The sequence below is a fragment of the Nicotiana tabacum genome, chromosome 1, assembly GCF_000715075.1.
Source record: "Nicotiana tabacum cultivar K326 chromosome 1, ASM71507v2, whole genome shotgun sequence".
Lineage (NCBI taxonomy): Eukaryota > Viridiplantae > Streptophyta > Magnoliopsida > Solanales > Solanaceae > Nicotiana > Nicotiana tabacum.
In genome coordinates, this window is record NC_134080.1 from 205,369,691 (window position 1) to 205,658,048 (window position 288,358).

At 39.4% G+C, this 288,358-nt stretch overlaps 3 protein-coding genes and 1 non-coding gene across 5 annotated transcripts in view; 3 read left to right on the forward strand and 1 right to left on the reverse strand.

Moving 5' to 3' along the window:
* Positions 1 to 251, reverse strand: part of LOC107813750 (uncharacterized) — a 5,554-nt gene extending 5,303 nt beyond the window's left edge. For both annotated transcript variants that reach the window (XM_016639048.2, XM_016639047.2), the window contains exon 1: positions 1 to 251. This exon is cut by the window's left edge. The gene's annotated coding sequence lies outside the window, so the exon portion shown is untranslated.
* Positions 252 to 158,842: 158,591 nt separating this feature from the next.
* TRNAQ-CUG (transfer RNA glutamine (anticodon CUG)) lies at positions 158,843 to 158,914 on the forward strand. Its single transcript has one exon. It is a non-coding gene; the product is annotated as a tRNA-Gln (tRNA).
* Positions 158,915 to 161,184: 2,270 nt separating this feature from the next.
* LOC107802848 (uncharacterized) lies at positions 161,185 to 163,949 on the forward strand. Its single transcript, XM_075223032.1, has 5 exons — positions 161,185 to 161,268; positions 161,758 to 161,850; positions 161,944 to 162,067; positions 162,234 to 163,608; positions 163,706 to 163,949. Exons 1-5 carry the CDS (start codon positions 161,185 to 161,187, stop codon positions 163,947 to 163,949), a joined length of 1,920 nt encoding a protein of 639 aa, XP_075079133.1.
* Positions 163,950 to 169,530: 5,581 nt separating this feature from the next.
* On the forward strand, positions 169,531 to 170,389 carry LOC107802847 (uncharacterized). Its single transcript, XM_016626424.2, has one exon. The coding sequence runs from the start codon at positions 169,531 to 169,533 to the stop codon at positions 170,332 to 170,334; it is 804 nt and encodes a 267-aa protein (XP_016481910.1). The 3' UTR covers positions 170,335 to 170,389.
* Positions 170,390 to 288,358: the final 117,969 nt, after the last annotated feature.

Consider the following 288,358-nt stretch of genomic DNA (forward strand, 5'->3'; position numbering starts at 1 on the left):
AATAATTGGAATCAGAAAAAGATCACGAGAAACGGAGGGAGAAAAATAGGGTTTTGTATAAAGGAAAATTATGAAAGGTTGAAAAGGTGTTTTTATTTTTATTATTATATCAAAGAGGTTTTTGTAAGATAAGAATAAGCGGGAGAAAAGGGATTGACGAATTTATGTGAAGAAAAAAGAAAGATTTGAGATGGAGAAGAGGGTGAAAATGGTTTTTTAGAGATTTTTTGTTTGACTGAAAATTGTGTACTTTGAAAGTTTGGGGGTGAACAGTGACTGTGAATTTAAATGACCGAAAATGTTTCTAGAATTTTCAAAATGACATGGATATCCTTGTTATGAGTTGACACGTGGCGGTACTTGAAGGGAACGAATTAAATATCCCAATCAGATTACTCGCGTTGATTACGTACTGTAACAATAACTAACTAGTGCTGTCATTATATCTGGACCAGGTGTGATTATGACATTCGGATAAAGATTTCGCTGTCCCTTTTCTGAATTTTTTTTCTTTTTTGAATTTTATTAAATACCAATTAAAGGCATGTGAAAAAAAATCGGATTTTAAAAACAAATATTTGAAAGTTGAATAATAAATATTATTTATATATTTGAATATGCATTTCACCTGAAAAAGAATATTACAATTTTTAGGAAACACAATATTATTTCAAACTTGAAATTCATCTTAAAAAAATTTCAAATCTTATTACTCATTCTATTTTATAATCGATATATTTGTTTCTGTTAGGCTCCTGTAGTTTTTCTTTCTAATAAGCATTATCTTCTCCAATAAAATAATGTGTTCAAATATAAAGACTAACAAATTTTCGTAACGGTAGCTTTACACCGAGATCGAGCAGTTCCAAGAAATAATTATAGCAAGTTTAGGAAAATGGAAAAAAGTCAACCTTCTTATAAACCAATAAAGAAGAAGAGTATTGCAAATAGAGAGAGTGCATATGTTTTAGAAATACGTATTTTGGTTGCCTTGTTAAAAACATTGCAAGGAAAATCCAGTGGGACAATACTTTGTAATGAAAAAAGAGTATAACGTGTATTAACTCCCCCTAATGAGAGCATCAATTCACATCTTTAAGCCTTTGCATTCCAATCTTGTTCACCATCTTCAAAAGATCGTTGGTAGGGATTCGATAAACAAATCGGCCATATTAACTTGAATGAATATATTGCAACTTGAAATCATTATTCTTGATAGATATATAATGTCTTCATATAATGTCGTGGAATGACTTTTCAATATCTCCATAGAGGTATTCCCGCTATCACATTATCATGCTTATACTTATAGTAAGATACATATGTGCACAAATTGCACTTAGGATGTGGTACTTCAGGACCAAAAATTGTATATGCTTTAAGCAATTTAAATCTTTTAGAGATTGACATATAAGCCATATAAATAGAGTTTATATGCATATCAAGTTTTCATGTCATGCTAGACATATAAGATAAATAAAAGTGATGTGCAGGTCCAAAATTATATGTCTTTCGTATGAAACAAATTATATTCGAATTGTGTCTCTTTCATTTTGTCAATATTTTTGTATCTGTATTCGACAGACTTAAAATCCTCATATATACTTAGCGCTATCATGGATGCCGTCGACAAACATTATATATCGGTTCCAATATTTTTTTCATAGAGACATAACATAGAGATCTCTTTATTCATTTCAAGTACCCCAATCTCTCCTAAGATTTTATGAAGTGTTATGTCATGTGATCTTTTAGATCACTTGCTTCCTTATGATGATTATTTTGATCATTTGCTCATCTTCTCTATCAAAAATTTTATTTGAAATCGATTTGTCTATACACTTTAAGCATACCATAGACTTATTCTAATAGGAGCATTTGCAGTGAGAATATAGTTACTTTCTTTGGGTCAGCAAATGCATCTGCCATGCTTTGCAATATATTGCAGACGAATTATCTTTTTATGAACTTCAAGTTCATATTATCTTATTCGGGGATCTAGATGTGGAAATGATAAATCTTTCTACGTAACTCTTCCTCAAATATTTATCTTGTCTCCCTCTCATGTTAGAAAGACTAACTTACTTCCTCAACTTTGGAAATTCACCTTTGTGCGTTATGGTGTTAATCAAAATATACACCGCACATCAATAATAATAATAATAATAATAATAATAATAATAATAATAATAATAATAATAATAATAATAATAATAATAATAATAGTAGTAGTAGTAGTAGTAGTAGTAGTAGTAGTAATAATAATAAGATGGAATTATTTGGTTCCTGACCCTGAACCACTTGTGAGGGGAGAATGTAATATACTTTCATATATAACTTATATCAAAATGATATAGATAACTTTGTTCTCATAAAAAATAGTTTAGATATTAAGTGGAGGCACTCAATAAATTATTATGTTAAGCCAACTGTAATGTAAATCAACTTATCAAGATGCACTGTCTTTAATAGAAAATCTGAAAATTATGCTCCAAATTAAATATTGAGCAAGTTACCTCGCAAACACTAGGTTGCGGGTTAATAATAATCGCATATGTAACCATATCATAGATGCATGATGATGTGGTATACATGACAGGTGAATTAGTCCATATTCACCTTTGATATTTCTAACATTCATGGGATCCCAATTTTAGTTGGTCTATTAATTAACGAGAACAAACAATATAAGAGAATCCATAAAGAACTTTCTACTTCTTTAATATTTACCCATGTGAATTCTATTTTAATTTTTCACATCATACTTAAATTAATATGGGTAAACCAATTATCCCAACTGGATTAATTATCAATATTGATAAACTTCAGTTTTACACTATGATGTGTACAATTATGAGTAAACTTCAAGTTTATTATGATATATGTTTTTATATCAATAAACTTCTACTTTATTGTGACATTCTTTTGTTTGTGTCGTACAAACTAGAGAATAAAGCGGGTAGATTTTTACGTACATATTAACCCGCTACAAGTTGTAGTAATAGAAGATATTAAATTTTTTCTTTATTGATAGTCTCAATATAACTAATCGCTTTCATAAATACTTTAGAAACTCGATAAGTTTCTTTGAGACTTATTAAGACACCATACCTTATTGATAATCAATTTTATTTCTTCAAAGTAGTATAATTGGCTTTTCTAGAGCTTTCAATTAATTTGTACTACCACATATTCATTAACATCCATATGGTGAATATCTCTTTCAAAGAAAAAGTTATACCATTATGGTCATGATCAAAATCATTATAGGGAAGATATGTAACTTCCATTACTTTTACCTTGTAATAATCACATTGCCATAATTTTTTGACATAATCACAATAGGTATGTGATCAATGGTCATTCATGCCATAGTGAAATTATTTTCTTATTTCATCAAACCTCCTTCTAGAGGTGAGTGTGGTATATTCACTATCACTAGCACGTTCATATTCTTTTAAGAATGAATATGTATTCGTAAACCATATGTTGTCACATTCACATCATGGTTAGACCATTATCATCTATACGTGCTTTACAAAATCTCATGTCAAATCAATGACAAACATTACTTTCACAGAGTGAAGGATTATTTTGAGAATCCTTATTATTCTTATTACACAATGATGACGATTATAATTTCGTCTATTGCCACGCCCACATCCATTGTTACCTTCATGGTAATAATTTTGTTTTCTTTCAGGCTTATCACATAATGCTATCATATTCTCTTCAGGGAATGAAATGAAGCAAATTCAATGAGACGGGTTTTCACTTGTTGTGCCCATAATGATACATGAATTTGATAATGGCAAGACATGAAAATTTTACTACTTCGGGTGGTTATAATTTCTCACATACTCTATTAGAGTTATAATCAAAATTTATTATCTTTGCTTGTATTTAAAATTAAATTATAGAATTTCAAGAATTTAAAAGAGAAAAATAAAATAAAATACTTACCTTAAATTCAGAATAAATAATTTATTCCTGAAGGAAGTTTATGGAACAATTAACAATCATTATGCTCAATATTATGTACAAGTTGAGCACCATGTACATATCCCAAATTAAAATAACTGCCTTCTACTCGATTGATCAGAGTCTCGTGCTGATAACGTATTATAAAACAATAAAAGAAGAAGAAAAGTATTGCAGAGAAAGATAGAGAGAGAGTATTATTATTGATTTGGGATCAATTATAATGGAATAGAACCCCTATATCTATAGGGGAAAAGTGACTTAGTCACCAAATAACAAACCCTAGAATCTCTCTAGAATATAGACGTTCACCTTAAATACAATTCTATTTTTAACAAACCTAACATTTTTTTCTTTCTACTAGAGTTTGAACACTGTGCATGCATTTTAATTTTTTTATTCACTTTATTGACTGCTAAGCTATCTTTGAGTATGTTTACCCTCAAAATCGGATAACAATTGAATTTGTAAGTGGTTTTAAGGATACATGGATTAATTGATACAAAACGATAATTTAAATTGCAATTGAAATAAAGTATGATAAAGTAAATTCAAACCACACGAATTAAACAGTTATAGACTTGAGAGGTGGTCTACCCTTGAACAAAATATACTTTAATTAGTGTTAAGACACAATTGAATAAGACCTTTCAAGAGAAAATAACAGTATATTGCATCTGAATGTGTGTAATGATGTCCATTTACAAGTAATCAGACCCCCTTTATATAGTAGGGGAGTCCTACTTTAGGTACAATTTTATGTAAGGTAAAAATCTCCTCATTTGCTGATTTGCCGGTTCCTTATTGATACGTGCCGAGATTCCCGCCGTAATACTCGACTGGTCCCGGATACTTCGGCCTTCTGTTATTTCGGTCTTCTGTTGGTTATACTAGCAATGTTTCCTCGATCCCGTCCGGGGTAAGGGTCGATTTAGGGATAATGGACCCAATGTTCTTGAGGGCGGACATTCTGACCTCGTGTTCTGGTTCGATGGGACTCGAGGTCGATATTCAATTCCTTACGTTCCGAGCCCGATCTATCATGTAGTGGATAAGCCCGATTTCGACCGTATACAGATAGTCCCCTCATTTTTTTAATAGTAAACGACGAGAAACAATATGAGCTTCCGATTCTCACCTCGATATTTCATGTCAGAAATGACAATTGGACGAAATGTCTCGCTAGTCACGTCTTAATGGCATTAAATGCTTGTCAGTTGCTAGTCGACCACTCCTGGATTTGAATCGTCGTTTGGAATTTGAACCATCGTTTGAAAACGATGAATACCCCCTTCTTCATTCATTCAAACTTTACATTCAAACCTTCTATACTCTTGTTCCTTAGAAATCACTGTATTTTCTTGCATTTGTATTTTGATTTCTGGAGATCTTTGTAAGAACTTTCGCTTATCTTTATTCCAAATCAAGTGTATCCCTTTAAATTCTTCTTTTTCATCTCATTTCCTCCATTTTAAAAGAAATAGCAAAAACTTTAAAAATAGTTCCCCAAAAAGAAGCTACTTCTACATCTCGGTCGGCTACCGCAAGGAGACTGTTCTGTGTACTCCTGATGAGGAACCAAAAGCGGAACCCCCTTAAGCAAATTCATACTAGGTGGGTGCTCGATTGCTGCCAATTTCAAGATTGAGAAACCTTCATCCGTACCGGTGAAGAAATTCTCCCACGCTAAAAAAGGACTGCAACTGGGTTAATAGGCACATGGTAGTTCCCGGACCCGAGGAAGATATCACCATCTACATCGAGGTATATTTAATTGTTTACACTTATCCCTTTACGCTGCGCCCATTGGACCCGATTATTATCCAGTTCTGCAAAAGATACGAGGTATGCCTCGGCCAAATTCACGCTTCATTCTAGAGGATCGTGATCCTCTTCCAGTTCTTCGTGAGAAAAATCGATGGATGCTCATTCACCGTCGACCACCTTATGCGCCTATATAGTCCCCGACTCTTTCGGGGGGACTGATTAAACTTGCATATCGGGCTAGTAAAGACCCATTCTCGAGCATCGATGAAGATCGGGATCGAGGTTGGCTAGGCCATTTTGTCCGAATGAAGACCTCGGATATGATCCCAGCCAAGTACATGCCATTTCCGGAGAAGTGAATCACAAAACGTAAGTAAAGTTTCATTTACCCAAAATTTTATTTTCACTCTCTTTTCCTTTTTTCTTATCGGTGTTTGGTAGTGATGCAGCTGTTGCTCGGGTCCCGAACGCAGTCCCTTGACTCAAGAAGTGGGCCGAGGGCATTATCTCTCAAAAGCCATACTCCGAGAGTGCACGACTCAAACTTTCAAAAGGTCGGTGGAAGGCCCGTTCTCACGGTGAGGTTCCTTTTCTAAGTGAATATACTTTGTTTTCTTTTGTGTCACCGAGTTCTTACTCATTTTGTTTCTATTTGCATGTCTTTCCAGGGATGTCACAATGAGACCTCTATCCGGTGATAAGGATATCCTTGCCAAGTCCCCTGCTCCGAGATAGGGTGAGGAGAAGAAGAGAAAAAGGGCTCCGAGTTCTCCAAACTCGGAGAAGAAAAAATCGAGGAGGAGGATGGTGCGCAAATCTAAAGAAAGCACCAGTTCTCAAGTACCATCATCGGACTCTCTTCTCCAGTTGAGGGACAAATCCGAAGAAGAAGTAAAAGAATCCTCTGAACCGGTGGCCCGCGATTCGAGGGACAATGGGCCTCCGAATCAGAGAGAGGTGAGGACGATCAGCCTCGAGCCAAGGAGGCCGACGAGGAGGTCGTGGTCAGGGCCAATGTAGGTTCCATGGTCGAGGCCAATGTGGAGTCCGAGGTTGAGGCCTTCCGGGATTAGGGTAGTGCCGTAAGAATGTACTCAGTGTGATAGACATCAACGAGCACCTTCGTTCATTGACTTTATTATCAACGAGGCTCAGGCTGTAAAACCTTGCCCTAATGAGGGGGCCCATGGAGCAGACGACCCCTTACGCGACATTTTTTATGGCATGGATTATACTGCCACGGAGGACGTCGCCAGATTGGGTGACTTGGAGGTGCCGAGGAAGAGTCCATCTTCGGGAACAAGCGGGCCTTCCTCAAGACTAAAATTAATCAACCGGTTCCCAGCTCCAAGCGTGGATCCTGACCGGAAGCGATCAATTATTATCTCGATTCCGGAGGATGTTTGGGTCCTATTTTCCCCCGTAGGGGTGGCCAGTTACCTTCGGTGCTTGTGACCGAGGAGTACCAATCCAAGATGAACGAGGTGGAAGTGTCCTGCCTGTTCAATGAAGCTCAACATGCGTTAAACTGGGTAACTTCAGATATCTCTTGATGATTTCTAATTTGCACTTAGATTAATGTGCAGATGGTCATAAATTTTTTCTTTGTGTTTATAGGCCTTGTGTAATACCCCATAAATTTCAAACAAGGACATATTGGTCATTTAACAAAAAAAAATTAGAATAACTAAAACGAGAGGGCCGAATCATCCCATGAGAAATAACTTAGCAGAGGTAAGAGTTCTGCAAACATAAGGAGTCAAAAAGAAATTTTGGAGAGGAATGCTTCACACTAAGCAGTAAAACGTGAAAGAAGAAAAAAATTGTTAATTAAGCGAAGAGATGGACGCATAGGATCTGATAGTATTTTCCATATTTTGAGGCCAAATTTGGGAATTTCTTGGTTCAAGTTATTCGCCGTCCACCATTGATTTTCCTCCCGTGAAGAAGAACAAGGTAATTTGATATTCTACTTATCTTAGATAATTTGTTTCAAATTCTCTTCCATATTACTCAATATATAATCTATCCTTTATTGGTTGGTTAGTTAATTATAGGTAGACATAAGAAAAGGGAATAGAATGGCTTTTGGAATTTCTATCGACAAGGTACTTATAGCAGAGTTCTTGTAGATACCCAATTTTTACTCAAACTATTTTTTAAATTTGCATATAGGCATTCAAAATCACTTTTTATAATAATTGGTATTTTTCCATAATTTTCCATATTATTATCAATTTATTTTCTAATTTATTCAGTACTTTATATCCAATAATTATTCATAAATTACATTACAAGTAATTTTAAAGTATCTCTTAGCTCAATATATAATTTTTAATCCTATTAGGATTTAATTATTTCATAAATTAGCCAATTTGGCATTGTTTGGCTATAATTACAATAATTTTGCAATTATAGCCTAATTGTACACTTTATGCTATTTTAATTCAATAATCGGTCCTTTTGTATTTTAAATATTAGTTAGTTACCTTAAAATTTCACCTATTTAGCTTTAATTTCATTTTATCTAATTATTAGCTGTTTTTATTAATTATTTATCTAATTTTAATTGGGTATTTAACAATTAGCCACTCCCTATTTAAATTCTAGCCTAAATCCAACCGACCCCTAACACAATTAAATAACCCACTAGACCCAAGCCCAAACCCAAACCATACCCGACCCAATCCGTGGTCCAGTCTGGACCGTTGATCAAATCTAATCAACGGTCCAGATTCCCTCATACAATATTAAACCCGAATGACTACCCCCCATCTCTCATTTCTCCCCTCTCATTCTCTCTCAACCGGTCTCTCTATCTCCCTCTCTCTATCTCTGGTTCTCTCTAGAACCTTCTCCTCTTCCCTCCTCTCTGATGGACCTTGTCCACCTTCTTCGGGCACCTTCCTCGCCGGAAACCATGGCCTCTCATCATCTCCTAGCCCCTGCTTCACCCCACGCAAGTTTGACCCTACCCTAAGGTCCTCAGGTGAACCTGGAGCGGTTCAACTCCTACCCATGGTCTTTCATGCCATTTTTCGACCACCTCAGGCCGTTCGAGTAAGATCTATGACTTTTTCGGTTAAAACTGATAACCCTTTAAGGTTTTCTCATTTTCTCTGGGTTCTCTATAACCCTAACTCTTAAGATTTTCCGATTTTCTTTTAGATCTATCTTAGATCTGTGTATACTATGAGTTTTTGTTGTTTTCCTCAAAGGTTCTTTTCCCGATTTTTCTAAAGTAACTCTTCATCTTCGAACTAGGGTTCTTAAACACCTTTTCAAAACACTTCTTACTTCCGATTTTTTGTATTAATCTACAAGTCTCTATGGTTAAAGCGTTTGTTTAAGTTTTCTCCTCTATTCGAGTTATTATGCTGAAAACCCTAATTTCGTCTCTTAAATTTCTTAGATCTGTACAGATCTGAGAAGGATCAAACTTATTTTTTACTTGTTTTCATGGAAAATCTCTTGATTTTCGAATGACTTGTCATCTTCCTAAACTAGGGTTTCTGATTTTTTTTTTGAAACGCTTTCTGGTTTTAAGTGCTTAATCCCCTGCGTCTATGTGTTTTGACTGATTTTGTTAAGTTCTTCCTTGACCCTAACTAGCCTATGTCAAAACCCTAATTTTTTAGGGTTCTTCGTTTGTTTTCTGTGTATTAGCATGACTTACTGATTCTCATGTTTCTTTTGAGTTTTTGTGATTTCTTGTGACTGCCTTGCCTTGATATACTTCTACTAAGTTTCTCATCCTAGACTTACACCAATTCTATATGTTTGTGTTCGTCTTGACTGTTCGTATCAAGACTCGCATCTTTCTCACTGATTCAGTATCGTTTGATCTTCATGTTTTGCTGGAGTTGTGTGCTAATTCTTGACTACCCATGTCTTGCTCTATTTATATGTTAAACATGCTGACCCTTTTGCATGACTTTCTCTTTGATTGATTCTGAATTCCTTATTACTTGGTGTGATTTGGACATTTTCCTTTGGACCCCCCGACTCCTACCTTTCTACTTAATTTGATTAGTTGCTTACCTTAATTAGTTCTCCCTTGCCTTGTCTGCATTGCTACTTAATTCTTACTGATTGTTTCCTTAGTTTGAAAACTTTCTGAACCTAGCCTTAATTACCTGTTCTGTACTGGTAATATTTTGAAATCTTTCCTTATTTGTTATACTCCAGCCTTGTATGATTTCTTTCCTTACTTGTCACATACTCTTTACCATTTACACAAACTCCTTCAATCAAAGGGAGATTCGAACCAATTTTTTATACTGAGTTCTATAATTACTAAAGAATTGATTCTTGCCTAATTTAACCAGTTTTCAAACTACTATATAAATGACTCTCTTCTATAGTCTTAAAACACGAACAATAGTTGAGAATACACACACACACACATACAAACTCTCTCTTCTTTCTCTGCTACTTGTGCTAACTGCTTGTCTAGTCGGCTGAAAGCCAAGGCTAGACTGTGGAACTTTACTTGCTTTACTTTCTGCACTTTACTTCCTTAACTGGTATATTCCTAGTTCAATTCTGAAACTCAACTCTATGTGCTCCCTGTCTGTTAATCCATGTCTCCTTCTGCACTAATTTAATGGCTTATGTGTTTAATTGTCCTTCTTGTTTACTGTGTTATTCAATATGCTTAAGTTTTGCCCTATCTTGTTCAAGTGTGTAATCAGCATGTCTGGGTCTCACTTGTCTTGTATGATATTGGTCCAACATGTTTACTTGAGTTCTTATTTATTCCCCTCAACTAATATGCCCATAAACTCCTAATGTATTTGATTAACACTAAGTAGCATGACTAACTCTGTGTAATAGACCCCTTCCCTGTAATTCAGCATGTCTACTGTTTTCTTACATTTTTCTACTACTACTCTGCCCTAACCCCCTAACCCCCAACACATTGTAAGCATGTGTTTGTGATACCCAGTCACTATATGATCCTCAACCCTTCCCCCTACACCTAATGAGTAACTCTATTAAGCTCCTGGCATGAACACTTTGTGATAAACTATTGCTGCAACTATTTAAGTTCTGTAGTACTTCTCTGGTGTTAACCTATGTGCAAATATGCTTTCACATATGAACTACTCGTCCTAATTCCTCCTTTCCCTGTTTGTGTTTGAACTATGTATGTTGATTTGGTCTTGAGTTGCTGATTGCCCTATTTTTTTTCTTCTCCAAACTGGTTTTTTCATTAAGGCAAACTCTTCTATTGTTTTTTTTTTCCAAAACTTATTTCAAACTAATCATTTTCAAAACTGTTTCCAACTCAACTCTTTCAAACTTATGTCAAGCGCTCTCACCTTACTCTTAGACTACTAGGTTTTGCCCCTTTTATGTAAACCTTGCCTTGGGACCCTTGAGCTCCATCTGAACTTGGACAGACAAAAGCTGGCCCTTCCACTTACTCTATCTTGGCTATGAAATCTGGGTGTGAGCACTGCCCGGGATCCCTTGAGGTCCTTAGAGAACTCTGACACACCCAGATATGAGAAAGACTATGGAATAATCTTGGCACTTGAGGTGATTTATTACATAACTTAGGGAGGAAGTCCTAATCAGGTGCTGAAGGTTTGGGCCTGTTTTCAGGCTCTCTATAGTGTAACTTTTATTTTTCTTATGTAATTCATTTCATTATTGGTCTGTAATAATCTGTTGAAAACAAGTATTGGGGTTGGCTAGTGGAAAGGGATGGGGTAAATATGCATGCTATAGTTGTTAAAGGTAGAACACATGTTATTAGATTTATATTCCTAATTGCACAATAGAAACCATGCTTAGGATGCATACATGCATTAGAAATCATCCTTACAAAATCATGTGTTAAAATCTGCTAATAACTAGCACTTTACCATTATGTTATGCGCTGCCATGTATACTTAGAGATCCTGCCTTAGGATAAAAACAATGCTAATAAACAGGTCATTTCCATATCTTCTGCATATTCTGAAAGTACATGATACTTATGCATTTAGAAAATCCTGCTCAGGTCCTGCATATACATCACTCTGCATTTTTGTGCATTAGATATCATGCCTTTAGAAATGCATTCACATCCGCTTAGGCATCTCTAGTTTGATTATTAAAAAAAATTGATTAACCCAGTTGGTAATAATTCCGGAATTCTGAACATTTAGAACAACATGTTTAGTAATACAATTCAAACAGTCTTCTCTAAGTAACCCTGATAACTGGAACATTGTTTTACACCTAGGCAAGCCTTAGGTGCTAAATTTGTCAAAACTGGAAACATGCTTCGTTATGTATGCTTCTTAATTATCAACTGTTAGAATTAGTAGGCGAGCTTGATTTGGACTTCTTTTCTGAGTCATGTAATAAATTTGATTCTGCTGTTGTCACTTAGATACCATGCATAGGATCTGAATGTGGACCTTATCTGTGTATGAGTCGTGTTGTCTATGTGCATTACTTGTGAAGGTATAACTGAGCCTTCTATCTGTTTTCTGCGTTTCCCCCCTAAATGCAGTCCTATGTGTTCTTATTTGTCGCCTAGTATTTTGCCTTTAAACCTGAGGGTCTGCCTAGCACCCCTCTTTTATAGGATAAGAGTCCTAAATTCCTCTGGGACTGATAGGAAGGGACGGGTAACAACATGCAATAGGGGTCGAGACCAACCTTCACTTTAACTACCTTCACGGGGCGGGAAAGGGTAGATATGGATATGATGACCGGTGCGTTAATACCACATGTAGCCCCTCTTTGAGTAGTGTCATACCGGGTATTGCATTGATGTGATCCACATTACAAATAAACTTAGGAAACCCCTCTTTACATTCGCAAATATGCTTAGATTGTAACTCTTTCAAAATCTCGCTTTTCACTGGTTATTTTTTCAAACACTTGTGCATTTAAACTTAAATCCCCTACTATTTGAGCCATACTTGCTTATTTGCTAATTGTACAAATTCACAAAAACTGTTTGGCCGGGAACCACACTAGTGGATCCTAAGGGGTGCCTAACACCTTCCCCTTGGGATATTTTCAAGCTCTTACCCTATCTCTGGTTACCAAACGTAGTTATAAATGAACCTTATAGGTGCCCTAACGCACCTAAATTGTTAGGTGGCGACTCTTCAAACTGCAAACCCCCTTTCCCAAAAGGAAAGAGTTTTCCCAACCAAAATGTCATAAACCCAATTCCGCGAAGGAAAAAGAGGGCGTGACAGCATGACAGCTCTGCTGGGGATATTTAGGCTTTTACCCATACCGTTTTTTGTGAATTTGTACCCCTCCCTATGTGCAATTATTTGTTTAATTTCCTTTAAGCATTTCATTTCTTCTTCAAAAACAAAACTGACATATCTTTCTTGTTTCCTTCCTTTATAACTGCTTTAAACTACGAAATTGCTGTATTTATTGCTTTCTTAATGTGAAAAATACATGTCAACATGCTTTTAATTATTTCTAATCATGCTCAACATCATACTCTACTCGTGCCAAACAAATACTATAGCAATGCCTTGATGAGTAAATTCAGAAAGGCTTATTTGCGGTAAAACTAGTCGATCAACGGTGCAGTCGATAGTTCCGTGCCTTCCCCCTTGAGTTGTCCACTCAAGGGTATCAGTAAACCCCATAGAAACTTTACTCTATTTAAATTACGTATGCATAATGGTCAAACCTAGTCGGGTCAGTTACATTGTCCACGTAATGATCCTTTAAGATAGCCTTGTCCAAAAGTCCACTAGGTTTCCCTAAACCCAAATGGACATTATCACGTTCTGTGCATTTATTTGGAGAACTAAATGCTTCATGCTAATTATTGATATTAAATAGTCGAGTCTGGTGGGGGTAAGGGCCTAACCTTATTTGTCTTGCAGAAATATGAGGCACGAAGTCCCCAGATTCGGCATGGTCACCAACATCCACCCAAGATTGCTAAGCTAGTGGAGAGATTTACATTCTAGTGACCAAAGTCTCGTCAAAAAATATCTAGGTAATCTACCATCCCTCCTGGAGATTCAGCATAACAACATGATAATAGAAGCTGCTACCTTATTTTGGGATTGTGAAAGGGCCGTGTTCCGCTTTTGGGACATAGAAATGACACCTTTACTGGAGAAATAGGAGGACTGACTGGTCTAGTGTGGGAAACCCCGGGTTTGCTAATGCCTGAGAACCGCACAGTTAAGGGTTTCCTAAAAATGATGGGTTTGAAGAAGAATGCAGAATTGGTATGCCTAAAGGAGTCATACATCCCTTTTGACTACCTGTATGAAAGGTACGGTCACAAAAAATCATACCGTACCTACCATGACGAGTTCGCCATCACGTCCTTGGGACATATTCATCGTAGGGTGTTCTTCTTCATGTTTTACTTCCTGGGTCTGATCGTGTTTCCAATGAAGAAAGGGAGAATCCATACTAGGCTGGCTATGGTAACCAAGACCTTAATGGAGGGGATTGGTGGGCAGACATTTAGTATTGTACCCATGATCATCGCAAATATACACTGAGCCTAAGTGTCAACGAGGAGCGAGACACTTTGAAGTTTGCAATATACTACTTTAGTTTTGGCTCATAGAACATCTCCAAAAGGGCGAATACCGACAAGAAATTCAGCGAAGGGACTGAGATGATCACATCGCTTTCCACCATTCAAAGCGAATGAATTACATCCCCGATATGTTCGCTCAGCCTGAGAATGCCAAAGGATGGGTTGAGCTCTTTGATAATCTAACTGAAGAACAAGTTCAATGGATGTTCGAGTGGTTTCCTACAGAGGAGTTCATCGCCCGATCCAGAGATGCACATTTCCTGATATTGATTGGTCTAAGACGAACATACCCTTATGTCCCTCTTCGAGTTATGAGGCAAACAAGTAGGAAGCAAGTCATACCCAGGGTCGACAAGATGAGCCATCTTCGACCTGACTTCCAAAATGATGATAGTCCCCACAAGTGCCAAGCCCAACACATATGGCACTGCAAGTTTGTAATGGGGAAAGACACTATCGAGCCAAACAGATATCATGCCGGTTGTACCCCTTTCTATTCAGGTTGGTTGGAAGATAATTGGGATAGTCTAGGCCAGCCAGGTTTCATTCGAGGTCACAAAATTATAGATAAAAAGGCCGAGGTGCAAGTCAAGTACAACCAGCTACGCAAAAGGATCCGTGAATGCGAGAGCAAACATCACGAGATACAAGAGTCCAACAAGAAGCTGATTGAGGAATGGAAGGACATGGCTATCAGTGCCAACAAAAGGCTAGGATACTTGGAGCGAGGCATAGTAGAACTAGAGGGAAAATTTCTCAAAAGGGTTGAAGACTGTCAAAAGACTGAAGGGACCGAAGGTGGACATCTAGCTAGAGCATACCTGTTGCTGGGACTTCGCAAATTGGGGAAGCTGTTCGAAGGAGCCAAGGATACCGAGTCTAGGGAGGGTCCTTCTGGGACCAAGTAGATGAGAATTTACTTTTTTGCTTTATGAATGTAATAAGGCCAATGGCCATTAGTGACTTTTATTTCTTGCGTATTTAGTGTCATTTGGGATTCGTCTATTTTTATCAATAAAATGAGGCATTTAACATTCTAAGTTCTCCAAGTCTATTTGTTGCTAGACCTACCTCGGGAACAAAGAGGTTCCTAAATTAGGACACGCTTTACATTCCTGCACTATGTGTTTAAATATTGCAATACTTTTTATAATCCTCACTGACTTGATTACCTTTTGTTTTTATTTTTTCTTATTATTTCCCTCCCCAAAGGTTAGTTCGTGCACTCTGGCATCATCATCTTATTTCACAAGATCCAGGGGCCCTCCACCCACTCCTCCTCTTAGTCCTATTAAAGGCAAGAACAAAGGCAAAATGGAAGATTTAAACAACATCATGAAGGAGAACACGACTGAATGGGTAGAGGCCACTGATGGCCAGGGTATTCGGGTTCCTAACAAAAATGTGTTACAACTTGAACAGAAACTGTTGAAATTCCAGGAAGAGATCGATCAGGTTCGAAATCTGGCAAACCTGTCATTTTCCCTCAGTACCCCAGATATCAACTTCCCCAACACTCAGAACCCTACACCTCCTCAAAATATACCAAAGCAATAGAATCATCCCGATCCTCACCATTACACTATACCAAAGAACCAATGCAACACCTGCCATATCCCAAACAATACTCCATTACTCATCCTAGAACCTCAGAACTCCACAAACGACCATTTCCACACCTATACACCAGGCCACCATAACAATCCTAAATATGTGGAGACCATGCCACAATCCACCCAACTTATCTCATGCACACCTGAGTTTGATGAAAAGGATCTGCTTATTAGGAACTTGGCCGAGGAACTTAAGAAACTGACCATCCGGATTCAAGGCGTTGAGGGAAGCAAAGGAATCGAGGGGCTGAACTATGAGGACCTTTGCATACAGCCTGATGTCGAACTGCCTGAGGGGTACAAACCTCATAAGTTAGAAATGTTTGATGGCACGAGTGATCCAAGGGTCCATCTGAGGACATATTGCACAAGCTGGTTGGAGTAGGGAAGGATGAAAGGATCCGTATGAAGCTGTTCATGAGGAGTTTGAAGGGAGATGTATTATCTTAGTACATCAGCCAAGGTCCCAAGAAGTGGTCAAGTTGGGTGGGCATGGCATCTGACTTTATGGACAGATTCAGGTTTAATATAGAGAATGCACCAAACGTGTTCTATATCCAAAATTTGAAGAAGAAGCCCACGAAGACGTTTCGCGAGTATGCTACTCGCTGGAGGTCCGAAGCTGCTAAGGTCAGACCCGCCTTAGAAGAGGAGCAAATGAACAAGTTCTTTGTCCGGTCTCAGGACCCGCAGTACTATGAATGGCTGATGATGATTGAGAACCACAAGTTCTCCAATATTATCAAATTAGGTGAGATAATTGAAGAAGGTATTAAAAGTGGTATGGTTACAAATTTCGAGGCCTTGCAAGCTACGAATAAGGCTTTACTGTCCGGTGGTGTGTCCAAGAAAAGGGACGTAGGGGCCGTAATGGTTGCACAAAGGACCAAGTCTCCCCTCAAATACCAAACTTATCCAACACCTCCACTCACATACCAGCCAACCCCAAATTACCAAGCACCCTCACCTTTATACCAAGCTCAGCCACCAACCTATCAGTTATCTCCACCTCCTACATCAACCTACTTCACCCAGATACTCCCAACCCACTCATGTCTACCAAACCTATAATGCTCAACCATCCCACTATCAATCACCCCCTGCACGCCAAAATTTCCCTAGACCCCGACCTAATTTTGATCGCAGACCTTTGAAACAATATACAGCCATCGCTGAACCCATCGACCAGCTGTATAAGAGGCTCAAAGCTACTGGTTATGTCACCCTATCCCTGCTGCAACCCTTGAGAATCATTCTCAATAGGTCAACCCTAAAAAGTCCTGTGCATACCACTCTAGCATGAAAGGGCACACCATCGATGAATGCCGCTCCTTGAAAGACAAGATATAGTCTTTGATTCATAACAAGATCATTATGGCAAAGGAACCCGCTCCAAACATCCGAAACAACCCTCTACCAGACCATAAGGGTGGAGGTATCCACATGATTGAAGTAGAAGATGATTGGGATCCCAAGGGATCAATCAGGTTGTTCGTAGAAGGTGATGACCCAAAGAAACCGACAATTACTATCAATCCAATCATATTCCAGATCCAACCGTCCGTGGACGCTGAGGTAAATATGTCTGTACCTCTTGAGTTTGAAGTAGCGCCATCCGCAAAGACATCGGTACCAATTGAGGTTGAATTCGTGTCTCCGGCAAATGCACCCGCACCATTTGAGGTTGCAGTCTTGCCACCCAAGGCATATGTTCCATTCGAAGTAAGGATAGCCGTACCGGTCCCAGTGGCGATGTCAACCATGCCACTATTCTATACAAATGTTGTACCTTTGGACTATACAGCAGAGGCGAAAAGGAAAGGCAAGGTCAGGATTGAAGAAACTATCGCAACACAGGGTATGACAAGAACTGGTAGAGTCTATACCCCTGAACATCTAGCTGAATCAAGCAAGCATGCCTCCAATTGGCCACCCCTCATTGAGATAGGTCAGGATGACCTTTGGAGGAAAATACAAGCCAAGGAATATTCGGTCATCGACCAGTTAAACAAGACGCCAGCACAAATATCCATTCTCTCTTTGCTGCAAAATTCTGAGACACACAAGAATGGTCTGTTAAAGGTTCTAAATGAACCATACATACCAAGTAACATCATTAGCAGGGAAGTGGCTAATATGGTAGGACAAGTGCTGGAAAGCCATAAGATCACCTTTCATGAGGACGAGCTGCCACCTAAAGGGTTGGGGCACAACAAAGCACTGCACATCACCGTGCAATACGAAGATTATTTCATCACTAGAATCCTGATCGATGGAGGTTCTAGTCTTAACATTTGTCCATTGGTAACACTCAAGAAGCTGGGTAAAGGGCTGCATGAGATAAAGGATGGAGCAATCAATGTTTAAGCCTTTGATGGTTCTCAGAGGTCCACCATTGGCGAGATTAGTCTATGCATGCAGATGGGACCAACCTGGTTCGAGGTCGATTTCCAGGTAATAGATGTACCAGCATCTTACAACTTGCTGCTGGGATGGCCATAGATTCATGTCGCTGGGGCAGTAGAATCAACGCTGCATCAGGCAGTAAAGTTCGAATGGAATTACCAGGAAATGGTCATTTATGGCGACGATAGCAACCCTCTATACAGTCACCAGACCATTCCGGTGATTGAAGGAAGAAAGAAGCTGGGTGGAGAAACTTACCACCATATTGAGCGGGTTAATGCTATCGACAAAGACAAATGGTGGGATAGCAAAATCGAGATTATACTGAGTTGGAGTGGGTACGAACTTGGCAAAGGGCTCGGCAAGAACCTCCAAGGAATCTTTAAACCCACAAAACTCAAGAAACATGGCACTACCTTCGGTTTAGGATATGAATACACTTGAGAAGAATTCAATAACTGGTCGCCGCCATGGCACAGTCCTTACTATCCACTAGAGCAGCCAATACCACATCTGGAGTAGACCTTCCAACAGGCCGACATTATTTATAGGTCAGATGAAGAAGAAGCACTTGCAGCAGTGAAGAACTTCTTTTTAGAGGATAATGATATGGACTGTTGTGTTATTCTCAAGGAGGAGGGGGGAAGGCCCTTCTATACATGCTGTGAGCAGAGGGGCACATCTCAAAAATTGGACCATTAGGACAACCAAAGACCGACAAGCCTCGGGGTAGCAAGGCTAAAACAAGCACTATTCACTGTTTTATTTACTAAATGATTTTCTTTTCGCATTTTTCAATTCCTGCAATAAGATCTCCAATGTTCAAGACAGTTATTCAACTTATCAAAAGAAATTTCGTATGAATTAATATTTATTGCTATCATTTTCTCTCCTTGCTATACCAATACATTGTTACTATTACTCATCTTGATGAACCAATGACTATGACATGCAATGAGACAATGCAACAAACGGACATGGATTCAGAAGAAGATGACATACCTGACAAGATTGTCAAAGAAGTTGAGAACTTTGAGAACAGACCTAAGTCCAACCTGGACGAGGCCGAGATTGTCAACCTAAGATATGCAGAAAACATCAAGGAAACACGAATCAACATTCACCTATCGCTATCAGAGAAGAAAGAATACACAGAATTTTTGAAAGAGTATAAGGACATATTCACCTGGTCGTATGATGACATGACTGGTCTGAGTACGTCTATTATGGCTCATAAACTGCCAACTGATCCAATGTGTCCATTGGTAAAGCAAAAGCTTAGAAAGTCAAGCCTGATATGAGTTTGAAAATCAAAGAAGAAGTCACCAAGCAGTTCAACGCTAAGGTTCTTAGGGTAGTAGAATACCCGAAATGGTTAGCCAACATTGTGCCAGTGCCAAAAAAGGATGGGAAGGTCAGAGTCTATGTCGACTACCGGGATCTCAACCGGGCCAGTCCAAAAGAAGACTTCCCTTTGCCAAATATACATATCCTATTTGACAATTGCGCCAAGCATGAACTACAATCATTCGTAGATTGCTTCGCTGGTTATCATCAAGTCTGGATGGATGAGGAAGATATTGAGAAAACAGCTTTCATTACGCCGTAGGGTGTGTACTGCTACAATATGATGCCATTCGGCCTGAAGAATGCAGGGTCCACCTACATGAGGGTCATGACTACCATTTTCCATGATATGATACACAAGGAGATAGAGGTATATGTGGATGATGTTATTCTCAAATCCAAGAAGTCCACTGACCACATAGAAGATCTGAGAAAGTTTTTCAATAGACTGCGGAGATACAACCTGAAACTAAACCCCGCAAAGTGCGCATTTGGGGTTCCTGCTGGGAAATTGCTTGGGTTTATTTTGAGCCGCCGAGGAGTACAACTGGATCCATCGAAAGTCAAAGTCATTTAAGAACTACCACCGCCAAAGAACAAGAAGGATGTGATGAGTTTATTGGGAACGCTTAACTACATCAGCCGATTCATAGCACAATCTACAGTTATCTGTGAGCCAATCTTTAAGATGTTGAAGAAGGACGCCGCCACCAAATGGACCGATGACTGCCAAAAAGCCTTCGACAAAATCAAGGAGTACCTGTCAACACCACCAGTCTTAGTCCCACCCGAGCCAGGTAGACCCTTATTAATCTACCTTGCAGTGTTAGATGGAGCTTTCGGCTGTGTTCTAGGGCAGCACGATGAAATAAGGAGGAAGGAACAAGCCATTTATTATCTCAGTAAGAAGTTCATCCCGTACGAGGCCCAGTATTCTCTATTGGAACGCACTTGTTATGCTTTGACTTGGGTAGCTCAGAAGCTGAGACATTACTTCTGCGCCTATACTACATATCTCATATCGAGGATGGATCCCTTGAAGTACATATTCCAGAAGCCCATGCCCACCGGCAAGCTAGCCAAGTGGCAAATCCTGTTGAGCGAGTTCGACATTGTTTACGTAACTCAAAAAGAGGTCAAGGGATAGGCACTGGTAGACCAGCTTGCTGAAAACCTCGTGGATGGAGGATACAAACCCCTGAAAACGTATTTTCCTAATGAAGAGGTATCATTCATAGGAGAAGACATTGCGAAATCCTATGACGGTTGGAGAATGTTCTTCGATGGAGCAGCAAACTTTAAAGGAGTTGGAATAGGAGCAGTCCTAATATCAGAAACTGGTCAGCAATATCCAGTGTCTGCCAAACTCAAGTTCCACTGCACCAACAATATGGCCAAATATGAAGCCTGCATCTTAGGACTCAAAATGGCCATTGACATGAACATTCAAGAGCTGCTAGTGATTGGAGATTCAGACTTGCTTATACATTAGGTACGAGGAGAATGGAGGACTAAGAACTCCAAGATACTCCCGTATCTGCATCATGTACAGGAATTGAGAAAGAGGTTCACGAAGACGGAATTCCAGCATGTTCCCAAAATCTAGAATGAGTTCGCCGATGCATTGGCTACCCTATCATCTATGATACAACACCCTGACAAGATTTCATTGATCCCATTCCAGTGAAAATCCATAATCAGCCAGCTTACTGTGCCCATGTTGAAGAAGAAGCAGACGAAAAACCTTGGTTTCATGATATCAAGGAATATTTAGCAAAAGGAGAGTACCCAGAGCTTGCAAATCCTACTCAGAAATGCACACTTCGAAGATTGTCCAACAACTTCTTTCACATCGGAGGAATCTTGTATAGGAGGACTCCTTTAGGATTATTAAGATGTGTCGACGCAAAGGAAGCATCCAGGCTACTAGAGGAAATTCCCGCTGGGACCTGCGATCCACATATGAACGGTTTTGTCTTAGCAAAGAAGATACTCTGGGCTGGTTACTTTTGGATGACTATGGAAATAGACTACATCCAGTATGTCCGGAAATGCCACCGTTGTCACATACATGCAGACATGATAAAGGTACCTCCAAGCAAGCTCAACACAACAAGCTCACCGTGGCCGTTTGCCGCCTGGGGGATGGATATTATTGGACCAATCGAGCCTGCTGCTTCCAACGGACACAGGTTTATCCTGGTAGCCATAGACTATTTCACCAAATGGGTCGAAACATCATCTTACAAAGTAGTGACTAAGAAAGTCATGGCAGACTTTGTCCGCGACCGCATTGTTTGTCGATTCGGAATTCTAGAGTCAATCATTACTGATAATGGCTCCAACCTCAACAACGACTTGATGAAAGCTATGTGCGAAACTTTCAAGATCAAATACAAGAATTCCACAGCCTATAGGCCTCAGATGAATGGAGCTGTAGAAGCCACCAACAAGAATATCAAGAAGATATTAAGGAAAATGATAAAGAATCACAGACAGTGGCATGAGAAGTTGTCATTTGCTCTTCTGGTGTATCGCACCATAGTCCGCACATCAACCGGGGCAACCCTATATATGTTGGTTTATGGTATAGAGGTTGTCACTCCCGCTGAGGTAGAAATTCCTTCCCTAAGGATCATACAAGAAGCTGAGCTCGACGATGCGGAGTGGGTGAAAAGTCGTTATGTGCAACTAGCCCTTATAGATGGAAAGATAATGAATGCAGTCTGCCATGGTCAACTCTATCGGAACAGAATGTTCAGAGCCTTCAACAAAAGTGTCAAGCCAAGACAGTTCGCATCGGGACAACTAGTGTTAAAGAAAATTTTTCCGCATCAAGATGAAGCCAAAGGGAAGTTCTCCCCCAACTAGAAGGGTCCATACATGGTTCACCGGGTTTTGACAAGAGGAGCCCTCATACTTGCAGAAATGGACGGAGAAGTCTGGCCAAAGCCGATCAATTCAGATGCAGTCAAGTGTTACTATGTGTAATCTTTATGCTTTCCTTATATGATGTAAATTGAACTATGCCTGACCTGATTCCCGTTTAAGAGGGGATACATCGGCAGCCCTATGGGTTCGGTCACAATTCAAATAAAATTTCATCCCCCCCGCCCCCGCAATTGGAAACTGGGGAAGAATATTGAGGAGGACCCTCAAAATTCCCAAGTAATTTCAGCCAATCACCGCACGAGCAGCAGTCAGAAATGTCAACCCATCAAACTAGGGTAGAATTTTGAGGAGGGCCCTCAAAATTCCATAGCAAGATAGGTTGCAATGTCTTGAACTACGTCACAGTCGTCGGTTCATCTAAAAGCTCTTTTTAATTATACATTTATGTCATACTTTTATAAAATCATGCATGTTTATTATTGATACTGCTTTGTTTAGCAATGCTACCCCAATGATATGAACGATATCACCAGATCAAAGCCGAACAAGTCAAGCAAAGCCAGCGAGGATACGAACTAACCTTCCCCCTTACAAAACTCACAATTTTTATTTGGATGCAGGCACTAGGATTAGACATACTGTACGCCCACGGGACAAACATTATTCAAAATACGATTTTCAGAACTGTTGCACTTACCAAAATTTGCTATCAGTACACACTAGTGATGTTCCGTATGTCATAATGCTCCCAGTAATCACAACGCCGCAATCTGCTATCAGCTAAGAAAACTCTACTGTCAGTTGTTATCTTATTTCTTGCATAAGGCTACCATTCTGCCTTCTGAGACTAAACACTGTCTCCATCTGCATTCTTGCATAAGGCTACCATTCTACCTTTCGAGACTAAACGCTGTCTCCATCTGCATTTTTGCATAAGGCTACCATTCTACCTTCTGAGACTTGCATAAGGCTACTATCTGCCTTCCAATTTGCATAAGGCTACCATTATGCCTTTCGAGACTAATTGCTATCTCCATCTGTATTTGCATTGTATAAGGCTACTATTCTGCCTTCCAATTTGCATAAGGCTACCATTCTGCCTTCCGAGACTACACGGTGTCTCCATCTGCATTTGCATTGCATAAGGCTACTATTTTGACTTCCAATTTACATAAGGTTACCATTATGCCTTCCGAGACTAAACGCTATCTCCATCTACATTTGCTTGCATAAGGCTATCATTCTGCCTTCCGAGACTAAACACTGTCTCCGTCTGCATTTGCATTGCATAAGGCTACTATTCTGCCTTATGATTTGCATAAGGCTACCGTTCTACCTTCTGAGGTTAAGCTCTACCTCCATCTGCATTCGCATCTTTGCATAAGGCTATCATTCTGCCTTCCGAGGCTAAGCTCAGCCTCCAATTTTCTTCAAAACTAAGCACTATCCCAAGCACTATTTATCTCGCTTCTTTTACGGGCTAAGCTCTGCCCTTCAATTCGCAAGACGCTCTGTCTTGTCCGCATCATACTACTGCATCCTTCATAGGCTGAAATATCGCCAACTTATCCAAAGCCGTCATCGTTCGGAGGCGATATCTTCATAGCACGAGAACACTATGTCATGGCCTGAGGATCTCTTTCAATCTTTTGCATATCATTATTCAAAGGCGTCGTGGTTCGGAGGCACCATCCTCATAGCCCGAGAACATCATTTCATGGCCTGCGAATCCCTTATCATACGCTTCATGGCCCAGGACATCATGGTCTAAGGACATCATCCTCATCGTCCGAAGACAACATTCATGGTCCAATAGAAATTTGCATCATGTTTAAATTATGCAATATATGCTTGTATCGTTTATTGGCAGGTAGCCCAGTGAGCAACGACTATCCCAGTAGGACCGATCCCGATCCAGTTCCCTCAGCCATATCAAACCTAACCATTCCCGTAAACTGTTCACTCACTCAGTCCTAGATGTTGCGTCCGTTCTTGAAATGACTTCATCGATATACTCCGCCGATGGACCCTGAACTACATACAGCCTGATTCCTGTAAAATCAAGGATATGTAGGAAACTCAGAAGCCAGGGTGCAGCCTAAATCTTCCTAAATCGTTTCGCTCGATCAAAATTAGACATCATTTCTTTACCCGAAAACTCTTTCATCCTTCCCGGGTAAAGAAAGACAGTTGTTGATACCCAATTTTTCCTTAAACTATTTTTTAAATTTGCATATATGCCTTCAAAAACACTTTTTATAATAATTGGTATTTTTCCATAATTTTCCATATTATTATCAATTTATTTTCTAATTTATTCAGTACTTTATATCTAATAATTATTCATAAATTATATTACAAGTAATTTCAATATCTCTTAGCTCAATATATCATTTTAATCCTATTAGGATTTAATTATTTTACAAATTATCCAATTTGGCATTGTTTGGCTATAATTACAATAATTTTGCAATTATAGCCTAATTGTATACTTTATGCTATTTTAATTCAATAATCGGTCTTTTGTATTTTAAATATTAGTTAATTACCTTAATTTCACCTATTTAGCTTTAATTTCATTTTATCTTATTATTATTTGTTTTATTAATTATTTATCTAATTTTAATTGGGTATTAACAATTAGCCACTCCCTATTTAAATTCTAGCCTAAATCCAATCGAACCCCTAACCCAATTAAATAACCCACCAGACCCAAGCTCAAACCCAAACCATACCCGACCCAATCCCAGGTCCAGTGTGGACCGTTGATCAAATCTAATCAACGGTCCAAATTCCCCATACCATATTAAACCCTAATGACTACCCCCATCTCTCATTTCCCCCCTCTCATTCTCTCTCAACTGGTCTCTCTATCTCTCGCTATCTCTAGTTCTCTCTAGAACCTTCTCCTCTCCCCTCCTCTCCGATGGACCTTGTCCACCTTCTCCGGCCACCTCCGTCGCCGGAAACCATAACCTCTCATCATTTCCTGGCCCCTGCTTCACCCCACGCCGGTTTGACACTACCCTAAGGTCCTCAGGTGAACCTAGAGCGGTTCAACTCCTACCCATGGTCCTTCATGCCGTTTTTCGGCCACCTCAGGTCGTTCGAGTAAGATCTATGACTTTTTCGGTTAAAACCGGTAACCCTTTAAGGTTTTCTCATTTTCTCTGGGTTCTCTGAAACCCTAACTCTTAAGATTTTCCGATTTTCTTTTAGATCTATCTAAGATTTGTGTATACTATGAGCTTTTGTTGTTTTTCTCAAAGGTTTTTCCGGATTTTTCTAAAGTAACTCTTCATCTTCGAACTAGGGTTCTTAAACACCTTTTCAAAATGCTTCTTTCTTCTGATTTTTTGTAATAATCTGCAAGTCTCTATGGTTAAAGCGTTTGTTTAAGTTTTCTCTTCTATTCGAGTTATTCTGTTGAAAATCCTAATTTTGTCTCTTAAACTTCTTAGATCTGTACAGATCCGAAAAGGATCGAACTTATTTTTTACTTGTTTTCATGGAAAATCTCTTGATTTTCGAATGGCTTGTCATCTTCCTAAACTAGGGTTTCTGAAAAATCTTTTTTTTCGAAACGCTTTCTGGTTTTAAGTGCTTAATCCCCTGCGTCTATGTGGTTTGACTGATTTTGTTGAGTTCTTCCTTGACCCTAACTATCCTATGTCAAAAACCTAATTATTTAGGGTTCTTTATTTGTTTTCTGTGTATTAGCATGACTTACTAATTCTCATGTTTCTTTTGAGTTCATGTGATTTCTTGTCACTGCCTTGCCTTGATATGCTTCTACTCAGTTTCTCAGCCTAAACTTACACCAATTCTATGTGTTTGTGTTCGTCTTGACTGTTCGCATCAAGACTCGCATCTTTCTCACTAATTCAGTATCGTTTAATCTTCATGTTTTGCTGGAGTTGTGTGCCAATTCTTGACTACCCATGTCCTGCTCTATTTATATGTTAAACATGCTGATCTCTTTTGCATGACTTTCTCGTTGATTGATTCTGAATTCCTCATTACTTGGTGTGATTTGAACATTTTCCTTTAGACCCCCCGACTCCTACCTTTCTACTTAATTTGATTAGTTGCTTACCTTAATTAGTTCTCCCTTGCCTTGTCTGCATTGCTACTTAATTCTTACTGATTGTTTCCTTAGTTTGAAAACTTTCCGAACCTAGCCTTAATTACCTGTACTATACTGGTACTATTTTTAAATCTTTCCTTATTTGTTATACTCCAGTCGTGTATGATTTCTTTCCATACTTGTCACCTACTCTTTACCATTTACACTGACTCCCTCAATCAAGGGGAGATTCGAACCAATTTTTTATACTGAGTTCTATAATTACTGAAGAATTGATTCTTGCCTATTTTAACTAGTTTTCAAACTACTATATAAATGACTCTATTCTATAGTCTTACAACACGAACAATAGTTGAGAATACACACACACACATACTCTCTCTCAAACTCTCTCTTCTTTCTCTGCTACTTGTGCTAACTACTTGTCTAGCCGGCTGAAAGCCAACTTCTAGATTGTGGAACTCTACTTGCTTTACTTTCTGCACTTTATTTCTTAACTGGTATGTTCCTAGTTCAATTCTGAAACTCAACTCTATGTGCTCCCTGTCTGTTAATCCATGTCTCCTTCTGCACTAATTTAATGACTTATGTGTTTAATTGCCCTTCTTGTTTACTGCATTATTCAGTATGCTTAAGTTTTTCCCTCTCTTGTTCAAGTGTGTAATCAGCATGTCTGGGTCTCACTTGTCTTGTATGATACTGGGCCAGCATGTTTACTTGAGTTCTTGTTTATTCCCCTCAACTAATATGCCCATAGACTCCTAATGTATTTGATTAACACTAAGTAGCATGACTAACTTTATGTAATAGACCCCTTCCCTGTAATTCAACATGTCTACTATTTTCTTATATTTTTCTACTACTATTCTGCCCTAAACCCTAAAACCCCCAACACATTGTAAGCATGTGTTTGTAACACCCAGTCACTATGTGATCCTGAACCCTTCCCCCTACACCTAATGAGTAACTTTGTTAAGCTCATGGCATAAACATTTTGTGATAAACTATTGCTGTGACTATTTAAGTTCTGTAGTACTTCTCTAGTGTTAACCTGTGCGCAAATATGCTTTCACATATGAACTACTTGTCCCAATTCCTCCTTTCCCTGTTTGTGTTTGAACTATGTATGTTGATTTGGTCTTGAGTTGCTGATTGCCCTATTTCTTTTCTTCTCCAAACTGGTTTTTTTACTAAGGCAAACTCTTCTATTGCTTTTTTTTCCAAAACTTTTTTCAAACTAATCGTGTCAAAACTGTTTCCAACTCAACTCTTTTAAACTTTTGTTAAGCACTTTGACCTTACTCTTAGACCACTAGGTTCTGTTCCTTTTGTGTGAGCCTTGCCTTGGGACCCTTGAGCTCCCTCTGAACTTGGACACACAAAAGCTGGCCCTTTCACACTGCACTTACTCTGTCTTGGCTATGAAATCGAGGTGTGAGCACTGCCCGGGATCCCTTGAGGTCCTTAGGGAACTCTGACACACCCAGATATGAGAAAGGCTATGGAATAATCTTGGCACTTGAGGTGATTTATTATATAACTCAGGGAGGAAGTTCTAATCAGGTGCTGAAGGTTTGGGCCTATTTTCAGGCTGTCTATAGTGTAACTTTTATTTTTCTTATATAATTCATTTCAGTGTTGGTTAGTAATAATCTGTTGAAAACAAGTATTGGGGTTGGCTAGTGGAAAGGGATGGGCTAAAAATGCATGCTATAGTTGTTAAGGGTAGAAAACATATTATTAGGTTTATATTCCTAATTGCGCAATAGAAACCATGCTTAGGATTCATACATACATTAGAAATCATGCTCTTAGGTCCCATCTTTATTGTTTCAGCTTGTGCATCCTTACAAAATCATGTGTTAAAATCTGTTAACAACTAGCACTTTACCATTATGTTATGCGCTGCCATGTACACTTAGAGATCCTGCCTTAGGATAAAAACAACGCTAATAAACAGGTCATTTCCATATCTTCTGCATATTCTGAAAGTCTTATGCATATTCTGAAAGTACATGATACTTATGCATTTAGAAAATCCTGCTTAGGTCCTGCATATACATCACTCTGCATTTTTGTGCATTAGATATCATGCCTTTAGAAATGCATTCACATCCGCTTAGGCATCTCTAGTTTAATTATTAAAAAAAATAGATTAACCCAGCTGGTATTAATTCCAGAATTCTGAACATTTAGAACATCATGTTTAGTAATACAATTCAAACAGTCTTCTCTAAGTTACCCTGATAACTGGAACTCTGTTTTACACCTAGGTAAGCCTTAGGTGCTAAATTTGTCAAAACTGGAAACATGCTTCTTTAAGTATGCTGCTTAATTATCAACTGTTAGAATCAGAAGGCAAACCTGATTCAGACTTCTTTTCTGAGTCATGTAATAAGTCTGATTCTGCTGTTGTCACTTAGATACCATGCATAGGATCAGAATGTGAACCTTATCTGTGTATGAGTCGTGCTGTCTATGTGCATTACTTGTGGAGGTATAACTGAGACTTCTATCTGTTTTATGTGTTTTCCCCCTAAATGCAGTCCTATGTGTTATTATTTGTCTCCTAGTATTTTGCCTTTAAACCTGGGGGTCTACCTAGCACCCCCTTTTATAGGATATGAGTCCTAAATTCCTCCGGGACTGATAGGAAGGGACGGGTAACAGCATACAGTCGGGGTCGAGACCAACTTTCGCTTTAACTACCTTCACGGGGTGGGAAAGGGTAGATATGTATATGATGACCAGTGCGCTAATACCACGTGTATCCCCTCTTTGAGGAGTGTTATACCGGGTATTGCATTGATGTGATCCATATTATAAACAAACCTAGGACACCCCCTTTACATTCCCGAATATGCTTAGATTGTAACTCTTTTCAAAATCTCGCTTTTCACTGATTGTTTTTTTCAAACACTTGTGTATTTAAACTTAAATCCCCGACTATTTGAGTCATACTTGCTTATTTGCTAATTGTACAAATTCACAAAAATTGTTTGGTCGGGAACCACACTAGTAGATCCTGAGGGGTGCCTAACACCTTCCCCTTGGGATAATTTCAAGCCCTTACCCTATCTCTAGTTACCAAACATAGTTATAAATGAACATTATACGTGCCCTAACGCACCTTAAATCGTTAGATGGCAACTCTTCAAACTGCAAACCCCCTTTCCCAAAAGGAAAGAGCTGTCCCAACCAAAATGTCATAGACCCTATTCCGCGATGGAAAAATGGGGCGCGATAGTTCTTGTATTCATGAATTCCAGAGAAGAAATGATCAAATTTTGCACCAAAGGATATTCTTTTTTCAAATAAGAAAGTCAAACCTTCTGCCTTAGTAGTTGTAGTATCATCAATATAAGGGCAAAAATAGAAATAGGTTATCTCCCTTTTAATTCACGTACTCTTACATTAAGTAATTATATATATATATATATATATATATATATATATATATATATATATATATATATTAGTGATCAGACTCCAAGGAATTGGCTCATGAGATTGATATCATGTAATTATAGATTGATTGGAGGAATTTGTACGAATTGCTCGAGGTAAAGCATTTGATATTTCGGCACGAGTACTGTGAGTAGTAATCTTACCGCAATTTTTATTTTCATAACTTGCATGATTTATACATGATTTTTAATATGAATATGTTACCGATTATTTTGAGTTGCATGTGGGACAAGTCTTTTACTCGATTTGATACCGAAATTATTATTTGACATGATTACTGTTATTTTAAATATTCTTGCTGTCACTAGATATGTTTTACTGTTACTTGAATTTACTGTTATAGAAATGAAATTACATGATTTGATAAGAACCGAAATGCCCTTTATTGTTTTAAAATATTTTCCTATGAGTATATACGGATACAAAGACAAGTATAAATGGGAGTAGACTTTGAAGGATCCTATAGCTAACGACGGGTTCATTAGACCTGGTGCACCTTATATTTACTAATTACAGAGTACAATTATAGCCCTCGCTAGTGGGAAGGTAGAACTAGCATACCGTTACCGATTTCCCTCGAGTAGGGACTACCGTTATATTTGACTTCTTGCGAAGAAGTCCACAGTTATACCGATTACATGATCCGTTCATTGAAACCTCCCAAACATGAATATTGATATTATACACTGGTTACCGAGCTTATTACTGAATTGTTAAATGTATTATACTACAAGAAAAGCATGATGAGACTAAAATTATTTATTGTCTCTAAAAGGGCATTTTTCTGTTATTTTTTGTTTGATCTACTATAATGGTTTCTGACTTGTCCCTAATAAAAATGGTTGTGGTTAAGTGTTATTACTCACTAAGCTAGCGAATCATTCCCCGCCAATTTTGTTTTTACAGAGACAACAATTGACGCGGCCGAGGGTTTCGTTAATTAAAGCGCACCGGTTGATAGTTCTTGGTGAGCCTCGCACTTGTTCACGTGAGTGGAGATTTTTATCAATTGCTATAGTCTTTTATTTGAACTCTTAGAGTCGCTCCATGGTCATTCTTTTAGTGTCTTGAGTATTCTTGAGTATCGCTCATTCTTATCAGATTTGGAGATAAAGTAGTATTTCTAGTTGTTAGTGGGTGGACTATTAAAGATATATATTTATTTTGGTTAATTGATAAAGTCATTGTCATTTGAATTACTATTAGGATGTTTGGTTGCTAATTTGAGAGAGGGAAATTTTTGAGATAGTCCAAAAACAGGGGAAACTATGTCCGATTTTCTGTAAAATACCGATGAGGCTCTCTTGGGGGCACTTGCTCCTAAGTGCCGGTCATGATCTTAAATTGAGTCGTGAAAAAGTTGGTATCAGAGCTTGGGCTTTAAGTCCCGAGTCATGGAGCAATGTTTAGTAGAGTCTTGTTCATGGGTATGTAGACGTCCATACTTATGATCTTGAGGCTACTGAACATCTAGGAATGTTTTCCCTTCTTTCATTCTTTGATCGTGCGTTGAGATAACTTGAGATTGACTTTGGAATATTTCTTTCGTAGATGGCTAGGACACGCACACCCTCATCTACTGGACATGGTGCTAGATGTGGTGCTACCCGGGGTGGAGGTCAAGTTGGGTTTCATCAACCTAGAAGACAAATTGCTCCTCAACCTGTAGTTGGAAACATGGGTCAACCCCAAGCTGCTATGCAAGATCAAGTGCAAGGGCAGAGAGTTCAGGACGCTCCACCGCCAGTGCCAACTATTGTACTTACTGTTGCCTTACCTGCAGACGCAGTGGCAAGGTTATTGAATGTGTTAGAGGCATTAGTGCCTACTCAGGGTGGAAGTTTAGCTCCTTAGGCTACTTTACAGACACAAGAACCTACACAAACTCAGACTTTCAGAAATAAGGAAGTATCCCTACAAGAGTTTCTGAAATTGAAATCACCAAAATTCATAGGTTTCGATAATTCAACAGATCCTCAAAGTCTCTTGGATGGGACACTCAAGGCATTACGTGCTCTAGGATGTTCTAGTGAGAGAGCTATGGAGCTCGCATCATACAAACTAGAGGAGATGGCCAACACATGGTATGAAACTGTATTGCTAGGAAGGCCAGCAGGAGCAGCACCACTGACATAGGACGAGTTCACTAAGTTGTTCAAGAATCATTTTCTTCTAGACAGCCTGATGCAAAAATATGCTAGAGACTTTGAGAGATTAGTTAAGACTCCAGATATGGATGTGTCAACATATAACACTAAGTTTTGTAAGCTGGCTATATATGCTCCTTACTTAGTACCTACTGAAGAAGCTCGAGTTCAGAGGTTTGTTGATGGATTGGTTGGTTGTCTATACACTACAGTAGCCCCACAAATGAAGACTTTATCCTACTCTGATAAAGTCGACCTTGCAAGAAAGATTGAAAACAAGGGATGTGATGAGCATGCAACTAGTGATTTACGTAAGAAGGCCAAGACAAGAGGGGCTTTCAGTGGAGGTTTTAGTGAAAATAGAAGAGCAGGAAATCAGGGACAACAACAAAAATAGGGTTCTCAGACAGGGACACACATGTCTTCACAGTCCACATACAAACCACATTACAGACAAGGTAATAGAGGACCATCATCTTCAGGACATTGTAATTCTGGGCAGATATATGCCAGTACTCCAGTCTGCCAGACCTGTGGTAGATCACATTTGGGCCAATATCATGTTCTAACTAGAGAGTGCTTTTAGTGTGGCCAGTTGGGACATCACTTGAGGGATTGCCCTCAGCCTCCAAGAAATTTCAACCAGGCTTCTATTCAATGAGCTGCACCGATTCAGACTACTCGTAATACTTCAGGTGCTACAGGTACAGGAAATAGAGCTTGAGGTGCTGGAGACCGTGCTACTATGAATCAAGGATAAAGGAATGCTGGTAGAGGTCAGGCGAGAGTTTTTACATTTACTAAACAGGATACTCAGGCCTCAAATGTTGTGGTTACAGGTATTCTTTCTATCTATTCATTTGATGCACTTGCGTTGATTGATCCGGGATCTACTCACTTCTATGTGTCCTCGTACTTTGCTTTGAGGTTTAGTAGACAGCCTGAGCTATTGAATGGTCCTTTTCTAGTTGCTACTCCTGTTGGAAAGTCTCTATTACCTGAATACGTGTATCGTGCTTGTCAGATTCGGGTTGAGGGTAGAGATACTCTAGATGACCTTATTGTACTTGATATGATTGACTTTGACATGCTGATGGGAATGGATTGGTTATCTTCTTGCTATGCAATAGTTGATTGTCATGCAAAGATAGTTAAGTTTGAAATACCAAATGAACCCAGTTTTATTCTAAGAGGGAGTCAGGTTTCAGAGAATTGCAAAGTTGTATCTTTTATGAAAGCTCAACGACTTTTGAAGAAAGGTTGCTTGGGTCTCTTAGATATTGTAAATAACACAAGAAAGAAAACAGTTAGTATAGAAAATGTACCAGTAGTGAGAGAATTTTCAGATGTATTTCCTGAGGATTTACCAGGATTGCCTCCAGTACGAGAAATAGACTTTGGTATTGATTTGCTACCTGACACACAACCCATATCGATGGCCCCATATCGAATGGCACCAGCTGAGTTAAGGAAGCTAAAGCAACAGTTACAGGATTTGTTAGATAAGGGTTTTATTAGACCAAGTGTATCACCATGGGGTGCACCAGTACTATTCGTAAAGAAGAAAGACGAATCCCTGAGAATGTGCATTGACTACAGGCAGTTGAACTAGATAACAATACGCAATAAATATCCTTTGCCTCGTATAGGCGACATGTTTGATCAGTTACAAGGAGCTGCCCACTTTTCAAAGATTGACCTCCGTTCTGGTTATCATCAACTTAGAATCAAAGATGAAGATATTTCTAAGATTGCTTTCAGAACTCGATATGGGCATTATGAGTTTCTTGTGATGCCTTTCGGACTGACTAATGCTCCAGCGGCATTCATGGACTTAATGAATAGGTGTTCAAGCCATTTTTTGATAGATTTGTAATAGTATTTATTGATAATATCCTGATATATTCTCATAGCCAAGGAGAACACGAGGATCATCTCAGGGTTGTGTTGCAGACATTGCAAGAACATCAGCTTTATGCTATGTTCTCGAAGTGCAAATTTTGGCTAGACTCGGTATCATTTCTGGGGAATGTTGTTTCCAAAGATGGAATTATGGTAGATCCTAAGAAGACAAATGTTGTGCAGAAATGGCCCAGGCCTACTTCTCCTACAAAGACTCGCAGCTTTTTAGTCTTAGCAGGCTATTACATGCATTTTGTGCAGGATTTCTCTAGAATAATAGTACCACTGACCAAGATAACATAGAAAAATGCAAAGTTTCAGTGGACGGAGGAATGTGAGCAAATCTTTCAGAAACTCAAAACGTGTCTGACAATTGCACCAATATTAGCCTTACTATCAGGTTCTGGAGGATTTTCAGTATTCTGTGACGCCTCGAGGGTGGGATTAGGATGTGTTCTCATGCAAAATGGTCGTGTTATAGCTTATGCTTTGAGACAATTGAAAAAGCACGAGCAAAACTATCCTACACATGATTTGGAGATGGATGCAGTGGTATTTGCTCTAAAAATTTGGAGGCATTACCTATAAGGAGAAACTTATGAGATTTATACTGACCATAAAAGTCTTAAGTATATCTTTCATCAGAGAGATCTGAATCTTCGGCAGCATTGGTGGATGGAACTACTCAAAGACTATAATTATTCTATTTTATGTCATCCTGGAAAAGCCAATGTGGTGTCTGATGCATTGAGTAGAAAATCTACGAGGAATTTGGCACATATAGCTCCTGCAAAGAGACTTTTGGCCAAAGATATTGAGAGACTAGAAGATACATGTATCATATTTACTGTCGAAAAGTCAGAGGCATTGTTGGCTTGTGCTAAGGATAAGTCTTCATTAGTTGAGCGTATTAAGGCCACCCAATATGAAGATGAGCGATTTTGCAAATACAGAGATGATGCCTTAGCTGGTAAAAGCAAGGATATGATTGTTGGAAGTGATGGTGTGCTTCGAATGGGTGACAGGCTATGTGTAGCAGATGTAGATGGGTTGAGATATGCTATTCTTGAAGAAACCCACAACTCTGAATACACTATACATCCTAGATCCACAAAAATGTACCATAACCTAAAGCAGTTTTATTGGTGGAAAGGTAGGAAGAAAGATGTTACTAACTTTGTTTCTAGTTGTTTGACTTGTCAGCAGGTCAAGGCTGAGCATCATTGACCCGCAGAACTACTACAATAAATTAAGATTCCAGAGTGGAAATGGGAAAGAATTACTATAGACTTTTTCACCGGTCTACCACGAACCCTTAGAGGTTATGATTTGGTATGGGTAATTGTAGATCAACTGACAAAATCAACATACTTTTTGCCCGTGAAGACTACATATGGTGGAGTGAGGTATGTACAGATATTTATGAAATTGTCCGACTTCACAAAGTTCCAGTATCCTATCTCTGATAGAGGATCACAGTTCACTTCACGCTTTTGGAAATCTTTTCAAGAAGCATAGGGTATATGAGTAGATCTTAGTACTGCATTTCATCCACAGACAGACGGGCAGTCTGAATGTACTATTCAGATCTTGGAGAATATGTTGAGAGCTTGCATTCTTGATTTTAGAGGTAGTTGGGACACTTATTGTCACGACCCTAAACTCGGACCCGATCGTGATGGCGCCTCTCGTGAAGACAAGACCAGCCGACACAACACCCAATTCTTTTTAACAATTAAAATACACAATTTAAGTCTTTAACACAATTAAATCTCAAATAAGCAGTGAAATAGTACAATTTTCGGAAGTAAAACCAACACAGCCCGACATCGGGCATCTACCAACCAGTCATGAGCATCTAACATAAGTCTAGGAATATGGAAAAAGGGTCTACACAGTCTATTACAAAATCCAGTACAAAGGAAGGAAACAATGATAAGAGGGAGAAACACTAGGCTGTGAACGCCGAGCAGCTACCTAGTGGACTCCAAAAATCTGTTGGAAGCTATCAACCCTTGCCAGCAGGACCTGAAGCGCCTGAATCTGCACACAGGTTGCAAGGAGTAAAGTGAGTACTTCAACTCAGTGAGTAATAACAATAAATGAAGACTGAGCGATAAGAAATCACGTAAAAATACAACAACATACTATAAAAAGGCAGAGTAAAACCAGTAAAGTGCAAATAAATAGTGAAATCTATAAAACACATTAGTTCAGTATAAACTTCTTAAAAATACCTTTTGAACAGTTAAACAAGTAAATGATAGGCAACTAGAAAGATAAACACATAAATACCACCCCTTAGGCAACAACATGGAACAACACCAGCCCTTCGGGCTATATCTCATATTACAATGGGTACCCGCGCTCACTGGGGGTGTGCAGACTCCGGGAGGGGCCCCTTATAACCCAAGCGCAATATCAAGCTATCTCGTGGCGTAATCAATAGGCTCTCGGCATCATATCAAGCCACCTCGTGGCATACAACTCAGGCCCTCAGCCTCATAATCATAATCAGTGTATCACTGCTGCGGCGTGCAGCCCAACCCAAAGTATCCTCACAACACAGGCCCTCAGTGTTACTCAGTCAGAATCTCATAAGCCACTCGGGCAATGATAAAACATGATTCTCAGCCCAAAATATCATTTAAAGTGTTAAAACAGAGTAAACATGGCTGAGTTATGAAAATAGTATAATATAGTATGACTGAGTACAAGTATAAAATAAAAAAAGTGAGGAAATATCAGTAAAAATCCCCTAAGGGTCCAAATAGTTGGCACGAGGCCCAAATATGGCATTCAACCCAAAACATGATGATAGCAAACAGTTTTCAATCAAATACGTAGTAAAACAGTCATTCAGGGTGGACTAAGTCTTGATCCCCAACAATGCACGACCCCACGCTCGTCATCTAGCGTGTGCGTCACCTCAACATAGCACAACGATGTGTAATCCGGGGTTTCATACCCTTAGGACAACATTTAAAACCATTACTCACCTTGATCCGGTCCAAACTCTAGCCCGCAATGCCTTTTCCCCTCGAATCGGCCTCAACTTGCATCGAATCTAACCAAAATCAAAATCACGACGTCAAAAATATGCTAATAGAATGAAGCCCATACGAAAATAATCAATTCACAATATCAATCCCAAAATTAACCAAAACCAGACCCCCGGGCCCATGTTTCGGAATTCGATAAAACTTATATCAATAGATTCCTTATCTCCCCACGAGTTCATACATATCTAAAGTCCCAAAATCCGACCACAAATGGCCCCTCAAATTCTCAAGTCAAGGTCTCCAATCTCAAGCCCTAGTTTTTCAAATTTTAACCCTAACTTTCCATAATTACAGCTATAATCCGTGAAATAATACCATAGAAACGAGTTTTAGGTTCAACAATCTTACCTCCAGATGTTATCCCTTGAATTCCTCTTCAAAATGGCTTCCCCAAGCTCAAACCCAAATAAAAATGGTGAAGAAATAGCTCAAAATCGTGAAGGAAACCTTTTATACTTTCTGACACAGGCAATTTGCACCTGCGGTCCTTTTCCCGCTTCTGCAGCCTAATCCACTACATCTGCGATTTTCACTTAAATGGCCATTTCCACATCTGCGGTTAAAAACCTCGCACTTGCGCTACCGTAGGGGTTCCCACTTCACCGCTTCTGCGGTTCCTGATGATATTCTTCTTGATAGAATCTGCAGCTGCCTTCCACTTCTGCGAGCATCGCACATGTGGCCTCCCAACCGCAGGTGCGGTTATGACAGCAACAATATGCTTCAGCTGTCCCAACTAAACTTCAAACCTTCTGCCAACCATCCGAAATCACCCCGAGGCCCCCGAGACCTCAACCAAAAGCAAAAACCAATCATATACCACTACCCAAACTTATACCAACCTTTGAAACACCTCAAACAATATCGAATCCATCAAATCACATCGAATTCAAGCCTAAGGTTCCAAAATCTTCCGAATTTCACTTTTGATCAAAAGGTCTACCAAACCAAGTCCGAATGACCTGAAATTTTGCACACACATCTCAAATGACACAACAGACCTAATGCAACTCCCGGAATTCCATTCTGTCCACTATATCAAAATCTCACCTATCAACCGAAAAACGTCAAAATTCCAATTTCGCCAATTCAAGCCTAAACCTTCCACGGACCTCCAAAACACATTCCGATCATGCTCCTAAGTCCCAAAATACCTAACAGAGCTAACCAAATCATAAAAATTCTGATCCGAGATCATATACCAACAAGTCAAATCTTGGTCAAACCTTTCAAAATTTTAAGCTTCAAATTGAGAACTGTTTCTTAAAAATTCATTCCGGTTACCCCAAAAACCAAAACCAATGATTTGCATAAGTCATAATACATCACACGGGGCTAGTCATGCCTGAGACTTGGCGAGCAAAGTGCAAAAGCTCAAAATTACCGGTCGGGTCATTACACTTATCTACCGTTAGCTGAATTTGCTTATAACAATAACTTCTAGTCTAGTATTCAAATGGCACCGTATGAAGCATTGTATGGTAGAAGATGTCATTCTCCTATCGGATGTTTGAAGCTAGTGAGACTAACTTATTGGGACCCGACCTAGTACAAGAAGCTATGGACAAGGCTCAAAGTAGACAAAAGTCTTATGCTAATAAGAGAAAAAGGGATTTAGTATTCACAATTGGGGACAAAGTGTTTCTACGAGTCTCCCCTGTGAAAGGTGTGATGCGGTTTGGAAAAAGAGGCAAGTTGAGCCCCAGGTTTATAGGACCGTATGAGGTACTAGACCGAGTGGGAGCTGTGGCTTATCATTTGGCACTTCCTCCTGAGTTATATTTTATTCACCCAGTGTTTCATCTCTCAATGCTAAGAAAATGTATATCAGACTCATCTCAGGTGCGAATCACCGACTATACCGCTCGATGAGAAGTTATCCTAGGAGGAGGAACCGATGGTCATTGTTGATAGGCAAGTAAGAAAGCTATGGTCAAAAGAAATATTGTTTGTAATAGTCTTATGGAGAAATCATATAGTTGAAAAAGCTACTTGGGAAACAGAAGATGCTATGCGAGTCAAGTACCCCCATTTGTTTCAGCTTATAGGTACGTACTTGAGTTAAATTCGGAGACCGAATTTTATAAGGTGAGGATGATGTAATACCCCATAAATTTCAAACAAGGACATATTGGTCATTTAACAAATAAAAAAAGTTAGAATAACCAAAACGAGAGGGCCGAATTAGCCCATGAGAAATAACCTAGCAGAGGCAAGAGTTCTGCAAACAAAAGGAGTCAAAAAGAAATTTTGGAGTGGAGTGCTTCGCACTAAGTAGTAGAACGTGAAAGAGGAAAAAATTGTTAACTAAGAGAAGAGATGGACGCAGAGGATCTGATAGTATTTTCCATAGTTTGAGGCCAACTTTGGGAATTTCTTGGTTCAAGTAATTCACCGTCCACCATTGATTTTCCTTCCGTGAAGAAGAACAAGGTAATTTGATATTCTAGTTACCTTAGATAATTTATTTCAGATTCTCTTCCTTATTACTCAATACATAATCTATCTTTTATTGGTTGGTTAGTTAATTATAGGTAGACATAAGAAAAGGGAATAGAATGGCTTATGGAATTTCTATTGGCAAGGTACTTGTAGCAGAGTTCTTGTATTCATGAATTCCAGAGAAGAAATTATCAAATTTTGCACCAAAGGATATTTTTTTTTCAAATAAGAAAGTCAAACCTTCTGCCTTAGAGGTGGTAGTATCATCAATATAAGGACAAAAATAGAAATAGGTTATCACCCTTTTAATTCATGCACTATTACATTAAGTAATTTTTAAATATATATTAGTGATCAGACTCCAAGTATGTGATCAGACTCCAAGGAATTGGCTTATGATATCGATATCATGTAATTATAGAATGATTGGAGGAATTTGTACGAATTGCTCGAGGTGAAGCATTTGGTATTTCGGCACGAGTACTGTGAGTAGTAATCTTATCGCAATTTGTATTTTCATAACTTGCATGATTTACACATGATTTTTAATATGACTATGTTACCGATTATTTTGAGTTGCATGTGGGACAAGTCTTTTACTCGATATGATACCGAAATAGTTATTTGACATGGTTAATGTTGATTTAAATATTCTTGCTGTCACTAGATATGTTTTACCGTTACTTGAATTTACTGTTATCGAAATGAAATTACATGATTTGATAAGAACCGAAATGCCTTTTGTTGTTTTAAATTATTTTCCTATGAGTATATACGGATACAGAGATAATTATAAATAGGAGTAGACTTTGAAGTATCCCGTAGCTAACAACGGATTTGTTAGACCTAGTGCACCTTGTATTTACTAATTACACAGTACAGTTATAGCCCTCGCTAGTGTGAAGGTAGAACTAGCATACCATTACCGATTTCCCTCGAGTAGGGACTATCGTTATATTTGACTTTTTGCGAAGAAGTCCACAGTTATACCGATTATATGATCCGTTTATTGAAACCTCCCAAATGTGAATATTGATATTATACAGTGGTTACCGAGCTTATTACTAAATTGTTAAATGTATTATACTACAAGAAAAGCATGATGAGACTAAAATTATTTATTGTTTCTGAAAGGGCATTTTTATGTTATTTTCTGTTTGATCTACTAGCATGTTTTCTGACTTATCCCCAATAAAAACGGTTGTGGTTAAGTGTTATTACTCACTGAGCTAGGGACACATTCTCCGCTAATGTTTTTTTACAGAGAAACAGTTGACGCGGCCGAGGATTTTGTTAATTAGAGCGCACAGGATGATAGTTCTTCGTGAGCCTCGCACTTGTTCATGTGGGCAGAGATTTTTATCAATTGTTATAGTCTTTTCTTTGAATTCTTAGAGTCGCCCCATGGTCATTCTTTTAGTGTTTTGAGTATTCTTGACTATCGCTCATTCTTATCAGATTTGGAGATAAAGTAGTATTTCTAGTTGATAGTGGGTGGACTATTAAATGTAGATATTTATTTTGGTTAATTGATAAATTCATTGTCATTTGAATTGCTATTAGGATGTTTTGTTGTTGATTTGAGACAGGGAAATTTTTGGGATAGTCCAAAAACAGAGGAAACTCTGTCCGATTTTCTGTAAAATATCGATGAGGCTTACTTAGCGGCACTTGCTCCTAAGTGTCGGTCATGATCCTAAATTGAGTCGTGACATCTTGGTGATTCATCATGAGACTTTTCTTCAGTATCGGGAAGAGTCAAACCAACATGAGCCCAAAATCCGAGAGCTCACTGAGAAGAGAAATTCTTTTAAACTTCTCAGCGAGCAATGTGACGGGGAGGCTAAGTGCCTCCGGGCTGAGCTAGAGGTGGCTTGGAAGGAGCATGCCAACCTGGTTGAGCAGGTAAGAAGAGTATTTGAGGTTAGTGATGATGAGTCAAACACGGTGACTAATGGTCCAAACCCGCAGGTCCAAAAGAAGCTTGATCAGATCGTGCAGCTCCGGCAGAGGTGAATGTAGTAAAGGTCGAGGCCAAAGAATGGAAAAGAAACATGGATCGCTTGGCCTCGAAAAAGGAGAATGCCCAGGCACAACTGGCTTCGGGTGAGGTCTAGCTTCGAGCTGTAAAGGAAAAGACCTTGGTGCAGGCTAAAAAGATCGAGGGGCTCTAATCTCAGCTAAATTCGGCTGTCTATCGAGAAAATCTGGCCAAGGAGTTTGAGATAGCTAAGATGGAGGCCAAGGTGGTTAAAGTCGATGCAGATGAGATGGTGGACGCTTATAAGGCCGATGCTTGAGACAACTAAGTCGGAGGCCAAGGTGGTTAAGTCTTTGTTTTTTGATTTTTGAATTACTTTTTCATTGAAGACATTTTGCCTTTATAAAATTTTGTATCGAGGCCATTTTGGCCCTTGTAACAATCTTTCGATATGTATATAAAGCTTTCTTCTCTTCAGCAATTTCTGAATTTCTTTGCTTTGGCATTTATATTTGCAAAGATTAAAATGCCTTAGCATGAAATAGTTAGGTTATGCTCGGAGATTCGAACAAATCTTGCCTTCAACATTACTTTGTTTTTAAGGAATTGTGGGGTTCGGTGTGACCAAAATTTTTACCCTAAAGTACTTATACTTTCCTATATTATAGTTTGCCGATGGTAGCTTTTAGAACCGGTTAAGAATTTTTAAGGCCTTGCTATTTTGTTATGAGTCTCGGATATCTCCGAGCCATTTTAATTTGGTCGTAGCCTCTTTAATTCGGGTGCTTCACCCTGAGTTATCCAGACTTGTCTAGAATAATAGTCCCCAAGTGGGGATGGCTGTAGCCTTTAAAGTTGGGGAGTTGCCTAATAGGTCTTATGCCCCCGAGCGCCAATATCTCGAACCGTTTAAGTTTGTTCTCGGGCTGCAGTCCCCGAGTGAGAGTTATTTCTCGAACTCAGATTAAGGTGTCCCTTAGGCTCGATACCTTTTGGGGATTAGATGTAGGAATTTCTTTGAGAAATACAAGAAAAAGTTTAAAGGACAAGATATATATCCGCAAGGAAGAGACTTCTTTTTATTCTTGTGCATAATAGTTATACATGTGTGCATGCTTTGTGCCAGAGCTCGAGCAGTCTATGTGGGCATGGTTCATTTGACCGTCTAACCCTTACAATAAATCCTATCTATCGAGATCCTTCAATCACGAAGTTTCTTTCCTTGCTAAAGTCAATATCTGAGGGTAATGCCCCCAATATTCGATGTTGATTATAGAGAGAAGCCTTGGATACTGTTGATGCAATATTTGACACCGGTTCCTTCTATTTTAAGCTAGCATGATCCATTGTTGCCTCGTTAAAAACCTTGTCGGAAAACCCATTTGGGACAAAACCGGTTCAAGGGAAAAAGAGTGCAACACATGATTTTAGACCTAAAAATCTGTACAGCTTCTTATTGGTTACCTGCAGGTGTTAGTTCAAAAATAAGTAAAAAGGAAATGAATGGGATCGTACCTTAGCAGTAGTATCGCTTCAAGTGAGTTATGTTACAATTATACGGTAGTCTTTTACTGTTCATTACCCCAAGTTTGTACAATCCTTTTCCGGTGATCTCGAGAATTTGGTATGGTCCTTCCCAATTCGGCCCCAACTTCCCTTCGTTCAAGTTTCGGGTGTTTAGTGTGACCTTCCTTAGTACTAAGTCCCTGGTATTGAAGTGTTGAAGGTTGGCCCTTCGATTGTAATATCTCTCGATCTGCTATTTTTGGGTAGCCAACTTGACAAGGGCGGCTTCGCGCCTTTCATCTAATAGCTCTAGGCTCGTACTCATGGCCTCGTCATTCGATTCATTTACTATATATCGAAATCTGATACTTGGTTCTTCGGCTGTGGCTGATATTAGAACTTCAGCGCCGTAAACCAACGACAATGGAGTGGACCCGATACTTGACTTTGAGGTCGTATGGTATGCCCATAGGACTTCGGATAGGATTTCCTTCCATTTTATTTGGCATCAATTAACCTCTTTTTGAGGTTTTGGAGTATGGTTTTGTTGGTCAAGTCTGCTTGTCTGTTACCACTAGGGTGATAAGGTATTGATAGGATCCTTTTGATCTTCTGGTCTTCGAGAAATTTGGTCACTTTCCTGCCGATAAATTGTTTCCCATTGTTACACACGATTTTGGACAACATTCCGAACCGGCATATGATGTGGTCCCAAATGAAATCGATGACTTCCTTCTCCCTAACCTTCTCGTATGCCTAAGCTTCCACCCACTTAGAAAAATAGTCAGTCATAAACAAAATAAATTGAGCCTTACCTGGTGCCCATGGAAGGGGGCCAACGATGTCCATTGCCCACTTCATGAATGGCCATGGTGAAAAAACCGAATGCAGCAGCTCCCCGAGTTGGTGAATCATCGTATCATGTCTTTGGCATTCATCATATTTTTGTATGAACTCCTTCACATCTTTTTACATGTCGATCTTGTAATAGCCAGCTCTGATTATCTTTCGAACCAATGATTCAGCGCCTAAATGATTTCCGCAGGTGCCCTCATGAACTTCTCTCAGAACGTACTCGGTATCTCCTAGTCTTAGACATATTGCTTGTGGTCTATTTAACGTTCTTTTGGACAAGGTTCCGTCTTCAGACAAACTAAACCGGGCTGCCTTTGTACGCAGGGTCCTCGATTCTTTTGGATCCGAGGGCGGATTCCCGGTCTTCAAATATTCTACGTATTTATTTCTCCAATCCCAAGTTTTTTCGACGATGACAAGCTTGTAGAGTTTATTTCGATGTGACCTTCTTCCACTACCGATCTCGTAAGTTGTACGACTATCCCCGAGTTGAGCTCATCGTCCTGGACCGATGACCCTAAGTTTGCAAGGGCATTGGCCTCGCTAATTTGATCCCGAGGTACGTGTTGCAAAGTCCACTCTTTGAACTGATGTAATATTACCTGCAACTTATCTGGGTACCTTTGCATTTGTTCTTCTTTGACCTCGAATATCCCATTAACATTTAGCTTTGATCACCTCCGCCCCCAAGCTTTTGGCTATTTTGAGATCTGCAATCATGGCCTCATATTCGGCCTCGTTGTTAGTCAATTTCACAGTTCTAATAGATTGTCTAACTACATTGCTTGTGGGTGACTTCAATACAATGCCAAGTTCAAGCCCTTTTGCGTTCGAGGCGCCGTCCGTAGAGAGGGTCCAGATCCTTGAAAATGTCCCCGAGTTTACCAACAACTCTCTTTTGACCTCGGGTATTAGGGCCGGAGTAAAGTCTGCCATGATATCTGCCAAAATTTGAGATTTAATGGTTGTTCAGGGTTGATACTCAATATCATACTCACTGATTTCCATGGACCATTTGGCCAATTAACCCGAGAGTTTAGATTTATGCATTATATTTCACAATGAATAAGTAGTTACAACACATATATGATGGCACTGAAAATATGGTTTCAGTTCTTAGAGGCGCTTAACAAAGCAAGCGCCAATTTTTCTAGGTGAGCGTACCTAGTTTCAGCCTCACCTAGGGTCCTGCTAACATAGTAAATTGGAAATTTCATACCTTGCTCTTCCCGAATCAGGACTTCACTTACCGCTATCTCCGATACTGCCAAGTAAATATATAGTTGTTCGTCTGCCTTCGGTGTGTGAAGTAGTGGTGGGCTCGATAGATATTGCTTGTGTTTGTCCAAGGCCTGTTGGCATTCCGGGGTCCATTAGAAGTTATTTTTCTTCTTCAGTAGTGAGAAAAATCGTTGGCTCTTATCTGATGACCTCGAGATGAATCGCCCCAGGGCGGCAATGCATAGGGTTAGCCTTTGCACGGACTTCACATTGTCCACCACCGTGATATCCTCGATGGCTTTGATATTGTCGGGGTTGATCTCGATTAACCGGCTGGATATCATGAACTCGAGAAATTTACCTGATCCGAATCCTAACGCACATTTCTCCGGATTCAACTTCATATTATACTTCTTCAATATGCTGAAGGTTTCCTACAAATGCTTTAAATGTTCCTCTACTCGCAGGGACTTAACCAACATATCGTCAATGTAAACTTTCATGGATTTCCCTATTTGTTCTTCGAACATCCGGTTTACTAGGAGTTGATAAGTGGCACCAACATTTTTTAATCCGAATGGCATCACATTATAGCAGTACGTGCCGCACTTAGTGATGAACAAGGTTTTTTCCTAATCATCCAGGTTCATCCTTATTTGGTTGTACCCGGAATAGGTGTCGAGAAAATTGAGGATCTTGTGGCCGGCCATGGCATCCATCATGCGATCGATGTTGGGAAAAGGGAAAGAGTCCTTGGGACGTGCCTTATTCAAATCCTTATAGTGTACACACATTCTTAATTTGTTCCCTTTTATAGGGACTACTACTACGTTTGCTAACCATTCCGGGTATTTCACCTCCCAAATGGACCATATTTTAAGGAGTTTAGATACCTCATCCTTGATGAAATAATGTTTGATCTTGGACTGGGGTCTCATCTTCTGCTTGACCGAGTGGAATTTCCGGTCCAGGCTTAGCTTGTGAGTAGTAATCTCTGATGGGATCCCTGTCATATCAAGATGGGACCAAGCGAAACAATCTATATTAGCTATAAGAAATTGAACGAGTTTTTTTCTTAGCTCGGGGGTTAACCCCGTGCCTAGATATACCTTCCGATCAGGTAAATGTTCGATCAATGTGACTTGTTCTAGCTCCTCGACCGTTGATTTAGTAGCATCGGAATCATCGAGGACCATAAAAGATCTGGGAACCTCATAATGATCATCTTTATCAGTCCCTTGTTTATTCGATTGGGTCGTGGCCTGTGTCGATAATTGCTATTTAGCCTCTTGCTTTGTATCCGAACTCGGTTCCTTCAATATTGCCAGTGTTGATACCAGAATCACTTCTTCGACTGCCAATATTTCCTTTGCAGCCGGTTGATCCTTGTAGATTGTATTAATCCCTCATGGCATTTGGGAATTTTAACACTTGGTGAAGAGTCGAGGGCACTGCCCTCATGTTGTGGATCCATGGCCTCCCAAACAGGGCGTTGTACCTCATGTCTTTTTCGATCACATAAAAATTGGTTTCCTAGATGGTCCCAATGGCATTCACTGGTAATGTTATCTCTCCCTTAGTGGTTTTCACATGCCATGTTGAATCCATTTAGAATCTGGACTGCAGGCACAATTTGATCTTGTAGGTCGAGCTGTTTTACGACCCTCGATCAGATGATGTTGGCCGAGCTAGCTGGATCAATTAACACAGGATTAACTCCATATTTATTTATGAGTACAAATATTACTGGTACATCGTTGTGGGGATGCACGATCCCTTCCAGGTCCTCGTTGTTGAAAGACAAAGTTCCTTCTAGTATGTAATCTCGAGTCCGTTTTCCCCTTGTGATGGATACTTTGGTGCGTTTTAACATCTACCCTTGGGGAACATCAACCCCACCGATGGTCATGTTAATGACATGTTGAGGTTCTTCTTGCTCGGTCTGTTTATTAGAATCCCTATTTTTGAAATAATTCTTGGCTCGGTCGCTCAAGAATTCTCGAAGATGCCCGTTGTTGAATAACAGGGCCACCTCCTCCCTCAACTATGGGAAATCCTCTATTTTGTGGCCGTAAGTGCCATGATATTTGCACATCTGGTTAGGATCCATTTGGGATGGGTCAGATTGTAGAGGTCGAGGCCATTTGGTGTCCTTGATGCGTCTGATAGCTGATAGATGGCAGCAACATCAATATTAAAGTTATATTCTGATAACCTTGGTGCTTCTTTAGGCCCAATAGGCCTATCGAAATCATTCTTGCTCATGAGTCCCCGCCTGCTTTGGCCTCGATCATTTCTCCTTTCATTTCGCATAGAGTTCTTTCTGGACCCACTACTTCTTCGATCTCTATTGTACGGCTGGTATCGATCCCTGTTTGACCTCGGTTCATGGTCGATATCTCTTTTGACTCTATCGATAGGTCTAATAGGATAAACGAAACCAGAAAAAGCCCCATGTTGATGATCTTCGACTCTGATTTTTGATTGATAACGGTTATGCACGTTGGCCCAAGTAAAAACCGGATACTCTATCAGATTCTACTTCAACACTATTGTGAAGCCATCGAGCTTCGGACATTGAGTCCTTGGGTGAAAGCTTGAACGGCCCAGTCATTAGCGACCGGTGGCAGATCTATCCATTCCATTTGAAACTGGGATACAAACTCCCTGAGCATTTCATTATCCTTCTGTCTTACTTTGAAAGGCCCGACTTCCTAGTTTCGACTTTGATAGCCTCGGCGTGTGCTTTCACGAAAGATTCTACAAGCGTAGCAAATGAGTTAATAGAATTAGGAGGTAAGTAGTAATACCATATCATAGCTCCCTTTGACAGGGGTTTTCCGAATTTTTTCAACAAGACAGACTCGATCTCATCATCCCCCAAGTCGTTCCCTTTGATGGTGCATGTGTAGGAAGTGATATGCTCGTTTGGGTTCGTTCATTCCATTATACTTAGGAATATCGAGCATGCAAATTTTTTTAGGGATCGGCTTCGGAGCAGCACTCGGAGGGAAGGGTTTTTGTATAAACTTCTTGGAATCCATGCCTTTTAGTATCGACGGCGCTCCCGGGATCTGGTCGACCCTGGAACTGTAGGTTTCCCCCTTTTTGTCGTTTGCTTCGATTTTCTTCCCCTTGATTCTATCCGTTTTGTCAGCTCCTCTAGCATTTTTAGGATCTTGGGGTTGGTCCCCGAATCATTTTCGTTCAACCTCTCTGCGACCAGTTCTTCCCTGCATGTGATTTCCCAGAATGGATTGGGTTCAATTCTGCTCGGTGCGTGGCTTTGGTTCTGTAACTGAGCTATCGCCGCCTGCTGAGCTTGTAACATTTTGAAGATCATCCATATATTTATCCAGTCTCTTCCATTGTTTTGAGTATTCTGCACTGTCGATCGGGCTCCACTACAAATGCTATTCTCGGCGTCGGTAGGCAGGTTTGTGTCGATAGCCACATGCGAGTTAGCATCCAACGGGTCCGTGACTCTTATTCCGATGGGATCAACAAGCGGTACCTCGTTACTGGTTGCTATATTGTTTTTCACCATGGTGACCAGATTCATTGTCAACAGGTACGAGTGCCAATTGTGAGTTTGACATTTTGAGCTTTAACTTGAAATCAGAGACACTTCAAAGAACAAGTATAAAATAGTGTATGTTATGGAAATTTTTATCAAATAACCACTATTATCCTTGGCTTCGCGATGGGCCGCTAAACTGTTTACCCTCATAATCGGATAACAATTAAAGTTGTAAGTGGTTTAAGGATACGTGGATTAAATTGATACAAAGCAATAATTTAAATTGCAATTGAAATAAAGTATGATAAAGTAAATTCAAACCACACGAATTGAACAGTTACAGCTTTGGGAGGTGGGATACCCTTGAACAAAGTGTACTTTGATCAGTGTTAAGATACAATCGAATAAGAACTTTAAAGAGAAAATAATAGTATATTTCTTCTGAATGTGTGTAATAATGTCCCTTTACAAGTAATCATACCCCATTTATATAGTAGGAGAGTCCTACTTTAGGTACAATTCTATGTAAGGTAAAAATATCATGATTTGCTGATTTGCCGGTTCCTTATTAATACGTGCCGAAATTCGAGCCATAATACCCGACTGGTCCCGGATACTTCGACCTTATGTTATTTTGATTTTCTGTTGGTTATACTGGCAATGTTTCCTCGAGCTCGTTCGGGGTCAGGGTCGATTCAAGGATCATGGACCCGATGTTCTCGAGGACAGACATTCTTACCTTGTGTTTTGGTTCGATGTGACTCAGGGTCGATATTCAGTTCCTTACGTTCCGAGCCCGATCCGTCATGTAGTAGATGAGCTCGATTTTGACCGTATACAAAGTATGAGTTGAGAAAATCTAACAGAGGAGAAAAGCAGTGAAGGTGTTCAATTATAGAGAACAAGAACAGTATGAAGAGTGCAGGAAAGAATTAAGTACTAATTACCAAACAATGGGAGGTGAAGTCGCTTCGGGTAGTTTTGTTGTCTTCCCACGCTGTGGTACTTTTGAGCCTTAGTGTTCTAGTTTATGTTGAACAAATATTTTGGGATCTTTATATAAATAGGTGTCAGAAATTATTATTTATTCTTTAGACAATACATAAATTAGGTACTAATTATATATGACTATACACATATTAGGTATGGATTATACATATATTATACATGTAAATGATGACTGCCAATCACCTATAAACTCTAGGATGAAAGTTTATTGACATCATTACTCTATAGGGAAGTCTTATTTACTCTGAATTATTGTGTATATATACGTTGTAAATTATAGTTTGACCATCGAATAACATAGGTTTAACCAACCCGAGGCCTTTTTTCTCATAAGTAAGGAAGCATCTTTCTTCATTATCATCATTCTAGCATAAATAACAAAACAAAGAAGACTTCCTTTGTCCAACTTGTCTGATAGTGGGAGACGATAAATCATAAATTCTGAAGAGGTGGATCCAGAATTTCAAGACGATGGATGCACTATTATAAAAAAGTTAATTTAGAATTTATATTTGACGTGTTTAACTTTAGTCTCTTACCATGAATCCACTATACTTTTGATATTATAGGTTCAAGGTTATATTCTTTTTAAAATTTTAGTGATTTTCACGTATATATCACTCCTTGCCGAAAATAAGATCGCCCAAAGTGGGATTTGAACTACCAATTGTACTTGTAGAGGCGCACCCAATAATTATTGTATAATATATAAGTGTATTTGAGCATGAGTGCACAAACATATATCCAAGTAATTTTAAAGAAATATAACATTATTATATATGGTTTACAGAAAGAAGTATAGGTTCACGTGAACCCATATCGTAAGAGCTAGATACGCCCCTGATCACCAACCTTTCCATCGACACACTCTAGTTTTCATACTAGTTTACATTCCCTCTCCAAACCTTGTCCATCAATTGCATGTTGTGAATATCTAATTTTTACACCCTTTTAATCCCCTAAGAAAATAATTTTAGGATTATTTTAACTTATTCTTAATTAATTTTTCTCATATTTGTGTGAATTTTTGTTTGCAATTTTATTTTATAAAATATCAAAAAAATATTTTTTCCTTTATTTGTGTGTGTTTATTTGCATTCCTTAATTAAAAAGTACCAAAATATTCTATATATTTTATTTGTATATATTAGTTTATATCTTTAAATTATATACACCAAAAAGATTTTCTTTCTTCTTCTACATTTTTAGGATTGCATTAGATTATAATTTCATTATTAGAAGGAAAAAGGGATTGAGCTAAGTTTCAATTTCAGCCGAATTGGGCTCAAAATGATGCAAAATCAGCAGCCCAAATCATTTGACCCGCATCCAAAGGTTTGGTTCCAAACAGCGTAGTTTACGCTAAACTACATCGTTTCACTGAAGTATTATCAAGATCAAATCTTAACCATTCATCTTTATTGATCTAACGGCCTAAAATTGATCTCTTCTTATGTATATGATCTTGCAAAATCAGATTTTTGGCCATTATTGTCACCCTCCCAAACCCCAATTCCTTTCTCTCTTCACTCTCTTCCCCACCGCGCGTCGCCGCCTTTTCCCTGCCGCCGCCATCCACCACCCAAAACCCCTCAAAATTTCACCACCTCCTCCTCTCTTCCTACTCTTTCCCATTCCACACCCCAAAACCCTCTCCCTCACCTCGTGCTACCACCGCTGCCGCCACCCACCGCCATGGACGCACCTCCACTCTCCCCCAAAATGTCACCACGTACTCCTCTCTTCACCCTCTTCCCAAACCTATAACTCACACGCTCCAAATACCACCAAAACTCCACTAATCTTTCCCAAAACCAAAACTCCAATCACCACCACGCCTCTGGTTAGGCCATCCTTAAACTCCAAGCACAATTTTGTTGTTGGTAATATCGCGATTGACCTTCAGTTCACCGGAGTTTGCAGTCATGATTTATCAATAAGAAAATCGTAGTCGAAGTTAGCATTGCTTCCGAGTTGGCACTCGGGCACTTGAATTCTGAAATTGGTGAAATCTTAATCCCTTTTTCTAGGTTTTGTTTCAAAATTGTTTTTAGGTTTTAGTTTAGGATTAAGTTTTGTCTTGTTTTTCTGTTACGTTTTAGTCTAATCTATGATTTTGTCGTTGTTTTGTTAATTGTTTTGTCGTTTAATATGTTTTTAGTTGGCCTTAAGCTTAAGGTTTGTTTCTATCTCCGGTTAACAAGATGGTTATTACTCATCATTTTATAATGTATTGTATTATATTATATTGTTTTGTATTGTATTATTTTATGAATACAAGTTTGGATAGATGGTATTGGTTGTTGTTAAATAACATTTTACTATTTGGTTTAACTGTAAGTTACTGTAGTGTAACTGATAAACTGATAAGTTTACTAAAATACCCTCAATTGTTAAATATTAAATTATCACGAATTACACATAAAAATAATTTTAAAAAAATTCCTTTCTACTAATTTATCACCGAATACGTCTTTAATTTATCACGAAATATGTCTTTAACTATCATTAGAAAAAAAATAAAAAATTATGTGTCACGACCCGGATTTTCCACCTTCGGAAATTGTGATGACGCCTACTCTTGAAAGCTAGGCAAGCAGACAGTTACAGTTTTACCACCATTATTATTAATTCAAACAGGAACAGATAATAACTAAGAGAAAATAATTATGAAATGCGGAAGTGATATAGCAATCCAACAATTCTAATATATAGCTATCCCAAAGATCGGGTGTCACAATCCACGAACGACTAAGATTTACTACAAATATAAGTTTGAAATAAGTACGACTGTTCTCGAAATAGAAAGAGACATGAAAAGCTAAAACAGGAAAAGGGGACTTCAGGCTCTGCGAACACTAGCAGATCTACCTTGGTCTCCCTGGACTAAAGGTAGCAACCTCAACACTACTCACAAGGTCCCACACCGAAATTTGCATAAAAAGTGCAGAGTGCAGTATCAGTACAACCGACCCATGTACTGGTAAGTGTCGAGCCTAACCTCGGCAAAGTAGTGACGAGGCTAGGACATGACAACCATAAAAACCTGTGCAGTTTAATCATATACGAGTAGAACAATAATAACCGGAAAGTAATAGATAAAAATGGGAAGGGGAACATGCTGCGGGGAATATCAAATTCTAACAGTAATTCAACAAAGAGGCATAATAAACATCATATTTGAATCAGCAAGAACAATGAAATAGTAACACGTGCTCGACATCACCCTTCGTGCTTTTACTCTCGTCTTCACCATAAGAATCAACATAAATGGCACGACATCACCCTTCGTGCATTAACTCTAATAATCATGGCACGACATCACCCTTCGTGCATTAACTCTCAAATCATAGCACGACATCACTCTTCGTGCATTTACACTAACATTATCAGCACGACATCACCCTTCGTACATTAACACTCACTCACAATATCATAAACGACATCACCCTTCGTGTTTTACACTCTTCCTCACCCAAACAATAGAAATAATAAAAACCCGGCAAGGAAATCAACAATATAAAACAATAACATTCCGGCAAGGGAACCAACAATAACAAAATTGCGTTTCAACGGGGGACTTCACAAAATAAGTCTCAACTTGAATCAATACTCAACAATGGTCAATTACCAAGAAAATGTCGTAAGTGTTGTCCAACATGGATAATCATCAACTTAAGCATGAATAGTACATAATAAGAACCACAAAGGTCACAGTTTTAGACTCACTTGCATGCTCGACACCAACGTATAAATACTCGTCACCACACCTATACGTCATACTCAACACTAACACGTACTAAATAAGACAAGAACTCCTATTCCCTCAAGCTAAGGTTAGACCAAATACTTACCTCGATTCCACGGCCAAAAATCAAGCCTCAATTACCGTTTTACCTATTGGTTCCACTTCCAATCCGCTTGTATATAGTCATAATTCACTTAATAAAATCAATAAATGCTAAATAAACCAAGTCTAATGCATGAATATAGATTTCCCAATATTTTCCCCAAAAGGTCAACCCCCGACCTGCTTGGTCAAAACTCGAAGTTCGAACCAAAACCCGACTACCCATTCACCCATGAACCCAAATATGTAATTGGTTTTGAAATCCGATCTCAAATTGAGGTCCAAATCCCCAAATTTCGAAATTCCTAATTTCTACCTAAGAACACCCAATTTCCCATGAAAAACCCTAGATATTGGGATGAAATCATGTGAAAAGATGAAATAGATTGAAGAAAAAGAGTTAAGATTCATTTACCTATGATTTGGGGAGGAACTTGCTCTAGGAAAATTGCCCTTTGGATTTTAGGTTTTGAAATTTTGAAGAATGAAGTGAAAATCCCGTCTAAATAATGTTTTGTTCAGGTGTAGATGTCGCAATTGCGATAGGAGCTTCGCAATTGCTAAGCTCGCAAGTGCGAGATAGGATTCGCAATTGCTAAGCTCGCAAGTGCGAGACAGGCTTCGCAATTGCGAACCTACTGCATGTCTGCTCCTCTCGCAGTTGCGAGCAATTTGTCGCAATTGCGATCTTTGACCCTCCTTGTTGACTTTGCAATTGCGAAGGAATGTTCGCAAATGCGAACAAATGCTGGCCTAGGCTTCTTTGCAATTGTGATAAAGCCCTCGTAATTTCCAAGCCTGTTAGGCTCGCAATTGTGAAGCCTGACCTCGCAATTACGAGATTAGAGCCTGCAACAAAAATACCAGATGCAACAAAAATTTTCTAAGTCTAAACTCACTTTGTGGCCTATCCAAAACTCCTCCGAGCCCTTGGGGCTCCAACCCATACATGCACACAAGTCTAAAAATATTATATGGACTTGCGCATGTAATCAAATCGCGAAAATGACATCTTAAACAATGAATTTGACACCAAAACTCATGAAATTCTCAAGATAGTTCAAAATTTCCATTTTCTCAACCAAGGGTCCGAATTACGTTTAATTACTTCCGTTTCTCACCAAATTTTACAAATAAGGCCTAATTGTTATAATGCACCTGTACCAGGCTCTGGAACCAAAATACGGGCCCAATACCATCAAGTTCTAACACTATTCAATTTCTAAAAACCTTTATATTTTCTAGCAAACAATTTTCTTTAAAAATTCTTTTCTGGGGCTAGGGACCTCGGAATTCGATTTCGGGCATACGACCAAGTACCATATTTTACTACGGACCCTACGAGATTGTTAAATCATAGGTCCGAGTCCGTTTACTAAAATATTAACCGAAGTCAACTTTAATAAATTTTAAAGGCCAATTTTAATATTTTTCTGAAATCTCACATAAAAGCTTTTTGGAAATGTGTCAAGACTGCGCACACAAATTGAGGGGAAAGAAAATGAGGTTTTCAAGATCTCGGAACTCGGGTTCGAATTTTAAAACAAAAGGATGACCCTTTGGGTCATCACATTCGCCACCTCTAAAACAACTATTCGTCCTCGAATGGACATAGAAAATACCTGAATGGTCTTCACCTTGTCCAAGGCAACCCGTACTAAATCTATACCCAACAACCGAGACTCTCCCGGCTTAAACCATCCAACCAGCGATCGATACCATCTACCATATAATGCCTCATAAGGAGCCATTTGGATGCTCGACTGATAGTTGTTGTTGCAAACAAACTCCACTAACGGCAAGAACTGATCCTACAAACCTCTGAAGTCAATAACACATTCTCGGAGCATATCCTCCAAAATCTGAATAGTCCACTCGGACTGTCCATCCGTCTAAGGATGAAATGTTGTGCTAAACTCAACCCGTGTACCTAACTCACGCTGAACTATCCTCCAGAAATACGACGTAAATTGCGTACCCCGATTAGAAATGATAGACACGCGCATACCATGAAGACGAAAAATCTCCAGAATGTATATCTCAGCTAACCGCTCGGAAGAATAGGAAACTACTACAGGAATGAAGTGCGCTGACTTGGTCAGCCTATCTACAATAACCCATACTGCATCGAATTTCCTCTGAGTCCGTGGGAGTCCAACAACGAAGTCCATAATGATACGATCCCACTTCCACTCAAGAATCTCAATCTTCAGAAGCAAACCACCAGGTCTCTTATGCTCGTACTTTACCTGCTGACAATTCAAACACCAAACTACATACTCAACAATATCCTTCTTCATCTTCCTCCACCAATAATGCTGCCACAAGTCTTGATACATCTTAGCGGTGCCTAGATGAATAAAATACCGGGAACTATAGGCCTCCTATACGATCAACTCACGAAGTCCATCTACATTAGGCACACAAACTCGACCCTGCATCCTCAAAACTCAATCATCTCCAACTATAACCTGCTTGGCACCACCGTGCTGCACTATGTCCGTAAGGACAAGCAAATGAGGGTCATCATATTGCTGATCCCTGCTACGCTCAAATAATGAAGACTGAGCGACTGTGTAAGCTAGAACATGCTTGGACTCAGAAACATCCAATCTCACGAACTTATTGGCTAAAGCCTAAACATCCAAGGCAAGCGGTCTCTCACTGACTAGAATATACGCAAGGCTTCCCATACTAACTGACTTCCTACTCAAAGCATCAGCCATTACATTGCCTTCCCCGGATGATACAAAATGGTGATATCATAGTCTTTCAGTAGCTCCAACCACCTCCTCTGCCTGAAATTTAGTTCCTTCTGCTTGAACAGGTATTGTAGACTCTTGTGATCCGTGAACACCTCATTTGACATGCCATATAAATAGTGCCTCCAAATCTTCAGCGCTTGAACAATGGCTGCTAGCTCCAAATCATGAGCTGGATAATTCTTCTCATGAATCTTCAACTGTCGTGAAGCATATGCAATAACCTTGCCATTCTGCATCAACACCGCACCAAGTCCAATACGAGATGTATCACAATATACTGTATATGGCCATGAACCTATAGGTAATACCAACACCGTCGTCGTAGTCAAAGCTAACTTAAGCTTCTAAAATCTCACCTCACACTCGTTTGACCACTTGAACTGGTCACCCTTCTGGGTCAACCTGGTCATCGGGACTGCTATATATGAAAAGCCCTCCACAAACCGATGATAATGGCCTGCCAAACCCAATAAACTCCGGATCTCTGTAGCTGATGTGGGTCTAGGCCAGTCCTTGACTGCCTCAATCTTCTTAGGATCCACCTGGATACCCTCTGCTGATACAACATGACCCAAGAATACAATTGAACTCAACCAAAACTCACATTTCAAAAAATTTGCATACAACTAATTGTCTCTCAAAGTCTGAAGAACGACTCGAAGATGCTGCTCGTGCTCCTCTCGGCTATGGGAGTAGATCAAAATATCATCAATGAAGACAATCATGAAGGAATCCAAATAAGGCTTGAACACTCGGTTCATCAAATCCATGAATGTTGCTGGGGTGTTTGTCAAGCCAAATGACATCACCAGAAACTCGTAATGCCCGTACCGAGTGCGAAAAGCTTTCTTAGGGAGATCGGATGCCCTAATCCTCAACTGATGGTAGCCAGATCTCAAATCAATCTTCGAAAACACCTTGGCACTCTGAAGCTGATCAAAGAAATCATCAATCCTCGGCAATGGATACTTGTTCTTGATGGTGACCTTGTTCAACTGCCGATAATATATACATATCCTTATCGACCCATATTTCTTCTTAATAAACAATACCAGCACACCCCAGGGCGAGACACTCGGTCTGATAAAGCCCTTATCAAGCAAGTCTTGCATCTGTTCCTTCAATTCTTTCAACTCTGGCGGGGCTATATAATATGTTAGAATAGAAATGGGCTGAGTGCCCGGAGCCAATCATTACAAAAGTCGATATCCCTATCGAGTGGCATCCCTGACAGGTCTGTAGGAAATACTTCTGGAAGCACCCAAACAACTAGCACGGAATCCATAGAAGAAACCCCATCACTAGAATCACGAATATATGCCAAGTAAACCAAATACCCCTTCCCGACCATACACTGAGCCTTCATATAAGAAATACCCCTACTGACAGAATGACTAGGAGTTCCTTTCCACTGAAATCGAGGCAAACCCGACAAGGCTAAAGGTCACAATCTTGTCATGATAGTCCAATATAGCGTGGTAAGGTGACAACCAATCCATCCCCAAAATAACATCGAAATCAACCATATCGAGGAGTAGGAGGTCTACACTAGTCTCAAGACTCCCAATAATAACCATGCACGAAGGATAGACATGGTCTAAAATAATAGAATCACCCACTGGTGTAGACACATATATGGGAGAACTCAAAAGAATTATGAGGCACAACCAAATATGAAGCAAAATAAAAAGACACAAAGGAGTATGTAGACCCAGGATCAAACAGAACTGATGCATCTCTACTACAAACTGAAACAGTACCTGTGATAACAACATCGGAGGACTCAGCCTCAGGCCTGGCTGGAAAAGCATAACATCGGGGCTGGGCCCTACCACCCTGAACTACATCCCTCAGACGGCCTCCTGCTGGCTGGCTTCTACCTCTAGCGACCTGACCTCTACCTCTAACACCTCTACCTCCACCTCTAGCTGCCTGACCCCTGCCCCCAACTGGCTAAGCCGGCGGTGGAACACCCGATGCCTGAACCATAGTACGAGAACCCTGATGCTGAGAACTTCTCGAGAATCAAGGGCAAAATCTAGCAATATGCCTCGGATCGCCACAAGTATAACAAGTCCTTAGCTACTGGGACTACTGACCCTGACGGCCTGAATGGCCACCTTGAAAACTCTAGAGTGGAGGGATACTGATAGGAGCTGGCGATGCACTGTAGGATAGCTGATTTGAATACTACATGTGAGGAGTATGGCCACCTGGAGCACCGTGAGAAGCCTGTAGTGCTGAATGAAATGGCTTGGGAGGATGGCCCCTACCAAAAAAATCCCTGCCTCTATGCGAAGCACCAATGAAACTTCCAAAATGAGGGGCCTCTTATTAGACCCCTGACTGCTCACCTGAGCTAGAACCATCTTAACCCGTCTAGCCAGATTGGTCGCATCTTGGAAAGAAATCTCACTCCCTGTCTCTTTAGTCATCTGCAATCGAATAGGCTGAGCGAGTCCTTCAATGAATCTCCTCCTCCTCCTCTCTCTCTCTCTCTCTCTCTCTCTCTGTGGGGAGTATAAGAAAAGTATGATGAGCCAAATCAACAAACCTAGTCTCATACTGGGTGACAGTCATAGAACCCTGCTGGAGGCGCTTAAACTGCCTCCGATAATCCTCTCTCCGGGTGATAGGGAGAAACTTCTTAAGAAATAGCTGAGAGAACTGATCCCAAGTCAGAGCTGGTGATCCAGCTGGTCTGGCCAAACAATAATCCCTCCACCACTTTTTGGCGGAACCTGACAGATGAAAAGCAGCAAAGTCGACCCCATTGGTCTCCACTACCCCCATGTTTCGCAGAACCTCGTAACAACTGTCCAAATAATCCTAGGGATCCTCGGAAGATGTACCACCATAAGTGGTAGTAAAAGCTTGGTGAACTTGTCTAGTCTGCACAAGGCATCAACAGACATAGCGGACCCATCACCGGTATGTGCCACAACATACGGCGAAACTACCCCAATTAGTTGAGCTGCTGGAGCCTAAAACTGAGGAGCAATCTGCTCTGGAGTGCAAGTAGTAGGAGCCTGGGCTCCTCCTCCAGCCTAAGAGACAGCTGGTGCTACAGGGAATATGCCTACCTGAGTGACACTTTCTATAAGGCCCACTAGACGGACTAGACCATCCTGGAGTACTGGGGTAGTGATGAACCCTTCTAGGACATGAGCTGGCCTTGCCGGAACTATCTAGGTCGGAACCTCATCCTCAAACTATACATGAGGCCCCACCACTGGTGGTGCTGCTCAAGCTATAGGCTGAGCCCTTCCTCTACCTCGGCCTTTAGCACGGCCTCTGCCCCTCATAGGAGCTGCCACTGGGGGCTCGGGATGCTGGTCAACTGATGAAGCGATACATGTTCTCACCATCTACGAAAGAACAGAATAGAAGTTCAATTACCATTGAGAAATCAAGTCGCACGACGGAAGGGAATAGATGTGAAATTTTCCTAAACTTTGTCTCTAGAGGATAAGCATAGACGTCTCCGTACCGATACCTTAGACTCTACCTAGCTTATTCATGAATTGTGACACCTAAGCAACCTAGGGCTCTGGTACCAACTTGTCACGACCCGGATTTCCCACCTTCGGGAATAGTGATGGTGTCTACTCGTGAAAGCTAGGCAAGTGGACAGTTACAGTCTTACCACCATTATTATTAATTTAAACATGAACAGATAATAACTAAGACAAAATAATTATGAAATACGGAAGTGATATAGCAATCCAACAATTCTAATACATAGCTATCCCAAAGATTTGGTGTCACAATCCACGAACGACTAAGATTTACTACAAATATAAGTTCGAAAGAAGTACAACTGTTCTTGAAATAGAAAGATATAGGAAAAGCTAAAACAGGAAAAGGGGACTTCAGGCTCTACGAACGGCAGCAGATCTACCTTGGTCTCCCTGGACTGAAGGCAACAACCTCAAAGCTACTCACAAGGTCCTTGTACCGACACAATCGGTCATTTTGAGCATTTGCACTTTGCTCGCTAGTTCTCGAACATGACTAGTCTCGTGTGATGTATTATGATTTATGTAATTTATCGGTTTTGATTTTCAGGATAATCGGAATAGATTTGGAAGAATAATTCTCAACTTGAAGCTTTAAATTTGAGAGGTTTGACCAAGTTTTGACTTTTTAGTATTCGATCATAGATTTGGATTTTTATGATTTACTTAGCTCCGTTAGGTTACTTTGGACTTGGGAGCGCATCCGGAATGTGATTTGGAGTTCCATGGTAGATTTAGGTTTGATTTGGCAAAATCAAAAATTTAAAGTTTTTGGTCGGTAGTGAAAATCTTGATATCGAGGTTGGAATGGAATTTTGAAAATTGGAGTAGGTTCTTAGTGTCATTTGTGATGTATGTGCAAAATTTCAAGTCATTCGGAGTTGATTTGATAGGTTTCGGCGTCGTTTGTGGAATTTGAAAGTTTCTAAGTTCTTAGGCTTGAATCCGAGGTTGATTTGATGTTTTGGCGTTGTTTTGAGTGATTCGAATGCTCGACTAAGTTTGAATGATGTTATGGGATGTGTTAGCATGTTTGGTTGAGGTCCCGAGGGCCTTGGGTGAGTTTCAGGAGGTTATCGAACCAAATTCTTGGTTTTGAGAGTTGTAGATTTTGATGGTTTTTCTGTTGCAGAGGTTTGCTCATCACGTTCACAGAGGGTGTCTCACGTCACGAAGAGTGTCTTATGTGGTGGTGGATTTTGTTCTATGCGTTCACGAAGTTTAGGTCGCGAATGCGAAGGGTAAGGCAGTGTGTGCATCGCGAAGGCATGAGTAGGGGTCACGCTCGCGAAGAGGAGTAAGGTAGTTGGGGACCCTAGGTCTTTGGTGTATGCGTTCGTGAGGTGAGGTCCACGTTCGCGAAGGAATGATCTGGTTAAGAGTTTGTCGCGTTCGCGAAGGGTTAGGCGGAGAGGCAATCTGAGTTGGCCTACGCGAACGCGAGAGGGCGGTCGCGTTTGCGATGTAGGGAGCACCTGGACAGAATGCATAAAAACCCATCTTCGTGATTTTAGCCCATTTCTCACCATTTTTAATGGCTTTGAAGCTTTTTGAGAGGATTTGATGAGGGATTCAAGGGGTAATGCTTGGATGTAAGATTTGTGAACTCAATACTCGATTCTATGGTCGGGTTTGGCCAATTTCGGGATTTTTGATGTAATTTAATTATTTTCACATGGGCTCTATTCCTTTAGTGTATATTGATGATAATATACTGATTTTGGTTAGATTCGGAGCATTTAGAGGCCGAATCGAGAGGCAAGGGCGTCGCGAGCTAGAGTTTGGCTTGGTTTGAGGTAAGTAACGCTTCCAAACTTGGTTCTAAGGGTTCGAAACCCCGAACTATGTATTCTATAATGCTTCCAAACTTGGTTCTGAGGGTTCGAAACCCCGAACTATGTATTCTATGATTATTATTAAGGTGACGCAAATGTTAAGTGACGAGCGTGTGGGCATTCACCGTGAGAATTGCGGCCTGGATCATCCATGGCACTGCTTAGTAACTCTTCCTTGTTGATATCCGTGTTTCTATCATGTGATTAAGTAAATGTACTGTAAAAATATGCTAGATATCTTGTTAGGGCTTCATGCTAATACTTTTGAGACCTGAGTGGTTGTTTCTTATTGTCATCTCATTACATTCATTGATATTCTATACTCAGTCTTGATCATGCATATCATATCATGTCTTAGTCACAGTTATTATTATTTGGCACATCATATCATTGTTTCAGTCTAGTTTCATGACATTGTGAGCCCGTGTGTGTGAGATTGGAGAGTGATGACTGAGTGAGGCCGAGAGCCTGATTGTGAGTGACAGTTATGGGATCGGGCTGCATGCTGCAGTGGATTATTGATATATGCCTTCATTGGCTTGTGATAGCGCTTGGGCTGTAGGATCCCCTCCGAAGTCTATAACATACCCCTGAGAGCGCAGTTGATTATATTCAGGGATGGATCTTCCATTGGCATGGAGATGGATCTTTTCCATGAGGCTGGTTGGCATGTTCCTCAGTACTGGATAACTGTTGTCAGTGATGTGTATATATATTTCGGGATGGATCTTTCCTGGGCTTTGTGAGCTATATATAGTACCAAGTGGTTGTGAGGTTGTTATTGTTATTATCTGGAGATGGATCTTCTCCAAAGGCTGGAATGACCTTCCTCAGTATTGAGTGACTGATGTCGGAGATGTAAATATTCTGAGATGGATCTTCCCTGGGCCGTATGAGCCATATACAATACTGAGTGGATGAGTATTTGAGATTGTGGGCACATGAGGCACTCAACATGGTACATTTCATATAGCATGTGCATTGACATGTATATATAGCAAAGTCACATTTCCTTACAACATTCATATTTGCTCTATTCACTATTTTGAACTGCATATTTAACTGGAAGCATGCCTACGAATCTGTAAGTTATTACTGTTATCTTTGATAAGGTTGAGTTCATCACTACCTATCAGTCCAAAGCTTGGACTTGTTACTTATTAAGTTGGTGTATTCACGTTACCCCCTACACCTTGTGTGCAGATTCAGGTACTTTGGATCCAGTGGTGGTGATTAATTGAGGCTTCTGACTTAGGAGATTATTGAGTTATCTGCATGGAGTTCACTGACCTTGGCTTTCCACCTTACTTTCCAGTTGCATTTCAGTTATTCCCTTAGAGATTTTACTAGACTAAGTATTTTTCTTAGATGCTCATGCACTCAGTGACACCCCAGGTTTGGGATGGATTATATCTATTCTAGGAATTTCTTATGTTTCAAATAGTTCTTTAACTTTTAAAAGCTTCCGTAAATGTTTTCAAACTTATTATTATCATGTTAATTGATGATTTGAGGTTGGCCTAGTTTCATGATAGGCGCCATCATGACGGGTCTGGTTTTGGGTCGTGACAAGTTGGTATTAGAGCCTTAGTTACATAGGTATCACGAGTCATGAGCAGGTTTAGTAGAGTCTCGCGGATCGGTACGGAGATGTTTGTACTTATCCTCAGGAGGCTGTAGAACCTTTAGGAAATCCCACATTCTTGAATTTTTATAGTGCGTCCTTGATTCAGCTTGAAATATAACTCTTTGAATTCCTTTCACGCGTTCGTATGCGTGCATGAGCGCTCGGTATCAGCTGTGCATTGATAGCTTGTGATTCTCTAATCGAAGGGCGAGATGTGATTTCTGTGTGTTGAGGTTGGGCCAGTCTGGAGGACTTGAGGCCAAATTTTGCCTATAGTTTGAGCATTGAGGTTTTGATTATATGAGCATGTGCTTTGGAATTATATGTTCGGTAGTGTTCTTATTAGTGGAAGTGATGACTGGATGGCTATATGGTGAGTATGATGTGACTGTGAGATGTGTTCATATGATTTGAATGTGACGAGAGGGGTCTGCTTAAGGGTAGAAAGAACTATTTGGTGCTCGATTTCCATCTTGATTTGATGTGTATCCCCGAGGTATGGGTGTATTGAAGGATTTTTTTCATGTTATCTAGTTGGAAAGTGAAGTAGATTTCATGTTGTGTTATGAGTTCAGACTCAGGAAGATTTAAGTGATTGTGTGATGTTTATGACGATGGAAGGGTATAAAGAGATGTTAGTTTGAGGCGAAGCAGGTGGGTTATCTCCTGCGAAGTGTTATGAAGTTGTGTGATCCCTATTTTGTTTTGTAGCGAGATCTCTATTACCAGTGAAATATATGTGTTGCAATTTAAATTTGGATCGCTTAAGAGTGGGCCTAACTATTATGAGGGTGAATGCGAGATTTGCAGAAGATTTGAAGCACTAGATGGCTTGTGTTGCACGAGCTTATGAAGGATTTAGTTTAATCTCACCATGGTATCATGGCAATAGAAGTGTATGGGCATTGTGAGTTCTGTGTGTTCTGACCTATGGCTTTGAGCCAAGTGGGGGAGCATACTATTGATCAATTTATTGCTCGGTTATGTGTGTATTGGTTTCAGTTTGAGGTATACTAGTGAATCAGTTGTGGCTTACAGGGGTTGAGATTGAGGATGGCTCGAGTAAAGGAAATTTTTAATAAAGGTTATGTTATGCTTTATGTGTGTATCAGAATCATGGAATGACTTGAGTTATTATTGGTGAAGGGTGTACAGTGCATAAAGCAGGAATTTATTTGGTTGCATCAAGGTAGGGTTACTTCCATAGGTGTTGATGTTCTAATGGGGCACAGGTCGTTCGGGTCATTTGATCAGTCTAATTGAAATCGAAGTAGAGTGGGTGACTCCCGAGAATGGTTTTGAAGGATTCAAGATTTACATGTAGTAATTGGAAATCTTCAGGATGTGTGTTGGCTAGGAATTGAGATTTATGTAGGAGGGTGTCAAGACTTGCGGCATTTCTGTATCATTATGAATTCTACATACCAGTAGTAGGAAGGCGAAGGTAATGGTTGTAGATTCGCAGAAGGTCTCTTCTGAGCGGGTATCTTGATTTCGGTACTTTTAGGGGTGCTTCAAAAGAATACAATGGTTTATGAGCCTTAGGGCGGTATGGTTATATGCTAAAGTTCGTGGGGAAAGTTTTAGTTAAGGATAGTGGTGTACTAGCAAGGAAACATATCAATTTGAAGGTAATCCGGAAGGAACTCAAAGAATTAGGACAACTTGGTGGTAGGTTGGATCAGCATGGTAATGGATATGATCGGTTCTCGGGTGCTTATGATGCGGTGGGTTTCTACAGGTATTTCGTGGCAATGCTCTTAGGTTTTGATGGCCTGCGTAGCTTGGTTGAGTTAGAGGATTCATCACTGACGATTTGTTTTTTGTGCAAATGGGATTTGGAGAGTTCTTGATCGTTTTCTACCACGGTTAGAGACATATATTTTCTACTGCCGTGAGGAGCACGTGATGTATCGTGGGTTTCTTCTAGATGGGATCAAATAGAATGTTCTTGGCTAGTTGAGTACATAGTTGCTTGTGGTTTGGTGTGGATTATGAATTTCTCACATTTATCATAGGATGACATGGTATATGCGGTATGTTGTGTAGGGTTGAGATTGCATGTTTAAGGTCACAGTTCAGTTTTGAAAGGAAGATCATAAATTCTTAGGTAGCATGGATAGTTTCAAATGACTAGATAAATGAGATCACTGATTGGTGTGACTTGATGAGGGTATACATCTCAGAAAGGACGATGTGTTTGAGTTATGGATACTTCATTAGTATTGCGACACTCTCTTGTTGGATCGACTGCTGATATTCAAGTTAGAATTACAGGGTATCCCTCGTGGAATGATCGAATATCACACGTGTGTTAGATGTTTGGGTAGTGGAGTTGGGATCGGATATGGTGATTTATGTGCCTTATTGATTTGGAGATCGAGATTTCTCAATGACAGGTTATGTCGTGGTTGTGAACCGCGTATATCGGTCTTGAGTGATAACTATTGGAGGTTGGAAGGCCCGAATGGATCCGTTGTTGCTTAGCATGGTGGATTTTGATTTGATGTTGGGTATGGATTGGTTGTCTCCATGTCATGCTATTCTAGACTAATATGCTAAGATGGCGACGTTGGCTATGTCGGGGATGCTCCAGATTGAGAGGTGGGGTTCGACGAGTTATGTTCCTAGTAGAGTGACTTCATTTTTGCAGACCCAGCTGATAGTTGGGACTTATTTGGCCGTCGTTAGGGATGTCAGCGCAGAGACTCCTACCATTGATTCAGTTCCGGTGGTGAGGGATTTTCTGGATGTGTTTCCTGCTATCAAGCATGCCGCCGGACAAGGTTGTTGATTTCAGTATTAATTTGGTGCTGGCCACTGTATCATATGGCACCAACAGAGTTAAAGGAGTTAAAGTAAAAGCTTCAGGAACTCCTTGATAAGGGGTTCATTGGTAGGCCTATATGGATGTGTGTTCTGCATCGAGTCGGCTTTGTTGACTCCAAACTACTATTGTTGAGGTATGCGTCGTTCAATTGTTGTTGAGATTATTTGTGTTCTGGAGTGATCTATGAGTTTCCTTTCTGTGTTGCGAGGCATTATGTTTTGTTGGTTATAGGCACATATGGTGTGGTCTGATTGGGGTCTTATAGTGGAATTCGAGCGGGAAGAGTATTAGGTATTTCTTGGTGGATGGCGTATTGGTTGTGCCCTTTCAGGTTTGTGTGGTGTTATGTCATTTGCTTCACCGTGGTTATGATGATTTGCTCTTGGTAATAGACATCAAATTGCGCGTGTTTGTTGATTTTGAGCATAGTGACTTGAGATGTTTCATGTGGACCAGTGTTTGGATAGGGTCGCGCATTGTAGCAAAGTTATGTTGAGGTATGATCCTTCGAGTTAGATTCGTGTGTTCTGGTTCTACAATGTGTGATGGGTTCTCAGCATTTTGTTGTGATGGTACTGGTGAGCTTGTGGTACGACTCTCTCATTTGAGTCATTTTTTCATGATTTGAGTATATTTGGGCTGTTGCTTATTGGTGCGTGGGTCGCACGGGTTGTGGATCTAGATTGTATCAATGTTTCATGTCCCTAGAGTAGTCGTGTTGGATGAGATAAGGTCATTGAGATCTAGAATGAATACTATCAGATTCAATTTCAGCATGTTGGAAGGATAATATCGGGATTCAACTTAGAAATTTACTATGGCCCTTGCCAAAGGAGAGTGAGTTTCATGAATAGTTGATCTAAGGAATGGTTATGACTTTTTGCGTGTTTCTTTCATCATTGGCAGTATACGAAAGTGTTGGAATGAGGTTTTGTTTAATAAGAGGTTTATTACCAGTATTGTGTTGCTGTGAGCAGCTATTGTGATTAGAAGTTATCATTATGAGAGTTTGAGTTGTGTGGTATATCATGTGATTTCATCTTGAGTTGCGGTTATGGCTTGATACAATGTGTTCAGACTTATTCAGTGTGTAGATGTGAGGTTCTGATCTTATGGATAATTTCGGAAGTGGAAATTTGCTTCTAAGGTTCATGGGCTTGGTTGGATTGTGAAATTTCAGTCACGTTGTGTTATTAGACCTATATGAGATAGGGTGACGTGGGATCACCCCCGGGTATGTGCATGTTAAGGTTATTCAGCGATTTGTTGTCTTGTGGAACAACTCAGGACACGTTCGAGGATGAACGTATGTTTAAGTGGGGGAAGATGTAATTACCCGACCGGTCATTTTGAGTATTTACACTTCTCTCGCCAGTTCGCGGGCATGAGTAACCCCGTGTGATGTATTATGACTTATGTAAATCGTCAGTTTTGGTTTTCAAGATAGTCAGAATAGATTTGGAAGAACAATTCTCAACTTGAAGCTTTAAATTTGAAAGGTTTGACCAAGTTTTGACTTTTTAGTATTCGATCTCAGATTTGGATTTTTATGATTTAGTTAGCTCTGTTAGGTGATTTTGGACTTGGGAGCGCGTCCGGAATGTGATTTGGATGTCCGCGGTAGATTTAGGTTTGATTTGGCAAAATTAAAAATTTGGAGTTTTTGGTCGACAGCAGAGATCTTGGTCGGAAGTTGGAGTAGGTTTGTAGTGTCATTTATGATATGTGTGCAAAATTTCAGGTCATTCGGAGTTGATTTGATAGGTTTCGGCGTAGTTTGTGGAATTTGAAAGTTTCTCAATTCTTAGGCTTGAATCCAAGGTTGATTTGGTGTTTTGGTGTTATTTTGAGTGATTCGAAGGCTCGACTAAGTTTGAATGATGTTATGGAATATGTTGGAATGTTTGGTTGAGGTCTCGAGGGCCTGGGGTGAGTTTTAGGAGGTTATCGGACCAAATTCTTGGTTTTGAGAGTTGCAGATTTTGCTGGTTTTTTGTTGCAGAGGTTTGTTAATCACGTTTGCGGAGGGTGTCTCGCGTTCGCGAAGAGTGTCCTCTGTGGTGGTGGATTTTGTTCTGCGCATTCGCCAAGGAGAGGACGCGAATGCGAAGGATAAGGCAGCGTGTGCATCGCGAACGCGTGAGTAAGGATCGCGTTCGCGAAGAGGAGTGAGGTAGTTGGGGACCCCAGGTCTTTGGTCTACACGTTCGCGAGGTGAGGTCCACATTCACGAAGGAATGAGCTGCTTAAGCATCGCATTCACCAAGCAGTTGTCATGTTCACGAAGGGATAGGCAGAGAGGCAGTCTGAGTTGGCCTACGTGAACGTGAGAGGGCGGTCGCATTCGCGATGAAGGGAGCACCTGGGCAGAATGTACAAAAACCCATTTTCGCAATTTTTAGCCCATTTCTCACAGTTTTTGAACGGGTTTGAAGCTTTTTGAGAGGATTTGAAAAGGGATTCAAGGGTTAACGTTTGGAGGTAAGATTTTTGAACTCAATACTCGATTCTATGGTGATTTCTAAATAATTAGACATCAAATTAGTGGGATTTAAAAGCTAAAATTGGAGAATTAGGGCTTGTAATTAGAGAGCTTTGATTGGGGATTTGAGGGGCCATTTGAGTTCCGATTTTGATGTTCTTGGTATGTATAGACTCGTGGGAGGATAAGAATTCTTGTGATATGATTTTTATCGAATTCGGAGATATGGGCATGGGGGTCGGGTTTGGCCAAATTCGGGATTTTTGATGTAATTTGATTATTTTCGCGTGGGCTTTATTCCTTTAGCATATATCGATGATAATATACTGATTTTGGTTAGATTCGGGGCATTTGGAGGCCGAATCGAGAGGCAAGGGCACCGCGGGATAGAGTTTGGCTTGGCTTGAGGTAAGTAACACTTCCAAACTTGGTTTTGAGGGTTCAAAATCCCGAACTATGTGTTCTATGATTACTATTGAGGTGACGCAAATGCCAAGTGATGGGCGTGTGGGCGTGCACGTGAGAATTACGGCCTAGATCATTCCATGGCACCACTTAGTAACTCTTCCTTGTTGATATATGTGTTTCTATCATGTGATTAAGTAAATGTGTTGTAAAAACATGCTAGACATCCTGTTAGGGCTTCACGCCGATACTGTTGAGACCCGAGTGGTCATTTCTTGCTCTCATCTCATTACATTTTTTGATATTCTGTACTCAGTCTTGCTCATGCATATCATATCATGTCTCAGTCTTAGTTATTATTATTTGGCACATCATATCATTATTTCGGGCTAGTTTCATGACATTGTGAACCTGTGTGTGTGAGACTGGAGAGTGATGACTGAGTGAGGTCGAGAGCCTGATTGTGAGTGACAGTTATTGGATCGGGCCGTATGCTGCAACGGATTATTGATATATGTGTTCGTTGGCTTGTGATAGCATTTGGGCTGTAGGAGCCCCTCCGGAGTCTGTAACACACCCCCAGTGAGTGCAGTTGATTATATTCAGGATGGATCTTCCCTTGGCATGGAGATAGATCTTCTCTATGAGGCTGGTTGGCATGTTCCTCAGTACTGGATGACTGTTGTCAGTGATGTGTATATATATTCTGAGATGGATCTTCCCTGGGCCTTGTGAGCCACATATAGTACCGAGTAGTTGTGAGGTTGTTATTGTTATTATCTAGAGATGGATCTTCTCCATAGGCTGGAATGGCCTTCCTCAGTACTGAGTGATTGCTGTCGGAGATGTATATATTTCTGTATGGATCTCCCTAGGCCGTATGAACCATATACAGTACTGAGTGGACGAGTATTTGAGATCGTGGGCACATGAGCCACTCAACATAGTGCATTTCATATAACATGTGCATTGATATGTAGATATAGAAGAGTCACATTTCCTTACCACGTTCATATCTGCTCTATTCACTTTTTTGAACTGCTTATTTATCTGGAAGCATGCCTACGTTTCTATATATTATTACTATTATCTTTGATGAGGTTGAGTTCATCACTACCTATCAGTCCAAAGGTTGGACTTGTTACTTACTGAGTTAGTATACTCAAGTTGCCCCTTGCACCTTGTGAGCAGATTCAGGCACTTTGGATCCAGTGGTGGTGATTGATCGAGGCTTCTGACTTAGGAGATTATTGAGGTATCTGCACGGCGTTCGCAGACCTTGGCTCTCCACCTTACTTTCCAGTTGTATTTCAGTTATTCTCTTATACATTATATTAGACTATGTATTTTCCTTAGATACTCATGCACTCAGTGACACCCCAGTTTTGGGCAGGATTGTATCTATTATTGAGATTTCTTATGTTTCAAATAGTTCTTTAACCATTAAAATCTTCCATAAATTATTTCAAACTTCGTTTTATAATGTGGATTGATGAGTTGAGGCTGGCCTAGTTTGAAGATAGGTGCCATCACGACGGGTCTGGTTTGGGTCGTGACAACCTCGCACTGAAATCTACACAAAAAGTGCCGAGTGTAGTATCAGTACAACCGACCCCATGTACTGGTAAGTGTCGAGCCTAATCTCGGTGAAGTAGTGACGAGGCTAGGGCACGACTACTATAAAAACTTGTGTAGTTTAATCATATACGAGCAAAACAATAATAACAGGAAAGTAACAGACAGAAATGGGAAGGGGAACATGCTGTGGGGAATATCAAATTCTAACGGTAATTCAACAGAGAGGCATAATAAACATCATATTTGAATCAGCAAGAACAATGAAACAGTAACACGTGCATGACATCACCCTTCGTGCTTTTACTCTCTTCCTCACTATAAGAATTAACAGAATGACACGACATCACCCTTCGTGCATTAACTCTCAAAATCATGGCACTGCATCACCCTTCGTGCATTAACTCTCAAATCATGGCACGACATCACTCTTCGTGCATTAACACTCACAATATCAGCACGACATCACCCTTCGTGCATTAACACTCACTCACAATATCACGCACGGCATCACCCTTCGTGCTTTACACTCTTCCTCACCAAAAAATAGAAACAATAACATCCCGGTAAGGGAATCAACAATATAAAACAATAAGATCCCAGCAAGGGAACCAGCTATAACCAAATCTCGTTTTAACGGTTGACTTCATAAAATGAGTTTCAACTTGAATCAATACTCAACAATGGTCAATTCCCAAGAAAATGTCAATAAGTCTTGTCCAACATGGATAATCATCAACTTAAGCATGAATAGTACATAATAAGAACTACAACAGTCACAGTTTAATACTCACTTTCATGCTCGACACCAACATATAGATACTCGTCACCACACCTATATGTCGTACTCAACACTAACACGTAGCAAATAAGACAACAACTCCTACTCTCTCAAGCTAAGGTTAGACCAAACACTTACCTCGATTCCACGGCAAAAAATGAAGCCTCAATTACCTCTTTACCTCTCGGTTCCACTTCCAATCTGCTTGCATCTTGTCATAATTCACTTAATAACATCAATAAATGCTAAATAAACCAAGTCTAATGCAATAGATTTCCCAATGTTTTCCCCAAAAGGTCAAAAATTGACCCCGGGCCCGCTTGGTCAAAACTCGAAGTTCGAACCAAAACTCGACTATCCATTCACCCACGAACCCAAATATGCAATTGGTTTTGAAATCCTATCTCAAATTGAGGTCCAAATCCCAAAATTTTGAAATTCCTAATTTCTACCCAAGAACACCCAATTTCCTATGAAAAACCCTAGATTTTAGGATGAAATCATGTAAAAAGATGAAATAGATTGAAGAAAAAGAGTAAAGATTCATTTACCTATGATTTGGGGAGGAACTTTCTCTAGGAAAATCGACCTTTGGAGTTTAGGTTTTGAAATTTTGAAGAATGAAGTAAAAATCCCGTCTAAATGATGTTTTGTTTAGGTGCAGAAGTCGCGATTGCGACAGGAGCTTCGCAATTGCGAAGCTCGCAAATGCGAGACAGGCTTCGCAATTGCGAACCTGCTTCATGTCTGCTCCTCTTGCAATTGCGAGCAATTTGTCGCAATTGTAGATCTTTGACCCTCCCTGTTGAATTCGCAATTGCGAAGGGATGTTCGCAAATGCGTTCAAATGCTGACCTGGGCTTCTTCGCAATTGCGATAAATCCCTCGCAATTGCCAAGCCTCTTAGGCTCGCAATTGCGAAGCCTTACCTCACAATTGCGAGATCAGAGCCTGCAACTAAAATACAAGATGCAACAGAAATGTCACTCTGTGCCTATCCAAAACTCACCCGAGCCATCGGAACTCCAATTCAAACATGCACACAAGTCTAAAAATATTGTACGGACTTGCTCTGCGATCAAATCGCAAAAATAACATCTTAAACAATGAATTTGATACCAAAACTCATGAAATTCTCAAGATAGTTCAAAATTTCCATTTTCTCAACCAAGGGTCCGAATTACATCAAATTACTTCTGTTTCTCACTAAATTTTATAGATAAGGCTTAAATGTTATAACGGACCTGTACCGAGCTCCGGAACCAAAATACGGGCCCGATACCATCAAGTTCCAACACTATTTAATTACTAAAAACCTTTATATTTTCCAGCAAACAATTTTCTTTAAAAATTCTTTTCTCGGGCTAGAGACCTTAGAATTCAATTCCAGGCATACACCCAAGTCTGATATTTTATTACGGACCCTACTGGATCATCAAATCACGGGTTCTGGTCTGTTTACCAAAAATGTTGACCGAAATTAACTTTAATAAATTTTAAAGGTCAAATTCAATATTTTTCTTAAATATCACATAAAAGCTTTCCGTAAACGTGTCGTACTGTGAACTCAAATCGAGGAGAAAGAAAATAAGGTTTTTAAGGCCTCGGAACTCGAATTCGAGTTTTAAAATAAAAGATGACTTTTTGGATCATCACACTGTGATAAAGAAAAGAACGAGAATTGGTAGAACAAAGAAATAAAGAATTTGAGTTAAAGTAATTAGAATTGGAGTTAAAATTACATTAGGAGGAAAAACAAAACAAAAAGGAGGCAAACCCTATACCTTTTACGTTGTTGGAAGCGGTAGAAGTTATGAAAAAAGGGGGACTAAGATAAAGTAGGTTATAAGTTGAGGATTTGTAGTTAAAATTAAAAAAAAAAAGGTAAAGGGTAAAATAGAATTATAGAGTAATAAATTAGGGCATAATTGGAAAGAAAAATAGGAAACAATCCAACCACACCAAATCGATTGTTTCAAAAAAGGGATTTTTCATTGCTTCGGAACAATGGATTTAACAATACAGTACAATAAATTTTAATGAAACATTCAAAACAAATATTATTTTTTGATAATAATATAATACGATACTGTGGGAAACAACCATCCAAACAAGCTGTAACGGTTTTAGTTACTAATTTAATTAGTTAGTTTAACCAATTAGAAATCATGGTCTAGGTAGTAATCAGATTCTCCTACTTTTATGAACCTATTAATTTGTCACTCGGTTAGTTGTTTTAATGAATTACTTTGTTGTTAATATGTTTTGCTCGTTACAGTCGTTTGATGCCGTCTATGATTATTTGAGTTTAAATTTAGTTTAATTGGCTAAGTTGAATGCTGAATTTTTTGCTTCTACACTGATTTGAATATGTTGGAGTAGTATAATTTTATTTTGAGAAAGGTAAAAGGTGAATTATGATAGTACATGTTTGGTTGTTTTTACTATTGGAGCATGTTAGGGAGTACTGTTTATCTTGAAAATGGTAATTACAATTAGATTTGATTTTATGGTTCGAAAAATACGTGATCTATTTTTATGCTAGTTGTTAGGCAGTAGATTTTGAGTGTGAGACTATAAAGTAAGATATGAACTTGAAAATAATGTGTTTAGGCAAACCGAGTGACTGAGAATTGGGGCCTCGAGCTTGGGTATACGGGGCCTCGAGGTTGAGCTCGATACTGAGCTATGGATAGCCGATGAAGGACTAATAGTTTGAGAGCTTTAATGAAGGTTCTTTATGATCAATAATGAGCAATAAATGAAGAACAATAAATAGAACACAATAAATATAAGCAATAAATGTAAGTAGTGAAACCAAGGGAATATGTTTAAGTTAGAAAGCAAAGAATGTTCTTGTATTGAATGATTTGAATAAATGTCTCTTTACAAAATGACAAGGGTCCCCTTTATATATGGAGAGAATCCCAACATAGTACAAATGCATTTATTACAAAGATTATGGTTGGTACAACCATTCAATGCCACGGTACGGGCTTGGATTAGCTAAGTAGACTTGGTCAGCTTTAACCACTTGCCTTCAAAACTTCCCACTTTTCCATCAAAACTACCGATCTGCAGTGCCCCAAGGTCAGATGTCGATAACCCCTCGGATGTAAACCTCGACCAGTGTCTCGAGCCTTTGGAAATATGCCTACGAAGCATCGTAATGACCAAAAATTGGACCTCCGATTTTTACCATATACAGATAGTCCTCTTGTTTCTTAGATTAAAATAATAAGAAACGATTTTGATACCGATCTCCTCGAGCCTCTTGTGATGACAACATGCTTATGATGTAAGCTTTTATGATAACTGAGACGCCCCATCAGTACATCTTTCCAGAAGCATTCAATGTAGCCTCGGTTTATTTTCTCAAAGTGATAATATCACCGCTGATCCATCTCCCAAAAAGCATTTATTGCACCTGTCGATATGTTTCCCAAAGGCATTGATTGCGCCGTCGGTTACGCTACCACCTTTCTATAAATGGAAGCTTTCTTGAATCAAAACTTCATTCAACCATTATTCAACAGCCTTTAACTCCTTTCTTCTCTTCATCCTCACCCGACTCTATTTCCCATGTTTAAATCCCATAACCGTAAGGTCTCACGGTAGTGTTCTCACCAGTTATGTTATGGCTCATTCTTAGAGTTTTTCCCTACTGAGTAGGATCGCACTGGTTTTTTGTTGTTGTTGTTGTTGTTGGCTCAAAAAATGAGAGAGGAATCTCAAATTATCTTCGTATCAGAGGATATGTGGACTGTAGAGTGTTGCTCACCTCTCTTAACTTCTACCCTTTGTGGTGCTTCATTCATTTTGTTTTCCATGGAGTGAGGTGGTGCCATCTATTAACTATTGCATTCCACAGCGGTGCAATGTCTCAAGAAGTGGCTTCCCAATAGTAGTGCTGGCGAGACCCATACTCGCCAAAATTTTCACCCAGCCACTTCTTCATCTTTTTTCTGCTTTTTCATCTTTTTCTGCTTCTTTTTCATCGTTTTCTGCTTCTTTTTCATCCTTGAAGACGGTTTCTATGTAAACCCTCCATTGGCTTTTATAATCATGTGTAAGGACTCTTCATGGGCGTTTTGTAATCATCGTTTATTAATACAAAGATGTTTCTTTAATTTGTCTCTGATTTATGTTGGATTTCCCTTTATTTGCATTTGTGAAGAATTTGAGCACATGACCCTACCGATCCGTCCGAATATCGGGCCCAGATATTGGTATTCCCTCGCCTAGACCCCCGACTTTGATTTGAGTAAGAATAGGGCTTCAAATTTTAGAATGAAACTTAGCCTTTCCAGGCCCTACTAATAGTCCTCGAGGGAGAATTTGCTCAAATGCCTGAGAATAAAGATAGCCCTAGGACTTTCACAGACAGTCCCCAAGTGAAAGTTGCCTCGAGCTCGGTCGGCCTAAAAAACTTGATTTGAACTTAGAGTGAAGATAGCCCTAAGGCATTATAGATAGGCCCCAGATGAGGATACGCCTGGGCTCGGATGGCCCCAGGACTAGAGTAATCGAGAGGGCGTTTAATCTTGATCTGAAGGAGAAAATAGCCCTCAGTCTTTATTATTAATTCTCGAGTGAGAACTGGCTCGAGCTCAGGTAGCTCAAGGGCCAAAGAATCGGTAAATGACCCACACTTGTAATAGCAGAAATCCTCGAGATAGGGTACCACCTCGAGGTTAGGTTTATATGAACAGCTCCTTAGAGCTTATTTTTGTTTTGACATAGATCATCAAGATTGGGCACCATCTCGAGTCTCAGAGTGACATAAATGGCTACTTAAAACCTATTTTCATTTTGACAGATATCCGCGAGATCAGGTACCATCTCGAGGCTTAGTTGACGCGGAGGTCTTTGATCCTTCGAACATTGTGTGATAGCATTAATCGTATGATATGTTCATGAAATGATCAAGGTGATCCTGCCGGTACATCTCCCCGAAGGCGATAATGACCTAATTGGAATTAATTGACCTTTAGGTAGGCGGATAGTCACCACCTGCTCTATATATGAGTTTATTTCCCTCTTTTCTGAGGATTCCGCTATTTTGAGTAGCTATCCCTTTTCATAGAATTCTTCTTCCTTGCGTCAGATTTTCCATCATTTTAATTCAAAGCTTCTGACTGAATTTTCATTTTCCTTCTCTTGTTTTATTATAGCCATGGCTTCCATGCCTCAATACATTTACCAAGAAGCGGGGAGTTCCGCTTCTTCTTCCCGCTCAATCGATGGCACACCGCCGACGCCTGGTGAGCCAATATCAAGATGCTTTGTCTCGAGGAGGGACCTTTCACTAGAGAGTTCCCCTCAACATCGAGGGCCATTGGGATCATGCATCAAGGTTTACTTCATCAATAGAAGAGAAACACCTCAAGGCAGTGAGGAGAGACTGCGGATGGGGAGAAAAGGTGGTACTGCAGGTACTCTCCCCAAAAGAGAACATCACGGCTCATACAAAGGGTTTTTTGAACGTATACACATACCTCTTCATGTTGGTCCCTCTCGATAGAGTCGTGTTTGACTTCTATCAAAGATATCGGGCTACCCTGGCACAGGTCCACCCATCGTTCTGGAGAATAGTGCTAATGATGAGATTCTTTGTGGAAGAAGCCGGGCTCGAGTTCACCCTTGGCCATCTCATTAGATTGTACTAACCCTTTCATTGTCGAGGCTTAATAGCTTTGCGATGTCGATCCACCAGGCCCTTTGTTATCGATGATGAAGAAGAAGGGGACGGAGGGTTGATGAATCGATTCGTCCGAGTAAGGACTACCGATGTTATCCCCCTCGAGTTCCTGCCATTTCCTGAAGAATGGAATGTCACTCGTAAGTGGCACACTTGTGTTTTTATCATTTTTGCTCATAGTGGAAACGGATTCCGTGATGATGCTTTTCTTTTTCTTTTTACAGCAACCCCGTGGATGCCATACAAGGCCTCGGACCTGAAGGATTGGGCTTGGAAGCTGGCTGCCCGCTCGACCTATGAAGGGCGTAAATGGCAAGATCTATCCAAAGGTAGATGGGAGGCAAAACACCACAGTACGTGCTGTGTCGCTTGCTTTCTTTGGAGGGTACTCTATGTGTACTAACTCCGCCACTGCAGGCATTGGAGAATTTCCTGGGGTGAGATCGTGATTCCTTGGAGAGGAGGAGGGGTCGTTGGCCTCAAGACTGAGGAATAATAACAAACGGAAGGAAACCTCGCAGGGTGAAGGTGCTCATAGCGAGACAACTCCTGCCCGGAGGCCCAAAGAAGATGTATCTGCTGATCCTGCAGCATCCGAGGCTCCTAGCCTTGGAAAAGGGGCTCCTCCTTTGCTGTCATCTTCTTTTCCCGTCAAAGGTACTTCGAGGGATATGGATTCTCTGCCGCCGTCTTCACTTCCCGTCGAAGATACTTTGAAGGGTGATCGAGAACAGGGGCAGCCCAGACCAAGCGAGGTCTCGAGCGATCACATTCCTATTAAGAGCGATTCTTCTGGGGCCGATAAGAACCGGCCGGTAGGTGTACGTTCGACCTTTGAGGAAGCTCAACAGCTCTGTTCCGTGGTGAGTTTTGGCCGATTGTATCAGTTTTCAATTTTGCACTCCCACTTTCTTATTGAGCTCCTTTTTCATAAGCATTTGACAAGTTCAAGTAAGTTCGGTTAAGGAAAGCCTTGGATGGGGAGAAATCCCTCAGGCTTCTTTGTGATAAGAGGGGAAAAGAATTGAGGTACCTTCGGTACGCTGCGAATCGAAGCCTGAACTACGAGAGCCACCTTGAGAAACATGTAAGCTTTATTCTAAGGGAGTGCATGCTCCTTTTTCTATCCTCAGAGATTGATATTTTGATACCTCAGTTGTAGGGCAAGACATAGTATCTGGAATGCCTTTGGGGTGAGGTTGGCCAGGTCAAGCATGAGTGTCACGAGCTAAGGGCTCAGATAGATGTCCATGTTGCGGCCAAGAAGAATGCTTTGTCCAAGGTTTCTGCACTCGAGGTGCAGCTCCAGAACGCCCGTGAAAATAGCTCGATTCAGACGAGCAGGATTGAGAGGCTCGAGTACGACCTTTTGGAGATGAAGGCCGAGGTCGTGGGCACCCAGACTGAAGCTGAAGATATTTGGCTAAGATCGACAAGAAAGTGGTCATCTATTTAAAAGACGTTGCTTAGGTTCGAGCAAAGTTGAGAGGTGCTTCCGATCGACAGTACAGCAGCAATGAATATGCCCAGTGCAAATCTCAGAGGGAAACCCTCAAAGAGATTCATGTTAGGGGCTTCGATCTCTCAGAAGAGATAGAGCAGGCCAGGGTGGATGAATATGATGCCAAATTCCTCTTTTCTGATGCCGAAGATAGTGGAGAAGAGGTCGATGAGGCCGCTGTCCCCAAGGGGAAAATAGACTAGGCTTTTTTCTATTTGATTCTTTGTACATTGTTCTTAGAGAACTTTGTGAAGGTAGCCTCGCATTGTTTCATACATGCATATATATAAAGAAACCTTTCGATTCTTTCTTTCCATGAATTTCTATTTGCTCGTGTACGTCTTTCTTTGTCTTAAGCTTTGACGTTTTGTCAATGATTGTGAGCACGTGATTTTTGCCCTATATGAATTATTCCCATAGATTCAACAAAATAATTTTTCTTAATCATTTGCAATTTCGTAGATTTTCGTAGCATTTTTGTTATTGTTTGCGTTTGTCTGTGCATGTTTATTTTATTTTATTCATGAAAATACAAAAATACACTGCATTTGCATTTAGGATTTATTTTCACATTTTAAGGTTAATTATTAAATTAGGTGTTTTATTAAAAAATGGGAAAAATCATAAAAATAGTTTAATTTGTACTTTTAATTTTAGCTTTTATTCTGAGTGGCTTTTCCTTTAAATTGTTTCTAACTAATTGTGATAATTATCATTTAGGTTTAATTAGTATTTTTTAGGTTAATTAGGTTCTAGGAATTAATTTAGATTTTAGTTTAATTTTGAAAAAAAAGAGGGGAAACAAAAGAAGAAAACAAAGGGAAATTAGAAAATTGAAAAGGAAAAAGAGAAGGGACTTTGTATCAGATCTTGGACCAATTTTATTTTCAATCCTTTAAGCCCAATTCGTTGCTCAAATTCGCCCCAATTCCATGCCCGAACCCGACCCATTCCCAATTAACTAATAAACACAAAAACGAACGGACGATCCCTAAATCCCAAACCCATGAGATACGCCTATTGTTCTTCTTCTCTAAAACCACTGAATCCATGCCCAAAGATTGCCAAAATTCAAGAGAGTGAGCCTCAATCTCGCCTCACGCGTTCCCCCTCTCTCCTCGTTACCATATTGGTAACAGTTTTTGACAACAGAAGATTCCCTTCAGATTTGTTTGAGTGTTGTTTAGCTTCTCGATCGATTTGCTGGATAAATGGGGGTCGTGGATGGATGAAAATCAATCCATTCCCTCAATCTATCCCAATAATCGTTCATAGAAAGAAATTGCAAAGAATTCCAGGGAGGTCAGTGGAGAAGGTTCGAGAAATCTGAGGGTTTATATAAGGTGAGGTTTCTCTCTTGAAGGGGGGAATTCTGGGGATTATTTTGGAGGATTTTTTTTGGAGATAAGGGAGGTCACCTAGAAATGACAATTCGAATGAAGCTATTCTTTTCATTTTTATCTGAAACCATCTTGGTTTAATTCCAGGGACAAAATATATATAAAAAAAATTCGTTTTCGTCTTTAATTTTAGCCCCTAGTTCCTTTCATCCTGAAGTTCAGACGTTTTCATTCTCATGGTGAATCTGGTTTGAACTTGAAGTGTGATTTGTTGTTCTGAATTTTATTTTGAGTTAATGGAAGTCGACTGAGTGCTGTTGGTTTCGAGTTGCTCCAAAGCTGTTCGCTTAGCTGCTCACTCGCGAGTTCATTGTGATCTCTGTTTGGACTCGCTTCCTCTGAGAATCGTTGTAATCCTTCAATTGCATTAATCAAAAGTTTATTTTCAGGTTCACTTCCAAACTCTCTTATTTTGTTATTTTAAGTGAGTTGAAATGTTTGTTTGTTTGAATCTATTGTTGTAAACCTGAGAAGTAAAACATCACTGAACAATTTTAGGATGCTTGGTTGAGCTTTGAGTTGGTTTTCTGAGTTTGAATGTCCGTTTGAATGGTTCTTTTTATGGATATGTGAATGTCTGTTTGAATTTGAATGTCTGTTTGAGTTGCTGCATTGCTGAATACTGTCAGCTAATATTCCTGCTAGTTTGAGTTGTAGTTTGCTGAAACCTTAGAACTCCTGATCTGAGCTTCAAAATTTTATGAGAAAAACAACAAAGAAAAAAAACTGAAGTAAAAAGAAAAAATGCAAAAATTGTTTTCGAACCCCAGCAGATTTTGTCGATGTTTTCTAGGATTTCAAGGATTTTCAGAGCATTAGGACTGTCGTTTTGCTGTGCTGATTCTGCTGATCCTCATCCACTATTTTCTTCCTTTATTTGTCTTTTCTTTGGAGTATTTTTTTCAAACAATTATGTACACACCTTTGAGCTAGTCTTGATTGTGAAGCAAGTGGAATTCCTACAGAGTTCTGATTTTGTTTTCATATCTGGTTTTGCTATGTGAATTACTTTGATTCCTGCTCTCAGTTAAGAATATTGCTGGTAGATATAGAATCACTTGTCTTGCTTACTGGTCCAAGCTGCTCGCTTTAGGTTCAGTAATTGAAATCTCTGCAACTTATTCTTAGTCATGAAATTGTATGTGATAAATGTTTAACTAAAGGCACAAACTACATGTTCAGTAAATGTTTCTCAATTAGTGCTCTTTCCTTTGATTGATTGCTACTTCTTACAATTGAACAAATGGCCACTTCTCAATCTCTATTAATTTGAAGTGAGGTTCGAATCAGCACAGAGAATCAAGTTTGTTTGTCTTTGTTGTTTCTTTCTTGGTGTGAATTGGAATATGTTAATGAAGTTTCCTCACTTGAGCAACAGATCATATTGGCGCAGGGTTTAGAGTAGTAATTCAGATGAAGTAACTTGGCATGGGAAACTCACAACAAAGAGACAATCTGCCTAGTTATGAATTAATTAGGCACTTTTTATTAATGTGTAAATATAGAGATAGAGACCCATTTAATGATTATTTCTCGCCTCATCTTTAATTTACATGCTCATACATGGGCCATTAAGACGATTTGAGAGTGTAAACCAAAATTAATCCATATAAACACTTCTACTAACATAATTTTGAATCATGAATATCCGTCGATTGCTTTAGTTGAGTTTTTCTTATCTTTTTCTAAAATGAATTGAGGCGGGCCCGGCCAAATAAATCCCAAAACCCATGGTCCTCGCTTAATTAATTTTGAATCCTTAGAAATCAAGGTGTGCCATTAGCGAACTTTACATGGCCTTCGCAAACTTGAAAACGCGTAGTTGCTTTAGGCGCGTCATTTAATAATATTACCTTCCTAAACTCGGGTGTGCATTTTATGTGACCCAAATCAAAATCTTAAAACGTTGACCAAAATTTGTTTAGGATTGCAGGTGCATTTCATGTGGTGCGATCTAAAGGCACGTTTTAAATGACGTTCAATCTTCTTTAAAAATAATTAAAAGCGGTTAAAAACTAAAATGCACATAGGTTTAAAAGTATTTTAAAATCGGATTAATAGGCCAATTATAACAGTTGAGCGACCGTGCTAGAACCACGGAACTTGGGAATGCCTAACACATTCTCCCGGGTTAACAGAATTCCTTACTCGGATTTTTGGTTCCCGGACTGTAATACAGAGTCAATCTTTTCCTCGATTCGGGATTTGAACCGGTGACTTGGGACACCATAAAATTATCCCAAGTGGCGACTCTGAATTTTAATAAAATAATCTCATTTCGATTGTCAGTTCAAGTGGAAAAACTCCCTTATACACTTCCTGCCGGGGGTGTAGGAAAAAAAGGGAGGTGTGACAGCTCTGGCGACTCTGCTGGGGATCGAACCCAGAATCTCTGGTTTAGGGTTCAAGAATTCGAGCTTAGAATAATTGTTATAGTTAGCTTTATCCATTATCTGATTTTGTTACATGATTTGGGCCTAATGTGCTAATTGATTGCTTTTACCGCTTTGATATTCCATGAACTGTATATAAACTGTGGCGAAACCCTCTTCTCTCTGAGTCTTCTAAATCATGAAGAAGTGTGCACTTCATGTGACTTCTTTTCTGGTAGAGTCATACTCCAAAATTAGAACGAGGTTTAGACAAGTTGCGAAGCCGGTGAAGCTTCTGTATTCCCGGTACGCTGCCCCCCCCTCGGCTCGACTTGTCCGCTCGGTTAAGCCTAGTCTAGAACAAATAAACCCAGGTTTTTAAACCTAGTATAACAATACCTCATGCCAGATCCCTAGTAGGAACGTTGTTTACATCATGTGCATTTTGACTTTGGAGACTCAACACAGGGGTTGGGTCTGTCTAGGACAGGTTCACCCGAAATAAAAAGACCATCCTGATGCATCTTACTTGCTACTTGTGCATTTATTTGCTTCGGATTTGCATGCTGATCGGCTTTTGAATAAAAGGAGAGAATTTGGAAAAGAAAATAGAAGTGTGAGGTAATTACCTGTGGTGAAAACCAATGTCCCTAAAGTATACTGAAACTCTGCCGAAATTTTGAAAAAAGGGGAATTTTGTGGATTTTAAAGAAAAAAAAATATCTTTGTGTTTTTGGGAAAAAAAAGAAGTTGGGTTTATTTTCTTAAAAACAATTTCCCGAACTACGCCAGTTTGATTCTCACAGGGTGTGAGATACGTAGGTGACCCACATCGGGTCCAACTTCCTTTTTGCAAAAATAACCTAAAAGAACAAAAAATTTACTTTAATTTGAAAATAATTAGGGTGATATAGCTGAATGTCCCTAAAAGGGCGCCGGAAGGCTGTTTTTGCAAGAACAACTACTTTTAGTCACTTTTAAAGGTTTTCACTGGTTAGCCGACACAACCTTAAAATCTTCGTTTTCGAAGTGCTGAAAGACCGTATTTGCAAAGCCGGATATTTGTGTGAAAATTTTGGAAAAAAGATGGTCATTTTTCATGAGTCAAAATGAGTCATAGTTTCGTTTTAATTAAAATCACCTTAATAAATATGCAGGATGAGCACAATTCAAAATGAACCTTTCTCAGTCCGTGAAGAGATCCCTTTGGAGCTACATATATGGTGGCATGATTTGGGGGAAGATAGCAGAAAGGCTATGACAAGAGCATTGGGTGGTCTTATAGGGATCTTGAAGGTTAAGCCAAGAAAAGACGTGATTGAGGCCTTGATACCATTCTGGGACCCAGCGCATAATGTATTTCACTTTGCTGATTTCGAGTTAACTCCTACACTGGAAGAGATAACAGGCTATGCCGGTTTCGAAGGGAATCTTAGAAGTCAATACCCGGTGGAGCCGAGAACAGTAACCCCTCATAAATTTTTGGACTTGTTAAGTATCAGTTGTGACATCCGAGACGAAAATTTGGCCAAAGGATTCTGTACCTTCTACTTTCTGTATCGACGTTATGGGAATCCTTGTGGCTTCGAAACGCCAGATACCGATCTCACTCACGCGGGAAACCAAGATGAGTGGGAAGCTCGGAGAGGATTAGCTTTCATAGCGGCGTTCTTGGGTATTTTGGTTTGCCCTAGAAAAGACAGGAACATAGAGTTGGGACTTGTAGGGATAGCTGACTTTATGATAAAAAATGCAAATGGGACTATACTGTCGCTGATCTTGGTGGAAATTTACCGAGCTCTGACCCATTGTCGAGAAGGAGGGAAGTTCTTTGAAGGGTGCAATATGCTGTTACAACTATGGATGGAGAAACACCTTTGCCACCGTCCCGGATACTTGAATTGTGGTATGACTGGCCTTGAATGCATCGAAAAACATGAAAAGCAGGTAGAAGGTTATAGGTTCCCGGATGGTACAGAAGCATGGCATGCTCATTTGAGATCTCTGACTGCAAACAAGATCGGATGGACGATCGGGTGGCTCTCGATCAATGAAGTAATCTATATGTCGGTTGAGGCATGTTTTTTTGCTATTTATGAGTCTTCGGAGTATCCAGCCTTATGCTTCGCACAGAGCCCTATATCAGTTAGGCCGATACCAGACCATCCCATACGATGAAGATTTAAGTCGGCAGGTCATTGAGTTAGAGCCAAAATCTGCCTTCCTAGAAGAAAAAGTGCGTCGGATTTGGCATCAGTGCAGATTCTTAGGGCCTAGTACTCAAGTACGAGATCTATCCAGAGGCGAGGTGGAGCCCAGTTATATTGCTTGGTATGGTAAAAGATCCCGAGTTTAACATGAGCCCGAAAGGCCCGCAAAGAGACCCCATGTCCAACAATTCACCGACGGAGCACAGGTGCAATGGGATTGGTTGGCCAAAGAAAACGAATACAGGTCTACCATAAGCAAATTGGAAAAACAAACCAGGGACCTTCAGTTTGATAATAGCTTGCAAGCCGCGGCGGACGAAGGAGAAAAGAAAAATCTAGCCATAGAAAATGAGGCCCTTCGAGCCCTGATTCAGAAAATGAAAATAGCGGCAGAAAACCCAGCCCGAAGTGCCAAAGATGAGAAACTCGTAGCTAACTTGAGGCAGAAAGTGAGTGACTATAGTTTTGATTTAAACAAAGCAAAAAGTGAACTAGCCAAGGCTCGAAAATAGTTGGCTAAAAATGCTGATGAACGAGCACGCCTGGTTAAGCAGTTGAAAGAAAAGTACGACGATGAGGTCGCGAGATTAAAGAAAAGGGTCATCGCCACGGAAAACAAAATGATCAAACAGGCGAAAGACTTCAAGGTTGAAAGAGAACATTGTTATACATCATTGGCACAATTAGAAAGAGATTTGCAACAACTTCAGGAGCAGAATCTTGTGGCCGAGCAAACTTTGGAAGCCAGGGCCCAGCAAATCAGGTGGTTGTTACAAGAAAAAGGTGTCATAAGAGAGAGAATTAGAAACATCACCGATTACATCGTTATGAAGTGCCAAGTCTATGAGGAAATGACTCGTACTACCTTCTTCGCGACAGTGATGACATTCGTTAAGCAGATAATGAGTGACTTGGACTGACTTCAAAAGGATCTTGCATATAGGCCTGCAGCGAGACCGAATGATGTCCCGTGGGCACCAGGAGCATTGATGTATTCATGATTTTTCATTTGAGCCTGTATTTTCTTTTTCGTTAGAGTCTGTCAGTTATGTTGAGTCTTTATTTTCTTTCTGCTGGAGTCTGTCATTTGTTGTCGAGTCTGCATTTTCTTCTGTTGGGTATGATAGTTTATTTTTGGAGTTTGTATTTCATCTTTTCATCAGCGTCTGTTTGTTTCTCTTGGAGTCTGTTAGTGTCGAGTCTTTGTAATCAAAGCGTTTGCTTTTTATGAAATTGAAAATCCCAAAAATTGTTTTATTATTTACTTTCATACTTATCTCCCAGAACTACGCTCGGTATGATTCATGCGGGGTCATGATACGTAGGCAATCTCCATAGGATTCGACCATAACCAAAAGAGAAAAAAAAAAGAAGAAGAAAAAAAACAAGAGACAAAAAAAAAAGAGAAAATAAGATAAAGAAGCAATGGCAAAATAAGAGGGAAATGAGAGGATAAAAACAAAGAAAAGCAAAGGCCAGAATGAAAAAAGAGAAGAAAGAGAAGGAAGTTGCAAACGGAAAAGCCGGGATGATGCAAGCAGCCGATCAAATGCATAATAGAAACGGTTAACTGCTTAGGTACATTCATTCCCCAAAATGTGTGGTTACCAATATGTTAAAATCCTAATCGCTAACAAGGTTGTTGTTGATGTATTGAGTTCAGGCAGGTGGTTAGTTGATTGGCATTCTGGCTACTCATTCATACAATACCCGATGAAAAGATAAGCTAAACATGGCCAACCAAGAATTGGAGGCAAGTATTGTCGACCCGTCAAAAGAGGTGGAAGAATTGGATCTTAATGCTATGAAGGAAGAGATGTATAAGTTAAAGCAGCAAATGGCTGAAATATACCAGGCCTGGGCAAAGGGTCATCCACCACCGGTTTATCCCGCCAACCCTGCTTATATCCCACCATTGGCACAACCTCAGGAACCTCCCACTGTGAACTCATCTCCAGCCTTTCCCCTCTACCAACAATGCCAAGACACCACTTCCCATACATCACAAGTTTCTCCACCCAGACAAGTCCCGCACCCTCCTCCACCAATCACACCTATTTTTGTGGCACCTCCGCCTGCTGCATTACACCGATCTTCTAGTGAACCTCTGTTCCAAACTCACGACAACCAGTATTATCCCCCTGAACCCACCTTCAAAGTTCCAGAACCATATTCTTACACCCCTCATCTTGATCTCCCGGCGGAGACCGAGAAGCCACCCAAAAGTCCCGAGCATGAAGAGATGATCAGAAAGGTCAAAAGCTTAGAACAATCGTTCAGAGATATGAGGGGGTTAGGAGGTCAAGTAAATGTGTCCCATAAGGATTTATGTATGTTCCTAGATGTTCAGTTACCAGCAGGGTTCAAAATGCCTAAGTTTGATCTGTACGACGGGCATGGTGACCCAGTAGCACACGTAAGAGGATTTTGTAGCAAGATGAGAGGAGCAGGCGGAAGAGATGAATTGCTGATGGCATATTTCAGCCAAAGTTTGAGTGGATCGGCATTAGAATGGTATACCAGACAAGATCACATCAGGTGGTACACATGGGACGATTTGGCCCAAGCCTTCGCTACCTATTTTCAGTACAATCTTGAAATTATCCCAGACCGTCTGTCATTAACAAAGATTGAGAAAAAGCCCGGTGAGAGTTTTAGAGAGTATGGATTCCGTTGGAGGGAACAAGACGCGAGGTTTGACCCTCCGATGAAAGAAAGTGAGATGGTTGATTATTTCTTGCAGGCTTTGGAGCCCACTTATTTTGGTCATTTGGTGTCAGCAGTGGGCAAGTCCTTTAATGAGGTTGTAAAAATGGGAGGCATGGTTGAGGAGGGACTCAATTCCAACAATATCATGAGTTATTCAACAATTAAAGCGACCACCCAGGCCATTCAAAACGGTACTGGGGGTGTACTCGGGAAGAAAAAGAAAGAGGACGTTGCGACAATTGAGTCGGGAGCTTGGGTCGGATCCAGGAACCTTCCATGTTACTACAACCCGCCTCAACCCTATCACCAAACTTACCCCCACACTCCATATAGCCCACTACAACACTACTACCCACCGCCAGATCCCTATTTTTTCATCCATCACGCACAAACCTATACCCAACCTCCTGCTCACGCACAATGGCGTGTGCCATATCCACAAAATCCATACCCAACCCCACAAAATGCCCATCCACCCGCAAGAGCCTATAGAAATCCCCCTGGAACAGGTTTTCAGCCAAATCAAGCCTTTAAGAATAAGAGGTTGCAAATGCAGAAGACTTTCATTCCATTGAGGGAATCATATACTAGTCTATTCCACAGATTGAGACAGTTGGGTATGTTGAATCCGATCAAGGCTAAACTGCCAAATCCCCCTCCCAGAAATCTTGACCGCTCGATGAGTTGTGAGTATTGTTTAGGGGTCCCGGTTCATGACACAGAGAGATGCTGGAAATTGAAAACAGCTATTCAAGAGCTCATTGATACTAATCGGATTGAGGTCCAAGCCCTGGAGGCGTCCAATATCAACCAGAACCCGTTGTCGGCCAATCATGAGACAAATATGATTGAGATAGTGCATAAGGGAGGGGAACCTAAGAAGCCTTCGCAAACCGTCATGATGATTCGGGCTAGTGAAGCCAAGCCGTTTGAAAAGCCAACAAGTGAGAAGTCTGTGATCAATTTGAACAGGGCAAATAATGAACCATCTGTAGAGGTCAAGAAGGGGTCTTCAAGTGACATTGCAGGAAAACATGAAAGAGCAAAAGTGGTTGTGCCAGGAGTGACGAACAAGCCTGTGGTAATTGTGAAAGGCGCCAGCACAAATCCTGTCATCATCAAACCGGTAACTCAATTACCGATAGTCAACAGCAAGGCAGTACCATGGAATTATGAACGAGTGACAGTGACTTACAAGGGGAAAGAGGTTAAAGAAGAAGTGTGTGAGACCTATGGTTTGATTCGATCGAGGAGATGCTTTGCCCCCGAAGAGTTGAGGAAAGCTAAGACCTCCAAAGATAACCCAGTATTGGTGAAGAAAGTTGTGACCGAGGAAAAAGCAGAGGAATTTCTGAGAAAGATGAAAGTGCAAGACTATTCCATTGTGGAGCAGTTAAGGAAGACACTGGCTCATATCTCGCTATTGTCATTATTGATCCAGTCAGACGAGCACAGTCGGGCTTTGATGAAGATCTTGAACGAAGCCTACGTTCCTGACAAAATCTCAGTAAACCATTTGGAAAAGATAGCTAACAAGATATTTGAGGTAAACAGAGTCACTTTTTCTGATGATGAGTTGCTCGTGGAGGGTACTGAGCATAATAGAGCCCTCTATCTGACGGTGAAATGTAAAGATTCTGTGGTTACTCGGGTACTGGTTGACAATATTTCCAGTGCAAATATTTGCCCTCTTTCCACTCTGAACAAGTTGAAGGTGGATGATGAAAGAATTCACAAGAACAGTATCTGCGTTCGGGATTCGACGGTGGAGGGAAAGATTCAGTCAGGGACATAGTGCTCGAGCTTAAAATAGGGCCAGTTGAATTTAATATGGAATTCCAGGTGCTCGATGTGGCTGTTTCTTACAATCTGTTGTTAGGTCGACCCTAGATTCATGCTGCCAAAGCGGCCCCGTCCACTCTGCATCAAATAGTTAAGTTTGAATGGGATAGACAGGAAATTGTTGTGCATGGCGAAGATAATTTGTGTGTTCCCAGTGGTGCCATTGTTCCGTTCATAGAGTTTGAAGATGACAAGGGGCCATGGGTTTATCAGGTTTTTGACAAGGTATCGGTAGAGAAAATTCCTGAAGGGAAGTGTGTGCCAACTCCAAGGGTAGCTGTTGCATTAGTCATGGTAGCCGTTGAAATGTTGAGAAATGGTTTTGTACCGGGTAAGGGTTTAAGTGCATCTCTGGAAGGTATCGTAAAACCGGTTTCTCTTCCTAAAAACTTGGATACATTTGGTTTGGGGTTCAAGCCCATAGTCGCAGACATGAGAAGAGCCAGAAAAATGAAACAGAGAGCATGGGTCCTTCCAAAGCCAGTCCCGCGTCTTTCCAGATCATTTGTCAAGATTGGTACCAGAAAGCGCCCAATGACGACGGTTCCTAGTTCGGTGGTTGATATGGATGGAGATTTGATGGAAAAGTTCGAGAGGATATTCAACAAAGTGAACATGGTGGAAGCTGGAGAGGGTTCTAGCAAGGCGGATGTGCAATTTGTTGGGCCCAGTGCAAAGATTAACAATTGGGAAGCTACTCCTCTCCCCACCAGGAAGGAGTTTTGGTAGTTTGGTTTGATTTTCTTTCAGTTTATCTGGATTATTCTAGGGTTGTAATTCAGATTCTATGTTCTGTCCATTTGGATGTATAAGCCTTGTTATCTCTAATTTCAATGAAATGCAATTTCCCTTTTTCTTCCTTCCTGATTGTTTTATTTTGTTTTCTTTGCTTCCTTATACAGTTCTTTTTAAGCTGGCTTCAATGATATGACATGCATGAGGAATCTCCGGCCCAGTCTTAAAAGCCAATCTAATTCTGAAATAGTAATTCAAGAAATAGAATGTGATGTTGAATCGGAATATGACGAGGATGAAGCTTTGAAGAGAGTAGTAAAGAATTAAGCCATTTTGAAGAAAAATCCAAGACTAACCTGAGTGATACAGAAACAATCAATTTAGGGGACCAAGATAATGTCCGGAAAACTAAAATAAGTGTCCATCTTGAACCACAACTCAAAGAGGAGATAATTAAAACATTGTTCGAGTATAAAGATGTTTTTGCATTGTCCTATGACGACATGCCAGGTCTAAGCACTGGCTTGGTAGTTCACAAATTGCCCACTGATCCGGCATTCCCCTCGGTCAAGCAGAAGCTCAAGAAATTTAAGACTGATATGAGGGTGAAAATTAAGGAAGAGGTCACCAAACAGTTTGAGGCCAAAGTCATTCAGGTCACCCAGTATCCCACCTAGTTAGAAAATGTTGTGCCTGTTCCGAAGAAGGATGGTAAGACTAGGGTGTGTGTTGATTATCGAGATCTCAACAAGGCAAGTCCCAAGGATAACTTCCCATTACCGAATATCCATATATTGATCGATAATTGTGCCAAACATGAAATTGGTTCTTTTGTGGATTGTTATGTGGGTTACCACCAGATCTTAATGGATGAGGAGGATGCAGAAAAGATAGCATTCATCACGCCATGGGGAACGTACTGCTATCGGGTCATGCCATTTGATTTGAAAAATGCTGGGGAAACCTACATGAGGGAAATGACGACCATATTCCATGATATGATACACAGGGAGATCGAGGTTTATGTGGATGATGTGATTGTAAAGTCTAGAAAGCAGTCTGATCATGTCAAAGATCTGAGGAAGTTCTTCCAAAGGCTTCGCAGGCACAATCTCAAGTTCAACCCTGCAAAATGCGCATTTGGTGTCCCGTTTGGAAAGTTGTTAGGGTTCATAGTCAGCCACCGAGGTATTGAATTAGACCCATCAAAGATCAAAGCTATCCAGGAGTTGCCACCCCCAAAGAACAAGACTGAGGTGATGAGTCTATTGGGGAGATTGAATTACATCAGCAGGTTTATTGCTCAGCTCATGACAACTTGTAAGCCCATCTTCAAACTGTTAAAGAAAGATATTGTGGTTAAGTGGACAGATGAATGTCAGGAAGCATTTGATAGGATAAAGGGGTACTTGTCAAACCCACCTGTGTTGGTCCCGCTAGAGCCAGGGAGACCTTTGATTCTATATTTGACAGTCTTGGGCAATTCATTTGGATGTGTGTTGGGACAGCATGACATCACTGGCAGGAAAGAGCAGGCCATCTATTATCTCAACAAGAAGTTCACATCTTACGAGGTTAAGTACACTCATCTTGAGAGGATGTGTTGCGCCCTAACTTGGGTAGCCCAGAAGCTGAAACATTATTTGTCATCTTATACTACTTACCTCATCTCTCGCTTGGATCCGTTGAAGTATATCTTCCAGAAGCCTATGCCCATGGGAAGGCCCGCAAAGTGGCAGATCTTGCTCACAGAATTTGACATTGTCTACGTGACCCGGACTGCGATGAAAGCACAAGCATTGGCCGACCATTTGGCTGAGAATCCTGTGGATGATGAATACGAACCTTTGAAGACTTACTTCCCTAATGAAGAGGTAATACACATTGATGAGTTGGAACAGATTGAAAAGCCAGGATGGAAACTTTTCTTTGATGGGGCCGCTAACATGAAAGGCGTTGGGATAGGAGCGGTACTTGTTTCTAAAACAGGGCATTATTACCCTGTTATGGCTCAGCTTCAGTTCTACTGTACTAATAACATGGCTGAGTATGAGGCATGTATTTTAGGTTTGAGGATGGCTGTAGATATGGGTGTCCAGGAAGTCTTGGTCTTGGGTGACTCAGACCTTCTGGTGCACCAGATTCAGGGAGAGTGGGAAATACGGGATTTAAAACTCATACCATATCGATAATGTTTACATGATCTTTGTCAGCGATTCTAATCAATAGAGTTCAGGTATATTCTGAGGATTCATAATGAGGTCGCTGATGCTTTGGCTACTCTGGCGTCAATGTTACATCACCCAGATAAGGCATACGTGGACCCTTTGCATATTCAAGTCCACGATCAGCATGCTTATTGTAATATGGTGGTTGAAGAGCTCGATGGGGAGCCTTGGTTTCACGACATCAGGGAGTACATCAGGATGTGAGTGTATCCCGTGGAAGCCACAAGTGATCAAAAGAGAACAATTCGATGGTTGGCAAGTGGATTTCTGATGATGAGTTGCTCGTGGAGGGTACTGAGCATAATAGAGCCCTCTATCTGACGGTGAAATGTAAAGATTCTGTGGTTACTCGGGTACTGGTTGACAATATTTCCAGTGCAAATATTTGCCCTCTTTCCACTCTGAACAAGTTGAAGGTGGATGATGAAAGAATTCACAAGAACAGTATCTGCGTTCGGGATTCGACGGTGGAGGGAAAGATTCAGTCAGGGACATAGTGCTCGAGCTTACAATAGGGCCAGTTGAATTTACTATGGAATTCCAGGTGCTCGATGTGGCTGTTTCTTACAATCTGTTGTTAGGTCGACCCTAGATTCATGCTGCCAAAGTAGCCCCGTCCACTCTGCATCAAATAGTTAAGTTTGAATGTGATAGACAGGAAATTGTTGTGCATGGCGAAGATAATTTGTGTGTTCCCAGTGGTGCCATTGTTCTGTTCATAGAGTTTGAAGATGACAAGGGGCCATGGGTTTATCAGGTTTTTGACAAGGTATCGGTAGAGAAAATTCCTGAAGGGAAGTGCGTGCCAACTCCAAGGGTAGCTGTTGCATTAGTCATGGTAGCCGTTGAAATGTTGAGAAATGGTTTTGTACCGGGTAAGGGTTTAAGTGCATCTCTGGAAGGTATCGTAAAACCGGTTTCTCTTCCTAAAATCTTGGATACATTTGGTTTGGGGTTCAAGCCCACAGTCGCAGACATGAGAAGAGCCAGAAAAATGAAACAGAGAGCATGGGTCCTTCCAAAGCCAGTCCCGCGTCTTTCCAGATCATTTGTCAAGCTTGGTACCAGAAAGCGCCCAATGATGACGGTTCCCAGTTCGGTGGTTGATATGGATGGAGATTTGATGGAAAAGTTCGAGAGGATATTCAACAAAGTGAACATGGTGGAAGCTGGAGAGGGTTCTAGCAAGGCGGATGTGCAATTTGTTGGGCCCAGTGCAAAGATTAACAATTGGGAAGCTACTCCTCTCCCCACCAGGAAGGAGTTTTGGTAGTTTGGTTTGATTTTCTTTCAGTTTATCTGGATTATTCTAGGGTTGTAATTCAGATTCTATGTTCTGTCCATTTGGATGTATAAGCCTTGTTATCTCTAATTTCAATGAAATGCAATTTCCCTTTTTCTTCCTTCCTGATTGTTTTATTTTGTTTTCTTTGCTTCCTTATACAGTTCTTTTTAAGCTGGCTTCAATGATATGACATGCATGAGGAATCTCCGGCCCAGTCTTAAAAGCCAATCTAATTCTGAAATAGTAATTCAAGAAATAGAATGTGATGTTGAATCGGAATATGACGAGGATGAAGCTTTGAAGAGAGTAGTAAAGAATTAAGCCATTTTGAAGAAAAACCCAAGACTAACCTGAGTGATACAGAAACAATCAATTTAGGGGACCAAGATAATGTCCGGAAAACTAAAATAAGTGTCCATCTTGAACCACAACTCAAAGAGGAGATAATTAAAACATTGTTCGAGTATAAAGATGTTTTTGCATTGTCCTATGACGACATGCCAGGTCTAAGCACTGGCTTCGTAGTTCACAAATTGCCCACTGATCCGGCATTCCCCTCGGTCAAGCAGAAGCTCAGGAAATTTAAGACTGATATGAGGGTGAAAATTAAGGAAGAGGTCACCAAACAGTTTGAGGCCAAAGTCATTCGGGTCACCCAGTATCCCACCTAGTTAGAAAATGTTGTGCCTGTGCCGAAGAAGGATGGTAAGACTAGGGTGTGTGTTGATTATCGAGATCTCAACAAGTCAAGTCCCAAGGATAACTTCCCATTACCGAATATCCATATATTGATCGATAATTGTGCCAAACATGAAATTGGTTCTTTTGTGGATTGTTATGTGGGTTACCACCAGATCTTAATGGATGAGGAGGATGCAGAAAAGATAGCATTCATCACGCCATGGGGAACGTACTGCTATCGGGTCATGCCATTTGATTTGAAAAATGCTGGGGCAACCTACATGAGGGAAATGACGACCATATTCCATGATATGATACACAGGGAGATCGAGGTTTATGTGGATGATGTGATTGTAAAGTCTAGAAAGCAGTCTGATCATGTCAAAGATCTGAGGAAGTTCTTCCAAAGGCTTCGCAGGCACAATCTCAAGTTCAACCCTGCAAAATGCGCATTTGGTGTCCCGTTTGGAAAGTTGTTAGGGTTCATAGTCAGCCACCGAGGTATTGAATTAGACCCATCAAAGATCAAAGCTATCCAGGAGTTGCCACCCCCAAAGAACAAGACTGAGGTGATGAGTCTATTGGGGAGATTGAATTACATCAGCAGGTTTATTGCTCAGCTCATGACAACTTGTAAGCCCATCTTCAAACTGTTAAAGAAAGATATTGCGGTTAAGTGGACAGATGAATGTCAGGAAGCATTTGATAGGATAAAGGGGTTCTTGTCAAACCCACCTGTGTTGGTCCCGCTAGAGCCAGGGAGACCTTTGATTCTATATTTGACGGTCTTGGGCAATTCATTTGGATGTGTGTTGGGACAGCATGACATCACTGGCAGGAAAGATCAGGCCATCTATTATCTCAACAAGAAGTTCACATCTTACGAGGTTAAGTACACTCATCTTGAGAGGATGTGTTGCGCCCTAACTTGGGTAGCCCAGAAGCTGAAACATTATTTGTCATCTTATACTACTTACCTCATCTCTCGCTTGGATCCGTTGAAGTATATCTTCCAGAAGCCTATGCCCATGGGAAGGCCCGCAAAGTGGCAGATCTTGCTCACAGAATTTGACATTGTCTACGTGACCCGGACTGCGATGAAAGCACAAGCATTGGCCGACCATTTGGCTGAGAATCCTATGGATGATGAATACGAACCTTTGAAGACTTACTTCCCTAATGAAGAGGTAATACACATTGATGAGTTGGAACAGATTGAAAAGCCAGGATGGAAACTTTTCTTTGATGGGGCCGCTAACATGAAAGGCGTTGGGATAGGAGCGGTACTTGTTTCTAAAACAGGGCATTATTACCCTGTTACGGCTCAGCTTCAGTTCTACTGTACTAACAACATGGCTGAGTACGAGGCATGAATTTTGGGTTTGAGGATGGCTGTGGATATGGGTGTCCAGGAAGTCTTGGTCTTGGGTGACTCAGACCTTCTGGTGCACCAGATTCAGGGAGAGTGGGAAACACGGGATTTAAAACTCATACCATATCGACAATGTTTACATGATCTTTGTCAGCGATTCTAATCAATAGAGTTCAGGTATATTCTGAGGATTCATAATGAGGTCGCTGATGCTTTGGCTACTCTGGCGTCAATGTTACATCACCCAGATAAGGCTTACGTGGACCCTTTGCATATTCAAGTCCACGATCAGCATGCTTATTGTAATATGGTGGTTGAAGAGCTCGATGGGGAGCCTTGGTTTCACGACATCAGGGAGTACATCAGGATGTGAGTGTATCCCGTGGAAGCCACAAGTGATCAAAAGAGAACAATTCGATGGTTGGCAAGTGGATTTTTCTTCAGTGGAGGAGTGTTGTACAAAAGAACTCCAGATCTTGGATTGCTGAGATGCATAGATGCTAGGTAGGCCACAACTATTATGACTGAAGTACATTCTGGAGTCTGTGGACCGCACATGAGTGGGTATGTGCTGGCAAAGAAGATTCTCCGGGCAGGTTATTATTGGCTCACTATGGAGCGAGATTGTATCAGTTTCGTGCGTAAATGTCATCAGTGCCAAGTGCATGGAGATTTGATTCATTCTCCACCATCTGAATTACACACGATGTCTGCACCGTGGCCCTTTGTTGCTTGGGGAATGGATGTCATTGGGCCAATTAAGCCATCAGCATCGAATGGGCACAGGTTCATTCTGGTGGCCATAGATTATTTCACCAAGTGGGTTGAGGCTAAAACATTCAAGTCTGTAACCAAGAAGGCGGTGGTTGATTTTGTGCACTCAAATATCATTTGCCGGTTCGGGATACCGAAGGTAATCATCACAGATAACAGTGCTAATCTCAATAGTCATCTGATGAAAGAGGTATGTCAACAATTTAAGATTACACATCGCAATTCCACCCCATATCGCCCCAAGGCGAATAGAGCAGTAGAGGAAGCCAACAAGAACATAAAGAAGATACTTCGGAAAATGGTGGAAGGGTTCAGACAATGGCATGAGAAGCTGTCGTTTGCGTTGTTGGGTTATCGCACTACTGTCCATACTTCAGTAGGGGCGACTCCTTATTTGTTGGTGTATGGTACCGAAGCAGTGATACCCGTAGAAGTGGAAATTTCATCCCTTCGAATTGTTGCGAAGACTGAGATTGATGATGATGAGTGGGTCAAAACTTGATTGGAACAATTGAGTTTGATCGACGAGAAAAAATTGACAGCAATGTGTCATGGCCAATTGTATCAACGAAGAATGGAAAGAGCATACAATAATAAGGTGCGTCCATGGAAGTTTGAAGTGGGTCAGTTAGTATTGAAACACATTCTTCCTCATCAGGTTGAAGCAAAAGGAAAATTTGCCCCAAATTGGCAAGGGCCGTTCGTTGTAACTAGAGTGTTGTCCAATGGTGCATTGTATTTGACAGATGTAGAAGGCAAATGTGTAGAAATGGCTATCAACTCTGATGCAGTCAAAAGATACTATGTATGATTCCTTTGTTTAATTGTACTTGTTTGTATTTGGCATGTTTTGAATATTGAAATGACGAAGGCATTTTGCTCTGCTATCTAAACAGTTTATCCCTGGTCACCCCCTTTTGAGCCTTATTTATTTTCTTTCATACCCCTCTTTCGGAATCAGTAGCGAATATAAAAAACACAAGCGTGAAAGATAAGTAAGGGAAGAAAAGAAAAGTGAAAGAAAAAGAATGAAAAGAGAAAGAAAAGAATGAAAAGAGAAAGAAAAGAATGAAAAAGAAAAAGAAGGAGAAAAACAACAAAAAAGGAAAAGAAAGCAAAAAGAGAGAAAAAAGAAAGAGGAAAGAGAAAATCACAACAACAAAGTAATTTCTATGACATGAACTACGTTCGACCTAATTCCTTTTAAGGATACGTAGGCAGCCTCACGGTTCGGTCCCATCAAAGTAAAAATCCAAAAGTCCCCAAACAAGAAACTGGGGCAGAAGTTGTGGTTGTTATCAGAAATCTGATTCCGAAAGTTGTAATTTTGAACCCATTCGAATTGTTTTGAGCTTTTTATACCCTTTCTTTCTAAACCCATTCAAAAGCCACATTACGGTCTAAAGAAAGACCTTCCGATCAGTCTTTGAGAAATGCCAAGTCAAGCAGGTAGAGGTGATTCATATCAGGGGCAACACTCTGGTGCAAATAGGTAAAAGAAATCAAAAATAAGAGAGTCTTATTGGTGAAAACCCTCACCGGCACCATAAGGCGATGAGAGCTGAGAGAAATGAAAATGAGAGAGTCTTATTGGTGAAAACCCTTATGAGCACCGTAAGGCGACGGGAGCTAAGAGAAATAAAAATGAGAGAGTCTTATTGGTGAAAACCCTCACGGGCACCTTAAGGCAAAAGTGAGTTGACGGATGGACGAGTGAGAGAGGTCTGCTGGTGAAAACCTTTCAAGGCATCGCAGGATGAACAAGGTCAGGATTTGGGTGAAGAAATCAGGTTATGGAAATTCTGGGGCAACAAAGTATGGCAACTGAAAGTTGATTGGTTGGACAGATTGGACTGATTAATCCGAAATGCATGTCATGATCATTGGTACCAGCTGCTCCACTCAGATAAGTTTCTTTTCTTTTTCCTCTTCAGATAGTCTTCTAGTTTTGGATTTTCTTATCTTTAACTCTGAATGTCATTGCATTTCATTTCTTTTGGGTTTACTTCTCTAAGATGTCCCCAATGTCAGTTCCGTTTAAGCAAATAAGAAGGAATTTGAAAGCTCACTACCAACTTCAAGATTGCAAAGCACAGTACGGCCAGAGCATACCAAAGATAACATGATGTAAAGTGGGATAAAGTTCCAGCAAGAGTTCCACCGGCAAAATGATTTGGTAATTTCATGGGAGATGAAGAGGTTCAGTTAAAGAGGTCATAGATGTGAAACAACGGTTCGGGTATAGAACACTCGGGTCATCCAAAGTCATAGGACTTTGAAAGTTAGTCAGAAAGGCAAGCAGTTCAGGGCCATTTCGGGGAAGCCAGTCAAAACAAAACAATGCAGCGGAGAGACCTTCAGCAAAGAATGCCATCAACTAACCACCACATTTTAAACTGACGAATTTTTCTCTGATTAAACAGGGGCATGAAATTTCTGTTGTTTCGGAGAAACCCTCCGTGGAGAAAGGCAGTCACCAAACAGGTTTGATTTTTTTATTTTCAGGACCCTCCTGGAAAATGGGACCTAGGTCAGAAATAGCGTAATCTAGCATAAGTGTATCCCAAAGGAATATAAGCTGGTTTAGAAGTTTGCATGTTCGAGATAGGATTAAATTAGGAGTTCTCAGGACCCTCCTGAATAATGGGACTTAGCTTTAAGATTTCGAGTAGATAACAACATTTAGCGTAAATTCTGATGTAGCGTAGTACAATTCAGCCAGGAAATTTGTCACCCTTAGGATAAAATTTGACCTTTGATTTTCAGGACCCTCCTAGATAATGGGGAGTAGTTTAAAGATCCTCTTAGATAGCAAGATTTAGCATAAGTCACACCAGTAGAAGATATAACTTAGATTTAAAATTGTCGTTTAGTTAAGAGTTATCAGGACCTCCCCTAAATAATGGGACCTAGCTTTCAAATTCTTAGTAATACTTGGTAATATGATTCAATTTTACACTCACATCTGTGCCCAGCCACCTAACTGGGGCAGAAAATTTTCTTTGTTTTTGTCTATTTTGTTGAAGTCAGGAGCCCGCCTGGAGTGCAGGGAATACATTTCAAGTCAGCAGCCAGGAGCCCGCCTGGAGATCAGGGAATACATTTCAAGTCAGCAGTCAGGAGCCCGCCTGGAGAGCAGGGAATACATTTCAAGTTAGAAGTCAGGAGCCCGCCTGGAGAGTAGGGAATACATTTCAAGGCAGCAATCAGGAGCCCGCCTAGAGAACAAGTGAAGTACAATTCAAGTTTCAGCCTTCAAGTTCTTATTGATATTTGGTAATGTGATCCGTTTTACACTTACATCTGTGCCCAGCCACCAAACTGGGACAAGAATTTTCCTTGTTTTTGTCTATTTCGTTGAAGTCAGGAGCCCGCCTGGAGAGCAGGGAATAAATTTCAAGTCAATAGTCAGGAGCCCACCTGGAGAACAAGGGAGTACAATTCATATTTTAGCTTCCAAGTTCTTATTGATAGTTAGTAATGTGATTCATTTTACACTTACATATGTTCCCAGATACCCAAGCTGGGGCAAAAAGTTTCCTCTGTTTAGTCATTTTGTTGAAGTCATTTTGTCAGGAGCCCGCCTGGAGAGCAGGGAATACATTTCAAGTCAACAATCAGGAGCCCGCCTGGAGAGCAGGGAATACATTTCAAGTTCAACAATCAGGAGCCTGCCTGGAGAGCAGGGAATACATTTCAAGCCAGCAATCAGGAGCTCGCCTGGAGAGCAGGGAATACATTTCAAGTTCAGCAATCAGGAGCCCTCCTGGAGAGCAGGAAATACATTCAAATTCAGCAGTCAAGTGTCCACTTAGAGAAAGGAAAAACATTTCAAAGTGTAATTGGCAGTCAGGCATCCACCTGAAGAAAAGGAAGAACATCTCAGATTACAATTCAAGGCGGCAACAAAAGGATTCCACCGGGAGAATACAAGTCAACAAGGCAACAAGAACCGCAAGAGCAAGTTTGAAGATAGATAGGATTTTGTAATTCATAGATCATAGTCTAGTCTAGTTTCGTTTTATTTTATCATGGTATAATAAGGGGATGCAGTAAGCAGTAACAGCAGCAACAACAACAGTAAAACCACAGTTTCATGGTAGTCCCAGCTACCAAAACTTCCCGAGCTACACTGACATGATTCCTTTTCAGCCAAGGATATGTAGGTAACCTCGGAAGCAGGGTGCGGTCAACTCTTTCAAAAAATGCTTCCCACAAAGTATTCAAACGGGCAAAAATTGCTCGTATCCGCTCACTTTATCTTTGCACGAAAACTCTTCGTGTTTTCGAGCAAAGAGGGGCAGCTGTGAGCACATGATTTTTGCCCTATATGAATTATTCCCATAGATCCAACAAAATAATTTTTCTTAATCATTTGCAATTTCGTAAATTTTCGTGGCATTTTTGTTATTGTTTGCATTTGTTTGTACATGTTTATTTTATTTAATTCATGAAATATAAAAATACACTGCATTTGCGTTTAGGATTTATTTTCACATTTTAAGGTTAATTATTAAATTAGGTGTTTTATTAAAAAAATGGAAAAAATCACAAAAATAGTTTAATTTGCACTTTTAATTTTAGCTTTTATTCGAAGTGGCTTTTCATTTAAATTGTTTCTAACTAATTGTGATAATTATCATTTAGGTTTAATTAGTGTTATTTTTAGGTTAATTAGGTTCTAGGAATTAATTTATATTTTAGTTTAATTTTGAAAAAAAGGGGAAAACAAAAGAAGAAAACAAAGGGAAATTAGAAAATTGAAAAGGAAAAAGAGAAGGGACTTTGTATCAGATCTTGGGCCAATTTTATTTTCAATCCTTTAAGCCCAATTCGTTGCTCAAACCCTCCCCAATTCCATGCCCGAACCTGACCCATTCCCAATTAACTGATAAACACAAAAACGAACGGACGAGCCCTAAATCCCAAACCCATGAGATACGCCTACTGTTCTTCTTCTCCAAAACCACTGAATCCATGCCGAAAGATTGCCAAAATTCAAGCGAGTGAGCCCCAATCTTGCCTCATGCGTTCCCCCTCTCTCTTCGTCACCATATTGGTAACAGTTTCTCACAACAGAAGATTCTCTTCAGATTTTTTTGAGCGTTGTTTAGCTTCTCGATCGATTTGTTGTATAAATGGGGGTCGTGGATGGATTAAAATCAATCCATTCCCTCAATCTATCCCAATAATCGTTCATAGAAAGAAATTGCAAAGAATTCCAGGGAGGTCAGTGGAGAAGGTTCGAGAAATCTGAGGGGTTTATATAATGTGAGGTTTCTCTTTTGAAGGGGGGAATTCTGGGGATTATTTTGGAGGATTTTTTTTTGGAGAGAAGGGAGGTCACCTGAAAATGAGAATTCGAATGAAGCTGTTCTTTTCATTTTTATCTGAAACCATCTTGGTTTAATTCCAAGGACAAAATATATAAAAACAAATTGTTTTCGTCTTTAATCTTAGCCCCTAGTTCCTTTCATCCTGAAGTTCAGACATCTTCATTCTCATGGTGAATCTAGTTTGAACTTGAAGTGTGAGTTTGTTGTTCTGAATTTTATTTTGAGTTAATGGAAGTCGACTGAGTGTTATTGGATTCGAGTTGCTCCAAAGTTGTTCGCTTAGCTGCTGACTCGCGAGTTCATTGTGATCTCTGTTTGGACTCGCTTCCTCTGAGAATCGTTGTAATCCTTCAATTGCATTAATCAAAAGTTTATTTTCAGGTTCACTTCCAAACTCTCTTATTTTGTTATTTTACATGAGGTGAAATGTTTGTTTGTTTGAATCGATTGCGGTAAACCTGAGAAATAAAACATCACTGAACAATTTTAGGATGCTTGGTTGAGCTTTGAGTTGGTTTTTTGAGTTTGAATGTCCGTTTGAATGGTTCTTTTTATGGAAATGTGAATGTCTGTTTGAATTTGAATGTCTGTTTGAGTTGCTGCATTGTTGAATAGTGTCAGCTAATATTCCTGCTAGTTTGAGTAGTAGTTTGCTAAAACCTTAGAACTCCTGATCCGAGCTTCAAAATTTTACGATAAAAACAACAAAGAAAAAAAACTGAAGTAAAAAGAAAAAATGCAAAAATTGCTTTCGAACCCCAATAGATTTTGTCGATGTTTTTTGGGATTTCAAGGATTTTCCGAGCATTAGGACTGTCGTTTTGTTGTGCTGATTCTGCTGATCCTCATCCACTATTTTCTGCCTTCATTTGTCTTTTGTTTGGAGTATTGTTTCTCAAACAATTATGTACACACCTTTGAACTAGTCTTGATTGTGAAGCAAATGGAATTCCTGCCGAGTTTTGGTTTTGTTTTCATATCTGGTTTTGCTATGTGAATTACTTTGATTCCTACTCTCAGTTAAGAATATTGTTGGTAGATATAGAATCACTTGTCTTGCTTACTAGATTTGGTAGATGTTGTGATTAAATTTGCTATGATGTGTTTGTTAAGCGCGAAACTTAATCTAATGGGAAATATCATTTCTTGTGCTTTTGTTGGCCTGTTACTCTTAATCTCTGTTTTGTTTGAGTTGCATAAAGAACATGAGAATGATTTTCGTACATGGTAGTTAGGAAATTTTCTTTGCTCGCTGTTGTTTCTGTGCCGGAATTGGTCTGAGCTGCTCGTTTTAGGTTCAGTAATTGAAATGTCTGCAACTTATTCTTAGTCATGAAATTGTATGTGATAAATGTTTAACTGAAGGCACAAACTACAAGTTCAGTAAATGTTTCTCATTTAGTGCTCTTTCCTTTGATTGATTGCTACTTCTTACAATTGAACAAATGGCCACTTCTCAATCTCTATTAATTTGAAGTGAGGTTCTAATCAGCACAGAGAATCAAGTCTGTTTGTCTTTGTTGTTTCTTTCTTGGTGTGAATTGGAATATGTTAATGAAGTTTCCTCACTTGAGCAACAGATCATATTGGCGCAGGGTTTAGAGTAGTACTTCAGATGAAGTAACTTGGCATGGGAATCTCTAAAAAAAGAGACAATCTGCCTAGTTATAAATTAATTAGGCACTTTTTATTAATGTATAAATATAGAGATAGAGACCCATCTACATTCTGGAAGTGTAATGATTATTTCTTGCCTCATCTTTAATTTACATGCTCATACATGGGCCATTAAGACGATTTGAGAGTGTAAACCAAAACTAATCCATATAAACACTTCTTCTAACATAATTTTGAATCATGAATATCTGTAGATTGCTTTAGTTGAGATTTTCTTCTCTTTTTCTAAAATGAATTGAGGCGGGCCAGGCCAAATAAATCCCAAAATCTATGGCCCTCGCTTAATTAATTTTGAATCCTTAGAAATCGAGGTATGACATTAGCGAACTTTACATGGCCTTCGCAAGCTTGAAAACGTGTAGTTGCTTTAGGCGCATCATTTAATAATATTACCTTCCTAACCTCGGGTGTGTATTTCATGTGACCCAAATAAAAATCTTAAAACGTTGACTAAAATGTGTTTAGGATTGCGGGTGCATTTCATGTGGCGCGATCCAAAGGCACGTTTTAAATGATGTTCAATCTTCTTTAAAAATTAATTAAAAGCAGTTAAAAGCTAAAATGCACATAGGTTTAAAAGTATTTTAAAATCAGATTAATAGGCCAATTATAACAGTTGAGCGACCATGCTAGAACCACGGAACTTGGGAATGCCTAACACCTTCTCCCGGGTTAACAAAATTCCTTACTCGGATTTCTGGTTCGCGGACTGTAATACAGAGTCAATATTTTCCTCGATTCGAAATTTTAACCGGTGACTTGGAACACCATAAAATTATCCCAAGTGGCGACTCTGAATTTTAATAAAATAATCTCGTTTCGATTGTCACTTCAAGTGGAAAAACTCCCTTATACACTTCCTGCCGGGGGTGTAGGAAGAAAAGGGAGGTGTGACAATGATTTGCCAGATGAATTGGCCTTTGAGTAAAAATCCTTCAGTTTGTAATTCGGCCCTGAGGCTTGTTGGGATGGCTCGTAGGATCTTACGTATTGGGTCGGTACGACCTCTAATATAGGCTGGCATCTGGGCTCTTATGCATTTGCACTTAGGCATTTTTATTTCAGGCTCAGTCTTCGAGTTGGATTTCGACTCGAGCTCATTGACCCTTAAATTTTTAATCTGGCCCTTAGGCTCTACGCGTTGGGTCAGTATGACCTCTTAATATGGGCTGGCGACAGTGGCTCTTACGCATATGGTTGGTACGTCCTCTTAGTTTAGGCTGGCGATAGTGGCTCTTACGCTTTGGGTCGGTACGACCTTGTTTACCTTGAAAATGGTAATAACAATTAGATTTGATTTTGTGGTTCTAAAAATATATGATCTATTTTTGTGCTAGTTGTTAAGCAATAAATGTTAAGTGAAAGATTAGAGAATAAGATAATAGTTTGTAGATAGTGTAATAATCAAATCGAATTGCTGGAAATCGAGGCCTCGGGCTTGTGTATACAGGGCCTCAAGATAAAGTCGGATGCCCGGCTAATGGCAATCGACGGAGGATTAACAGTTATGATAAATTTGATGGCGGCTCTTTATGACCAATAAAGACAAATAAATAAAGAACAATTAATGAAATGTAGCAAATATGAGCGAGACAATAAATGAGCAATAGGATCAAACAGAGAGTACGTTTGAGTTAGAGAGCAGAGAATGTTCTTGTATTGGATGTAGTGTGTAATGTCTCTTCTTTTACAAAAATGACAAGGGTACCCTTTACATATGAGGGGAAAATCCCAATATGACACATGCCTAACTATTACATAAAGTAGCTGGTATAACCACCCAATCAGTCTGGTGCAGGCTGTCATTGTTTGTGCAGGCCTTGTCAGAAAAATACTGCCCCGAGGGAACTTCCTGCTTACTTATGATAAGCACCAGTTCGTTCTACCCTGACACTGAGCACAAAGAATCCTTGAAGACTTAAAAAACTGAGCTATTCTCCGGACACTTCGAGATGAAATTACGTAATGCCTCGTCGACCATAAAATTGGTCTTCCCGATTTTAGCCGTATACAGATAGTCCCTGCGTTTCTCAGGGTAAAACGAAGAGAACATCCTCGAGATCTTTCCCCTCTGGAACTTCCATCAAAGCAAATAGTTGTGTCCTACCAAGTGACTGATGTAGTAGACGGGGCTTCTAAAGGTCGCGTCCACACAATCCTCAAAATCTTCGAATTAATTATAGTGGTTGGTTGTCCTTCGGTCCACTCCAATCGCACATGTTAGGATTATATAAATACACATTTCTTTGCCCCTTCCTCTCCGCTGCATCATCAGGCTCCCAACAGAGTTTTTCTTTCCTCTTACCTCTTTATCATGCCCTTTCCTGAAACATGATTTTTCGTTTCTTCTTTGTAACCCTTTGGTAAAAATGGCGAACACTTCTACCTCTATCCCTTAAGAAGATGTTCCTTCCTATTCCACACTCTCCTCTGAGGGTAAAACATCAGTGTCTCCTAGTGCTGGAGAATGCATTTCAGAGGCCTTTGAGACGACCTCTGAGTCGAGAGACCTTCTTCGAAGCCGGGCGATGTGAACCCGCGACTCGATACATTAGTTTAATAACGGATATCGAAAGGGTGAAAATTGACTGTCGCTGGGGAGATGCGATGTTAGTGGAGGTTCCTTCTCGGGGGAGGATGTAACGACGTATATGGCCGACTTCCTCAGTGTGTATACTTATCCATTTACCCTCAGCAGTTCCATCCATGCCTTCGATAGACCCAGTTATCCTCGACTTCTGCGAATGATATCAAGTGACTCTTGGCCAAATTCATCCGTCATTCTGGCATATCGTTTACATGACCAGGTATTACGCGAATATGATTAAGGGGATGCCCTTCACCCTTGACCATTTGATCAGAATGTATAGTCCCCAACTCTTTCATGGGGGCCTGATTAAGCTCCGTTGTCGGACCTCAAGAGCCCTCTTCGCTTGTACCGACGAGGTTAGGAATGGGGGTAGATAAGCCATTTCGTCCAAGTTAGGACTTCGGACTTGATCCCCGCAGAGAGGATGTCGTTCCCCGAAAGATGGAACATGAAACGTAAGTAGACATACTTAATTAACTGCCCATTTCTTTCCTTTTGATACATTTACTCATGAACTAACTTCCTCCGCTGATATAGCTGCCGCGGCACACCCTTAATGCAGTAATGAATCTTTCAGGCCGTGTAGCTAAACTAGACTCGATTTGCCCATATGTCGAGAGCATGTGGCGCGATTTATCCAAGGCTCGATGGGAATCCAAGGATCACGGTGGAACTTCATTCTCGGCTATAGTTTCAGTTTTAGAAAAATTGTTGCTAATTCCGTTCTCATTCCCTGTGCTTGTTTTTGTATTTGGGCAGGTCTGGGGGAGGTCTTCTTGATGAGAGAAACTCTGCCTGGTGAAGTGGGTGCTCCAACATCCGACGAAAAGAGGAAAAAATGATGGGGATCATCGACTTATCCTCCAAAATCCAAGAAAACCGGAATGGAATATTCTAAGGATGGTTCAACAGCCTTAATTCCAGAAGCGTTGGAGAGCCCCCAAGATGGAGGCGAAAAGAAAGATGATCCTTTGACAGCACCCGAAGGGGGAGAGGATTTGATTGTTTCACATACTATTGAGTTGGCGGCTTCCGAATCGCGGATCGGTTTTGTAGTTGCCCCGTCTTGGGCTGAAGATGCCTGCGAGGGTGTATCGGGTCCTATCGTCGAGTCGATCGATGGCCAAAATTTCCCTCGCTGAGGTGTTCTTGGTATGTGATCCAGGGGAGCCCAATTTCGAAGCTCTTCAAAAGCAAGGGACAGTCCCGATTGACCTAGTCGAGGTCGTTGAAGTGATCGATTCCCCTTTGGAACCGGCTTTTCCTCTAAGGGAGATGCAAGATACCCCCAATACAGAGTCTCTCAGCGTGGGAATGCTCGTTGGTGATAAAAATATGTTTGAAAAGCCTTCTGCTATGCCCGAGGAAGAGCTTGATCCTGACATTTCACTTATTTTTAATGAGATCGACATGCTATGTGAGCAGGTAATCTATTTATAAATTTTTCTTGGCCTCCGACCTTTGTCCTGCTAACCTTATTTCTTTCATGGTTCTAGGCCAAGGTGCATTATAATCAAGCATTTGTCAATTTTGAAACCAAGCTAACTCGCTGCGAGGGCGAACATAAGAAGCTTACTTTGAAAGCCGATAAGCTCAGGGCTCTTTCTACCAAGAGGGAGGAAGAACTCCATGGCCTTCAGGATTGCTTGGAGGCGGCGTCCCTGGAAAAGGCTCGTCTTACTGAACAGGTTACATAGCTCCCATTTCTTTTTTGTCTGTACGTCTAACTGACTTTGGTGTTCTAATATATTTGGGTCTATTTTTGCAGTTTAAGGAGAATGATGTCCTTATGGGGAAGGAGCTCCGAGCCAGGGACTCCGACATTCTTGAACTTAAGCGACATTTGAGTGAGGTAATCTCTGAGAGAGATGCCCTCCGAGGAGAGGTGGTTTTGATCGGGCTTTGCCTCGAAGATGCAAGGACTGAGAGCAGTAAGCATAAGTATCTCCATACCGAGTTGGTTACTACAGTATCTGAGGTCAGGGCTGAGGTTGAGGCGCTCGTGACCTCGCATAAGGAGGATGCAGCTACTGCAAATGCTCAGGCCCTGAAGGTGTCCGAAGAGGCTAAGTTGCGCCTGGCCCAAGCAGTGGAACATGCCCGGTTAGAATCTAGGAGATAGGCGCTCGAGGATATATATGTGGGGGGCATTGATTTAATCACCAAGATTGAAAGGGTGAAGACCCTAGAAGAGGAAGTTGCAGCCCTACTTCCTTCCGAAGGCGAGTCGAGCAGTGACTCGGGAGGTGATAAATATGAAGGCGAAGCCCCTGAAGGGGAGGAGGCCGTTGGAAACCTGGAGGTTATGGTCGAAGCTGCTAAAAGCTACTTTCTGAGGAGGCCATCGAAGGCGTAGCTCTGGTGATAGATTAAGGTTTTCATTTGCTTTCTGCCTTCGTAAGGGCTCCAGATGTAGGATTTGTAATTGTATTTTTATGAATCTTCTTATATGTGTGTCAATTTTTTTTACCTTTTTCTATTTTCCCTTTGAACGACTTGTGGCATTCATTTGGCAATTGATTAGAAGTTATGGTTCTCAAATTTAGACACTTGGGTTCCTGCCACCGTCGAGCATTTCGCAATGGTCGAGTAAGTTTGTCTTGTTGGCTCCTAGGCCATTTACGTAGATTTTTTAGATTCTCACGTGTCGGGTCGGTACGACCTTTTAATGTAAACTAGCATCTTAGGCTCTTATGCTTTTGCTCTTAGGCATATAGAGTTAACTGCTTTGGGTTCAGTCTCCGAATCGGGTTTCGACTCGAGCTCATTGACCCTTAAGTTTTTGAATTTAAAACTAGCTCTTAGGCTCTTACGCGTTAGGTTGGTGCGACCTCTCATACCAGCTGGTGGCAGTGGCTCTTACGCATTTGGTCGGCACGACCCTTTATATGGGCTGGCGACAGTGGCTCTTACGCATTGGGTTGGGTAATATTTCTCTCCATCTTCCCTTTGCGCTTTCCAACTTCTTCTTTAAGTTTTGAATTATGGTTTTGTTTATGGACTCGGCTTGGCCATTTGCACATGGTGGAAGGGTGTTGACAGGATCCTTTTGATCTTGTGGTCCTTGAGGAACTGAGTCACTTTGCTTCTGATGAATTGCTTCCCGTTATCACACGTTATTTCGGAAGGAATTCCGAATCGGCACATGATATGGTCCCAAATGAAATTAATGACTTCTTTTTCTCTTATTTTTTCGAAGGCATGTGCTTCAACCCATTTTGAGAAGTAGTCAGTCATAAATAAAATAAATCTAGCTTTACCTGGCGCCGTTGGTAGAGGTACGACGATGTCCATCCCCCATTTCATGAACGGCCATGGAGACAAAACTGAATGTAGTTGTTCACCGGGTTGGTGAATCATTGGGGAGAATCTTTAGCATTTATCGCATTTGCAAACGAATTCTTTTGTGTCCTTCTCCATGCTATCCCAATAGTAGCTTGCCCTGATTATTTTTCGAACTAAGGAATCGGCACCGGAGTAATTTTCGTAGGTGCCCTCGTGGATCTCTTGGAGCACATAGTATGTATCTCCCGGCCCCAGGCATAATGCTAGAGGGCCATCAAAAGTTCTTCTGTAAAAAGTTCTACTTTCGTCGAGTGAGAATCGGGTTGCTTTGGTTTGCAGGGCCCTCGACTCTTTTGGGTCTGCGGGTAGCTTCCCGATCTCCAAATAATTGATATATTTATTTCTCCAATCCCATGTTAGGCTAGTGGAGTTGATCTCGGCATGGCCTTCCTTGATCACTGATTTGGATAGTTGAACAACAGATCCGGGGAGTATGTCATCTTCCTCGACAGACGATCCAAGGTTTGCGAGTGCATCAGCTTCACTATTCTCCTCTTGAGGTATGTGGACCAGGGTCCATTCTTTGAAGCGGTGCAACGTGATTTGAATTTCGTCTAAGTATCTTTGCATCCTGTCTTCCCGAACCACGAAGCTCCCATTTACCTGATTTACCACCAAGAGGGAATCGCACTTTGCTTCAATGACTACAGCTCCTATGCCTTTGGCCAATTCTAGATCTGCAATCACAGCCTCATACTCGGCTTCATTGTTAGTTAACCTTGTGGTTTTTATAGATTGTCTAATCACGCCGCCAGTTGGTGGCCTTAGAACTATGCCAAGCCCGGACCCTCTTACGTTCGAGGCGCCGTCAGTGAACAGGGTCCATATCCCGGAAGATGTGCCCTTTTTTAGAAAAGGTTCTTTCTCGACCTTAGGTTCGAGAGAGGGAGTGAAGTCGGCTACGAAGTCTACCAAAATTTGAGACTTCATAGCCGTCCGGGGCTGATACTCGATATCATATCCCTCAAGTTCGATGGCCCATTTGTCCAGTCGGCCCGATAATTAAGGTTTATGCAATATGCTTCGAAGGGGATATGTTGTTAATATGCAAATATGATGGCATTGGAAGTAAGTTTTCAATTTTCGAGACGCACTTACTAATGCAAGTGCTAGTTTTCCCAGGTGCAGATACCTAGTTTCAGCATCATCGAGGGTCCGACTTACATAATAAATAGGGAATTGTGTACCTTGTTCTTCTCGAACTAGTACACCACTTACCGCTATCTCGGATACGGCCAGGTATAAATACAATGTCTCATCCTCTTTTGGGGTGTGGAGCAAAGGCGGGCATGTCAGGTATCGCTTTTACTCCTCTAAGGCGCATTGGAATTTCGGAGTCCATTCAAAGTTGTTTTACTTTTTTAGCAAGGAAAAGAAATGGTGACTCCTGTCTGACGACCTTGATATGAATCTGCCTAATCTCGATTCCTCTGTTTGATACCATAAAACCTAAAAATTTTCCCGATTCTACCCCGAAGGCGCACTTTTAGGATTGAGTTTCATGTTGTAACTTCTGAGGATGTCGAATGTTTCCTACAAATGAATCAAATGGTCCTCTGCGCACAGGGACTTGACTAGCATGTCGTCAATATAAACTTCCATGGACTTGCCTATTTGATGTTAGAACATCTTATTAACTAGGCATTGGTATGTGGCCCCTGCATTTTTTAGCCAGAAGGGTATCACATTGTAACAGTATGTACCGTACTTTGTGATGAAAGAAGTCTTTTCTCTATCCTCGGGGTTCATCTGAATTTGATTATACCCCGAATAGGCATCAAGAAAAGTTAGGGTTTCATGGCCGGCCATGGGATCGATCAAAAGGTCGATGTTGGGCAGTGGGAATGAGTCCTTTGGGCATGTCCTATTTAGATCCTTATAATTTACGCACATTCTTAGTTTATTCCCTTTTTTGGGAACTACCACCACATTGGCCAGCCATTCGGGATATTTTACATCCCTAATAGACCCTATCTTGAGGAGCTTCGTTACCTCATCTTTGATGAATGCTTGCTTTATCTCGGACTTGGGTCTCCTTTTTTGCTTTACCGGTTTGTACTTAGGGTCGACACTTAGTCGATAGGTAGTTATCTCAGGTGGGATCCCTATCATGTCTAAATGGGACCAGGCAAGGCAATCGATGTTGTTAATAAGTAATTGAATGAGTTTTTTCCTGAGTTCGGGGGTTAATCCCGTCCCTAGGTATACTTTCCGATCTAGGAGATGCTCGATCAATGCGGCTTGCTCCAGTTCTTCAATAGTTGACTTTGTTGCATCCGATATTTCGGGGGCAATGAAGGTTCTAGGAGCAAGGAAATTCTCTTCATCATCCTCGGGGGTTTGTTGGCTATCCAACTCTTCTGAGGTGGAGTGTACAGAATTTAGTACCTCTTCATGGACCGCGTCCATTTCCTTCACCGCATGTTGCTCTCCATACACTGTCTTTATCCCGTCCTTTGTTGGAAACTTCATCATCTGATACAGGGTCGATGGTACCGCCTTCATGTTATGTATCCATGGCCTACCGAGCAAGCCATTATACCTCATGTCACCTTTAATAACGTGGAACCTAGTATCTTGAACTGCATCGGATATGTTAACCAGGAGGGTGATCTCTCCTTCTATTGCTTCGCCAGCCATATTGAAGCTGCTGAGGATTCGAGAGGTAGGTATAACCTAATCGAGTAATCTGAGTTGTTCTACCATCATTGATCTAATTACGTTGGCCGAGCTACCTGGATCTACGAGTACACATTTAATTGGGATATTATTTAAGAGAAATGAGATTACCAGCGCATCATTGTGTGGATGAGATAGAGTCTTGAAGTCTTCTTCGCTGAATGCGAGGATGTCATCAGATGCCCGACCCTAGGTTTGCCCTTGCGTTGCTGCAGAAACCTTTATCCGCTTGATCTCGGGCCCCTGGGGAATGTCGGTCCCCCCGATATACACATGAACGATGTGCTGAGTTTTCCCACTTCGCTTTCCCTATTTGCCTTTCTTTCTTCCTGGGTGAGGTTTTTCCGAGTGTCTAGTTGATTTACTCAGCGTATACTCTTGTTGGTGTGGGAACTTATGCCAATGTGTTGAGTGTTGCATGAGACCATATCGACGGGAATCGGTTCTTATGCAAGCTCAGGGTTTTTTGGTGGTACACCATTACCTGGAACAACTGCACCATACTCGCTATGGTCATCAAGACCATTGTTGTCATGTACGTTTAACGAGTTAGACATTTTGACATGAAATCAAAGATTCTTGGACAAGAAAAGGTGTGAAAGATAACTTGTGTTATGTAGTAAACTAGCAAGAAAATAATCACTATTATTTTTAGCCTCACGGTGGGCGCCAAACTGTTTACCTTGAAAATGGTAATAACAATTAGATTTGATTTTGTGATTCTAAAAATATGTGATCTATTTTTATGCTAGTTATTAGGCAATAGATACTAAGTGAAAGATTAGAGAATAAGATAATAGCTTGTAGACAGTGTAATAATCAAACTCAATGGCTGGAAATCGGGGCCTCGAGCTTGTGTATTCGGGGCCTCGAGTTCAAGTTGGATGCCCGTCTAAGGGCAGTCGATGGAGGATTAACAGTTATGATAAATTTGATGGTGGCTCTTTAAGACCAATAATGAGCAATAAATGAAGAATAATTAATGAAATTTAACAAATATGAGCAAGACAATAAATGTAAGCAATAGGATCAAACAGAGAGTATGTTTGAGTTAGAGAGCAAAGAATGTTCTTATATTGGATGTAGTGTGTAATGTATCTTCTTTTACAAAAATGACAAGGGTACCCTTTATATATGAGGGGAAAATCCCAATATGACACATGCATAATTATTACATCAAATAGTTGGTACAACCACCCAATCAGCCTGGTGCAGGCTGTCACTGTTTGTGCAGGCGTTGTCAGAAAAATACTACTCCTAGGGAACTTCCCGCTTACTTGTGATATACACTAGTTCGTTCTACCCCGACACCGGGCAAGAAGAATCCTCGAAGACTTCGAACCCCGAGCTATTCTTTGGGCCCTTCGAGGTGAAATTACGTAATGCCTCATCAATCATAAAATTGGTCTTCTCGATTTTAGCCATATATAGAACTCTTATGTAGGCATTATTTTCCCTCGCTAAAGACTTTTTGAAGTTTTTATGTTTACCTGACTCTTCGACGGTTCATAAGAACCTCGATTGTGAGCCGTTAGGTAGCGATAATTGAGCACCTCGGGGAGGTTTCGCTTGATGGCTGAATTGTTTCGGACCCTATTGTTTGGAGCTGATATGATCGAAGCTCCTTTGCTTATGTTGAGGGTAGCCTGATTAATTAGTTCTATTCAAATTTTTTTCGAAGTAATTGAAGGCTTGTAATTTTATAGCGACGGTCGGACGTCCCCGAGTCACATTAGTTTGGCTGGTATAGCCTTGTGACCATAGTCATTATGTTTGGCCGGAGCCTTTCAGTCCCTGAGTGAAGTAGTTTCGGCATCTATATCGAGGGTATGACTTTTTAGGGGTCTTATAAGTTCGGATATATAGCCTTATCTTTAAGATCGGGATTATGCCTTTTGTAAGGTCTTACAAATTTGGTTACTTGGTACAAGTATGGTTCATGCCTAGATTGAGGTCTTATAGATTTGGTTGCTTGGTACAAGTATGGTTCATGCCTAGCTTGAGGTCTTACAGATTTGGGCATACCCGGAGGTATTATAGCGTTGATGATGCCTCATTAAGGGCTTATATTGTTGATAATGCCTCGTGGAGGTCTTACACTTTATAGTAATGCCACATGGAGGGCTTTCGGGCCCAAGGTTGCTCGCTTGGGGTTTTATGGCCTTGAGTTTTTGATACCTCGATGGGGTGATAATCGGCGATAGTCCTCGAGACGTCGAACATTTTTTGACTCTGGAGCCATTCTTTGTAAACTTGGTATTTCCTCGTTTAGGGCTTATGAGTTCGAAGTTTCTGACTTGGAGGTCATGTGGCCTCGAGTTTTTGGCGTCAGTCCCCGAGTGTTCTGGAGATTTCTGGATCTGAAGCCATTTTTTTGTGAAGGTAGAATACTTCTTTGGAGCGCAAAGAATTTTGACGGAGGAGAAGATATTCTTTGATTACTTGGTACAAGTGTACATCTTTTTGCCGTCAAGGGCTCGATTATTCTATGCGGACACAGTTCATTCGACCGTTTGGCCCGATACATCATTTTCCTACTAAGACCCTTTTCGGCTTATCTCGACTTCATTGAGAAGGTGATCTTCCGGGGGGATGCCCCCCAGTGTTCGAGGTTGACTGAAGAGAAGCCTTGAACACTTGTGAAATTTTCCTTAAGTAGCATATAAATGTTTCCTCATTAAAAACCTTGTCGGCAAAACCCTTCTTGGGATAAAACCCGATCGAAGGAAAAGAGTGCAACATATGCTTTGAAACCTTAAGGTCTTCGAGATGGACAGTGCTTCGACTGTTCTGATCTGGCACCTGCACAAAGGTTAGTGTAAGATGTAAATAAAAGGGAGATGGTTATACCTTATTGGAGATGGCGCTTCGAGCCTCGATATGCCTTCAACGTTTGCTCCGCGGCACGGTCCTTTGCTTGTTTTGTTTGGGTATAGCCGAGAATGTGTCTCGTGATTGCTATTTCACTATTTGCTTATCTTTTGGCTCCTTCGATGTTGGGGGTGTTAATGCCCGTACCACATCGTGCACCGCAAACATTTCCCTCGCTGCATGTTGTTCCCCATACACAGTTTTTATTCCATCCTTCGTCGGAAACTTCATCATTTGATGAAGGGTTGATGGTACTGCTCTCATGGAGTGTATCCACGGCCTTCCGAGCAAGGCGTTGTACCTCATGTCTCCTTCGATGACATGGAATTTAGAATTTTGGGTCATGCCAGCCACGTTGATCGGGAGGGTAATTTCCTCTTTCGTTATTTCACTCGCCATGTTGAATCCATTGAGGACTCGAGAGGCGGGCACGATTTGGTCAAGCAGTCCGAGCTGCTCCACCACACTCGACCTGATACTGTTGGCCGAGCTACCTAGATCCACAAGTACACATTTAATTTGAAATGTATTCACAAGAAAGGAGATTACCAGTGCATCGTTATGAGGCTAAGATAGGGTCTCAATGTCCTCGTCACTAAACATAAGAGTGTCCTCGAGTATGTAACCTCGAGTTCGACTTTCCCTTGTGATGGATATTTTTGTGCTTCTCATAGTGGGCTCTTGTGTGATGTCGATTCCTCCCATGATCATGTGGATGACATGTTGCGGCTCATCTGTTTCATTCTTCCTGTTTGCCTCTTTTTCCTGGAACTAATTGTTGGCTCGATTGCTAAGGAACTCTCGGAGGTGCCCTTTGCTGAGTAGCCGGGATACTTCTTCTTGGAGTTGTCTACAATCTTCGGTCCTATGACCATGTGCCATGAAATTCGCACACTAAGTTGGGGTTCCTCTGTGACGGATCTGATAGTACATGTCTTGGCCACCTGGTGTCTCTGATTTTACGGATGGCGGATATGATGTCTGAAACATCTACTGTATACAATTCTGACAAGTGGGGTGCCTCCATTAGTCCTGTGTTCCTATTAAATTCGGCTCTACTCACGAGCCCCTGAGGATTCTGACCTCGGTCTGTTCTTCGATCATTTCAAGGTATGTTATGCCTTGGTGTGTTTCTCCTATCTTCGGTATATGGTTGGTACCTTTCCCTATTTGGCTTTGGATCCTTTTCCAGGAGTCTGCTTGAATATACCGAGCCCGAGAAGGCTCCCAATTGGTAGTCCTCGACCTTAATCTTTGACTGATATCGATTGTTGACATCCGACCAAGTCACGGTGGGGTATTCAATCAAATTCTGCTTCAGCTGCTTTGAAGCCACCGAGCTTTGCTCGTTCAAGCCTTAGGTGAAGGCCTGCACTGCCCAATCGTCAGAGATCGGTGGTAATTCCAATCGCTCCATTTGAAATCGAGATACAAACTCTCGCAGTATCTCGTTTTCCCTTTGTTTGATTTTGAAAACGTCGAATTTCCTTGTAGCCACCTTGATGGCACCTGCATGTGCTTTTATGAAAGAATCTGCCAATATGGAAAATGAGTCTATTGAATTCGGAGCTAGGTTGTGATACCACATCATGGCCCCTTTTGAAAGTGTTTATCCGAACTTCTTCAACGGGACGGATTCGATCTCGTCGTCCTTCAGGTCATTTCCCTTTACGGCACATGTATAAGCTATGACGTGCTCGTTAGGATCTGAGGTTCTGTTGTACTTTGGTATATCAGGCAGTATGAATTTATTCGGGATGGTCTTTGGAGCGGCATCTGATGGAAAGGGTTTGTACGAATTTCTTTGAATCAACACCCTTTAGGATCGGGGGTGCGCTCGGGATCTAGTTGACCCTCGAGTTGTAGGTCTCTACCTTTTTGTCGTTGGCTTCTATCATTTTTTTGCCCAATTCAATCCTCTTTGTGAGGTCCTCGAGCATCTTCATAATAACAGGGTCGGTTGCTGACCCATTGTTACTCGATCTTTTCAGTACCTGTTCTGCTCGAGGAACCATTTCCGGTGCTGTTGTGCTTGGAGTTTTTTAGTGGCTTTGCAGTTGAGCAATCGCCACTTGTTGTGCCTGCAATATCTCAAAAATAACGTGAAGGCTATTCCTCCCGAGCTGGGGTTTTTTGAGCCTCTTGTTGGTCTCCTTGGCATACGCTCCTGTTAGTGTGGGAGCTTTTATCGACGTGTTGGGCATCACGTGAGACCACATCTGCAGGGATTGGCTCTGGCGTGTCCTTAGGGTTTTGTGGTGGTACACCAATACCTGGAATAGCTACACCATTCTCTCTATGGTCTTCAAGATCGTTGTTTTCATATTCATTCACTGAGTTAGACATTTTGACCTGAAATCAAAGATTCTTGGACAAGAAAAAGCATGAAAGATAACTTGCATTATATAGTAAACCAGCAAGAAAACAATCACTATTATTTTTAGCTCCTCGGTGGGCGCCAAACTGTTTATCTTGAAAATGGTAATTACAATTAGATTTGATTATGTGGTTCTAAAAATACGTGATCTATTTTTTTGCTAGTTGTTAGGCAGTAGATGTTGAGAGTGAGACTAGAAAATAAGATAAGAACTTGAAAATAATGCGTTTAGGCAAACCGAGTGACTAAGAATCGGGGCTTCGAGCTGGGGTATATGGGGTCTCGAGGTCGAGCTCGATACTGAGCTATGGATAGCCGATGAAGGACTAACAGTTTGAGAGCTTTGATGAAGGCTCTTTATGACCAATAATGAGCAATAAATGAAGAACAATAAATAGAACACAATAAATATAAGCAATAAATGTAAGTATTGAAACCAAAAGAATATGTTTAAGTTAGAGAGTGGAGAATGTTCTTGTATTGAATGTTGTGAATAAATGTCTCTTTACAAAATGACAAGGGTCCCCTTTATATATGGGAGGGGGAAATCGCAACATAGTACAAATGCATTTAGTACAAAGATGTATGGCTGGTACAGCCATTCAATGACATGGTACACACTTGGATTAGCCAAGTAGACTTGGTCAGCTTTAACCACTTGCCTTGGGAACTTCCCGCTTTTCCATCACAACTATCGATCTGCACTGCCCCAAGGTCAGACGTTGATAACCCCTCGGATGTGAACCTCGACCAGTGTCTCAAGCCTTTGGAAATGTACCTACGAAGCGTCGTAATGACCAAAAATTGGACCTTCCATTTTTTACCATATACAAATACATCTACTCCCTTGTTTTGATGCAGATGTGGTAGAAAGGATTGTCCTTTCCCCTTCTCTTTGGACAGAATTTTGGTTAACTTAAACATAAATTTAAAGCCTTCTATTAAAAGAGGTATTTTTCTTCATTCTTAAGGGGAGAAAAAAACAAAAAGTTTTGAGAGCTGAAGATAAAAATTTCAGCACCTGAAACGGCTTAACCCTAGTTTAAAGCATTAGTTTCGGGTTTCTTTGTTGGGTTTTTACTGTTGTTTTAGGGTTGGTGGTGCTGATGTTACTCAAGTATGCTAAGTTCAGAAATTGTACACTGCTGTTTATTTTTCGGCTATCTAGGTATTCCACTTAACTTGTAATGTTGTCTCGATGAGTTCTAATGAAAAGCATGATGCTTGAAGTTCATTTTAATAACTTGATTTTTCTTTTGCCTGATCTGCTTAAACCATGAGTATGCCTATAAGCCTTTTGTTTTGTTTGTAATTAAATTCGCGTAGGTTTCAATCTTTAGGGTACGACACACGAATTAAGGTCGGGAATACTTGTCTTATTTAGTGTAGACTAGGGTCGGGTGTACTTGTCCTAGTTTGATTTTCAACAAATAAAAGCGAACATAGGAAAAACATGAAAAACAAAATAAAATAGTTGATACGCTCAAATTATACTTTAATTAAATAGTGTAAGGTGGTCGGTGTCAAATATAATAACCCAACAAGTTTGGGATCAAATCCCACAAGGAATAGGTGTGAAAAGGTTACTCAAATAGTGTGTTACTTGACTAAAATCGTAATCCTATTCGGTTAATGGTAACAAGAGTATGAAATGATTTTGATTTGAAGAAATAACTAATTGTAATGTTGAGAATGTAAATAATTTGATTAAAGAAACCAAGGTTGTGTCCCCTTCAATGAAGTGTAATGCTATCGGTGTTAATATGATATATTTCTAATGGAAGGTTCTTTTGATATGCAAATGATTTCTAAATGACTACCCAATATTTTTCAATAGTTGGGTAGTATTTCCTCTTTATGATTTTTCTAAATATAAAAGAGTTGCAATTAAGAACAATCAATATATGCCAAATAAAATCCACTTATTCCTAAGTGATTCTATTAAACAAGGTTTAAAGCCTTGAGTCTTTGATATTTACTTCTACCAAATTCTAACTCACTTTCCCAAGCAAAGTAAGAATTTAATGGCACTTGTTAATGTTTGCAACCACCAACAATAAATGAAGAATGAGAAGTAAATAAATATCAACCAACCATTATACATATATTCAATGTTAAACACTCATTAATATAACACCCATTTAGGGTCCACAACCTTAGTATTTAAAGTTAGCTACACATATAAGAATACAAAAAAATGAGAATATTTAATGTCATAAAGCTTACAAAGTGCAAGATTCTTCCTTGAAAAGCTTCCAAAAGAGAGGAATAATAAAGCCTTGGATTTTAGCTCCAAAATCAGACAAGATGTCCCCACAAAATCCCAATAAATCTATTTATAGTGGGTCAAAACTCTGGACAAAAATCGGACAAAAATACCCTTTCTGGTTAAATATGCGACCGCATATCTGTCGCATAACAGACATGCGATCCGCATTCTTGACATGGCTATCGCATCTTCAAACTCTAGTTTCCAGGCCTTCATCGCATTCACATTTTGCAGTCCGCATTGCAGATATGCGATCGCATTTCACGTCGCATTTTCCATCTTCAGCAACTTTCATAACAAGTTTGTGGTCCATTATGCGGCCCGCAAACCTGTTATGCGATCGCAGACTGGACCGCATTTCTTGCACTGGACTTTGGCCAACAAACTGTTGCGGTTTGCGATCCCCTTTGAGTATTATGCGGCCCGCATGTTGGATTTGCGGTCCGCATTTTCATATTTGCGATGCATTTTTCTTTTTTCTTGTCTTTTTTATGGCTTTTTGATTTTATTTCCATGCTCTTAAGTCCTTAAACCTCATACACTGCAAAACACTAAAATTACATAAGTATAAAAGATAATTGCATTTAAAACAAGCTAAAATCTAAGCAATTTGTATTAAATGTGCCGAAATTCTTCGGCACATCAACACCCCCAACTTAAACTCTTTCTTGTCCTCAAGAAACTAAAACGACACTATCCTATTCTAGACTCCATCTAAAAGATATGAAACAATAGTGACTGTGGATGGTGTTCGTTGTTAGTACTACATGCATGCATTTTCGATTGTTTTACCCTTCCTGAACCATCAATATTTACAAAGAAACTAATCAACTTGTGAAACTTTGAGCCTCGACCAATTTGACAAAATGTTACCCCAGCTGAGTGAACTTGTATTTGACTCAAAAACTCAACTTCTGTCCAACCTCACAATTCATGCGCCCTCACTAGAAAGAAAGTCCCAAACTCACAATATTCACAATGACAACAAAAAGGGACGAATTCACAAATACACTCACTCTCAAAAAGAGTTTCAAGTGTTACAACATACCATACCATAGGCTTGCCCTTATTTTAATTCATCGCTTTACTCTAAGAACACTCGGCTAGAGATCCCATAAGGACTTTTGAAGCTTGTAATGTAGGTTTAGGGAAGGGTCGGATAGCATTTGGGTACAAGTGACTACACCCTCCTTGAACACTACTCGCTTTTTTCTTTCTTGTTGCTCTTTACTTCTTTTCAAACCACATAACCCTCATTAGCTTCTACTTATCCAACATTTGAGCCACCTTGACTACTTCTTTAATTCTCTTCAAGACTCCAGATGCATATATATACTTACAATTCTTTTTTTTTTTCTTTTCTCTTGCAAAATTTGCCTTTAGAGCTTGAGTAGTTTCACACCTTGAGGTACACTTTCCTACACTCATTGCACAACCTTGCCAATTTCTGGCTTGACACCACACCCCCAACTTAGGCTTTTAGCCTCATTCTCAATGTTCAAGGAGGGACGGGTTCAAAAGAGGGAATTATTTTACAAAAAGGGAAAGGTTTGTAATGAGGTAGCCAAAGAAAAGGTTAAAGGCTCAAGTGGGGTGACTAGTGATACTATCTGTACAATGGATGGCTTGAAAGGCTAACTGATTTTCCAAAAATCACAAAGACGGCCTAAGGTCATTTCTCCAACCAAATATAATTATTATAAGCATCGAAAAACCAACAGGGCAAGTTCTAGATGGCAGAAGTAAACACAAAAATTATTTACACAAAGACTCACACACATGGCACACGAACTGTTTGGCTCAACACAGTTTTTAGCCCTCAAATCAACACTTGGCAACTCAAAGCTTTCATCATATATAAAAATATAACTCTAGGTAGACATAGAGTTAAAGAGTGAGCCTCAAGTTTACATAGTTGATATCCTTTTTGTTTTTTCTATATTAATGAAAGAGTATAGGCTATATATAGACACAAATGCTTGACACTAGACAACTACACCAAACCGGTCAAAATGTTTCATTCTACCGCCCTGGTTCTACTATTACACCCTTGGAAAAGAACCCGGCGAAGAAAAACCAAGGGGAATTCATTGCTAATTACTAAACATGGACATGCAACTATCTACTTGTTTTTGTTTTTTTTATATACAAGGATAACTTATGTACAAACACCACAAAACACCAATATATACAGAATCACAAAACACAAATAAATACAGAAATTTGCTTATATAGCACGAAAACATAAACATGTACAACAGTTGCTAATTTCACAAAAGTATATACAATGCTACCACCCCCAACTAAAAAGCATGCATTGTCCCCAATGCATAAGAATGTAAAATAGAGTTTATGGGCTCCTTGAGGTGCACTAAGCGCTATGGGAGTCGGAAGCCGGCTGAGTGATGATGGGATCACCCTCTGATGCTAAAGTTGGGACCGATGAGATCTCGGCCTGAGGAGTTACCCCCACTAATGGAGGAGGGATCTTTGGCTGACCCAATAGTGGAGCTGGGTCCTGTGAGCTGCTAGCCTCGCCCGCTGATGGCTGAGTGGTCGATGGATTTGCTGGGGTGACCATGTCTGCTAGCGAATGTGCTATTGCCACCTGAATTGCTACTTGTTCTTCATCCTCAACTATAAAGGCAGCAATCTGCTTGCCCTTCTCCTGAGGGCCATCATCCTCCTCGAACCATGAATCCTCCTCATCCTCTCCCTCGTCTGCCTCCTCACCCTCGGACTCTGTAGAGTGCCCGGAATCCTCCTTAAAAGGAATATCAATATGTTCAGAGGGATCTAGAGGTTGGGAAGCCCCGGCAGTCGGAGGTGCAGTGTCTATCATCAGTGTTGAGAAGTCGAGATTCAGGCCTGGTACTGCTGTGTCTGCTTCCTGCTCACCTTCCTTGGGCAGGAAGGATGATAGATTGAACTCCAGAGACTGTATCTTGTGGAGTTCAGTCTTCATAGTGGCAACTTCCTATCGGAGCTTTGGCAAGTCACTAACCTCACCCCGCTCTATCTTCTCAACCCGCACCTCAAGTTGTGTCAAGCGATCCCCATAAGATGTTTGCTGCTGCTGGTAGGGGTGTTCAAATGTAACCGAAACATTGATCCGAACCGGTAAACCAAGTCAACCCGAATTAATAAATCGATAATCACTCGATTTGGTTTGGTATTAAACCCCCAAAAAACCAGACCAAACCGAACCAAACCGGCATATATATATATATATATATATATATATATATATATATATATATATATATATATATATATATATATATATATATATTTGAATTTTCTTTTATTATTTTTATTTTATAATTTTGACTCATCCCAAGTCCAATACTAATACAAATAAGTAGAGAGAAAATACATAACCCAATTGTGACATAGCCCATTTAAATTTAAGATAAAATAGAATTCTATTTTTAGAGGAAAAACGAAAAGTAAAAACCCTAGTTAAAAAGGAAAGCCAACATCATATCAATGAAAGCCAAAGCTAGTTGCAATTTTCAGCAAAGGAACAATACTATTTCAAGTTCTTCTTAGTTCTTGCCATCAATAATGGCAACCCCGGTAAGAACTACTACTCCAATTTTAACCTTTCAATATATTTTTCAATGTGTTTACGACAAAGGGAAAATAGAGAAATTGGGTATTTTGCTATGTTGCGCAGACTCTCTAAAATACTGCCGCACCCGTGTCGGGTCCTTCAAAAGTACACTATTTTTGGAGGATCCTACACGCACACGGCAATATTTTTGGAGAGTCCGAGCAACATAAGAGAGTCCTAATCCTCCTAAGAAGCATAAAAGAACAACTCCTTATGACCCTGATGGTATCCTTGTGAATAGTGGCAGGGAAACATCTGAAATTTGGAAGCACTTTTCCAAATATCTTGATAAATGGGGTATGCCTAGGGCGTAATGCAACTACTGTTCTAAAAACTTTGCTTCTGATAGTAAGAATGGAACTTCAACAAAATGGAAGCATTTAAATGAGGTTTGTCCTAAATCCCCCCTTAGAATTATTGACAGAAAGCAATCAACACTCAGGCCAATTAAAAAAAGAGAACAAGCATATAGTACATGTACTTTAGAAAAAGGTTGTATTTAATGTTAAGAGCCATTGCTGAGTTTGTCATTATCGACGAACAACCTTTTAAAGTTGTTAAAGGAGAATGTTTTAAGAGATTAATGGCAGTTGCTTTGCCTAATTTTCAATTACCTTCTCGTCTAACTGTTGCTAGGCAATGTTTAAAAATATATCAAGAGGAGAAAGAAAAGTTTAGAAAGCTTATTCAGAATTAATGTGTATGTCTTACTAGTGATACATGGACGTCACTTCAAAATTTAACTTATATGGTTATTACTGCTCATTGGATTGATGATGATTGGAATTTAAAAAAGAAAATTCTCAACTTTTTTCAAACATCAGATCATAAAGGTGAGACAATTGCTAAGGGGATTGAAGCATGCTTGTTAGACTGGGGGATTGAGAACATATTTACGGTGGCCCTAGATAATGTAACTGCTAATGATGCTGCAATTAAACACTTGAAAAGAAGGATTGAGGATTGGAAAGGAGGCATATTAGGAAATGAGTTCTTACATGTTAGATGCAATGCTCATATTCTAAATTTAATCGTGAAAGAAGGGCTAACTGAACAAAATGAGTCCATTTCTCAAGTAAGAAATGTTGTCAAATATGTTAAGTCCTCAGTTGGAAGGTTTGATTCTTTTAAGTCATTTGTTGAGAAGGCTAAGATTGACAATCATGGTCTTTTGACTTTAGATGTTGAGACTAGGTGGAACTCTACATATATGATACTAGATATAGCTGTAAAGTTCAAAAAGGCATTTTCAAAAATGTATGATGATGATCATAAGTACCTTAAATATTGTTTAGAGACGAATAGTATGGGAGGACATCCATCTATAGATGATTGGAAGAATGTTAAAGTTTTTATTAAGTTCCTTGAGATATTCTATCATGTTACTTTGAAATTCTCAAGAACTTCATATGTTACTTCTAATTTTTTATTTCATGAGATCTTTAATCTTCAGAATTTTATTCGAAACTATTCTCATAGTGGAGATTCTATTTTGAGTGGCATGGCTGAGAAGATGAAGGTTAAATTTAAAAAATATCGAGGCACTTTTGAGAGCATGAACAAGTTATTATTTGTTGTTGTTGTTTTGGATCCGCGATATAAGTTGAAATATGTGAAATTTCTTTTCAACAAGTCTTGTGGTAGTTTGAAGGGAGGCCAACAATCAAAAAAGGTGATGGATACTTTGACTCGCTTGTATGACCATTACAAGAGTTTTTTTTGTGAGACTTCTAGTGACAGAACGGGTGGTCAAACAAGCTTGATGGATGAAATTGATGTCCTAGACAGTGATGAGATGTGGCAATCACAATGGGAGAAACATTTGGCAGATGAAGTCAATATTGAAAATAAATCTGAACTTGAGAAGTACTTGGTAGATGATTTAGAAAAGACCAACAATTTAAATATTTTGGCTTGGTGGAAAGTTTCATCTGCTAGATATCCAATTGTCTCTAGAATTGCAAGAGGTGTTCTTTCTATTCATGTTTCTACTATTGCATCTGAATTTGCTTTTAGCACTGGCGGTCGAATTCTTGACTCTTATTGAAGTTCTTATCACCGAAGACAATAAAAGCTCTTATTTGTACTCAGCAATGGTTAATATCAACTTATAAAGAATACAAGCTTGAAGATCTTTTAGAAGAAATTCAGAATCTTGAGATAGTTGAAAAAGGTAAGTTTACACATTTAACTCTTTTGAATATGCTTTTTTATATTTTTAAAGATTTAAGGCCTAATATGTTAACTTTTTTCTTTTTCAGAATATGTTGGCACAACTTTGAGTATTGATTAATTTTGAGATTCTAACTGGAACTGGTAATGCATGCAACTACTAATAGTAGTGTGTTTGATGAATTTGATGTAACTTTAGTTGAGGATATTTTTCACTTTGGCGGTAAATTTTTAATTTTGCTATTATTTCAATTGAGGTTCATTTTGTAAGGTGTTTGGATTCTTATTTCACTGTAGTTATTTTCTATGGAATGAGAATGACAACAACATAATATCGAGCTGGTTTTGGTATCAGTGTAATTGTTGGAGGTGACACCAATTTAGTCACATACTCCTTACGTTTCGCTTTCCTATATCTCGTTTATATTTTTATTTTTTTAATCTCACTTATATCAATTTCTTTGCATTATAAACTATATCTTTAAAAACTGAAAAAATCCGCAAAAATCGAACCAAACCGATAAAACCGATAAAATTTATACTAGATTGGTTTGGTTTGGTTTGGTTTGAATATTAAAAAAACCGCTTTAGTTGGTTTGGTTTAGTTTTAAGAAAAAACCAAGCCAAACCGAATCATGAACACCCCTAACTGCTGGAGAGCCGTCACTGAGGACTAGATAGAGTCAGGGCTTGCTTGTTGAGGGTAGGGAGATTCTTCAGAAGCTGGTCTACCTTAGCATTGGCATGTTGCGCTTAGAGACTTAGCCTCGAGATAGCTGGCAGTGCAGTAGAAGGCTGAGCAATGGTGGACTGAGAGGTAGGCTGTGAAGTGGAAGTGGATGCAATTGTAGCCTGAGGAGACACAAGGAGTCTAGGAATCTTAGGGGTCTACATCAATAGGAGCCTGAGTCTGAACCTCTGGGGGAGCAACATCTGCTGCATCATTAATGCACGTGATGTCAATATCCTTCAGCTCCTTCAGAAGGGCTGCAGTTTTGGGACCACCGCGGACCTCAAAAAATGCTCCGCGACAGCGGTAAGCCACCGCTGACCGCAAAAAATGCACCGTGGCAGCAGTTGAAACTTTAGGGAACCCCCATTTTGGATCTTTTAGCACCACTGACTGCGATCAAATTCTGCCTCCGCGGTAAGGCCATCACGACTGCAAAAAATGGAGCGCGGCAACGGTCCAAACTTTAGAGAGTGTCAAATTTTTCCAGCTTAGTTCTGCACTACATCAAATATCCCTAAACACATCTCATAACTAGTTAGTCCAAAAATAAATCCTACACTAAGAAGAAAATCGAATAAAAGAAAGAAGAAAAACACATGGGTTGCCTCCCACGAAGTGCCTGATTTAACGTCTCGGCACGATGCAGGTTATCATCATCAATCACTTGAGATGAATTATTGCTACCACGTGGCTGTCATCAACCTTGCCAAGATAGTGCTTGACTTTGTGCCCATTAACTCTAACGATCTCACCATTTTTGTTTTTCAAATCAAGAGCACCAAACGGAGTCACAAGCACCACCTCAAAAGGTCCACTCCATTTTGACTTAAGCTTTCCCAGAAACAGTCGTACCTAGGAGTTGAACAAGAGAAGCAAATCACCCACTTTGAACTCCTTGCCACGGGCATACTTTTCATGTAAGTACTTCATCTTCTCCTTATACAAGGACGAACTGGAGTAGGCATGAAACCGGAACTCATCAAGCTCATTAAGCTGCTCCACCCGAAGATTTGATGCCATATCCCATTCAAGATTTAACTTCCTCAAAGCCCACATGGTCTTGTGCTCTAACTCAACTAGTAGATGGCAAGCTTTCCAAATACCAACCGGTACGGAGACATATCAATCGGAGTCTTGTAAGAAGTCCTGTAAGCCCGCAAAGCATCATCCAATTTCTTTGACCAATCGGTCGTATTTGCGTTAACCGTCTTTGACAATATGCTCTTGATCTCCCTGTTGGAGACCTCAAATTTCCCACTAGCTTAAGGATGGTAAGGGGTAGAAACTTTGTGATTGACACCATACTTTGCAAGCAAAGTGTCAAATACCTTATTGCAGAAATGAGACCCTCTGTCATTGATGATTGCTCTAGGAGTACCAAACCGAGTAAAGATACTCTTCTTGAGAAAAGCCACAACACTCCGGGCCACAACCTCCTTTGATGTTCAACGGAGGGTTTGGCATCATCTTCCAGAATAATCTAATGCATGCAAAAGGCGGGGCTTATTCCCCAAATATCAGCTAGAGTCCATCCAATTGCTTTCTTCCATTTTTGGAGCACCGCCAATGTGGCATCTACCTGCAGGTTGTCACACCTCCTTTTTACTCCCGAGGGGGTATATAAGGGAGTTTTTTCAATTAAAGTAACATTATTTGATATGAGATTATTTTATATTTATTTTTCAGAGTCGCTACTTGGAATAATTTATGGTGTCCCAAGTCACCAATTTATTTTTAAAAATAACAAATCGAGGAAAATCGACTTTATTTAAAAGTCTGCGAAACCAGAAATTCTAGATAAGGAATTCTATTAACCGCGGAAAAGGTGTTAGGAATTTCTGGGTTCCGTGGTTCTAGCACGGTCGCTTAACTATTAATAATTGGCCTAATTATCTGATTTATTACATGTTTTCAACCTATTGTGCATTTTTTAACTTTAAAACCGCTTTTAATGATTTTAAACCGCTTTTAGGATTTATGAAATTATTTATTTAACAAATTACAATTGTCGTACACTTGTTTGTTTTGGATCACACCGCGAACCACGCTACATGAAATGCACTCGCGATTCACGACATATTTATTTTATTAAAATTCAAAGTTGCTATGAACCGAGGGTCCTGTTGCTTTAAAATATTTATTTATTTTATATATCGGCTCCTGTTGCTTTTTTTGAGCCGAGGGTCTCCTGGAAACAGCCTCTCTACCCTTCGGGGTAGGGGTAAGGTCTGCGTACATATTACCCTCCTCAAACCCCACTTGTGGGATTACACTGGGTCGTTGTTGTTGTTGTTGTTGTTGTTGCTATGAACGGATTACATGAAATGCACACCCAAATTTAGGAATTAGGTATCATGCCTATGCCACGAGAACCGTACACATAGTCATGATGGTTTATTATAAAATGCGCCTAAAGCAAACTACGAATGTTCAAAGTATTAATTGTTGCATTAATGTGAGGGCCATAAGTTATGGATTTTGTTTGTGTATGGCACACCTCAATTTATTTCAAAAAAAATTTTACTCAACTAAAGCAATCTACGGATGTTCATGTTTACTTCCTAAAACTAATTTGAAATTATTGTAAGGCCAAAAGGTATAGATATGGAGTTGTAATCAGCTCTTTAAATTGTTAGAAAACTACTATAAATTATTTAAAACTTAACGGGTTGATAACTCAAAACAATATTAATTAATCTTCATTAAATTTTGACAATACTAGAACGTGCCACAATGTGAATAAAAAATAAAAAGCAACAGGATTAAGGCAACATAATTCACACCCAAGCAATTGTAACAAACAAAAGGGTATGACAAATCTCACGTAACACAGAACCAAGAGACCATATTCAACAATTTGAACCAAATTTATTAGCTTTATTGTTACATCCCGCAATATTTTATCCTCCAGTATCAAGTTACAACAGTGTTCTACCCAGCATTATTACATTATGGAGATGTTATGCTTCACAGTAATAAATTACGACAGTGTTGAACCTGTAGTATTTTACGTTGAATTTGTCATAAGGTAATTGACATCGGTCCAAGAAAAAGATTATTTGGGGATTATAAGGATTTTGCAATTTCACAAGTGATTAGTAAATTCATGAAGGTGAAAGGGGGAGCAAGTCTAAGAAAATGAATTTTGTCAAAGTTTGGCATTTTGGGATAAAATACGGCCCGAGCTAAAATACCTGGTATTTATGGACTAGTGTCATACAAGGTACTACATGGCCATGATAGTAAGGTATACAAAGTATGTTAAAAGTGAGTAATATTTTAAGTAAGTGGGAATAATTCTCGATTTTGCGAGTAATTGATTAATTACCGGATAACGGGATATTACCTGATTAACTAATAAGCGGACAAAACTTAATTAAGTAACTCCAAAAAAAATGTTGCACAAATACCACAAGGCAAGAATGACTCATAAATCATATATGTCATGTGGCAACTTATGAGTCAAATTAAAATCTAGGTAACAATAAGACTTGAATAAGTCTTGTCTTTATTTCATTTCTTAGTCCAAATAAGATCATAAACATTTCCTTCTTAAAAGGATTGAAGAAAACGTTAAATGCACTCTTATCTTTATTTCATTCTTAGCTCCAAATGAGATCAGAAACATTTCCTTCTTAAAATGATTCATGAAAATGTTAAATACTTTCTTGTCTTCATTCATTCTTAACTCCAAATACATGAGAAATATTGGAAACATTTCCTTCTTAAAGATTCAAGAAAACGTTACACACAAAAGGTAGTTTTCGTTCCAAAAAATAAAGGAATTTGTTGGAATACTAGTAACGTGGAATTTTGCGATTCTGGAAGAGTACGGTGCAATCCTCGTCAAGAATAGTATACGGAATTTTTCCTACTCCAGGTATGTTAAGGCTATCCCTTCTTTTTTTTGGCATGATCCATACGATACGAACGAAACGTGCAAATGCACAAATTCCATATATGACTCTATTCATAGAAGTATTAGAAGTGCCTATGTTCTTGAATTTCCATATATCTTATTATTTTGTTCATGGGTCTCAGAAAATACGTAAAATAATTTTATGATATTAATCAGAGGTATAATGGTCATATGCATTTCATGCATTTATACATGAACATTGATCCATGACTTAGACGGTGTTATATACGCGTATATATATATATATATATATATATATATATATATATATATGTGTGTGTGTGTGTATATATATATATATATATGGGATATGGGAAAAGGTTATGGCATTATATACGCACCACCACCTGATCAGCTAGTATATGATGATGATGTTGCCCACAGTGGCTGAAATATGATTCAAACGGCGTTATATACGCATATATAGGTATGTATTCAAATGGCGTTATATACGCATATATATGTATGTATTCAAACGGCGTTATATATACGTATATATGCATGTATATATATATATATATATATATATATGTATATGGGATATGGGAAAGGTTATGGCGTTATATACGCACCACCACCTGATCAGCTAGTATACGATGATGATTTTGCCCACAGTGGCCGATATGATATGATGGGATGCCCTCAGAGGCTGATGATGTTATAAAACATGTACCTATGCACGACATGTCATTCATACGCATATGCATGACGTTAAAAGTAATTTATGATTTACAAAGTTATTCAGACTTACAGGCTGAGTCATGTACTCTATATGTCTTCCATGTCTCTTATGTATTTATTTATGTGCCTTACATACTCGGTAAATTATTCATACTGACGTCCCTTTTGCCTGGGGACGCTATTTCATGCCCGCAGGTCCCGATAGACAGGTCGAGAGCCCACTAAGTAGGCTATCAGCTCAGCGGAAGATGTTGGTGCGCTCCATTTGCTTCGGAGTTGCTTGTTTGGTTAGTATGATTTAGACGTGTATTGTTTGGTATGGGGGGACTCTATCCCGACCTTTATGAAATTTATGTACTCTTAGAGGCTTGTAGACATATGTCGTATACGTGAAAGATTGTACGGCCTTGTCGGCCTATATTTTGAGTTTATAAATGATTATGTTGGCCTATTAGGCTCGTATATCACGTGTATATGATGATGTAATAAGAAAGATACGTTACGTTGGTACTCGGTCAAGTAAGGTACTGGGTGCCCGTCGCGGCCCATCTATTTGGGTCGTGACAAAAGTGGTATCAAAGCAGTTCTGTCCTAGGGAGTTTACAAGTTGTATCTAGTAGAGTCTTGTTTATGGGTGTGTCGTGCACCACACTTATAAGCAGGAGGCTACAGGGCATTTAGGATTGTCACTCTTTCTTCATACTTTAGATCATTTGGTGGCTCACTTATAAGAATTCAAATTCTGAAATTCTATTTTATTTGTAATAAGACGATACCTACATCCAGAAAGAAGGCTGGAAAGAGAGATAGTTGTGGAAGAGCTGAGTCAGAGGAATTGGATTTTTTGTATACTGCCTATGATATGTAATTGTGAGATCTTTAGCAGATCATGGGTATACTGAAAGATGTAAGCTTCCTGATAAGAAGCCATAAGGCAGAAATGTCTATCCATCTTTATGGTGAAAGATAACGAGAGATTAAAATGATAAATACAAGTTTCAACAAGTAAAAGAAGCAAGATGAAGAAGGGTACGAGGCGCCCAGTTAATGAAGGTTAACAGCATTTATAATGAGGCAGAGGAACATAAGATTTTCGAGTTATATTCAACAGTAACAAAGGTATATACAATTGGTCGCACCCATTTCAGATATGCCCTATAGGGATTAACAAAAATAGTATAAGAAGATATGATGGGTGAATTGTTTGTGTCAATTGACATTTCCGAAGGATATTACAAATATGCTAATAGATCTCTTTATGAGACACCAGATAGCGCACTCTGAAATAGTGCACCCAGATATGAGTACTACAAAGACATGCACTGTAAGCCTTGAAGGGATAAATATTACCTTAGTGTGGCTTGCATCCCTAGTAAAGCGATGACGTTAAGCAACTTGAAGAGCCATTGGATAGAGCAAAGGGAAGCTAAGAGCAAAGAATGTCTTGTTCAAGTTTTCAGAATAAAGTGATAGGCATAAATGTTAGCGGGAAATAAGAAAAGAGTTAATAAAGCATTATGAGTAAGATGTGATACATGGGTAACAATGGTATATCAAAAGATGAAAATATTACAAAATCTATTGTCAAGTGAAGGAAGAAACGAGAAGTGATAGGCCTTAGGACAACAAAAGAGTATAGGCCATACAATCATGTCCTCATTTCAAGAAATAAATTTCGTGACTCCAACGCGACTACCAGAAGAGAGAGTTAATCCCCAGAGTAATAGAGATCAGTATGGGTTGGTAAATAAGATAAACTAAACATGAATTAGGGACTGAGTGACTAGTGATAGTCGCCATCATAAGAACTTCATATTTTGTTCCGCTAATAATAGAATGGACGGCAAAAGAAGATTCATGAAAAATTCAGAGAATGATCATTCAGGAGGACGCTTCCCTACAGCAAGCAATGTGAGCAAAGTTCATCTTAAGGGACTGTATGTGCTAGTTACACTAGGTGTTTTCCCTCATGAGTAAGGAATTTCTTAACCTTGGTACAGAAAGATTTCCGCAAGGCAAGTAAGGGTCATCAATAATGTGAAAAGACGCCAATGATGAAGAGGTAAATCATCTATAGGTAGATCCTCGTGGCTTCAGCTTTTAGTACACCCCTAAAGGAGGGAATATGGAGTAATATGGCATTAAGTCAGAATTAAGTGGTTCTAATGACTATGGAATGGTAAAGGAAGAATGTGATAAATAAAAGAGGAATGAGATGGAACTTCTCCAAATATTATAGATACGCTACGATTCAAGAATATTGTGCAAGCATGATGTCAAGGAGAGGAAGTAAAGGTTCCTGCCCGAGCTGTTATTAATAAATAAGGAGCCAGTACGAGACGTAAGTTAAAACAAAGTAAATAGCCCAAGAAAGATTACGAGGAATATTGATATGAGAATGAGCCAACGAGTAGTTAGTAATTGGTCAGGAAGATCTCAGTTTTGGCTAAAGAGGAGGTTACAGACGAGTCATCAGATCATTTAAGATAAACATAGTATTACCCAACATGGAGAATTCAGCCTCGGAGAATATCATTATAATACTTGAGATATATTAAAACAAGAGTCGAGGTAGTTAAAGGTACTGTATTAGTGTTACGGGGATAAAAGAAAGTGTCACTAGGAAGGCAGTCAAAATATCAGTCCAGAAGCAATCATATAAGCACAAGGGCATGGAAGTAAGCAACTATGGATAATTATAGGCAAGGAAGGACAACAAAAGGTCCGTAATAAGCTCACAGCCTTACAAGAGTCAAGGGTTCTCCCTAAGTACTACAACGAAAGACTAGCCGAGGAAATAAGGCAGAAGGCTTCAACCTAAGCACTCCAAAAAAGAAAGTGGCACCTACCATGGCTAATAAACGGGAAGTAAAAAATCAAAAGGAATATTCAAGATCATATGAGTTGCAAAAAAAAAACTCTGACATGTATAGTCATTAAGATGAGCTAAGTATGGATGCAACGAGGGGGCAGAAAGACCAACAAAAGTAATAGCGTATGATGAAAAAAAGCCAAGATAGAACGAAAGAATTATTTGATCAATGATCCCGAGTTGGTGACGTTATTAACACACTTAAGAGTTTAGAGTTCTATACCTGCATCATATACAGCCGTAGAAGATTCTGGTATACATTAAAAGAAAGAATTAAGCCCAGGTCATAGACAAAGGATTGAATTGTTAAAGGATTTTATCATAAATATCCTTCAGCGCCTATGAAAGGCTAAAGTAATAACTAATACCAGGAGCCGCAGGTCGGAAGATAGCTTAAGCCTACATAGAGACTGATCAGAAAGAAGAGGAGACTAAATAGTTACATCGACTAAGCAAAACAGGAGGGACCAAGAGAATTATAGACCTCAGAATCACTCTTAATATTAGAGGTGCAAGAGAGATAGCACAACGACTATGTTCTATAACGACTCTATGATAAAGCCAGTTAGAAGGGAACTAGTCTCATAAGAAGTTAGTATGAAACTCCCATCGGATTGTATATCTAGAGATGCAAGTATTATAATAGAGCTTCAAGTTATGGACGTGAATTATACCTATGTGGAAGGGAGGTCATGAAAGAGATAGAAGATATGATGCGAGATTTTAAGGTAAGTAAGGTAAAGGTGAACAACGTATAAGATACTCAAAGGCAGAAGATCGTGAATAGTCCATGCTTCGGATAGAAGGCTAGAAGCATTGGGATTCAATATCCAGGAATGATAGCGACATAATCACTGGCATATCTCATAGCCTATGGTTTCTAGGTATCGAGGAGGCTAATTAAGACAGTAAAGAAGAGTTAGGGACGATGTGATATCTCGCTTAATGTCCTGGAATGACACAAGGAAATCTACGATGCAAGCAAGTTGAAAGGTTGCAAGTAATATAAATAGCATTGTGTAGGTCGCAAGCTATTGTATGGTGAAGTGACAAGGTTCTAGAAGACAAGATTAAGGATAAGAAAGGGCGAGTGAGAAGGTAACGAAAATGGATAAGTCCCCATGATTAAGCCCATGAAAACAAGAAGAGCAGATGGTTTCTCTAAATTATACAAAGCTCACTATAGCCTGAATGTACTCAAAGGAGTCTAGGACTAATAGCATTTAGATCCACCCTGGTAATAGAATGAGGGTGTAATTGTGATAGATAAAAAAATGATGTTTGGGCCTTTGATTGAGTAATGATTCAATGAAGAAAAGAAACGGATCTTATGAATTGGATAGAATTAAAGTACCCACGCAAGGTGAATCACATTGGGATGTTGTGAGGTACGGTTATGAAAGCAGGGTATCGCCCCAGGTGGATCAATCTAATCATTTTAGACGTTCCCCGATAAAACGTGAATCCTAGCAGCAATATTACATAAAAGTTTAAGTTATCAGTGGTATATTGTAGATCAATATTGAGGTGAATCAACAATGGATGGACAAAAGTTACGAAGTATGAGATAAGATTAGGCCGTCATTCTAAGGATGAATAGTAAATTAAAGGACTTAAATTTATACATATGGAATGAGCAACGAGAGTGAGCTGGGACTTGGTAGCAGACCTCAGCAGCGATAAATTAATGTAAGAGTTATGACAGTAAATTCATACAGATGGTTAAATGGACCTATGCGATGAGATATAGCAATATTCATAAATCCAACAAAGTATCGAACAAAGGAATTCAATATACCTATAGAGGCCCAGAGAGGCATCCTATTAAGCCTTGTATATACAAAGTAAGGCCTACAGATCGACTAAAAGGTAAAAAGAAAAAGGAAAGATGAATCGCATAAGTGCACCTACAAAGCCAGGGTCATACAGGCCGCATGACAAGAGGTAACAGAAGTTGCATGATTAGGAAGATTTCGACCACAGGTCATGATATGAGCAAAAAGACTAAAGGGGAGAATACCCTAGACTTTGGATTTATTCATAGAGCAACTGCTTGAGTGGCAAGTAGAGTATTAATGTATTCACAAGAGCTATAAGTTACGAAAATGATAAGAGCATCAGTCAACATTCGAGGATGAATATTCAAAAGGGGGGAATGATGTTACACCCCGCAATATTACGTCAATATTACATCCTGCAATATTAAGTTACGACAGTGTTCTACCCAGCATTATTACATTATGGAGATGTTATGCTTCACAGTAATAAATTACGACAGTGTTGAACCTGCAGTATTTTACGTTAAATTTGTCGTAAGGTAATTGACATCGGTCCAAGGAAAAGATTATTTGGGGATTATAAGGATTTTTCAATTTCACAAGTGATTAGTAAATTCATTAAGGTGAAAGGGGAGAAAGTCTAAGAAAACGAATTTTGTCAAAGTTTGCCATTTTGGGATAAAATACGGCCCGAGCTAAAATACCTGGTATTTATAGACTAGTGCCATACAAGGTACTACATGGTCATGATAGTAAGGTATACAAAGTATGTTAAAAGTGAGTAATATTTTAAGTAAGTGGGAATAATTCTCGATTTTGCGAGTAATTGATTAATTACCGAGTAACAGGATATTACCTGATTAACTAATAAGCGGACAAAACTTAATTAAGTAACTCCAAAAAAATGTGGCACAAATACCACAAGGCAAAAATGACTCATAAGTCATATATGCCATGTGGCAACTTATGAGTCAAATAAAATCTCGGTAACAATAAGACTTGAATAAGTCTTGTCTTTATTTCATTTCTTAGTCCAAATAAGATCATAAACGTTTCCTTCTTAAAAGAATTGAAGAAAACGTTAAATGCACTCTTATCTTTATTTCATTCTTAGCTCCAAATGAGATTAGAAACATTTCCTTCTTAAATGATTCACGAAAATGGTAAATACTTTCTTATCTTCATTCATTCTTAAGTCCAAATACATGAGAAATATTGGAAACCTTTCCTTCTTAAAGATTCAAGAGAACGTTATACACAGAAGGTAGTTTTCGTTCCAAAAATAAAAGGAATTTGTTGGAATACTAGTAATGTAGAATTTTGCGGTTCTGGAAGAGTACGGTGCAATCCTCGTCAAGAATAGTATACGGAATTTTCCCTAATCTAGGTATGTTAAGGCTATCCCTTCTTTCTTTCGGCATGATCCATACGATACGAATGAAACGTGCAAATGCACAAATTCCATATATAACTCTATTCATAGAAGTATTAGAAGTGCCTATGTTCTTGAATTTTCATATGTCTTATTATTCCATCGTCTGTTCATGGGTCTCAGAAAATACGTAAAATTATTTTATGATATTAATCAGAGATATAATGGTCTTATGACGTATCGAGAGATTTTGTTATCATATTTCATATGCATTTCATGCATTTATACTTGTACATTGATCCATGACCAGATGGCATTATATATGCGTATATATATATATATATATATATATATATATATATATATATATACATACATACATACATACATATATGTATATGGGATATGAGAAAAAGTTACGGCGTTATATACGCACCACCACCTGATCAGCTGGTATATGATGATGATGTTGACCATAGTGGCTGAAATATGATTCAAATGGCGTTATAAACGCGTATATATGTATGTATTCAAATGGTGTTATATACACATATATATATGTATGTATTCAAACGGCGTTATATACGCGTATATATGTATGTATATATATGTATATGGGATATGGAAAAGGTTATGGCGTTATATACGCACCACCACCTGATCAGCTGGTATACGATGATGATTTTGCCCACAGTGGCCGATATGATATGATGGGATGCCCTCATAGGCTGATGATGTTATGAAACATGCACCTATGCACGACATGTCATTCATACGCATATGCGTAACGTTAAAAGTAATTTATGATTTACAAAGTTATTCAGACTTATAGTTTGAGTCATGTACTCTGTATGTCTTCCATATCTCTTATGTATTTATTTATGTGCCTTACATACTCGGTACATTATTCGTACTGACGTCCCTTTTGCCTAGGGACGCTGCGTTTCATGCCCACAGGTCCAGATAAACAGGTCGAGAGCCCTCCAAGTAGGCTATCAGCTCAGCGGAAGATGTTGGTGCGCTCCATTTGCTTCGGAGTTGCTTGTTTGGTTAGTATGATTTAGACGTGTATTGTTTGGTATGGCGGGACTCTATCCCGACTTTTATGATATTTATGTACTCTTAGAGGCTTGTAGATATATGTCGTATATGTGAAAGATTGTACGGTCTTGTCGGCCTATGTTTTGAGTTTATAAATGATTATGTTGGCCTATTAGAACCGTATGTCACGTGTATATGATGATATAATAAGAAAAATACGTTACATTGGTACTCGATCGAGTAAGGTACTGGGTGCCCGTAGCGGCCCATCTGTTTGGGTCGTGACATTTATGTAAACCACTGAAGCCTATCTTTGAAAGCTTTAACAAACAGAAGTTTTAAAAATATGTCAACTCAACAGCAACAAAACAAAATCTTTATAGACATATAAGCTAATAAAACTTGAAGAAAAGGAAAAGAAGAAAGGAAAAAGAATAAGATAAGAATGGACCTCAAAGCAGTAAACTTCCTTCAATATTGCTAAGCAAATCTGTACAGAGGTGAATTAGAAAAAATAAAACTCCATCAACAGAACCCGGAATGGAAACCTCATCGATGACGGAACCTCAAAACCTCGAACAAGAGCTCGAACGGACAACCTCGGAGTTTCGACGTGAAGCTAACAATGGGAAGGTAATGGAGCTATGGAGGAAAAGAAGATCAAAGAAGAAAACCCCGTGCTTTTCGCTACTATTTCCCCAAAATCCGTTCACTTTTCTGTTTCTTTCCTAAATCATTTTCCTCATTCTCCTTCTGTTTTTTGTTTCTTTTCCAGCACTTTTCATGTGTGTATGTCTAGTAAAGAGGATTTGTTGGAATCTTATCTTAGGGATTTCGAACGCAAGGAAAGAGGAGGAGATTTGGTGAGGGCAGCAGATTTTGGATTTTTGGGTGTGCCGTTTTTCTTAGCTTTTTTTTTTTTTAGGAATTGGAATCTAGGATAGACTTTATATAATTTGGTATTTTATAGGGAGGTGGGAAGGGATGATGGTCATTGGATTAGAAGGAAATAGATGGGTAGGATTAAATCTTGCACTTAAGGGGACTAATGGGTTGGGAAGAATAAGCATTTGTCTTGTTGGGATTAAATATGGTAGGAAGACTAAAACAATGTAATATACTTATAAAAATATAAAAAGCACATCTTAATTAATTTAATAAACTACTAAAATAAAACTAAATATAAGAATTGAAACTATTTTTTTTTTGTATTTTTCTTTTTATTTTTAAATACTAAAATAGTAAAATTTAAGTAATAAAGTGGTAGTGAAAAATTGATTAAAGATCTATAATAACTCAAGTAAATATTTAAAATACTACAACTAACTTAAAAACAAGTAAGCAACGTAATTGATTTCTAAACAAGTAAGAAAAATAAATATGGGTAAAAGATTGTGACCGAGCCCTGGTATCTGAGTTGCCTACATACCCTTGGCTATAAAGGAATCAGGCCACATGTAGTTCAGAAGTGAATGAAGTGATGGAGTGTGTGGAGAGGATGAGAGAGTCGAGTGAGGTTCCGTTGGAGGCTCCGGTCTGTGGTCCTGTAACTATATCAAGAATCAAAATTAAAAGGACTAACTAAGGCTATCAGCTACGAGTTACAAGATTCCTATCTATGAGTCTTCTGAAGCTCGATCTTGAGTCTTGGTTGGTTCTTCATGCAGACTCTGATATGAATATTGACGCTTGTTAGCTACAGGTGCTGGTTTGTTCTTTCACGGCTTCTTCATATCAAGACCGGACATGCAGAGCTTGTGACTTCAATCACGTTTTGAGCACTCCACAGCTTTTCTCTGCTTCTGCACTTCGAGTTCACTTCTTTTTATTTTCTTCTTTTTTTTCTTTTATTCTGGATTGAGACTTCTTCTTTTGGTCGTCTCGAACCCTGTGCCTCGAGGTAAAACCTTCTCAGACACCAAAACAAATAAACGAATGAAATATTTCTGCCCCAGTTTTCACTAGAAAATTTTCGTGAGTTATTGTAACAAAATTCTAAACTACTTCTTTATTGAATGCAATAAAAGTCAGGATTGTGTATCCTTGAGAAAAAAAGATTAGGGAGTGGAGACCCTATATCTAAAATGAAATCAACTGGGGATTGGAGACCCTAAGTTGGAAAGATTACCAGATTATGTTGGCATCAACTAAGGAGTGGGACCCTATGTTGGAAAAGATTGTCAGGTTATGCTGGCATCAACTAGGGAGTAGGGCCCTATGTTGGAAAAGATTATCAGGTTATGCTGGCATCTACTAGGGAGTGGGACCCTATGCTGGAAAAGATTACCAGGTTATACTGGCATCCTATATTAGAAAGTGAGACTACTGCATTGTGTACTTATGCTAAAATAAACCAAGAAGGATTTTTTTTTGTTGAGAAAAAACATTTTTAAACCAATTTCCCCAGCGCTTTTTTCAAAGGCATGAACAAAAGACCTTTTTTTTAATCGAGACATCCTTTTTTAAAAAAAAAATCCTAGGAGAAAATTCATCAGACTAGTTTTTTATATCTTAGGAGAAAAATTCATCAGATTAAGACATCTATCCTAGGAGAAAGTTCATCAGACTAGGTTTTCTAATTTATTATCTTATGAGAAAGATTCATCATACTAAATTTGATCCTAGGAGAAAATTCATCAGACTAGGTTTTCTATCTTAGGAGAAAAATTCATCAGACTAAGACATCTATCCTAGGAGAAAGTTCATCAGACTAGGTTTTCTAATTTATTATCTTAGGAGAAATATTCATCAGACTAAGATTTTGATCCTATGAGAAATTTCATCAGACTAGGTCTCTTTTTTTTTGGTTATCTTAGGAGAAAGATTCATCATACTAAGATGTTTATCCTAGGAGAAAGATTCATCAGACTAGGTTTTCTATCTTAGAAGAAAAATTCACCATACTAAGATTTTGATCCTAGGAGAAAGTTCATCAAACTAGGTTTCTTTTTTTTTCTTTGGTTATCTTAGGAGAAAGATTCATCAGACTAAGATGTTTATCCTAAGAGAAAGTTCATCAGACTAGGTTTTCTATCTTAGGAGAAAAATTCATCAGACTAAGATTTTATTGGGAGAAAATCCATCAGACTAGGACTTTTTATCCTAGGAGGAAAAAATGTGAAGATCAATGGCAAGATTTTATGCACAATAGCAAGACAAATAAAGGCAAACATTTGAGAAACTTCCCTTTGTCGGCTCTTCTCTTCTTTTCTTTCCTTCTCTTTTTTTTTTGTTTTTTTTTTCTCTTTTTTTCTTTTTTTTGAACCACTTTCCTTGCAATGCTTTGTTCCTATTTCACACAAAGAAAAAATTGTCAGTTTTGAAAATGGTGGTCGGTTTGTGACCTTGTGTCTTGGGCAACTTGGCTTTTGCTCAATCAGTTGGAGTCGGTCTCAAAAGACTTTTGCTCTACATTAACCCTGATTGTTTCACACCCAGTACCATTTGTATTTGTGGCTCAATCAGCTTTATCCCAACTGGAGATCTTTGCTTAGGTTACATTTTCTGATATCTTGAATGACTTCCTGCTTTTTGAGCAACTTGTGTGTCGGAGAGAATCACCAGTTATCTTTGTTTGCACCAAGTAGACTGACAAGAGTCTTTTGGGGGAGTCTTTGCATGATCCTCAAGGTATATTAACAGTAACAACTGAGTGTGCTGGCCAAATTTACTTTATGCAACTGAAAAGCTGGTAGCAGATTTTGAAATCTTTTCTTGCTTGTTTTGACAAGGATTAACTCAGAGTGAAGGACACAATGATGCAAAGAAACAAGTATTAACAAGAAATGCCCCTGTCGGAAGGACAGAAGGAAGAATTTTTTTTTAATAACTAGCCTTAATGATCATGACATGCATTTTGGACTCAACGGCCCGATCTATCAAATTAATCCAATCTTCCCTTTTACCATTCTTATGATCTTTGAAGTCGGGCTTGTTCGTGCCAATCCTTTGCATCCGCTTCATGACTCACTTTTGACTAGTGGTGCCCCAAGAAGTTTTCACCAATAAGTCTCTCCCATTTATTCATCTCTGCTTACCATCGTCTTACAGTGCCCGTGAGGGTTTTTACTAGTAAGACTCTCTTATTTTTTTCTTTTTCTTTTTCTTTCCCTCTTTTTTTTAGTTTTCTTTTGTGAGCAACTTGACATGTTCTATGTCGCGTGACAACCGTTGCTCGATGGGTGCTTCTCTAGGCATTCTTGAAGGTTGATCAGGAGGTCTTTATTTGGAAGATTTTTGGATAGGCTTGGAAAGAAAGGATGACATAAAGGCTCAAAGTAGACTCAAAATAAGGGGGTTGTAGACTTACAACTCTTGGAATCTACTCTTTCAAAAATGAAATAAAATATTTGCCCCAGTTTCAGCTATTGGGGATTTTTGGATTTATTATTATTATTATTATTATTATTATTATTATTATTATTATTATTATTATTATTATTATTATTATTATTATTATTATTATTATTATTATTATTATTATTATTATTATTATTATTTTGCTTTATTAACTCCAACCGAACCGTGATGTTGCCTACGTATCCTTTTTAAAGGAATCAGGTCGAACGTAGTTCAAACATCTGACCTAAACTATTTTTCATCTTTCTTTCTGTTTTTTTTCTATCTTTTTTTTGTTTCTTTTTGTTTTCAAAACAAGTTGCCCCAGTTTCTATTTTTTTAGGGCATGGACCTGTGACAATTCTTTTCTTCTTCAATTTTTTTTTCACTTGAACTTTCTAAGAATTACCCCAGTTTGTACTTTGGGACATGGACTTTTATTTTTTTTCTTCTTTTCTTTTTTTTCATTTTTTTTTGACTCTTGACTCTAAACTTGATTCCAAAAGAGGATGGTCAAAGAAAATAACACAGGCTCAAAGGGGTGACAAATGGTATAAAGTATTTGGGTAACAGAAAAAGGGTCTCCCAACCTCGAGAACGCCAAACATAGTATCTTTTCGCGATCACAGCATTGACAAACATGTATGTCTTCTTGGTGTGTCGTGGTCACAAGACACTTTCCATCCCTTAATGTCAAAATTTCCAACAAACTTCAATTGATTAAACTTCCTCAAGCCCGATCTTCATTATGATTTGAAGGTGAATTTTACTCGACCTTAATTCCAAAGTATTTCAACTCTTTATTCATCCTCAAAAGTGTTTTTTCAGTTATCCAATTCCAGATTAAATCAGTTTCTAAGATCTGGCCAAAATTTTCGCATGCATGTCATGTCATTAGAACTAGCGAGAAAAGAAATAGGAACAGAATGACATAAAAGGACAAACTGTATTTTATTGAGTAAAAGATTAAAGGGTTTGATAACAAGACAAACAACCTAAAATCCGAGTTACCACCCTAAAATAACCCAGATAATGAAAATAGCAATAGAACAGACAGATAAGACTCACACAAACAGAATGGATGGATAGAAGGGTTTGACTCAATAAAACAAATAAAATCTGGATGACAACCCTGAAATAACCCAAATAGTAGAAAAAACATCAAAACAAACTACCAAGATTCCTTCCTAGTAAGGAGAGAATGACTTTTCAATTTCTAAGCTTGACATTTAGCTACAAATTTGCTCATCAGAATCACCATGGCTTTCTCCAATTTCAATCGGCAAGCTCCCGAGAGGATTTTCAGACTCCATGTCACCAGGCATCATCCCCACAAAGTGTGTATCATCATTTGCAGGTAAAGGATTCTGCACGATATTTTGGGTGTCATTGTCTTGGATCACAATCAGTTTTTCCTGGATTATCCTTTCTATTTCTCTTTTCAAATCCTGATAGCTTTTAACATTGTGCCACTAGGCATTAGAATGGTATTCACACCTTTTAGAAGGGTCAAAGCTTCTTGCACGTGGGTCCACATGATTTGGAGGAATGGGTGCAATCATGTCATAACGCTTTAACTTCTCAAATGAGCTTGCGTAGAACTCTCCTATTGGTGTAAAATTATCTTTCAACCTTTGTTTCCTTCTATACCCCTGGCTTGGATGTGGGTTATAGGGCATTTGAAAATTTTGTAGAGGCTGGTGGAGATTTTGCGGTGCTGGTGCTCGCCTTCTGGGTGTCTTGGTGGTCGGGCAACATACTGAGGTGCATCAACAGAGTATTGAGGGTTCTGAGGTGGATAATAGTGCTCAGGGGTGTCATGGAAAACCTGAGGAGGCTGCTCATACCTTCGAGATGTTCTCCTGGGACCTCTTCTCGACCCTAATATCATCATGATTTCTTCAACCTTCTCATTCGTGTCACCAAAATTATCGGATTCAATCTGGACAACCGGAGTTGCGGCTTTGAGAACTGCTTGACTGATAAGTTTGCCCGTCTTAAGGCCATTCTCTACCATTTCTCCCATTTTGATTGCTTCCGAGAAGGATTTGCCAACTGCGGACATCATGTTTTGAAAGTAATCTGGCTCTTGAGCCTGAAGGAAGACAGTGATTAGCTCGTGGTCATCCATAGGTGGCTTAACTCTAGCTGCTTGTTCTCTCCATATAATGGCATATTCCTTGAAACTTTCAATTGGTTTCTTCTTTAGGTTTGAAAGGGAATTGCGGTCTGGGAAAATGTCGATGTTGTATTAGAACTGCTTAACAAAGGCCCGAGCCATGTCATCCCAGACATGCTAGTGAGAGGTATTTTGATCCATAAACCATTCGGGGGCTGCTCCTGTAAGGCTTTCCCCAAAATATGCTATTAGCAATTCTTCATTTCTTCCCGCACCTCTTAGTTGATTGCAATACCTTTTCAGGTGAGCTATGGTGTCTTCATGTCCATCATACTTTTCAAATTTGGGAGTCTTGAAACCAGACGGCAAGTGGACATTGGGGAACATACATAGATCCTTGAAGGCAATACTCTTCTGACATGCCAACCATTGCATGTTTTTCAACCGTTGTTTTAAGTTTTTCACTCTTTGGGTTATTTCTTCAGGTGCCATCTTTTGGGCAGGCTTCTCAATGTTTGCAGGAAGATCAAACAAGTACGAATGGTACTTAGGAGAGTGGTACTGCTCTTGCTAGGTAGAAAATTGTGACTCATGACAAGGCTGTCCTCGGCCATTGGCCCATGCTTGATACGTTTTGGTCATTTGCTGTTTCAGTATTCTATTTTCCTCAACCACAGTAGACTCTTGTTGAACCCCGTGACCCTCAGTCTCTTGAGCACTTGTAACAGTTTCGATGTCAGTTATCATTTTTCTTTTGGATTTCGTGTTGTCAGCTTACCACAAACCGACTACTTCAAACTTTCGTCACAATTCAAAACAAAAGACACGTTAGAATGGACTCAGTCGGTCCTTAATATTATCATCATTTTTTTCTTTTTTTCATTTTTTTAATAGTGATCGAACCTGATGTGGGTTGCCTACGTATTATGTGGGAACATGAATCAGATCCTGCGTAGTTCAGGAAGATCGAGAATAGAGAAAATAAACTAACTTTTTTTCTTTTTGGATTTTTGAATTTTTTTAATTTTTTTTTTTGAATTAAAGACTTATAAAGACGAAAGAAAATATATTTTTTTATTTTGATTTTTCTGTTTTAGAAATTTTTGAAAAAAAGATTTCTCAAGAAGAAAGAAAATATTTTTCATTTTTTTTAATTTCAAACTTTTTTTTTTTTGGGAGGGGGGGGAGGGATTTTGAAAGAAAAAACTTCTAAAGAAGAAAGGAAATATTTTTGGATTTTTGGACTTTTATTTTGACTTTATGAAAGAAATACTTTTAAATAAAACATTTTGGAATCTTGAATTTTCTTTTAAATTTTCGAAAGAAGAATGAAAATATTCTTTTGGATTTTGAGAAGAAATTAAAAGAAAATATTTTTTGTAATTTTTTTAAAAAAAAAAACAATTGAAGTCTAAAAGAAAGACTTTCTAAAGAAGGAAGTAAAAGGAAAATATTTTTGGATTTTTTTTGAAAATGGAGGGCCGCAACCGATGAGGTTTGCATATGTATCTCACATCTGGTGAGAATCAGACCCACATAGTTCGGTCAGTTTTGATGGAATGAAAGAAACATGACTTTTTGAAAACATTGGCTTATTTTCTTTCTTTTTTTTTCAAAATTTTGGTAGAGTTTTGAATTTTTTCAAATACCTACCTCTTACTCTTGTTTTTTTTTCCGTTTCCTTTTGTTTCACTTTTTTTTTCATTTTCTTTTCCTATTCTAGAAGCCAGTTAACATGCAAGCCTGAACAGATAGATACGCAAGTAGCACATAAGATGTATCAAGATGGACTTTTAATTTCGGGTACACCTGTCCTAAACGGACCCAACCCCTGTGTTGAGTCCCCAAAGTCAAATGCACGTGATGCAAACAAGCGTTCCTACTAGGGATCCGGCATGAGGCTATGTTATTTTAGATTTAAAAAGCTGGGTGTATTATTCTAGACCTGACTTACCCGAACGGACAACTCGAGTCGAGGGGGACAGCGTACCGGGAATACAGAAGCTTCACCGGCTTTGCAACTTGTCTGAACCTCATTCTAAAATTAGGATATGACTATAACAGAAAAGAAGTCACGCCAGCGTGCACTTCCCAGAAGATTTAGAAGACTCAGAGAGAAGAAGGGTTTCGCAACAGTTTTATATACAGTCCAAGCAATATCAAAACGGTAAAAAATGACATTTAGCACAATAGCCTCAAACACGTAAAAATCAGATAATCAATAAAAGCCAATTATAACAGTTATTCTAAACTCGAATTCTTGAACCCTGAACCAGAGATTCTGGGTTCTTATCCCCAGCAGAGTTGTCAGATCTGTCACACCTCCTTTTTACACCCGAGGCGGTATATAAGGGTATTTTTTCAATTAAAGTGACATTATTCGATATGAGATTATTTTATATTTATTTTTCAGAGTCGCCACTTGGAATAATTTATGGTGTCCCAAGTCACCAACTTATTTTTAAAAATCCCAAATTGAGGAAAATTGACTTTATTTAAAAGTCTGCGAAACCAAAAATTCTAGATAAGGAATTCTGTTAACCCGGAAGAAGGTGTTAGGAATTCCCGGGTTCCTCGGTTCTAGCACGGTTGCTTAACTATTAATAATTGGCCTAATTATCTGATTTATTACATGTTTTAAACTTATTGTGCATTTTTAAACTTTATAACCGCTTTTAGGATTTATGGAATTATTTCTTGAACAAGTTACGATTGTCATACACTTGTTTGTTTTGGAACACACCGCGAACCACGCTATATGAAATGCACTCGCGATTCACGATATGTTTATTTTATTAAAATTCGAAGTTGTTATGATCGGGTTACATGAAATGCACCCTGGAATTTGGGAATTAGGTATCATGCCTATGCCACAGGAATCGTACCCATAGTCACGATGGTTTATTATAAAATGCGCCTAAAGCAAACTACGAATGTTCAAAGTATTAATTTTTGCATTAATGTGAGGGCCATAAGTTATGGATTTTGTTTGTGTATGACACACCTCAATTTATTTCAAAAAAAAAATTACTCAACTAAAGTAATCTTCGGATGTTCATGTTTACTTCCTAAAACTAATTTGGGATTATTATAAGGCCAAAAGCTATAAATATGGAGTTGTAATTAGCTCTTTAAATTATTATCAAACTACTATGAATTATCTACAACTTAACGGGTTGATTGCTCAAAACAATATTAATTAATCTTCACTAAATTTTGACAATACTAGAACGTGTCACAAAGTGAAAAAATATAAAAAGCAACAGGATTAAGGCAACATAATTCACACCCAAGCAATTGTAACAAACAAAAGGGTATGACAAATCTTACGTAACACAGAACCAAGAGATCATATTCAACAATTTGAACCAAATTTATGAGTTTATATAAACCACTGAAACCTATCTTTGAAAACTTTAACAAACAGAAGTTATAAAAATTTGTCAACTCAACAGCAACAAAACAAAATCTTTAGAGACATATAAGCTAATAAAACTTGAAGAAAAAAAAAAGGAAAAAGAAGAAGATAAGAATGGACCTCAAAGCAGTAAACTTCCTTCAATATTTCTAAGCAAATAATTACAGAGGAGTATCAGTCTATTAGCAAAAATAAAACTCCATCAACAGAACCCGGAACGGAAACCTTGTCGATGACGGAACCTCGAAACCTCAAACAAGACCTCGAACGGACAACCTCGGAGTTTTGACGTGAAGATAACAATGGGAAGGTAATGGATCTATGGAGGAAAAGAAGATAAAAGAAGAAAACCCGCTGCTTTTCGCTACTGTTTCCCCAAAATCTGTTTTCTATTCTGTTTCTTTCCCAATTTGTTTTCCTCGTTCTCCTTCCGTTTTTTGTTTCTTTTCCAGCACTTTTCGTATGTGTGTGTGTGTCTAGTAAAGAGGATTTGCTGAAATCTTATCTTAGGGATTTTGAGCGCAAGGAAAGAGGAGGAGATTTGGTGAGGACAGCAGATTTTGGATTTTTGGGTGTGCCTGTTTTTCTTAGTTTTTTCTTAGGAATTCGAATCTAGCATAGAGTTTCTATAATTGGGTATTTTATATGAAGGTGGGAAGGGATGATGTGGATTAGAAGGAAATAGATGGCTAGGATTAAATATTACACATGGGTTGAGAAGAATGGGTCTTTGTCTTGTTAGGCTTAAATATGGTAGGAAGACTAAAACAATGTAATATACTTATAGAAATATAAAAAGCACATCTTAATTAATTTAATAAACTACTAAAATAAAACTAAATATAAAAATTAAAACTATTTTTTTTGTATTTGTCTTTTAATTTTTAAATACTAAAACAGTAAAATTAAACTAATAAAGTGGCAGTAAAAGAAAATGGATTAAAGATCTATAAAACTCAAGTAAATATTTAAAATACTACAACTAACTTAAAAATTGTGCGGGTCAAAAATTACGTGCTTACACAGGTTAGTAAGACAAGAGGAAAGAATAACTGGCAAAGTTGAATTGGGGCCTAAGAATTCATACCTGAGGTGTGGAGGCAACAACTTCAAATCCAACATGTGAGGTTACTCAATTAAGGGCTTTGTTGGTGGAGTCTTTCTATTCTCAAGATCCAAAGAAAGCTTTCGAGGCTCATAAGAGTAAGAGCTCATTCCATGCAAAGTATTGACACACTCCACCTGGCCGTCATCCTCATTGACATAGAGGTTCAACAATATCGCTTTTAGAGAGTCCTCCACATTGATTATTGCACTAGTATCATTAACTATCACTTCTGTGACAAGATCCACAAAAGAGCACACTTCAGTATTGTTGGGTTGCTTCATTGATTTGCATACATGAAAGACCACTTTTTCATCACCTACCCAGAAGGTGAGCTCCTCTGCTTCCACATCAACTAAGGCTTTCCCAGTTGCAAGGAAAGGTCTTCCCAATATGATTGGAACCTCATAATCAACCTCGCAGTCCAAGATCACAAAATCAGCATGCAAAATGAACTTGCCCACCCAAACAAAAACATCATCGATAATACCCAACGACCTCTTCATAGTTCTATCCGCCATTTGCAACCACATAGAAGTAGCCCTCGGTTGACCAATACCCAAGGTTTTGAACATGGAGTAAGGCATCAAATTGATACTTGCAACCAAATCGCACAATGCCTTTGCAAAATCCGTGCTCCCAATGGTATATGGAATAGTGAAAGCATCGGGATCTTCAAGCTTTGGAGCCATCGAATGCACAATTGCGCTTACTTGGTGAGTCATTTTGATGGTCTCACAATCCATGGATCTCTTTTTAGTCACCAAGTCTTTCATGAACTTGGCGTAACCCGGTATTTGCTCAAGCGCTTCCACCAAAGGAACATTGATTGATAAGCTCTTCATCATGTCAATAAATTTTCTAAATTGGTTCTCATTCTTTTCCTTTGCAAGCCTTTGAAGTTAAGGTGGAGTAGGCCTTGGCAAGGGAGCCTTAGCCTTGGGCACTACCATTTCCGGTATGTCTATTACGTGTTTCCTAGACGGGTTCACATCATCTTATGTCTCCACCTCATTATCATTAATATCAATTCTCACTTCTGAATTCACATTCTCTTCACTCACTTGCTCATCAATCATAGGAACATCATCATCTTATACTTCAACCTCTTCACTCACAATTTCCTTTTGCTTGGAGGTATTCACATCAGCACATCAACCGCTTCTAGTAATCACCACCATTGCATTTCTGGTGTTGTTACCGCCCTTTGGGTTTACTACTGTATCACTAGGTAGAGCCCACTTAGGGTGAGTATTCAAAGATTACGAAATCTGACCAAGTTGAACCTCCAAATTTCGGATTGAAGTATTGTGGGATGCCAACTGGGCATCAGAGTCGGCGTTCTTCTTCATTTTTTGTTCAAACATCATCTCAATCTTTCACATCTCATTGTTCGACGAGCTAGGACCTTGATAAGGAAATGGGGGTGGGTTGTTTGGTTGTTGAAACATCGGAGGTATTTGAAAGTCTTGCCCCCGATTTCCTTGGTTGCCATTATTCCAACCCCTTGGTTGTTGTTTCCTCCCCAATTATTATTGTTGCCACTCCAATTGCCCTGGTTGTTCTGGTTCCCCCAATTCTGATTGTTGTTCCCCCAGTTTCTATTGCCTTGTTAGTTTTGATTCCCTCAATTGCTATTGCCTTGTTGGTTTTGATTCCCCCAATTTCCTTGGGATCTCCACTATTGTTGTTGGTTAGGAGCATTGTCCCTTTGTTCTTGGTAATTGTTCACATACTGCACTTCTTCATTTTGCTCATCATAGCTCTCATCTTTATTGAAACCACCACTACCTTGGTCATATTGATCCCGGCTACCCTGACCTTGTTGACCTCTTTTTCGCCTCTTGTTGACCAACATATTGACACCTTCCATAGCATTGACTTGTCTAGGAGCTTGTACTTGTTGCAATTGAGCTTTTGCCAGCTGATTCATTGTTGTAGTTAACTCTACTATTGTCTAGCCATGATCATGGAGCTCTTTGTGCAAGTGGATGACAGCGGGGTCACCTTGTGACACATTGGCTCGACTTTGCCAAGCTGAGGAAGTATCTAACATCTCATCCAATATCTCACACGCCTCATTATAAGGTGTGTTCATAAAATTTTCATTACTTCGGTCATGTCATTATTCAGACATTCTTTCACCATTGTCCGATATCTCTCCCAAATTTCATGAAGTGGTTTATTAGGTTCATGTTTAAAGGCCAAAATCTCATCTCTCAAAGTCTCCATATACCCTGCCGAGAAAACTTTAGCTATAAACTCGTCCGCCAACTCATCCCACGTAGTGATGGAATGGTTGGGAAGATTTTCAAGCCAGTCCAAAGCTTTCCCTCTAAGTGAGAAAGACAACAATCTCAACCAAAGTTCATCCCCTGACACATTTATTTGCTTGCTTCCCCAACAGGCATCCATAAAGCCTTTAAGATGTTTATAATGCATTCTGATGGGGAGCGCCTGTGAAATACCCTTGCTTGCTGCTCCAACAAAGTCAACATCACATTTATAATTTGAAAATTGCCCCTCCCTCCGGATTAGGGGTGGGACAATTGCACTAGCATATATTTCATTTGGAAGCACCCGAGGGGCAACTCTTGAAGGAGGCGTGGGAGGGTCTGGAACATTATCATTGTCCTGGCGGCCTCTCCTTTGAGCTTGAGCCACTATAGGTACCTCATCATTAAAATTGTCATCTACCTCCTCCCCCGGAATAGCATTTTCAAGAGGATCATTGTTATTGTTCGCCGCCATTTGGTACTTGAATGGGCGACACACACAATTTAGTATTATAGAAGGAAAGAAAAAATAGACACAAAACTAGTCAGATAGATAGCCAAAACCATTTAGCTCCCCGGCAACGGCGCCAAATAGTGATCGGGTCCAACCCTACACCACTATAGAGTGGCAACAACGGTCGATGCAGCTTTTACCCGAGAAGGTCGGGATCGAATCCACAGGGAGCTAATATAATGTTTGGAGTTGGATTCCTATCTAATCTAGCAATGTGTAGTGCTCTTGATTGCACTTCCAATCATTCTTTTTTGTTTGTTGCTTCTAATTTTAATACTAAGGATGCACGAAATTAAGCTAAGTATATTTTTTTGTAGGGTTTTCTTAATGGGTAAAGAGGCACTAGGGAAGTGACTTACTCCAGGGTGAGTATCTAACGGAATCTCAAACTTAGGATAATAATGTTATGGTTGGGATCGTGATATAGCCAATGCACGAAGCTACTCACTCTATACCTTTTAGTAGTTTGAGTGACTTTTCCCTAATTGGCTTTCTCAAGCCTAATTGGGTGTTCAATTTATGCAAGCAATGTTGGCTCAAGTCGGGTATTACTATCTCTAGGTTTAACCCTTTAATTGGGGCTATCAATCTCTTGAATACACCCCAATTCCTTGTTGGCCTGAATTTCCTAGACTTAAGCTCTCTTTCTCAAGAAGAGCCTAAGTCAAAAAGGCACAAATTAGTGTTTGCAACCACCAATTCAACATAGAAAGCATAAATCAGGTCAAATATCAATCACCCATAAACATCTAAGCCCTAAAATAAGAGACCCGTTAAATACCCGCACTAGGGTTGAGCCACAACCCTAGCTAATGGGTTTAGCTACTCATAAATAAAGAAGAAATCATATATTGAGATGAAGAATAATCCATAAAATGTAATTACAAGATAAGAAACTAAGATTAATTGTTAAACAAGCTACAAAATTACTCAAAATAGCTAAAACGGCGGTTTCACGTGCACACTACTGATAAGATGACCTAAAAATTTGAAAAAGAAGTATTTATACGCAACTAAATTTTTCGAACAAAAATGCCCCTGACGGAGGTACCGCTGACAGCGGAAAATGGACCGTTGCAGCGGTGAGGCTACCGCGACCGCATAAAATCAAACGCGGACCGTGGTCTTCAACTTGCAGCTCAACTTTAGACTCTCTGAAACTTTCCTCCGCGGACCGCGGTAAATGGACCGTTGTCGCGGTAGAGGCACCGCTACCGCATAAAAGCACTGCGGTTAACGGTGACTTGAAAAACCCCAAATGACAACTCTGAATCTTGCCACCGCGTACCGCGATAAAATGACCGCTGTTGTGGTAGGTCCTTCGAGTCCGCGGTGGATTTTTCACTATAACGCTCAGTTGACTCAGCTGTGACTTGTGCAGGTTTCACTCCTTCTTGAGCTGATTTTGACTTTCTTGTCTCTTTTTGACCAAACACTGCAAATATGCATAATAAGTTAGCTTTTGGGAATACTTTTACAGACTTTTAATCTGAAACTCAAGCAAAAAAAAGCATAAAATAGACTAGAATTCGTAGTTATCATCCGGCATCGAGAGCAACACATTTGGATGAAGATGACACGGCTCTTTTTCTTTGACGCCGAAGCATCTGACTTATCCTCACAATGTAGTTGATTTTGTGATCTTCGGCAAATAACTCTATAGGATAACAATTATATATTATATATATTCCACACACGGTAACAATTATAGCATTATCGCATATCAAAAGTTAGTGTAAAAATTTGAGAGGAATTCTTTATTTGCTTTAGTTACAAAATAGAAATTAAAGTATGTAATTATTTTTCTTATTTTCATGCTTGTAGTTTATACTTGTAGTATTTTACAAGGTATAAAACTTTAGTTTCACAGCGGATATCTATTATTAATATTTGTTTATGTTGATAAGGGTTCTTTCAAGTTAACAAAATGTTCGTCATTTGTTTCAATACACTATCTTAGTTCTTGTCGTTAAAAATCTTGTCTCAAATATGAAGATTTGAGTACTTTAATTAAAAATTCTAAAGTATTTGCCAAACTTCTGTTACGTTGTTGAAAACTTGAAAATTTAAAATTAAAATTTAAAAATCCGAAAAGGAGATTTAATGGATTCCTTATGTTATAACTGTCACGATCCAATTTTTCCTATAGGGCGTGATGGAACCCAATATTACCGCTAGGCAAAGCAAAAGTAAACTAACTTTGTGATCATTTTTTTTTAAAATTTGAAACAGTTGATTTTTAGTTTGTGCATAAATAAGAAGTAAGAATTTAATAAAATGAGAGATCAAAATTCTGGAAAACGAGTAAGATAAGAAAAATAACCCAAAATTCTACTAGCATAAATCTCCAAGACCTGGTGTTATAAGTGTATGAGCTACTAGTAGAATATACAAAAGAATACTACACTACTGTCTGAGGTGAAATAGACAGAAAATACAAGGAAAAGAAAGACTTCGGCTGCTGCAGAATGGGCTCAGAAGGTAGCTCACCGCAGAGTCTCGTGGAAATCAAGGATGCACGCCGGAATGATATCCAAATGCACCTGCCTCAGATCCGTACATTTAGTGCAGAAGTGTAGCGTGAGTACATAAATAACATGTACCCAGTAAGTATCCAGTCTAACCTCGAAGAAGTAGTGATGAGGGATCGACTTTGACACTTACTATGGGCTAACAATAAAATGCCAAAATTATAATTAAGCATGGATTACATAAATATACCTGAAAACTCAATAACAGGAAATAATAAACAATTCTTTCACTAATAATAAACCCCAAATTTGTTTCCATCATTTAACAATTTATCTCTCAAGCCAATGAAGCAATATCAATTATAATTGGGCTCCAAGAATTTATTACGCATAAATTATGCCCCGAGGTCGTACAGCCCGATCCGACATACAAATATATAAATTGTGCATTACCGAGGGTCGAATGACACGAATCATAGATGCATCTATCTGCTACCGAGGCGTTCGGCCCACTCCACGAGAAGAGAGAATACTTTATAAACAACCGACTCAAGATTATTAAGAGGTTAATAAAAGAAACACCAATTCTCATTAACGTCCAAGTGGCCCATCCAAAAATAAAGTAAATGAAATTAACCTTTTACAATTCCTTTATCAATTTTCGATACGATTTAAGCAAGTAAATTAACAAGTAGGGTGCAAACATCGCAAGTATAACATGATTTGGGTCCCAGACTACACAAATATAAGCATAATTAGTAGCTACGTACGGACTCTTCTTACTTCGTTCGTACGCAGCCCCCACAAATAGAGGCACATATTAAATCAATTCGCTTATGGGGTAAATTCCCTCTTACAAGGTTAGAAAAGAGACTTACCTCGTCTCAAAGCTTACTTTCCGGTCCAAGATTGTGCTTAAACCCTCAGTTCGGTGCCAAAAGACTCGAAACTAGTCAAATGTTATATAAAATAGTCAATGCATGCTCAAAAGTTCATATCCTAACTATCAAAGTGATTACCCAACCCCAATTGAAGAATTACTAAAATTCACCCCCGAGCTCACATACCCGGATTCAAGAAATTTTCAAAGGAAGTCATTACTCATAACCTCATGAATTCAAATATATAATTTTTACTAAATTCCATAACCATTTTCGTGGTTAAATATCATTTTTACCAAAACCCTAAGTTTTTCATCTAACCTATGATTTTTCACTAATTTACATGTTATAATCTATCCATAAATTATGTATTTAACTCACATTTCGTAGAAATTACTTACCTCAATTGGTTGATGAAAATCCCTTTCTAACCAGCTCCAAAATCGCCCTAAGAAGTGTAAGAAAAGGGCAAAAATGCCTAAGTCCCGTATTACATAAAGTGTTCTGCCTTCTGCGATTTTCGCACCTGCGGTGCCACTATCGCACGTGCGGTTCCGCTTCTGCGGACAAAATCACGCAGGTGCGGACCAAAGCCAGGCTGCTTCCTTTCTCTTCTGCGCTCAGACGATTGCGCCTGCAGACCCGCACTAGCGGCAAAATATGCGCACCTGCGAATTTATCCGCTCCTGCGATGGCTGCCTTCGCACCTGCACCTTCGCAGGTGGGGTCTATGGCCCGCTTCTATGGTCACTGGCCTCCCTTTTGCTGATCCACTTCTGCGGCTCGTAGCTCGCACTTGCGAGCTCGCACCTACGGCTGGCCAAGCACATGTGCGTTTACACCAGAAGCTAAAAGCTTCAGCATTTTCCTTAAGCCAAAACTTGATTCGAGCCTCGTCCGCTTAACATCTAGGCCCCTGGGGCCCGGCCCGGCCGTACCAACAAGTTTGGAATCATAAAACGGACTCGCTCGAACTCTCAGAATGCACGAAACAACATCAAAACTAAGAATCACACCCCAAACCAATTGAATCAAAAATATGAACTTCGAGTTCTTCAATTTACTCCCGACGCACCGAAACGTACTTAAACTACTCGTAATAACACTAAAATTTGTGTGCAAGTCTTAAATAATATTATGGAACTATTCCCAATCTCGAAATCTCAATTGGACCTCAATAACACTAAAAACCTACTCCAAACCAAATTTAAAGAACTTTAAAACCTTCAAAGAACCAACTTTTACTATTAGGCGCCGAAATGCTCCCGGATTATCCAAAACTTAATCCGAACATACGTCCAAGTCCGAAATCATCATAAAAACCTATTGCAATAGTCAAATCTCGATTCCGAGGTCATTTACTCAAAACGTTGACCGAAATTAAACTTAGCCTTTTATGGCCAACTTAAGGAACCAAATGTTCCGATTTCAATCCGAACTCTTCTAATTCCCGAACTAACCATCCCCGCAAGTCATAAAACAGTAAAAGTACGTACGGAAAGTATTATTTAAGGGAAAGAGGTTCTAAAAAAAATGATCGGTCGAATCGTTACAATGACCATGCATGAAAATAAGAATTCTTTAATTAATTGAAAAGGTCAAAAATAAAGTTTCTAAATGTTAAGTGTAACTTTTTGACACATATGGTAATTCTCTAGTTGTTATTAGGGGAATCTTACATAAATATCCCAAATAAGTTATAACTTACCAACCTCTAGCCATTAATCATAGACTTACCAAAACTAATCATGCACATATAAACATTGAAAATCCAAATAAATAAGGCTTTTTCTCTCCAAGAAGCACACACAAAGATCTCATTTCATATTTTTAAGCATGATAACAACATTAGATGCAAGATAAATTTTTTTTTTATGGATGAGGTGGCAAATAAGGCGATGGAATACAAGAAAAATATATATACAAGATTCCAAAAGTCTAAGCAAAAAGGATACTTTCATTGGGTGTGGTTGAAATTCATTGAAAACACATATATGAGTCAATATACAAATTTTGAGGAAGACTAGAGGTGAGTTGGACTGATTTGGTATTAACATTCGTAGTTAAAATCGAGTTCAAAAAATTATTTTGCGACACATGTATCAAATATGTATCACATATGTATCAAGCACAGAGGTATAAATGAATATACATTATTATTATTATTATTATTATTATTATTATTATTATGATTATTATTATTATTATTATTATTATTATTATTATTATTATTATTATTATTATTATTATTATTATTATTATTATTATTATTATTATTATTATTATTATTATTACTCCTATTATTACTATTTTACTATTATTACTTTTATTATTATTATAATAATTATTATTATTAACATGTACCCAATCTTTTCTCATACATTCACTCAAAAGAAAACAAAAATTTAACCTTTTTTGGATACAACTAGCTAATTGGCTAATATTGATAACATTTGGCTAATATTAGTAAAATTTAATGAATTGGTCAATTTTTGTAATAAACTACTTATAAATGGACATAATTGGTAGTTTCCCAAATATATACAAGATTCCAAATGTCTAAGTAAAAAGGATATTTTTCAATGGGTATGGTTGAAATTCATTGAAAGTCTAAGAAGTATTAGGGAGGTAGGTTAAGGGGTAGTCGAGCATTTTTCCTCTTTGTACCAGCTAGTCTGATAGTATTTTGTCTAGGACTGCTAGCAGTTTATGTTGTGTTTCACACTTTTGCATAATATTTGTGTTATTGCTTTTCCATTAATTTGTTGTCTCTGACGTTGCTGATATTATTTTTCTAGTTTCTGTTGTCGTCACTGATCTATTCTATGAGCCGAGGATCTCCCGAAAATAGCCTCTATACCCCAGGGGTAGGGGTAAGGGCTGCGCACATTCTACCCTCCACAGTCCCCCACTAGTGGGACTCTACTGGGTTATTATTGTCGTTTGAATCTTAAGTTGTATTAGAACATATTTTTATTATGTTGAAATTTGACATATGTTAAACTATTTTTTATTTTTTGAATTTTAAATTGTGTTATATTTATGATTCTAATTTAGTTATTTTAGTAATATTGACTTGTTATTTCACATTGCATGTATTCAGTTAGAATTGATTAAATTAGTTTTATCAAAAATTGAAATAATGTTATGACATTATATTTATAAATATTACTTTATTTTATCAAACATGCATTCCATAATGTTCTACAAGACGTATGTTTTTAGTTTCTATAATTAATTAAAATAAGTATTATTAATATTAAATTAGTTTTATCAAAAATTGAAATAATGTTATGACATTATATTTATAAATATTAATTTATTTTATCAAACATGATTCCATGAAGTTCTTACAAAACGTATGTTTTTAGTTTCTATAATTAATTAAACTAAAAATTATTAATTTAAAAATATATATATCAATTACTTTTACAATATTAGTTATAAATATATGATTACTAATTAATGTATATTCAAGAAAAAATATGTATCTTAAATATCAAATCTAATATCATTTATACTTATAAAAATTATTTATAGGCATATATTTATTATATTAACTTTTAAGTTTTGATAATTACTTCATTTAAAATTTAATCTAACTATATAATTACACATGTGCAATCAAACAGTACGCTTTTAATTACTCTGTAATTACGTTATGACAAATAACCAGGCCATCATAATTAATATATTATGTAATTACACACCAATTATAATTACCAGGCAGTTTTCCAAACAGATCCTAGAAGAAGATTCTACAATTTTATGAACCTTCATACAGTCCCACACTTGAGTGACCAAATGTATCTTATGGAGAAAAAATTAAAATCTATTTGAACAACAACTATAATCTCAACCAACACCAACAATGTTAAAAAAGCACAATCTAGTAGAATCTTATCCCAAATACATTTTCAACTGATTTCACTAGCTAAAATAATTCATTTGACAAAATGTGTTGACTTAATGGGACAATAATGAATAGATTGCTTTCTTAAGGTAGCTTCATAGGTAGATAGTCAAGTCAAAACATTTAACTGAAAAGGTTAACGTACATCAGTCAAATGTGCAGTTTTATGAATACTTATAAAATTTTGGGAATTAGTACAAGTTTATAACCCTATGCGTTTTGTCTTATAATTTCTATGTGCACCTTCTTGCAAAGTTGGTCCCGTGGTCTAGTGGTCAGGACATTGGACTCTGAATCCAGTAACCCGAGTTCAAATCTCGGCGGGACCTCTTTTCTTTTCGTTAACATGATTTATAATTTATTTGGTTCCTTTTAGACATTGGTCACATATACAAAATGCTATACAGAATGCAGCAACATATCAATATTAATGAATCATATCAATCTTAATGCAGCAAACCAAACTATATCAATCTCTGAACGCACAAAACAAACTTTGAATAACTTCATGCAAATTTTATAGTTTTAAGATCATTAAGATGCTCCTATTCACTTGAAAATTCTCGTGAATGTAGCATTTTACTATCACTTTGTCTACTACTACGCATATGATAACCAACCACCAACTATTACAACATGATTATCATTACCAGTCAGGAGCGGATGTAGCATTACATGGGCGAGTTCAATTGAATCAATCACTTTTTGCGTGGAATATGAATTTATGTGTATTACTAAAATTGAAACTAATAGTAGGTATAAACTCATAGTTTAAAAACATAATAAGTTTAATATCAAAATTATTGAAGGTTGAACTCATAGAGTTTAAATTGTAAATTCGTCCGTGTTGTCAACTACCACTACGGCACAACATATCCATAGGTAGCCACCTCCACGAACCACTACCACCACTACAAATGCACAACCATTATATACTACCAACCACCACTTGCCAACTAACTCGCAACCATAGTTGCTGATAGGGACCATTATCATCACATCTATCACCACCATGCTTTCTTAAACAAATAATTTTTGTATTAAATTAAGAAAATTTATAAAATATTTTATAGATATAATGTTTAATTCTTTATTTGAATTTTACGGACATTTTAATTTTTTAAAACAAATAAACATAGCTTAGTTAAGCTAGCCGTTAGCACCTCACACGAAAGGGTTGATAACCCCTCCAAAAGATTTTTAGTTTAGTGTTCTGTAAAAGGAAAAGACCAAATGTGCTAATGTAGGAAGAGGAAGAGGCAGCATTGAGCCCCCGAAACATACGTTCGGCCTAAATAAAACAAGAAAATTTATTTCAAGAATTTGACTTTCATTTCTCCCTCTTTTTGGGAACAAAGGAGAATAGGAAAGCTTAGATATTTTAATGTTTTTCATCATCTTCATCCTCCTCCGTTATTTGAATTATATATACTATATTATTGTTGCTGCTCACAAATTATTTGCCCCAAGAAACTCTCGGTTTCTAATTGTCAAAATCAATAAGAATATTGAACTGCTACAATCATCATTTTCTTTATTATTGTTGCCTTTTTCTTCAAGCCTATTTGGAACTTGTTATTTTAATTGGTTGCAAATGCAATCTGGGGAATGCTGTGTTGTGGCTCCTCACTTTTCCCCCACGAAGCTCTCCACATTTGAGGTAATATTATCCTTTCTTTAATTTCGATTTTTATCGTATAACCAAACACATTATAAGCGGAACGTTGGAAATGTGCGACCATCTCGTCTGCAAGATTAAATTATTAGACAAAGCTTAATTTTAATTTCTTAATTACGTCTTCCAGACGTGTATGCCTGACACTTTTTCTAAGACCAAGCACGATGAAATTCTTTGATAATGGGTGATGATGAGGCTTACACGCCAGACCTCTGTCTGTTATGGTATCATGTTGAATTGTGCGATCACCCAATTATATATATATAAAAGTTTAAGCTGTCAGAGATATCACACTTTTAATTATTTATTATGTCTGGACAAAAAATAAACTCCGCTCGACCATGATGTGGGACTACTTTGATAAGAATAGTTTGTTAAGGAAGATGAAGAACACAAGCATATTCATGTCACAAAACCATATAGGTCTAATGAAGTTTTGAGAAATTTCTTTTACCTCAAAAATGAAATTGTTCATCTTGTATTTGGAGATATGGATGATCTTACTGTCATAATGTAAGTTAAAGAGATTGGAGAACTCAAATAGTTGCATTTTCCTTCATTGATAGTATGATCACTACTAAAAAACAGGAATTAGCAACAGACAAATTCTGTAGCTAAACAGAAAAATCCGTCGCTCATCCTATTTATCGATGAATTAATTAACAACAGATTATCAAGAAATTTTGTTAGCTATGAGTAATTTAGCGTCAGATTAATGATGAAGTTCATAGCTAATTCCAGTTTCGTAGCGAATACTAACAGTAATTTTTGTATTGCCAGGATGACGATATGTACGAGACAAATGTACTTACTCATAAAGAAACACAAAAAACACCTTCCATTATAGTATCGAAAAGTTTGAGCGCAACCAAAGGCTCTAGAGTTCACAATTCATGTGGGGTTGCAGACAACTTCATAATAATGACAGCCCTCAGGAGCAAGATCCTCACCTTGAGAGACTTGCTTGATCTATCACCTTGTTTGGGTTCTGCATCTGTAAATGAGGTATTCTTCTGTCACTTTATTCAAATTGTGTCAAATTGTGTCAAATTGTGGAGGTTTAGTTAAATTGCCGCAATTTGATGCAATTAGGGTGTAGAGGTCGAGAATTAGGGTGGAAGGTTAGTAGGCAGTCGAGCGTTTTCCTTTTTCTTTCCTTGACTGGTAACATGAGTGTTAGCATAATATCTCTTTATTCTTGGATTGCTGGTACTACCTGCTGTTTGATTGCTTTCTTTCGCTTCGATTTTCTCAATATCTTGTTGTTGTTATCATTTGTTGCCACTGCATCTTTCATCTTGTTTTTAGCCGAAGGTCTTTCGGAAATAGCCTCTGAAGTGGTTTTGTTGTTGTTGTTGGTTAATGCAATTTGTGGAGGTTAATAGTAACTTTTGCAATAAAACGTCCGAAAATAGACATTGTTTTGTAGTGTTCAGACAAGAATAGTGGCAAGTCTTTTAACTTCTGTTATATATGAACATCTTTTTGTTACAGCTGCTGATATTGACCCTGAAGGATCTATATAAGTTGTATCCTTCCGTCAACCCAAATGTTCCATTATCAAATATTGGAGTGGGAATGAATCAGGTTACCTATTTACTCGCTGAATTGTGCGTTTTTCTATGGAAGATCACAACTAACTTTGCTAACCAAATTGTCATACATACATATATGTATCAGGCGCTGGAATGCTTTTGTGATACTCTTAAATCAATCGGGGAAATATGGATGGGTGATGATAAATTCATGGCGGAGTTGGATGAGGACTCAGATAGTAAACTACATGACGATCTAAAGCGTTATGGTACGTCATAATGTTACATGGATGCTGGCAATGTTCTGCCTCTTTTATTCACCTCTCAGCTCTGAGTATTATTGCTGAATTGTGCGATCGTTTCATTTAATAGGTTGAGTTGGTAGAAATGACACGTTTTATTTATTTAGTTATATCTTCAACATTTACTGGTTAGGATTGATATTGCTTGATGAGATGATTAAGCTAGCGACTGAAAGGGTGTTCGATATGATGGACGTGGATGACCAGACAAGAGATGAAACTCCTTCATCCGACACCTTTGGGAGGCCTCTGTCAGAGTCTTACTCGAGCAATGAGTCCTCCCCCTCAAGCCCTCCACCTACGCCAACTTCCGTTCTCTCTGAGATAGTAATCAATGGTTCACAGAAGAGTGAACTAAAGGTTCAAGCAATTGAGAAGCTGAATCCTATAGATGTAAAACGTCTCTATTTCCACTTGCTGCCTCATGCAATAGAGCAAGATCAAGATTGTGTTGTTCAACTAGCAACTAATTTTAATGAACAAAAATCAGAAATACAAGCAGGGGATGATTGTGAATTTGGCCAAGATTGTGACATGACGGACTCTCCAAATATTCTACTGACTGATATGGACAATGTATCAGAAAGTGGAGCAAAATGTTGCACTGGTGCTTCAAAAAATCAACCAGTGTCAAGTCCTGTTTCATTGGACGTGCGTTTACCTCCATCTACGCTTCCTAAGTTGAGATCATATATGGCAGAACAGGCAGCAGCTCCACTATCACCATTTGCATTATCTCCAAATGTCATAGAATCACCACCAATGACATCAAGAAACATAGTAACACCTCCACCTCCATCTTCGCCTCCACCCCCACCACGTCCCATGGCGGTGCCTCCACCACCTCCACCGCCACCTAAGACAATAGGAAACATAACAATAGTTCCACCTCCACCACCGCCACCTCCCATGACATCCGAAAATGTAATATCACCTCCACCTCCACCACCACCTACCATCGGATCAAAGGGTATCACACCTCCGCTGCCACCCAAGACAACAGTAAACATAACAACACTTCCACCTTCTCCACCTCCACCGCCACCTAACATCAGATCAAAGGGTATGGCACCTCCACTGCCACCTAAGACAGCAGGAAACATAATAACACTTCCACCTCCACCACCGCCACCTCCCATGACATCCGGAAATGTAATAACACCTCCACCTCCACCGCTACCTCCAATCGGATCAAAGGGTATGACACCTCCACCCCCACCTCCACCAAAGACTTCTAATGGAGCAGTGCCAGCGCCACCTCCACCCATGCCGATGGGAAAGGGACCTGCACCTCCACCACCACTAGGATTTGTGGGTGTCTTACGAGTTAAGAGAGCAGCCACTAAATTGAAAAGATCGTCCCAAATGGGTAATCTTTATCGACTTCTCAAGAGCCAAGTTGAAGGCTCTAGTTTAGATAGTAAATCACAGAAGAGAACAGGGAAAGTTAGTGCTTCAGCAGGAGGTAAACAGGGAATGGCTGATGCATTAGCAGAAATGACAAAGAGGTAATCTTGTTAAGATCCTCACCTATTATTTGGTAGAATGTCGCATTTTTCAGTAATTTTGAATTATATATTTTGGGATGTGCAATGTTTGTCTCAGGTCAGCATATTTCCACCAAATTGAAGAGGATGTTATAAATCACGCAAAAACAATCAAGGAGATAAAAACGGCTATTGCTTCTTTTCAAACATCAGACATGTCCGAGCTCGCCAAGTTCCACAAATATGTAGAATCTCGCCTTGAGAAATTAACCGATGAATCTCAGGTTCGTATATATATATCTGCTTTGTTCATACTCCCATTTCACGACGTTGGCTTGAACGTTTCTTGCTGCAGGTGCTAGCAAGATTTGAAGATTTTCCTACTAAAAAGTTGGAAGAACTTAGGATGGCAGCAGCATTGCATTCCAAGTTAGACTCAATAGCCACTACTCTAAAGAATTGGCCGATAGTCTCACCTGTTGGCGAACTCCTTGACAAAGCTGAGAGTTACTTTAACAAGGTACATAAGAAACTAAGTTCCTGAATCTCACAACTCTTAAGTATTAGTATTCATCTGCTTATAACAGCTCTAAAAAATAGTTCTGTCGCGTAGATCAAAGGAGAAATTGAAACACTGGATCGAACAAAAGATGAAGAGTCCAAGAAATTTATTAGCCATAACATTCATTTTGATTTTGGCATTATCGTGCGTATCAAAGAATTAATGGTAGATGTTTCCTCAAACTGCATGGAACTTGTCTTGAAGGTTAGTACGATGTAGTAATATGTTGTTAACTCTTATGAAAATTACTGGTCCTGATAATTTGGTGAACTTTTTGATAATATTGGACCATTGACTCAGGAGAGGAGAGAAGCAAAGACAAAAAATGATGGGCACAAAAAGCTGGGATCAAGTAAACTACTATGGAAGGCATTCCAATTTGCATTCAGAGTGTATACTTTTGCTGGTGGGCAAGATGACCGCGCTGACAAGTTGACAAGGAAATTGGCTCAAGAAATCCAAACAAATCCTAATCAATAGACATATAGTTGTACCTAGAAGCAGAGGCGGACCCATAATTTTTACGCGACGGGGAGACTTTTAGTGTTCAGGGTCCAACTGCTTTAAATTAACCATTTTCAAGGTATACACGTAGACATATACAAGATTTTGGCCGAAGTTTACAGGGTCCGCTGACCCCTTACCATTACACATATGTACACCTTTGCCCAGAAGTAGATGGAAATTTTGGACAATGAGTTTAACTGAACCCAGTATTTTCGACAGTAAATAAGGATATATATACGTCAAGGAACCACTAAAAATTCAACAAATATTAGATTATAAACCACAAGTTTAGAAGTATGAGTTTAGTGCTAAAAACATCAAAAATTTAAATCCTAAATTTGCCTTTGGTTATACCGGTTCTTTTTCAATAATAGTATATCAAGGGCCTTAAAGATGAATCAAAGATTTGTAGTACTAAACAATTGCGATGCATGATATCAATTTTGTTTAGACTGCGAGTATAAATTAAGCTAAAGATTATACATAGTAACTGGTTTGTAGCATGTTGGTAATAGTACCTGATTGTCCATTCTTATATAATCAAACATTCAAACCATAAGAGAGACTTGTATACTTCAGCGTTGCCTAGTTTTTCGCAATATCATTTTTTGTAATTCTTTTGTTGTCATAATGTTTGCTGTGAGTACTGAAACGGACGTAATATCTCATTTTTCTGTTCCTCAAGTTATGCTCGGAGTCCTGAGCAATTTGAGCTTATGGATTCAATCTTTAAATTTCTTACTGTTGAAACTCGTTGCATTCTTAAAATTAAGGATTCAGGCCTACTATTTGTTGCAATTTTAGTGAACTTTTACACATAAATTTATGTTCCGTATTGAAAGTACTGGGTTCAGATGAACCCTGTGCCCCAGTGCTACATCCGCCTCTCACCTTCGTACCGCCAACTCTGTTTTCCGCTAAGTGTGGATAATTGGATATAAACTTCGTTTGTATCAACTTAGGACCTCTGTCTGCTTTGATATCATGTTTAAGTGTGTAATCATCTCATCTAAGAGTTTAAGCTGTTAGAGAGAACACATTTTTATTTACTTAACTATGTATTCAACATAAGTGATCGTACCTTGAAGTCGGTCTGTATTACAGAATTCTGCACATACGTCTAAACATGTACAAAGATTCGATGCTTCCCAAATACTTTATATATTAAAAATCTACCAAAGTGGATAGTATAACTACTCATGTGTGAATGTAGCTCTAGACCTTACCTTATGTTGCCGTACCACGTACATCTTACAGTTGCAGCAGATGGAAAGATATGGATATATTCACTTTTTTTAACTTTTTATGAGCCTAAGTCTCTAAGAACATGGCATGGAACAAAAGGTCTGCTTCTACCATCCCACACCCTCACACAAAGACAAACTAAACCCTTCATCTCATGTTCCTTTCCAATAAGAGAATACTTTGAACTTTGGATGAAAGATTGAAATAGACACTTCATGGATATTAAACTTCTAATAAAGTACCCAAAAATGTGTATTTGTTTTACAAAATAAGTATAAAAAGGTTAGAATACAAGAGAATTAATTTTATAGTCCAGTACAAATGTTATTTTAATTATATGACACTTTTCAAAAGAGATAAGTAAAAAATAACATATGTTTGTAGGGTTATAAGTGGACATAAGAGATCATTTACTCCATATCGAATTTTTCGGTCATGTAGATATTACTATGTAACGATCCACCCGGTCGTTATGCCTTCTAGAACCTCGTTCCCTTAAATAAAACTTTCAGTGCTTGCTTTTGCTAATTTTCGACTTGCGGGACGGTTGGTTCGGGATTCGAAAGAGTTTGGAGTGAAATATGCCCATTTGTTTCCTTAGAATTTTCTTAAAAAGACTAAGTTTGACTTTGGTCAATATTTTGAGCAAACGGACCCGGATTCGTGATTTGATGGTCCCGGAGAGTCCGTGAAAAAATATGGGACCTGGGCGTATACCCTGAATCGAATTCTGAGGTCCCTAGCCCGAGTAATGAATATTTTATTAGAAATTGTTAATCTGAAGTTTTAAGGATTTAAAGAAATGAATTAATGATTGATTTCATAGGAATCGGGCTCGTATGTTGGTTCCGAAGTCCGGTACAGGTCCGAAATATCATTTAAGACTTGCCTGTAAAATTTGGAGTCAATCCGAGTAGTTTAAGGGCGTTTTGGCCCGTTAAAGGAAAATTAAGAACTTGAAGTTCATAAGTTTGATTCATTTGGTTTTAGGGGGTGATTCCTAGATTTAGCATTGTTTTGGGTGTTCCGAAGGTTCAAGAAGGCCCGTCTCGTGATTTCAGACTTGTCGGTATGTTCGGGCGGGGCCCGGGAGCCCTAAGCATCAATCGGACGAGGCTCAAGTGAAGTGGAAATTTTTTAGAAGAGCTGAAGCAACTACTTCTGTCATAACCGAACCTGCGGTTGGTGGACCGCAGGTGTGAGACCGCAAAACCGGTCCTTTCATCGCAGATACGTCCTCAAGACCGCAGAAGCGGTCCCAACCATTTTAGCCCCTTTCGCAGATGCGGTCCTCTTCTCGCAGATGCGGGAACGCAGATGCGGAAATCGTTGAGGTAGTGAGGTTCATTAATACGGGTTCTAAGTCATTTTTATCACTTTTTCACTCTTCCATTGGCGATTTTAGAGCTTTTGAGAGAAGATCTTCACCTAGCATCTTGAGGTAATGTGTTCTACCTATTTCTAGTTTAATGATTTCATCTTGGGTAGATTAAACACTAGTATTAAGGTGAAATCATGGAGTTAGAGCAAAAATCTAGGGTTTTAGTAAAAGTTAGATTTAACCACGAAATTTGCTATGGAATAAATTAGAAATCATATTTTATCGATCCTTAGATTATAGAGAACAACTTCCTTCGAAAAATTTCGGAATCCGGGCAAGTGGGCCCAGGGGGCGGATTTTAGGAAACTTGTGTTAAAGGTTGGAAAATTGCTTAAATAGCTAGAATTCGATCTTGGAACCTATATTGACTAGTTCTTACCTCATTTAACTAGTTTGGGATCGTTCGACTCCGAATTGAGGGCTTGGACTCGTTCTTGGTATTGGAAGTGCACTTTGGAGCGAGGTGAGTCTCCTTTCTAATCTTGTAAGAGGGAATTGTCCCCATAGGTGTAATAATGAAATTAATTGTTCTTATATGCGGGGGATACGTACGCACTAGGTGACGAGAGTCCGTGCATAGCTACTACTATGTTAAGTCCGGGTAGTCTAGGACCCAAAGCATGCTCTACATGATATTCTTGTAGCTTGATGCTAAATTCGGATTCGTATAAATTATTTTGATTAAGGTAAAAGAGACTAGTAGAGGAACCTTATCCTGTTTGGTCTTTTAAAAGAGAATTTGGATATTCCTATGAATAACTACCCCTCTGATATATATATTATTGTCTGCTTGTTGATGAGCTTATTTATATTTGACCGCGTCGCACGTGTGATTAGCGAGCGGGGTAATAGATGCATCTATGGTTCGAGTCGTTCGACCCTCGGTAGTGCACACTTTACTTTTATGTTGGATCAGGCCGTACGTCCCTCGGTGTTATTTGCGCATGCTTTGCGTAGTATTTCTCGGTGGACTGAACTTCAGATATGCTTTGAAAAATGTAAATGGATATCATGACATTATTTGGAAAAAGAACTGTTACTCATTGCCATAAAACGTTAATAAATTGTGCTATCTGTGCTTATTATAAATTCTTCTCATATTATTTGACCCTAGTAAGTATCAAGTCGGCCTCTTGTCTCTACTTCTTCGAGATTAGACGGGATATTTACTGGGTACATATTGTTTATGTACTCATACTACACTTATGTACTTAATTGTACAGGATCTGAAGCAGGTGTATCTGGCTATCAGTCTGGTACGCATCCCTGAGCGGACTCGAGACTTCTACGTTGAGCTGTTTCCCTCCCATGCCGTTCAGCAGCCTGAGGAAGTCTTTCTTATGTTTTTTTGTTGTCTATTCTGTTTCGGACAATAGGATAGTGTGATTCTTTTGTATATTCTACTAGTTGCCCACAACTTGTGACACTAGGTCTTGACACACACATTATTAGACTATATCATTTTGGGGTTGTATGATTATTATGATTTTATTAATCATTTCTAATTTTTATTTCAACTTAAAGAATTATTTCAACTATTTTTTTGGGTAAAGGTGAGCGAAAGTTTGTTTAGTATTTTTCCGCATTGGCTTGCCCGGCAAGGGTGTTGGGCGTCATCATGACCTATTATGGAAATGAATCGTAACATACTAATTGAGATGAGTTTTTACAATATGGTTTTAAAAATAAATATAAAAAGGTCAAAATAGAAGAGAATTAGTTTTGTAAGTCATTACATATGTTATTTTAGTTATATGATTCTTTTCACAGAAGATCAGTAAAAAGTAATATAGAAAATCTGTAAATAAAACACAAGAGATGTTTGTAGGGTCATAAGTGGATGTAAGAGATCATTTCTTCCATATCGAAGTTTCCGGTCATGGCGATATTACTAATTAGGATGATTTTTCACAATATGGCTTAAAATAAATATAAAAAGGTCAAAAAACAAGAGAATTAGTTTTGTAGTCCATTACATATGTTATTTTAGCATATGACTCTTTTCACAAGAGATCAGTAAAAAATATCATAAGAGATCTGTAAATAAAATATGTAGAGAGTATGAACAAATTAAGGAATGATTAGGAAGAACTCATATATATTACAAAAAATATTTACTTGTACTCGATATTTACACACTTAAAAATGACAAAAGGATTTCTATATAAAGAGAGAGTGACCATTAATGTTACCAACACTACACACATTCACATCATCTCTCTTTCCCTTACTCTCTTAGCTATCTTCCATGGCATTTCTTGCCAATCATTTATCTTTCTTCCTCCTAATTACTCTCTTATCTTCATTGCAAATCCATGCAAGAGACAACAAATTCTTCAACAAAATTTCCACCACCAACAATGGTCGTGAAAAAGAGACAAAGGAAGGAACTCCAAACAAAGAGCAAGAACCAAATTTCATACCTGAAAATGAAAATGGCTATGGTGTTTATGATCATGAATCAGGTCAGCTTTCACCTTCTACTACTAACCCCACAAATAACATTCCTAATAGCAAGTACCTTCCCAAGAATTACAACCCTGTTGCTTATGTTATTGTCCCTCAGGACAATCCTAATAACAACAACGACGACAACAATAATAACAACTACAACCAATACTGCAGTGGTGATCACAATACTTATGACAACGAAGACAACAATAATCAGTACTATAGTGGTGGCAGTACTTACAACCACAATCAATACCACAATGGTGGTAGCAATTACAACTACAACAATAATTACCCTGGCAACAGTGTTGGCAACAGTTACTACAACGATCAAGAACAAAGCTATCCCCTTGACTATAACCACTACGATGGTGACAATGGTCACAGGGTGCAGCAGCAGAGAATGAGTGACACAAGATTTTTGGAAAATGGGAAATACTCCTATGAAGTCAATACAGAGAAGTATGTGAGGGATCCATATGAAAATTCAAGGGAATTTGCAAATTCCTATGCTGACAATGAGTTAAGCAACTACAACAACGTTAATTTTGTGAAGTATGAGAATGAAGAGGAGTTCCAACCAGAAGGGGACATGCCTTGAACTAGCTTTTTAATTCTGCAATAGTTTTAAGTTAATGTGAGCAACATGTCATAAGTTCCAGTATTAGTGCTTCGTTTTCAGTTATTGAGTAATGTTTTAGTGGGTAAAATATTAGTGTTTGTCCATTTTATGTGACACACTTGGGCATTATACAATTGATATAATCTATCTCTCTTACTCTTTATCCCTCTTCCATGGCATTCCTTGTCAAGCATCTTACCTCCTTCCTCTTCCTACTAATTGCTATCTTATCTTCACTGCATATCCATGCAAGAGACGGCCAATTCTTTGGTAAAATTCCCACCAACAAATTGGGTCATGAAAAAGAGACAAAAATAGTAATTCCAAACAAAGATCAAGAACCAAATTTCATATGCCTGAGGATGAAAGTGGATATGGTCATAAGACAGATGATCAGCTTCCACCATCCACCACTAACCTTCCTAACAGCAAGTACCTTACGAAGGCTGGCTTCAACGTAAGGCCATTGAAGCCGCACAAAAAAAAAATAGGGATCTTTACAAAAATAGCCTGCCGGATTCACTACTTTTCCTAGTCGGTATACACCGATTATATACTGATTATACATGGTTATGCATATGTTATATATATATATTATACATTCATGGGCTAATTTTAATTTAAGTGATTGGATGAACAACTATTTAGGTTAATTCTTCAAAAATAAAGGCCCGGAAACACTACTATTATATGTAACACATAATTTATATAATTATATGAAAGGTTTCAAATTTTATGTTTTTTAGTTTTTGGATTTGTTTGGCCATTGAAGCCAAAAAATAAAGGTCCCATCAAAATACTATTATTACATGTATAATATAGCACATAGTATAATAATTATCAATGGTGAAACTTGAAAGGTTTCAAGTTTAATGCTTTTTATTTATTATCAATGGGATTTTATGTATTATCTCATGCTTGGGATAATACATAAAAATCGCCCCTGAATTATAATGAAATTTTCAGTTACACGCTCAAACTTTCCGGGAGATCTATTACCCCGAGTACTTTCGAAGTGGAATTTTGACCACCCTAAGAGACCAAAACCAGATTTAAATCTGCAGTGTAGCACATGCACGCTACCACATATTTTCCATGTCATTTTTATTTGCCTATTCCTCACCCCCCCCCCCCCCAAAAAAAAAAAAAAAAACTTTTGCTTCTCTTTGACCCATGTAACGATTCTACTTGCAAAATAAAGGAAATTAACAGAGAAATAAGAAGATTTAGAGAAAAAGAAGATTGATATTCATCATCTTACGCTATTTACAATACTCAAATTCTATCCTTTTAAGGATGAAAAATGCAGCTATTCTAATTGTACTCCCCAAACTAGAAATAGACGCTTGTAATTTTCTAGAACCCTTCCTAGCCCTTCTCTATGGACCAAAATGGAAAAAGCTAAACTTAAGGATTAAAAATGGAAACTCAATTCTTTAATTACAATGACTAATATTAACAGTAATTCACTAATTCCCTGAACATTCTTGATTCTCCTTCCTTAGCAGTGATGATTTCTAATCGTCACAACCCATTGGAGGATACTATCCGTAGAGGCGGATCCAGACTTTGAAGTTTATGGGTTCCTAGAACGATTTTAAATTATCAATTGGGTTCATAATCGAATATTTATAGATATTTATTGAATTTTTTAATATATATACAAGGGCCGTGCAAAAGCTACTAATTTCCGGGAACCCGCACGCTACCCTCTAGATTCGCCACTGTTCCATCCGAAAATACTACTCCCTCCGTTTCAATTTATGTGAACCTGTTTGACTGAGCACGGAGTTTAAGAAAAAATGAAGACTTTTGGAATTTGTAGTCCTAAATAAGTCCAAATGGGGCCCAGAGTATTTGTGTGGTTATAAAAGCTTCTCATTAAGGGTAGAGTTGTAAGATAAAGCTAAATTGTTACCAAATTTAGAAAGGGTTCATTCTTTTTGGAACGGACCAAAAAGGAAATAAGTTCACGTAAACTGAAACAAAGCGAGTATGTTTTTACTTCTGCTTTCTATTAGAAGATCAAAAATTTACCTAATCATTGCAATATGCTTATCTCATCGTTCTGTAGTTTTGTTTTCAAAATGGGTCTGCCATTGAAATTTCTGTAGATGAAACACTAGTGTTGGTGGCACTAGTTTGCATTAGTTTCAGGTACATAATAGTCATGGAAGTGAGGCTAAGCTTTTGTATGACTTTTGCTTTCTTTTTTCTTCTTTCTTTCTTTTCACCATCCTCTCCGACCAAAACCAATTTGCATTTCCAGAGGAGGTGAAATTAATAAATTTTTGTAAGAATAATGTGGATGGGAATCATACTCCGAATTAGAGCAGTAGCACTAATTGAGTCATCCTAGACTCGTTCTTGCAATGGAAACGGTACCGATTTTATAAAGCGGGTAAATCATATGTTCTATTTGGATGCTCTCTCCAACGAGCTGTCGCGATTCAGATTAAAAATTTTCCTGAAATAAATAGCGGAGTTCCTCAGCTGCGGTGCAGATGGAGGAGCTGCCAGACGGTGTAGGGTGACGAAGTTGACGGCGAGGACCATTGGAATTTTGTCGAAGGGTCAGAAACAAATGGGAAGACATCGAAGTTGACCCAAACAAAAATTTTGAGGGACAAAAGAGAAATAACAGGAAGAACAAAAAATTTGGTCAATTTTTAAAACATTCACGCGCCTTAGTGAAGGTGAATACAATTCCTCTGCCATGTCATCACTAAAGGTGGTTAAAATTCCACTTCGAAAGTACTCGGGGTAATACAACAACAACAACAACAACCCAGTGTAATCTCACAAGTGGGGTCTGGGGAGAGTAATATGTACGCAGACCTTACCTCTACCCCGAGGGGCAGAGAGGCTGTTTCCAGGAGACCCTCGGCTCAAAGAGGCAACAAGAGACACTATATTAGTACTATCAATAGACTCATAATAAAACAACATAAAATACCGTAAAATCCATAACATAACATAAATTCCATAAAAAATAAAATAACAGCAATATAAGAGATATAGGAAATACGAGAAAGATGTAAGGTATTAATACACAGAAGATAAAACCCATCATCAGTAGTTGATCAATAGCATTCTAAGACTAATTCCTAACTGGCTAGCCTCACTCTAGTGCGCTGTAAAAAAAGACATCACAATTTCCCCTAACCTACAACCTTAATGCTCGATCTCCACAATTCCCTGTTTAGGGTCATGTCCTCAGTAACCCTAAGTCGCGCCATATCCTGCCTGATCACCTCTCCCCAATACTTCTTAGGTCTCCCTCTACCTCTCCTCGTACCCACCACCGCCAGTCGTTCACACCTTCTCACCGGTGCATCAGTGTTCCTCCTCTGAATGTGCCCGAACCATCTGAGTCTTGCTTCCCGCATCTTGTCCTCCATGGGGGCCACACCCACCTTCTCTCGAATATCTTCATTTCTAATCTTATCCTTCCTTGTATGCCCGCACATCCACCTCAACATCCTCATCTCTGCAACTTTCATCCTCTGGATGTGTGAGATCTTCACCGGCCAACACTCGGTCCCATACAACATAGCAGGCCTAACCACTGCCCTATAAAATTTACCTTTCAGTAACAATGACACTTTCTTGTCACACAGGACTCCCGTCGCTAACCTCCATTTCATCCACCCCACCCCTATACGGTGTGTGACATCCTCGTCGATCTCCCCGGACCCCTGAATAAACGACCCCAGGTACTTGAAACTATCCCTCTTAGGGATGACTTGAGAATCAAGCCTCACTTCCACTCCCGCTTCCGTTGTCTCTGGCCCAAATTTGCACTCAAGGTATTCCGTCTTCGTCCTGCTCAACCTGAAACCTTTGGACTCAAGGGTATGTCTCCAAACCTCTAACCTCTCGCTGACACCGCGTCGTGTCTCGTCGATTAGGACTATGTCATCAGCAAATAGCATGCACCATGGCACCTCCCCCTGAATATGATGCGTTATAGCATCCATCACCAGGGCAAATAGGAAAGGGCTGAATGCAGACCCTTGGTGCAACCCCGTACTAACCGGAAAATAATCTGAATCGCCTCCTGCTGTCCTAACCCGAGTCTTAGCTCCATCATACATGTCCTTAATCGCCCTAATGTAGGCAACCGGGACCCCTTTAGCCTCTAAGCATCTCCATAAGACCTCCCTAGGAACCCTGTCGTACGCTTTCTCTAGATCGATAAACACCATGTGGAGATCCTTCTTCTTATCCCTGTATTGTTCCACCATCCTCCCGAAAAGTTTTGAGTGTGTATTGACAATTACGTTATAGTTCAAGGGGATTTTACGTTATAGTATTTGAATTTTGTTGAGGTTGTTTTGAGCGAGTAAATTACGTGAATTTCCTTTTTCTCATTAATTAGTACATTTATCCCGTTTTCAAATTTGATTTTTTCTCCTCTACACATACTCATTATTTTTCTATTTATGATGATTTTTTCCCTTCAATTTCTACTCAGTTCTTTCTTTCTTTCTTTCTTTCTTTCTTTCTTTCTGAATTAGCTATTAGTTTTGTCTCTTTTGACTGATCCATGCATAGTAAGTCATTTTGTTTCATTAGTATCTGAATTTTAGGAATTGCATATAAAGCCTTTTATTGTGATTTCATATGTAGGACACTAATTTTATTAATTCCTTAGCAACAATAGTAATCAGTTGCAGCAGGACGACATGAGTGAAGTCAATACCATCACCTCTATACACTACTAGAAATCCGGGTTTTAGCAACCACAAAAAGCAACCAACGTTGGTCTCTTTATGCAAAATACCGACCAAAACCCGTCCAAACAGGCTTGGTCGCTATTTTAGTGGTCGCTTTTGTATACCGACCAAAGTTGGTCGCACGCGTAAAAGGACCAACTGTGCAATTTAAAGCACATACCGACCAACTTTGGTCGGTAACATATTTTAATAATTTAATTTTACCGACCAAAGTTGGTCGGTGTATGTAAATTACGTTATATTATTAATTATTAAAATTTAAAGATTAGCGACCAAAGTTGGTCGGTAAATTAAAATATATATTTTCCTTGTTCATTAACCGACCAACTTTGATCGGTAATTATTAATTTTTTTATTTTTTAGGATTAAGAGACTAACTTTGATCGCTAATTAAAAGTATTTTTTTAATTAAATATCGACCAACTTTGGTCGGTTTTTTGGGTTTTAATTTTGGCATAAAATGCCTGTTTTGGCAGCTACACACCTGCTAGCATACCAAAATTCCTAAACAGGCATTTTATGCCAACAACAACAACAACAACAACAACAACAACAACAACATAATTCAATAAATACATTAAAACTAATAAATTAAAGTTCAATAGAACTAAAAAATCCAAATCCAAGTTAATACTTATTACAACTAGTTCAGAACCGGATCTATTTGTCTAGTTCAAAGTATATACAAGTCAAGGAGTGTTTTGTACAAATTTATCATTACCATCTGATGAACTTTTATCTAAAAGACGGTGTCGAGAAGGGTCTTGTGGAGGACGTGAAGAACGACCATGAGGAGGACGGGAGGAACGATCACAGGGAGGATGGAAGGAACGCTCACGTTCAAGTCGAGCCTCTGGCGATGACTCACGAGACCGGGGCAACAGAAAAGCTCCAGTAGATAGGAGGGTCTGATCTGAGCTTGCATGCCAAGGAATTGAGCATCTCTAACCCTTTCTCTTTCCTTGGCCACTTCTAGATCAGATGTGAGCTTTGTCACAGTCTCCCGCATAGCGGAGAAGCTCTCCCCATCAAGTCGCTCGCCTTGCGAGGAAGTCCCTATTCCTTGCATTCCACACTTATAGCGATGAAACTTTTTAGTAGGAAGACCGTATACCTTCCCCCATTTTGGACTGCCAGCAGACTCCATCCATATTCTTTCAGCATCCTCGTTCGAAGGTTGGATTGGCTAGCCCGATTCACCAGTTGCCTGAGTGCGGATGAACTCCTCCACGTTCGTTTGGTAGTGATCCTATACGAAAATTTAAATTGAGTTAGTATTTCAAAATTTATATAAAAGTAAATTATTATACTTAAAGAAAAGTAAAAGCTTACATATATAGTCGAGGCTCGGTCCTCGACCCACCTTTCTTGATCCGTCTCTTTCTTTTTCTTTACAATATGTGTCTCCTTGAATAGCTCATTATGGTTCATTAGATGCCCCAACTTCTTTTCCTGAAAACAAATTAATTTAGTTAATAAACTGAATCGATATACTTTGAAAATTAAAATAATTTAAGCAATTACGTACCAATCTTCTTTTTATTGTCCCTATGCTGACCGTACCTCCAGTGTGCAAGGAGGCTCCCTTCTCAGATGCGTGAGATTTCTTTCGTTTTTCGCTCTTCTCCAAGAACTTTGCGGTAAGCCATTGCTTTTGCAAATCTTGCCATAAATTTCGAAGTAACCAGTCAGGCTTCTTGTTCTTCTTTCTAGCTTCGGAGAAAGTATGCGACACTCGCTTGCGAGCTTTGTGATTAAAATTTGCAGCCACTTTCGTGCTATAGTGGTGTTCCCATACACACTTGCTCTGTATTTCAAAAGTTAAATATTAAACAAGAAATATCATAAATATAAATTATTAAACTGCTTAAAAGAACATTTATACCTTAAATTGATTGAAAATTTGCTCCTTCAGCGAGAATGGGAAATCAGACCAAGTCGTATAAGGCCATCATAAAGCTTTCTAATGGCTTTGGTGATTATCCTCGTAGTCCTATTACTTAGGATGAACCTGCAATTTAAAAATACATTAATATCTTAGTAAAAACTTTACAAAATAATAAACGCAAAAATAACAAATAACTCTTATCCATCACCCTCAGGGACTATAATGATCTTGCCATATTGATCATAATGCACCTCCTCGTCATCATCAACATCATCGTCTGAACCATGTACATCATAGGCATGTGTAGACAGTGTAGGGGGGTTAGAGCTACTACCTCTCAGGCGAAGGCCTGAAATAGATGGAGCCGCTGATGAAGATGGTTGCGATCCCTGTGAATGTGACATAGCTGGATGGACCTCAAGTGGCTGTGGGCTGTGACCCGAGTGGCTGTGATCCATGAGGCTGTGACATGGATGGATGCGATCCATGTGATGCAGATGGCTGCGATCCACGTGGTCGTGAGGTAGTTGGACTATATGTCGGACGTACAGTCCTATGGCTCTGTGATGAAAGACCTGGTATCTGCATGAAGCTGTAGGGCTCGTGATGTTGTGGCAGCTCAGTATAGCTGTGGGGTGGAGGATAAGACATAGGCATATCTGTAGAGGGTGGAAAAGAGGGAGTATCATTAACTACCTTCCTCTTTTCATTCCTAGCATTTCCTCGACCCCGAGAACCAATAGGGTCATTGTTACCTTGACCCTTGCTAGTCATCTGCATAATATATTACATATTTAGATTGAAACGTATAAGAAACTAGCTATAAAACAAGAGTTATTTAAAAAACCAACTTTTTAAAGCTCATCGACGTATTGTTCCTCGTCCAAGAATTCTTCGTCCTCACTTGTTTGAGCTTCATCAATTGATTCTTCGTCCTTATTTTCTATAATTGTTACTTCATTTATATCAACTTCTTCCAATATACGTTCAGGATGTTCCGAATCATTTTCTAGCTGATCGTCTACTATTTGGTGAACACTGAAGATATCATTTTGATATGTAATATCTAACACATTCTCGACTTCCACCCTATCTACAGGCTTAGTTTTTATTACAACCCACCAATCAGACTTATTCCGCCATAATGGATAAGGAGCATAATACACTTGCCTAACATTATGTGCAATTATGAAAGGATCATAGCGATCATACTCCCTCGTATGATTAACCTCAATTATGCTGTATTGATTGTGTACTCTTGTACCTCTTGTTGGATTTGGGTCAAACCACTTGCATCTAAAGAGTATCGATTTCTTAAATGGCCAACATGTATATTCTAGTTCTATTATTTCTTTTAGCACGCCATAGTAATCAATATCTCCAACTTGGCCGCCATCACCACCTTGAACCCACACCCCGCTGTTGTTGCTATTTTTAATTTTAGAGCAATCCTCTGTATGGAACTTATAACCATTCACTACGTACTTAGACATTGTTGTGACCTCAAGCCTAGGTCCCCAAGATATATCTTTCAAAAATTAATTTACACCATTATTTGAATTACTTACCTACATAATGTTAAAAGAATTCATAAGTTAGCATAACTTACAAATATTATTTACCTACATAGTGTTAGAACATTATCAGGATAATCTTACAAATTGTTTGAACCACGTATCAAATCTCGTTTATGCAGCATCGTGGCCAAATTGACCCACGAAGTGACTGTGACACATCAAATATTTTTAGTAGTTGCATCGAGATGTAATCACTGTAAATTTTATATTTTGATAACTAATAAATTAATACTTGAGAAATGGTACCAACTTCGGGATAATTTAACAACACATGAAGTGTAGCTGACTTGTACTCCATATCACTCAAACTTCTCTTTCTAACATCCTTAGAACATCGGCCTGGTCGATTGAATATGGACATTGACAGATATAATGGATCATTCACACATTCGACCATGTGCCTATTGGGTCTATTCCTAGAACATGGCATGTTACTCTCAAAATAATAAGAGCAAAAATGAGCAGTTTCCTTTGCAAGATAAGCTTCGCATATAGATCCTTCAATCCTATTCCTCTACTTAACAAATTGTTTGCATTTGCCAATTGTCCTACATAATGTCATGTTAGCCATAGATCCTTCAAATAAAATAGAAAATTACATAAAACTTATAATATTACCTCTCAAAGGGATACATCCATCTGCATTGAACAGGCCCTCCAAGTCGTGACTCGTGTACAAGGTGGATTGGAAGGTGTTCCATCACATAAAAAAACCATATGGAAATATCTTTTCCATCTTACTAGAAGTTACACGAATGTTCTGATCCATCCGGAGTAGGTTTTCTTCCCTTAATGTGGTAGAACACAAGTCTTTGAAAAACAAACTAATCTCTGTGATAGGTTTCCGGATTCTTTCAGGCAAACCGCAAAATGCAATAGGCACTAAGGTCTCCATGAAAACATGACAGTCATGACTTTTCAAATGGCTCAACTTCCCTACCTCCATATATACTTTTTTCCAAGATTCGACGCATAACCCTCAAGCATCTTCAATTTCGTAACCCAATCACAAATTTGCCGTATTTCCTCCAAAGTGAATGTGTAACTTGCTTTAGGCTTGAATACCTTACCAATGTTTGTTGTCTGCAAGTATAATTCAGGCTGCCTGCAATATTCTTGTAAGTCCATTCTAACCTTCGAGTTATACTTTGTCTTACCTTTAACATCCATTACTGTGTTGAACAAATTATCAAAATAACTTTTCTCAATATGCATGACATCAAAGTTATAAAAGAAGATTATCCTTCCAATAAGGCAACTCCCAAAATATACTCTATTTCATCCAATTATGAGTAACACCATATCCGGAGAATCTATAAGGGGGAGTTTCAGTAACTTTACTGAAATTCTGGATACTCTCCCAAATTCCCTCACCTGAAAGTATCGGAGGTGGAGAACCATATTCCATTTTATTCTTTTTGAATGCATTTTTCATCCTTCTAAACTCATGATCACGAGGCAAGAATTGACGATGACAATCAAACCATGATTGCTTTCGACCATTTTTCAAAGTGAACGCTTTACTATTTTCCATGCAGTAAGGACAAGCTAGCTTCCTAGCAGTCATCTATCCAGACAACATTCCATACGCAGGAAAATTGTTAATAGTCCACATTAAATTAGCACGCAAATTGAAATTTTGCTTGGTTGATATGTCATATGTTTCAACACCATCATACCACAATTGTTTTATCTCATCAATCAAAGGTTGCAAATATACATCAATCAAACTTTTCAAGTTACGTGGACCAGGGATAATACAATTTAAGAGTATATATGGACTGGTCATACACAACTCGGGTGATAGATTATAAGGTGTAAGAAAGACATGCCAACATGAATATGGTGTCGCAGATATAGAAAAAGGCGTGAAGCCACCCGCACACAAACCTAATCGAATGTTCCTTGGTTCATTAGCAAAATCTGGATATGTCCTATCAAAGTGCTTCCAAGCTTCTCCATCTGAAGGATGACACATAACACCAGGTGGTCTTCTACTTTCAAAGTGTCATCTCATATGAGGAGTAGGACTCATCGACGCATATAACCTCTTTAACCTAGGTATAAGAGGTAAATAATGCATCGCCTTGATAGCGACCATATTCCTGCTGGAAAGCCTCTTGAAACGAGGCTTTTTGCAAAATTTACAACTGTCTAAAATTGCATCATCTTTATAATATAACATGCAACCATCTTCACAACAATCAATTCTCATTGACGAAAGTTCTAACTTAGAAACTAATCTCTTTGCCTTATAGAAATCACCAGTTAATTTGATATTAGGGTCAACTAGTTCACTCATAAGGTCAATGAAAGTGTCTATGGCTGCTTGAGAAATATTCCAATCAGATTTGATACTTAGTAATCTAACTGCAACAGACAACTCAGAGTGCAGACTTCCTTTACGTAGTGGACGACTAGCTTCCTCTAACTGTTCATAAAAATGTTTTGCATCATCATTAGGAGTTTGTTCAACATTTTCATTGGGCTCACCCCCCGAAGTGCATCCCCAAAACATCTGTAACCATATCATGAATTCTAGAATCACGATTTGTATTCTCCACCGACCTACTACTTTCACCAACAACCATGTTATGAAATATCCCACGGCTACCATCGATCTCTCCATGATTAGTCCACACAAAGTAATTCTCTATAAATCCCTTCCTATAAAGATGAAGCTTAACTTCCTCCGATTTTTTAAACTTCATACAATCGCACCTAACACAAGGGCACCTAATTACTCCTTCACTTTGGAATGGCGAAAGTAACATTGCATGTCTAATAAAGTCGTCAACCCCTTCAACAACATTCTCCCGCAATCCTCGCAGATTAGAATAATTCCTATTGTACATCCAAGTACGATGTTCCATCTATACAAATAAAACAAGAACAAATTCATTTAGTTATTTCATATCATAATCTTTTTTATAAACTAAAAGTTCAACTACAAATCCTAAATGTTCAATTCATATCCTAAAATTTTAATTTATAAACTAAAAGTTCAATTCATAAACTAAAAGTTCAACTCATATCCAAAAATTTCAATTTATAAACTAAAAATTCAATTTAATATCCAAAAGGTCCAATTCATAAACTAAAAGTTCAACTACAAATCCTAACAGTTCAATTCATATCCTAAAATTTTTCAACTTATAAACTAAGAGTTGTCACGACCCGAATTTTTCCACCCTCGGGAGTCGTGATGGCGCCTACTATTAGAAGCTAGGCAAGCCACAAAATATTGAAATTCTAACTCTTTCATCTTAATCCTTTTTAACAGTTTGAATTAGTAGGTAATCAACATTTTTAAATATTAACAATGACCAGAATAAGCGGAAGACTTAAATAGCTAAAAATAACCAAGCCAGTACTACAATGCCAATACACTCCTCTACCCAAAATCTGGTGTCACAATATTCACGGACTATCTATAAGTACTACACACAATTGTCTGAAAGAAATACAATAGGTCTTGAAATCTAATGAAAACAAACTACATAATAAAGTAGAAGAGAACGTCGGGCCTGCGGACGCCTGTAGGACTACCTCAGGATCTCTGGATGGACTGAAGGCAGGCTCCCCATGTGCTACTATCCAAAAGCTGCTCCGGAATCTGCACATAGTGCAGAGTGTAGCATCAGCACAATCGACCCTATGTGCTGGTAAGTGTCTGGCCTAACCCCGGCGAGGTAGTGACGAGGCTAAGACCATACTTTAGATAAACCCGTGTAGTTATATAATATATAGCGGAAAGATAATACAAGCAATAAACAAATAAAGGTGGGAGGGAGTACATGCTATAGGGAAAATATCAGGTCCAGCAGTAATTTAAGAGAAATATGAGGGAACAACTCAAGATCTACAACAAAACAATAATAATATTGTTGCGGCGCGTAACCCGATCCCTATCACTTAACACTATTGCGGTGTGCAACCCGATCCAATATAACATTATTGCGGCGTGCAACCCGATCCAATATAACATTGTTGCGGCGTGCAACCCGATCCAACATAACATTGTTGCGGCGTGCAACCCGTTCCATATATAGTATTGTTGCGGCATGCAACCCGATCCAACATAACATTGTTGCGGCGTGCAACTCGTTTCATATATAGTATTGTTGCGGCGTGCAACCCGATCCATATATTTATATACCTTTAACAACAACCATATCAAGAGTCCCAGCAAGGGATTAATAATAAACTACACTATCCCGACAAGGTATTCGACAGTAAAAATAAATACGTTCCGGCAAAGGAGAAACAACTATAACCAATCTTAACCCAACTTCTACTCATCTCAGCTAACATCAATACTCAATCCTAATTAATTTCCACGAAAACAAACTTAATCCTTGCTCAATATTGAGAATCATCAATTAAAGCATCCGTAGGATCATTTAAGAACACGACAAATTTCAAGTTAAGACTCACGGTCATGCTCGACACCAACGTATAGATACTCGTCACCATGCCTATACGTCGTACTCAACAAGAAGAAAATAGCAAATAGGACACAACTCCTAATCCCTCAAGTTAAGATTAGACCAAACACTTACCTCGAACTTCCACGGCCAACTCAAGCCTCAAACACCGCCTTTCCTTTCGAATTTGGCTCCAAATTAATTGTATCTAGATATAATCGATTTAATAACATCAATAAACGCTAAACAGTCCAATTCCAATGCTTACTTATAGCTTTCTAAACATTCTTCCCAAAAAGTCAAAAATTGACCCCGGGCCCGCTTGGTCAAAATACGAGGTTCGGACCAAAATCCGATTACCCATTCACCCACGAGTCCGAATATATAATTAGTTCCAAAATTCAACCCCAAAACGAGGTCTAAATCACAAATATATTAAAAGCCCTAACTCTACCCAAATCCCAAATTTTCTACCCTTAAGAACATGATTTAAGCCTAGAAATCTAATGGGTGTTAATAGAAATTGAAGAAAATGAGTCTAAGATTACATACCTATGAATTGGTGGTGAAATTCCCTTTCAAAAATCGCCCAATTTGGAGTTGAAAAGAAGAAGTTATGAAATTTTGGCTAAATCCCATTTTTGGTTCTATTTTAAAATCACTGGGCAGACCTTCATTGCGTTCGCGATGGGTCTGCCGCGTTCGCAAAGAGCAGTCTTCCTCAGGCTTATGCGATCGCGAGTCCTCTTATGCGTTCGCGAAGGTTTGGCCCCCCTGACCTTCGCGTTCGCGGGCCTATGAACGCATTCGCGTAGAGGAACATTCACTTCCAAGACCAGCCCCCCATTTACGCTACGCGTTCGCGGGACGTGGGTCGCGTTTGCGTAGAGCAACCCCCAGTGCTCCGCATTCGCAATCCTTTTCTCGCGTTCGCATTGAACAAAATCCACCCCTGCCCATTTTCCCTTTCGCGATCACGTGAAGGGCTTCACGATCGTGAAGCACAGAAGGTCTGTGCAGTGAAACAACTGTTTCTGCAATTTTTCACAAGTCCTAAACTTTCCAAAACACATCCGAAACTCTCCCGAGCCCTCAGGGCTCCAAACCAAACATACGTACTAACTCAATAACACCATATGAACTTATCCGTGCGATCAAATCGCCAAAATAATATCATTAACATCGAATTAAACCTCAAAATCAATGAATTATTTCAAAACTTCTTAAAATATCAAATTTTGCATTTAAGGTCCGAATCACGTCAAACGGATTCCGTTTCTTACCAAACTTCACAGAATTATCTTAAATCACGTATAAGACCTGTAGTGGGTGCTGGAACCAAAATACGGGCCCGATACCGACATGTTCTAATCAAACTTCATTTCCAAATCCTTTATACAATTTCAGAAAATAATTTTCTTCAAAAATTCATTTCTCGGGCTTGGGACCTCGGAATTCGATTCCGAGCATACGCCCAAGTCCCATATTTTCCTACGGACCCTCCGGGACCATCAAATCATGGGTCCGAATTCGTTTACCCAAAACGTTAACCGAAGTCAAATTAATTCATCTTATAGTCAAAAACTTATCATTTTTCACAGATTTTCACATATAAGCTTTCTAGCTACACGCCCGAACCTAGCACGCAAGTCGAGGTGATTCTAAAAGAGGATTTTAAGGCCTCAGAACACAGAATTCAATTTAAAAGCAAGTGATGACCTTTTGGGTCATCACATTCTCCACCTCTAAAACAACCGTTCGTCCTCGAACGGACAAAACAAGGAAGTACCTAAGTCGAGGAAAAGATGGGGATAAGAGCTCCGCATATCGGGCTCAGAATCCCAGGTCGATGCCTCAGGAGGCTGACCTCTCCACTGAACACGAACAGAAGGAAAACTCTTCGATCTCAACTGACGAACCTGCGGTCTAGAATAGCTACCGGCTCCTCCTCATTAGACAAGTCCTTGTCCAATTGGACAGTGCTGAAATCTAACACTTGGGATGGATCGCCGTGATACTTTCGAAGCATGGACACATGAAATACTGGATGCACGACTGATAAGCTCAGCGGCAATGCAAGTCTATAAGCCACCTCTCCCACTCGATCAAGAATCTAAAACGGGCCAATGAACCTAGGGCTAAGCTTTCCCTTCTTCCCAAATCTCATCACGCCCTTCATAGGCGACACTCGAAGCAAAACTCGCTCACTGACCATAAATGCTAAATCACGAACCTTGCGGTCGGCATAACTCTTTTGCTTGGACTGCACTGCATGAAGACTATCCTAAATGATCCTAACTTTGTCCAAGGCATCCTGAACCAGATCCGTACCCAACAACTGAGCCTCTCCCGGCTCAAACTATCCAATCGGAGATCGACATCGCCTACCATATAAAGCCTCAGAAGGAGCCATCTGAATACTCGACTGGTAGCTGTTGTTGTAGGCAAACTCTGCTAAAGGCAAAAACTGATCCCACGAGCCTCCAAAGTCAATAACACAAGCTCGAGCATATCCTCCAAATTTTGAATAGTCTGCTCGGACTGCCCGTCCATTTGAAGATGAAACATTGTGCTCAACTCAACCCATGTGCCCAACTCTTGCTGAACCGCTCTCCAAAAATGGGAGGTAAATTGCGTCCCTCGATCCGAGATGATAGACTCGGGCACACCATGAAGACGAACAATCTCCTGGATATAGATCTCAGCTAACCTCTCGGAAGAATAGGAGACTGCCATAGGAATGAAATGCACTGACTTAGTCAGCCTATCAACAATAACCCACACTGCATCGAACTTCCTCTGAGTCCGTGGGAGTCCAACAATGAAGTCCATAGTGATCCGCTCCCACTTCCACTCAGGAATATCAATCTCCTGGAACAAACCACCAGGCCTCTGATGCTCATACTTAACCTGCTGATAACACATATGCAACAATATCCTTCTTCCTTCTCTGCCACCAATAATGCTGCCGCAAATCCTGATACATCTTCGCGGTGCCCGGATGAATAGAGTACCAGGAGCTATGGGCCTCCTCTAAAATCAACTCTCAAAGACCATCCACATTAGGCACACAAACTCGACCCTGAAATCTCAAAACTCCATCATCACCTAAGGTAACCTGCTTGGCACCTCCGTGCTGCACCGTGTCTCTAAGGACACACAAATGGGGATCATCATATTGCCGATCACGGATACACTCCAATAAAGAAGAACGAGCTACCGTGCAAGCTAGCACCCGGCTGGGCTCAGAAACATCCAACCTCACGAACTGATTGGACAAAGCCTAAACATCTAAAGCAAGCGGCCTTTCACCGATCGGAATATAAGCGAGACTGCCCATACTGGCTGACTTCCAACTCAAAGCATCGGCCACCATATTGGCCTTTCCCAGATGATATAAGATGGTGATATCATAATCCTTCAACAACTCCAACCACCTCCTCTGTCTCAAGTTCAACTCCTTTTGCTTGAACAAATACTGAAGACTCTTGTGATCCGTGAACACCTCACATGCCACGCCATACACATAATGCCTCCAAATCTTCAATGCGTGAACAATGGCTACCAACTCCAAAATATGAACCGGGTAGTTCTTCTCATGAATCTTCAACTGCCGCGAAGCATAGGCAATGACCTTGCCATCCTGCATCAACACTGCACCAAGTCTAATACGAGATACATCACAATAAACTGTATAAGGCCCTGAACTTGTGGGAAAAACCAACACCGGTTCCATAGTTAGAGCTGTCTTGAGCTTCTGAAAGCTCACCTCACACTTGTCCGACCATCTAAACTGGACACTCTTCTGGGTCAACCTGGTCATCGGGGCTGCGATAAATGAAAACCCCTTCATGAACAGACAATAGTAGCCTGCTAATCCCAAGAAACTCCGAATCTCTGTAGCTGATGCTGGTGTAGGACAGTTCTTGACTGCCTCAATCTTCTTCGGATCAACCTGAATACCCTATGCCGATACAATATGACCAGGAATACAATTGAACTGAATCAGAACTCACACTTCGAGAACTTAGCATATAACTGACTATCCCTCAGAGTCTGAAGAACCACTCTAAGATGTTGCTCGTGCTCCTCCCGGCTGCAGGAATATATCAAAATATCATCAATGAAGACTATCACGAACGAGTCCAAATAAGGCCTGAATACTCGGTTCATCAAATCCATAAAAGCTGCTGAGGCATTTGTCAGCCCGAATGACATCACCAAGAACTCATAATGTCCATACCAAGTGCGGAAAGTTGTCATAGGAACATCGAATGCCCTAATCCTCAACTGATGGTAGCCAGATCTCAAGTCAATCTTCGAAAATACCTTGGCACCCTGAAGCTGATCAAACAAATCATCAATCCTCGGTAATGGATACTTATTCTTGATTGTAACCTTGTTCAACTGCCGATAATCAATACACATTCTTATCGAGCCATCCTTCTTTTTAACAAACAACACTAGCGCACCCCAAGGCGAAACACTGGGTCTAATGAAACCCTTCTCAAGCAAGTCTTGCAACTGCTCCTTCAACTCTTTCAACTCAAGCGAGGCCATACGATATGGCGGGATAGAATAGGCTAAGTGCCTGAAGCCAAATCAATGCAAAATTCAATATCCCTATCGGGTGGCATACCCGGCAGGTCTGAAGGGAAAACCTCAGGAAACTCACGAACAACGGGCACAAAATTAATAGAAGGAACCTCAACACTAGAATCACGAACATATGCCAAATAGGCCAAACACCCCTTCTTGACCATATGCCGAGCCTTCATATAAGAAATAACACTACGGGTAGAATGACCAGGAGTCCCTCTCCACTCTAAACGAGGTAAACCCGGCAAGGCCAAGGTCATAATCTTGGCATGACAGTCCAAGATAGTGTGGTAAGGTGATAACCAGTCCATCCCCAATATAAGTTCGAAATCAACCATGTCCAGAAGCAACAAATCTACACGAGTGTCAAGACCCCCAATCATAGATATACAAGAGCGATGGACTCGATCTACCACAATAGAATCACCCACCGGTGTAGACACATTAACAGGAGCACTCAAAGAATCACTAGGCATGACTAGTTACGGTGCAAAATAAGATGACACGTACAAGTATGTAGACCCTAGATCAAATAACACTGAAGCATCTCTATCACAAACCAAAGCAGTACCTATGATAACTGCATCGAAAGCCTCAGCCTCAGGCCTGACTGGAAGAGAATAACATCGGGGCTGTGCCCCACCACCCTGGACTACCTCTCTTGGACGGCCTGCAGCTGGCTGGCCTCCACCTCTAGTGGTCGGAGCTCCACATCTAGCACCTCTACCCCCACCTCTAGCGGGCTGGGCGAGCTGTGGAGCACCTGGTGCCTGAAGCATAGCACGGGAAACTTGCTACTGCGACTGAGTACCCACCAATCTCGGACAAGCCCTCCGGATATGACCATACTCACCACACTCATAGCATCCATCTGAGTGCTGCGGCTGAGGAAACTGAGACTAACCCTGGTGACTTGAATGACCACCCCGAAAATTCTGGAGCGGCGGTGCACTGACAGGAGCTGATGGTGCGCTGTAGGACTGCTGATTAGAATACTGCATGTGAGAACCACGGCCCCCTGAAGCACCGTGAGAAACTTGAAGTGCTGACTGAAAGGACCTATGAGGATGGCCTCTACCATACGAATCCCTGCCTCTAGATTGGGCACCATTGAATCTGCCTAAATGACGGGGCCTCTTGTCCGACCCATGACCACCTCCCTGTGACAGAACCATCTCCACTCTCTTGGCCATATTGGCCGCCTCTTGGAAAGTAATCTCACTCCTAGTCTCCCTAACCATCTGAAGACGGATCGACTGAATAAGTTCATCAATGAACCTCCTCACCCCTCTCTCTCTCTCTCTCTCTCTCTCTCTCGGTAGGAAGTATGACAAGAGCATGATGAGCCAAGTCGATGAATCTAGTCTCATACTGAGTAACAGTCATAGAACCCTGCTGGAGATGCTCAAACTGCCTCCGATAGGCCTCTCTCTTAGTGATGGGGAGAAACTTCTCCAAAAATAGCTGAGTAAACTACTCCTAAGTCAAAGCTAGCGATCCGGCTGGTCTAGCCAAACAGAAATCCCTCCACCAAATCTTGGTGGATCCAGACAAGAGAAAAGTAGCAAAATTGACCCCATTGGTCTCAACTATCCCCATGTTCCTAAGAACCTCGTGACAACTGTCTAGATAATCCTGGGGATCCTCAGTAGATGCACTGCTAAAAGAAGTAGTGAAGAGTTCGGTGAACCTGTCCAACCTCCACAAGGCATCGCTCCATCACCGGTCTGAGCTACCATACCCGGCTGAACTGCTCCAACTGGCTGAACCGCCGGAGTCTAGAACTGGGGAGCTACCTGCTCCTGAGTGCGAGTAGCAGGAGTCTGGGCTCCTCCTCCAGCCTGAGAGACGCCTAGTGCTACAGGAAGCAAACATGCCCGGGTGACACTCTTCATAAGGCCCACGAGCCAGACCAGAGCATCATGAAGAACTGGGGTAGCAATGAACTCCTCTGGGACTTGAGCTGGGCCTACCAGAACTGCTGGGGCCGGAACCTTATCAACAAAATCAACCTGAGGCTCCGCCGCTGGTGCTGCTTCTCGGGGTTGAGCTCTGCCCCTACCTCGGCCTCTAGCACGGCCTCGGCCTCGCCCTCTGCCCCTCGTGGGAGCTGCTACTGGGGGCTCGAGCTACTCACCAGTGGATGAGGAAGTGTGTGTTCTTGCCATCTGCGAAAGAACAGAGTAGAAATTCAATTAGCATTGAGAAACCAAACCGCACAACAAAAAGGAATAAATGTGAAGTTTTTCCTAACTCTGTAGCCTCTTGGGGATAAATACAGATGTCTCCATACCGATCTCTCAGACTCTACTAAGCTTGTCCGTGAATTGTGAGACCTATATAACCTAGAGCTCTGATACCAACTTGTCACGACCCAGATTTTCCCACCCCCGGGAGTCGTAATAACGCCTACTCGTAGAAGCTAGGCAAGCCACGAAATATTGAAATTCTAACTTTTTCATCTTAATCCGTTTTAACAGTTTGAATTAGCAGGTAATCAACATTTTTAAATATTAACGATGAACAAAATAAGCGGAAGACTTAAACAGCTAAAAATAACCAAGACAGTACTACAATGCCAATACACTCCTCTACCCGAAATTTGGTGTCACAATATTCACGGACTATCTATGAGTACTACATACAAATGCCTGAAAGAAATACAATCTGTCTCGAAATCTAATGAAAACAGAGTACATAATAAAGTAAAAGAGAACGCCAGGCCTGCAGATGCCTATAGGACTACATCGAGATCTCTGGATGGACTGAAGGCAGGCTCCCCGTGTGCTACTATCCAAAAGTTGCTCCGAAATCTATACATAATGCAAAGTGTAGCATCAGCACAACCGACCCATGTGCTGGTAAGTGCCTGGCTTAACCCCAGCGAGATAGGGACGAGGCTAGGACCAGACTTTAGATAAACCTGTGCAGTTATATAATATACAGCAGAAAAATAATACAAATAAAGGTGGGAGGGGGTACATGCTACAGGGAAAATATCAGGTCCAGCAGTAATTAAAGAGAAATATGAGGGAACAACTCAAGATCTACAACAAAACAATAATAACACTGTTGCGGTGCGCAACCCAATCCCTATCACTTAGTACTGTTGCGGCATGCAATCCGATCCAATATAACATTATTGCGGCGTGCAACCCGATCCAATATAACATTGTTGCGGTGTGCAACCCGATCCAACATAACATTGTTGCGGAATGCAACCCGTTCCATATATATAGTGTTGTTGTGGCGTGCAACCCGTTCCATATATATAGTGTTGTTGCGGCGTGCAACCCGTTCCATATATAGTGTTGTTGCGGCGTGCAACCCGTTCCATATATAGTGTTGTTGTGGCGTGCAACCTATTCCATATATTTATATACCTTTAGCAGCAACCATACCAAGAGTCCGGACAAGGGATCAACAATAAACTACACTATCCCGGCAATGGATTCGACAGTAAAAATAAATACGTCCCGGCAAGGGAGAAATAATTATAACCAATCTTAACCCAACTTCTACTCATCTCAGCTAACATCAATACTCAATCCTAATTAATTTCCACGAAAACAAACTTAATCCTTGCTCAATATCGAGAATCATCAATTAAAGCATCCGTAGGATCATTTAAGAACACGACAAATTTTAAGTTAAGACTCACGGTCATGCTCGACACCAACATATAGATACTCGTGACCATGTCTATACGTCGTACTCAACAAGAAAAAAATATCAAATAGGACACAACTCCTAATCCCTCAAGCTAAGGTTAGACCAAACACTTACCTCGAACTTCCACGGCCACTCAAGTCTCAAACACCGTCTTTCCTTTCGAATTTGGCTCCAAATCAATTGTATCTAGACATAATCGACTTAATAACATCAATAAATGCTAAACAATCCAATTCCAATGCTTAATTATAGCTTTCTAAACATTCTTCCAAAAAGTCAAGAATTGACCCCGGGCTCGCTTAGTCAAAACACAAGGTTCGGACCAAAAACCGATCACCCATTCACCCACGAGCCTGAATATATAATTAGTTCCCAAATTCGACCCCAAAACGAGGTCTAAATCACAAATATATAAAAAAACCTAACTCTATCCAAATCCCAAATTTTCTACCCTTAAGAACATGATTTAAGCCTAGAAATCTAATGGGTGTTAATGGAAGTTGAAGAAAATGAGTCTAAGATTATATACCTATGAACTGTTGGTTAAATCCCCTTTCAACAATCGCCCAATTTGGAGTTGAAAAGAAGAAGTTATGAAATTTTGGCTAAATCCCGTTTTTGGTTCTGTTTTAAAATCACTAGGAAGACCTTCATCGCGTTCGCGATGGGTCTGCCGCGTTCGCGATGGGTCTGCCTACCTCAGGCTTATGCAATCGCGAGTCCTCTTACGCGTTCGCAAAGGTTTGCCCCCCTGACCTTCGCGTTCGCGGGCCTATGAATGCATTTGCGTAGAGGAACGTTCACTTCCAAGACCAGCCCCCCATTTACGCTACGCGTTCGCGGGACGTGGGTCGCGTTCGCGTAGAGCAACCCCCAGTGCTCCGCGTTCGCGATCCTTTTCTCCCATTCACATTGAACAAAATCGACCCCTGCCCATTTTCCCTTTCGCGATTGCGTGAAGGGCTTCGTGATCGCGAAGCACAGAAGGTCTGTGCACTGAAGCAGATGTTTCTGCAATTTTTCACAAGTCCTAAACTTTTCGAAACCCATCCGAAACTCACCCGAGCCCTCGGAGATCCAAACCAAACATACGTACTAACTCAAATACACCATATGAACTTATCCGTGCGATCAAATCGCCAAAATAACATCATTAACATCGAATTAAACCTCAAAATCAATGAATTATTTCAAAACTTCTTAAAACATCAAATTTTGCATTTAATGTCCGAATCACGTCAAACCGATTCTGTTTTTTACCAAACTTTATAGAATTATCTTAAATCACGTATAAGACCTGTACCGGGTGCCGGAACCAAAATACTGACCCGATACCGACACGTTCTAATCAAACTTCATTTCCAAATCCTTTAAATAATTTCAGAAAATAATTTTCTTCAAAAATTTATTTCTCGGGCTTGGGACCTCGGAATTCGATTTCGGGAATACACCCAAGTCCCATATTTTCCTACGGACCCTCCAAGATCGCCAAATCACGGGTCCGGGTCCGTTTACCCAAAACGTTGACCGAAGTCAAATTAATTCATATTATAGTCAAAATTTATCATTTTTCACAGATTTTCACATATAAGCTTTCTGGCTACGCGCCCGGACTGTGCACACAAATCGAGGTAATGCTAAAAGAGGATTTTAAGGCCTCAGAACACAGAATTCAATTTAAAAGCAAGTGATGACCCCATAAAAGTTCAATTTATTTACTAAAAATTCAACTCATACCCAAAACTTTCAATTTATTAACTAAAAATTCAATTTAATATCCAAAAGGTCCAATTCATAAACTAAAAGTTCAACTACAAATCCTAAAAGTTCAATTCATATCCTAAAATTTTAATTTATAAACTAAAAGTTCAATTTATAATTTAAAAGTTTAATTCATATCCAAAAATTTCAATTTATAAACTAAAAATTCAATTTAATATCCAAAAGGTACAATTCATAAACTAAAAGTTCAACTACAAATCCTAAAATTTCAATTCATAAACTAAATGTTCAACTACTACTACTAAACCCTAGATTCTAACTAAACTATTCAAGACTATACAAAGTATAATTCAAATCTTACGAAATTATTCAAGACTAATTAAACTAATTAGTTAATAAAATTAATAAATAAAACTAATTAAAACAAGACCTAAACCTTAGTCATCAATAATATACAATGTTCAAAGAATTGAAATACTAATTGAAACAATAAAATACAATGTTCAAATAATTAAAACAAAAATTAGAAATAACAAAGAAATGGGTGTAATTCAAACCTTAATTTTTTAGGGTTTAGGAGAGGGGCAGAGCAGTGGCAGCTCCGGCGATGGGGACGACGTTGGGCGGTGGCTACACGGGGTGGAGAATGGGATTTGTGTGGGGGAAATAGAGAAGGAGAATAGGGAGGAGTTAGAAAAATTTGGGGAAGAAAGTAAGAGAAATGGGGGGAAACCCGTTTTTTGTATCTGATTTTCAGAATTACCGACCAAAGTTGGTCGGTAATTTGGTCGGTACATTAAGTGTTGACCGTTTGACCAAATACCGGCCAACTTTGGTCGGTTTTCTTAAGAAAAAAAACTAAATTTTTTATTTTTATTTTTATTTTTTAACATATTATAAGCTATAAAAAAATTATTAATAACTATAAACATTTATTTTATTTAACTACAATTATTATAAATAATTATAAACTATAAGCATAATCTTTACAAAAAATTATATTAACTAGATAATTACTTTTAATAGATTATAATAGCATTGTAAGTAAATGTTTAAGTTATATTTAAGTATATAAGTAATTTCTCACACACACATAAACTATATTGTAATTGATGATCAATCTTATACATTACTACGTACGTACGAATAATTAATTAATTAATAAATATTGACTTACTCAGATGCATCGTTGAATATTAAAAACAAAACGTCTCACCTATATCTATATCTATATAGATAAAGGTGGGGTTCTTTTAGGGATTGATAGACTTGTGAAGATCCTAGTTAGTATATATAATTTATCATCAAATATATCTGTTTGTAAATTGATTCATCGACTTATAACTTACTTTGATGCATCGATGAATATTAAAAATAAAATATTTGACCTATATCGACTAATAGTAAAAACAAAACATCTCGACCTATATCGATTAATCTAACTATATATAACATGTTATAGTATATGTTAGTGTATTCATTCCTTGTATTACAAAAATGTTAAAGGATTACTTTTATATTAGTTAGATAGTAAATATAAAAGTGATTTAAATTTTGACCAATGTTGATCACATAACCGACCAAAGTTGGTTGGTTACTTTCCAGATATTAAAAAAAAGCGACCAAGGCTTCCCATGTATTAACCGACCAACTTTAGTCGGTAATTTTAAATAAGATTTATTTATATTTATAAAATATTCTAAATAATAATATAACTATAAAAATTTTTTAACTAGGTCCCACATTACCGACCAAAGTTGGTCAGTAATGAGAAATTTTCTTTGACTACACAATGCTGACCATCTGGGTCAACCTGTTGATCACTTTACCGACCAAAGTTAATTTATATAAAATAAATATAAAATATTTTTCTCCCTTTACCGACCAACTTTGATTGCTAATCTGGACGGACAAAGTTTGGTCGCTAAATTTTGGATGTCTAGTAGTGATAATCACCGACCAGACTAACACAAATAATTATCCCTACCATGTCAACTCTGAGAAGTATGTGAGAGATCCATATGAAAATTCAAGAGAACTCGCAACAAGGAATGTGTACAGCAACAGGAAGTCTGATAATGTTAACGACCAACTTTTTTTTTGGTAATTAAAATTTGCATTAATCACCAAGTATGAGAACTACAAATCAAGCTTAGCAATCACTGTTGGCGAGTTAAAGAAACAGAAAGTCTTCTTATTAATGCTAATAGTGACATAAGATAGCTAACAAAGCTAGAATCTGAGTTTTTGCATCAAATTCCTAAGTTCGCTAGCAGCATTGATATTAAAAGCACAAGAAATTGTGATGGAACTGTTGTATATTTGCATAACGGAGAACAACTATTTATAATACAAGAGTACAATGAGTTTGGGAGAATAGGAGTCTACAAAAATAAGATACAATCTGTAAAGTTAAGTATTTGAGTTCAAAAGTAATTATCCATCCGAGTTAGCTGTGATTATCTTCTATATGCCCCCGCAATATCGATACTGCCGGATGGAGACCAATCTTGGAAACTAACTCAGTAAACTTCTTCAGCAACGGTTTTGTTAGAGCATCAAGAAGTTGTTCAATAGAGGAAATATGGCAGACTGTAATCACTTTCTTTTCAACTTGATCACGAATGAAGTGAAAATCAATGGCAACATGTTTCATGCGACTATGAAATATTGGGTTTTTGCAAAGATATGTAAAACCGATATTCTCACAAAGCACTATGGGAGTGTGCTTGAGGGGAAGATAAAGCTCATTATGCAGGTGGGTTAACCAATTGAGCTCAGCAACTGTGGAAGCAACTGCACGATACTCGGCTTCAGTGTGTTATTTTCTTGAACTCCAGCTTACAGGAATACTACCATGAAAAATAATGTAAGCCGGCATGGAGACACGGGAATCTGGATTACCACCCCAATCAGCATCAGAGTAAGCTGTGAGCCTGGTTGTTTCAGATGGACTAATGTGCAGTCCAAGGGTGATTGTCTGCTTCAAGTAACTAAGAATACGCTTGGCAGCCTGCCAATGCTTAATAGATGGAAGGTGCATGAACTGGGCAAGCCCGTTGACGACAAATAATATGTTCGGTCGGGTGTTTGTAAGGTATTGGAGAGCAACTATTACCTGTCGATATTCCTTGGCATTCTGTAGGAGGTGAACCATTATTAAGCAAGAGTGGTTCAGTTGTGGACATGGGTGTTGAGATTCCCTTTGCTTCCAGCATGTTGAAACGACTTAAAAGTTCAGCCATGAACTTAATTTAAATGAGAAGAAGACCATTGTCAAATGGAACAACTTCAATGGTTACGAAAAAGTGCAAGGGACCAAGATCCTTTAATGAGAAACCTACTGCCAAGCTTGGAGAAAACATCACGAATTTGAGAAGTTGATGGCCCAGTAATAATAATATCGTCCACATAGATGAGAACATAGATCAAGGCAGTGGATGAGTTATAATTAAAGAGGGATGTGTCAGAATAAACTCTTCGAAATCCACAAGAACATAGAAACTGCACGCGCGTACGCGCAGACCATAAATTGGCTTGTGAAGACGGCATACATGATTTGGATAGGTAGGATTAATTAAGCCTTGTGGTTGTTGCATGAAAACAGTTTCCTCAAGTTGACCTTGTAAGAATGCATTGTTGACGTCAAGTTGATGTAAGGGCCACTTATAAGTAACTACCAAAGAAAGTATTAGCTGGATAGTAGTGTATTTAACAACTGACGGTAGCATGAAAGTCAATCCCAGGACGTTGATAAAATCCTTTGGCAACAAAGCTAGCTTTGTAGCGTTGAATGGATCCATCAGCATTGCGTTTCAAGCGAAACACCCATTTGCAACCTACAATATTTTGAGCAGTGTTAGATGGCACAAGAGTCCATGTTTTATTTCGCATAAGGGCATCGTACTCTTCACTCATAGCTTCACACCACTAGGGATATTTCTGTGCTTGTTTAACAATGCTAAGAGTGAGGGGCAGGGAAGTAAGTAAGGAGGTAGCAAGATAGTAAAATACTTGTTTTGGTTTGAAAATGTTATTCTGGGATTTTGTAACCATACGGCTGATGTCGCCCAAACTCACACCACAAATATAGGTTGTGAGGTGGTCGAAGCAATAATAAAAACCCAACGCAAGTCGGGGTCGAATCCACATGGAGTTAGATTTTGGATTAGGTATGCACATAGTAGAATGTGCCTCAAATTACACTTCCACATTTCAATTGTTGTTTCTACTTTTACTTTTAAACTATTGATTGTAATTGTAGAGCTAAGAGACAATATTTTTAGTTTTGGTTGTTTTTCAAGTTATGAAAGATCTAGGGTTGTAACTTCCGCCTAGTGTGAGCATGTGATTTTTGCCCTATACGAATTACTCCTATAAAATCCAAGAAAATAGATTTTTTTCCAATTATTTGCCATTTTATATGAATTTTGTAGGATTTTTATTATTTTTTTTGCATTTTTGCGCACGTTTAATTTTTATTAAAATCATGAAAATGCCAAAAATACCATTCATTGCATTTAGGTTTTATTTTTACATTTTTAGGATTAACTAGTTAATTATTTGTTTTATTAAAAATGAAAGTTACAAAAATGACCCATATTTACATTTTTTACCTTTTAATTTTTAGATTGTTGATTTTTCTCTCTTAATTTTAGGATCAAGTAATTTTTCTAATTAGGTAATTGGTTAGTTTTACAATTTAGATTAATTTAGGATTTTAATTAAAGAAAAAGGAATTAGTTGGTTAATTGAAAAGAGGATTCATTTTCGAATTTGGGCCATTTCTTAAGCCTAAACCCATTCCCAAACACATCCCAACCCAGGCCCAAACCAGCCTTACTCGGTCCAGGTCCCCTCATTAAACCAAATTACATCGTTTTGCTTCATTTCATCACAACCGTTGATCTGGTGTGATCCAACGGCTATGAACTCGGTGTTGTTTACGTATAAGACTGTCCGAAATCCCTTCCCCCATACCCTTCAGACCACTCTCATTCTCACATTCTCTAACCAAACCCTAGAAACCGCCGCCCTAAAATCCTCCGCCTATAATCACCACTGGAAATCGTCTCACGGCGGTTCCGGTGCTCCAGACACCACCAAATCAACACTTCATAACCCCCGTTCCTTCCTCTTTCCAAATCTCCTAACCAATTTCCCCAAATCCTTATCAAACCCTTCGAATTTCAAATCTAAGATCAGAATCCTCAAAACCCTAAGTCACCCAAGTGCCACCAAATTCACACCCTACAATCCTCACACCCCTCTGAACCCTAAACTACCATTAATCCCCTTCGAATCAGCCTCAATTTCCTCGAATTTTGAATCTGAAGTCCCAAGAACCCTAACTTTCTTTCACTTCCAAATTTCCGGCAGTTTTTGGGGCTTTTGAACCCCAAGACTTCCATGAATCCATTGCTCTTGATAAGAGCAGTCGATTGATGGTTGTCTAAAGTTCATTTGTACCCCGAAAATTTGGGTCAAAATTTGAAGGCGGTCCAGTTTTTTATTGTTGAAAGAAATAAGCAATAGGCAATTTTCTTTACCTTTTTCTTTAGTTTTCTTTGTCTATTGTTAATTCCTCTTCATGTTTAAAGTGTTTCGGTTTAAACCGCATGATTTTAGTTTTTTTTTTGTTTATTAGATTAGTCCAAGCATGCTGAGATTTCATTTTAAATTGCATGGTTTTAGTTTAATTAGAATTTATGTTGAATTGTTTCCATCGCTTTTGTTTAAATTGCTCCCTTCCCATCTTCTGTAATTAAATTCCATCATATTAATTCATGAATTGATTAGTTTAACTTTTAGGATTTCTTCGAGATTTTGTTTTCCCTGTTAATTTTTGGTTTAAGTTACTGTGTAAATACCATGTAGCTGTTAAATTCAGTTTGGTTTTAATCTAATTAGATAATCACTATTGTCTATTAATTAGGTTAGCCTTAAGCTCAATTTGCACCATTTTGGTTCTGATTGCCTTTTAATTTGGGTTCTGACCCTTTGATGGCTTTTGTCCTGAACTTGCAAACCATTAGAAACCTGTAGGGTCTTAATTGAATTAAAAAGACTTAGGACAATTTTCAAAAAAATATCTAGGAAGAGAAGTTTCTAGAAAATGCACAGTTGTCCTAGTTATTGTAAAAGGTGCTGAAATATAAGAAAAAGGACAGACAGCTGTAAAAAAGATATTGTGCTATTCTGCAGTTTTAAAATTAGGTTAGAATATTCCTTTTTATGTCTTTTTGTGCACTCTATAAAAGGAAAACATTCCCTCACTCACATACGGACATTCATTAGTATTTTCTGCACTCAAAAGTTCTGAAAAAACATATAGAGGTACTAGTCATTTTTTGAAAATGCATACTAATTCTGAAAATACAAAGATGAACACAAAAAATACTCTGAAAAATTGGTTTCTTTAGCTGGGATTTCTGGTTTAAAAGTTGGTAGATTTGGGTTGATTTTTCTGGCTGGATTTTCTGGTTTGCTCTAGTGATCCTGTTGTTCTGTTTGTTGCTGCTTCTTTTCCTCCAAGTTTCTCTTCCAAGATATTTATTTTCTCTTCCCTTTTCTATTGCTGTTCAAGGTACATGTCTTCTCCTATGCTTACGTGCTTGTAAATGGAAAGTTAAGGATAAATACAAATTGTTTTCTATAAAAAATGTATGTTTGTGTTTTTCTATTATGATGTGAATTTATCTACTAAAATGCAACAATATTGAAGCTTTCTCTTTGAAATGTGTGATTCCCTGTTCTTTTAGCTTTTATACCATGCGAATCTATTTCCTTGTATAAGTGTTGAAAACAGCATTGGTTATTTGTCTATTTCAACTGGTATACACTTTCATTTTTTTGTTGTTGTTGTTGTATTTGTTAGGCAGCATGCTAAATCCCTGTAGTTGAAACCTTGTTTGTTCATTAATTTAATCTTCTAATATGTTCAGATCCATGGATTACACTACCCCCTCTTTTGTTCATTCTTGCATTTGTTTGAGTATTTTAGGCAGTATAACATGCCTTTGAGTTTGAAGCCTTTATTTGGTTTGTGAGTCTGACCTTTAACTTGGTCAAACCCATGAATCACACTGCTTTTTTCACTCACATTGGCATAGTTTACTTGAGTTTGGTTTGATGATACAATAGGTTCATGTGTATGAAGACATTTTGTGGGTCTAACCTTTAACATGGTCAGATACATGAAATTCTAAGTGGAAACAAAAGTTGGTTTGGCAGTAAGAAACCTCAGGGTTGGAGTTTGAAATGTCAACTTGTGAGAAATAGCTCTGTAGCTGATTTCTTGCAAGTTTGTACCTTGGTTTGAAGGATTTGATGGCAGGAACCTGAAGCTAAAAGAAATTTTCCTTTTATTTACTTTAAAATTTTCTTTTCCTTTCTTTTAGATGTTAGTTATAATGGACTGTTAGAATGATGGATTGTTAAGTTAAAAATCTTCCTTCTGTAAATTCAGGGACATTCATTAGTGAAGGACTATTGAAGTGTACTGATTTTAAGATTTAGGTTCATAGCATGAGATCTCTTTGTAATAAGTATAGCCTATTTATTTGCAAAACTATTTGAATATAGCATGAATTGGGCCAGACTTGCAACAAGGCCCAACATGGGGAATCACGTGAATAAGTCTGGATCTGGGCGAATGGGCCTGGGCATTAAACCCAGTTGAGTGATGTTTAATTGTAAAGTTTTTCTTGAAGATTATAATATATAATATAAAAACATGTTATTATGTCTTGCTAGTTCTACGTTCAATTAGCATTGTTGTTTGGATCCTTGAATACTGATTTTTACTTAACAAAAATTGAATATTAATTACCGCAAATAGGCAAATTTGGTTAATTGCAGAGGTGGATAGGCCCAGGAAGAAAAATGTGTAGCAACTGGGCCCGCCTATATATAAGCCCAATATGGGCTGTTCCATTTGGACTCAGCAAAAACGCCTTGTAACGACCCGACCGGTCGTTTTTAACTTTTGCACTTTGATCGCCGCATGACTTGCCCCGTGTAACGTATTATGACTGATGTAGATCGTTGGTTTTGGTTTTCAGGAAAAATCAGAATGAATTTGAAGGAACAGTCTCAGTTGAAAGCTTTGAATTTGAAAGGTTTGACTAAGATTTGACTTATTTGTAACTGAGCTCGAATCGAAAATTTTATGATTTGGATAGCTTCGTTGGGTGATTTATGACTTAGGAGCGCGATCGAAATGCATTTTGGAAGTCCGTGGAACAATTTGGCTTGAATTGACAAAGTTAATATTTTGGCGAATTCTGGTTGACAAATGATATTTTGATCCGAGGGTCGGAATGGAATTTCGAGAGTTGCTGTAGCTTCGTTATGTCATTTGTGATGTGTGTGCAAAATTTCAGGTCATTTGGACGTCGTTTGGTCGACTTTTTGATCGAATTCGGATTCCAGAAGTTCTGGAATTCTTAGGCTTGAATCCGAGGGTGATTTGATGTTTTGATGTTGTTTTTAGCGTTGGGGATTTAGACTGATCGTCTCAGTGTTAGGTTATTCTAGACTATTGTGTTATGGGCTAGGTTGGAAATGCCAAAGGTTGAGTGGCGATGTGTTTCGGGTTATGTTCTAGTGGAGTGGTTTATATTTCATACACCCAGCGGACGGTTGGGAAGGATTGCTTTTCTTAATTGGGCCTTTGTGATGGATGTTAGTGCAGAGGTTTCTACCATTGATTTAGTTCCGGTGTTGAGGGACTTTCCGAAAGCGTTTCTTATGGCCAGGCATGTCGTCGGGCGATATTATGGATTTCGGTATTTATGTGATACCGGGCACCGTATCGTATGGCTCCGGTAGGAGTTATGGTAGTTGAAGGAGCATCTTTAGACTTCCTTGGTAAGGAGTTCGTTGGCATGCTAATGTGGATGCGTGTTCTAGCTCGAGTCGACTTGGTTGACCCCGAATTGTATTGTTGAGGGATAGGTTGATTCGACCGTTATTGAGCTTATTAGTGATCTGGGAGATCTATAAGTTGCCTTTCTGTGTTGCGAGACATTATGATTTATTGGTTATGGGAACATATGGTGCGGTTCTAATGGGGTTCATAGTGGAAGTCGAGCGGGAAGAGTAATCGGGTGTTGCTCGGTAAATGGTGTATCGGTTACGTCCTATCGGGTTTGTGTGGTATATGTTACTTGGTTCGTCGTTGGTGTAGTGATTTGCTTTGGTTCCAGACGTCAAATTGTGCGTGGTTGTCAATTTCGAGCATAGTGACTTGAGGTGTCCTATGTGGAGCAGTGTTTGGATAGGATCGCGCATTGTAGCGAAGCTATGTGGAGATATGACCTTGCGGGTTAGATTCGTGTGTCCTATTCTATGATATGAGACGGGTTCCCAGCCCTGCGTTGTGGTGGTACTAGTGAGCTTGAGGTACAACTCTTTCATTTGAGTCATTTTCATGATTTGAGTATGTTCGAACCGTTGCTTATTGGTGCGCGTATTATGCTAGATGTGGCTTAGGCCTATATTGTTGTGACATGTCACCAAGGTAGTGTGTTGGGTCAGAGGAGATCTTTGGGATCATTAATGAAAATAAACGGATTCGATTTCAGCATGTTTGATGGGTAAACATCGAGGTTCGGTTCAAAAACTAATTTGCTATGGTAATTGTCAGAGGAGAAATGGCTTCATGAATGGTTGATTTGAGAAATGGTTATGGTTTATTGCGTGTTTCATTTATCGTTGGCAGTATATGAAAGTGTTGGATTGAGACTTTAGCTGATAAGAGGTTTTCTATCGGTATTTGGTTGTTATGGGCAGCTGCTGTGAATAGAAGTTATTGCTGCGAGCGTTAGAGTTATATGGTATATCATGGGATTGCTCCCGAGGTTGCAGGCATGGGTTACTACAGCTAGTTCGGGTCTATTCAAAGTATAGGTGTGAGGTTTTGATCGTATTGATGGTTTCAGAAGTGAAAATGTGGTTCTATGGTTTATGGGCTAGATTGGATTGTGTAATTTTAGTTAAACGGTGTTATCGGACCTATATGAGATAGGGTGACGTGGGATCACCCCCGGATATATGCATGGTAAGGTTATTCAGCGATTGGTGGTCTTTTAGAACAGCTTTGGGTACATTCGAGGACGAACGTGTGTTTAAGAGGGGGAGGATGTAACGACCCGATCGGTCGTTTTGAACTTTTGCACTTTGATCGCCAGTTCCCGGGCATGACTTGCCCCGTGTAACGTATTATGACTGATGTAGATCGTTGGTTTTGGTTTTCAGGAAAAATCAGAATGAATTTGAAGGAACAGTCTCAGTTGAATGCTTTGAATTTGAAAGGTTTGACTAAGAGTTGACTTATTTGTGTATGAGCTCGGATAAAAAAATTTATGATTTGGATAGCTTCGTTGGGTGATTTATGACTTAGGAGCACGATCGGAATGCATTTTGGAAGTCCGTGGAAGGATTTGGCTTGAATTGGCAAAGTTAATATTTTGGCGAATTCCGGTTAATAAGTGAGATTTTGATCTGAGGGTCGGAATGGAATTATGAGAGTTGCTGTAGCTTCGTTATGTCATTTGTGATGTGTGTGCAAAATTTCAGGTCATTTGGACGTCGTTTGGTCGACTTGTTGATCGAATTCGGATTTCGGATATTTTGGAATTCTTAGGCTTGAATCCGAAGGTGATTTGATGTTTTGAAGTTGTTTTGAGCATTTCGAAGGTTGGAACAGGTTTGAATTATGTTATGGGGTGTGTGGGCATGTTTGGTCGGGGTCCCATGAGGCTCGGATATGTTTTGGAAGAGTTTTTGGAAGATTTTGCCGTTTTGAGCATAAGCATGTAATGATCCAAAGGTGCATTTTTAGTTCTAGAGATCAAAATTTAATTTTGAGACTTCCGGAATTTTGATAATGAATTATAGGACTGATCTGGAAAGTTTGGTCTAATTTTATCGAGTTGCGATTGGGTTTTTGACACGAAACATGAGTTAATTGTTTAACGAGCGAAATGGGTATTGAACTGAGGAAATGAGCTCCGAATTGAGTTTCGACTGATGGGCTATGTTCGTATTATTATTTATGACTCATAGGAATAAGAATCATCGAATTCCGAGTTCGTATGATGTAGTTAGAGTCCTTTTAGTGAAAAGAAAAGCTGCTGCAATTTTCTGGGCAGTTTCTGCATTTTTCGCATGTGTGAACAGTAACCGCACCTGCGTGAACAGTATCCGTGTACTGTACCATGTATAGTAAACATAAACAGTATCCGTGTACAGTACATATGAATAGTACCCCCATATATAGTGCCCATGAACAGTCCGTGAACAGTACCCGTGAACAGTACCCATAAACATTAAAATGCGTGAATAGTACCCCCGAAATTCTAGATAGTTTTAAGTCCAGTATTCCGGTTTTTGGTCATTTTTTTGACTGCCAAGCTCGGGTTTTTGGCAATTTTGAGCGAGAAATCACGGGAATTTTTGGGGTAAGTGTTCTTGAATCCCTTGTGATTATATTTTATGAATAAATCTTCATTTTGGCGTTAGATTATTGATATTTGAAGAGAAATGGAGGAATTTTCTAAAATTCCATAAAGATGAATTTTTAAGATTTGAAAGCCAATCCGATATCAGATTTTGGTAAAATTTATTTGTTGGACTCGTGGTTGGATGGGGGTTCATATTCCGTGATTTTTGTCATATTCCGAGATGTGGGCCCCATAAGCGAATTTTGAGTGCAATTTCGGATTTTTAATGGAAAATGTAGAACTTCATATGGAATTAATTCCTATAATTTTTATTAACTGAATCGAATTATTGTGGCTAGATTCGAGGCATTCGGAGGTCGATTTAAGAGACAAAGGCATCGCGAGCTAGAGGATTAGCCGGTTCGAGGTGAGTAATGATTGTAAATGATGTCCTGAGGGTTTGAAACCCCGGATTTGCACATCGTAGTGCTATATTGAGGTGAGACACGCGCTGGATGATGAGCGCAAGGTTTTTTACTACCGAGGATTGTGACTTGGCCCCTCCCAATTGATGATTTTACACATATTTGATTGAAACTTATTTGTTATCATCATGATTTGGGCTGATTGCCATACTTGGGCTTCGTGCCAATTATTTGAATCCTTCAAGAATTTTTATCACTATTTCCTCACTGTTTTTACTTATATTTAAACTCAGTCCTGTTTATAATTATTGTTTTACAAACTCAGTCGCTTTCATGCAGATTTGAAAACTCAAATGATATTTCTAAATGGTATTTTGGGCTGAGAACTACTGCTTTACAAATGCCCGAGGGGCTTATGATGATTTTCGGACTGAGTGAGGTATGAGGTCGAGGGCCTGAGATACTTTATATGCCACACGGTGGCTTGAGTGATATGAGGCCAAGTGATATAAGGCCGAGGGCCTGAGATACTTTATATGCCACGTGTTGGCTTTAGTGATGTGAGGCCGAGTGATATGAGGCCGAGGGCCTGAGATACATTATATGCCACGTGGTGGATTGAGTGATGTGAGGATATGCTGAGTGATGATGCCACGAGGTGGCTTGATATAGCGCTTGGGCCGTAAGGAGCGCCTTCGGAGTCTGCACACCCACAGTGAGCGCGGGTACCCATTGTTCTGAGTGATTTATACTATGCCCGAGGGGCTGATATGAGTGATTGTGAGGTAGCCCGAGGGGCTGTTACTGAACTAATATTGAGCCTGAGGGGCTATTATTGTTCTGATATTGAGCCCGAGGGGCTGTTACTATTCTGATATTGAGCCCGAGGGGCTGTTACTATTCTGATATTGAGCCCGAGGGGCTGGCACTATCTAATATTATGCCCGAGAGACGGTTTGTTGTACATGTTTTGCCCGAGGGGCCATTTACATTTCTATCATTTTTGTTACTCACTTGTAAACTACTTGCTTTACTTGTTGGAAAAAAGGGATTTTCACTTGATTTCTCACTACTTTACTGTTTAAAGTGATTTTACTGCTTCAGTATGGAATACCTTGTGTTTTTGTGTGATTTCTTGCCTTCAGTCTTTATTTATTATTATTGCTTACTGAGTCGGAGTACTCACATTACTCCCTGCACCTTGTGTGCAGATTCAGGTATGTTTTGGCTGATCGGAGGCAGAGTCATCAGGGTTTAGCAAGGTAGCTGCCGGCGTTCGCAGCACTACTTTTCTCTTTCCTCATTTCATTAGTCTGTATTTGTACACTCTAGGCTTTCAGCTGTATTTATACCCTAGTAGATGCTCGTGACTTGTGATACCCCGGTTAGGGCTGTGTCGGGTTGTGCTTCCGTTAATTATATCATTAAATCATATTTAAACTGTTTATTAATGTTTAACTATTTTTGAAAAGGCGATATGGGTTTGTTGGCTGGCCTTGTCTTCACGAGAGGCGCCATCACGACCGGAGCGGGATTTCGATCGTGACAAGTTGGTATCAGAGCCTAGGTTACATAGGTCTCATGAGTCATGAGCAGGTTTAGTAGAGTCTCGCGGATCGGTACAGAGACGTCTGTATTTATCCTCGAGAGGCTGCAGAACCTTTAGGAAAACTTCACATTCTTGAATTCTTATCGTGCGTCCTTTGATTCAGCTTGAAATGTAACTCTTTGAATTCCTTCCACGCGTTCGTATGCGCGTATGAGCACTCAGTATCAGATGTGCCTTGATGGCTTGTGATTCCCCGATCAAGGGGCGAGATGTGATCTCTGTGAGTTTGATGTTGGGCCAGTCTGGAGGACTTGAGGCCAAATATTTGCCTATGGCTTGAGCACCGAGGTGCTGATTGTGTGAGCAAGTGTTTTGAATTTATATGTTCGGTATTGTCCCTATTAGTGGAAGTGACGGTTGAGTAACTATGTGATGAGTATGTTAGTACTGCGAGATGTATTCATATGATTTGGAAACGACAAGAAGGGTCTGCTGGAGGATAGAAGAACTATTAGGTGCTTGAATTCCATCTTGATTCGAGGTATAGCCCCGAGTTATAGCCCCGAGTTATAGGCGTGTGAAGAATATTTTCATGTTTCCCAGTTGTGAGTGAAGTAAAAAAAATTCATGTTGCGGTATGAGTTCAGACTCAGGAAGACTAAGTGACTGCGTACAGTTTACGATGGTGGAAGGTATACATAAATGTTAGTTAAGGCGAAACAGGTGGGTTATCTCCTGCAAAGTGTTCTGGAGTTGTGTGATCTTTATGTTGTCTGTTAGAAGATCCCATTTACAAGTAAAATATATATGTGAATTTAATTTGGGTCGCTTAAGAGAGTGGGTTTAATTGTTATGAGAGTAAATATTAGATTTGTAGAAGATATGAAGTACCAGATGGTCTGTGTTCCACGAGCTTATGAAGGATTGAGTTAATCTCACTATGGTATTATGGCAGCAATAAAGCGTATGTGTTATGAGTTATGGTGCGTGTTTGACCTATGGCTTTGAGCCAAGTGGGGGAGCCCGCTATTGAATAGTTGATTGCACGGTTATGTGCTCTAATGGTCCCAGTTCGAGGCGCATTTGTGAATCAGTTATAGCTCGAGTAAAGGAAATTTCAATAAAGGCTCATTTACGGCTCGAGTAAAGAAAATTTCAATAAAGGCTATGTTATGCTTTATGGGTGTACGAGAATCGGGGAATGACTTGAGTTGTGGTTGGTAAGGAATGCTCGGTGCATAGGGCAAGAAGTTGCTTGGTTATATTGGAATGAGGTGACATTCTGCAGTGTCGGAGTGCTAATGAAGCACAAGTTGTTCGGTTCGTTTAATCAATATAACTACGGTTTGAGTATTGTGGATGACTCTAGAGAATGGCCCTATTGTGTTCAAAACTCTACATGCAATAATTGGAGGCTTCTAAGTTGTACTTATGGATAGAAACTGAGTTTTCAGTGTAAAATGGTAAGAATTGTGGTATTTTCTATATTAATTATGGGATTCTATATATCAGTATCGGGAAGGTGAAGGTAATGGCTTTGGGGAACACTTAAAGAGTATTCAGCGGCTTAGGAGCCTTAGACGGTGTAGCTTTATGCTTGGGTTTTGTGTGATAAGCCTAGGTTGAGGAAATTGTGGTGCTACAACAAGAAGGAATATCAAGTTGAAGAAGAATCAGAAGGAATTTAGATAGATGGGGTATCTTGATAGTAGACCAAATCGGTATGGTAAGGATATGATTAATTCCTTGTATGTGTTCGAGGTAATGAGTTCCTACAGCTATTTTGCAACAATGCTCTTGGGTTTTGATGGCTTGCTTAGCTTGGTCTAGTTAGAAGGATTCAGTCCTGGCAGTTGAATTTGTGCAAATGGAACTGGGAGAGATCTTATTGATTTCTACCGTAGTTGGAGAGGTCTCCGAGTGTGAGAAGCATAGGATATGTAATGATTTTTCTTCTAGATGGGATCAATGGAAGTTCTTGGCTAGATGAGTTACAGTTTAGTTCTGAAAGGAAGTTCATAAAACTCTTAGGCAGCGGGTAACTTCAGATGATTAAGGAAATGGTACTGCCAATTGGAAATGATTTGACGAGAGTCTATGTTTTAGTAAAAGGGCAATGTTATTAAGTTGATATCACTTCAGTAGTATTGCGACACCTTCTTTTTAGATGGACTGGTGATATTCGGGTTTGCTTGGTGACACAGGGAAATTTTAGAGTATCTATAGTGGAATGATTGGGTATTAGAGGTGTGGCATATATTCGGACGGCGAAATTGGGATAGGATATGGTGATTCATGTGCCGTATGGACGTGGAGATGGAAGTTCTCATATTCAGGCTATGTTGTGATTGTAGATCGTGTGTATCAGCACTGTTTAATGACTACCGAGATTTGGAGGCCCAAGTGGATCTTTCTTTGCTTGGTATATTAGATTTTGGATGTGATGTTGGGGATTTAGACTGATCGTCTCAGTGTTGGGTTATTCTGAACTATTGCGTTATGGGCTAGGTTGGAAATGCCAAAGGTTGAGTGGCGATGTGCGTCGGGTTATGTTCTAGTGGAGTGGTTTATATTTCATACACCCAGCGGACAGCTGGGAAGGATTGCTTTTCTTAACTGGGCCTTCGTGATGGATGTTAGTGTAGAGGTTTCTACCATTGATTCAGTTCCGGTGTTGAGGGACTTTCCGAAAGCGTTTCTTGTGGCCAGGCATGTCGTCGGGCGAGATTGTAGATTTCGGTATTTATGTGATGCCGGGCACCGTATCGTATGGCTCCGGCAGGAGTTATGGTAGTTTAAGGAGCATCTTTAGGCTTCCTTGGTAAGGAGTTCGTTGGTGTGCCAATGTGGATGCATGTTCTAGCTCGAGTCGACTTGGTTGGCCCCGAATTGTATTGTTGAGGGATAGGTTGATTCGACCGTTATTGAGCTTATTAGTGATCTGGGAGATCTATGAGTTGCCTTTCTGTGTTGCGAGACATTATGATTTATTGTTTATGGGAACATATGGTGCGGTTCTAATGGGGTTCATAGTGGAAGTCGAGCGGGAAGAGTAATCGGGTGTTGCTCAGATGAATGGTGTATCAGTTATGTCCTATCGGGTTTGCGTGGTATATGTTACTTGGTTCACCGTTGGTGTAATGATTTGCTTTGGTTCCAGACGTCAAATTGTGCGTGGTTGTCAATTTCGAGCATAGTGACTTGAGGTGTCCCATGTGGAGCAGTGTTTGGATAGGATCGCGCATTGTAGCGAAGCTATGTGGAGATATAACCTTGCGGGTTAGATTCGTGTGTCCTATTCTATGATGTGAGACGGTTCTCAGCCCTGCGTTGTGGTGGTACTGGTGAGCTTGAGGTACAACTCTTTAATTTGAGTCATTTTCATGATTTGAGTATAATCGGACCGTTGCTTATTGGTGCGCGTATTATGCTTGATATGGCTTAGGCCTCTATTGTTGTGACATGTCACCAGTGTAGTGTGTTGGGTTAGAGGAGATCTTTGGGATCATTAATAAAAATAAACGGATTCGATTTCAGCATGTTTGATGGGTAAACATCGAGGTTCGGTTCAAAAAATATTTTGCTATGGTAATTGCCAGAGAATAAATGGCTTCATGAATAGTTGATCTGAGAAATGGTTATGGTTTATTGTGTGTTTCATTTATCGTTGGCAGTATATGAAAGTGTTGGAATGAGACTTTAGCTGATAAGAGATTTTCTATCGGTATTTGTTTGTTATGGGCAGTTGCTGTGAATAGAAGTTATTGCTACGAGCGTTAGAGTTATATGGTATATCATGGGATTTCTCTCGAGGTTGTAGGCATGGGTTACTACAGCTAGTTCGGGTCTATTCAAAGTATAGGTGTGAGGTTTTGATCGTATTAATGGTTTCAGAAGTGAAAATGTGGTTCTATGGTTTGTGGGCTAGATTGGATTGTGTAATTTTAGTTAAACGGTGTTATAGGACCTATATGAGATAGGGTGACGTGGGATCACCCCCGGCTATATGCATGGTAAGGTTATTCAGCAATTGGTGGGCTTTTAGAACAGCTCTGGGTACATTCGAGGACGAACGTGTATTTAAGTGGAGGAGGATGTAATGACCCGACCTGTCGTTTTGAACTTTTGCACTTTGATCGCCATTTCCCTGGAATGACTTGCCCCGTGTAATATATTATGACTGATGTAGATCGTTGGTTTTGGTTTTCAGGAAAAATTAGAATGAATTTGAAGGAACAGTCTCAGTTGAAAGCTTTGAATTTGAAAGGTTTGACTAAGAGTTGACTTATTTGTATATGAGCTCGGATCGAAAATTTTATGATTTGGATAGCTTCAGTGGGTGATTTATGACTTAGGAGCGCGATCGGAATGCATTTTGGAAGTCCGTGGAAGGATTTGGCTTGAATTGACAAAGTTAATATTTTTGCGAATTCCGGTTGATAGGTGAGATTTTGATCCGAGGGTCGGAATGAAATTCCAAGAGTTGTTGTAGCTTTATTATGTCATTTGTGATGTGTGTGCAAAATTTCAGGTCATTTTGGACGTCGTTTGGTCGACTTTTTGATCGAATTCGGATTTCGGAAGTTTTGGAATTCTTAGGCTTGAATCCGAGGGTGATTTGATGTTTTGATGTTGTTTTGAGCGTTCCGAGGGTTGGAACAGGTTTGAATTATGTTATGGGGTGTGTTGGCATGTTTGGTCGGGGTCCCATCAGGCTCGGATATGTTTTGGAAGAGTTTTTAGAAGATTTTGCCGTTTTGAGCATAATCATGTAATGATCCAAAGGTCGATTTTTAGTTCTAGAGATCGAAATTTGATTTCGAGACTTCCGGAATTTTGATAATGAATTATAGGACTGATCTGGAAAGTTTGATCTAATTTCATCAAGTCACAATTGGGTTTTTGACACGAAACATGAGTTAATTGTTTAACGAGCGAAATGGGTATTGAACTGAGCAAATGAGCTCCGAATTTAGTTTCGACTAAAGGGCTATGTTCGTATTATTATTTATGACTCATAGGAACAAGAATCATCGAATTCTGAGTTCGTATGATGGAGTCAGAGCCTTTTAAGTGAAAAGAAAAGCTGCTGCAATTTTCTGGGCAGTTTCTGCATTTTTCGCACGTGTGAACAGTAACCGCACTTGCGTGAACAGTATCCATGTACAGTACCATGTACAGTAAACATGAACAATATCCGTGTACAGTACCATAAACAATACCCCCGTATACAGTACCGTATACAGTACCCATGAACATTAAAATGCGTGAACAGTACCCCCGAAATTCTGGACAATTTTAAGTCCAGTAGTCCAGTTTTTGGTCATTTTTTTTATTCCCAAGCTCGGGTTTAGGGCAATTTTGAGCGATAAATCACGGTAATTCTTAGGGTAAGTGTTCTTGAATCCCTTGTAATTATATTACATGAATAAATCTTCATTTTTGGCGTTAGATTATTGATATTTGAAGAGAAATGGAGGAATTTTCTAAAATTCCATAAAGATGAATTTTTAAGATTTGAAAGCCAATCCGATGTCGGATTTTGATAAAATTTGTTTGGTTGGACTCATGGTTGGATAGGGGTTCATATTCCGTGACTTTTGTCATATTCCGAGATGTGGGCCCCACAAGCGAATTTTGAGTGCAATTTCAGATTTTTAATGGAAATTGTAGAACTTCATATGGAATTAATTCCTATTTTTTTTGTTAACTTAATCGAATTATTGTGGCTAGATTCGAGGCATTCGGAGGTCGATTTGAGAGACAAAGGCATCGCGAGCTAGAGGATTAGCCGGTTCGAGGTGAGTAATGATTGTAAATGATGTCCTGAGGGTTTGAAACCCCGGATTTGCACATCATAGTGCTATATTGAGATGAGACATGCGCTTGATGATGAGCGCGGGGTCATGATGGCTCCTACTCGTGAAAGCTAGGCAAGTCGAGTGTTATAGATCTTATTACTCTTTTTCCTTAACCTTTTAACAATTTCAATTAACATGTGATCAACATCGAAATAATTATAATAATAAAAGAAATGCGAAAGACGAAATCTGATAACTTAGCCAAATACTAGTGCGAAAAATACAAAATACATCTCTATCCCACTTCTTTCAAATCATCACCAAACGCCTCTAATCTCAAATCTGAGTTTCAATCCCAAAAACCCTAAACTCTCCAAATCAACCCAAAACTTCACCAGGTTATCTCCCCACTCCCCTTACCCCTAATACCCTGCTGGTTTTCCCAAAAGACTCCTCAAAATCTAGCAATTTCAGATCGAAAATCTGAAAACCTAAAAGCCTCTACTAAGTTGATTCCGGAAGAATTAATGGCTCAAACCTACATGAGTCAACTGCTTTTGACAAGGGCAATTGATTCATGTGGGTTTGACTTATTTTCAAGCTTGCCAAATCAGTTCCAAACTCTGTCCAGATTCACCAAAGCCCATGTTCGTATCTTACGTTTAGGTTAGGTAACTCCTCTTTATGTTCTGTCATTCTTTCTTTGCTTGGGTTTTTCTTGTCCCTCTTCATGTTTTGCTTCAGTATTAACCGCCTAATTTTAGGGTTTTCTTCTTTTAAAATTGTTAATTGTTGTTTACCCATTGATAATTAGACTAATCAAAGCATGCTAGGATTTCATTTCAATCTGCATAGGATTTAGGCTAATTAAGGTTAATTTTTTTAGGTTGTTATAATTTGCATGACTGCTCTGTTTTTGTTTCCATTTTCGTATTTGTTCCTCTCTATTTTAGTTGCAATATTTAGATTGGTTTTAGTCAGATTTCCAAATGTTAATTAATTGATTTGTTTTGATTTATAAGTTAAGTAATCTGATTTCTAGGGTTCTTCATAGCTTTCTTCCAATCTTGGTTTGATTGTTGTTCAGATTTCATTGGTTTAAAATAAGTGTTTGTTTAGGGTTAATTAGATAAGCTCTTACTAATTAGGCAAATATCAGTGTTTTAATTACATCTTTTTTTATTTTGGACCCTGAATCTTGTGAATTGCAAATCATTAGAAACCTGTAGGGTCTTAATTGAAATAAAAGAAACATAGAGAAAAGCTGAAATAGGCAGTAATTAAAAGGGTTAAAATGGACTTTTACATAGGCTAATATCAGAACCTTCTAGACTTTTCACAGATTTCCCTATCCTTAGCATAAAAATGCCGGTATTGGATAAGGAAAATGACAGACAGCTGTAAAAGATGTTGTACTATTCTGATTTTTAGAATTTTTAGGTTAGAATATTCCTCTTTTGATGCCTTTTTGGGCACTGTACAAAAGGGAAATATTCCCTCACTCACACAGACACATTCAACATCATTTTACTGCACAAAAGCTCTCTCTTCTTTTTTGAAGAAAGATCAGATTTCAGAAAATTTTAGAAAACATCAAAAACTTCTCATTCTTAGTTTTACAAGCTGAAAACATGGTTTGAAGTAGAGGATTTTTCTTGGGTTCTTTAGCTGAGATTTCTGGTTTCAAGTTGGGTTAGGTTTGGTTTAAATTTCTGGTTTATTTGGGGCTATTGCTGCTGCAGTGGTTTCTATCCTTGCAAGCTTCAGCTATCTTCATTCTTTTCTTTCTCATGTTACTTACTGTTTGGCTGCTGCTGCTTAGGTATTTAACCTCAATTCCCTCTCTATGTAATGCCATGAATGGTTTGTTTTAAAGATATGAAATCAGATGTATAAATGGTGTTTGTGCAACTGAATGTCTTTTCATGATAGTAGTTAGCTTACAATGATATGAATGTGATTAAGTTTTGAATATGTGAGTTTAAAGTTTGAGCATGAACAACTTAGCTTATACTTGAATGCCTTATAGTTTCAGTTTGCAAAATTAGCCTTGTTTATGTCCATAGCCAAATCTTCTAGTCATTAAGGCTGATTATGAAATTTTAAAGTCATGTTTCCTCCCTTTAATTGAGTAGATAGCTTTCCCCTTATTTAAAGCCCTTTGTTTTCTCTCTTGTCTGTTTGGCTGTAAGCTATTGCCTGCAGATTTGGTTACTAATTGGCCAAATCAGCAGGTTCAAAAGTTGGAAATGGAATCATGCTGTTGTGGACAAATCATATTCAAAAGAGGCTAGGATTCTTCATGATATCATTTATGATAGTTGTAATAGTTTAGCTTTTAATATAGTTAGGTTATTAACATAAGGTGTTGATTTTGGAAGTTGTTTATTCTATTTTGGGAAGACTGTAATAAACTAGGCATTAGTTATGTATTTTGTCATTTTTTTACAAAAAATAGTAATGGTGCTGGGCTTTGAGCCCATTCAGCAGAACCAAAGGCTACTTAGTTGATGAAAAGAGGGTTTGAATTTATAGCCCAAGTGACAGACTAATCTCAGACGAGTTAGGCCTAGTCCATAGGCCCAAATGTTGAGTCAGTCTAGGAGCCTTTTATCATGGATCATTTTATGTCAATTGATTAATTTTCAGTACTCAGCATGTATATGTCTTTCAGAATTTTAACGTGCTAGAACCCTAATATATGTAGTGTTTAAATAGTTTCATAGTTCAAATTCATATTAATAGCAATGTAATGATTTCAAAGTTTATAATATGGTTTTTAGTAGTGTAATTTTAGGATTTGCATAATGGGATGTATTTCGTTCTTAATACTGAAAATTTGATCATGGGACCAGTCCTTGGCCCTTTCGAAATTCTAGTGATTTCTTGTCTTTGTCCTCATTGCTGGGCTTGATGTTGAGCCCAGCTTTCCCTTGTTATCCTTTACAAGATTTTTTAAATAATGTGGGCCTACTGCTGGCCCAGAATTCCTTTAAATAATTAAGCGCCTAGTATATCAACCAAAACATGCCTATAATCAGGGGATTTAGATTAAACTCTAATTAGATTTAAAAATCTGAACCTCTTTAGGCTCCCTTTAGTTAAATATAATTTTTAAAAAGAAAAAAGTTGAGGTGTGCCATATACAAATAAAACCCATAACTCATGGCCCTCATAAATAAGATTAAGAGCTAACACTTGTAGTGACTACAGTTAAACACATTTCTTTTAAAAAGAAAAAAGGGTTGAGGTGTGCCATCCATAAATTAGATCATCCATGGCCCTCACAAATATTGTAACTTAGAAATTTAAAAAGAATCTTCGTAGTTGATTTAGGCACGCTACATTAAATTATCATGGCTACGGGTATGGCTCTCGTGACGTAGTTGTGATTGCTAAAATCCGGGTGTACATTTCATGTGACCGACTTCAATTTCTAACAATGCTAAATAAAATGTGTCGCGAACCGCGGGTGCATTTCATGTAGCGTGGTTTAAGATGTGTTTTAAATAACATTGAATTTTCCTAAAAAAAAAACCAGTAAAAGCGGTTAAAAAGTTGTAAAATGCACATAGGTTTAAAATGTGTAATTAATCAGATAATAGGCCAACATTAACAGTTTAAGCGACCGTGCTAGAACCACGGAACTCGAGAATGCCTAACACTTTCTCCCGAATTAACAAAATTCCTTACTTAGAATTCCTGGTTCGCAGACTTTTAAAGAAAGTCGAAATTTCCTCGATTTGGGATTTTGAAAAATAAATCGGTGACTTGGGACACCCAAATAAACTATTCCAAGTGGCGACTCTGAAAAATAAATAAATAATTCCATTTCGATTGATGTCACTTTAATTGAAAAAACTCCCTTATATACCCTCGGGTTGTAAAAAAAAGAGGTGTGACAGCTTTGGCGACTCTGGTAGGGATCAAAACCCAGAATATCTAGTTTAGGGTTCAAGAATTTGAGCTTAGAATAACTGTTATAATTGCCTTGTTTTTATCTGATTTTTACATGTTGAGCCTAATGTACTATATGCTGCTTTTTACCACTTTGATATTGTTTGGACTATATATAAATTGCTACGAAACCCTCCTCTCTCTGAGTCTTCTAAATCATCTGGGAAGTGTGCACTTCGTGTAACTTATTTTCTATTAGAGTCATATTCTAATTTTAGAACGAGGTTCGGACAAGTTGCAAAGCCGGTGAAGCTTCTGTATTCCCGGTACGCTGCCCCTCTCGGCTCGAGCTGTCCACTCGGGTAAGACAGGTCTAGAACAATACACCCAGGTTTTTAAACCTAGTATAACATAGCCTCATACCGGATCCCTAGTAGGAATGTTTGTTTGTATCACGTGCATTTGACTTTGGGGACTCAACACAAGGGTTGGGTCCGTCTAGGACAGGTGTACCCGAAATCAAAAAGATCATCCTGATGCATTTTACTTGCTACCTGTACATTCATTTGCTACGGATTGCATGTTGACCGGCTTCTAGAATAAGAGAGAAAAATTGGAAAAATCAAATTGAGGTATGAGAGAGATAATTACCCGTCTTCAGAAAGTCCGGTGACCAAAAAGTACCGAAACTCTGCCGAAATTTTGAAAAAAAAAGAAGAAAAAGAAAAATTGTTTCAAGAAAAAAGAAATATTTGGTGTTGTTTTCTGTCACGCCAAAACTTCCCGAACTACGCAAGTTTGATTCTCACCGGATGTGGGATACGTAGGCAACCCTCACCAGGTCCAACTCCGTTTTTGCAAAAATAACCCAATTTTTTTTTTTGAAATGTTGTCATAAATAAAATTAGGTAATGATGTTCTTGTCTAAATAGCCAATACGCCCCCAAAAGGGCGTTAGAAGGTTATTTTTGCAAGAATAGCCACCTATGGTCCTTTTTTAAATCATGGACTTTTAACTGATCACTTTAAATAAATGTGCAGGATGAGCACTATTGAAAATGAACCCTTCACAGTCCTCGAGAAAATCCCGTTAGAACTCCATATGTGCTGGAATGACTTAGGGAAAGTCAGCAGAGATACTATGATAAAAGCTTTGGGCGGTCTCATTGGTCTTTTAAAGATTAAGCCGAGGTTGGATATAATTGAGGCTTTAACACCTTTTTGGGACCCGGCGCATAGTGTGTTCCATTTTTCTGATTTTGAGCTAACCCCTACGCTTGAGGAAATTGCGGCCTATGCTGGTCTTAGTGGGAATCTCAGAAATCGATACCTAGTGGAACCTAGAGCGGTGACTCCACATAAGTTTCTGGACCTTCTGAGTATCAGTCGGGAAGTAAAAGATGGAAATTTAGCTGAAGGATTTTGCACACTCTACTTCTTGTACCGGCGTTATGGGGATCCCCATGGTTTTGAGGCTCCAGATACTAGTCTAACTCATTCAGGGAACAAAGGTAAATGGGAAGCACGTTGGTTACTGGCTTTTATAGTGGCATTCTTGGGTGTCTTAATCTGCCCAAGAAAGGATGGAAATATAGAGTTGGGGCTCGTGGGAATGGCCGACTTCATGACTAAAAAGGCTAATGGCACCATTGTACCGATGATCCTAGCAAAGATTTATCGAGCTATAACTGTTTGCTTAGAAGGAGGAAATGTTTTTGAGGGTTACAACATGCTTTTACAACTTTGGATGGAAGAACACCTTTGCCATCGTCCGGGGTACATGAACTATGGTATGACCGGGCTTAACTGCATTGAAGAACATAAAAACCGGATGGAGGGTCCAAAGGGTACGGAGGCATGGTTCGCGCATTTGAGTTCTTTGACTGCAAGAAAAATTGAATAGAAGTTCGGCTGGCTCCCGGTCACTGAAGTCATTTATATGTCGACCGAAGTATGTTTTCTTCTATTGATGGTCTTCATAGTATTCAGCCATATGCTCAACACAGGGTTTGCCAGCTAGGCCGATACAAACTGTCCCTCATGATGAAGATTTGAGTCAACAAGTCATTGAATTAGGTCCAAAAGCTGCATTCCAGGAAGAAAAGGTTTGTCAGGTTTGGCATCAGTGTCAGTTCCTGGAGCCACAGACTCGGGGGCGGGATTTGTCCAAAGGCGAATTAGAGCCTAGTTACACAGCTTGGTACGGTAAAAGGTTTCAAGTCCATCAAGAGCCTGAACGGATCGCCAAAAGGCCCCATGTCCAACAGTTTACTGATGGAGCGCAGGAGCAATGGGATTTGTTGGCAAAAGAGACAAGCTACAGGACCAAGATAAGCAAATTAGAGGGGCAAATCAGAAATCTCAAATTTGATAGTAGTGTGCAGGTTGCTGCTGATGAAGGGGAAAAGAGGAAGTTGGCCAAAGAAAATAAAGACCTTCGAGCCCAGATCCAAAAAATGAAGATAGCTGTTGAGAATCAGGAAAGGAGCCGAACGGATGAAAGACTCATAAATGGTCTTAGGAGGAAAATATCTGAGTACGAGGATGATCTGGAAAAATCCGAGGGTAGTCTAGCAAGAGCCTGGGCACAGTTGGCAAAGAACGCAGAGGGACGAGCAGAGTTTGTCCGGCAATTGAAAAGGAAATATGATGGAGAAGTCACAAACCTGAAGAAAAAGCTAACTACCCTCGAGAATGAGATGGCCAAACAAACAAAGAACTTTAAAACAGAGAGGGAACATTGTTATGTACTAATGTCTCAACTGGAAGAAGATATGCAACAGTTCCAGGGTCAAAGCCATCATGACACCTAAGTGCTAGAAGCTAGATCTCAACAAATTGGACGTTTGCTCCAGGAGAAAGGCATCATTAGGAAAAGGGTTAGAGGAATTACCGACTACATTGTCATGAAATGCCATGAATGTGAGGACATGACTAGAACTACCTTCTTCGCTGCAGTGATGACATTTGTTAGCCAAATAATGAATGACCTGGATCATCTCCAAGGGGATCTTGCACATAGGCCCGTGGCGATACCGACTGATGTCCCACGGGCCCCTGGAGTAGTTTTGGAAGCACTTATGTTTTCTTGATTTTCGTTTCGAGTCTGTATTTCAATTTCTAGTTCTAGAGTCTGTTTCAAGTCTGCTTTAGTTTTTCAATTCCTAAAAAGGCATGATGAAGTCTTTGTAATAGAAAAATTAAAAGTTTTTATTTTTTAATGAAATTTAGAAAAAAACCAATTTGTTTCTTTTATTTTATTTCCGCATTTATTCCTTGAACTACGTGATGATCTGATTCACGCGGCGTCGTGATATGTAGGCAATCCCCATAGGATCCGATCATGGTTTTAAATAACTCAAAAGAGAGAATAACGAAAAGAGAAAAACTAGAAAAAGAGAGAAAAACAAGAATAAGAGAGAAAACAATGAGAAAGGGCGAAGGAAAGAGAGCAAAAAAATAAGAGCGCCAAAAAAGGAAAGAAGGAGGCAAAGGTTTGAAAGAGTTAGTTAAAGCCGGGATGAGACACACAACCGTTACAAAACATGTAGAAACACATTTAACTACATAGGTGCATTACATCTCCCAATGTGCGATTCCCTATGTGTTACTTGCCTCAAATTAACCGTTTTGTTGTGTCTGATATTGATATTAGGTTCTGTCTTAAGGTGGTTGGTTTTGTGGTAACCTGGCTTCGCACCCTTACTTTACAAGATCCAAGGGAAGTGTAGAAATGTCATCAGAAGGTCATCCACCAACAATTCCCATCCCAGAAGATAGCTCGCTATCGGTTATCCCAACCTCAGAGTCAGCGGCTGCTGAAGAGAATAGGGCATTGCGCCTCCGCATGTTGGAAATGTGGGGCGCTTGGTCCAATGGTAGAGAGCTGCCAAGTGCCATACCTAGTTTCCCCGAGCTACTTCCTAGAGCAAGTGGAACTTCCAACATCCCAATAAGTTACCCGAACACCCCACTTAGATACCCTACCATGTCAGCCCACTTTGCTGGAATGCCTTCTGAGGTTCGCCCCCAGGCATTAATTTCGGGAGTGGCTTCTAACATATTCACTGCACCACCAGCTTTGGCTACGACACAGCCAACCTTGCCTAGGCCAAGTTTCTATCCATCTGCTTTTACTTTCCAAGTACCATCTTTTCCACCAGATACTGCCCATTTCACCACCAATTATTAACCTCAAAAACCCCGGTATGAGTTTACCGCGGGGCAAGAGAAAGTTACAAAGAATCTCGAGCAAGAGGAAATCACTCGGAAAATGAGAAGCATGGAACAAATCCTTAAGAATATACAAGGTTTAGGTGGCCAAAAGAGCATATCCTACGCTGATTTATGTATGTTCCCTCATGTTCATTTGCATATCGGTTTCAAAACCCCCAAGTTCAAAAATTATGACGGGCATGGGGACCCCATAGCCCACCTCAACTGGTATTTCAATCAATTGAGAGGGGCAGGCAGAAAAGAAGAGCTCCTCATGGCTTATTTCGGGGAGAGTCTAGGTTGCATTGCATCCGAGTGGTACATGGACCAAGAGATGTCTCGCTAGCACATATGGGATGATTTGGCTCGAGATTTCGTCAAGCAATTCCAATACAACATAGACATAGCTCCAGACAAAAATTCCCTATCTAATCTCAAAAATAATTCTTCAGAAAGTTTTTAAGAATATGTTGTTAAGTGGCGCGAACAAGCAGCCATGGTGAAGCCCCCGATGGATGAGACCAAGATGGTCAGTGTTTTTCTACAAGCCCAAGAGGCTGACTACTTCCAGAATATGATGTCTGCAATGGGAAAGCCTTTTGCTGAGGCTATCAAAATTGGGGAGATGGTCGAAAATGGTTTGAAGACGGGCCGCATATTGAGCCAATCTGCTATAAGAGCTACATCCCAAGCAATCTAGAGCGGGTCTGAAGGTGTAGCAAATAGAAAGAAGAAAGAAGAAGTGGCAATGGTGGCTTCAAGCCTAAGGAACCCCCGTCAACCCTAGTTTACTTCCTGCCAAACACCCCGCAATATTATTATCCTCACCAGGATGTGGCTTATGTCATGGCTCCTCAGCCTTATGCGGTGATGAATGCCCAGCCATACGCTCGGCCACAACAACAGTTTAACCAAAACCAAGCTCCACCACCTAGAAATAACCCTCCTCACCAAGCTTCATATAATCCCCATCTCCCACAAAATAATTTTCCATACAATGCATGTGCCCGGGAGCCACCCAGAAGAAACAACTTCACGCCTATTGGTGAATCATAAGCTAGCCTTTTCCCTAAACTGGTCCAAATGGGTTTGTTGCAACTCGTACCCCAAACCAGGCAAAACTCGGAGTCGCCCTCCTACCAACATGGTGCTCGATGTGCTTACCATTCATGAGTGGAAGGGCATGACACTGAAGACTGTTGTGAGCACGTGATTTTTGCCTTACGAAAACTACTCCAAAATAAATCAAAAATAAAATAAATTTCTTTTACTGTGAAATTTTTTGAATTTGCGTGGTGTTTGTTAAATATTTATTTTATGTCCGTAAATATTTACGTTGTCATAATAAAATGAAAAATAAAATAAAATACATGTTGCATGCATATCTAGGATTTAATTATGCATTGATTCAAAATAAAAACACAAAAATATGCATTTTTGTTCTATTTTAAATATTCCACTGTGTGATTAATGTTTTGTCTGTATGTTGAACAGTTGTTATAAAGTGATTAATATTGTCTAGAAGTTAAAATTGTTTTATAATTAAAATTAGGAATTTAAATTAGAAAATTGAAATAAAAAAATAATAAAATAAAATAGAATGTGAAAATCGGACCTGGATTAAAATCCAGGCCCAAAACCAAATTACCCCCCCCCCCAGCCCAATCCAGGCAGCCCAAGTCCGGTCCAATCCAGACGAGCCAAAACGACAGCGTTTGGTCGTAGCTTCTCAGGGACCGTTGGATCAAATCCAACCAACGGTTAAGATCTTACCCCCTTACCCGTAACTCGTAACCCGACCCTTTGACCCGATCCAGGCTGACCCTGAACTTAGACCAAACGACAACGTTTGGTTAAGTGGATTGATCTCAACCGTGCATCTTAATTGATCCAACGGATGAGATCAATCCACCCCACCCCTATATAAGGACCAAACCCCTACCCCGGCCCCTAACTTAACACCCCCCTCCTCTCACTGTTCATCATCGTTCCCAAACCAAACCCCTAACCCTAGCCGCCCTTATCCCCCACCGCCTGAAACCCGGCGGCAACAACGCCGCCGGTCACCAAAATAACACCCCAGAACCCCCTGAACATCCTCTATCCAGATACGCTAGCCACTTGGCTCGAATCTTCCTGAAGGTTCTCGAATCTTCATTTGAAGATTCGAGCCAAGCTTAGATCTAAACCAAACAACCCCTAGTTAACACCATAGCACCCCCTAGCATGCCTCGTTATGGATCTGGTGTTGGTTTGGTTCGAATCCCCTCAGAACTCTTCGAATCTTCTTTTGAAGGTTCGGACCAAACAAGAACAAACTCAGATCTGTTCTAAACTGACACCAAATGACCCCTAGGCTACCCTCACCCGTGTGTCGTATTTGGTCCCCCTCGAATCTGACCAGAAATGGTTAAGTCCCAAATCGAACCTTCAGGAACCCTAGAAATACCAGACTTTTGGATTCTGCCCAAATTAAATAAAGATTGAGGTTTAATCGACCTTAGTCGAAGTATTTTCAGTGGAAAATACTTCGACTAAGGTCTGTTTGATTTCAAACAAAGTCCAAATCCAAGTTGAGTTCGAGTCCGGTTGAATTTAAAGGTTAGAGGTACTTTCCTTATTTCTTTTTTTTGTTTCTTACATGAATAATTGTTTGCTTAATAACCTGATAATTTTTCATGTTTTTATTTGGTTAATTCTGTCATCTTTGTCTCATGCCCGTATGATTAGTCAAATAAATGAATTGTTTCTGTTGGTTGTGATTAATTACAATGTGTGTGATCGACTCGATTAAGTTCGTCGATCAGTTGTGTTATAAATCTTGTTTCTGAAAATGCTGATTGAAACAGTCTGTTTCTTTTGTTTTAGACTGATTATGGACAAATGTTGTAAATAGTCAACTGATTAATACTCGTCAATTAAATCATGTTTGTTTGCAAATCAGTAAATTCAAATAAATGTTGTGTATATATTGTTTTCTGAACAGGGCATTGTAAGTATATTGACAATGCTCCTGTGTGTGTTTGATCTTGGTTCAATGTTGAAGTCCAGTCTGAATTGTTATAATAATTTCAGTGGTATGTTGTTATGATGTTAGTTTTGAATTCAAGTTTACAAAGGTTGGGTAAATACAATTGTATTAGGAGGTTAATCATTAGGAATTGGTTGTAGCTGCTAGACAAGTTTAGATTCAGATAACTTGTTAAAATTTGAGACAGTAATACCAGTAGAAAACAGTAAATCTGGGACATTTTGGGACAGAACAGTAAGGGTAATATGATAGCATAATGGGCTGAAAGTGGAAAGTTAGTGGCTATTATTTAAAGTGATAATGGGAAACAAAGGGTAATGGGGCTGCTTAAAATCAGGATAGGATCATTTAAAGTATTAAAAAGTAGTTTGTAATGGAACTTTCTGATTTTAAAAGAAGAAAGGGGTCCAAGAAGCATTAGAAGGGTATAGGACAGCCTTGTATAAATAGAGGGAGCTGGACAGGGATTAAAAGAGAAGAAGAAATCAGATTTTAAGAGGAGAGTTCAGAAGAAAAAATAGGAAGAGATTGAGAGATTTGAGGATCAGATTTTAAAGCAGATTTTAAGAGAGAATTTAAGAAAAATACACCTAGAGTGAGATAAAAGAAAAAATCAAGCAGAAAATCAGATTCCTCTTGGAAATCTGAAGAGGAAGAAGAAACAGAAAAGAAACCAAAAGAGAGTATTCGCACACACACACACACACACACACAGTGAAGCTGAAACAGAAAAATAGAAAAGAAAAGAAAAATCCGAAACCTTGTTGTTCTTTTGGAATCTATCCGGGTCTGTGTATTGATACTATTTGGTTTTAAAATCTGAAATTCTTTAAGAAGCTTTGCTCTTGTGAATCTGGGTTTCTCGGGTCTTATTATTGCTCAAATCTGTGGAAATACTGATATTCTGTCAGTATTTTGTTACTGTTGCAACTGCTGAAAACTTACTTCTTCTACCTTTATTTCCAGGTACTTATCTTCTAAATTCTATGTTGGAAAGAGATTCAGCATGACAAATCAATGAAGTTTGATTTGCAGTTTTATTTTTCCATTTATCTAAGTTTGTTATTATAAATTTCAGTTTTTTGTTTCATGTTGTTTCATATAGAAGTATGCTTGACATGTTAATTATCAGTTGATCATTCTCTTTTGAAATTCATATAAGTGTTGTAATAATATTACCTATTCCATAATTCATTAAAACATAATTATGGTTGAATTGTTAAGATAGGGAATATGGCATGAAGTTGGCTATTAATTAAGTCTTACGACATTGTTAGACAGGTTTAAAGTATTCTGGGAATATCAAGAAAATGCGTGGTTAGTGTATTTCGATTGTTTGGTTGTAGATTAAGGCTAGATGATGATTGGTTGCATTTTATTCATATAGGGCGTAATAATGATTATGGTTAACATCAATAGTCGGAAGTTGCATTAGTATCCTCCGCTATGTTTGCAGACGTCAAAAATAGGGCGAATAATGTTGGATGCAATATCACTTTATTAAGTCAATTAGGTAGATTTGTTCTTCTTCTTAAAATAACAAATAGCCTAGGAATGTTATAATGTGAAAGTTAGTAACAAGGGTTCACATAAATTGAGAATCCAATCGGTTTGATTATATATATATCTTACATTTAATCATAAGCATAATTAATTAAAATAATTTCGCCTATTAGATTAAAAACGAGTATATGAGAATAAGTTGAGATGTACATGCACAGATTGCAACACTTTAAATCAATGGTAAGTAAAAAATAGAATTTGCACTAAATAAAAATAATGAAAATTCTTGGAAAATATTTCTTCCCTTTATGAATCATTTTTTAGTTTCATATGCAATTCACTCTTTGGTAGATATATAATGTTGTATTTGCCGAAAATAGTGTTAATCATATTTTTATTCTTTTCTTTGAATTTGAATAGTCTGGATAAATATAATTTATACGCGGGAATTATAATCGACGGGCAACATTTAATAAATTGTGAATTCTTTTCAAGAGTTCAAGGGTATCTTAAATGGATATTTCTCATGATATAATAAACAATTTGGGGAAAGTCCATAATATTATTAACAAAGATTTTGCGCAATCAGGGATGCGTTCGCGCACGCTGATTATATTTTTAAAAGCAAAAATTCGGATTATGCGTACGCGCAATTTCGAGCGAATATTTAATAAAAAAAAACGAATTTCTTTGGAAAATATTAAATTTATTTCATAAAACCGAGATGTGCGGTTCACTATTTAAGAAAGACGAATATTCTTGATTCGACACAATTTCGAAAAATCATTGTTTTTTAATAAATATATTATCAAGATTATCGTGTACACGTGCGCGTGATACAATTCCGCATTTTTTTATATTTATAACACGAATATACGTACGCGTGATTCGATTCAAAGAAGGGTCCTTAATCACAAGCAGTATAAATAAAAGCGGTAGTAAAAAATCATGCAATAAGGACGCATTTAGTAAAAGTCAAGATAATTAAGCCAATAGTAAAAACAGTTGAGCGACCGTGCTAGAACCACGGAATTCGGAAATGCCTAACACCTTCTTCCGGATTAACAGAATTCCTTACTCAGGATTTCTGGTTCGCAGAATAATAAACAGAGTCATATTCTCCTCGATTCAGGGATTAAAAATTGGTGACTTGGGACGCCTTAAAATTCCCAGGTGGCGACTCTGAAATAATTAAATAAATCCCGTTTCGACTGTCCTTAAATTGGAGAAAACTCCCCACGCGCCCCGCGGGCGTGGTAAAAAGGAGGTGCGACAGCTCTGGCGACTCTGCTGGGGAAAACTGAAATACTGTAACCCAGAACCACTGGTTCAGGGTTTAAAGAATTCGAGCTTAAAATAACTGCGATAATTGGCTTCATTTACTATATGATTTTCAACTGTTTATATGCTTAACATGCTAAATATTTTTTTACCGCTTTAATATTATTTGAATTGTGAATATATACAACTGCTACGAAAACCCCCTTCTTTCTGAGTCTTCTAAATTTATGGTGCACACGTGCGCGTGACCCACCTTTCTGTTAAAGTCATACCAAATAAGACGAAGTTGGGACAAGTAACTAGGCCGGGTAGACTTTCGTGCTCCCGGTACGTTGCCCCCGCTTCGGCTCAAACTGTCCGTTTGGGTAAGCCAGGTTTAGAACAATCAACCTCAGGTTTTTCACTTAGAATAACTCAGCCATGTACCGGATCCCTAGTAGGAACGTATATTTGCATCATGTACATTTGGCCTTGGAGACTCAACACAGGGGTTGGGTCTGTCTAGGACAGGTGAACCCGAAATAAAAAGACCATCATGATGCATCCTACTTGCTACTTGTGCATTCATTTGCCTCGAACATGCTTGTTGACCAGCTTAAATGAAATCATGGTGAGAAGAGAGGAATAAAATGGGTTGTTTTAAAAAAAATTCAAAAAAAAAATAGTTTTAAATCTTGAAATAAAGGTATTTAACAAATAAAAAAATTTTTTGAAAAAAAAAAATTTTTTTAGTGTATATTTTCAAAATGAGTCTTGACTTTATTAAATTAAATTTCAGATACAAAATGAGCACCACACAAAACCCCCCATCCACGAATACAGAAGAGTTTCTATTTCATCTTCAAATGTGGTGGTATAATTTAGGCGAAGATGGTCAAAAATGGGTCGTCAAGCATTTGGGAAATCTCACGGACATTATGAAAGTTAAACCCCGTGATGACCTGATTGCGGCGTTAGTAACTTTTTGGGACCCTGTTCACAATGTCTTTCGTTTCTCTGACTTCGAGCTTACTCCTACATTAGAGGAGATAGCTGGATATGCTGGTTTTGACGGAAGTCTAAGAAATCAAAGCCTGATATTCACAAAGGCTCCCTCGGTACATCGATTCTTCGGTCTTCTGAACATCAGCAGTCAAATCAGGAAAAGCAATGTCATCAATGGATGTTGTTCCTTCAACTTTTTATATTCAAGGTTCAGAAAGTCAGATGGGTTCGAAATTCATGAGAAAGGCCTTACTAACAAGCAAAACAAAGACACTTGGCAAATTCACCGTCGTTTTGCCTTCATGGTGGCTTTTCTAGGAATCATGATCTTCCCAAACAAAGAGCGAACAATTGATATTCGCACCGCAAAAGTTGTGCAAATCCTCACCACCAAAGAAAATCACACCCTTGTCCCCATCATTCTCTCAGACATTTATCGGGCTTTGACTTTATGTAAATCAGGAGCAAAAGTCTTCGAAGGATGCAAAATTTTGTTGCAAATGTGGGTGATTGAACATCTCCAACAACAGCCCAAGATCATACAGTATGGGCCAAACAATGATAATTGCATTGAGAGTTATGAGGAAAGAATAAAAAATTATCAGGCTCCAGAAGGAATAGAAGCATGGGTATCTCATCTAAGGGCTTTAACGGCAAATCAAATTGAATGGACTTTGGGATGGCTCCCGATGAGGGAAGTAATACACATGTCAACCTAAAATAGTTATCTGCTACTATTGGGATTGAGAAGCAACCAGTCGTATGCGCCACTAAGAGTCCTAAGACAACTAGGGAGATATCAAGTAGTTCCTGATGATGAAGATTTGAGTATGCAAGTAATCGAATTACACCCAGAAGCCACTATTCCCGAGGCTCTACTTCAGCAGATGTGGAATGGATGTCGATACTTGAAAAGTGATACTCAAGTCCCAGACACTACAAAGGGTGAGATAAATCCTGGATATGAAAGGTGGTTTGAAAAACGGTCTCGCGTGGATGATGTAACAGAGCCTGAGCTAAGAAGGCCAACAAAAAACCCCATGTTCAAAACTTCAATGATAAAATCCAAGAGCGGTTGATCTGGGGAGAAAAGGAAAAAGGGTACAAAGCAACCATCCATGCCCTAAAAGAAAATTTGAGAAGCCTCAGTTTGGAGAAAGATTTGCAAGCACAAGAAGCCGAAGGCGAGAAGAAGAGTCTAGCTTGTGAGAATTAAAATCTTCATGCTCGATTCCAAAAAATGAAAAGAGTTTCTGAAACACCAAAGAGGAGCTGGAAGGATCAAAAAACCATCGCCAATCTTTTTGAAAAAATGCAAGATTATGATTCCATTCTTGCGGAAAACGAAAGGGCGTTGAGCAAAGCAAAAGAAAGGATCCAACAATTAAACGAAGAGGACAAATCTAATAAGGAACGCCAAGTAAGGCAATCCGAAGAAGACAGGGCACAATTCAAGAAGGAAAAAGACCATTGGATACGATCAGAAGATCAGCTTCGTGCACAACTAGAAGAGGCAAGAAGATGCAACAGAGAACATCAACAAGCAGACATCGACAGGGAAAGAGCGCGTGCAAGATTAGAGCAGGCCAGACTCTGAGCTCTATTAGAATCAGCTCTAGATCGTGAAAACCGTGTCAGAGATATAGCCACCACTCGTCAGCAGCAATTGTAGAACCAAGACCAACGTCTCCAGGATTTCAGGGCACAAATCCACGACTTAGCGGTCTACACCTCTCAAAGTTATGTAAATTGCCAAGGAATGGATTATGAAAGATTTACAGAGCATGCACCTATTTTTGCTCGTCATCTAGCAATGGAGTTGGAAAGGATGTATCGTACGCTGGGAGGCCATCCAGGTCAAGCCCCACATTGAGCAGATAATCCAATAATTGACAACAAAAGTGGAAAGTGGGGCATGTTGTGAGATGTTAAGAGTTGTATCTTGTATTTTTATTTAAGTATGTGTGTTTCAAATCATTTTCTTAAAGTTTTCAAATGTAATTCCATCTTTGTATAATGAATAAAAGTGATTGCCTTTAGTCCGAACTACGCAAGGTCTGATTTATGCGGGGGCATGATACGTAGGCAATCTCTATAAGATTCGACCACCACAATAAAAGATATATATAATAAATAAAAGTGAATAACAATAAAAATTTCAAGAAAGCTGGGACGACACAAGCAGCCGAGCAAATGCATAATAGAAAGGGATTATTTGTCTAGGAGCATTGCATCTCAACGTGTGATTATATATGTGTTAAACTCTCAAAACTAACAAGTTTGTTCATTTCCAGAATTCAAGCAGTTAGTTTCTCTAAAGAGTATACTGGCATATTATCATTATCACACAAGATCAAAAGGACCAATACCCGAAAGTATGTCTATCCCAGATGTTGACACAGGTATGGAGCTAGAGGAGATGGATGTCGGAAAAATGAAAGAAGAGATGTTTAAACTCAAGCAGCAAATGGCTGAGATGTACCAAGCCTGGTCTACAGGACAGTTACCCCCGTCTTACCCAACTAACCCTGCTCCATCAATGACCCAAACTCAGGATAATATTACCACTGAATTATCCCCAAATTTCCCCATTTACCAGCACTACCGAGGCACCACCTCTCAGACACCGCAGTCTCCACCTCCAAAACCAGTTCCCTATTTTCCTCCACCTATGACTCCTGTTTTCGTAGCACCTCCCCCGTCTACATTCCACAAATCTCCTAGTGAGCCTACATTCCAGGCCCAGGACAACCAATATTACCCCCGGAGCCCACCCTCAAAGCCTCCGAAATCCATTCAACTGCTCCTCGTTTTGATCTCCCAACCGAAATTGACAAGCCAGCCAAAAATGCTGAACAAGAAGAGATGTTCAGGAAGGTCAAGAGTCTAGAACAATCGTTCAGACACATGCGAGGATTAGGTGGGCAAGTCAGTGTAGCATACAAAGATTTGTGCTTATTCCCCAATGTACAATTACCAATTGGCTTCAAGATGCCCAAATTTGACCTGTACAACGGGAACGGCGACCCAGTAGCCCACTTAAGGGGTTTCTATAGCAAGATGCGAGGAGCTGGGGGAAAGGATGAATTATTGATGGCTTACTTCAGTCAAAGTTTAAGCGGATCAGCTTTGGAGTGGTATACACGCCAGGACCATGGGAGATGGTACACCTGGGATGACCTAGCACAGGCATTCGCATACCATTTCCAATACAATCTGGAAATCATCCCAGATCGACTATCTTTGACAAAATTTGAGAAGAAACACAATGAAAGTTTCAGAGAGTACGGTTTCCGGTGGAGAGAACATGCAGCAAGAGTGGATCCTCCTATGAAGGAGAGTGAAATGGTAGACTACTTCCTCCAAGCCTTGGAACCAACTTACTATGCCCACTTGGTTTCAGCGGTTGGGAAATCATTCAACGAAGTAGTAAAGATGGGAGGTATGGTGGAAGAAGGCCTCAAGACAAATAAAATCATGAGCTATTCAGCAATTAAGGCGACTACTCAAGCTATTCAATGTGGGGTAGGAGGAATCGGAAGAAAGAAGAGGGAGGAGGCAGCAGTAGTTGATTCAGGAATTTGGTCAGGACCAAGAGGTTCATCGCCTAACTATAATCAACAACGACCTCGCCAATCAACTTACCACCACGATTCATCCCAACACTACTATCACCCTTCGGAGCATCATTTTTTCATTAACCATGCGCAAGCATACAATCAGCCACTTGTTCACACTAATTGGCGTGCTCCTGCCATACCAAGTACTTACCCACGAGCCTACCCCGGACCAGGTTTCAGGCCGAGGCCGGCATTCAGGGGAGAAAGGGAACAGAAAAAGAAAACTTACACTCCATTGGGAGAGTCTTACACTAGTCTGTTCCACAGACTGAGACAGCTAGACATGCTAAGACCAATACAATCCAAGCTACCCAATCCTCCACCAAAGAATCTGGATTACACCATTAGCTGCGAATATTGCTCCGGTGCACCAGGCCATGATACGGAGAAATGCTGGCATTTGAAAAATGCAATACAAGAGCTGATTGATACTAATAAAATCGAGGTTCAAACCCCCGAAGCTCCCAATATCAATAGAAATCCAATGCCAGCCCATCAAGAGGCCAATATGATAGAAATCATACAAGCTGATGGGGAGACAAAGAAGCCGTCACAAACTGTCATGATGATCAAGTCTCATGAAGCCAAGCCAGATAAGCAGTTAACAGAGGAGAAGCCGGTACCTAAGCAGAACAAAAATGGTGATAAACCATCTATGATAGTCGAGGAGGGATCATCGAACAAAGTTGCCACAAATCAAGAAAGGCCAAAAGTGATAGTACCAGGGGTTGCTAACAAACCCATTGTATTCGTGGAAGGAGCCCGTACAGATCGGGTTATTATCACACCTGTAACCCAGCTGCCAGTGATCAACAACAAAGCCATCCCATGGAACTATGAACGAGTGACTGTAATGTACAAGGGAAAAGAAGTCAAGGAAGAAGTCTGTGAGGTGCAAGGCTTGACTCGTTCGGGAAGATGTTTTACTCCCGAAGAGTTGAGAAAAACTAAAAATAATCCAACACCAATAAAGAGAGCTGTGACGGAAGAAGAGGCAGAAGAGTTTTTAAGAAAAATGAAACTCCATGATTATTCTGTTGTGGATCAATTGAAGAAGACGCCCGCTCAAATTTCATTGTTATCATTACTGATCCATTCAGAGGAGCACCGTCTGGCTTTGATGAAAATCCTGAATGAGGCTCATGTTCCTGAAAAAATCTCTGTAAATCATTTGGGAAGAATAGCTAACAGAATCTTTGAGACAAACAGAATTACATTTGCTGATGATGAATTGCATGTGGAAGGTACCGAGCACAACAGAGCTCTTTACCTCACCGTGAAATGTGAAAACTCCGTAGTAACCCGGGTATTAGTTGACAATGGGTCAAGTGCAAACATCTGCCCTCTCTCCACTTTAAGCAAGTTAAAAATTAAAGAGGAGAGGATCCAGAAGAATAGTATCTGCGTACGGGGGTTTGACGGTGGAAGCAGAGATTCATGTGGCGACATAGTGTTGGAACTGACAATAGGGCCAGTTGAATTCACAATGGAGTTTCAAGTACTGGACATAACTATTTCTTACAACTTGTTGTTGGGTCGACCATGGATCCATGCTGCTAAAGCAGTCCCATCAACACTACATCAGGCTGTCAAGTTTGAATGGGATCATCAAGAAATAATTGTGCATGGGGAAGAAAATTTAAATGCTCACAGCAGTACCATTGTACCGGTCGAAGGAACAGAAAATGACCAGGGACCATGGGTATACCAAGTGTCCGACACAGTGTCGGTAGAGAAAATTCCGGAGGGGAAATACCTTCCGAATCCAAAGATATCCTCTGCATCAGTCATGATAGCCTATGAAATGTTAAAAAATGGTTTTATACCCGACAAAGGTCTGGGCTTATCTTTGCAAGGAATTATACAACCAGTATCACTCCCCGAGAACTGGGGAACATTCAGTTTGGGGTTCATACCCACTGTAAATGATGTGGAAAAGTCCAGAAAGTTGAAACACAAGGCATGGGTTCTTCCAAAACCAGTCCCACATCTGTCAAATTCTTTTGTCAAGACCGGTGCTAAAAATCGCCCGATAACAACAATTCCTAAATCCCGGGTCAATCCTGAGGAGGAATTAATTGAAAGATTCGAGAAATTGTTTAATGATGTGAATATGTTGGAAAGCGAAGAAGGGCGTAGCAACGCAGAAGTTCAATTCGTTGGGCCAGAAACAAAGCTTAATAATTGGAAAGCTACTCCTCTCCCCATTCGAAAGGAGTCTTGGTAGTTTATTTTGATTTTCTTTCAAGTTTGTTTGGGTTACTTCAGGGTTGTAATTCCAAAGCTTATCTTACAGTTTGTTTGAAGTGTGCAAACCTTGTTATCTTTCATCATCCAATAAAAAGCAGTTTCCTTTTTATTATCATTCCTGATAGTTTTCTTTTCTTTTTCTTCTTTTTTCTGTACAGTTCTTTTTACGCTGGCTCTAGTGGTATGGCATGCATGAGGAATCCTCATCCCAGTCTTAAAAATCAATCTGGTTCCGAAATAATAATTCAAGAAATATATTGTGATTATGAATCAGAATATGATGAATATGAGGTTTTTGAAGAGATTAGTAAAGAGTTAATTCACTTTGAGGAAAAAATCAAACCTAACTTGAGTGATACCGAGGACATCAATATAGGGGACACGAGTAATATCCGGGAAACTAAAATAAGTGTCCATCTCGAACCAAAGATCCGAGAAGAATTAATTAAAGCACTCATAGAATTCAAAGATGTTTTTGCATGGTCATATGACGACATGCCGGGCCTGAGCACTGATTTAGTGGTTCACAAATTGCCCACCGATCCAATGGTGCCTCCTGTCAAGCAAAGGCTGAGAAAATTCAAGCATGATATGAGTGTGAGAATTAAGGAAGAAATCACCAAACAGTTGGAAGCAAAGGTCATTCGAGTCACTCGATATCCTGTTTGGTTAGCTAATATCGTTCCTGTGCCAAAGAAAGATGGCAAAATTAAAGTATGCGTCGACTACCGCAATCTCAACAAAGCAAGTCTGAAGGATAATTTCCCATTACCCAATATCCATATTTTGATCGATAATTGTGCCAAGCATGATATAGGATCATTCGTGGATTGTTATGCCGGGTATCATCAAATACTAATGGATGAAGAAGACGCAGAAAAGACGGCATTCATCACACCATAGGGAACTTATTGCTACCGGGTAATGCCATTCGGTTTAAAGAACGCCGGAGCAACCTATATGAGAGCGATGACCACAGTGTTTCATGATATGATACACAAGGAGATTGAGGTATACGTGGACGATGTGATCATAAAATCAAAGCATCAGGCCGACCACGTTGGGGATTTGAGGAAGTTCTTCTTAAGACTTCGCAGGTACAACCTCAAGCTTAACCCTGCCAAATGCGCATTTGGAGTTCCATCTGGAAAGTTGCTGGGATTCATAGTCAGTCAGCGAGGCATCGAGCTAGACCCATCAAAAATCAAAGCCATCCAAGAATTGCCACCTCCAAGGAACAAAACTGAAGTAATGAGTTTGTTGGGAAGGTTAAATTACATGAGCAGGTTTATTGCTCAGCTCACAATAACTTGTGAGCCAATTTTCAAATTGTTGAAAAAGGATGTTGCGGTCAAATGGACCGATGAGTGTCAAGAAGCGTTCGATAAAATAAAAGGGTACTTGTCAAACCCACCCGTGTTGGTCCCGCCAGAGCCAGGAAGACCTTTGATTCTTTACTTAACAGTTTTTGAAAATTCATTTGGTTGTGTATTGGGGCAACATGACCTCACCGGCAGAAAAGAACAGGCCATCTACTACCTTAGCAAGAAATTCACAGCTTATGAGGTTAAGTATACTCATCTGGAAAAGACATGTTGTGCCATAACATGGGTTGCTCAGAAGTTGAAACACTATTTGTCGTCCTACACTACTTACCTCATTTCGCGTTTGGATCCATTGAAATATATTTTTCAAAAGCCTATGCCAACGGGAAGACTTGCAAAGTGGCAAATTTTGCTCACAGAGTTTGACATCATCTATGTGACTCGGACTGCAATGAAAGCCCAAGCACTGGCCGATCATTTAGCCGAAAACCCGGTCGACGAGGAATATGAGCCGTTGAAAACTTATTTTCCTGATGAAGAAATAATGCATATCGACGAGGGGGAGCGAATTGAAAAACCTGGCTGGAAACTTTTCTTTGATGGGGCTGCTAACATGAAAGGAGTCGGGATAGGAGCTGTAATCATCTCTGAAACAGGACATCACTATCCTGTTACGGCTCAACTGCGATTTTATTGCACCAATAATATGGCTGAATATGAAGCTTGTATTTTGGGATTAAGGCTAGCCGCAGACATGGGTATCCGAGAAATCTTAGTCATGGGAGATTCAGATCTTTTGGTACATCAAATTCAAGGAGAATGGGAAACCCGAGACTTGAAGCTCATACCATACCGACAATGTCTACATGATCTCTGTCAGCGGTTTCAATCAGTGGAATTCCGGCATATTCCAAGGATTCATAATGAGGTTGCCGATGCATTGGCTACTTTGGCATCAATGTTGCACCATCCAGACAAAGCTTATGTGGATCCCCTACATATTCGAGTCCACGATCAGCACGCTTATTGCAATATGGTTGAAGAAGAATTTGATGGTGAACTATGGTTCCACGACATCAAGGAGTATATCAGGATGGGGATATATCCCGTACAAGCCACAGGAGATCAAAAGAGGACCATTAGGCGATTGGCAAATGGATTCTTCTTAAGCGGAGGAGTTTTGTATAAAAGAACACCAGATCTTGGATTATTAAGATGCATAGATGCCAGACAAGCTACAGCTGTCATGTCTGAAGTACATTCTGGAGTTTGCGGACCCCACATGAGTGGATATGTGTTGGCAAAGAAGATCCTCCGAGCAGGTTACTATTGGCTTACCATGGAGCGAGATTGTATCAATTTTGTGCGCAAGTGTCATCAATGCCAGATACACGGAGATTTGATTCATTCTCCACCATCCGAGTTGCACACAATATCGGCACCATGGCCCTTCGTTGCCTGGGGCATGGATGTGATTGGACCAATTGAGCAGGCAGCATCCAATGGGCACAGGTTCATTCTGGTAGCCATTGATTATTTTACCAAATGGGTTGAGGCCAAGACATTCAAATCGGTGACCAAGAAAGCTGTGGTCGGTTTTGTCCACTCAAATATCATATGTCGATTCGGAATCCCAAAGGTGATCATCACAGATAACGGTGCTAATCTTAACAGCAACTTAATGAAGGAAGTATGTCAACAGTTTAAGATTACACATCGCAACTCTACCCCATATCGGCCCAAGGCGAATGGAGCAGTCGAGGCAGCCAACAAAAACATAAAGAAGATACTTCGGAAAATGGTAGAAGGTTCAAGACAATGGCATGAAAAATTACCATTTGCATTATTGGGATATCGCACTACTGTTCGCACTTCAGTAGGAGCAACTCCTTATTTGTTGGTATATGGCACTGAAGCAGTAATTCCTGCAGAAGTTGAGATTCCTTCCCTTCGGATCATCGCCGAAGCAAAGATTGATGATGATGAGTGGGTCAAAACCCGTCTGGAACAGTTAAACTTGATTGATGAAAAACGATTGGCCGCAGTATGTCATGGTCAATTATATCAAAGAAGAATAGCAAGAGCATACAACAAAAAAGTGCGTCCACGGAAGTTCGAAGTGGGCCAACATGTGCTGAAACGTATTCTTCCACACCAGGTTGAGGCAAAAGGCAAATTTGCCCCAAATTGGCAAGGACCATTCATTGTGACCAGAGTATTATCAAATGGTGCACTATGCTTAACAGACATTGAAGGCAAGTGCATAGACATGGCGATCAATTCTGACGCGGTAAAGAGATATTATGCATAACTCTTTGAATGTTTGTATTTAGCATTATTTCGAAGATTGGAATGACAAAGGCAATTTATTCTGATATCCAAACACTATACCCTTTGTTTCCCCTTCGAGCCATATTTGCTTCTTTCTTACCCTCTCTTGGAATCAATGAAAATCAAATATGAAAAAAAAGAAAGAAAGAAAATCACTATTATTTGGTGAACTACGTTTGACCTGATTCCTCAAAGAAGGATACGTAGGCGCCTCACGGCTCGGTCATAGGGTGCACAATATACATAATGTGCACAAAAAGAAACATCAAGCGACCCCAATCAAGAAACCGGGGCAAAAACTGTATTGGAAATAAGAAAAAGATTCCAAGAGTTGTAATTTTAAACCCATACCAACGCTATTTAGCTTTTAATACCTTTTCCATTTCTAACCCCATACCAAAAAGACCTTTCGATCAATCTTAGAAAAATGCTGAGACAAGCAAATGAAGATGGTTCATAACACTCTGGTACAAACAAGAAAAGAAAGTAAAAATGAGAGAGTCTTATAGGTGAAAACCCACACGGGCACCATAAGGCGACGGAAGTTGAGAGAAAAGTAAAATGAGAGAGTCTTATTGGTGAAAACCTTCGTAGGCACCATAGGGCGAAAAGGAAGTGAGAAATGAACAAATGAGGAAGGTTTGTCGGTGAGAACTCTTTGAGATATTACAAGTCCAACAGGTCTGTAAAATGAAAAATGAAGTTGGATTATGAAAGATTTGGGGAAAACAAAAATGAGACAATTGAAAGGAGATTGATTAAATACTGGGTTGATTAATCCAAAATGCATACCCTTATCATTGGCGCCAGTGACTCCAATCAGATAAGTTTATTCCTTTTCCAACAGTCATCCAAATTTGGATTTTTCTTTTCATTCTATAATTGTCGAAATCAGCGTGTTTCGTCACTAATAATCTTACTTTTATAAAAGCTTTGAGATAAGTTTTATTCCAAATAAATAAGAAGGAATGTCAAGGTATACTACCAAGATTCAAGGTTACATGATGCAAAATAAAGCCATGAAAGGCGGGAGATAAAAATAATAAGATATGGGAGGAAGAAAAGTGAAATCAAAAGTGGATCAACAATGTCAGGAGAGACATATGATTACGGTTAAAAGGGTATGAAGGAAAACATACAGAGGGGAATCCTATAGTCAAGGATCAATTACAAGGACAAAACAGTCTTTTTCAATCATTCCAAGGTAATAAAAAAGAGACGAAGAGAAGCCTCACCATCGGCAAGAATACCCCAGTTAACCACCCTGCTTTAAACTAACGAAGTTTTCTTTGATTTAAAACAGGGGAAAAGACAATATTTGTGTCAGGAAATACCTTGTAAAGAAGAAAAGAAATCAGGCGTCCACTTGGAGAATGAGGATGAGAATTAAAGAAGTCAGGCGTCCACCTGGAGAATGAGGATGAGAATTGAAGAAGTCAGGCGTCCACCTGGAGAATGAGGATGAGAATTAAAGAAATCAGGCGTCCACCTGGAGAATGAGGATGAGAAAAGAAGAAGTCAGGCGTCCACCTGGAGAATGAGGATGAGAATTAAAGAAATCAGGCGTCCACCTGGAGAATGAGGATGAGAATTAAAGAAATCAGGCGTCCACCTGGAGAATGAGGATGAGAAAAGAAGAAGTCAGGCGTCCACCTGGAGAACGAGGATGAAGAATTAAAGAAGTCAGGCGTCCACCTGGAGAATGAGGATGAAGAATTAAAGAAGTCAGGCGTCCACCTGGAGAATGAGGATGAAGGATTGAAGAAGTCAGGCGTCCACCTGGAGAATGAGGATGAAGAATTAAAGAAGGAATCAGGCGTCCACCTGGAGAATGAGGATGAGAATTGAAGAAGTCAGGCGTCCACCTAGAGAATGAGGATGAGAATTAAAGAAATCAGGCGTCCACCTGGAGAATGAGGATGAGAATTGAAGAAGTCAGGCGTCCACCTGGAGAATGAGGATGAGAATTAAAGAAATCAGGCGTCCACCTGGAGAATGAGGATGAGAAAAGAAGAAGTCAGGCGTCCACCTGGAGAATGAGGATGAGAAAAGAAGAAGTCAGGCGTCCACCTGGAGAATGAGGATGAGAATTAAAGAAATCAGGCAGGCGTCCACCTAGAGAATGAGGATAAGAATTGAAGAAGTCAGGCGTCCACCTGGAGAACGAGGATGAAGAATTAAAGAAAGAAGTCAGGCGTCCACCTGGAGAATGAGGATAAGAATTGAAGAAGTCAGGCGTCCACCTGGAGAATGAGGATGAGAATTAAAGAAATCAGGCGTCCACCTGGAGAATGAGGATGAGAAAAGAAGAAGTCAGGCGTCCACCTGGAGAATGAGGATGAGAATTAAAGAAATCAGGCGTCCACCTGGAGAATGAGGATGAGAATTAAAGAAATCAGGCGTCCACCTGGAGAATGAGGATGAGAAAAGAAGAAGTCAGGCGTCCACCTGGAGAACGAGGATGAAGAATTAAAGAAGTCAGGCGTCCACCTGGAGAATGAGGATGAAGAATTAAAGAAGTCAGGCGTCCACCTGGAGAATGAGGATGAAGGATTGAAGAAGTCAGGCGTCCACCTGGAGAATGAGGATGAAGAATTAAAGAAGGAATCAGGCGTCCACCTGGAGAATGAGGATGAGAATTGAAGAAGTCAGGCGTCCACCTGGAGAATGAGGATGAGAATTAAAGAAATCAGGCGTCCACCTGGAGAATGAGGATGAGAATTGAAGAAGTCAGGCGTCCACCTGGAGAATGAGGATGAGAATTAAAGAAATCAGGCGTCCACCTGGAGAATGAGGATGAGAAAAGAAGAAGTCAGGCGTCCACCTGGAGAATGAGGATGAGAAAAAGAGAAGTCAGGCGTCCACCTGGAAAACGAGTATGAAGAATTAAAGAAAGAAGTCAGGCGTCCACCTGGAGAATGAGGATAAGAATTGAAGAAGTCAGGCGTCCACCTGGAGAACGAGGATGAAGAATTAAAGAAAGAAGTCAGGCGTCCACCTGGAGAATGAGGATAAGAATTGAAGAAGTCAGGCGTCCACCTGGAGAATGAGGATGAAGAATTAAAGAAGGAATCAGGAGTCCACCTGGAGAACGAGGATGAGAATTAAAGAAGTCAGGCGTCCACCTGGAGAATGAGGATGAGAATTGAAGAAGTCAGGCGTCCACCTGGAGAATGAGGATGAGAATTAAAGAAATCAGGCGTCCACCTGGAGAATGAGGATGAGAAAAGAAGAAGTCAGGCGTCCACCTGGAGAATGAGGATGAGAAAGGAAGAAGTCAGGCGTCCACCTGGAGAATGAGGATGAGAATTAAAGAAATCAGGCGTCCACCTGGAGAATGAGGATGAGAAAGGAAGGAATCAGGCGTCCACCTGGAGAATGAGGATGAGAAAAGAAGAAGTCAGGCGTCCACCTGGAGAACGAGGATGAAGAATTAAAGAAGGAATCAGGCGTCCACCTGGAGAACGAGGATGAGAATTAAAAGAAATCAGTCGTCCACCTGAAGAATGAGGACAAAGAATTGAAGAAGTCAGGCGCCCACCTGGAGAATGAGGATAAAAATTAAAGAAGTCAGGCGTCCACCTGGAGAATAAGGATGAAGAAGTTAAGAAGAAATCAGGCGTCCACCTGGAGAATGAGGATAAAGAAAAGAAGCAGTCAGGCGTCCACCTGAAGAATGAGGACAAAGAAAAGAAGCAGTCAGGCACACACCTGGAAAACAAGGGAATACAATTGAAGTGTAGGAATCAAAAATCCGCTCATATGAGAAATGAGCACATTTAGAGTCAATAAAGCAAAGGAATCCAACAAAATCCCCAGCAAGAAACAACAAGAGTCCCAAACAGATGAAGAAAATACGGGACACAATGAAAAGGAAAACGGAATAAGTCAAATGCCCAAGAATCACCAAGATATCAAGACAACAAGAAACGCAAGGGCATGATCTAGATAAGATTTTTATAATTCATGTACCATAGTCTAGTTTAGCTTTTTTGTATTACCTTTGAAGTAAGGTGTAATAAGGAGGTCAGCAAGCAGTAAAAACAGCACGAAGCAGCAGTAACATCACAGTCCCATGGTAGTCCCAGCTACCCTAAACTTCCCGAACTACATTGACCTGATTCCTTTATAGCCGAGGATATGTAGGAAACTTTTGAAGTAGAGGTTCGGTCAAATCTTTCAAAAAAAAATGCTTCCCACGGAGTATTTGAACGGGCAAAAATCGCTCGTATCCGCTCACTTTATCTTTGCACGAAAACTCTTCGAGTTTCCGCACAAAGAGGGGCAGCTGTGGGCACGTGATTTTTGCCTTACGAAAACTACTGCAAAATAAATCAAAAATAAAATAAATTTCTTTTACTGTGAAATTTTTTGAATTTGCGTGGTGTTTGTTAAATATTTGTTTTATGTCCGTAAATATTTACGTTGTCATAAAATAAAATGAAAAATAAAATAAAATACATGTTGCATGCATATCTAGTATTTAATTATGCATTGATTCAAAATAAAAACACAAAAATATGCATTTTTGTTCTATTTTAAATATTCCACTGTGTGATTAATGTTTTGTCTGTATGTTGAACAGTTGTTATAAAGTGATTAATATTGTCTAGAAGTTAAAATTGTTTTATAATTAAATATAGGAATTTAAATTAGAAAATTGAAATAAAAAAATAATAAAATAGAATGTGAAAATCGGACCTGGATTAAAATCCAGGCCCAAAACCAAATTACCCCCCCCCTAGCCCAATCCAGGCAGCCCAAGTCCGGTCCAATCCAGACGAGCCAAAACGACAGCGTTTGGTCGTAGCTTCTCAGGGACCGTTGGATCAAATCCAACCAACGGTTAAGATCTTACCCCCTTACCCGTAACCCGACCCTTTGACCCGATCCAGGCTGACCCTGAACTTAGACCAAACGACAACGTTTGGTTAAGTGGATTGATCGCAACCGTGCATCTTAATTGATCTAACGGATGAGATCAATCCACCCCACCCCTATATAAGGACCAAACCCCTACCCCGGCCCCTAACTTAACACCCCCCTCCTCTCACTGTTCATCATCGTTCCCAAACCAAACCCCTAACCCTAGCCGCCCTTATCCCCCACCGCCTGAAACCCGGCGGCAACAACGCCGCGGGTCACCAAAATAACACCCTAGAACCCCCTGAACATCCTCTATCCAGATATGCTAGCCACTTGGCTCGAATCTTCCTGAAGGTTCTCGAATCTTCATTTGAAGATTCGAGCCAAGCTCAGATCTAAACCAAACAACCCCTAGTTAACACCATAGCACCCCCTAGCATGCCTCGTTATGGATCTGGTGTTGGTTTGGTTCGAATCCCCTCAGAACTCTTCGAATCTTCTTTTGAAGGTTCGGACCAAACAAGAACAAACTCAGATCTGTTCTAAACTGACACCAAATGACCCCTAGGCTACCCTCACCCGTGTGTCGTATTTGGTTCCCCTCGAATCTGACCAGAAATGGTTAAGTCCCAAATCGAACCTTCAGGGAACCCTAGAAATACCAGACTTTTGGATTCTGCCCAAATTAAATAAAGATTGAGGTTTAATCGACCTTAGTCGAAGTATTTTCAGTGGAAAATACTTTGACTAAGGTCTGTTTGATTTCAAACAAAGTCCAAATCCAAGTTGAGTTCGAGTCCGGTTGAATTTAAAGATTAGATGTACTTTCCTTATTTCTTTTTTTTGTTTCTTAAATGAATAATTGTTTGTTTAATAACCTGTTAATTTTTCATGTTTTTATTTGGTTAATTCTGTCATCTTTGTCTCATGCCCGTATGATTAGTCAAATAAATGAATTGTTTCTGTTGGTTGTGATTAATTACAATGTGTGTGATCGACTCAATTAAGTTCGTCGATCAGTTGTGTTATAAATCTTGTTTCTGAAAATGTTGATTGAAACAGTCTGTTTCTTTTGTTTTAGACTGATTATGGACAAATGTTGTAAATAGTCAACTGATTAATACTCGTCAATTAAATCATGTTTGTTTGCAAATCAGTAAATTCAAATAAATGTTGTGTATATATTATTTTCTGAACAGGGCATTGTCAGTATATTGACAATGCTCCTGTGTGTGTTTGATCTTGGTTCAATGTTGAAGTCCAGTCTGAATTGTTATAATAAGTTCAGTGGTATGTTGTTATGATGTTAGTTCTGAATTCAAGTTTACAAAGGTTGGGTAAATACAATTGTATTAGGAGGTTAATCATTAGGAATTGGTTGTAGCTGCTAGACAAGTTTAGATTCAGATAACTTGTTAAAATTTGAGATAGTAATACCAGTAGAAAACAGTAAATCTGGGACATTTTGGGACAGAATAGTAAGGGTAATATGATAGCATAATGGGCTGAAAGTGAAAAGTTAGTGGCTATTATTTAAAGTGATAATGGGAAACAAAGGGTAATGGGGCTGCTTAAAATCAGGATAGGATCATTTAAAGTATTAAAAAGTAGTTTGTAATGGAACTTTCTGATTTTAAAAGAAGAAAGGGGTCCAAGAAGCACTAGAAGGGTATAGGACAGCCCTGTATAAATAGAGGGAGCTGGACAGGGATTAAAAGAGAAGAAGAAATCAGATTTTAAGAGGAGAGTTCAGAAGAAAAAATAGGAAGAGATTGAGAGATTTGAGGATCAAATTTTAAAGCAGATTTTAAGAGAGAATTTAAGAAAAATACACCTAGAGTGAGATAAAAGAAAAAATCAAGCAGAAAATCAGATTCCAAAGAAGAAACAGAAAAGAAACCAAAAGAGAGTATTCGCACACACACACACACACAGTGAAGCTGAAACAGAAAAATAGAAAAGAAAAGAAAAATCTGAAACCTTGTTGTTCTTTTGGAATCTGTCCGGGTCTGTGTATTGATACTCTTTGGTTTTAAAATCTGAAATTCTTTAAGAAGCTTTGCTCTTGTGAATCTGGGTTTCTCGGGTCTTATTATTGCTCAAATCTGTGGAAATACTGATATTCTGCCAGTATTTTGTTACTGCTGCAACTGCTGAAAACTTACTTCTTCTACCTTCATTTCCAGGTACTTATCTTCTAAATTCTATGTTGGAAAGAGATTCAGCATGACAAATCAATGAAGTTTGATTTGCAGTTTTATTTTTCCATTTATCTAAGTTTATTATTATAAATTTTAGTTTTTTGTTTCATGTTGTTTCATATAAAAGTATGCTTGATATGTTAATTATCAGTTGGTCATTCTCTTTTGAAATTCATATAAGTGTTGTAATAATATTACCTATTCCAGAATTTCATTAAAGCATAATTATGGTTGAATTGTTAAGATAGGGAATATGGCATGAAGTTGGCTATTAATTAAGTCTTACGACATTGTTAGACATGTTTAAAGTATTCTGGGAATATCAAGAAAATGCGTGGTTAGTGTATTTCGATTGTTTGGTTGTAGATTAAGGCTAGATGATGATTGGTTGCATTTTATTCATATAGGGCGTAATAATGATTATGGTTAACATCAATAGTCGGAAGTTGCATTAGTATCCTCCGCTATGTTTGCAGACGTCAAAAATAGGGCGAATAATGTTGGATGCAATATCACTTTATTAAGTCAATTAGGTAGATTTGTTCTTCTTCTTAAAATAATAAATGGCCTAGGAATGTTATAATGTGAAAGTTAGTAACAAGGGTTCACATAAATTGAGAATCCAATTGGTTTGATTATATATATATATCTTATATTTAATCATAAGCATAATTAATTAAAATAATTTCGCCTATTAGATTAAAAACGAGTATATGAGAATAAGTTGAGATGTACATGCACAGATTGCAACACTTTAAATCAATGGTAAGTAAAAAATAGAATTTGCACTGAATAAAAATAATGAAAATTCTTGGAAAATATTTCTTCCCTTTATGAATCATTTTTTAGTTTCATATGCAATTCACTCTTTGGTAGATATATAATGTTGTATTTGCCGAAAATAGTGTTAATCATATTTTTATTCTTTTCTTTGAATTTGAATAGTCTGGATAAATATAATTTATACGCGGGAATTATAATCGACGGGCAACATTTAATAAATTGTGAATTCTTTTCAAGAGTTCAAGGGTATCTTAAATGGATATTTCTCATGATATAATAAACAATTTGGGGAAAGTCCATAATATTATTAACAAAGATTTTGCGCAATCAGGGATGCGTTCGCGCACCCTAATTATATTTTTAAAAGCAAAAATTCGGATTATGCGTACGCGCAATTTCGAGCGAATATTTAATAAAAAAAACGAATTTCTTTGGAAAATATTAAATTTATTTCATAAACCCGAGATGTGCGGTTCACTATTTAAGAAAGACGAATATTCTTGATTCGACACAATTTCGAAAAATCATTGTTTTTTAATAAATATATTATCAAGATTATCGTGTACACGTGCGCGTGACACAATTCTGCATTTTTTTATATTTATAACACGAATATACGTACGCGTGATTCGATTCAAAGAAGGGTCCTTAATCACAAGCAGTATAAATAAAAGCGGTAGTAAAAAATCATGCAATAAGGACGCATTTAGTAAAAGTCAAGATAATTAAGCCAATAGTAAAAACAGTTGAGCGACCGTGCTAGAACCACGGAATTCGGAAATGCCTAACACCTTCTTCCGGATTAACAGAATTCCTTACTCAGGATTTCTGGTTCGCAGAATAATAAACAGAATCATATTCTCCTCGATTCAGGGATTAAAAATTGGTGACTTGGGACGCCTTAAAATTCCCAGGTGGCGACTCTGAAATAATTAAATAAATCCCGTTTCGACTGTCCTTAAATTGGAGAAAACTCCCCACGCGCCCCGCGGGCGCGGTAAAAAGGAGGTGCGACAGCTCTGGCGACTCTGCTGGGGAAAAAAGTGTGCAGTGTAAACTGTAACCCAGAACCATTGGTTCAGGGTTTAAAGAACTCGAGTGTCGGCTCACAACAATGGACGAATTATTGGGATGATTTGTGAAGATAAAGAGTTTGACCCAGCCCTGAAAGTCATCATTGTCATCGCGGATGTTGAAAAGAAGCCAAGGGCGGCTGCAAAGCAAAACAAGGTGGAGAAGCAGAGTAACTCCACCCCTCAAAGTGTAGAAAAGATAGTGGAAACCAAAATAGGGGTAGTACCCCCTAAAGACGACATTCTTTATGTTCCCCGAGCTCACAAGAAAGAACATGTTGTGTTGAGTCCTCCCAAGAGGTTCGAGCTAAGCAAGGGACCTAAGATGTACGTACCAAGAGGGACTTATGTGGTGCGGGGGGCGGTAATTTCACCAAGGCTGAATGAGCCCGTGGTTATCAGCCGCGCACCACAGAAGCCTATGAAGGATCCCACTAACGTCCCCTGGAATTACAATAGAGCGGTAGTGACGTAAAAAGGAAAAGAAATCATGGGGGAAGTGATCAAAACAAACCCATCTGGGAAGTACCTCAATCTGGACGAAGTGAACAATGCCAAACAGAAGCATTTTTCGCTTAAAAAGTCAGTCAGTGCCGAAGAGGCAGAGGAATTTTTTCGAAAGATGAAAGCCTCGGACTACAAGGTAATTGACCAACTCCGGAAGTCTCCCTCTCAGGTATCGCTCTTGTCTCTACTGATAAGCTCGAATGAGCATCAGAAAGTGCTGATAAAGACCCTCAATGAATCCTATGTTCCGATTGAAACCACTGTTGAGCAGCTGGAAAGGATGGCAGAAAGATTCTTCGAAGTCAACCAGATTTCATTTAGCAAGAATGACTTACACCAGGAAGGGGCTGCCCATAACAAAGCCTTTCATTTGACAGTTAAATATGAGGGGTACTATGTGAAAAAAGTCATGCTAGATGGCGGATCTGGGGTTGAGATCTGCCCTCTCTCAACTTTGTAAAGAATGGAAATTGGGACTGAGAGAATCAGGTCTAACAATGTTTGTGTGCGTGCCTTTGATGGCATCAAGAGAGACACAATAGGGGAGATCGATTTGATCTTGACTATTGGTCCTATGGATTTCGAAGTGACGTTTTAGGTCTTGTACATGGACACCTCTTATAATTTTGTCTTAGGAAGGCATTGGATCCATGCTGCAGGGGTCGTACCTTCTACTCTCTACCAAATGGTGAAATTTGAACATGAAGATCAGGAGATCGTGGTCTATGGAGAGGAAGAGCAATCAATTTATAGGGACCCATCAGTCCTATGTCTCGAGGCTAGGGAAGGTAGCGAGCACATAGTCTATCAAGCTTTTGAGGTTGTGGTCGCATATCAATGTGAGGAAGGGAGCCCATGTCCTCAACCCTTTCTGTCAAATGCATCAATCATGGTTGCTACTGAAATGATCAAGCACGGTTATAAGCTTGGGAAAAGGGCTCGGGGTATCTTTGCAAGGTATCACAGAACCTATCACTTTGGCCACCAGTAAGAACTTCTTTGGAGTCGGTTTCCAAGCTACAGAAGCCGACGTGAAATGGTCTAAATAATGTAAGAATGATGGGTAGGTTCTACCTCAGTCGGTCCCACATCTCTCCAAAACATTCGTCAAGCCGAAATACACAGAAGAAGAAGAAGAAGATAAGGCCTTCACGGCTGAGGAAATTGAGGACATATGTGGAGCCATGAGGCAAATGTTGTATGACGCCCACATGGTTTAGCCGGGAGAAGGCTCGAGCACTACTGAGGTGCAATTTATGGGGCCTGATGCCAAGCTGCAAAAATTGGAAGGCTACTTCATTCCTAGTCAGGCGGGAATTCCGGTAGTCCAGTCTTGCCACCTTTTCTGCATTCCGAGTTATTCCAAGGTGTAACTCGAATGTTTCTTTTAGTTTATTGTCTTCAAAATTCCAATGTAAACCCTTCTATCTTCAAATTCAATGAAATAAAATCAATATTTTTTCGTCTATGAATCTCTTTCTTTATTCTTTCTGATTTTGTTATTTTTCTTATTTCTTCTTTCAGTTCTAATAATGTGGACTTAAATAACATGACATGTTTGCGGACTTCATGCCCAGAACATAGCATGCTGTCTCACTGTGAAATAATGAATCAAGAACTGGAATATGACGAAGATGAGGCTTTTAGGGAAATAAACCGGGAACTGGAACAATTCTAGAATAAACCTAAGCCAAACTTAAATGAAACTGAGCCGGTTAATTTGGGTAGTTCAGAAGAGGTCCAAGAAACCATGATAAGCATTCACACGGATGAAAGAACTAGGGATGCATTGATCCAACTTTTGTTTGAATTCAAGGATGTGTTTGCTTGGTCCTACAATGATATGCCAGGACTAAGCGTTGATTTAGTGGTGCACAAATTGCCAACTTACCCCGATCATCCCCCGTCCAGCAAAAACAGAGAAAGTTCAAAACTGACATCAGTGACAAGATCAAAGAAGAGGTCACCAAACAGTTAAAAGCAGGTGTGATCCGAGTGGTCCGATACACCACATGGTAGGCTAATGTGGTTCCAATACCAAAGAAAGATGGGAAAACCCGAGTATGTATTGACTATCGGGATCTAAACAAAGCAAGTCCCAAAGACAACTTCTCTTTGCCAAGCATCCACATCCTTGTTGACAATTGTGCCAAACATGAGATACAGTCTTTTGTGGATTGTTATGCTGGATATCATCAAGTCTTGATGGATGAAGAAGATACGAAAAAGATAGCCTTCACCACACCCTGGGGCACCTATTGTTACAAGGTCATGCCTTTTGGTTTGAAGAATACCGGGGCAACTTACATGAGGGCTATGACTGCAATCTTTCATGACATGATACACCAAGAAATTGAGGTGTATGTGGACGATGTAATTATTAAATCAAGAACCCAGTATGACCATGTTCGGGGTCTGAGAAAGTTCTTTGAACGTCTGCATAAGTATGACTTGAAGTTGAATCTAGCTAAATGCGCATTTGGAGTTCCATCTGTGAAACTCTTGGGATTTATAGTCAGTCGAAGGGGCATCAAGCTAGATCCAACAAATATAAAGTCTATTCGGGATTTGCCTCCTCCGAGAACCAAGAAAGAGGTTATGAGTCTGTTGAGAAGGTTGAATTACATCAGCCAGTTCATTGCTCAGTTGAATTCCACATGTGAGCCCATATTTAAGTTGTTGAAGAAAGATGCAACGATTAAATGGATAGATGAGTGTCAAGAAACCTTCGGCAAAATCAAAGAATATCTGTCGAATCCGCCAGTCTTGGTCCCACCCGAACCTGGGAGGCCTTTGTTTTTGTATTTGATAGTGTTGTAGAATTCCTTCGGGTGCGTTCTCGGGCAACATGATGTGACCGGGAAGAAAGAACGGGAAATATACTATCTGAGCAAGAAGTTCACCAGTTACAAAGCCAAATACATTTTATTGGAAAGGACTTGTTGTGACCTAACTTGGGTCGCTCAGAAGCTTAGGCATTACCTGTTGGCCTACACCACTTATCTCATCACCAGGTTGGATCCTTTGAAGTACATATTCCAAAAGCCGATGCCCACGGGGAGGTTAACAAATGGCAAACCCTGCTCTACGAGTTTGACATAGTCTATTTTACCCACACGGCAATGAAAGCTCAAGCTTTAGCGGAAAATCCTGTTGATGATGAATATTAGCCTTTGAGTACTTACTTTCCGGACGAGGAAGTAAATTCAGCTGAGGTAATTTTAGAAGACACCAATGCTTGGAAAATGTTATTCGATGGAGCTATGAACGCAAAAGGTGTCGGGATTGGGGCAATCTTGATCTCACCCACTGGTCAGCACTATCCGGCCACAGCCCGACTTTGGTTTTTCTACACAAACAACACGGGCAAGTATGAAGCTTGTATATGGGCATGAACATGGCAATCGACCAAGAGGTGGAAGAATTGTTAATCGTGGGAGATTCAGACTTGATTATCTGACAAGCTAAGGGTGAATGGGAAATGCGGGATATCAAGCTTATTCCATACATACAACATGTGGGAGATCTCAGCAAGAAATTCAAGTCAGTCGAGTTCAGGTACATTCCTCGGTTTCACAATGAGTTAGTCGATGCACTCACTACTTTGGCCTCGATGTTGCCATACCCAAGGCAATGTCCACATTGAACCGTTGGAAATCTAAATTCAAGAAAGGCATGGTTATTGCAATGCGGTTGAGGTGGAACCAAATGTTCAGCCATGGTATCATGATATCAAGAGATTTTTGAAAACAAAGGAATATCCCAAGCAAGCCAATGGAGACCAAAAGAGAACCATTAGAAGGCTTGCCAACGGTTTCTTCTTTAGCGGAGAGGTCTTGTACAAAAGGACTCCGGATCTGAACCTTCTAAGATGCATGGATGCCCAAGAGGCCGGAAGAATCATGAATGAAGTACACGTAGGAGTGTGTGGACCCCATATGAATGGATACGTCCTGGCAAAGAAAATCCTTTGAGTAGGTTATTAGTGGATGACTATGGAAAAGGATTGCTTCAATTTTGTCCGAAAATGTCATCACTGTCAGGTGCACGGTAACCTGATTCATGCACCACCTTCGGAATTGCATCCTATGTCAGCACCATAGCCATTCGTTGTTTGGGGTATGGATGTCATTAGGCCAATTGAGCCAAAAGCTTCAAATGGGCATAGATTCATATTGGTTGTCATTGACTACTTTACAATATGGGTTGAAGCAGTCACTCACAAAGTCGTCACTAAGAAAGCAGTGGTAGACTTCGTGCACTCCAACATCATTTGTCGTTTTGGTATTCCTAAAACTATCATTACAGATAATGCTGCAAATTTGAATAGTCATTTGATGAGGGAGATATGTGAGCAATTTAAGATCACGCATCGAAATTCTACCCCTTATCGGCCCAAAGCAAATGGTGCTCTTGAAGCAGCAAACAAGAACATCAAGAAGATCCTTAGAAAAATGATTCAAAGTTCTAGACAATGGCATGAAAAGTTGTCGTTTTCATTGATGGGATATCGCACAACTGTGCGCACATCAGTTGGAGCAACACCCTATCTATTGGTTTATGGCACTGAAGCCATAATACCTACAGAAGTTGAAATTCCTTCTCTCCGAATCATCGTTGAAGCTGAGATTGAAGATAGTGAGTGGGTCAAGGCCCGTCTAGAATAGCTAACCCTGATTGATGAAAAGTAGATGGCCGCAGTTTGCCACGGGCAGTTGTATCAACAAAGAATGGCCCGTGCCTACAACAAGAAAGTGTGGCCCAGGAACTTTGAAGTAGGGTAACTCATTTTGAGACGTATTCTCCCACATCACAAGGAAGCAAAAGGAAAGTTCGCCCAAAACTGGAAGGGTCCATACATTATAAGAAAATTGTTGTCGAAAGGGGCATTGTACTTGGAAAACATTGAAGGAAATGACCCTGAAACAGCTGTCAATGCAGACGCGGTCAAGAGGTATTATGTTTAACCCTTCTGCAGTACCAATACTATCCAACTAGGATGATGAAGGCCTTCATTCTCGCTACCCCAAACAGTTCAACCTTTTGTTAACCCTTTAAGCCGGTTACTTTTCTTTGATCACCCTCTTTGGAACCCGAAAAGAGTTGTAAAAAGAGAGAGAAAAACAAAAGAAAATCAAAAACAAACAAAGTTTCCCTGAACTACGTTCGATTTGATTCCGAAAGGATACGTAGGCAGCTCTCTCTAGGGTTCAGTCACAGAAAAATAAAAATCCAAATTTCCCTAAAAGTGAAACTAGGGCAGATGTTATAATGGTTCGGAGATGATCCCGCCTGAATGGTTCCAAAGTTGTAATTCAATCCAAATTCTTTTTACCCCAAATCCTATTCAAGTCCTTCCGAGCAATCGGTGAGAATGTTCAAGGATCGGAAAATGCAGCTATTTGAATCTGATACAATCAAATAAGAGAAATAAAATGAGAAAGTCTTATTGGTGAAAACCTACACGGGCACCGTAAGGCGATGATGAGCAGAGAAACTGAAAATGAGAGAGTCTTGTTAGTGAAAACTTGCAAAGAGCACTATAAGGCGACGGTAAGAAGAGAAATAAAGAGGTCAATAGGCAAAAACCCGCAAAGGGCGCCATTGATTGAAAAGAAGGAATTCCCTATAACCATCGGCACTGATGGAGTCCTGTCAAGGTTTCCTAGTTTTAAGATACGAGTTATGATGGGTTTATGAGAGATTGGATGGTTGCACATATCGGGTATCTAGTCCAAGAAGCATGTCATATCTATTGAAGTCTGCATGCACTCCAGATAAGTCCTTCTTTCTTTCCCAGAAAGGGACACTTCTTGTTAAGTTCACTATCTCATCCTTTGTTTACTTTTCTTTGAATCCCTTTTGGTATAATTCTTCTCCGAAACTAATACAAAAAAAGTTGGCAAGATTAGTTTTATAGGGTTCTGCTTAACAAAATCCAAATTCAAGGAAAAGCACCTAGCCTCAGCAGGTGCATCAAGTCGATCTTGATTGGCCATGATGGCCGATGCTTCAGAGTCAAAATTATTGAAAAAGAAAGAAATCCAAAGTCAAGTGCCCATAAAGGCAAAATAGGATGAAAAGGCCAAAGCCCCACACGAGTGAACCTTCATGTGAAATTTTGAAAAATCAAGATCCTTGGGTTTAGGAAAGAGATTAATTTCCAGAAAGCCAGCGAGCAATAGAGGTTCTCATCGCAAGAGTGGACCGAGATCAAAACAATCAAGGCCACAAAACTAACCACCATTTCAAACTAACAATTGTTCTTTGTTCGAAAACATGAAACAGGTGCAATCCAAAGCAACCTTGCAAGAAGTAGGTGCAACTAAAAGAAATTGCACAAGGGCTAGAAATAGTTATGCAGCAATAATCAATCCAAAAAGGAAGTCTCCTCCAATTTTTTTCCTGCATTCTTACCCATTTTCTTAAATAAAAAAAAAGTTCAAAAACATGGTAGCCTATGGTTCCCAATCTCTAGTTACATTTTTTCTAACATAGGGTTTTCATTCCCTAGTTGATGTTATTTTAGACGTAGGGTCTCCACTCCCTAGTCGCTTTTCCAACATAGGGTCTCCACTCCCTAGTTGAATTTACTTTAGACATAGTGTCTCCATTCCCTAGTCACTTTTCCAACATAGGGTCTCCATTCCCTAGGTGAAGTTATTTTAGATATAGGGTCTCCACTACCTAATCGCTTTTCCAACATAGGGTCTCCACTCCCTAGTTGAATTTATTTTAGAAATAGGGTATCCATTCCCTAGTCACTTTTCCAACATAGGGTCTCCACTCCATAGTTGAAGTTATTTTTGACATAGGGTCTCCACTCCCTAGTCGCTTTTCCAACATAGGGTCTCCACTCCCTAGTTGAAGTTATTTTAGACATAGGGTCTCCACTCCCTAGTCTTCTTTTCCAACATAGGGTCCCACTCCATAGTTGATGATTTTTAGACATAGGGTCTCCACTCCCTAGTCGCTTTTCCAACATAGGGTCTCCACTACCTAGTTGATTTTATTTTAGACATAGGGTCTCCATTCCCTAGTCACTTTTCCAACATAGGGTCTCCACTCCCTAGTTGAAGTTATTTTAGACATGGGGTCTCCACTACCTAGTCTGCTTTTCCAACATAGAGTCTCCACTCCCTAGTTAAAGTTATTTTAGACATAGGGTCTCCACTCCCTAGTCTACTTTTCCAACATAGGGTCTCCACTCCCTAGTTGAATTTACTTTATACACAGGGTCTCCACTACCTAGTCTGCTTTTGCAACATAGGGTATCTTCTCCCTAGTTGAATTTACTTTAGACATAGGGTCTACACTCCCTAGTTTGCTTTTCCAACATAGGGTCTTCACTCCCTAGTTGAATTTACTTTTATACATAGGGTCTCCACTCCCTAGTCTGCGGGTCTCCACTCCCTAGTCTGCTTTTCCAACATAGGGTCTCCACTCATTAGTTGAATTTACTTTTAGACATAGGGTCTCCACTCCCTAGTCTGCTTTTCCAACATAATGTCTCCACTCCCTAGTTGAATTTAGTTTAGACTTAGGGTCTCCACTCCCTAGTCACTTTTCCAATATAAGGTCTCAACTCCCTAGTTGATATTATTTTTAGATATAGGGTCTCCACTCCCTAGTTTGCTTTTCCAACATAGGGTCTCCACTGCCTAGTTGAATTTACTTTAGATATAAGGTCTCCACTCCCTAGTCTATTTTTCCAACATAGGGTCTCCACTCCCTAGTTGAATTTACTTTAAGACATAGGGTGTCCACTCCCTAGTCTGCTTTTCCAACATAGGGTCTGCACTCCCTAGTTGAATTTAGTTTAGATATAGGGTCTCCACTCCCTAGTCTGTTTTCCAACATAGGGTCTTCACTCCCTAGTTGATTTCATTATAAATATAGGGCTCCACTCCGTGATCTCGTTTTCCCAAGGATACACAATCCTGATTTTATTGCTTTCAATAAAGAAATAGTTTGGATTTTTGTTACAAATAACTCACGAAATTTTCCTAGTGAAAACTGGGGCAAAAAATTTTGTTTGTTTGTTTGCTTTGGTGCCTAAACAGGTTTTCACCATGAGGAACAAGGTTCAAGATGACCAAAAGAAGAAGTCTTAACCCCAAATAAAAGAAAGGAGAAACAAGGAAAGAAGTTGAACTCTCAGTGTAGAAGCGGAGAAAAGATGGAGACTGCCCAGGATAAGATTGAAGTCACAAGTTTTGCATTATCCCGCCTTGATCCGAAAAGTGACGAAGAATGAACCAGCGATTGTAGCTAACGAGCATCAAGATTCAAATCAGAGTCTGCAGGAAGAACTAGCCAAGACTCAAGATCATGCTTTAGAAGGTTTATAGATAGGAATCTTGTAACTCGTAGTTGATAGGCTTAGCTCATTTAGCTTTTCCTCTTTCACTTTGGTATAATAAGGAGTTCAGCAAGCAAAAACAGCAGCAACAGCAGTGAAATCACAGTTTCTCGGTAGTCCCAGCTACCAAAACTTCCAAAACTATACTGACCTAATTCCTGTATAGACAAGAATATGTAGGCAACCTCTGAAGCATGGTTCGGTTAGACTTTTTCAAAAGATGCTTCTCATGGAGTTTCAAACGAGAAAAAAATCCCTCGTAATTGCTTATTTTATCTTTGCTCGAAAACCCTTCGTGTTTCCGAGCAAAGAGGGGCAACTGTAAGCATGTGATTTTTGCCCTATATGAATTACTCCTATAAAACCTAGAAAATAGGGTTTTTTCAATTATTTGCCATTTTATATGAATTTTGTAGGATTTTTATTAATTATTTGTATTTTGTGCACGTCCAATTTTTATTAAAATCATGAAAAATGCCAAAAATACCATGCATTGCATTTAGGTTTTATTTTTTGCACTTTTAGGATTAATTTGTTAATTACTTGTGTTATTAAAAATGAACATCACAAAAATAGCTCATTGTGCATTTTTACCTTTTAATTTTTAGATTAATGATTTTTCTTTTCTAATTTATGATCATAGTAATTTTATAAATTTTGTAATTAGATATCTGATTTAATTTTACAATTTTAGAACTAATTTAGGATTTTTAATTAAAAAAAAGAGAAGAAAAAAGAAAAGAAAAAGGGAATTGGTTAGTTATTGAAAAGGGGTTTAAATTTCTAATTTTGGGTTGATTCTTATACCTAAAACCCGTCCCCAAATCGTCCCAACCCAGGCCCAACTTAGCCTTAGGTCCGCCCCTTTTACACCCAAAACGACGTCGCATCGTCCTTGTTTTGATCACAGCCGTTGATCACTTTGGATCTAATGTCTGGGAACTAACCAGCCTTTTACTATATTAGTATCCGAAAACCCTTTCCCCCATTTCGGAACCCCTTCAATTCATCTCCTTCACCCAAGCCTTAATGGAACCCTATCCGCCCTTAAATTCCTCGCCGTCTCCGCCGATAACTACCAATGGAAATCGCCTCGCGCCAGTTCTGGTGTCCCAAATGGCCCTAAATCAACACCCCAGAACCCCCATCATCTCCTCTTTCCAAATCTCTATCCCACTTCTTTCAAATCATCACCAAACGCCTCGAATCTCAAATCTGAGTTTCAATCCCAAAAACCCTAACCTCTCCAAATCAACCCAAAACTTCACGAGGTTATCTCTTCACTCCCCTCACCCCTAATACCCTACTGGTTTGCCCAAAAGGCCTCTCAAAATCTAGCAATTTCAGATCGAAAATCTGAAAACCTAAAAACCTCTACTAAGTTGATTCCGGAAGATTTAATGGCTCAAACCTACATGAGTCAACTGCTTTTGACGAGAGCAGTTGATTCATGTGGGTTTGACTTATTTTCAAGCTTGCCAAATCAGTTCCCAACTCCGGCCAGATTCACCAAAGCCCATGTTTGTGTCTTTCGTTTAGGTTAGGTAACTCCTCTTTATGTTCTGTCATTCTTTCTTTGCTTGGGTTTTTCTTTTCCCTCTTCATGTTTTTCTTCAGTATTAACCGCCTAATTTTAGGGTTTTTCTTCTTTTAAAACTGTTAATTGTTGTTTACCCATTGATAATTAGACTAATCAAAGCATGCTAGGATTTCATTTCAATCTGCATAGGATTTAGGCTAATTAAGGTTATTTTTTTAGGTTGTTATAATTTGCATGACTGCTCGATTTTTGTTTCCATTTTCGTATTTGTTCCTCTCTGTTTTAGTTGCAATATTTAGATTAGTTTCAGTCAGATTTCCAAATGTTAATTAATTGATTTGTTTTGATTTATAAGTTAAGTAGTTTGATTTCTAGGGTTCTTCACAGCTTTCTTCCAATCTTGGTTTGATTGTTGTTCAGATGTCATTGGTTTAAAATACGTGTTTGTTTAGGGTTAATTAGATGAGCTCTTACTAATTAGGCAAATATCAGTGTTTTAATTACATCCTTTTGATTTTGGACCCTGAATCTTGTGAATTGCAAATCATTAGAAATTTGTATGGTCTTAATTGAAATAAAAGAAACATAGGGCAAAGCTGAAACATGCAGTAATTAAAAGGGTAAAAATGGACTTTTGCATAGGCTAATATCATAACCTTCTAGACTTTTCACAGATGTCCCTATCCTTAGCATAAAAATGCTGGTATTGGATAAAGAAAATGACAGACAGCTGTAAAAGATGTTGTACTATTCTGATTTTCAGAATTTTTAGGTTAGAATATTCCTCTTTTGATGTATTTTTGGGCATTCTATAAAAGGGAAACATTCCCTCACTCACACAGACACATTCAGCATCATTTTACTGCACAAAAGCTCTCTCTTCATTTCTAAAGAAAGATCAGATTTCAGAAAATTTTAGAAAACATCCAAAACTTCTTATTCTTGGTTTTACAAGCTGAAAACATGGTTTGAAGTAGAGGATTTTTCTTGGGTTCTTTAGCTTAGATTTCTGGTTTCAAATTGGGTTAGATTTAATTTAAATTTCTGGTCTATTTGGGGCTGCTGATGCTGTGTTGGTTTCTGTCCTTGCAAGCTTCAGCTATCTTCATTCTTTTCTTTCTCTTGTTACTTGCTATTTGGCTGTTGCTGCTTAGGTATTTAACCTCAATTCCCTCTCTATGTAATGCCATGAATGGTTTGTTTAAAAGATATGAAATCAGATGTATAAATGGTGTTTGTGCAAGTAAATGTCTTTTCATGATAATAGTTAGCTTACAGTGATATGAATGTGATTAAGTTTTGAATATGTGAGTTTAATGTTTGAGCATGAACAATTTAGCTGATACTTGAATGCCTTATAGTTTCAGTTTGCAAAATTAGCCTTGTTTATGTCCATAGCAAAATCTTCTAGTCATTAAGGCTGATTATGAAATTTTAAAGTTATGTTTCCTCCTTTTATCTGAGTAGATAGCTTTCCCCTTATTTAAAGCTCTTTATTTTCCCTCTTGTCTGTTTGGCTGTAAGTTACTGCCTGCAGATTTGGCTACTAATTGGCCAAATCAGCAGTTCAAAAGCTAGAAATGGAATCATGCTGCTGTGGACGAATCATGTTCAAAAGAGGCTAGGATTCTTCAAGATATCATTTATAAAAGTTGTAATAGTTTAGCTTTTAATATAGTTAGGTTATTAACATAAGGTGTTGATTTTGGAAGTTGTTTATTCTATTTTGGGAAGACTGTAATAAACCAAGCATTAGTTATGTATTTTGTCATTTTTTTACAAAAAATAGTAATGGTGCTAGGCTTTGAGCACATTCAGCAGAACCAAAGGCTGCTTAGTGGATGAAAAGAGGGTCTGAATTTGTAGCCCAAGTGATAGACTAATCTCAGACGAGTTGGGCCTAGTCCATAGGCCCAAACGTTGAGTCAGTCTAGGAGCCTTTTATCATGGATCATTTTATGTCAATTGATTAATTTTCAGTACTCAGCATGTATATGTCTTTCAGAATTTTAACGTGTTAGAACCCTAATATATGTAGTGTTTAAATAGTTTCATAGTTCAAATTCATATTAATAGCAATGTAATGATTTCAAAGTTTATAATATAATTGTTAGTGGTATAATTTTAGGATTTGCATAATGGGATGTATTTTGTTCTTAATGCTGAAAATTTGATCATGGGCCCAGTCCTTGGCCCTTTCGAAATTCTAGTGATTTCTTGTCTTTGTCCTCATTACTGGGCTTGATGTTGAGCCCAGCTTTCGCTTGTTATCCTTTACAAGATTTTTTTTAAATAATGTGGGCATACTGCTGGCCTAGAATTCCTTTAAATAATTAAGCGCCTAGTATATCAATCAAAACATGCCTATAATCGGGGGATTTAGATTAAACTCTGATTCAATTTAAAAATCTGAACCTTTTTAGGCTCCCTTTAGTTTAAATATAATTCTTAAAAAGAAACAAGTTGAGGTGTGTCATACACAAACAAAACCCATAACTCATGGCCCTCATAAATTAGATTAAGAGCTAACACTTGTAGTTGCTATAGTTAAATACATTTCTTTAAAAAGAAAAAAGGGTTGAAGTGTGCCATCCATAAATTAGATCATCCATGGACCTCACAAATATTGTAACTTAGATATTAAAAATGAATCTTCGTAGTTGATTTAGGCACACTACATTAAATTATCATGGCTACGGGTACAGCTCCCATGACATAGTTGTGATTGCTAAAATCTGGGTGTACATTTCATGTGACCCGACTTCAATTTCCAACAATGTTAAATAAAATGTGTTGCGAACCGTGGGTGCATTTCATGTAGCGTGGTTTAAGATGTGTTTTAAATAACATTGAATTTTCCTTAAAAACAGTAAAAGTGGTTAAAAAGTCGTAAAATGCACATAGGTTTAAAATACGTAATTAATCAGATAATAGTCCAATATTAATAGTTTAAGCGACCGTGCTAGAACCACGGGACCCGAGAATACCTAACACCTTCTCCCGAGTTAACAAAATTCCTTACTTAGAATTTCTGATTCGCAGACTTTTAAATAAAGTCAAAATTTCCTCGATTTGGGATTTTAATAAATCAGTGACTTGGGACACCCAAATAAACTATTCCAAGTGACGACTCTAAAAAATAAATAAATTATCCCATTTCGATTGATGTCACTTTAATTGGAAAAATTCCTTTATATATCCTCGGGTGGTAAAAAGGAGGTGTGACATACATTAGACACACAAATACGAACCTGCATCCTCAAAACTCCATCATCTCCAACTGTAACCTGCTTGGCACCTCCGTGCCGCACTGTGGCTCTAAGGACAAGCAAATGAGGATTATCATACTGCCGATCTCGGATACTCTCAAATAATGAAGAACGAGTGACTGTTCAAGCTAGAACACGGCTGGTCTCAGAAACATCCAACCTCATGAACTAATTAGCTAAAGCCTGAACATCCAAATCAAGCGGTCTCTCACCGACTGGAATATACGCAAAGCTGCCCATACTGGCTGACTTCCTACTCAATGCATCAGCCACCACATTGGCCTTTCCTGGATGATACAAGATGGTGATATCATAGTCTTTTAACAGCTCCAACCACCTCCTCTGCCTCAAATTTAACTCCTTCTGCTTGAACAAGTATTGTAAACTCTTGTGATCCGTGAACACCTCATACGACATGCCATACAAATAATGCCTCCAAATCTTCAGCGCATGAACAATGGCTGCTAACTCCAAATCATGAACTAGATAATTCTTCTCATGGATCTTCAGCTGTCGCAAAACATATGCAATAACCTTGCCATTCTGCATCAACATCGCACCAAGTCCAATACGCAATGCATCACAATATACTGTATATGGCCCTGAACCTGTGGGCAAAACCAACATTGGCATCATAGTCAAAGCTGTCTTGAGCTTTTGAAAGCTCGCCTCACACTTATTCGACCACCTGAATTGGGCACCCTTCTGGGTCAACCTGGTCATCGGGGCTACAATTGATGAAAACCCCTCCACAAACTGACGGTAATAACCCGCCAAACCCAAGAAACTCTGGATCTCTATGGATGATGTGGGTCTAGGCCAGTCCTTGACTGTCGTAATCTTCTTAGGATCTACCTGAATACCCTCTACGGATACAACATGACCCAAGAATGCAACCGAACTCAACCAAAACTCACACTTTGAAAACTTGGCATACAACTGACCATCCCTCAGAGTCTAAAGAACGACTCGAAGATGCTGCTCGTGCTCCTCCTGGCTGAGAGAATAGATCAAAATACCATCATTGAAGACAATCACGAAGGAATTCAAATAAGGCTTGAACACTCGGTTCATCAAGTCCATGAAAGCTTCTGGGGCATTTGTCAACCCAAATGACATCACTAAGAACTCATAATGCCCGTACCGAGTGTGAAAAGTTGTCTTAGGGACATCAAACGCCCTAATCCTCAATTGATGGTATCCAGATCTCAAATCAATCTTCGAAAGCACCTTGGCACCCTAAATCTGATCAAACAAATTATCAATCCTCGGCAATGGATACTTATTCTAGATTGTGACCTTGTTCAACTACCAATAATCTCATCATCGATCCGTCTTTCTTCTTAACAAACAACATCGGCGCACCCCAAAGCGAGACACTAGGTCTAATGAAGCCCTTATCAAGCAAGTCTTGTAACTGTTCTTTCAATTCTTTCAACTCTGGCGGGGTCATACGATACGGCGGAATAGAAATGGGTTGAGTGCCCAGAGCCAAATTAATGCAAAAGTCAATATTCCTATCGAGCGGCATACCCGGCAGGTCTGCAGGAAAGACCTATAGAAACTCATGAACTACAGGCACAGAAACCATAAAAGGAACCTCGGCACTAGAATCACGAACATATGCCAAATAGGCCAAACATCCCTTCTCAACCATACACCGAGCCTTCATATATGAGATAACCTTACGGGTGGAATAACTAGGAGTCCCCCTCTACTCTAAATGAGGCAGACCCAGCAAAGCTAAGGTCATAATCTTGGCATGAAAGTCTAAGATAGCGTGGTAAGGTGATAACCAGTCCATCCCCAATATGACATCAAAATCAACCATATCCCAAAGTAACAGATCTACTCGGGTCTCAAAACCCCCAATCACAACTATACATGAATGATGGACACGATCCACCACAATAGAATCACCCATCGGTGTAGACACATATACAGGAGCACTCAAAGAATCACTAGGTGTGACCAGATAGGGGGCAAAATAAGATGACACATAGGAGTATGTAGACCGTAGATCAAATAGAACTAAAGCATCTCTACTCCAAACCAGAACGATACCTTTGACAACTGCATCGGAGGCCTCAGCCTCGGTCCTGGCTGGAAGAGCATAACATCGGGGATGTGCCCCACCACTCTAAGCTACATCCTTGGGACGGCCTCCTGTTGGCTGGCCTCCACCTCTAGCTGCCTAACCTCCACCTCTAATACCTCTACCTCCACTTCTAGCACCTCTACCCCCACCCCTAGCTGGCTGAGTGGGCGATGGAACACCCGGTGCTTGAACCATGGCACAGGAAACCTGTTGCTGCGACTAAACACCTACTAATCTTGGACAAGCCCTCCGGATATGACCATACTCACCGCACTCAAAGCATCCACCTGAGTGCTGCGGCTGAGGAAACTGAGACTGACCCTGGCGGGCCGGATGACCATGAGAATACCTTTGAAGAGGAGGTGCTCTGATAGGAGTTGATGGTACACGGTAGGACTGCAGATCAGAATACTGCACATGAGAATCACGGCCACTTGGAGCACCATGAGAAGTCTGGAGTGTTGAATGAAATGGCCTGGAAGGATGGCCCCTACCAAAAGAATCCCTGCCTCCAGATGAGGCACCGCTAAACCTTCCTGAATGACGGGGCCTCTTGTCAGACCCCTAACCACTCCCCTGTGATAGAACCATCTCAACTCTCCTAGCCACATCCTGAAAAGAAATGTCGTTCCCTGTCTCCTTAGCCATATGCAATCGAATCGGCTGAGCGAGTCCCTCAATGAACCTACTCACTCTCTCTCTCTCTCTCTCTCTCTCTCTCTCTCTCTCTCTCTCTCTCTCTCTCTCTCTCTCTCTCTCCTCGGTGGGAAGTATGATAAGAGCATGACGGTCCAAAGCAATGAATCTGGTCTCGTACTGAGTGACGATCATAGAACCCTACTAGAGACGCTCAAACTGGCTCCGATAGTCCTCCCTTTGAGTGATAGGAAGAAACTTCTCTAGAAATAGCTGAGACAACTGATCCCAAGTCAAGGAAGGTGACCCAGCTGGCCTAGCCAAACAATAATCCCTCCACCAAGTCTTGGTGAAACCTGACAGACGAAAAGCAGCAAAGTCGACCCCATTAGTCTCCACTATCCCCATGTTCCGAAGAACCTCATGACAGCTATCTAAGTAATCCCGGGATCCTCTGAAGATGTACCACCATAAGTAGTAGTGAACAGCTTGGTGAACCTATCCAACCTCCACAAAGCATCGGCATACACAACTGCTTCATCACCGGTCTGAGCTACCATACCCGGCTGAACTGCTCCAACTGGCTGAGCTGCTGGAGTCTGAAACTGTGGATTCATCTGCTCCGGAGTGCGGGTAGCGGGAGTCTGTGCTCCTCCCCCAGCCTGAGAGACGGCTGGTGCTGCAGGAAGTAAGCCTTCCCGGGTGACACTCTCTATAAGGACCACTAGACAGACCAGAGCATCCTGGAGTACTAGGGTAGCAATGAACCCCTCTGGGACCTGATCTGGGCCTACCGGAACTGTCTGGGCCGGAACCTCATCCTCAAACTCTACTTGAGGCTCCGCCGTAGGTGATGCTGCTCTAGGATGAGCTCTGCCCCTGCCTCGGCCCTTAGCACGGCCTCGGCCTCATCCTCTGCCCCTCGTGGGAACTTATGCTGGGGATCGGACTACTGGTCAGTTGATGAAGAAGCGCGTGTTCTCACCATCTATGAAAGAATAGAGTAGAAATTCAGTTAGCATTCAGAAACCAGACCGCACGACAGAGATGAATAGAAGTGAAACTATTCCTAACTCTGTAGCCTCTGGGGATAAGCACAGACGTCTCCGTACCGATGCCTTAGACTATACCAAGCTTGTCCGTGAATTGTGAGTCCTAAGCAACCTAGAGCTTTGATACTAACTTGTTTTGCGGCCGCACTCAATATTGTGCGGTCTACACAGTGCCCTTTTAGCCTTGTTTTTATCCTAATCCAAAATTATTCATTCTTGAGTTAATTTTCATCTCTTTAGCTTATATTCTAACACTCCTGCAAGCAAGCACATTTCATTAGTTTTCTGAAATACCTTTAAGCAATTTTGAGCTAAAACAAAAGTAAAAAAGTGCAAATAAGTAGTCAAAATCCCTACTTATCAACTCCGCCAAACTTAAGATTTTGTTTGTTCTCAAGAAAATAAGGTAATTCTCACCTCCACAAGACAAGAACTATTTCAGCTGGCCTAAGGCGAATCAATCACACATCAATTGGGATCGACAATTACCCACAACACATATGAATTATCAACAACGCAATGATTTGACTTTTTGAGTACAATAGTTCTAATGTGACACTAGATCATCAAGAGTTGTCTTTATTCATCAAGGAAGTTTTCTCTTTTATGTAGGTCATTGTTGATACCAAAATTCTCCTCCTTGACTCTCTGTTAGCAAATCACACTTTAAAATGTAACACTCAATTCAAAGATAGTGAATAGTTCGCTCATCTCTCTCAAAAGAATATCACAATTACGACTTTAAGTACCATATGCTTGCCCCTCATGTATGTCACGACCCGGACTTCCCACCCTCGGGAGTCATGATGGAGCCTACTTGTGAAAGCTAGGCAAGTCGAGTGTTATAGATCTTATTACTCTTTTTCCTTAACCTTTTAACAATTTCAATTAACATGTGATCAACATCGGAATAATTATAATAATAAAAGAAATGCGAAAGACGAAATTTGATAACTTAGCCAAATACTAGTGCGAAAAATACAAAATACATCTCTACCCAGAACTGGTGTCACAATATCGTGGACCATTTACGAATACTACAAATAGTGGTCTGAAAAGAAAGATACAAGTATATCTTTGAAGTAAATGAAAATAGAATATAACGATAGAAGGGGATGTTAAGGCCTACGAACGTTTGCAGGACTACATCGGGTCTCCGCTGGACTGAAGGCAGCAACCTTGCTATGGTCCAAAAGCTCTAGTACCAAGATCTGCACATAGTGTAGAGTGTAGTATCAGCACAGCCGACCCCATGTGCTGGTAAGTGTTGAGCCTAACCTTGGAGAAGTAGTGATGAGGCTAGGACAAGACTACCAAATAAACTTGTGCAGTTAAAGCATATACGGCAAGTAATAATAACGCGAACTAGCAGTTAAAGATCGAAAGGGGAACATGATGCGGAGAATATCAAGTACCAATAGTAACTCAGGAGAAAAGCATAAGGAACATCTTAAAATTTGCATCAGTAAGAATAAGGGTCCAACAATAAAATACGCTGACTTTAACCTTTTAATAATTTCAATTAACATGTGATCAACAGCGGAATAATTATAATAATAAAAGAAATGCGGAAGACGAAATCTGATAACTTAGCCAAATACTAGTGCGAAAAATACAAAATACATCTCTACCTAGAACTGGTGTCACAATATCACGGACCATTTATGAATACTACAAATAGTGTTCTAAAAAGAAAGATACAAGTCTGTCTCTGAAGTAAATGAAAACAGAATATAAAGATAGAAGGGGACGCCAAGGCCTGCGGACGTCTGTAGGACTACCTCAGGTCTCCGCTAGACTGAAGGCAGCAACCTCACTATGGTCCAAAAGCTCCGGTACCGAGATCTGCACACAGTACAGAGTGTAGTATCAGCACAACCAATCCCATGTACTGGTAAGTGTCGAGCCTAACCTTGGCGATGTAGTGACGAGGCTAGGACAAGACTACCAAATAAACCTGTGCAGTTAAACCATATACGACAAGTAATAATAACAAGAACTAGCAGTTAAAGATGGAAATGGGAACATGTTGCGGGGAGTATCAAGTACCAACAGTAACCCAGGAGAAAAACATAAGGAACATCTTAAAATTTGCATTAGTAAGAATAAGGGTCCAACAATAAAATGCGCTAACTTTAACCTTTTAACAATTTCAATTAACATGTGATCAATAATAATAATAATAATAATAATAATAATAATAATAATAATAATAATAATAATAATAATAATAATAATAATAATAATAATAATAATAATAATAATAATAATAAAAGAAATGCGGAAGACAAAATCTGATAACTTAGCCAAATACTAGTGCGAAAAATACAAAATACATCTCTACCCAGAACTGGTGTCACAATATCACGGACTATTTACGAATACTACAAATAGTGGTCTGAAAAGAAAGATACAAGTCTGTCTCTGAAGTAAATGAAAATAGAATATAAAGATAGAAGGGGACGCCAAGGCCTGCGGACGTCTGCAGGACTACCTCAGGTCTCCGCTGGACTGAAGGCAGCAACCTCGCTATGGTCCAAAAGCTCCGGTACCGAGATCTGCACACAGTGCAGAGTGTAGTATCAGCACAACCGATCCTATGTACTGGTAAGTGTCGAGCCTAACCTTGGCGATGTAGTGACGAGGCTAGGACAAGACTACCAAATAAACATGTGCAGTTAAACCATATACGACAAGTAATAATAACGGGAACTAGCAATTAAAGATGGAAATGGGAACATGTTGCGGGGAGTATCAAGTACCAACAGTAACCCAGGAGAAAAACATAAGGAACATCTTAAAATTTGCATTAGTAAGAATAAGGGTCCAACAATAAAATGCGCTAACTTTAACCTTTTAACAATTTCAATTAACATGTGATCAACAGCGGAATAATAATAATAATAATAATAATAATAATAATAATAATAATAATAATAATAATAATAATAATAATAATAATAATAATAATAATAATAATAATAATAATAATAATAATAATAATAATAATAAATAATAATAATAATAATAATAATACAAAATCTGATAACTTAGCCAAATACTAGTGCGAAAAATACAAAATACATCTCTCCCCAGAACTGGTGTCACAATATCACGGACTATTTACGAATACTACAAATAGTGGTCTGAAAAGAAAGATACAAGTCTATCTCTAAAGTAAATAAAAATAGAATATAAAGATAGAAGGGGACGTCAAGGCCTGCGGACGTCTGCAGGGCTACCTCAGGTCTCCGCTGGACTGAAGGTAGCAACCTCGCTATGGTCCAAAAGCTCCGGTACCCAGATCTGCACACAGTGCAGAGTGTAGTATCAGCACAACCAATCCTATGTGCTGGTAAGTGTCGAGCCTAACCTCAGCGAAGTAGTGACGAGGCTAGGACAAGACTACCAAATAAACCTTTGCAGTTAAAGCTTATACGACAAGTAATAATAACGGGAACTAGCAGTTAAAGATGGAAATGGGAACCTGCTGCGGGGAGTATCAAGTACCAACAATAACTCTGGAGAAAAGCATAAGGAACATCTTAAAATTAGCATCAGTAAGAATAAGGAAACAATAACGAATCAATATCAACTTTTATCCTTTATTGTTGCGGCGCGCAACCCGATCCAAATCATATAACACTATTGCGGCGTGCAACCCGATCCAAATCATAGAATACTGTTGTGGCATGCAACCCTATCCAAGTCATATATCACTGTTGCAGCGTGCAACCCGACCCCTCCTATTATCCTTTATTACTCCTTGTTGCGGCGTGCAACCCGATCCCATATAATATTATTGCAGCATGCAACCCACTCCCAATATACAAATCAACACCAATCACAAAAGAATCCCGACAAGGGAACAATAAGAAACAACAATATCCCGGCAACGGAATCAACAACAAGAATAAACACATCCTGGCAAGGGAACCAACAATAAGAATTAAATACCTGTACCGGGCTCCAGAAACAAAATGTGGGCCCCATACCATCAAATTCAAACACATTTAAATTTCCAAAAACCCTTATAATTTCAGTTAAACAATTTTCTTCAAAAATTTATTTATCAGGCTTGGGACCTCGGAATTCAATTCCGGGCATACACCCAAGTCCCATATTTTTCTACGGATCCTCCGGGACCGTCAAATCATGAGTCCGGGTCCGTTAACCCAAAATATTGACCTAAGTCAACTTAAATTTAATTTTAAAGGCCAAATTAGCATTTTTGTCAAATTTTTACATAAAAGTATTCTGGATATACGCCCGGTCAATGCACGCAAATCTAGGTGAGATAAAAGGAGGCTTTTAAGGCCTTGGAACACAAAATTAACTTGTAAATCAAGTAAAAGGTCATCACAATATAAATCACCACTAATGTAAGCTCACTCAACTTATAATCATGTAGGGCTCTTTCGGGATGTAATGAAAGCTTTTTGGATCAAAGTAGGACTTGATAGAATAGAATGGGTTCATCTTTCCTTAAGCACTCTATTTTCTCTTTTTTTTGGCTCATACTTTGTCAACTCTTTGAGTCAATTTCTTTTTCCTCGGGGAAACTAGAGAGACGTAACGTCACTCTTTCTTGGTCATGACATTCATTTTTCTCCTTTTCTATTTACTTCATGTCTTTTATCCTTATTTTTCTTTGAATCCCTTCAACTTTTTACTTTGTTCACTTTCTTTTTGGCATTTTTTTGTTCTTTCTTTCTTTTCTTTGCCTTCCCTTATCTTCATTTCTTTCTCTTCTTTGTACCTTTATATCACTTTCAAACTCCTCATCTCTCACCCAAACTTATATTTTTACCAATTGTTTCTCAAGAATACAAAGAAAAAATCGGGTGCCAAGAGAGGGTCATTACAAAACAGATAAAGGCTTGTAACGTGGTTATTGAAAGAAAAAGGGCTTAGGCTCAAATGGGTTGACTAGAGATATTTCATTGGCGGGCTATGGAAGATTTCAAATTTCAAATTGGATCAAAGAGAGCCTACAATCATTCTCAAGCCAAGATACACTTAGAATTTCACCTAGAAAATATTCGGGGTAAGTTCTAGACTATTAGCACGGGTACTTGGACTTGCAATTCAATACATCACCTCTAACGTTGCTGGATTGCTAAAGAGAACGGAGTCGAGGGCCCATAACAACCCTAATTAAGATTGAGAATCACAAATTGCTCGACTGAACCACTCGATGACTGCTTAAGTCAACACAAGATTCAAAAGGTCACAACTAGAGCTATTTTCTGCCAATAATTTGTTTTAACCCATAAGGTCGTAGGTAAATGTGTTGGTACCAAGTGAAGCATGCTTGATACCCTTTTATTCATTACTACTATTTTTGCCTAAACATAAAAGAAAACGAACTCAATCTATTAAGAAGGTCGTCACGCCATCCATCGTTGGGAAGAGCCATTCGATGACTGCTTAAGTCAACACAAGAGTCAAAAGGTCACAACTAGAGCTATTTTCTGCCAATAACTTGTTTTTAACCATAAGGCCGTAGGTAAATATGTTAGTACCAAGTGAAGCATGCTTGATGCCCTTTTATTCATTACTACTATTTTTGCCTAACATAAAAGAAAACGGACTCAATCTCTTAAGAAGGTTATCACGTTGGGAAGAGCCAACCGATTCACACAAAATCCACCTTTGGAAAGAACCGTGGCATTAAGAAAATCAAAGGCTTATTGTTCACTCAAACATAAAAAGAGCTAACAAATCAAAAAAAGTTCCTAAAGTAAATAATAAGTTATACTACTAAGAAAAATAAACTAAAGAAGCTATGAAATAAACTACGGAAAGTAAGACAAATGAATATGCAAACCGAGGAGAAAATGAATATATACATAAGGTAAAGGGAAGAATATATACATAACCAAAGAGGAAATAAAGATAAAAGAAAAATATTATAAGAGTTATTACATGCCAGATGTCATTGTCAAATCAATCAAAATAGACCCCCCGCCCCAATAAAAAGAAGCATTGTCCCCAATGCTTAACAAAAATAAGAACAAGGAAGGGTAGAAAGTTAAGAGAACTCCCTATGTGGTCTCAGTCTGCATGGCATCCTCAGCACCCTCGGTCTCTTCTAGCTGTATCTCATCATCACCTGGCTGAAGGACAATAGGGTTGGTGAGCATCTGGATCATCTCCTTAGCGGTGTGGGCAACAAGGTCCGCCTCCTCAAACTGGCCGACTGCTGTATGTGATGCCTTGGGGACTGTTGGTGCTACCTGTGCTGCTGGACTGTTGGCTCCATAAGCAGGTTAAGTAGTAGATCTCCTGCAGATGCTATCTTGGCAATCTTTTTTCTCAACTTCTCCACTAACTTCTTCAATGCCAGACTTTCGCATCTTCTTCGCTTGCTTTCCCAACGCCTCAATAACTTCCCCATGCGCCACCAGGGTCTTCATAATGGTCTTCTGGTTGTCCAGAATCTTCTTCAATGTTTCCTCCACTGACGAAGGTACCTGAGGTACAGTTGGGGCAGAAGACTGTACTGCAAAAACACTAGATATGTCAAACAGCTTTCAAGTAGATATTTGCATCCATTTGTTAAGACTCGCCAATTTTTTTGGGAGACTCGTAGTGAAATCTGTAGATAAGTGGATAAAAGGCTGGCACCGATAATGAAACTGATGGTCTAGAAGAGGAAGGTGGTGGCATGTCTCTAGTCCCGGTGGAAGGACCATCTGCTGTGGAAGGCATGGCATCTGTGGAAGGCTCAGCAGCTGAATCAATAACTACTACCGTTGGCTCCTCAGACTGTCCACTGGAGGTAGTTGCCTTACCTTTGAACTTCGAGTTATCAGCACCCTGCAAGTGGTACCATGAGAAAGGCTACTTGGCCTTTACCTTTGTATCATATTGCCTCGGCTCCACCTTTGCATCATTGAAGTACTCTGTGAGGAAGTTTGGGTAAGGGTAGGATCTCTCATCTTTCTGGACAGCTAATGTAATGTTGGTTGACATTATATCACCTACATTGATCGGGCACCCATCCATAATCGAAGCCGCCAGGACTACTCGGGAAGTGGGAGGTTGTTCTCATTTAAGCACGAGTTAATACGGCTGCACACGCAGGTTTGCCATCCTTTGGCTTCAAAATTTAGGGCGGCCCGGACTATGGGAACCCCTGCTATGAGCCACGGGGGTGGTGGTCCTCGAGCAGCCAAAATCTCAGCTAGCCACGGGCGAGCTGCATCACCCATAGCAAGCTTCTCCAAATACTGAACAGCTTCCACTTCAATCCCACATACTTGTTCAAAGAGCATGCATTGAATTTGATTTTCAGATTTCTCATTTTTATTATCTTGGTGCCCTTCTTTATGTGAGCTACATTGGCATAAAATTCTTTAACCAAGTGCTCATTTGTATCTAGGACGCTTTGGTTGAATCACCTCCACCCTTTTCGCTCCTAAAACTGTCTAAGGACATTTGGATTGTGAATATCCAAATCCTTAAGTAAGAATTGTCGCTCAAGTGTGAGCAATCTCTAGGGCCACCACTCTCTGAATCTAGTAAAGGAAGTCTGGCTCACAAATCGATCATCCTATAACTCCTTCTTATTAGACCTCTATAGACCTCCCACTGTAGTGACTCCCCCTCTACCATCATTCGGGACATCATCATCATTATCTACATTGATTGGTACAGCTGGGGCATGTGAGGAAGAGGGCTCAGAATCTTGGCTACCCTTTTCCGAACCCTTAGAAGAACTAGCTGTAGAAGAGGATTCATCTCTCAAGTGGAATCCACCCAGGACTTGTTCGGGTTGAGATTGGGTATCAGGCAGGGCTCGCATAGAGTCACACTCAGAAGCTTCCCCAGATGGGAGATACTCACTGGACTTGGAGGGTTTAAGAACTTTGTTGGTGGTTGCTTTCTTGCTTATGGCTCTCTGTATGGCTAGTGGTAGGTTACTTTTTCCTCGACCTCAGCTTCGGGAGGGTTCTACCCTCCTTTTTGATATATCACCTCTACCACATGATCTAACCATTGTCTGTAATACATAATGAAAGGAATCAGTTAGAGTTGGAGGTCACATATGCATGCATGACAATTGTAGAAAACAGACTCAGAGGAGGCAGTGCGGACCACACAAAAGTGAATGTGTTCATAGACTGCCTTGTGCGGACCACACAATTTTAAAGTGCGTCCGCACAACCAAAAGTGCGGACCACAAAAATTTGAGTGCGACCGCACAAACCCAGGTTCAGACTACTGGGTTCTCTGATTATGTAACAGTGCTGATCGCACAATTTTGCTGGGGACCACATAATTTCACTACAAACCGCATAATTTTGAGTGCGCTCTACACTTTTCATTCATATTCTGCCCCAACTCTAAGATATACGAACCGCACAAAAATATGTGCGCCCGCACAATTTGAAAATATGCAGCACTGCCTTACGTTTCATGCAATCTTTTTCCAACAAATTAGATATGGTTTAAGAGATTAAACATGATTAGCTATTTACCTAGGCCCCAATTAACATTTAAGATACTACCCACATAATTCTAAGCAAAACTGACTAACTATTGACATTTTTAGGCATGAAAATAATTAAACTAATCAAAGAAAAAAAAACAAAATTAAGAAGAATGAACAAAAATCTAACATGGATTGAACTTACCAATAGTGAGTGATGCAGGTGAGAATCTAACTTGATGAAATGAAGGAAGATTTAGAACTAATCGGATATTGTAACGACTCGACAGGTCGTTTTATGAGTTACCACTCCATTTTCCTTATTTCTGATTCTTATTACCTTATTTAGCTTCATTTTATGTTATCGGGTTGGTTGGCTCGAGTTCAAAGAGGTTTTGGTAAGGTTTGAGACACTTAGTCTCTTTTGAGTAAGCTTAAATTGAAAGGTCAATCGGATGTTGACTTATGTGTTAAAGGGCTTGGATGTGAGTTCTGATGGTTCGGATAGCTTCGGGAGGTGATTTGGGACTAAGGAGCATGATCAGAATGTGTTTTGGAGGTTCGGAGTAGATTTAGGCTTGAATTGGCGAAATTGGAATTTTGGCATTTTCTAGTTGATAGGTGAGATTTTGATATAGGAGTCGGAATGGAATTCCGAGAGTTTCAGTAGGTCCGTTGTTTCATTTGGGATGTGTGTACAAAATTTCAGGTCACTCGGACGTCGTTTTATACTCTCTTTGATCAAAAGTGGAATTCAGATGATTTTTGGAACCTTAGGCTTGAATCCGATGTGTTTTGGTTGATTCGATATCATTTGAGGTGTTTTGAAGATTGTTATGAGTTTGGATGGTGGTATAGGACTTGTTGGTGCTTTTGGTTGAGGTCTCGGGGTCCTCGGGGTGATTTTGGTTTAGGAATTTCGGATGGGCCACAGATGCGAAAAAGGGCCTTGGGGGATAGAACCGCAGAAGCGGCAATATGAGCGAACTTGCGTTATCGCAGGTGCGGGAGATCGATCGCAGATGCGGCGCCTGGGTTGAGGACCGCAGATGCGGTGTATTAGATCGTAGAAGCGAGACCGCAGAAGCAGGTGCGAAAATCCTGGGTCAAAAGGTATAAAAGATTTCCTTCGTGAATTTTGAGTTATTCTTCACCATTTTCATACGGGTTTGAGCTTGAGGGAGCTATTTGAAGAGGGATTTCATAGATGATGTCAAGGGGATTTCATGACCGCAGGTGCGAAAACCCTGTGTTTTACGTGTTTTCTTATCTCTCAGCTGCTTTTACTCTTATTACTCATTAAGTTGGCATGCTCACATTATTCTCTGCACCCTGTGTGCAGATTCAGGAGCTTCGGGTCCCGCTAGCAAGGGCTGCTTCCGGCAGGCTATTTCAGATTTCACTAGGTAGTTATTCGGCGTTCGCAGCCCAGTGTTTCTCCTTCCTATCTTTATTTTCATTTGTACTGGATTCGTAGTAGACTATGTAGACTCTTCCTACTCTTAGACTTATGTTAGATGCTCATGACTAGTGACACTCTGATGTCGGGCTGTGTTTATTTCCGCGTTGTTCTATTTCACTTTATTTTGGGATTTATCATTTGTTAATGCTTTGAATTGAATTATTATAACTGTTAAAAATGGATTGAGAGTTTGTGTCGGCTGGACTTGTTTCACGATAGGCGCCATCACGATCAGGTCCAGATTTAGGGTCGTGATAGATATGCACTGTATTGTTTAGGGCTTGGGAGTTTAGAGATCGTAAAGTGTGAATAGTGATGAAAAGCCCTATTTATACTTTGACCAAGTCAGGTCCAGAACTTACCTGAGTGCGGCCGCACAATTTTGAGTACGGTCTGCACTCTTTACCTGATCCTTTGAACAAGTTCTGCGGTCCGCACAAAAGTGAGTGCAGCCACAGAATTCGTGCGGACCGCACAATTTTGTGTGTGGCCGCAATTTGTTAATGAGATTTGACAGGCCAAACTTCATAGAGGGTGCACTTTTGGTCTTCTAGTTGTGCGACGACACATAAAATTGTGCGGTCCGAATAATTATGGTGCGGTCCGGACTTTTGTGACCCTTAGCCAATTTTTCTTGCATAGTCTCTACAATGCACACCCATTTCTGCATACACTTCAAAACTCATTAGCACAAAACAAAGCCTATCTAATGAATAAGAACAAGAAAAAGAAAAAGACACATGGTTTGCCTCCCAAGAAGCACCTGATTTAACGTCGCGAAACGATGCAAATTACCAATCATTTGAAATGATGAACCGTCACAATGTGGCCATCATAAACCTTGCCAAGATAATGTTTAACCTGGTGCCCATTGAATCTAAATACCTCATCGTTCTTATTTTTCAAATCTAGAGAATCAAAGGGGGTTACATTCACCACTTCAAATGGGCCACTCCATTTTAACTTCAACTTGCCTGGAAATATCCGTAACCGGAAATTGAACAATAGAACAAGATCACCCTCTTTAAACTTCTTGTTGTGGATGTACTTGTTATGGAGGTACTTTATCTTCTCCTTGTAAAGGGACGAGCTTGTGTAGGCATGATACCGAAATTCATCTAGCTCAGTCAATTGTGCCACTCTTTAGTTTGCGGTGACATCCCACTCAACGTTCAACTTCTTCAAAGCCCGCATGGCCTTATGCTCAAGCTCCACCGGAAGTTGACACGCCTTCCCGAATAGTAACCGGTATGGAGACATCCCGATTGGTGTTTTATAGGCCGTTCTATAAGCCCAAAGAGCATCATCAAATTTTCTTGACTAACTTGTCCGGTTGACATTCACTGTCTTGACAAAATACTCTTGATCTCCCGGTTAGAGACTTTAACTTATCCGCTTGCTTGAGGATAGCAGGGGGTCGATTCTTTATGAGTGACACCATACTTTGTGAGTAAGGTATCAAAAGCCTTGTTGCAAAAATGCGAACCCCCATCACTAATAATGGCACTTAGTGTACCAAACCTTGTAAAGATGCTCTTCTTTAAGAATGCCACCACACTCCTCGCTTTATTGTTGGGCAAAGCAACGGCCTAGACCCACTTAGACACATAATCAACTGCGACTAGAATGTAGGTGTTCCCACAAGAGCTAACAAACGGACCCATGAAACCAATACCTCACACGTCAAAAATATCTATCTCCAAAATGGTGGTGAGAGGCATTTCGTTCTTCTTTGAGATTCCACCGGCCCTTTGGCATTCATCACAACGCTTGACAAGCTCACTAGCATCCTTGTAGAGAGTAGGCCAATAGAATCCACAACTCAAAACTTTTTCTGTCGTTCTTGCTCCACCATGGTGACTACTATACAGTGAAGAGTGGCAAGCCTCAAGAATACCCACTTGTTCCTCCTCCGGTACACATCGTCGAATCACACCATCAGTACAAATCCAAAAGAGGTACGGCTCATCCCAATAATAATCAAGATAATCCCGTTTGAGCTTCTTCCTTTAGTTTGAAGAGAACTCATTCGGAACAATGCCACTCACAAGATAGTTTGCTAAGTCGGTGAACCATGGCATACTGGTCATTGAAATGGCTAGGAGTTGCTCATCGGGAAATGAATCATTGATCTCAAGGCCTTCGTGTGGCCTCCCATCCTCCTTTTCGGGACAAGTGGTATGCCACTTGATTTTCACTACCCTTGTTGTCTTGAATCTCTAGATCAAACTCTTGCAATAGAAGCACCCACCGCATCAACCTTGCCATAGAATCTTTCTTGATCATCAAATATCGAAGAGACGCATGGTCTGTGTGAACAATCACATTTGTACCCATTAAATATGGGTGGAACTTCTTCATAGCAAAGACAATAGCAAGGAGATCTTTTTCTGTCACTGTGTAGTTGACTTGAGCATCATTCATGGTCTTGCTTGCATAATAGACCGGATGAAAGATTTTGTTGATACGTTGCCCCAACACCACCCCAACCGCCACATCACTTGCGTCACACATGAGTTCAAAAGGCAAGCTCCAATCCGGTGCGGTAATAATAGGAGTAGTAGTCAACTTAAATTTGAGCAATTCGAATGCCTTCATACAATCTTCGTTGAAATGGAACTTGGCATCCTTCTCCAAAAGTTTACGCAAAGGGTTTACCACCTTGGAAAAATCCTTGATAAATCGGCGATAGAACCCCGCATGACCCAAAAAGCTCCTCACTCCCTTCACGGATATAGGGGAGGGAGTTTGGAGATCACCTCAATTTTGGCCTTGTCGACCTCAATACCATGCTTTGGAATTTTGTGGCCGAGGACTATGCCTTCCTCGACTATGAAGTGACATTTCTCCCAATTCAATACCAAATTTGTCTCCTCACATATATCTAAGACCCTATCCAAATTGTTCAAGCAATCATCAAAAGAATTCCCAACCACGAAAAAATCATCCACGAAGACCTCAAGAATATCCTCCACCATGTCGGTGAAAATAGCCATCATACACCGTTGAAAAGTCGTCGGTGCATTACACAACCCAAATGGCATCCTTGAGAATGCGAAAGTACCATAGGGACAAGTGAAGGTAGTCTTTTCTTGATCCTCCGGGGCAATGAGAATTTGACTATAGCCGGAATACCTATGGAGAAAAATATAGAAAGAACGTCCGGCCAACCTATCAAGCATTTGATCAAGAAAGGAAAGTGGAAAATGATATTTTCTTGTAACTTTGTTGAGCTTGCGATAGTCCATAGACACCCTCCATCCGGTCACCGTCCTTGTAGGAATCAACTCGTTTTTGTCATTGGTAACCACAGTCATGCCCCCTTTCTTTGGAACACATTGCACCGGAGAAGTCCATGAACTATCGAAAATAGGGTAAACAACCCCAGCAGCCAAACACTTTATGATCTCCTTCTTGATCACCTCTTGCATTGCTTCATTTAGCCTCATTTGATGTTCAACGGAGGGTTTGACACCCTTCTTCAAAATAATCTTGTGCATGCAAAAGGTGGGACTAAAAGGCGGGAGTACTCATAGTATGTGTAGAAGAAAACAAAGAAGAAAAGATAATAAAACTCATAATGAAGGATTAAAATAGAGAAATTCAATGTTAAATCACTAAAATAAACTAAAGTTGCCTAAAGAAGAAAAGAAAAACGGCTACAGAACTTGCTGATGTCAAAACTTGATCTAATTTCGTGAAACTCTTCTATTTATACAAAGCTGACAATTTCGGACAAAAATGCCTCTCGGGAGGTTCTGCGGCTGCATAATTCCATGTGCAGTCCGTAGGTTTCTTCAACTTGTCAGGAACTGGAAGTCTGTGACCGCACAATTCTGAACTGCGACCGCGAGGAAATCTTTCTACAGTCCGCAGATTTAGTACTGCGGCCGCAAGGCACTCTTTTGCTGTCCGCAATAGTATGGTTGCGGCCGTACAAATCTTGTGCGGATTGCAAGTTGAAGAAGCTCTGGACTTGGCCACTTTGTCATCTCTCTAATCTTTGATCTTGATCAGCTTTTGCAGGCGTACAAACATATGCGGTCCGCAATTTGCTCCAAAGTCTACTGCATTGTCCTTCCTTGATTGCGGCCGCAGAAGGAATTCTGCGGTCCGTACTTTGTAAGCTTCTGTGCCTTTTATTTCCTTGGTTTATATTACTCCTTTTTGAGTCGGATTTTATCTCGGGAGCTCAATCTCTATCATTCATGCAATTTTACACAATTTGATTAGTTTCGGGGACACAATTCAATGCTTTTAAACTAAAATAAAAGCAAAAAAATACTAATAAGCAGTCAAAATTCTCACTTATCCGTTAGAAAGCGGGGTTGAAAGATATTAATTGGGATGGTTGAACTATGGAGTTATGAACATAGATAAGTGGTGGAGATGGAGCGGAATTGGTTGTTGATGATGAAGAATTGTTTCCAATCATTGTGAAACTTAGAGCAGATTACTAACTCGTTTGAGTGTCAATTGCCCCGATACCATAAAAGCACAAGAAATTCTAATGGAACTGTTGTATATTTGCATAACTGAGATCAACTATTTATAATACACAATGAGTTTGGGAGAATAAGAGCCTACAAAGATAAGATACAATTATACAGATAAGTATTTGAGTTCAAAAGAAGTATCCATCCGAGAAGTTGTTAGCCGTGATTATCTTCTATAAATATTACAAATACACTATTTCGTGGCTATGCTCTCATGGTCTCTTGCTTTCCCTTCAAATATTTTGGAATTCCTTTCTTTTCACAATGCATAGACATAGTCAACATAGGCCATTCTCAGAACTTTTGTCCTTCATGTCTTCCCATACAATCTAGTTGATATGGTGAACCCAAGTTGCCACCATAGTGGGTTGTACCTCAAAAGTGGCTCAATAAAATTAGTGGCCCAAAACCATATTTTAATTGAGGCTTAGACTTTTTTAATAGAATTTATCATATCATATCATATCATATTATACTTAAAGTAGGAAGCCCTTAAGTGTAAGATTGAATTACTAAAATGCCCATTAAAAGTTTAATCGGTATTTTTGCCCTTCAACGAAATGATATTCCAATAACAGTAATGTACAAAATAGTAAATACACTTCATAATGAATAATGCCTCTTAAAGTAATGCAAATGAGCCTTTTCTATTACCTATCGTTATTAGGTTTTTTAAGTACTCATGAATGACCAACTTTTACTAAGACTTTTGGTGTTCTCTGCAAAGATGTATCTAAGCTTCAGTTGAAGAAAATTATCGGTCACATAATTAATTGTTATTCAATTAAATTCTGATAGAAGATTTGATTATCTATGTAGAGTTTGAAATTAATTCAAATTCTCTACTTTCCATACAAACTTTGGATACAAATCTACTCTACAATTATAAAACCAGGTATTTTTTGTAACTTTCTATAAGTATGAAATTTTTGATTTTTGTTTATGTAAATTTTGGCTAGGAAACATGGATGAATAGTGTTTTCGACAATCATTTCGATAACAATAACACATTAGACATTTGGCAGATTATTGTAATTTTGTTGTGAGAGGTAATTTTTGTTTGATATCCAGTAACTATCAAGGATTACTTTTATCACAATATTTTAGATATTCATGAAATATACTCTTTGCATACAATAATCTTTCAATAATATCAGATAATGTTTAGGCGTGTTGTCCATATGTTCAAGAGAGAGATAGTTTTCCCGTCTCACAGTTTTTTGTGGTTCAATCTCAAAAACTTATGAATTAGTGTCTTCTCATCAAACTATCTGCCTGTAACGACCCGACCGGTTGTTTTGAGCTCTAGCGCGTCGTTCAGCAGTTTGAGGCCATGAGCAGTTTCACTTAAGGTATTATGACTTGTACGCATAGTCGGAATTGAATTCCAGGAATTTCGAAGTTAATTTGGAAAGAGAATTCTCATTTCGGAAGCTTTAAGTTGAAAGAATTGACTAAGATTGGATTTTTGAGTAAACGACCTCGGAATCGGGATTCGAAGATTCCTACAGGTTCGTATGATGATTTAGGGCTTGGACATATGTCCGGATCAGGTTTTGTAAAACACGGGAGCGTTTCGGCACCTATTGTGGAAGTTAGCATTTTTGGAAGAATTTCATAAGTTTGGGTTGAAGTGCTTTTTAGTGTTATCAAAGTCTGTTTGGGATTCCAAGTCTGTGAATAGCTCAGTATGGTGATTTTGGTGTTGAGAGCGCGATCGGAAGTGAATTCGAAAGTTCGTGGGTCATTTTGGAGTTGTTTGGCTAAAGATAGAAATTTGAAGGTTTTAGAGGAGTTTGACCGGAAGTGGACTTTTTGATATCGGGGTCGGAATCTAATTTCGAAAGTTGGAGTAGGTTTGTAATGTCAAATATGACATGTGCGCAAAATTTGAGGTCAATCGGACGTGATTTGATAAGTTTCGACATCGAATGTAGAAGTTTAAAATTCTAAAGTTCATTAAGCTTGAATTGGAGGGTGATTCATGATTTAAATGTTGTTTGATGTGATTTGAGGCCTCAAGCAGGTCCGTGTTATGTTATAGGACTGGTTGGTGTGATTAGACGGGGTCCCGGGGGATTCGGGTGTGTTTCGGGGTGGTTTCAAAGCATTTCAGGCTGTTTTGGAACTGTTGTTTGCTGGTGTCTGGTTTCCTTCTTCGCAAACGCGAAGGGAGTGCCGTGTTCGCGAAAAGGAGTAGATGGGGATATTGAGTTTAGCTTTCGCGAATGCGACCAAGGCTAAGCAAACGCGAAGAAGGTAAGGGAGAGCTGGGTCCAAGGCCATTTGGCCTACGAGAACGCGTAGAGGATAACGCAAACGTGATGGGTCTGAGCAACTGGCTTTCGCGAATACGATCAGTGGGTACCGAATGCGGAGAAGGATTTTTTGGGCGTGAAATTTCTGAGTTTCATGAATGCAAGGGATGTTCCGCGTTCGCGATGAAGGGTCGCCTAGGGAGTGTTCTCTTAAAATCGGACTTTTGGCTCATTTTCACTTCATTTCTTCCATGTGAGCTGATTTTGGAGCAACTTTGGAGTTTCATTTTCATCACCAAGCATGAGGTAAGTGATTTCTACTAGTTTTGAGTAAATACAAGGTTTATATATGGATTTAGACAAGAAAATTTGTAGAAATTTGAGGATTTGAGGAAAACCTAGAAATTTGTATTCTTGGATTTTTACCATGATTTTGGACATGACATTGAGAGTAAATTATATATTTGAGTTCGTGAGGTTATGGGTAAACTTTATCTTCGAAATTCGGGCACGTGGGCCCGAGGGCAACTTTGTCAACTTTTTGGTCGGGGTTAGGAATTGTTATAAATTTGATTATAATGAGTAATTAAGCATAAATTAATGGGTTTGCATAATTATTGGCTAGTTTTGGAGCATTGTGTATCGATTTGAGTCTTTGGAAGGGCGTGGAATGCCGGTTATAGAATTTTGGAGCGAGGTGAGTCTCCTTTCTAACCTTGCAAGAGGTAATTGTCCCCATAGGTGAATTAATTGGATTTGTGCTTCTATTTGTGGGGGCTACGTACGCACGAGGTGACGAGAGTCCGTGCATAGCTACTATTATGTTTAAGTCCGGGTTGTCTAAGACCCAAAAGCATGCTATACTTAGAATATTTGTGATCTTATTGACAGTTTGAATTGCTTAAATCATATCGAATTAGTAAATGAATTTCTAAAAAGATTAAACTTCATTTTCTTGAATTGTTAAAAGAGAATCGGCTTTTCTTTAGATAATTGTTCCCTGATGACTTCTTGATTGACTGTCTGTGTGTGTTTAATTTTGGAACGGGCCGAACGCCTTGGTAGATTAAATAGATGCATCTATGGTTCGCGCCATTCAACCCTCTGGCAGTGCACAGTTTAAATACCTGTTGGATCGGGTCGTACGACCTCAGCATATTTTGCACATGCTTGTAATGTTTGCTTGAGATTTATAAACTAATATTGCCTCCCTGGTCTGAGATAAATTTATAAATAATAGATTTTGAATTTGATGACTTTTAATATAAAAAGGAATATTTACTTGTTTCGTGACTTGCTTGAATTTACTGCCATTTTTAATAAATTCATGATTATTCGCATTATTAATGTGTTACTATTGGACCACTAGTAAGTGTCGAAGTCGACCTCTCGTCTCTACTTCTTCGAGATTAGGCGAGATACTCATTGGATACACGTTGTTTTCGTACTCACACTACACTTGTTGTGCATTTTTGTTGCACAGGCACATGCATCTTTAGTGGCCTAGTGGGCATAGCAGCATGGTTGATACGGAGACTTAGGTGAGTTGCACTTCTCAAGACGACCCGCAGCCAGCAGAGTCTCTTTTAGATTATTGTATTTACTTTTTGTCCAATATTGTATTCCGAACGATTGTTTTATTACCTTATTTCCTAAAAATTGCGCTTGCACTTGTGACACCAGGTTCTGGGATGATTATGGGGTATTCTGTATTTACTTCTAAATATTTTTTTTGCAAAGATTATCTTTTACTAGCTAAATTGAAGGAAAATTTTAGTTTTCAAAATTATTAAGATAAAAATTAAATTATGCATTTATAGTTGGCTTGCCTGACAGCGGTGTTCGGTGCCATCACGACCCTTAGTGAATTTTGGGTCGTGACAATATGGTATCAGAGCACTAGGTTCCCTTAGGTCTCACGAGTCATGAGCAAGTTTAGTAGAGTCTCGTGGATCGATACTGAGACGTCTGTACTTATATTTGGGAGGCTACAGGGCTGTTAAGAGTACTTCCCTTCTTGATTCCTCATCGTGCGGTTTGAGTCCTTTGAGGCTTATGCCTTTATTTTCTTCCTATTCAATCTTATACGACGTGGAGCGCTTATTATAAATCAGGAATTGAGAAATTTTAAAGGTACTACAGAGGTGGTATGGGATGCTTCTCCCTACGTAGTTGATTTGACTATTGTCGTCGCCTTGCTGAAGGATATTCTGTCGTTTCAGCTCAGTAGCTGTACTTCTGAGAGCTCTGAGGCTAGGCACAAGTTGCCATGATGCTTATGAATGGTTGTCGCGCGGTATTGATGTGATGGTAGGATGCTTGCCTACGTGTTGGGCCAATGAATGACTCGAAGGGAGGTTTCCTCAGTGCATGATTTAGAGATTCAGTATTTTATTCCCAGCGGGGGAAAGGCAATCGGGCTAAGAATGTTCAGATTTGGGTTGATGGAGTAACAAGGCTTGGTATTTGTGATCGTGGTGGAATTTCATCTGTGATGAGGTGTCGTTGTCCTTGTTGAATGTACGAAGTTACCGATGTTAAGACCTTCTACAATTCGCCTTAGGGGGAGGATATTGCAAGGTAGCAATGGGGAAGCGGCTGTTAGAGATTGCGGGGTACGGTGGTTCAGGATGGAATCGATACTTGTAATGTCAAGGGCTCAAGAGGAGATGATCTCCGGAGAGGTTTAAAGTTAGTAGTGGTCTATTGGTTCAAGAGCTACTGAGTTAGATTTTTTATCTAAGGCATCAGCTGAGTGGCAAAAGATGATGAAGGACATGTGGAAAGTGTTAGGCGGTGGTTAAATTTCTAGAAGGCCAAGTGTAAGAAGCGGAAGTCGAATAGTTTCTTAGGAAGTGGGTCTGGCCAAAGTGGGAGAGTGGTAGAGCAGCACGTAGATTCAGTGGCAGGATAAATACACCATTAAAGAAAGGTTGGAGTGATTTGGGAATTTTTAGTGGACGGTGATTGGGTTTACGAGCATAATTTGAAATATTGGCTAGCATAACGGTGGGAGATTTGATATGACGGAAAGGAGTTGCTTGATATATAGAAGGATACAACATAACTTTTAATTGGAAGATATTGTCACACTTTTAGTTAATGTCCACGAGGATTGAATGGACTTGTGCAGGTGGTGGATGAGCACGGGCTCAGGATGAATTATTGATGTCGTAGTAATTGTACCCCGTGCAATGACGTTGGAAGATGTCGGCGCGTAGTCTCCACATTTGGGGGATGTCTCCTATGAGCAGATCAGCGATCGCGTGGTTGGCAAAGCTTCAGCGAAGGAATCGATTAACTATCCGTAAGAGGTCTAATATGTGAATGTTACTAGGGATTCAGAGTGTTCATGAAATGCTAAAGGAAGGATTTCGAGGAATCTGGCGGTTTAATTGCGCAAGGTCATGTTAATAAGAGATAAAGAATCTTGGTGGGTTCCAAAGTGGTGTAATAGTGGCTTCAAGCTAAGTGGAAGAGTTCCACCTCCTAAGGTTGGATTGTCTGGTCGCCTATTTGCGAGATTTCTAGTTATCGGCATATTGATGGGTTACCGCGACTAAGGAAAGAGAACATCAGTAGTAATTGAGCAAGGGAATTGAAGAATGTGTTCTATAATTAGCATCATCGACTCATGTTCAGGCTTTGGGAAGGCTCAGGGATTATGCTTTGTATAGAGGCGAGTTGCAAGAAAGGTGATTCGGCTGGGTGCCTCTTTGATAGGGTGGTCATGTGCTAGAGGAGCCTTGCCGTTTATTATATTCGGGACCATGTCAGAGTGGGTGACTCTCAATAATGGTCCTAGTGAATTCAAAGGTCATAGATGTGGTGTCTAAGGGTTCAAGCCCGTAGTATGGTTAAGAAACAAGCTTTTGTAGTAGCTTATGATAAGAGGATCAGAATGTTTACTTTGGATTAGTAAAGGAATTATCAGAACGGGTGTATTAGTTGAAGATGCGAGTGTGCGTTCAAGGAGTGTATGAAACGATTCATAGGTTTGGAGACAGGGTGGTCTTGTGGAATGGGGTCACTCAAGGTAAGTGCGGATTCAGGTTGGTGACATAAAGAATGGCGCTATTATTATCTCTAAGGCAAGTTAAGGATGAATTAGAAGAAGATAGATTGATTATCCATGGTCGAATTGGCATAGCGATGGCGATGCATGTGAGGCTCGACGGCCGCCGTAATTGATATTGTTTGGAAGTATTCAAGTATTATGTCTTGTTATGTGTAGGCGGATCCTGGAAGGTTTGTGGTGGTTTAGGCCACTACTTGAGGATTTTAATGTTCTACGGTTATGAGAATTCACTCGCGTGTCGCTATGGTCCTCCTGGAAGGAGTTAAGTAAAAGGTTTCCAGGTAATGAAGTGTTTACCATATTAGTGGTCCAGGAGTTAAGATAAAGATCTTGTGATGTCGCATATTGGCATGTTGGGTGCAGTAAGTGATATGGAATTTGAAAGTGAGGATCAAGGTTGCAGTTCGGTGTTGACAAGGATGTTACGAGCTCGGATGAGCGTGAAAGGGATTTGAATGATTAGAGTAAGCTGGCATTGTCTTCAGCGGCACCTGAGATTGGTGTTTTGTGAAAGAGGCTTTACATCCTGGTTATGGATTCTTGATCGCTTTTCAGCGTTAGTGTGGCTGATGGTATCGGTGTGCAGACTTGTTATCTGTTACGGAAGGTCATGAGAGTGTGCCCCACGGGAAGATTGTATAAGTGGAGCATGTAGTCACTTGATTGATTGAAGAATTAAACCAAGTATGAAGATTGTGGTGATATCATTAATTTGAGAATTTATGCCTGGAGGGTACTCAGTTTATTAGGTTGTGGATTATGGAGGATTGCTCCGGTTATGATGGTCATTCTTGTGTGTTATGGGAAAAAAGGGGATTATTATGGACCCAAGAAAGATTATTGGCCTAGTTCGGCACGATCAGAATCGGCTTGAGATATGTGGATGGATTTAAAAATGAATATGGGCTCTGTATCAGGCCAGATGTGTTCATTCAGCAATGCGCTCCTTATGGAGGAGTATTCGGACGTTGGGTGTTATTTCGTCGTCAGCTATTTCATGTAATGCTATATTGCGATGTGCGAGTTGTGAGACAGCTTGCTGAAATTCTTATGTGTTGAGGTTCCGCGTAGCAATGGTGTCATGTGAGCAGGATGGCTCTTGAGATTCAAATCATATGTCGCACCTCAGTTTTGCTCGAGTTTGTTAGCTTATGGCGACACATGTTCCCTCAGGGATGGTATTATGCACCTAGCGTGCTTGTGGCCGATATTCGGTATTGTGTTGTAATGATCAATTCGGCTCGATGTGCATCTCCTTATATGAATTTTATGTATGGATCGGGTGGCACGCCTCCATGGGTATGTTGTTTAGATTGGGTTACACGCCGTGATAATAATTATAGTCCCTCATGTTCTATTCTATGTGTTTTGTTTCCTTTTTCTGAGGAAAGTTCATATTATTGCGTGAGTTGAGTAGTCCCTTCTAGAGTTTGTCTCTCTTTTGTATTACATTCGAGTGGGTAGCCTATTGGCACATTGTGGCATCATATGAGACTTTTGATCATGTCTGGGGTGGGTTATTGCCCGAGCAGTTCGTACTAGGTGAGACGAGATCATCAGATTTAGGATAAATGCAATCTGATTATATGAAGTATATTAAGGAGCAAAGACCATTATTTGGTTCAGAATGAGGTGATGGTTCTTGTCAGGAGTATAGACTCAACGGTTTGTCGGCTCGGCGATTGGTTATGAATTATTCACGTCTCTTCCGTCGTTGCGGTATAGCGAGAGTTGGAACAAGACTTATATATATCATGAGGTGCATTGGGAGCATCAGATTCATGGAATTTCGAGTAATTTGATCAGAGAGTGTTATTGTGGTCCTGTAAGTAAAGTGGTGCAAGGTGTGAATTCAGCAAAAGTATGCAGTCATGTTTTGGTACAGCGTGTAGTGATTGATATGATGATCGTATGTTGGAAACAGTCCTGGCAGAGAATTCTGAATGTTGGAATTGGGCTCTAAGCTTATTTGTTTGAATGAAAGAGAATAACTCCAGATTTGCTCGAGCTAATGTGCTCAACGGAGTTGCGGTAGCACAGGTAGGTGCTCGAAAGTGTTAAATAGTGATTTTGGACAAACTCCAGTGCGGTTCTTAGCACGTTCGAGGAAAAACGTATGTTTGAGTGGGAGAGAATGTAACGACCCGACCGGTCGTTTTGAGCTCTAGCGCATCGTTCAGCAATTTAAGGCCATGAGCAGCTTCACTTAAGGTATTATGACTTATACGCATGGTCGGAATTGAATTTCGGGAAGTTCGGAGTTGATTTAGAAAGAGAATTCTCATTTCGGAAGATTTAAGTTGAAAGAATTGAATAAGATTGGATTTTTGAGTAACGACCTCGGAATAGTGATTCGAAGGTTCCAGCAGGTTCATTTGATGATTTTGGGCTTGGGCGTATGTCCGGATCGGGTTTTGGAAAACTCGAGAGCATTTCGGCACCTATTGTGGAAGTTAGCATTTTTGGAAGAATTTTATAAGTTTGAGTTGAAGTGCATTTCAGTGTTATCAATGTCTGTTTGAGATTTTGAGCCTGAGAATAGCTTCGTATGGTGATTCTGGTGTTGGGAGCGCGATCGGAAGTGAATTCGGAGGTCCGTGAGTCATTTTGGAGTCGTTTGGCTAAAAATAGAAATTTGAAGGTTTTAGAGGAGTTTGACCGGAAGTGGACTTTTTGATATCGGGATCGGAATCTGATTCCGGAAGTTGGAATAGGTCCGTAATGTCAAATATGACTTGTGCGCAAAATTTGAGGTCAATCGGACGTGATTTGATAGGTTTCGACATCGAATGTAAAAGTTTGAAATTCTAAAGTTCATTAAGCTTGAATTCGAGGGTGATTCATGATTTAGATGTTGTTTGATGTGATTTAGGGCCTCGAGTAGGTCCGTGTTATGTTATAGGACTGGTTAGTATGATTAGACGGGGTCCCGGGGGCCTCGGGTGTGTTTCGGGGTGATTTCGGAGCATCTCAGGCTGTTTTGGAACTGTTATTTGCTGGTGTCTGGTTTCCTTCTTCGCGAACGCGAAGGGAGTGTCGCGTTCGCGAAGAGGAGTAGATATGGCTGTTGAGTTTAGCCTTCGCGAACGCGACCAAGGTTACACGAACATGAAGAAGGTAAGGGAGAGCTGGGCCCAAGGCCATTTGGCCTACGCGAATGCGATGGGTCTGGGCAGCTGGCTTCGCGAACGTGATCAGCGGGTCGCGAACGCGAAGAAGGATTTTCTGGGCATGAAATTTCTGAGCTTCGCGAACGCGAGGGATGTTCCGCGTTCGCGATGAAGGGTCGACTGGGCAGTGTTCTTTTAAAATCGGAGTTTTGGCTCATTTTCACTTCATTTCTTCCATGGGAGCCGATTTTGGAGCAACTTTGGAGGGTCATTTTCATCACCAAGCATGAGGTAAGTGATTTCTACTAGTTTTGAGTAAATACAAGGTTTATATATGGATTTAGACAAGGAAATTTGTAGAAATTTGGGGATTTGAAGAAAACCTAGAAATTTGTATTCTTGGATTTATACCACGATTTTGGACATAAAATTGAGAGTAAATTATATATTTGAGTTCGTGAGGTTATGGGTAAACTTTATCTTCGAAAAATTTCGGAATCCGGGCACGTGGGCCCGAGGGCAACTTTGTCAACTTTTTGATCGGAGTTAGGAATTGTTATAAATTGGATTATAATGAGTAATTAAGCATAAATTAATGGGTTTGTATAATTATTGGCTAGTTTTGGAGCGTTGTGCATTGATTAGAGTCTTCGGAAGGGCGTGGAATGCCGGTTATGAAACTTTGGAGCGAGGTGAGTCTCCTCTCTAACCTTGTAAGAGGGAATTGTCCCATAGGTGAATTAATTGGATTTGTGCTTCTATTTGTGGGAGCTACGTACGCACGAGGTGACGAAAGTCTGTGCGTAGCTACTATTATGTTTAAGTCCGGGTAGTAGGACCCAAAAGCATGCTATACTTGGAATATTTGTAATCTTATTGACAGTTTGAATTGCGTAAATCACATCGAATTAGTAGATGAATTTCTAAAAAGATTAAACTTCATTTTCTTGAATTGCTAACAGAGAATTGGATTTTCTTTGGATAATTGTCCCCTGATGACTTCTTGATTGACTATATGTGTGTGTTTAATTTTGGAACGGGCCAAATGCCTCGGTAGATTAAATAGATGCATCTATGGTTCGCTTCATTCGACCCTCTGACAGTGCACAGTTTAAATACCTGTTGGATCGGGCCGTACGACCTCGGCATATTTTGTGCATGCTTGTAATGCTTGCTTGAGATTTATAAACTAATATTGCCTCCCTGGTATGAGATAAATTGATAAATAATAGATTATGAATTTGGAGACTTTTAATATAAAAGGGAATGTTTACTTGTTTCGTGACTTACTTGAATTTACTGCCGTTTTTAATAAATGCATGATTATTCGCATTATTAATGTATTACTATTGGATCACTAATAAGTGTCGAAGTCGACCTCTCGTCTTTACTTCTTCGAGATTAGGCGGGATACTCATTGGGTACACGTTGTTTTCGTACTCATACTATATTTGCTGTGCATTTTTGTTGCATAGGCACATGCATCTCTAGT

Excerpts from the sequence above, each read along its gene's own strand:
- LOC107802848 (XM_075223032.1), top strand. The coding sequence starts at position 161,185 with ATGACAGCCCTCAGGAGCAAGATCCTCACCTTGAGAGACTTGCTTGAT. Across the intron at positions 161,851-161,943 it reads TTGGAGTGGGAATGAATCAG|GCGCTGGAATGCTTTTGTGA; the intron begins GTTACCTATTTA and ends TATATGTATCAG. Across the intron at positions 163,609-163,705 it reads TTAGCAGAAATGACAAAGAG|GTCAGCATATTTCCACCAAA; the intron begins GTAATCTTGTTA and ends TGTTTGTCTCAG.
- LOC107802847 (XM_016626424.2), top strand. The coding sequence starts at position 169,531 with ATGGCATTTCTTGCCAATCATTTATCTTTCTTCCTCCTAATTACTCTC.